General features: G+C 45.4%; 11 protein-coding genes, 2 long non-coding RNA genes and 3 other non-coding genes across 50 annotated transcripts; 8 read left to right on the top strand and 8 right to left on the bottom strand.

The window, feature by feature from the left end:
• Window positions 1-9264: 9264 nt before the first annotated feature.
• Window positions 9265-22856, top strand: esrrd (estrogen-related receptor delta). The gene is made up of 7 exons (XM_088627670.1): window positions 9265-9416; window positions 9983-10413; window positions 12847-12963; window positions 13684-13794; window positions 14146-14307; window positions 16036-16305; window positions 20977-22856. Exons 1-7 carry the CDS (start codon window positions 9358-9360, stop codon window positions 21219-21221), a joined length of 1395 nt encoding a protein of 464 aa, XP_088483796.1. The 5' UTR covers window positions 9265-9357; the 3' UTR covers window positions 21222-22856.
• Window positions 22857-23674: 818 nt separating this feature from the next.
• On the bottom strand, window positions 23675-36714 carry shkbp1 (SH3KBP1 binding protein 1). Its single transcript, XM_088627668.1, has 18 exons — window positions 36492-36714; window positions 35332-35385; window positions 35187-35232; window positions 34987-35060; window positions 33732-33790; window positions 33561-33641; window positions 32985-33149; window positions 32695-32785; window positions 31842-32032; window positions 31320-31435; window positions 30175-30262; window positions 29762-29878; window positions 28958-29128; window positions 28517-28672; window positions 28067-28163; window positions 26973-27157; window positions 25466-25598; window positions 23675-25082 (listed from the first exon to the last, which is right to left on the bottom strand). Exons 1-18 carry the CDS (start codon window positions 36545-36547, stop codon window positions 24536-24538), a joined length of 2427 nt encoding a protein of 808 aa, XP_088483794.1. The 5' UTR covers window positions 36548-36714; the 3' UTR covers window positions 23675-24535.
• Window positions 36715-39258: 2544 nt separating this feature from the next.
• On the bottom strand, window positions 39259-107393 carry sptbn4b (spectrin, beta, non-erythrocytic 4b). 5 transcript variants are annotated; one of them, XM_088627665.1, is made up of 37 exons: window positions 107250-107393; window positions 93746-93904; window positions 92479-92630; window positions 92019-92192; window positions 89113-89204; window positions 88773-88853; window positions 87998-88113; window positions 87455-87567; window positions 86688-86875; window positions 85043-85160; window positions 84790-84948; window positions 83991-84293; window positions 83505-83655; window positions 81199-82069; window positions 79813-79950; window positions 77326-78082; window positions 74107-74309; window positions 71706-71796; window positions 68004-68150; window positions 60195-60458; window positions 57701-57925; window positions 57406-57495; window positions 56191-56469; window positions 55610-55740; window positions 54293-54497; window positions 52148-52393; window positions 51697-51831; window positions 50917-51161; window positions 50191-50329; window positions 49169-49253; window positions 48649-48845; window positions 47481-48232; window positions 46907-46973; window positions 46190-46467; window positions 45770-45937; window positions 44757-44799; window positions 39259-44443 (listed from the first exon to the last, which is right to left on the bottom strand). In XM_088627665.1, the coding sequence occupies exons 2-37, from the start codon at window positions 93882-93884 to the stop codon at window positions 44213-44215; spliced, it is 7773 nt and encodes a 2590-aa protein (XP_088483791.1). In that variant the 5' UTR covers window positions 93885-93904; window positions 107250-107393; the 3' UTR covers window positions 39259-44212. The 5 variants fall into 5 exon arrangements, with proteins under 5 accessions (XP_088483791.1, XP_088483790.1, XP_088483789.1 ...); XM_088627664.1 differs by lacking the exon at window positions 107250-107393 and adding an exon at window positions 104867-105122; XM_088627663.1 differs by lacking the exon at window positions 107250-107393 and adding an exon at window positions 104074-104828.
• Window positions 107394-109113: 1720 nt separating this feature from the next.
• On the top strand, window positions 109114-116223 carry blvrb (biliverdin reductase B). Of its 2 annotated transcripts, XM_088627660.1 has the most exons (5): window positions 109138-109324; window positions 111223-111384; window positions 112700-112789; window positions 114389-114520; window positions 115461-116223. In XM_088627660.1, exons 1-5 carry the CDS (start codon window positions 109240-109242, stop codon window positions 115613-115615), a joined length of 624 nt encoding a protein of 207 aa, XP_088483786.1. In that variant the 5' UTR covers window positions 109138-109239; the 3' UTR covers window positions 115616-116223. The 2 variants fall into 2 exon arrangements, with proteins under 2 accessions (XP_088483788.1, XP_088483786.1); XM_088627662.1 differs by lacking the exon at window positions 114389-114520 and having other exon boundaries at window positions 109114-109324.
• LOC148672181 (uncharacterized) lies at window positions 112802-114189 on the top strand. Its single transcript, XR_015935695.1, has 2 exons — window positions 112802-113070; window positions 113541-114189. It is a non-coding gene; the product is annotated as an uncharacterized LOC148672181 (long non-coding RNA).
• Window positions 116224-116362: 139 nt separating the features above from the next.
• sertad3 (SERTA domain containing 3) lies at window positions 116363-124567 on the top strand. Of its 6 annotated transcripts, none has more exons than XM_088627658.1 (3): window positions 116363-117214; window positions 119742-120035; window positions 120495-124567. In XM_088627658.1, the coding sequence occupies exon 3, from the start codon at window positions 120502-120504 to the stop codon at window positions 121369-121371; it is 870 nt and encodes a 289-aa protein (XP_088483784.1). In that variant the 5' UTR covers window positions 116363-117214; window positions 119742-120035; window positions 120495-120501; the 3' UTR covers window positions 121372-124567. The 6 variants fall into 6 exon arrangements, with proteins under 6 accessions (XP_088483784.1, XP_088483782.1, XP_088483785.1 ...); XM_088627656.1 differs by having other exon boundaries at window positions 116363-118712; XM_088627659.1 differs by lacking the exon at window positions 119742-120035.
• Window positions 124568-126977: 2410 nt separating this feature from the next.
• trnak-cuu (transfer RNA lysine (anticodon CUU)) lies at window positions 126978-127050 on the bottom strand. Its single transcript has one exon. It is a non-coding gene; the product is annotated as a tRNA-Lys (tRNA).
• Window positions 127051-127378: 328 nt separating this feature from the next.
• Window positions 127379-139438, top strand: yif1b (Yip1 interacting factor homolog B (S. cerevisiae)). Of its 9 annotated transcripts, none has more exons than XM_088627650.1 (8): window positions 127379-127521; window positions 131745-131971; window positions 132595-132699; window positions 133407-133485; window positions 134444-134501; window positions 135179-135334; window positions 136478-136571; window positions 137484-139438. In XM_088627650.1, exons 2-8 carry the CDS (start codon window positions 131759-131761, stop codon window positions 137637-137639), a joined length of 861 nt encoding a protein of 286 aa, XP_088483776.1. In that variant the 5' UTR covers window positions 127379-127521; window positions 131745-131758; the 3' UTR covers window positions 137640-139438. The 9 variants fall into 9 exon arrangements, 7 of the variants coding, with proteins under 7 accessions (XP_088483776.1, XP_088483774.1, XP_088483775.1 ...); XM_088627648.1 differs by having other exon boundaries at window positions 127410-127652; XM_088627649.1 differs by having other exon boundaries at window positions 127410-127675.
• Window positions 139439-143892: 4454 nt separating this feature from the next.
• On the top strand, window positions 143893-189430 carry LOC148672176 (metastasis-associated protein MTA1-like). 4 transcript variants are annotated; one of them, XM_088627630.1, is made up of 21 exons: window positions 143893-144004; window positions 145222-145403; window positions 160510-160577; window positions 162909-163002; window positions 166084-166210; window positions 166793-166856; window positions 167819-167936; window positions 169340-169442; window positions 170077-170176; window positions 170605-170793; window positions 171801-171875; window positions 172798-172856; window positions 174258-174373; window positions 174773-174924; window positions 175396-175582; window positions 176371-176460; window positions 176896-177054; window positions 178068-178103; window positions 179066-179097; window positions 180691-180845; window positions 182818-189430. In XM_088627630.1, the coding sequence occupies exons 2-21, from the start codon at window positions 145376-145378 to the stop codon at window positions 182969-182971; spliced, it is 2106 nt and encodes a 701-aa protein (XP_088483756.1). In that variant the 5' UTR covers window positions 143893-144004; window positions 145222-145375; the 3' UTR covers window positions 182972-189430. The 4 variants fall into 4 exon arrangements, with proteins under 4 accessions (XP_088483756.1, XP_088483755.1, XP_088483754.1 ...); XM_088627629.1 differs by lacking the exon at window positions 143893-144004 and having other exon boundaries at window positions 145032-145403; XM_088627628.1 differs by lacking the exons at window positions 143893-144004; window positions 145222-145403 and adding an exon at window positions 150221-150623.
• A 117-nt stretch (window positions 189431-189547) lies between these two features.
• LOC148672175 (uncharacterized) lies at window positions 189548-198519 on the bottom strand. 2 transcript variants are annotated; one of them, XM_088627632.1, is made up of 3 exons: window positions 198402-198519; window positions 196034-196186; window positions 189548-191533 (listed from the first exon to the last, which is right to left on the bottom strand). In XM_088627632.1, exons 2-3 carry the CDS (start codon window positions 196062-196064, stop codon window positions 190047-190049), a joined length of 1518 nt encoding a protein of 505 aa, XP_088483758.1. In that variant the 5' UTR covers window positions 196065-196186; window positions 198402-198519; the 3' UTR covers window positions 189548-190046. The 2 variants fall into 2 exon arrangements, with proteins under 2 accessions (XP_088483758.1, XP_088483759.1); XM_088627633.1 differs by lacking the exon at window positions 198402-198519 and adding an exon at window positions 196854-196993.
• Window positions 192857-201826, top strand: LOC148672174 (uncharacterized). Of its 5 annotated transcripts, none has more exons than XR_015935691.1 (3): window positions 192857-193220; window positions 193432-193508; window positions 196920-201826. It is a non-coding gene; the product is annotated as an uncharacterized LOC148672174 (long non-coding RNA). The 5 variants fall into 5 exon arrangements; XR_015935689.1 differs by having other exon boundaries at window positions 192857-193508; window positions 196920-197032; window positions 197261-201826; XR_015935692.1 differs by having other exon boundaries at window positions 192857-193508; window positions 196920-197374; window positions 197719-201826.
• Window positions 201827-206468: 4642 nt separating this feature from the next.
• LOC148672171 (beta-1,4-galactosyltransferase galt-1) lies at window positions 206469-229398 on the bottom strand. 2 transcript variants are annotated; one of them, XM_088627636.1, is made up of 2 exons: window positions 229242-229398; window positions 206469-209383 (listed from the first exon to the last, which is right to left on the bottom strand). In XM_088627636.1, exon 2 carries the CDS (start codon window positions 209313-209315, stop codon window positions 207909-207911), a length of 1407 nt encoding a protein of 468 aa, XP_088483762.1. In that variant the 5' UTR covers window positions 209316-209383; window positions 229242-229398; the 3' UTR covers window positions 206469-207908. The 2 variants fall into 2 exon arrangements, with proteins under 2 accessions (XP_088483762.1, XP_088483761.1); XM_088627635.1 differs by lacking the exon at window positions 229242-229398 and adding an exon at window positions 215359-215499.
• On the top strand, window positions 214858-225593 carry LOC148672173 (transmembrane protein 229B-like). Of its 8 annotated transcripts, none has more exons than XM_088627639.1 (4): window positions 214858-215168; window positions 217165-217322; window positions 218388-218444; window positions 220602-225593. In XM_088627639.1, the coding sequence occupies exon 4, from the start codon at window positions 220628-220630 to the stop codon at window positions 221138-221140; it is 513 nt and encodes a 170-aa protein (XP_088483765.1). In that variant the 5' UTR covers window positions 214858-215168; window positions 217165-217322; window positions 218388-218444; window positions 220602-220627; the 3' UTR covers window positions 221141-225593. The 8 variants fall into 8 exon arrangements, with proteins under 8 accessions (XP_088483765.1, XP_088483763.1, XP_088483766.1 ...); XM_088627637.1 differs by having other exon boundaries at window positions 218388-218451; XM_088627640.1 differs by having other exon boundaries at window positions 218388-218501.
• trnav-cac (transfer RNA valine (anticodon CAC)) lies at window positions 228297-228369 on the bottom strand. Its single transcript has one exon. It is a non-coding gene; the product is annotated as a tRNA-Val (tRNA).
• Window positions 229399-230103: 705 nt separating the features above from the next.
• On the bottom strand, window positions 230104-230197 carry trnai-uau (transfer RNA isoleucine (anticodon UAU)). Its single transcript has 2 exons — window positions 230160-230197; window positions 230104-230139 (listed from the first exon to the last, which is right to left on the bottom strand). It is a non-coding gene; the product is annotated as a tRNA-Ile (tRNA).
• Window positions 230198-233878: 3681 nt separating this feature from the next.
• Window positions 233879-238046, bottom strand: LOC148672169 (mRNA decay activator protein ZFP36L1). Its single transcript, XM_088627627.1, has 2 exons — window positions 237658-238046; window positions 233879-236566 (listed from the first exon to the last, which is right to left on the bottom strand). The coding sequence occupies exons 1-2, from the start codon at window positions 237709-237711 to the stop codon at window positions 235436-235438; spliced, it is 1185 nt and encodes a 394-aa protein (XP_088483753.1). The 5' UTR covers window positions 237712-238046; the 3' UTR covers window positions 233879-235435.
• Window positions 238047-249148: the final 11102 nt, after the last annotated feature.

The raw sequence follows: 249148 nt of genomic DNA, 5'->3' as shown, positions 1-249148 counted from the left end.
GCCCCCTTTGGAACGTGGAATTTCGCTCAACATGGCGCAGAAGAGTATTATATTGCCTTTGCAAAAATCCAAAGAACAAGAAGATTTTTTTGTCCTATCTAATTGTTTCATACATGCTTTACAAAATGACCTATTGTTTTTAACATACAGACGGGCTAAAGGAACTGAATCCATTTAGTTGTGGGCACCGTGACTATGGTAAAAGTATGGCACAAACTGTGATAAGTGCAAACTAATTAATTTTACGCAGGATGTGTTTAAATCGGTTTAGGTCTAGCAATCACTATTTTTACGCCTACCTTCCCCTACGTGGTTTTGGCATCAACTAGTGTTTGTCTTATAACACCATTTTGTGTGGATGTGTAAAAAAAAACGTGTAATCGTTTCGATCTGCAGTAAAACCGAACACGCAGCCACGATTTGACCTGAATTTAACACATCGCTGACACGTTGAAGTCAAAACGGGCTTTCAAAATTTCGCAAACAATAAAGAATAAAATGGCAGCGTGATCACATTTTGGAAAAGGAAGAAAGCCGACACAAGATTTACATCTGCAGAAATGGATGACAATCCGGCAGAGGTACAGTCAGTAAAAGGCCTTGTGCACAAGGGCATCCGCCGGCAGGGGCTGATTACAAACCCACCGGCCTCCGCCGCTAAGAGCAGGATAACTGGAAGACGTCGGATGATCCCAGTTAATGAGCTAGGACCTGCTGATTCCGCGTTATCTTCGGAAGAAACACCCCAGTTTCCAATATAAGCCTGTTCATTTCTACAAAGACAGTGGAGCCAGCAAAAAAAAAAAAAACAGTTTCAGGTAGGGGATGCTGATGCAGGAGTCTTAGTGGCACCTTGTGAAGGCAGTCTAGGAATAGTCAGATTGGAAGTGCATTGCACTAGGGGAGACTGTCCTACCTGCAAACTGCTACTACCCCAACTGTTACAAGCAGCATAAAAACACTTAACTCTTCTATCTGCAACAAATCCACAGAGTTAGTAAAGGAAGTGACGCTCCTTCCTGTAGGGGGTGCACTGATGTGTCTGACGTCTGCCTGATGAGTAGGGCATCACTATCACATGTGCATCTCGCAAGAACAATCCACTGTCGTGTGTCCCAGGACTTTTCAGTGCAACAGGGTGCCATCAGTCTATACAGGTGAAGTTCTCCAGCAACTAGAAAACTCCACTACACACTTGGATACCCCCTTGACTGGTCACCTGGACACAAAGGTTTCTGTAGCTTCTCATTCTGCACACAGCAGTGTCTGTCTGAGCTGCCCACATCAAACCTCGATTCAGCCCCAGTCCCATTCCCATTAGCCATATCACCCTCCAACTCACAGCTGGCAGCCCCACTGAAGCTCCGCAGGTGTGAACCTGGCAAGTACCTGGACGGGAGACCTCCTGGGAAACACTAAGGCTGCTGCTGGAAGAGGTATTGGAGGGTGCCAGTAGGGGGCGCTTATCCTGTGGTCTGTGTGGGTCCAGTTGCTCCTGTATAGTGACGGGGACACTGGACTGTAAAAAGGCACTTCAGATGAGACATAAAACCGAGGTCCTGATTCTCTGTGATCATTAAAAATCCCAGGGCGTTTCTTGAAAAGAGTAGGGGTGTTACCCTGGAATCCTGGCCAAATTAATCACAGACTAGTAATAATCCCCCTCTCTGAACTGGCTTCATCACTCTGTTCTCCTCCCCACTGAGAGCTGGTGTGTGGGGGAGTGTACTACTGAACTATGGCTGCTGTCACATCATCCAGGTTGGGGCTACACACTGGTGGTGGTGGAGGGGAGTGTTCAGAAAAGTGCTATATAAGTATAAGGAGCACTGGGCTCGACTACTGGAGAGACCATTGTAACGCTGGCATATTGGTCATTTCTTATGTGTTTTTTATTGTCAGTTTGTTTAGCATTCAGCAGGATAAACTGCCTCATTGGTGTCGAATCAACTCTGTAATGAGGTGATTTAGTGCTTATGCATCATTCAGTAATGATCAGCAAATCAAAATGATGCCTGAAACACTCTATCAATGTCCAGAATCCATATACTTTATTGTTCTAAAAGCACACATGCATAAATGCAAGTTTTTTAATGCTCAGATGCTTTCATGAAGGAACTAATACTGCTGAGCAATCAAAACTGCCTAAAAGGCCAACTGAGAAAAGAAGAAGTTTCTTTGCAATTTTGTTTCGCATTACTCTATAATTATGATCATGCATGTTATAGAACTATGTGAGCCTTTCCTTCCCCTTGTGCGAGAAATATGCAGTAAACAGCAGCATTCTTGCTCTGGACACACTGAGCACCACCAATCACTGTGGAGGGTATTAACCATAAACTGGATTGTGTTTATATCATTAAAAGGTGGTGTGCAGGAATCTGGGAACATCACAACATAGAAACAGAATACTGAATTATCTCTAGTTGTTTCCCACGGATTTCTGCACTATCACAACATGCAGTATGGCTATTGAAAGACCAGGGATCAGTCCAAGTGAGAGAGACAAAGGATGATTCAGCCTTTTTGCTGCTAAATCTGTCTAATCGATTGCTATCATGACAGGGAAAATCTCCTCTCCACCACCCCCCCCTCAGTTTGTTGTTAGGTAAGCTAATGGTGCTGCTAAGCTCTTAACACTCACCTGCCATGAGCCACTGCTTGAAATGAACACAGTAGCATGAGAGCTCCCAGCTGTGATCCTGCATGGTCTCAAGGTATGAGCAGAGATAAAGAGGGGATGAGACTTAACCCAGTGGCCTGTTTTTGGCCGCTGCATGAACCGTGTGTCTGTAAACATGAGCAGACAGGCCACAGTCCAGTGGAGGGCATGAGTGCGTGTGTGTGCGCTCACCTCAGAGCCCTGCTGCAGAGACCTTTTAGGAGATTAGGGTGGATAGCAGACAGATGTCACTCAGCAGCCTAGACAGTAATCGCATCACCCCACTGTGTGGACAGCGGAGCTAGAACTGGGTCAGAATGTTCCTCACCTGAGACAGAGGGTGGGAGAAATAGACCACAGGAATATGATCCTAATGCTATGTGCTTTTCTAAGAAGAACCTGCCTCTCCTTTCATTCATAAATCCAGACTCAGCAGCTTTAAATATGTGGAACAACAGGGTGCCAAAATAGTCCAATTGTGTTGCTTTAAAGTTTTGGTGGTCCAACATTAAAGTAGACTCCCTTCCTTGCTAGACCTGGCACAGACCCTATCATTGCTGCCTCGCAGTAGTGGGTCCCTGGGTTCGATCCCTGGGGTACTGTCTGTGTGGAGTTTGCATGTTCTCCCTAGGTTTATGTGTGTTTCCTGCAGGTGCTCCAGTTTCTTCCCACAGTCCAAAGGCAAAGTGGTAGGTAAATTGTGAAACTTGTCCCTAGGTGTGTGTGTGTTTGTATTAGAGTTTGCGTCTGGTCCCATCCAACGTGTGTCCTGCCTTGCACCTGTGCCTGCTGGGATAGGCTTTGGCTCCCTATGACCCTGCATTCAAGAAAGTATTTAGAAAATGGATGCATGTTACATTGCTAACAGGGTCCTTTTCACTGATATTACTTTCTTATGTGCCCAATCTTCTTTTTTCTCTGGCTTTACGGCTGCTATGCACAGGGCATCTTCTTAATAGTATCAGTAACAGTCATGTATTTGCCAAGCCATGCTCATCCCTGGCATGACTTAAAGCACTCTAATACACTGTATTTTAAAATCACTTAAAATAACCAAGAAAATAGAGTGTCAAAGTACTGGTAAGTGCTCCTCCACACTGTCACCCTTGGTGATGATGATGATGGTGGTGAAGGTGATGATAAGACCTCACGTTTATATAGCAGTTTCAGACAGGAGGGTCCCACGTTACCACTGAGGTCCAACACCCGCAGCTCTTCCACACCGCAGGTCAGGCGGAAGAGCGAGGAATTCCTTCACCCGCTGAATCGAGGGCGAACGCTACCGAAACCAGGACGAGTCGTTGTGATCCTGCTCCATAGACTTACTGAATCGAAGTCATTTTTAGAGTATTTTTTAACATTTAACATACCTTTACATTTATAGAAGAATTCAAGAAAGGTTACGAACAAAAGGAGGCTATTCGGTCCGTCCATCCCGTTTGATAGTCGGTAATTAGTAGTTACCGCTAACTGACTCGGTTTCCCGGTTAAGAAGGTTAAAAAATGCGCTTATTACGAAATAAGACGTTAACAACGATTAACGCATTTCAGTCTCTGTTAGCACCTCAGGAAATACAGCCTACTATACATGTAGCCTGTGTTGTAACGCGTTTTTATCAGATGACCATCGTGAACGCCGGACAATATTATCAACTGAATGAAGATGGATGTAATGCAATAAAGCCTTTCGCCAAAGCTGTTCTAAACCATAACCATTCCCGATGACCTTTCTGTAACATATATGTATTAAATTCTTTCCACATTTTCTTTCACGCATCTCTCCTCCACCGCCTCAGTCGAAGCCCAGGCGCAGGCGCTCAACTAGGCGATGCAAGCAGATGTCACCGGGCCTAAATCTCACGCACCTCATTTCTGATGCCTCTGTTGCTCTGTGAATCGCAGTTAATGATATCATCCTCTTCGCAGAGGGAATCAATACGTTCTGCTATGGGCATTGTGATCAGGTGAAAATACAAAACTTGTTTATCGTCTTTTAAAGATAGTAGTATTTATTATACAGGGTTTTACGGTGTTATATACCTGTTTTATTAAGCCTGTTCTTGCAATCCATCTGTTACACGGTTAAATATAAATATAAGGTTTAGTAATATTGATCTTCCTCACGCCTCTGCAGTATGTAACGCTTTGTTTTAAAAGAGCACGAGCAAACAGATAGTCATTTCAGTCAAGAAAGGAATAATAACAAATAAGTCGTTTTTAAGGGTTCCTAGCTAAAACATTCGTTCTCTCGATTGAAAGCAATGGGTTCTATGACCAGAAATTCATTAATGTACTTGAAATGTTTACCCCCAGTGACTAATTTGTCATTAGACATTGTAGTTGGGGGGTGTACCAAGCACATTCCTAGCTCGCTCATGAGGACAAGAAGCGCCCCACCTGAGATTCGAACCCGTATCTTTCCAGCCGGACTCTAGAAGCCTGACCTCACACTAGCGCTCTTATATACAGTTATATATACAGTTACGCTCAGTTATTAATATTTAAACCAAATTGGTCTGTACCTCATATAAAGGCCTAACCTATCTGAACACCCTTGAGTTTCCTTAGGGTCAAAAGTAAGAAAGTAGCAGGGAGATTGGTCAATTAAACTGATGATGAGGACGGGGCAGAACTGTCATTATTTTTTGTAACGTGTATAAGATTATGTACTAATTATAAAAAGCGAGACACAGTTCTCTGGCGACAGAACTCTGTCTCATGAAGTACGGTAATTCATCAGTCGAATGAATTTGACCTGCAGGTGATGTCGTACCGCACCTGCCGGGGAGTCAGAGCGTGTGAAAACGCCGTCTCTCGCAGCGGAATGGCGCTTTTAATCTGCCGTGTAATCCTTTCTAAACGCGACCCACTGACTGCGCCCGCAGCCGACACTCCCCCCTTCTCTGTCTCGATGCCTGAGTGGAGATTTCACCGGCGGCTGTGTTTCCCCCACTCCCCGCGCGCGTGTGCCACAGGGGAGCTCATTTTGTGTAAATACAGCCCACGTGACGGGTGCGGGCGGTTTGCAAATCAATCCACCTGTTTTACCAACAGGGAAACGGAGCCTTACCTGCTGGTGCAATCCAGCTAGAAACAACAAGCATCTGTTTACCAAATTAGAGTTTCAAAGGACTTGAAGTCCCTAACGCAATATCCCTCCTGAGTAATTTATCTGTACCTGTTAGTAGAAATCTTTATGAAAAAGAAGTTGTGAAAAAAGCGCAGTGAAATTACGGTAAAGGCGTGGTAGACCCAAAAAGGCCAATTGACATAAACTACAGTATGTGAAACAGGAGTTAAAACTCTAAAAGTGGTGAAATTTCTGTTCAAGTTTCATAGGGTGGCAGTGACCTTCAAGAACATCAGTGCCTTTGCAGAATCTAGCCTATTGTATGATTCACTTTTGTACCATAGATGTTCTGAACCTGACTGACTCACTCAGTATCACTGCTTTTGTGTTAACTATAGCAAGTACGTTTAACCTCCCCCTTCCAGAATCTGCTGCAGGGTCTATGGGTGCTTAGTATTCCAGTCCCCCATTTCAGCTGTTTCGTTTGACTTTCAAGCACTGAACATAACCAGCGCAGTGGTGTTTATCATAAAGTGGTTTAGAAACACTCTAAACAGATGAATCATTACAGCTACAAGCACTATGTTTTTGGATGCATTCTAGGAAATGCGTCCTAGAATGCAAACGTCTAGGAAATGCTCAACATTTTAAACCGGTGAGGTCAGTTCATTTAAATGTATACTGAAAATAGTTCAACAACATCAAGCAATCACCATTATTGCATTGTCAGAAAATTAACCAGCATTCAGTGGCTTGTGGGATTGCTTGGTGTTTTCCATTTAAGGTGGTAGTTGCATTGAAATGTAAGGAACATGTAAAGAAAGTTTAGAACAGAAAAATGGTCTTTTGGTGTTCTTTTGGTGTTCCTGCTTTGCTATTTTTTTAAAACTTATTTAAACCTTTTGAAAACAGAATAACCTTTGCACATGGGGAGATGCACACTTACTTATACATGGGTTTGTTGACTTAATTAATCATGAGATATATTTGCTGAAACTGAAGTGCATCTCACCCTGTGAAATAAAATATATAAATGACACTCTTTAATGATATTTTTCATTGATCATGTACCATTTTGAAATGTTCTCTGTTAAGTGAGAACTTTCATTCAAGAATATGATGAGCACATCATAAACCCATACAGTATATGTTTTTTTCTTCTGTGTGAAATTGTGTACTGCTGTGACATTGTACACTTAAGGATGAAAACCGAAAGTCTGGTCAATCTTATTTTGCCTGGGTCAGGCTAGTTTTGCCCAGAGCTTTCAGAACACACCCAGGTCCACTGGAGTGACTCTAAGATAAGATCATTTTATTGGCCATATACAATTTCTTGTATTAGGAACTTGTCTTTTTCACATACCTCAACACTCTCCATGAGACACACAGACAGGGAGAGAAGCTGGGGGTCAGAGCCCAGGGTCAGCCATTTATATGGCACCACTGGAGCAGCTGGGGTTAAAGGCCTTGCTCAGGGGCCCAACGGAGTAGGATTCCTCTGCCGGCCACAGGATTTTAACTGGCAACCTTCCAGCCACAGGCACAGATCCTCAGCCACAGAGCCACCACTCCACCCCTAGGGTTTCACACACAAGACCTTGGCACACCTACAGTAAACACACCAGACCACTACAGTAGGTCTCAATAAGTCTCATATTGACCACCCTAATACAAGCATCCATGAACACAGTTAAAGACTGGTTAAAGCTGCAAAGGTGTGTGCTTATCAAGACTGGAGGACTAATTGCAGGGCACCGAAGAATAAACCAACCTCACTCTGTGTGCTAGGATCTGGGAGGCAGACCAGGAAGGATTACGGAATGCAAGAGCTGAGTGTGTCCCTAAGGACCTATCAGCCTTTTTTTGGATTGCTATAGTTTCCTGGTACCTGTTCAGCTGGGAATCAGTTCTAACTAAACCTCTCTGGCCTTCAAGCCAGCCCATGCACTGTTGTGACATGGAGGTGGAAAATAATTGGTTTTGAAGCTGATACACATGTGTTTGTGTTGTACCTTCTCTGCGGCTGCCAAGCCAGGCAGTGATTGATGGCTGTGTGCAGGCATGTTGGTCGAACCTCCAGGTCGAGAGGCTAGGCCCCAGGGTGGATACAGGCGGGATAGGGGGGAGTCACTTTTCAATAAGAGAGGCTGAATATTGCACGTCTAGCTCCTACAACACAAAGTCTGGCTTTCCAGCACTTTTGAGAAGTGCACTGCCACTATTGAGTTTTGCAGGGATATCAGTATGAGAAACTAACCATTTATTTGTGCTTTGAAGTCTGTTCATCGAAACAGCTTGAAAATTGCAAGGCTCTGTGTGTGTTAAATATGCTGTAATACTGGCCACAGTGACAGAAGGACTTTGTCAGCTCTTGATGTTCTACACTGTCATTCTGGAATGGGAGGGCATTGACACACTGTTTCCAGAACTCTCTTCTTCTATTTCTTAATGCAAGTAAATGGATGACGGTTCAGAATGAGCTGGAAAATAACACCCAAAAGTCCTTGAGTAGCATTTAAGAGGTCTTGTGATCATTACAACCAGAAAAAGGGGTATGAACACGGCAATACCTGAATGGCCGTAGTTTCAACACTCCTGCGACTGTGCAAAGGGGACTGGTTTTCTGCTGGTTCCTGCCCCCTCAGTTTGCTAAGATGCTGGCAGCGTCTCTGTCAAATCGCCGTTTTGCAACTGTTGACTGTAAACGGACGACCGCACGAACCTTAAACTGTTCATTTCATTGACTGTAAGCAACATCCTGTTCAGAGAAAAGGGGAAAAAATCATCCGAAAACGGGAGCTGCTCTGGGCCTGTCAGAATGCAGTGACAAAAGATCATTTTTCCCCGATCAGCAAGGCCGACCTTAAGACTATTAATCAGCTTTGAATTTTCTGAGTGTGGGTTAGTGGGTCAGGAGTGATGAGCAGCAGCAAAGTAACATTAACATTCAAAATAACCAAACAAGAAAAATGCACCAGAACACAATCCATCCTTTTTAAAAGAAGAGAGTCAGAAGCCGTACAATAAATCAGCTATTTCTTCAGTTCCCATACTGTGTGATGTGGGATATTAGTGCAACCATTGTGATTTTGTTCCCTTTGATTACCTTCAGTATTTGTGGGTCACCTTTAATTTAGTGGAAAGGATAGGATGGTTCTTTCACACAGCTCAGACTTTGCTTTACCTTTTTAACCCCCATTTAACTGTTACAAGTTAAAAAAGTTCCAAACTAACTTTTACAATGAAGATATGTCCAGTAAATGTTATACCTATTATTTAATAGAATTTCACCTTACATGTGCTGACCTTACAGCACCTATTTGTTTACCTGTACTTGCTTATACCTGAATTTATTATTATAGATAAGAGTTCAATCAGTTTATGAGTATATGGTTCTGAATAGTTTATTTACCTATACAGTATATTAGCTTGGGCTGCATTCATCGATACAGCCGCTTACTGACTGTGGCTGGATTAGCTCAGTTCACACCGCCCCCCTTTCCCTGCTGATATCAGATCCCTGTTAAATAAGAGCGCCTCTCTGTCCCGCGACTTCAGTCGCGTCTCCAGCCCGTGGGTTTCTGCTCGTGACAGCTCGGGTTGGTCATTCTGAGAGTTTCTCACGATGGACCTGAAAGACTTCTGTCTGAGTGACAGTTTTCACATCTTCAATCAGCACAGCCAGTAAGTATTCAAGTTTCGCCTAGCATGAATGTTGTTCAGCAATATTATATACACATCAATTTCCCTACGGGATTAATAAAGTATTATCTATCTATATTAGTGCTTAAAACGTGCAGTGTTGTATATGTGAAATGTTTATTTTTATTATTATAATAATAATAATAATAATTATTATTATTATTATTATTATTATTGTTGTTATAATTCGTTCTTCACGACCAAGAGTGACAAATTCATACTAGATCTTCCTAAAGTCTAACGTTTAGTGCTGTTTGACATTGGTCAGCTATCACACGAATTTACGATGCTACAATTAAACACCTGCTAACTCGTTTTTACGCATGAGTGTTTCCTAACGGAAAAATAATCGACAGTAATTTAAAGCAATTCACTTGTGCTCCGCTTTCATGTGCTTAATGAGTTTATAGGAGAAATATACTTGTTTTAACTTAGATTAAGTTGTTGAAAGTTATCAAAACTGAAGGCAATCATGTCATTTTAAGGAGTTTCTTATATTTACGCATGCGTCCACTATCATTAAAACGCGTTTCATGTACCTCTCGTAGTTTACTGAGCCGGTCGCCCATCGGTGATTCTCCGTCGTCGTGCGAGCCCAGTGTGAAGACGGAGCCCCCCAGCCCCACGTTAGCGCTGGACAGCGCCACACAGTTCAGCCCCGGCGGCTCCTCAGATAGCAGCGGCTACAGCCTGCTCTCTCAAGCGCACTCTCTCGATCCGGATTCCCCGAGTTCGTGCAGCGCCGGTAGCGGCGGCGGCGGTAGAGCCCTGCCCGACACCTGCAGCGCCCAGTTCTACCGAGCCGACAGAGCGCTGTCGCTCCCGGCCGCGGACACCCTTCTCAAGAGCGACTACGCCGCCGCGCTCAGTTCGGGACCGAAGCGGCTCTGTTTGGTGTGCGGGGACTTCGCTTCGGGCTACCACTATGGTGTAGCGTCCTGTGAGGCCTGCAAGGCGTTCTTCAAGAGAACCATTCAAGGTAAAAAGCTCCTGGCGAACTTATCAGCACCTGTGCCGTGTGCCCACACCCACACCTGGTTGCGGTAAGCTCTAACGACTAAGGTCGCCAAAGGCATGATTTGTAAAGCTCGGAATGATCTCGCACTTTGTTCTGCCCATATTCCAACCTTTTTTTCTTATCCCTTTTGTTAGTTGACAGTCGCCTGTTTTTGTATTCGTTTTTGCAGTGAATACAGCAAGCGAGCTAGCATCGGTGACGGAAAACTATAAAAAAAATAAAAGTATCGTATGTGCAGCGAAGCTGAAGAGTGAACTCATGAAAGGGGGCTGTAACATTGCGTGCCTGCGCTGTTCATAATGCGGGACATTTAGTTTTTAAGTAGCTTATGGAATATTTTCGACCAATACAGCAGACGCCTAATTATGTTCCCTCCCTGGGAGAAAAAACAACAAAAGTGTGTCTGGCCCAGAATTGATCCACAGAATGCTTGCCTAAATCTGTGAGAAGGTTTCAGGGCACAGAACAATTGTGGAGATCTTAATTAATAAAGCAATCAATAATCTATTAGAGGGAACTAAGTAAATGTCCCAGATTTTGAATCCAAATCAGATTTCCAATGGGGTTTTTTTCCCAGACAGCCTGGAACTCTTCTGTGCAATTGATTTTCCTGTGAAGCCTCTGCGTGCTACATGTTGGGAGACTGCCTAGGTCATTCTTAAAAAAAACAACAGGACCAGTGCCCATCAAATGTCAGAAAGCTTTCCGAACTTAATAAATCAACTTCTTAGTCAACCATCTGTCAAGACGTTGAAGTGAAACGCAGAGGCCAAGTGATTTTGCAGTTCTCTGCAAGTAACGTACTGTAGCTTTGTGGTTTACCCCTAATTCAGTCCTAATGGTTCCAGTTTTACCCAGCTGTAGCCAGTTCTACAGTCTAATCAAACTACTCTTAAGCTGGCTGAGGGAATCGAGGCTGTTTGTATCGAGTGCATTGTCGTGATGCCCTAGGAGATTCCTTCCCATGTGATAATGGAGGAAGACAAATTAAATCTTCATCGTTCTGTTTTCCGATCACAAATCCAGCTGGACATCTGTGTTCCTGGCCACAGTCCCATGTCAAAATCAGAGTGAACAACAGCAAGGAACTAAAGGGAACTGCTTTCCTTAATCACAAAGATGAAATTATTCTGCATATTCCCATCATAGAGTCCATGGCATTTATTTTCCAGGAAAGATCCCATTCCTTCAGCTTTGAGAACATGCTCTGAGCTGCTTGCGGTTCTACTATCTTAAGAATAACCCCAGCCTTCCTTTGTTTTTCCATTAACTAAGGGATTTAAAATGTAAGGAACAGGTACAGTGCACCATTTTAGGAGTGCTCCCTGAAAATTTGATCCCTGGGATTGTGATCCCAGTATGCTAGAGTCTTACCCACCATCAAAACATGAGATCCCATCAATCGTAGCTCTCCTGCTGCAAAACTGTGAGCCACTTGTCCATCTGGGGCTTAGCAGCCAGGCGAAAACGGTCAATAATCTATTAAAAACAACCTTTTTGTCTCGTGATCCTGGATTTCAGTGCTGAAAAGAATTCGCCGGTCGTGGTGTGACAGTGCTGATCAATATTTGTATTTGGCCCGGAGTTCCTATGGATTTCTGTGTGAAAACTCAATGTGCAGAGTAGCATGGCCAGAGCAGGATATGAACTGAAAAGGAACCATAGAATGTCTTTCAATTAGCAACCATGTTAGCTCAAGCAAACAGGTTAATGAACAGGAAGTAGGTCAAATACAACTTGATTGGCCTACAGACACTATCCAATTAAATAATATTCTGTGTTGTGTTCTTGATGAAGGAATATGTCCCATACTATGCAAAGGAACAAGTTAAAGGTTCTTTCTATGCTGAAAAAAGAAGAAAGGAAATACAGTGTTTCGGCTGTGGAGCCTTCTTCAGGTGTGAGGCTCCACGGCTGAAATGTTGTTTCCTTTCTTCTCTTTTCAGCCTAGAATAAACCTTTAACTTGTTCCTTTGCAGCCCACACATGTTGACACAGCTACAGCACCTACTTGAACTGTCCCATTCTATCATAACAGTACAATCCCAGATGCAAACTGTCTTACTTCTTAGTCTGTCCTTTTCACCTGAATCGTTGTTTTTTCTACAGGTTATATTTTGGAAGTTATAGGCGTAGCACTATTTTAGGAGATGTAAATCACTTTATAAGCACATTGCAAACACAATTATCAGTGAAGTTGCTGTTGATAGAGCACAGTGTAAATGACAAATATCTGACTTCAGTTAACAGCCATACTGTAAATAGAATGTATGCTGTATGGATCTTCTCTAGGTATTATGGATAGAGGTTTGAGCTGAATTTGCATGGTTTATGTTGAGGAATTACTGTTATAGAATGATTCCGTGTATTTTCTTTTGTGTGTCACCTGGCCAGGTAACATCGAGTACAGCTGCCCAGTGATGAACGAGTGTGAGATTACCAAACGCAGAAGGAAGTCCTGCCAGGCCTGTCGCTTTCGGAAGTGCCTGCAGGTGGGAATGATGAAGGAAGGTGAGGGTCTCTAATGTCTCTCCCTTTACCCGGAACCTCTGCAACTCAGCTCTGCCGTCCCCATAAGGGGCTATGTCACCCAGTCATTTGCCTCTGTCTCTCCTCCTAGTGTCTTCTTGAGGGGCTGTTTCACCCAGTCCTCTGCCTCTGTCTCTCCTCCCAGTGTCCCCTTGAGGGGCTGTTTCACCTAGCCCTCTGCCTCTGTCTCTCCTGCCAGTGTCCCCTTGAGGGGCTGTTTCACCCAGCCTTCTGCCTCTGTCTCTCCTCCCAGTGTCCCCTTGAGGGGCTGTTTCACCCAGCCCACTGCCTCTCCGTCCTCCCAGTTTCCCCTTGAGGGTCTGTTTCACTCAGTCCTCTGCCTCTGTGTCTCCTCCCAGTGTCCCCTTGAGGGGCTGTCTTACCCAGCCCTCTGCCTCTGTCTCTCCTGCCACTATTGCAGACAACTGCTGCAAGAAAATGAACAGTTCAAGCAGATGGCCCAGGGGTTTTCCTACATGTACCTCTGCGTCCTTGTTCTTTTTGACAGTCTGCATCAGGCCATACACGCTACATGACACTAGACCAGTGGGGGAGTTGCCAATTCTCCACTTTGTTCTTGAGGATGTTGCATGCGGTCTACAGTATCTCATGTCTAACTCAGATCTGACCATTTAAACCTAGCAGGGCTCCATACTGAAGTGACCCCAGCAGGAATAACATTGATGATAACTGTGTCCGCAGGCGTTCGCATGGACCGTGTGCGGGGGGGTCGCCAGAAGTACAAGAGACGAGTGGACTCTGGAGGGCCGTTCTGCATCAAAGCCCCATATTCAAGCCCCACCAAACCCACAGGTGCCACCACTGCACTCATTCATTCATTTCTTCATGTAATCACACTGAAAAGTGATTAAAGAGGGGAACATAAGTTTGCCACGTTTTGTATGACGTAGAGCACAGGCTATTTTATTTTATGTCCTCTTTTCCATATGAGTTTTCAAATATCTGTCACAGAAAGGAGCAGAAATAATGGTTTAATGGTTTTTAATAAGAACTCCCAAGTGGTGTAATGTTAGAGTTTCAAGGCTGAATGGAATGAAAATGTTGAATTGTCTGTATCATTCATTTTGATCATTCTGTGTAAAGGTATATGCAGCTTTATGCATACGAACAGTGACATAAGTGTGTGTATGTGCCTTTTTGTAGGTAACAAAGTCATATCGCACCTCCTTATGATGGAGCCCACTCCAGTCTGCGCCATGCCTGACCCCACCACCCCTGACAGCGACATCAAGACCCTGATGACCCTGTGTGACCTTTTGAACAGGGAGCTGCTGGTCGTCATTGGCTGGGCTAAGCACATCCCAGGTATCTCTGTTTTTCTTGATCGCTGGTGTTTCTGAACCATACCTGTACACTGAGCAAGGGATGAAGGAAACTCATTTTGCCCCCATCCTTATGTGACTTTTCAGACCAGTATAAGTGGAGGCACAAGAGATTCCAAATTAATGTGTTTTATAAGAATGATTATTCCAATGTAGAAAAAAAGACTAGGAAACATTTCCACTTCCACAAACACCCATTTGTGGGTGTTTAGAACAAGAAGACCCATTCAAGATGTTGGGTCTTTAAGGCACAGTTGACTGAAATCCTCAGGTCAGTCAGCTACTCTAGTAAGCTAGATGTGTCCAGTGGCCACCACTCGTTGGAAGTGTCTTCTTGAGGAATTCCCCAAGCTCGGAGGCCATGTATAGCTTGGGTGCTCTGGACCTCAAAGGCTGGAGCACCGCAGGTTGTATAGGTCTCTTTAAATCTCCAACTTCTCAAGAGAAAGGAACCTGCAGCCCCTGCAGGGCTGGCACAGGGCTGCCCAGCTGGACACTGCCAGGGGATAGTGACTGCAGTGTGCCTGCAAGCCGGCTTGACTGAGGAGCCTGGCAATGACTCACTAGCCAGCTGGGATGTCCTTAGAAAAGTGTGCCTTTGGAAACTTACTGTGGGATTTGGGACTTTGCTATGGTTTTGCTGAAGTTTATTTTTCTGCTTCCTGCTGGACAATACACTGTGCTGTCTGTGTGGCAAGGCGGTGGCTCAGCGCAGTACAATACGGTGAAGGCACTCCGATACCCAGGCAGGATAATGAATCAAACCCTAGTGAAAATACTGAAATCCTACTGTAAATGAAGGATTAAGGATTGAAGAGCAAGAGACAAATGTATATAAGAGCTCTAGGGGAGGGGCTGCTCCTTCAGCTGGATTTGGACGCTTTCAGTTAAAAGTTCCTTTACTCTGCACAGGTGCCCTGGCCAAAACCAAAAAGTTCCCAAGCTGCAATCCCTCACTGTCACCAGTCACTGTCAGCTATTGATCCTGCTCTATTGATCAGACTGATTATGCTGTTTCCAATCTGTTAATTAATTCGTTTTTAAGAGGCACTTGGGTCTCCTGCCCAGGGACCAGCTGTAGGCTTGTGATAAACACTGCAAGTAATGCAACCTGAAAACAGGGGGGCAACTCAATCGGCTCATTACACAGTTCTCAATTACTGTGCTGCTCCGAGCAGGACCAATGTCCTGGAGTGTGGAGAGGTTGGGGTCTGCCTTAGCCTTCCAGGTGCACATGGGCAGAGAGCAGCACAGACGTGTCGGGACCCTGCACCTCTGTGGCAGTTCTGTTCCATTCAGAGGATGGAGGCAGGCTGAATCACCCCTGTGTGCAAAACAGAAAAAGTTGTTGTTAATATTTTATCTTTTGTTGTGCCTTTAGGCCGATGGTATTGAAGAACGTACAAAAAAAGAACCACAGATAAATCAACATTAGGAATAATCGGATTCCTGTCCTAGAGAAACAAGAATTCCCCACTGCTCCTGAAACTGCACAATGCAGATCTATTCCCGTGTTTGTCTGCTGTGCTTGTGTCTGCTCGGCTTTGTGCATGGTGTTGTGTCACTACACCTCTTGTGCTGAGGCTGCTCAATTTGATATCACAGGGCTTCGTAAATCCAAATCAGTCTGCATTAGTATTCAGTCTTGTCTTGCACACGGTGAGTCCCCTCCGGAGCTCTGCTGTGATGTGCTCTCGTGCCTCTCTCCCAGGTTTCTCTGCTCTCTCCCTGGTGGACCAGATGGCTCTGCTCCAGAGTGGCTGGATGGAGGCGTTGATTTTGGTCGTAGTGTCCCGGTCGCTGAGCTTCACCGAGGAGCTGGTGTTCGCCGGGAATTTCCGGCTGGATCGGGCACAGTGCCGGGCGGCAGGACTGCAAGACCTGTACACAGCCCTCAAGCACCTGATCTCCAAGTACCAGCAGATGCACCTCAGCCCGGAGGAGGTGGTCACCCTTAAAGCCATGGTCCTTGCCAACTCAGGTGAGCTGACTGCGACGACGCGGGACATTGATTTCCACTTTGCAGCATCAAAGATCCCTGTTTCTCAGAACAGGGGCATGCCTGCATGAAAAAAGTGCTATGTCAAAATGAGTAGCTTGGACACAGATGCTCAAATGTGGACGTCCCAAAACCGAGCACAAAACGGAGACGCCACTTCTAACACACTGGTTCCCAATCCTGGTCCTGGTGACTCGCACACCTGCTGGTCTTCATTCCATCCCACCTTCCTTAGATCATTGAAGCCTGGCTCGATCTAAGAAGCCGCTTCAAATCTATGCTTGCATTTTGGTTCTGGTCACAAGTTAGGGATTTTATTTCACTTACAAAATAGAACGATTAAAGATCCAATATGTTTAAGAGCTGGGAACAAACAGTTCTCATTAATTTCATTATTATTAAGTCAGTGAGGGGTTTGATTGTGTAACTGAGGGCTCGGCTGGAAGAAATCCAAGCAAAACAGCTGTGTGTGTCACCAGACCATTGGTAGTAGTTTGACCTTGTACAGGGTTCTGGAGCAGGGGATGTGTGAGGTAATAGTTGTACTATGGGCGAGGAAGTAACACACAGACTTGCATGGAAAAAGTCCGTCCCCTATTGCAGTGTTTCTTCTGTAGACAAACACCAGTCCATCACCCTGTCAGATTTCAGCTTTCTCCTTTTTTTTCTGTTCATTTACAATCGGATTTCAATTTCTTTCTCCTGCTCTCTCCCTGCCCCTCCCTCTGCGCGCCTCCGTCTGGTGAGGGCAAGGTTTGGAACAAGGGTTCAAGTCCCTGATCCTCCGGGGAGCTGAGCAGGAGTCCCTGTCACTTCTCCTCTGGAGAGCGAGTCTTTTAAAAGGCTGTTAGTGTCCCGGGGAGGGGAGATGGCTATTGACAGCTGTCAGGGAAAGAGCAAGCGGGCAGGCTGCCAGTATTGGCAAGGAGCCCTCACAGCTCCCAGCCCAAACCAGAGAGTGACTGACAGCAGGGCCCTGGCTGAAGGACACTGGACTCTCCAGACGGAGGAACTGAGTAATAAAAAATGATCAGTTTAGCAATGACTTATTTAGCATTGACTTTTAACTGTAGCAAGCAGCTGAGATTAGTGAGGGGTCTACGCGTCCGTGCTGCTTCTGAGTCCCTGGGACTTTTCTGGCTTGGAAACTCGCTCACAGGGGTAGTTGGGACGCAGTGGTGGAGTCAGGGAGCAAATCTCAACCCTCTTTGTAGGAGCCCAGCACTGTGCAGGATTCTGAGCCCCGGAGCTCACCGCCTTCACAACAGCTTAAACACCCTGCAGCCTGCTTCACTAAAAGCTGGCCAGGAAAAAGATTTCACAGCTCCTTTCAAGCAACTGCTCACTGAGTATGAAGGATTTGTTTGTTTTGGCACTCCTTGATGCTTTTCATGTTCCTTTACATACACTTTTCTTTTAATTACAGCACTAATTAGTGATACCCCTATAAAAGAACACTTGTATTTCTTGAAACCTCAGTGCCCTAATTCACTTTAGCTGTTAACTCACTGTTATGCTGTTAAACAGCATCTGCCAAATGAATAAACCTGGTATATTAGAGCCTGAACTGACTCATTGCAAAAGAAAGGTGAGAAAGTGAGCCTAAACTATACAGAAATACAACCAACCTCTTGAAAGGCCGTGTCTTTACTACTGTCGGTAGTGAAGTACAACTAAAGCTGGCTTAGGGGGAATATGCAAACTCCATACAGAGAGGTACCCAGAATGAAAACTGAACCACGGACCCAGCAACCAAGAGCCACTATTACTAACCACAGCACTGCTCTGAGTAATGTCCAAACTGCAGAAAGAGAAATATACCCCTTCCAAAACAGCTACCAGCTGTAAGAACGGTGTTAGTTACGAACCCTGTGCGGGTCTCCAGGCAGGCGACGAGGTAGAGTGGTGGGTTGTCCCAGGTAGGGTCAAGTCCAGGTAGTAGGCAAGAGGAGAGGCAAACAGATCCGACAGGGGCGAGGCAAGAGCGAGAAATCCCCAACCGAAACCAAAGAGTCGACGCTGAGGGAGTCCAGACGAGGTGTTTAGGAGGAAAGGGCGAGGTGTGCTCCGGAGGCGGAGGAGATTGTACTACTGAGCAATGGTACAGGGTGAGCTGAGGGTTTAAATAGTGAAGGAAGGGGTGTGTAAGGGAAATTGGATAATGAGGGGTTTGTTGAGACCAGCTGCAGTCGTAACAGCAGCTTAACAGACCAGTAAGGGACTGGGCAGCCAACCAAAGGTCTCACTTTCTGGGCTGAAGTCCTCGCAGTCTGCCTACATGCAGACCGTGAGACAGAGCGGGTGGAGACTTCCTCAGAGGCTCCTCATGGGAAGGTCCTCTGAAGTGAAGGGTCTCATCTTCAGCAAGGATTCAAAATGAAAGTGTCCATCTCTGGCTTTGCCCTGACACAGTCCTGGCTGAAGGGCCAGAATTAGGGCATTGATTTTGTCATTAAGAGGCCGATCAATCTCATTGACTGATAGTGTACAATTTAAATGAGCTTTGGGTATGTAGACGAAGGGTGCCTCGTGTCTCTGATTGCCACTCATGAGAGCAGAGCTGTTCTGGGGTGAGTGAGGGACAGTTTCAGAAAACAAGAAGTTTACTCCACACTTTTATATTCAACACACAGGTAAGGGCTCCCTGATACTCATAGCTTAATGCACAGTTTTTCTGTGGAAATACTTTGGTGGATTGCTACTCCTTGCCTTATAGAAAAAACTACGCCACTCATTCACCAGTCATGTTCTTTGTTGAGTTTCGCACACAGGTCAGTTTTGTACAATGCGCTTAAATACATTTTCATGGAGATTTTGCAGTGATGATTATTTATACATGATTGTGAAAAGTTTAAGCATCGCCTGCAAAACGTGAGCAAGTATCCTTTCTGTAAATGTCTTCTTTTTCCACATATTAAACCTTCGTTTGGAAAATGATTTCCCCCCTCCCGCCTCCAGAAGCCTGTGACAAGAGAAAAATAATCAATACTGGAATTGTGTGAGAGATTGTTCTGCCTGCAGCTGAGATCAATAAATCCATCTCATCGTCCTAGCCATCTATCTCAGGAACTCATAAACCCATTTCCAGTGTCTCCTGCCATTACTTGGGATTTCTGTCCTGTCAGTGTCTAGGGAAGAGCTCTGAGACAGAACAGGTTTTCTTATGTAACGAGGCAGGAGGAGAATTCACTCTTCGAACTCAGGTTTCTAGAGTTTATTAGAGGCTCTTAGTCTTCTAAGCTAGATTCTCTCTCAATGCAGGTTCATTTTACTGCTGGGTTTTTAAAATGTGATGTAGTAATGGAATAAAAACTGTGCAGGTCTGTAATAGCTGTGAGTGTCCTCCCAGCCTTTGGCTGCCTGTATGCTCTAAAAGCCAGAGTGTGTCCAAGGCGACACTAACAGAGAGGGCTGTGCTTGCCTGACCAGAGGTGACAGCATGAAAACTTTGAACGCACATTCTCACAAAGGGGCTTCTGTCTGTTCCTTTAGCTCCTCTCTGCTCCTGGGGACCCTCACACCATCGGAGCTCTCAGTTAAACAACTGAGCCCTTAACAGACCCAGTGACAGGCTGAGTCTGGACACTTTCATTGTTCCCCATTCCTCAACATGTTGGAGGCTGCCTTTTAGCTGTTGCGTTTCAGTAACTTAAAATCTGTCACCTCTGGGTTGGAAAAACAAACTGGTGAAAGTTCGAGCCACATGCCTTGTCTGCTCAGTTCAGGATTCTTCTGACCAAAGAGCTCGGCGGCGATGAAACCCAGCAGGTGTGTGCATTGTGAGGACCAGGAAAAATAATTATAAACTTTATTTAAAATAGCTCCTTTAAAGGTGGCTTCTCAAAGCACTTTACAGAAGTACAATAACAATAAAAAAATACACAATGAGAATACACAATGAGAGGAGACATTTGATGGGGCTACTGAATACGGTTGGTGTAAAGGAATAAATAATAGAACTAATTATGTAAAGGCTCCACACACCTGAAGAAGGCTCCACGGCCGAAATGTTGTTTTCTTTCTTCTCTGTTCAGCATGGAATAAACTTATTACTTGCTCCTTTGCAGCCTACGCATGCTGACGCAGCTCCCCACCTGAACTAATTATGTAAAGGCTCTTCTAAAGAGGAAGGTTTGAGTCTGGATTTGAATAACCTTAGAGGGGTGACTCTCTGATATCCTTGGGGAGAGAGTTTCAGAGCTTTGGAGCGCAGCAGGAGAAGGCCCTGTCACCCATAAAGTGTAGACGGGCTTGGGGGACAGTAAAGAGAGCAGAATTAGAAGAGCGAAGGTTGCGAGGTGGGGAGTAGGACGATAATAGTTCAGACAGATACTGAGGCGTCAAGCCATGCAGAGCCTTATACTGTAGGTGAGCATGAAGATTTTGAAGCCGACACGAAACCTGACAGGATGCCAGTGCAGGGACTCCAGGGTAGGAGTGATGTTAACACTTGCACTGGACCTGGTCAGGCTTCTGGCTGCCGAATTTTGGACGTGCTGGAGTTTGTGCAAGGTGGATTTAGAAACCCCAGCGTGTGGAGCGTTACGGTAATCAATTCGGGAGAAGACAAAGGTGTTGATCAGCTAGAGTAGACTCTGGTAACACTTGCGCTTCCCGATGGCTTGATGCAGGACTGCATTCTCTTGGCTGCAGACTCCGGCAGTGTGGAGAACCCGGAGGCGATCCAGCAGTTCCAGGACGTGCTCCACGAGGCCCTCCAGGATTTCGAGACCGGCCGGCACCCCGGGGACCCCCACCGCACAGGCAAGCTGCTGATGACCCTGCCGCTGCTCCGCCAGACCGCCAATCGCGCCGTGGACACTTTCTGCCGGCTGCAGCTGGAGGGCAGGGTGCCCATGCACAAACTCTTCCTGGAGATGCTGGAGGCCAAGATGTGAGCCCCAGACACACACACACACAGTCCCCCAGTGACACACCGACACACCCCACCCCACGCCGTGGAGCCCGGCCCTTCTGGGATGGCTGCCCGAGTTCCCCATTCCTATGTGCTCACACCGGAACCAGAGAGGAAAAACATTTCATCGCCTCGAAATCAACCCGAGATGGATTGGATATTCCAAATATGTTATGGGGGGGGGGAGCATACTTTCGGTTTTTCTCTGCTACAACTGAGCCATCTGTGATATGGTATTGAATTTTCCAAGTACATACAGGAACTGTCATATCACATTATTGTCAAATGGATTTTCCTTTGTGGCAGAGCAACAGTATGTGTACAATCCCGTAAGTGTCCACAAGAGGGCGCCAAAGATAGCCTAGCGAGTGCTAAACAGGGACAATCGCGTCTGGATGCCTTAAGGTGGAATTCTGCGTACGAACGACGCTGACTCCGGGTATCTAAGGGCGGAGGGGGTAGTTAGTCACTTACGTGAGCGATGGGAGATAAGTGTATCCTGATTTGTGCTAGAATAGATTCGGTTTTAAACGTTTATTTGGTTTAAAAAAATGAAAACGCAAAGGTCAGGGGTTTCAGAGGTTAGAAGAAAAAATGCTTCCCGTGTTGGGACGCCCATAGAAAGCGGTAACTTTTGCAATAGATTCCGTTTTCTTTTTTCTAAACGCTTTCGCCGGTTGCCTTTCGCATTTTGTTTTGTTGCTTTCTAGCGAATTCCTGCGGGATTATTCCGGAAACATGCCCTACTGTTGCTCTCCCACAGTAAACCTGCCAGCTCATGACCCAGGACTGGAATCGCCAGCATCCTGTCAGGTTGGTTTAGGTAGGAATGAAGTCCTTTTTCATGCTGGTAACCGGAACATAAATGTTATTGAAAACATACAGGGTGCTTTTATAAAATCTGACTGTTCTACCTTATTCAAGTTATATTAACTTGTTTTGAAGGCACGCAGTAGAGGAGGGTGTGACTTAAGACATTTATTGCTATTTATATTAATTGCATTCTCAGGGAAAAGTCCTGCTGTTATTTATATCCTGAATAAGTCTGTAGAAAGTTAAAAACCGGCATAAGTTTCCCACATTACTCATAGTAGCACAGAAAATGCAGCTGGAACACAATTTCTAGTTCTGTCAGTCTGTTTGCCATATGGTGAGGTCTACTCCGTGGCTAATGGAGCTGAGACTGCAGGCCCAGACTCCAAGCTTACTTGAGAACTGTGAAATCAATCAGGCGTGATGTTTGCGGTCCTCCACAGGAGTGAATTTCAAAGAGCTTTAAGTCCTAGGAGGACACTAGAGTGGATGAAACAATATAGGTCAGTTTGTTCCAGAGTGCAGGCAGAGTATTCTCCAGCTTTGGACTGGCAATACTGTAAAGGAAGAGGTTTTGACAGACCTGTGACTCGCATTATAAAATGGAAGCAGTGATCTTTTGAATATTGCAATCAATTGTTTGCCATCTTGTGCGAAACATGTTCTCGTCAGTGACAAGCAGAGGGATCTAGTCTGCAAAGAGTTTCAGTAAGGTAAAATAAAAAAGGGCACCTCCTGCTGACTGGTGGTAAATGCACTTATACTGTAAAGAAAGCTGACGCGCATTAAACTGCAATACAACAGAGCCTTCACTGTGTTGCTTGTGTGACTGCTGCATGCGATAGGACAACACGTCTGCTCTCCTTAGCTCAGACAGAAAAGCCTGAAAGTTTCAAATGCTTAGATGGGACACGGGTTGTTCATGTGGTGGGGCCTGAGCTCTTCAAATGCATCAGTGCGAGAAAGCAAGACTTGGGCTCCTGAATTGCTCCTCCAGGCACAGTTTAAATGTCTAACACTGATATCCAGGATTTGAAAAAATGGGTTCAACAGCATCTGTTTGCATACATTTACTGAATTAGCACATATTAAAAGCAGTTCCTCACAATACAAGCATGGGGTTTGTAGAGGCACTACACTAAGCAATGCCAGTGTTTGAACGGCGATTGTTACCTGATGCAGACCTGTCCATTAATAGGCACTGCTTTCATAAGCAGACAGCATGACCGATCTTAATGCAGTGATGCCAGTCTGTATCTGCCCAGTGCCTGCTTTACTAGAGATGCTCAAGGTAACAATCAAATACAACATCCTATATGAAATATGTAAATAATGGTAGATGTGAGCTTTTGCATCTGTGATTTGCAAACACAAACTGGGCCTTCTATACTGAACAATTAATCTTCACATGACCATTATCCCAACTGTTGGGTAGCATAGCTACTCTGAATCAGGCAGCTCAATGTCTGCTCCTCACAGATCAGGAGAGACTGCACCCCAACGTGCAGACACCTCACAGACAGGTGACCCAGCCTGGAACTGAAACCAGAGCCCTGGAGCTGTGAAACTGTTGCCTCCCTGCCTTGAACATCCCCTAAAAAAAAAAAAACAAGCATCACACGCTTTATTTGACATAACAGGATTTTATTCACCTGTTAAGTGAACTGCATACATAATCAGTTTGGCAGCAATGCATTTATCAGAAGGCACTTGAGTCCTACTGTGAGAGACCCTGCTCGGTTCCTTAAGTGGGATACTAAAGCATGTCAAGCTTCATCTCCCAGAAAGCTCGCTCGCACTTATTGGCTTGTTTCTCAGCTTTTCTGTCAAAACATTTGATGATGGCCTGGGCCAACATATTACCCACAACAAGAAAAGTACAGTGAAACTCTCAAAAGCGTTTGGAATTTATTTTTCCACCAATGTGCTGGAAAACCCCAGAGGAAAGGTCTGTCACGGCCAACAGAACAGTAAAAGTGCACTGCAGCATGACGCGTGTCTATTGCTTTCGTCAGGCTGCGAAGGATTTAGGCGCTGATTTTGTCTTTTAAATTAAAAAGTGTTTCACCCAAACGAAAGGTGTTTTGCAGCACTCGAGATTCATGAAGGCCCCCTTTTTAAGGGAAGACCGTTCAGGTCCCCCTAACAGGTAACAGTAAAACAAATTGCAGCAAATGTAAAAGGGGGCAGCCGGAGCTGAGCCAGGGCTGCTTGGAAGAGTACAACCTGCTCCAGTTTTGCACAAACAACAAAAAAAAACCTCAGCCCTTCTGCTGGTTGCAAAACACTGGAGAAGTGCCAAGAGCTTTGGTGCAGCATACATTTGTATATAAGATCTTTAAAAGAACAGATGAGGAATAAAATTCTCGTTTTCACACTAGAGGGAAAACTGAACCTTGCCAACAAGGCCAGGCAGCTGTGGTGAAATCCTGCACTCTCTCCGGCCGGCTGCAGGAGCATGAACTGCAGGACAGGAGAAGCCCCTTAAAAACTGGTCTCGTTCATCCTGGGCTTGGGCCCAGCCGAGGTGGCGGGCGACCCGGCGCTGGGCGAGGCGCCGGCAGCCTCTCCGGCTTCCTTCGGCTGGCGGGGGGCGGTGGGTGGTGGAGCCCTGGCCCCCGGGGAGGGGGTCTTCCGTAGCGGGGCCGAGGAGAGGGGGGGGGTCCTCGTGGCCAGCCTGGCCTCCAGATCGCTGGAGGCCGCCAGGCTCCTCCGGGCGTCCATGTTGGCGTAATCGGTGCTCTTGGCCCGCTCCTGGCAGCGCTCCACGAAGCTGCCCCGCCTGGGCGCCGGCAGGGGGTCCCACCTCTCCGGCCTCCTGGCGCGGGCCTCGGCGCTGTGCGGGCTGCCCGCGCTGCTCAGGGAGGCCTGGCTGATGGCTACCTGGGGGTGCACGGCCAGCCCAGCCCCTCCGGTGCCCAGGGGCTTGCTCAGGGCCGCGGGAGGGGGCTGGCGCGGGAGCGTGCCCAGGAGGGGGCCGAAGCCTCTTGCGCCCCGATCCCGGGAAGTGTCGCTCGACTGAGACTGGAGGCTGCCGAGAAGAAACCCCACAAAAAAAACCTTGACGGATGTCCTCATCAGAGAAGAAGCACAAAACGGAGCTAGCCAGAACAGACATCTGTACGCGTCTTCAGCAGTTGTGATTGTAAGATGACTACATGATCAGTTTTTAACGTTCACTTTCTACTTGTGTACAACACCAAGCACTGTCTGTTCTGTGAATTGCTGGTGTTAATCTCAAAAGTGCTCCAACACATATTTGGAGTGAGGGTTTAAATTCATTTACTGCATGTGAAACCTGAAACAGACAGTGATGCAACACGCCTCCCCCTTGCGGGGCTGCTGTATTCTCTGTGCCGTTGGGGCACGTGGCCCCATGCCGGGGGGGCCCAGCCCGAGAGCTGCGGGACCTACCTGCAGGTGGAGGCGCGCGGGGTGGCAGTGTGGGCGAAGGAGGCAGCGGGGCTTATGTCCGGCGTGCGGGTCAGCGCCAGGTCACACTGGTCCAGCAGCCGGAGGAGCTCCTCCTCCGTGGGGCCACCGGAAGCTACAACACCAAGCCGGGAGAGAAGGCATCAGACTGCTGCATTCCTGGGGCTCTCAGGCCCAGCTGGGGTGCAGGGTCCAGCCCACGGAGCAATAGATCTGCCCCCTGACGCTGTACCGTCTGCCTCCAAGGGCTGTTATCTCTGACATCTTAACTCCTCTGTACAGGAAATGAACCCCAATTTTAATGTATACTGAGAGGTATTAAAAACGCATCAGATGAGGACTGGATCCAGTCTATTTAGTGTTTTTAAAAGTCTAGACGTATAATTGCTGTGTTTCAGCACTGCATTGCTCCTTTAATTTAAAAATGCATTGCAGTGTGACTCAGCGTCCTGATCAGAGTTTAAAACGTGTACCTTTATGCTTTCCTCTGTCAGTAAAATTCCAGTTTAATGAAAAACGAAGTGTTTGGAACCGGGGTTTAGAACGGTTTTCTGTTCGCACACTGCTACAGAAGCTCGTTCTAGAGTTGGTGGTGATGCAGAGTAAATGGCTCATATAGTGTGGTGTGTTTTTAATAGAGCTTTGAGGACAAAAGCACGTAACATAGCTCGGTTCCCCATCTTATTGGCAGGAGAGCATCACCATGTCCCATGTCACCATACTGGCTTGCAAGTTCTGTTCTGGAGGAAAAGCGCCACCTACTGGCCTACCAACACCACTACAGATGCAATGTTCTCAAAGTCTCCTTTTTTCTGTTGAGTAAATACATACCATATATATCACTCGTCCAGCAGCTACGTCACCCTGAAACTCACAATTAGCAGCCCACTGAAGTTCAGCGGCTGTGAGCCTGGCCAGTACCTGGATGGGAGACCCCCTGGGAAAGCTGAGGCTGCTGCTGGAAGAGGTTAGTGGGGCCAGTAGGGGGCGCTCACCCTGCGGTCTGTCTGGGTCGTAATGCCCCATTACAGTGACAGGAGCATTATACTGTAAAAAAGGCTCTGTCCTTCAGATGAGAAGCACTGTAAAACTGAGGTCCTGACACCCAGTGGTCATTTAAAATCCCAGGGTGTGTCTCAAAAATAGTAGGGGTGTTACCCCAGTGTTCTGGCCAAATTTCCTATTGGCCTCAAACCATCATGGCCTCTTAATAATCCCCCTCTCTGAACTGGCTTCATCACTCTGCTCTCCTCCCCACTGAGAGCTGGTGTGTGGGGAGAGTACTGGTGCACTATGGCTGCCATCGCATCACCCAGGTTGGGGTACACACTGGTGGTGGTGGAGGGGATCCCCATTACCTGTAAAGCAGTTTGAATGGAGTGTCCAGAAAAGCGCGATATTATTATTTGAAACATTGTGTATGGCACCCCTGCCTCTCTGCCAGCTGTGGCTGTATATCTGGTGTGTCTAGATCAGCGACTCCGCCCACCCTTGGTGTCGGTCCGGCCGGCGACCTCCATGGCGGTGGTCAGGTCCCACATCTGGATGCTGCCGTTGGCGTGGCCGGTGAACAGGTAGCGGCGTGGCCGCGAGCCGATGCGGCTGGAGCCCTCGCACTCGTGCACCACGAAGGCCGTGATGGCCGTGCCGTCCACCGAGCGCACCTCGCAGACCCTGGGGGAGACGGGTCCGAAACGGACCGGAGACCGCGCATTGAAATGCCCTGCCCTTCAACCAGTGTTCAGTGGAAGGCACAGGACAGCAGTTTCACTTCGAGCTATACGTACAGTGAACACAATGTCAGAATCGGCCACCAAATAACACGCTGGGCCTCCCCGAGCAGCAGGAGTAGCCTGAAAGGGGGTCTGGTGGTGTCCTGCGTGGTTTGGAAATATCATCGGACCCATCCCATCGGAGAGTGTGAGAACCCACCGGTCTGTCCTGGGCAGGAATGTGTTCACTCTGTGGGATCCTACCAGTGTCTTCCTTGTAGGCCAGGATACACCCTGCAGACTGGCGGGTGTACAGGTAATTGAGCCTAAGAGCAGCCACAGGTGAGAAGAGGCCATTCGGCTGTTGTAGCCCATGTGGTAGTTACTAGCTAATTAATCTGAAGCTCTCAGCCAGACATTTTTTAGAAAGAAGCCTGGGTGTTCAACAAAGTGGGTGAGTAACCTGTTCCATACTCCCACAACCCTTTGTGTAAAGTGCCTCCTTTTCTCGACATTAAATGCACTTCCATTTGTCCCTTTCAGAGGCTGCTACAAGCCATTGTAATTCCCTGGCTCTTCAGATATCCCATAGGTGTTTTGCTTTTTCATATCCATCTGGATATTTCCGGACATGTTCACTGGCTACAACAGTAGGAGCCACAACTGAATAACGTGTTGGGCGCCTCAGAGCGACAGGGGCTGTCCCGACGGGATGTGGGTGTGCAGTGTTGCCGAGACCCTCGCGGCAGGAGGGCGTGGGTGCGAGGAGCTCGGCAACACTGCACACCCACATCCTGTCGGGACAGCCCCTGTCGCTGGGGGCCCTGTCCGAGAGCAACAAGCAGGGGAAGAAAAGGAGACGCCAGTTCACCTTTTGCCATTGGAAGACAGCCGGGCGTAGACCTTGTCAGTGTCCGGCACCACCCTCTGGATGAAAACCTGCTGGTCGTCTCGCTCCCCGTAGGGCCCTGCAACCGAAAAGCACAGCCTGTTGGGGTCCTAGCAGAGCCAGCGGAAACCGCACTCCTGCTGAGCTCCAGTGGGAACCAGATCTCCTTCCACATGCAAGCAATTCCTGACGCTCAGTCAGGTTAAATATAAGCATCTGCTCAGTGACTAGTAGGCAATTACGTATTGCAGTGGCTTTCGATGGGCCGGACAGAGAGAATGGCGCAGAATTAAACTGAATGCTGCCTTTCAGCACAGCCAGCTAGGGAGACCCGGCCAGCGAGCCTTCCAGTGTCCTGTTCTTTCAGGTGGTCCTGCTTTAAGGGACAAATACAGCAGATCCGAAGGAGCAAAGCAGACGGACGCCACTCGCCTATATCTGTGCCCGCGCTGCAGCCCGCGTGCCCGTCGATGTCCTCCAGGGCCAGGATCTTAAAGGACGAGAGCGGCGTGGAGCCGGGCTGCGTGGAAATCATTCCTCGGAAACGGGTCACCGTCCAGGTGCGAACGTGGTTATTGTCGGCGCACACTGTCAAACCCAAAACACCGCACTGAATAGTCATTTAAATCCTTGCATTAGTAAGAAAACGATGCCTAGTATTTCTGTAGCACTTGACATCCTGGTGGCATCCCAGAATGCTTTGCATATAGCAAAGGACACTTCTTTAATCTCTGACGTGCAGATCCTACCTAGGTGATGCACCGCAGCTTTAGTTCGAATTGCACAAGAGCCTGCAGCCTGCAAGATCTGGAATGGACCACGCACTGCTATGCAATGGGACCTTCTCAGTTTCCTGAACAGGGAGAAGCCTACCTGAGGTCAGGTGTTTCTCAGACAGCATGATCTTGGTGACCGGGCTGCGGTGGACGGAGAAGGTCTGGAAGAGCTGAGGTCCAGAGCCCACAGTCTCGGGGTGCTGCACAATCACCCTCACCATGCCCGAACTGGTTCCGTAGGCTATCTCGATCCAATTCCCACTGTCGCCTGCCAGGGCAAAGGCAAAGCACTGCTGACGACCCGAATCCGACTGGACCGACAGGAAACTAAAATCTAATCCAGGCCTATCCCATAGGACTTCAGAGGGGCTCAGCCTGCAGTGACCTCACTCCTTCAACAGTTCTCACTCACCGATAAGGCACTATAAAGCCTGTAGCCGAATTGACGTGGAGTTCTGACAGGTGGTGGAGTCAAGTGAGCATTTCGATAGGTCTTTCAGTTTCCTGACTCCAGATTGGGCAGGTATAATAAAGGTATAACAAAATTAACAACCATATACTGTACTGTCCCCCGTGAGTAAACACCCCTTCTAGTCTGTTTACCACCCGGTGAGAGATCTGCCCGCAGTTGAATATTAAACCGATATCTGTTTTCACATACTGCTGCAACTTGACATGCAAACACCTATAGATTTCTTAGATCTGGTTCTGAAAACCAAAATCCCAAGAGAAACCAAAATGTAAATAACTTCTGTGTGAATAAAAAAATGGGATCTGAACACAAATTGTTTGGGGAGGGGGTGGATACCCAGTAGAACGTGGAAGTGTAAATTATTGCATTTGTCTCTGCTTGTCGCCTGCAGACATCACACACGTAAATTCTGAAGAAAGGAGGACATACTTGTTTTGGGCGTGAGGTAGACACTGAGGGCAGTAATGGCATCTTCTGAGGGGTCACGGTAGAGCTCAGTCACCAGGAGGTCATTGTCTTTCATTCTCAGGGGAAACTTCTGCACATCTGGTGGGAGCGAAAGCAGACCTCAGTTCCTCCATGAAACGTTTTCAGGCCAATACCAATTACACTTAAACAGAATAATCCCTCGCAGTTCCTTTTCGGCTTTGTTTTATTAAAGAAAAGTTTTGATACTGGAAAAATAGAATTATACTGTACCTATTGTTATTGTAAAGAGAGCCACAAGCCTCTTGCTTGAATTCAACATGGTGTTACAGCTCTGTCAAATGGAGTACGAATCTGTAAAAGGGTTTAATTTTGTTGCAGAATCTTCAACCAGGCCCACACAGAACCCGACTTACCTATATAGTAAATCGATCCATTATTGCATCCCAAAAGGAGAAAAGAACCAGCTGTGTCATAGCTATTAATGGGAACGACGTCTTGGTTCTAAAAATGCAAGGGGAAAAAATCAACACATTATATAGTACAAAGCAGTTCCATTATGCTGTCTCAATATCCATGCGAACTGTTGGCTGATTGTGGTTTGTAAGAGATCTAACTGCAATGGGTCACTTTGAGGAAGCTAACTGGAAAAGAAGCAACCAAGAGCTCATCAGGCTGGCAGCTTTCTATGATGCTTGGATACGATATAGTTGGATATGAAAGAGAATTGAGGATGTCAGGCTCAGGCCGGGATGGACTCGCATCCTGCTGTTGCCAGGGCAACACCATCATTCACACCAGTTCACGGCCTTCCCCCGGACCCCGCGCGCACGAGATCGGACACCTCTCGATTCGTCCAACAACCTGTCAATCAGGCAGTCCTGATCAGTGCTCTGACAGCGATCTAACTAGCGATCACTCTGGCCAAGACATAGAAGAACGTTTTCTTCCCCAAATCCTCAGGGCACTGTTTCAGCAGACGCTTGCCTTCATCTCTGCCTGCTAGCTCCAGCCTCCTGTAGACTCAATCCGCTAACCGCTTCCCTTATTTTTCTCCAGTATTCCACTGTCATGTTCAAAGGCACTTCCGTCTTCGCCTTCTTCACTGCTGCCAGCGAGGCAGCGTTTTCCTCCACCCTTCGCCCACCCTTCTACATACTCCTGTCACCAGTCTTTCCCAATCTGCCTGCTTCGCCTCTCCCTGATCACGACACGCAGCCGTTCTCTTTCCGAGCTGCTCCGACAAGCCTAGAGAGCCTCCCCTAGTCTTGCGCTTGGACTTCCGTCAGTCATTGCACTGCAGCGTAACAGCGGAACGTTTAGTTCTGTTCTCATGCTGCACCAAAAGCAGGTCTGTCTTGTCAATTTGGTTGCTTGCATTTTGACAAGCCAGCAATCGGTTGAATCTCATAATAATTGCTAATAATGGCTTACAGTTATACAGTGCTTTTCTGGACACTCCACCACCAGTGTGCAGCATCCACCTGGACTGATTAGGAAAATGATTGATTTTCCTAATGATTAGGAAAGCCTGTTTAGCCCTTTTTTCTCCTGTTCGTACCTGCCAGTGTTTGGTCACCGCGTTCCACACGCCCACTTTCCCCGTGTGGCTGGTGGCGATCAGCTGGTTCCCCACGAAGAAGAGGGCCTCCACAGGAACGTTCAGGCTGAACACACCTGGGAGGGACCAAGCGTACGTCTTCGATCAGAGGTCACACCACTCACCTCGTACCTTCACTTTAATTAAACGGTATCGAGGAACGAGTCTACTCTTCAGTCTCAGAAAGAAGAAACCTTTATGGGCAAATCTGAGAACAAAGGGCAATATTTTTAAGACTAAGTCCACATGAGATCAAAACCCTAACCCATCTGGTCATCTCCAAGTTTAAAGTAATGCTTGAAAGAGCCTTTCTGATTCATGGTTTTTTTTATTCCTACTGGACACCCACGAACAAAGCACAGGTTTGTGAGTGACAAAGATCTCGAAGATGTGCCTTCATCTTCTTTCGGGATCGTGGACAACGGGGAGGCAAAGGGAAATCTCACTTGGCGCAAGAATGGCCCTAGTCCGCCGGCGGCTCACCGATCTCGCTGCCGTTGCCATCCGGTTGGATGGCCCACAGGATGATCTCGTTGCAGGACGCCACGGCCACCATCTTGTCGTTGTCGCCCAGGGAGCCGCCCATCACCCTGGCGTTGAGGGCCACCCTCTCGATCACCCAGTCGAGCCGCGGGCTGGTGAACACCTGCTGCCACCCGGAGAACTCCTTCACCCTGGCCCCCACCCGCAACGAGAACACACTCCTGTGACGCCGAGCACCTCGAGCGCCGTCTTTGTCGCATCAGGGCTATTGATGTTTTTTTTACTGACGCATGAAAGTGCTGGCTAGTGTGAGCCTGTGACACTCTGGAAAGCCTCTGGTACCTGCATATTCAATGGGACACTTCCAAAGCTAGAAATGACTATTTTAAAGGGTGAATTTTGTACTAATGGAAATGTTTTTAAAAGTGAGTAAGCACTGTTTTGTCAAAAGCAGCCATTGTATGATGGAAATAATCCACTTCTGGTTGTGAACTGCACTGGTATGCCTCCGATGCAATCCCAGCACAATACCTGGCCTGTCATGCATTACGCTGAGCTTTTCACAACTCTCAAAAAGCTGTACAACAGGACACACAATTGTTATTTATATGACGGAAGTATGAAAAGAAAAGCAAAGCAAAGAAAACTGCCCTGAGACACTCGAGAGTAAAAAGGAATTATACAAAGTTTTAGTTATCAGCCGGATTCATCTGACCACAAAAGATTTGGGCAGCGAGCAGTTCTTTGATTTTAAAAGAAATTAAAAGATGTTTTTAAAAGCCACGCGTGATACCAGGTCGGGGTAAAGAAGCTGGTTCTCGGAGAACAGAATAATGCGTGGACTGGCTCTTACCTGTAGCAAACCACAAACTGGGCGTAAGCTACAGCAATCCAGTTATGATGGCCACACACTATGCGGACCATTCCAGGATCGACGGACTGCCCTGGAGAACGGAAAAGGAATTGTCTTGGGAATAGAGCAGTGCACAAACGGGACTGAAGTGTGCTCACATGACGTGATTGAATGTGACTCCCTGATGGGGAAATAACCACAGGTGAACTGGTGCCAGTGGTAAGGCTACTGCGTACTGCCATAGCTCAGCATACCAATGGCTGGAAGCCACTGCTCTAGATGAGCCTTACCAGGAGGCCTCTCCTCCAGCATTTTTCCCAGAATCCCTGCGTTGCCCAGATTGGGTGGCATGGTGTTGCTTCTCCTGACTGGCACCCTCTCCGTGGGACCTGGGCGCCCGCTGACAAACTGTGGGCCCGCCACACTATGCCTGTTCCTCCTCTTGGCCGGGTACACTGTAGGGTGGGAGGGAAGGAGACGGAGAAGAGCTCAAGAGAGCTCAAGGCAAGCATGACAAAATGCAAAGGTCAGACCTCCTGAAGCCTGGCAGAGGTTTCACCCACTGGCATGGTACCAGCCTTCTGCATGAGGCTCAATAACCAGGCTGCTTGTCTTAGCGAGGCTTTAGTTATTCACCATCTGCACCTGTTCCTCATGCTGAGAGGTCTTTCCAAACCTCAGGTGACCTGCCATACCGTGTGTGTCCAACTTCCTGCAGACCAATCCAAATCAACACTGGGATGCCCTCTCAACCTGAATTCTGTGTCTCAAGTAAACTAGAAGGCAAAAGCAAGGCCTGACTATAGGAAGATGCTCGGCTCACCAAACGTGAGAATCCAAAACCAGAGTCTGACAACGCTTCTTACCCGGGGAAGGCAGGTATCCATTGAATAAGACCGTCCCGCAGGAAGACGTATCCAGCTCATCGCACAGCTGCAGCTTCCAAACTGGGAAAAGAATAGAGCAACAGGAAAGGAGCTATGGCTTTCCGAAACTCCAGAATCCTTCTACCCACGGAAAACTCCTGAAAGTCTTACCCAGAGGAGCGATTCCATAAAACTCGGCCTCGTGCATCAACATGCGCACGTTGATAGACCTGTGAAGACAGGTAAGCCAGGTCAGCGGCAGTGTAATAACAGTTTTTACATCTTGCCGATTGTTTCTCCAAGTGCTTCCCTTACCCCTGTCCCCAGATATAGCTCAGACGTCAATTGACACAAAACACATAACTGCGCACACATGTGAAAATGACCAGTCTCCAACATGGAGCTCATACAGCTGCTGCCCAACTAAGCACAAAATTGAACAGGCACATGACCCTGTGTCTGGTGCGCTTCACAGCCCAATTCTCTCCTGCTTAAATATCTGCAGGACCTGCCCTTTTTAAATAGGATATCCCAGGCAGCTCCTGACCGAAGCACCATTCTTTCCGAGCTGGCCTCCCTGCATCAGCCATCATTCATCCATCTGCTTACCTCCTCCAAACCTCCACAACTCACTAAGCATTCTCTCTGCCTTGATAGCCCCTCTGTTTCTTGGGGTCTGACTCACCTCTTCTCTCTACTGATACATCTTGCAGTTTCTGGCAGTCTCTCATTGGAACTTCAATGCACTGAAACCGTACCGCTAGTTGTCTCTGTAAACTGTTTTTACAGCCTTTAGTATTTGAATATTTTAAGCTGCTAGCTTTGTTCACGGTGCTGTGTGATATGAATGGCTTTCATACCACAGTATTTTTTTAGGGGTGTTACCCCAGTGCCCTGGCCAAACTTCCCTCGGCCTTTACCAATCATGGCCTCCTAATAACCCATGAATTGGCGTCATCACTCTGTTCTCCTCCCCACTGAGAGCTGGTGTCTGGGGAGCAGACTGGCGCACTCTGGCTGCCATCGCATTAACCAGGTGGGGGGTACACACTGGTGGTGGTGGGGGGGATCCCCATTACCTGTAAAGCGGTTTGAGTGGAGTGTCCAGAAAAGCACAGTATAAGTGCAAGGTATATCATTATTAACATCAACATAAATGTTCATCAGGTCATTAACAATAAGTCACTATGGAGCTTGACAAATAAATACCGATATCTTGACCAAGGTTTACACAAGGCTGAGATTTGTAAGTTGGGAGTGGAAGTATTCCAGGAAAAGTGAATTTCAATATGGCCAGCCTCTGAACACATGGTTTATTTTTTAAATCTACGGGACACTGAAATGCAAAAAGAGACAATGCAGATCTAAGACGCTACGCTGAGCCCAGAGATGTTACAAAGACACACAAAGACTCAATGCACTGTACCCTGGATGTAGTTCTTTGGTGCGAAGGAAGTTGAGAATTGGGGCGAAGAGGCATGGGTCCCTATCAATAAAAATCTAAAAGACACAAACAAAATGAGTGATTACATTAATTTTGTGGTGCAAAAACACAAAAACAAAGATTCACAGCTAGTGGAAACACCTAATCATATTTTCAGGGCGATTATAAAATGCATTACTTACTGCTCCAGTTTCATCTTTGAGGGTTGAAATTCGGCCACTCAGAAGACTGATTTAAAAATACAGACACAAAACAAACATGTTAAGAAACATTCAGAAGTCTCCCAGTCTTCTCCAACACGTTTCACAGATCTCAATATGCACCAACCTTGAAAAAAAGGAATCAGGCACCCATGTCAGAGTCTGTCTTGATGTGCTGAACCTGAAAATTAGAAGTGAAAGTTAATACAGGGGCAGATATAATTTTGCAACACTGACACATACCAATGTGTTTGCTCAAAGATGCCAACAGCAGTGTCATGTGGGATTTGAACTCATGATGAAGCACTTGAGAAGTCCAGACCCCTATCCGCTGCTCCACACTACAGATGTTGACCACACACTACACCTAGACTTCATAATTCCCCGAGGGGAAGGGTATTAATTTTGACAGTTGCTTGCTCCAGGCTCATGGGTTCAGTCCCATGACGACAGGCACCTTTACTTTCATGGAAATGATTCAGGTGGGAATCTTTTGGAGTTTCTGGGACAACCAGTTCGATTACCTCTTTGGTGCTCTGTCTCATCCTTAAACAGGATGAATGATACAAGAAACTATGTATTTCTGTAGCAGGAAACCACAGTAGTCCCCATACATGGAATTAGGCAAGATGCTTTGATGTTAGCTGAATTTTCATTGTTATCCATCCCTCGGTCAAAAGGTTCGCCATAACACAATTCATGACATTCAAGTACTACTTGCAGTTTGTGCAGTGCGTCTTGAATAAAGCGAGTAAAAAACATTCTGTATGATCACAACCACGTTCAGGATTGCATTGTGTACTCCTGTTTTACCGAGACTTGTCAAATCGTCGGAAATGCATTGAAGGTGTTGCTAACATTTCGATTTCTGTCATTTCCGTCAAATCCTCATTTCCTTTTGTTTTACAGCCAATACAAATGACAAATGTTTTGACACGTTTTTTTCACGTCCAGGATCGAATCAAAATATCCCACTATAGAAACAAAGGGAGGAACCGAAAGCTTTTTTTTTTTCTTAGACTTGTGAAATCGTTTTTAATGATGCTCGAGAAGTCGTTATGAGGTAGTTCAATGAAGATAGGGTGTTCTCTGGACTTCCAAACTTCACTTAAACTAGATCTTGAGAAGCTACCGGTAATTAAATTAGCCGATCTGCTGTTACCGACGCCAGAGACTATAAAGTATTCGTGCAACAAACACTATATCAGATATGTGTTGCATCTCCTCCGAGACAAAACTCGAGATGTACTCTCTGATCAGAGAACGGAGATCACATTTTTATTTTACCTTTTTCCTCCCACGTTCAGATGGACGATTTCCCCTGTTCTCGTCAGGCTGGCCATATCAGACTAGTCGCTAGGCGACATCGCCCCTGATTCACTTTTTTTTTTATATATATATATTAATATCTAGGCGTGCTGCTACCGGTGGGTGCTCAAACTTCAACTTGATCTGCAAAATGTTTCTTTGACCCACTTCCTGAAACATTCATTTTAAAATCCCTTCCCCTGCACTCGTCAGCGATTGGCGAGCCGGAGAGACCAAGCTTCTGCGCTACTGGCTCCGGCGCGCTGTCATTCAAAGTGCTCTCGCCACGCTTGTGTCTGTCCTTCCCTGTTTCAGAAACAGGGAAATGGTTGTCGTCCACACGCCTTCCCCTGTGCGATTTGACCCACCTGCCCCGCCCAAGAAAGTATCCTTATTATTGCAATACTGCTCAGCTCATACGTGCTATTAATTCTGGGCAGTACACTGCACGAACGGAGAAATTCTTGCCAAAAATTGTTTGGCGCCAGAGTGCGTATTGATAATGACGCTACAGTCTGCTTTCTGTGCAGAAGGGTTATAATAATCCAAATACGGCGTGTACACGACGGTGTACGTACAGGATTATTGCAGCGTATGCCTTTAGATATGGGGAAGGGTGTTTCTGTAATTACTGAGTGTCTCTTTCACTGTATCGCAGGGAATCTTGGTCTCTGCTTCTTATTGATAGGGCACATCCCATCCTCCTCTTCGGCAGCGCCAAAGCCCAGAGCACAGCTGCCCCGCCTGGCCAATGCTAGCGATCCGAGTTGAATTTACCTTGGTCAGTCGTGTTTGCACGTTGCAGCGAGTTTTGTTTTGTTTCTGGAACTAACTTTAAACGGTAGCCTCGTCACCCCGGTCCGCCCTCACTAAAACGAATTCCCCAGACTCGTACCGGATAAGGGAGAGTCATTGAGCAAACGCAGTCGGTGTTTTAATACAAAGAGGAACCGACCGGACCATCCATCAGGGAATGACACGATCGCCACGCTGTCTACGCAAACCCTGCCTGTGGTAGATTCACGTGTGGAGTTGCAGGATGCGCTAAAAGTAATTCCGTGCGTGGTACCAAGCATCGCAAACATGGGAAACCACTGAGACTGTGAGTAATCGCCACTACGTGATCTTCACACGTCGCAGGCAAAAGCCGAAGGATGCCTTACGACCGCATTAGCGTTAAAACCAGGACGGTATATCCAACTGATGAAATCCGCGGATGAAACTGCTATTTTTCCAAACAAAAAATCATGTAAGCAGGGAAATGTGAATTCTTCTGGAGTAACGACCGCACGCTAGGAACAAGTAAAGGTTTATTCCATGCTGGAAGGAGAAGAAAGGAAACGGCGTTACAGCGTAGGGCCAAACCCGAAGAAGGTGCAGCTACCTTCTATACCGTATTTAAATTGAAGTAGTTCAGGTGGGTAGCTCCGTCAGCATGCGTAGGCTGCAAACGAACAAGTAATAGGTTTATTCCATGCTGAAAAAAAGAAGAGAAAAAACAACGTTTCGGCCGTGGGGCCTTCTTCAGGTGTGAGTAATAGGTTTATTCCCTGCTGAAAAGAGAAGAAATAAAACACGACGTTTCAGCCGTGGAGCCTTCTTCAGGTGTCACCGAAACACGACCGAAACGTTGTGTTTTCTTTCTTCTCTTTTCAGCAGGGAATAAACCTACAGTATTACTTGTTCCTTTGCAGTATTTAAAGTGGTCTGCTTCAGTTAGGCGGGAAGAGCTAGAGGTGCAGTGCCGCCTCTAGCCACTAGAGGGAGATGACCTCGCCCCCACAACGGCAGCCTGTCTATTTAAGGAAAGAGCCCCACTGTGTGTGTGCGCGTCTGAATATCACAGGGGTCGCTCGTCTCTGGATATGAACCAACAGCCCATAGGACGAAAATCCCCAGTCCTTTATCCTGGAGGAAGAATTCAAGACGCTGGTGGTGTATAAAAAAAACCGGCGAAGACGTTTCCACTGGACGAAACGAAACTTGAAAAGGTCGGTAGTGCTGTCTCCCTCCCTGAAACTGAAGGCTGTGATCGTGAAACTCCCGCAAACCGACGCGGAAGGGTGTGCGTATCGATGGGGCGGTCCCGGAGGAGGGGGGGGGCAAATGGTTTTGCAAATTGCATAACGGGGAAGCTGTAAGAAGTGTGTGATTGCGATAATGAAAAGTGTACGGTTTTCCCAAAATGCCCATTTTGTGCTCTGAAAAGAAGAACGAACTTGCCTGTTCTCCGCCAGTGGTGGTATCTTGGAACGGATGGTGGTCTTCTGCTCCTCTCTCACTGACTGGTGAAAAGAGATTTCAGGGGTGCTGGCTTGAGCCTGGGCTGTTTCACTAGCTATTGTACTACGCCTGTGGCAGAGGCCTATTTCTGAGCTATAATTGGCCGATCACTTTAACACCCTTTGTTGTCATGGACCGGGGTTTGAGACAGGCTAGCCGTGTGCTGGTAACCATTCGTCGGCATGCAGTGTGTTACTGGGGGCAGCCACCCTGCTCTCTAACGCTGCTGGGGGGGTGTAGGACTGGTTTCAACCCCCTCGGTCCTCCATCCTCCTCTCCTTCTCTTGCTTGCGAAGGGGCAGCTGCTCTGAGCCCTGGTTGTTAACCTCTGCTTTTCCAAACTGTGGGGGGCCCAGTGTGGAATCGTCAGCTTCACCAAAAAGAAACGGCTCCTGTTTGTTCTCTCCCACCGGAGGCTTGCACATCGCCCCCGTTAGTCTAGAAAATGAACGACTGAAGAGGCTTGTTGATATATCACAACTTGTATTTATCAATTCACAGAGATAACTGTACAGAGGCAATGACTGAGTGTAAGGTCTGATCTATTTTATACATTGCTCATTAATTACATCCATTGGCTTACATGTCACCCCAACTCACTACTGTACAATGATTGTATCATCAGGGCAATAAAACGCATTTTAAAAACATGCACAGCGACTCAGGAGTAGGGATTTAATACTAATTCATGCAACCTTTTTTTTCTTCTGTTTTACACATACTCATTCCCCACACACACTCCTCTCCCCCCCCACCCTGGTTTCTGACCCTCAGATTTGTTAGAAGTCAAATGTTTTATTTTTAAAATGTTTTACAGCAGAAAAGGAAGGATTTCTTCTTTACAGAATGCATCCGAAGCAAATACATTTTTATACAGGTTTTTAAGCTTGTGGAGCTTTGCACAAAATCAAGTAGGTTGCTTACACAGGAATGGTGGTGCAGGGTTCAGTTAGTCCTTGCAGAAATTCAAAGACAAGGATGTATTTTTTTTTAAGACAATTGCAATTAAGACTGGCTATTAAAAACAAATTGGTAACAGCCTGAAGAAGGACAGTTCAGTCTGTTCAGCTTCATCAAATGATGAAGGCTGTTGCAAGAAGACAATGTTCTAATATTGTTCTTGGTTTTCTGTCAAGAGTAACTCAAAGCAACTGGCTCGTTTTCAAAGCTGGGAACCGAAGCACAAGCTTATCTTTAACAGAAATTATTATTTTTAAAAAATGAATTGTAGAGGTTACTCTGAAAGTCCATGGCACTAACTGTGAGGGCAGGCGAGGTCGTGCTCTATATGAAAATTCCTTTTAAAAGCAAAAAAAACTCTAAAAGGCATGCCACACGTAAGGATAATTCCCGTATTTAAAAAACGTAAGAGTAATAACATCTAAGCATAAACGGAAGTATCTAGACTAATGTCTTGTAGAAACTCCACCAGATTTCAATCTACATGTTATAAAATTGTGCTTTCATTTCATTATCTACTGTAATTAGAGATGATTTTTTCAGCTATAAAATGTAGATGTTGAGGAGGGTGGGGATGTACTGGAAGAGCCACATACAACACAAGGCCACCATCTCCAACAAAAAGCGAGACGTCTGACGTTCTGCTTGGAGCCCTGTGTGGACAGCAGACGGGGTTCTGTGTGAGTGCCTTATTAGTGAGCACCCATGGACTGCCCGGGCTCTGCCTTCCATTCTCCCAGCTGTGGAAACCCCAGAGAGAGCTGCCCGAAGCCTCGGGACACGGCCACTTCTCAGGGTGCAGCAGCTTAAGGAACACAACCACAGCTCTATGCTTTGGCTTAGCCCTCTTAGTCCAAATAAAAGCCATTAAAATGGACAATTTGCCCCAGATCTCGAGGAAAGCCTTTTTTTTTAAAGCTTTTTTAGAATTTTTTACTTAAAAAACTGCTTGTTAAAACAGACCAGAATCATATGGAATTCCATGCCGAATAAAGGAATATGTACAGTAGAGCTACAAACCTCTCTAATGAGAATCTTTCAATTCTTTCAATTGGGAGAGTACTCTTTCATGGCAAGCTTAAAACAATCGAAGGCATTCTGTTGTAACACCAATGAATTGTTAATGTGAACATTACAGTAGCTAGACAAACAGTCATATGAGTGAAATGAGTAACTACTGCACAATCTCCATACATTTTAGTTGCTTGTTTCTGACTGGGATATTAAAGGGGAGAAAACAGTTCAGTTGCTTGTAGAGGAGAAAAAAAAACTTTAGGGTTTTATTTATTTTAAACACTGGTTAGAAAATAAGTTCAATTTCACACTAAATGTAAACATTGAGCTTATGGCACATGTAAATAAAAAGCAAGTATTTATACTCATTGTATTTGCATCTGACCAAATAGAATGAGTCCTTGGTCAATTGCTGTCAAATTGCCAAATTCCTTTTAATGAAACATGCAGAGCCCAATTCGTCTCTGACGGACAGGGCAGACAGATTTGACCAAGAAAAAAAGAGGAGCCTTTTTTTGGACTGACCCTGCATCACCATTGCCTTGCAGACATTAGCACTGTGCAATGGGGTAGCGCTTTTTAGTGCAAAGGAAAAATTGCATAAATTTTCTAGTCATACCATCACTATCATTGTGTCCATAGCTTCTTTATCATCAATCTTATAGGACTAAAGAAGTTCTACTGCATAACAGCTTTAAGAGAATACTGCGGAAAAACATTTTGTAGTTCTTTGTACCAATAACAATATGAACAAGGAAATTAACAAGATAATTATCATTTCCAAGCAGAAATACACGTCTTTAAATAAAAGACCAAACCTTGAGTACAGTAAGACGTTTCTTGCTTTTTGAAGAATGTGACTTTTAGAGCTTGTCTGACTTTTTCATTAAAAAAGAAACACAAAGGATAAAATCAACCGTGTGAGAAAGATGGACCTTGTGTCTGCTCAGCTCTCTTCCATGTAATTCCAAAGAGTCGCCCGTTTTAAAATTGCATTGCAGACATGGTCCAGTTGCCAGCACAACGCCTGCAGAGCCACAGTCACGCCCTGCCGCTGGCTCCATTTCAGAAGACTGAAGTCGAGGCATCAAAGATTGTGCATCTTTGAGACTCCATGGGGTACAGGGCCCAATGTTATGTAAAGCAATGAAATTCCCCTTCGGGTTCTTTCCGAATGATTTTGGTAGCAGAACTTGTTAACTACTACAGATAGAAAAATCTACTGAATTGTTGACATAAAGGAGGAGAGATTTAAAAATTGATGGGCATTTAAAAAAAAAAGATATTCTAAGTTTTACTTAATGTATTCATGGTGCCCACTTAAGTCATATGAAGCTGACTTGTGTGAAAGAAAATGCAAGGCCTAACACTTGCATCCGGAAAAAAAAAAAAGACTACAGGACGCTGTACGCTAGAAGCATACCAGTAACACACGAGATATGATATGAGCTGTATATTCCTATCAGACTACCCTTTCTGCTCTTCACCGTGCTGGAAATACTCCGCTAGCTCCCCAGCTGTAGGCATTCTGTACTTCTCTGAATACAACACCGATCCAGGTACCTGCTGTGCATGTCCTTCGTGCTGTATGCCTCGCGATTCTCAAACGTGTGGCAATTCGATTTTTACCCCCCAAAAAGCGTTTGTGTTGGACGTGCATTGTTTTGCTTGTGGTATATGGTAATGCACCCCGGTATGTACTGAGAAGAAACAAAGCAGAAAAAAAGCTGCTTAAGACGAGTTATATTCATTATGAAAACCCCTCCCTCAGAAGTATTTAAATTCTACACTCCTTGTAGAAATATTCAGTGTCTGGATTTTGTCACAATATATTTGCATTGTATACATATTGCCATACAGCTAGGTGTGGCACTAACCACTAAATGCTGAACTACAAGTAGACTTTATGGTAGTTTTCATCATTTGCTTTGAATGCACCAGCAACACTACAAACCAAGTAGTCAATAAAACTACGAGTCTAGGAAGGGCAATGCAGAACCAATCCTTCATCAGCTGAAGTCGATAAGAGGCTGACAATTTGTTGCTTTCATTACAGCTCTGCAAAGGTTCACCCTTTGAATGGCCATACGCTTGTCCACGCCGTATCTCCGTGTGGATATAAGCATGTCGAAAGAGCACTCACCTCTTCCTGTTGTAAAAACAAGAAACATCCAACACGCTCTCTTAAGAAAGATGTTGATATGTCTCCCACCCCACCCCAGTGTGCAAAAACAGGGCAATACCAACCAGTTTAGAAAGACTTAAGAAAGCAGTATTCCAGACTGTGCTTTGCTAGTGTGATTCTCACCCCCTGACGTGTTTGATGGTGGTTGGCCCAGCGTACAGTACTCTTCTCATAACTGAAGTTCTTTTAGACCCTGATTTGGTAATGACTGCGATGATGGAATAAAGCAGGCTTGACTGCTTTTGGCGTTGCCCCTTCCTGTTGCAAGATGGGTTTCCTGTGCCAAAACATAACCTTTCTTTGTGCAAGGAAGCAATAGGCCACTGTTCAAATGCAACAAACTGGCCAAGCTGAAAATGGAAGACTTATGGCTTTTTTTTAAAAAGGCTCGATTGGGGGTAGCGTGTGTCATGCTGGAATCTGCATAAAGGCTTTTTTTGTTTTTCACTAGGGAACCAGTGTTAAGGATAAGAAAGATTACAATCATGGGAAGGGTGTTCGACTCGATCAGGCCGTTTGGTGGGGCTGTTTGCCACCTGGGCCACACTGAGCTTTCCGTTTCCAGCTCTCCTCCGTCGTCAGGCAGAGGTCCTCGATTCTCCGGTGAGGCCTTCCTGGACCTAGAGCACTCCCGACGCGGCTCAGGGCGGCGTGTCTCGGGCTTTGGGGAGGAGGAACTCTCCGCGGGAGGGAGCAGCACCTGCACGTGTCGACAGGCCTGCGCTTGCGGGTCCAATTCGACACGAAGGAAGATGACGGCGAGAGGAAAAATGAAGGAAAGGAAGAGCAAGAAGGAAAAACGCTTGCCAAGCTTCCAATAGCTTACCTTATTTGATTCTAACTTACTTGGGACTACAAGATTAGGCGGATAGATAGATTTAAGGGAAAACTAACGTTCTTGATAGCTACTGGGGCGACAACCTTGATTTTGTACTTTCCTAGCCAGAGGAGTGTACGAGTGTACCACCAGGCTGTCCCGCTTCGACTCGGACTCGGGCCACCCGAAGCAGAGGGTGTTGAAGAGAGCTGGTGCCGGGGCTCGCTCTGCGACTCTGCGACTCTGGCCTCTTGTTCCCGGAGACATGGGGACAGGTGGGGATGCAGACGGCTATACGTGCTCCCGGTCGCCTTTTTTTTTTTTTTTTTTGCTTTTGATTTCGATTCAGGTAGGGGGGGAGGGGATCTGAGCATCACCGCAAGTTCGTCCCCACGCCCGTCACCCCTCCCCCCTCCCCCGCCCCCGCAGGTGACCTCCCTCTCATTTCTTCTTCCCCGAGACACTGGAGCGTCTGTCCGCCTTTTCCGCCTTCTCCGTCTTTTCTGATATTTCCGACTTGTCTGCCTTGTCCGCTTTTCCTCCTTTGTCTCCGTCCCTCCTCGTTCCTTCGTCCGTGGAAGAGGTAGTAGGCTGGGTCTGCCCCCATCTGGCGATCTCCTCGTGCTCGTCGATGCTCTTTGTGATGTTGGTGGTCCAGTTTTTCAGGTCCTCCTGCAGGACAGAAACACAAAGCAGTCCCTATAATCCTGTCTAAGACGTCTTGCCATAAACTGGAGCAGCCAATACGGGGATTCACCCCTGTTAGTATCTGAATCACTTAACCGATATTTAATTGGTTAATTGCATGTAGCAGTGAAGTTCACTTTACCGATGAACAGAAGCAAAGGGTTGTCACAGAATGTAGAAGCTGGGATGGCCCAGGACGGGATTAAATTTAGGAGCTTCGTAAAGACCGCACAACAGGAATAACGATGCACAGGGCGTCACACCACGGGACAGGAAATGTCTTAAATGAATATCTTACCTCATCCTTAGCACGGAAGAGATATTCACTCCCATCTTTCGTTCTAAGGGGAAATAAAAGTGGAAATTAAGCTCTCTCCTTGATTCTTGTGTGAAGCCCTTTACTTGAGGCAAATAATTTCTAATTAATAATACTAATTGCTTACGCTTATATAGCGCTTTTCTGGACACTCCACTCAAAGCGCTTTACAGGTAATGGGGACTCCCCTCCACCACCACCAATGTGGAGCCCCACCTGGATGATGCGATGGCAGCCATAGTGCGCCAGAACGCTCACCAGTGGGGAGGAGAGCAGAGTACTGAAGCCAATTCATAGATGGGGATTATTAGGAGGCCATGATTGGTAACGGCCAATGGGAAATTTGGCTAGGACACCAGGGTTACACCCCTAATCTTTTCGAGAAACACCCTGGGATTCTTATTGACCTCGGTTTTTTACGTCTCATCTGAAGGACGGCGCCTGTTTACATTATAGTGTCCCTGTCACTATACTGGGGCATTAGGACCCACATGGACCGCAGGGTAACGCCCCCTGCTGGCCCCACTAACATCTCTTCCAGCAGCAGCCTTAGTTTTATGGCTGCTGGCCATATCAAATAACTATTCTAATGCTTTTGTTTCCCTGAATTCCACAGCCTACACTGACAAGATGGTAATAAGCCATACTGTAGTTTACAGATGTATGTTAATATGGTTTTCATGAAGGCCTGAGGCTGTGTATAATTAAAAATGGGAAAATAGTGTTTTTCTAGCGTCTACTCATTTCTTTTGAATGTTTGCATCAAGAAGGTTTCTCATCACTTGTCACCAATCAAAAGCAGAAAACCACAAAAGAATGGCTTGCTTTTTGCTTGATATCTGCTTTCAGAGAAAATGACTTTGGGCCTTCTCTGCTCAAAATTCACAAGAAAACTCTGCTGCCTGAAGCAACATTTTCTTAAGTCTGCAGTTTAGCGCTATTTAAGCAGAGGGGTGAGGTTTGGGGTGAGGTTTAGGGCGAGTCTGGTGCCTTACTTGAGTTTGAACACGTTTTTCTTCTTCTTGTAGCCGTTGGTGACATCGCAGGTGCAGCTGCTCAGACTGAGCAAGGGCTCGCTGTTGTAAGGTGTCGTGGTGTTCTTGGCGTCCTTATAGAATCCGATCTCCCCCTTGGACAACACGCAGAACAGGTTCACCCAGGACCTGCGGTCACAGAAGAAGCCGTAATCCGTTACTGCAAATACTGCCCTTTTTACACACTGGAAAATAAGCACGACTTCATACTGGCAAACATGGTGTTGAGACTTCAGACCACTTCATCATTTCCAAGAGTGGATATGTTAGTGTGGCCGGCTAGCTGTAAAATGCTGAATGCAAATTGCAGCAGCTGTTCTTGCTGCTGACACTCCAGTGATCAAACCTTTCGCCACAGTGGCGATTTCCCGCGCCCCAGACCTGTTGGAGTTTTTCTTCTGGCTTTCCACATCGTGCTTGCGGAAGAGGAAGCCCTCGTGCTGGGCAGTGTGGGAGGGAGGCTGGGGGACGGCAGGCGCCGAGCCGCTCTGTGCTGGGGCGGAGCGGGACCTCCGGGCCTCTCCTGGGGGTGCGTTGGGGTCCTTGGGCCGGGGTCTCCTGCGGGGTTTGGGGCGGTCTCGAGCTCGGGGCCGGTCCGGCCTGGTTGCCCGTTCAGGTAGGCCATTGGGCAGACGTGGAGGTCCTTCCCTTTCACGGGCCTGTGCTCGGAAGAACAGACCCCAGTGGTCATGTTAGCGTTAACGCAGCCGGGTGTACAGTATAAACGTTTTTACACTTGTAGTCTTCTGCATGTTTTCTCGTTTCTGGTTTCGTAATGAAACTGAGTCTGAAGGAAGTATTCCCAGTTCAGGCCCAGTGTCTGAACTTTTTGCTTCAGAAAACAAAAGGCCAAACACACTCTCATCCTAAACGCTTTAATCTTTTTAGTGGAGGTTTTCTTCTTTATTTTCCTTATTTGTAGTATCAGTTGATTAAAGTCTGCTTTTTCGCTATGAGAGAGTTCGTAGAGACACCTTTTTAAAAGAGGAGAAATAGCCAAAATAATTTTTTCAGACTGCCCAAGATGACTGCTCACACTGAAAGGCCTGAAATACAGGTCCCGAGAGTGAATACTGTAATAAACCCTCATGGGCTCACCTGGGCCTGAGCAGCCTCCCTCTCCTGTAGCTGCTCCACAATATCCGCCAGTGTGGATCGTTTCTCCCTGCAAGCACAGATTCATTTCCATCAACACACGGGTCTAGGGCAGTCTTAAGGCAGATCTTTGCGGCAGAAGCACAGAGTTAGTTTCATGTTGGCTGCACCTAAGTAGAGCCCACACTAAAAGCAGTCGTGATGGACTGAGCTATTTTGAGACATTTCTTTCAGTACTCTGTCTGTGTGTATCCCGTTAAATGGCCATTCTGTTTGAGCATTTAAACAGTGATATTAGCCACTTTTCCCACTATTCTCTCATCTCATAGCCATGATATAAAGAGCCTTCTGCATGACTGCTACCAAGCCACAAACAAACGTTTCACTGTTCTCCATTATGAACCAAGTGTTTTGTTATAACCGTCATTTCTATATCGAAGCTGCCTTTTGGAACATGGCAGAGCCCTCTCCATCTGGGAGTCATTACGTAATGAACCGCTCCTCGTAATGGATGCAGACAGTCCTCTTACGCGATGAGCTAGTCGGGCTGTCGCTGCAGTGCCGGTTCTCAACTCACCCTCCCGAACGCTTGTCCGAATGTTCCCGAGTCGTTTCCTGCTCACTGGATTCCTGCCTCTCTAGCCTGTGCCTGTCCCGTCTGCGCTCCTGGTGCGCCTGGCCCTCCTGCTCGCTGGAAGTTTGCCTCTCCAGCCGCCTCTCGTACCGCTCCCTGCGGATCTCCAACGGAAGCTCGTCTCGCCTGGCCTGGATCTCCTGTTCACTGGAGGTCTGCCGGTCCAGCTTGCGCTCCCTCTCCCGTTTGTAGTAGTGGTCCACCTGGGGGTCCGAGCGGCTTACCCGAGGTTCCCCATGTGGCACCTGAGATGCGTCGGTGATCTCCAGCACAGGCTCGTGGGTCACCTCAGCTGGACCTGGCGTCTCCCTGTCTTTCTCCTGCGGCCGGACCTCCGACGCGGGCCTCAGCCCGTCATGGAGGTTGTCGATTTTGGGCCGCAGTCTCTCGGGCTTCAACTCTTGCCGGACGTAGGCTACCTTAGGTTCGCTGCGGTGGTCTAGGCTGGTCCCATACTTCACCCCATTCATGACCGGTGTGTAGGAAGCGACAGTGGAGCCCAGCCTCCGGGCCACGGAGGAAGTGGCTTCCGGTGGCCGCTCGAGTCTTGGCTCGATCTGCTCGTAGATGGTGTGACGCAACAGCGATGAGCTAGCGCTCCGAGCAGGGGAGGTTTCCTGGGGATCTAGGAACACCTTGCGTCCCAACAGAGGCGTTGGAGGCAGCTTGCCCTGTTCTGCTTTTAGCTTCTCTACCTGAGGAAAAGAATAAGGACATCAGCAGCATGCAGTAATCCTTGTTTTGAATGGCCCAGAAAATCATCCAAAGATTTTGACTCGCACAGCTGCATCGTGACCCCTGGTGATTGTGTGAATGTATGACTTTTCCAGATTACTGCTCCAGCACATAAAGAAGTCCAATCTCTAGCTCCAATAAATCTTCTCTAACACAAGTGTGTGTGTTTGAGCAGCACAGCCCCCACTAGAGAGTGCTTCATAATGGATGCCAACGCCAATGCAACCGAGGATCATCGTTTAGATCTTATTATGCAATTAAAGTGGACAGAGCAAAGTGGGACCTTTTGAAGTGACAGATTCAGAGCAAGAAGAAGCTGAATTAAAGCGAAACCACAGAGACGCGCCCCCCGGGAGAGGGGTCTCACAGCCCGTACCGTGGTGAGCCTGCGTAGAGAGCTGAAGCGCTCCTCCCAGGTGGCGGCGGCCTTCCGGAAGGCCTCGTGCCGGCGGATGAGCTGCTCCACCTCGTCCACGCTGCTGCCCAGCTCCTGGCTGCTGATGAAGGGCTCCTGGGCGGTAAGCCAGGCCTCCGCCACCACGGCCTCCTGGGCAAACTGGTGCACCTCCAGCACTGCGGAGCAACACGCACGTCCTCAGAAAGGGTTTTGTGCATTAAAAAAATCAAGGTTCCAGTCTTCTAGAAGTGAGCCTGCGGCACACCGTGATAATAAGACAAGCACAATAAAATTCTAATCAGGAAAAGTCAAGCCTGGAGAGGCACGCTAGAGGTTTTAGCTGTACCATTGACACACAAAATCGCTGTGACCCTTGGGACGTTGCTGCCAGTTGTATCAAAAGGTCGTACCCGCTGCCTTGTTTGGGTGACAGATCAGTTGTTTCTAAAATGTCCAAACCTTTGAAACATTCCACCCAAGAGCAAGAGGGCGTACTCACTGTGCTGCAACGTTTCCCAGTGCTTATCCCATTTCTCAGAGAGCTCCTTCTGCTTTGAGATGAGCTTATCCAACTTTTCCTTGATCTGAAAAAGACAGAGGTGACACTTAGCCTCAGGTTACAGATTTGCCTGGTCACGATATACAGTAGCTGTCCCATATCAATACAAAAACTACTCAATTGCAGATCTCTACCTTATTTCTTAGTCACTAGAACATCTTATATAAACAGAGAGAGCCAGTAGCCTGTTCTTAGTGATTGTATTGCAGGAATGTGTACTGGGAATCTGAGTCACTCCTGACAGGCTAGATTACTGCCCAGCTTCCTTCCTCTCACAATAGACAATTTAGAGTGGCAACCAGTTAACCTTCCAGCATGTTTCTGGAGCAGCAGTTGGAGAAAACCCACACACATGCCGGGGGAATGTAAACATTGTCCCTGTCCTGAATCTCACCTAGATGTCAGAGCTGTGAGATACCTCCATGCGGCCTTGATTTTCAGGCAAGGTGCAAAGGATTACTGGGTATGAATGACTTGTTTTTGTTTAAAAAAAAATCGAATTTTATGTCTGGCAGCAGTGTCGAGTAGAGGTTAGGGTTGTAGGATCATGGGTTCAACCCCCACATGGATTGTTATTCTTGTGCCTTTGATAAAAGGAATTTCTCTCAAGGTGCCTCAGTAAAACGCTCTGCTGTTGCCAGATAAGTGGGTCCTCCTGGTAAAGGAGTTATTTTCAAGTGACGTCTACGTTCAAATGATTAAAAAGTCCTTTATGTAGAGTAAAGTCCACGATTGCTGAGGGAAAATTAAAAAATAGCCAAATGGTTTATTACCATGTTCACTAGTTAATCTTTCTTAAGAGCACTGTTAACCCCTCGTCTTACAGCTCCCTTCCCTGTTTGTTTTTCAGTTTGCTATTCATGCTTCAGCATGCCCAGTGTATGGCACTGTGTGTCGCCAGGGGCAAGTGGTGGGATTTAGGGGAGACCGGTTGTCAACGGCAGGGGAAAGATGGCTATCACCTCCTCTGCGGCCGGATTCCTGCCTGCCAGGAGCGTCTTGCCCATTTCCACGCACTGCATCATGCTCCTGCTGCGCGCTTCGATCTCACTCTTCAGGCTCTGGTGGTAGTTCATCATCACCTCCACGGAGGAGACATCCCTGAAACGGCCAGAGATCCACCTCCTCATTTCATCGCCCTCTGCCCTCATGCAGGGATTACTGAGAAGCTGGTTTCCCAGCTCTAGTCCTCAAAGACTGTCTCTAACAGCATTAGCGACATGTTAAGAACCAGAAAAGGCATTTGAGGTTCTCCAACAATTAGTTCAATTAGTTCATCAAAACCTGCAGATGCACTGGCAGTCCAGGGTTACCTTTGCAGGGTATAAGGAGCATGACTTGGAAATCTGTACTGTATTGTACAGGTGAAAAAGGTTTTATAGCACTAAATCTCCCATGAAAATCACGCAGAATTCTAAACCTGTCTCCCAAGAACTACAATGTAAGGTTTTGGGCCAGATTCTTATGTAAAGAGTCAATATTTGATATTACATAATCAACATATTAAATTCTAGCTCACATATGAGCAAAAATACATTTTCTGAGCTGCTGATAAAAAGCATTGACCTAGCTTTAGTGGCTGATGAAAGCAATTGAATGTACAGAAGTTCAAACGCAAAATCCTGCTGGATTCTTGCTTTGCGGCTTTTAAATACTAGTCCGCCCATAGGTCCCCTTGATTAGCCTACCTTGGCTTCTCCTTGGTCCCTATCTGGCAGATGATGCTATCCATCCACGTGACCAAGTCCCGCACCATGCCGAAGAAGCGCAGTTTGTCCGTCGCTGTGGTGATCTGCACCCGGCATTCCTCGCAGGAGGTCAGCAGCTCCTTCCAGGCCAGCATCACTTCCTGCTCCTTCCCCGCGATGGCCTCGGCCTTCTCCCCAGCGTATACCGTGCGGAGCTGCGCCGCGCTCTCCTGCAGCTGTCTCACCTGCTCCACAGGCAAGAACATGTGAGGACTGCGCATCAACTGGGCTTGCTTTTACAGCTCCGGGGCTGACAACGCAGAGATACGTGGGGTAAAATACATACACAGCCTCCAGAACGACGACCGAGTTTTTCACAGAGCCCAGATCGCAAAGAGCTGAGCTAATGTTGTCACTGATAACTAGACTGCCACACCTCTGTCATTCTCTCTCAATCCACAGAACTGGCTTTCCAGTTACGGCTTCATTGAATCGTGACCGGGTTAAGTTTCATTCACTGCTCAATGAAATGATCCAGCATGATCAAGAATGATCCGACGCCTTCATGATCAGATAACAAGCACAAGTCTACTCCTTTGTGAAACAGTGGTACTTTCCTGTGTAGGTCATCATGTTGATATATACAAGGGGTGGGACTGGTCTGGATTGGGAATTTGGTTAAAAAAAACAGGAATTGGACATGATTTAAGTGTTCATCCTAGATAAAAGAATAAAAAACCTCTGGCAGAGATGACTTAAATGCTGCCTCTGTGTCCTCACCTGAGTGACGAGCAGCTGGATGTCATGTTCAAAGTTGTGCATGAGTCTCTGGAGGGTGCTGGTGTTGGCAGTGCCCCCCTGTCGTGCCCGCACCTCAGGAAGCCTCTTCTGCTTGTCCTCAATCTGTGCCAGCACCTACAGTTCAATAGGATCGGTCTTCGTTTAGTGTCTCACAGCACGAGTGTTGACAACTGCAGTTGAACTGCCTTTGAGATGGGGCTGATTCTAATGTATGGTCGAAGGCCTATATATGCCTACATAGAGGTTTATAGAGCCTGGCCACATTAAAATGGGCTCCACCATATACAGTGGAATTGTGCTGTTTTAGTGTCTGTCCCCTTTTGTGACGACGCTGTCACTTACATTATCTGCGTGAAAAGGCTGCCCGTTCTTCCGGCAGAGTTCTGAAAGCGGAAACAAAACTAAAGAAGAAGGTGGTGGCACGGTGTACCTCACGGCAATCGGCAAAGAACTTGTGCAGCTGGTGTGAGGCAGCCAGCATCTGTGCCCGCGTCTCCATGAGCTCCAGGAGGTCCGCCCAGGCCTCGTTCACGCCGTCCTTCCACTCGGCGATGGTGGCCGCGTCCGCGTGGCCGTAGTCGATCAGCTCGTCCACCATCTGGTTGACGGCCGTCACGCGCTCCTGCCCCAGGTTGCCCGTCTCCGAGGCAAACTCTGTGAACTTCTCCTGCAGGATCTAAGCGAAAAGTGGGAGCAGAGGGGGACTGGAGCTTTTACCATGCATTCACAAAGTTAACAATAATGAGATGTTAAGTTTTTGTCTGGTATTTTACTGTGAGCAAATGAGGGACTGCAGTAGATTTTATGTTTGTTTTCATCAAAGACCATCAACGGCCTCTCATCTTCTAGATTGGATGTGTTTGTGTATTATATGCTTATGTATTATGGGCCCTAGTAGTGGGCCAGGAACTGGGAGGTCTCTCTATCTGTCGTAATTTGTATCAATGAGTCCTAAAACCAAGTGGCTGCTTTTGCCTTCAGAGTTCACCCAAAGACTAAATCTAAATGGCTTCTTCAAAATTAAAATGCAAAATCTGGTTAATCCTCTCTAAATCTCCCGACACCCGTCTAGGAGGTGTCTATACAGGGGGGGGTGCTGCCTTCATTGTCCAGTGCCAGCCTGTTTCCCAGTAGATCGCTTCATGCATCAGTGAACCCTCGTTAATAAGCCAGAATGTTAATCCGCTCTTCCACTACTTGTTCTTCATTTTCATTCAAATAAAAAGAAAAAAAAAGATTTTATTCAGACTGCTCCCCATCTCTCTTACCCCTCTCTCAGGGATGTCTCATGGGGGGTCGTGGCTCAGTGCTTCTGTGTGATACTGCCACAGTAAAACCTTACGGTTCTCCTAGGTCAGCAGAGCCCTTTGTCAGTTGAGTGGTTTATAGCTGCACAGCGGGGCACTGATAATAGATCTTCTGCTCCAGAACCCCAGTGGTACCATTTATTTGAGGTTGCATTCAGTGTGTGCTTTTATTAAGGAGGTCTCTTTATTTCTGGATGAATGCATGGTGGCCTTCAAAAACCCCATTAAATAACTAAATCGGAGAGAAGTAATGTCCCTACAGACCAGTAGGTGATGATACATTCATTAATAAAAATGGCTCCCATCACCTTCCTTTTTATAACGCCTGCTATTTAGCTGAGCACCATCTGTAACGTTAATTACATTCCAGCTGTTGTTTCACATGCTTGATCATAATGCGCATTAGTACTGTATAGAATACAGTCCTCGGCCGAACCACATTTTCATCATTCTATGTTCCTGTTCAGGTATCACACAAACAATTTACAAATGTGATGAGGCCGTTTGGATCATCCTACTTGTAGATTGGAAACTAACTGATCCTTGTATCCTGACATTTCTTGTTTGTCAGCTCCAACAATCAATCATTCAAAAATAATTCCAGACACCTGCTAAACTTTATGTAAAGAAGAATTTTCAATTTTCAATGTGTTACAAGCTAAGCAACTCCTCGATTACTTCTGACATCTAAGGAAAATTAGGAAACCTTCATATACGTTACCAGTCATCACTATTTATGACTAAAGATATTCATGTCTTGTAGTGCTGTGCGCAACATCACTTTGAAATAAACAATGTGAAGAGATTACAAATTTCCTTGATTCCTATAAAGCTGTAGATGTTTTAGAGATCTTCAAATCTGCGTGATTTAGCTGTTTCTTAATACCTGGAACAAATATAAACCATTTTATTTATCCCATTGACTGAGTTTGTTAGGGGATTGAATAAATTTAACACAGGATCTAATCCTTTGACTCTCTGGATCTAGGGCAGGTCAACCCTTGCAAATGACACGTATCTGTGAATTTTTATAAAATATACATTTTGGGATATTAAAACAAAAGTTTTGTAAAAAAGTGAACTTTTATAGGCACGTGTGCCTTTTGATGTTTCCAGGGATTGTAAGCAATTCTTAGTCTTCAGGCCCTCTGTTGCAAAGAATCTAGAGTGGTCCAATCCAAGGACTGCCCAACGCTGCACCATCGTTCATGCAAACTCCCATGTCCCCCAGCTGCCTTCCCCACTGCTGCCCCAGGTCTCTTCCTCACCGAGACGTGCTCAAAATCCTGCCCAAGCTCCGGGGACCCGGCCACCACTTCCCGTTCGGCGATCCACTGCTCCAGCTCGTCCACCTCTCGGTTCAGCTGGTACAGCCAGTACTGCTGCTCCAGCCTGGACTTGCGCTCCTCCACCAGGTCTTTGAGCGAGACGTACAGCCGGTCGATCTGGGACTGACGCTTGCTGATCTGCTCGCTTCTCGGAGAGACCCGAGAGTGCGGAGGAGAGGAAGCCTTTTAAGTGGGTTGACTTCAACACATCTCAACTGGCAAAATCGCACGTCTTCCCCTGGTTTTACTCTGAGCTGTGAAAAGAACTAGCCATCTAGTCTTTTAAGAATCAGAAAATAGATGGAGGTTGTCTACATTTGCTCAGTTTTATGCAGAAATGTTTTATAATCAACTTAGCACCTTTAAAGGTGGCTTCTCAGAGCACTTTACAGAATAACAACAACAACAAAATACACAAGATATGCGCAATGAGAGCAGACAGTAGATGGGGGTACTGAATACAGTTGGAGCTGAATGGTAAAGACCAGAACCAGTTAGTAAAGGCTCTTCTAAAGAAGAAGGTTCTGAGTCTGGATTTGAAGGAGTTTAGAGAAGGTGATTTTCTGATATCATTGGAGATAGAGTTCCAGAGCTTTGTGGCATTAAAGGAGAAGGCCTTGTCACCCACAGAGTACTCATGTTTTGAGTTTGGGACTAGTTTTTAATAGTGAAGAAAACTTTTGTGAGCTCTTTTGTAAGGAGATGTCTGACCCAGGAGAAATTTGAAGAAAGCTCTGCAGCTGAAGGCCCCTCTATAAGAAAAGAAGAAATGTAGAACTGCTGGAGCTCTTCACCAGAAGAAATGAAGCTTTCCTAGGAATAACAACACCCATTAATTAAATACTGAAAGGATTATGGAGGGTTTTAGTCCAAATTTAACTTAACCTGCTTGCCTTAGGGCTAATCTCTTGGCCACAGGACAAGGAGACTCGTCCTCCCAGACAGAGTGAGAAGTGACCAAGGAGCAGCTGCAGAGGTGAAGATGAGGTGGAGGTGGGATGCAAAAAGATCTTTTCATGCAGAGGAGGAAATGATGTCAGGGGTGATTACAAATTACTGACAGCTAAGTCTGACTGAACTTGGTTCTTGTTATCCCTCCCGAACGTTTGTTATAAACTCCATTTCATGTATTTTTTTGGAGAATGATGTCTTCCTGGATTTTTAATGTGTCACTGCAAGACTACTGCTGGGACTTAAAGTCAAAACACCTTTCTTATGGCCTTCCCAGGGGTCTGCAATGATGGAGGATGGGCTTACCTGTCTGGATGCCCCAGTTCCAGCAGCTGCCTACACTGCTGAGAGAGGAGGCCTATGGTCTCGGCATAATCCTCGATGGTCTGTTCCACAACAAGGTGCTTTTTGAGCAGCTGGAGGGTGCTGGGTTCATCCTGGGATTAAAAAAAATAAACACGCTGAAACCAACTATGCCAACCTCTAAATGGGTGAAGGTTTGAACGCTTGAGTGTTGTTGCTGGTGAGGTGAATGAAAAGCTTTTCCTGAAAAAAGAATCACTGAAACCATTTTCTTGCCATTTTCCAGCATCCTCTACTGGTTTGAAAGCTCCGTGGGTTTCTCAGAAGCCCTCTTGACCTTCCAGGAACTTTCTACAGGAACGCTCTGCATTCACTGTTCTTTCGAGTTTCTCCCTTAACAGCTTCTTTAAACTTGCCACATACTGTTATGTAAGTTATGTACGTTTCTGAAGGGAAACACGGATAGCAGCATTGACCAGCCACATTGGCACAAGGCCGTGGGAAATGAAGGCATGGGCTTCCTGATCCGTCTCGATGCAAATGCACCAAGATTCCAACACGAAGTGCTCCAGTCCACTTCTTACCTTGCCTTTCTCCTCGTTCATCATGTGGAGCTCCTGTTCGCTCAGCCAGGCCTCCACCTCGGTTACGTCAAAGTAGTACTGTTGCGCCTGGTACATGGCGTCCAGGGTCAGCTGACGCCTCTCCGTCTCCATGCGCAGGGCGTCCCACACCATCCGCAGGTGCTCCAGGCTGGCCCGCACGCAGTCGGCTTCCGGGCTGCGGATGGAAGCGATGAGCCCCGCCCTCTCCAGCACGTCCTCTATTCGTGCCCGATGGCCCTGGAGCTCACGCTGCAGACTCTGATATAGAATCATATAGAAATCCATAAAGGAGGCCAGCCTTACCCACCAGGAATGCAGTTCCTACACTTTCTGGAGACTGATATGTCTGAGGCTGGAGGTGACCTTATCGACTGTCACCAATACTGGCTTGGAGGGAAGCCCAGCTGGGCTCTTGTACAAGAAACTGCTTTACAACAGAGTTTCTTCTCTTCTCCCACTTCCAAATAAAATACAATGAAAGATCCGCACTGAAATAATTCCCACACAACCAAGTTGTCTCGTGCTAGAATTGTATCTTCAAACTGCGGCAGTCAGGGGTGGCTGCTGGAAAATTGTAAGCAAACATTTTCAGCACAGGAAGAAGCTTTGAAAAGCTCCTCTGGTCAAGCAACGATAGGAAGGAACATCTTTGCTGTGGAAGCTGGCTTTGGGTCATAATGCTGGCATTTGTGTTTCAGAAAGTGTGCCCTCATAACAACTCTTTTTCAACCCAATGGAACCCAAAGAGCTTTACACACACATGGGAATCCACTTTATCTGCACCTGAAGAGCAGAACCCCTGCTAGTGACGTATGTGCTGTCATTTCGCACCAGTAGCCCCACTGCATAGAAGGTCATGTGGAAGAGGAAGAAATAACTTCACCAGTTGGATTATAGTGGCTGGGTGACACAGGGGGCTGTTGTAGAGGCCAGATTACCCATGTCCAAAGTGGAGTTTAGCCTGGACACTGTAGTTAAGATCCCTTCTCTTTCAAACAGCCCCCTGGGGGCTTTATTGACCAAGTAGTCAATACCTTGGTTTAACATCTCATTCAAAGAACAGCTTCCCTGTATTTTGAAGGAGATGTTAAACAAACCTAACCTTCTCTGGTTTCTGAGATCTGACGAAATTAGGTGACAATGTTGGAACAAAGCTGTCAAAATATAGAAGGAGGAGGGTAGGGTGGCTCTTGCCTGGTTTTTCTTCATGAGCTGTTGCACTGCTTGAAGGCTGTTTCCATGCTCTTTGGAAGTGGCCATTGGCAGCCTCTCCTGAACCCAAATCTGTAAAAGCACAAAAGAAAGACAATCGGTGAAGCTCTTTAAGCTTTCTGATATGCTTTTCCACACAAATGCCTCGTGGTCATGATGTCACTGCTGACGTCTGGCGTCTCCTGGGAGTGTAAAATTCAAAGCAAGCTCATCCCAAAGTCAGCAGCGAAGGGCGGGGTGGCGTTGAGGGGACAGGAACGGAATCAAAGCGACTCACTATTTCATCCTCCAGGTCCCGGCTGACCTGATGCACTTCCTTGGAGGCCAGCAGGATGCGCCTCCTCTCTTTCAGCGGCTCGATGAGGCGCACGATCCGGGTCTCCACCACGTTCTGCTTGTCAGCCACGTTTTCCTTCACTGCCCCCTGTTGGGGGATGGAAGCGGCCTGCACCTGCAGCTCGCCCACCTCCTTGTACCACTCCTCCATGTGGTTCTCCATGCTCTGGGAGAGCACAGAGGCAGAATGCAGGAGAGAAACCGAGAGAGAGAGAGACAGCCAGGCACGTGTGAGGCGTTGCATTCCACATTCGTCACGCATAACCTTTCTTTGTATAACTGTTCCTGTGAAATAGGCATGGAGATATGAAAAGCTCTAGAAACTTAAAGAACATAAAAAGATTTAGGATTGAGAGGAAGCTTGAATGGCCATCTGGCATATTTGATGACTTGTAGTTTAAGTATCTGAGTGTCTGACCAAAATAGCTTTCTGTTCCGCTCTTTATGAAGAGTAAAATAAACTTTTAAGGTGTGGGTGTTCTTCATGTGTGTGGAAAAAGAGGGAAATCGGAATTATGAGGCAAAACAGTGGGGCGATGAAGCCCACACGCTATCTGTGTATATGCGAGAGGAAGCCTCAATTTGTTGAGGCTGAACATTAATATGAGTCGACACAAACACCATCTGCTCTGATGCATCTGTGTGCAGTTGAATTTCTTTTGAAGAAATTCATTTGCTTTCAAGGCAACCTGATGTGCAAAAATAACAAAATGCAGAGGGGTCAGACAGAAAGAAAACCACATAAAAATACACACAAGAGAATACATGAAGCAGGTATTTGCAAACCTGATCATTATTCCTTTTTCATAGCCGGATTTCCCTTTCATCCCATATCGAATGTGTTTCACAGCTAAACAGTGAGGAACATTAATACTGGCCTGTCTGGACAAACACGTGACATTTCGATATGGATTTCAAAGGAAATAAGACTGACACTCTCAGTAATTGAGGCAATTACTTATCCCCGGGGCAAGAAAGGAACAAAAATAAAGGAGAGCAGGATGAGAGAAGGAGTGTTTGGGTGAGTGAGGAAGGAGAAGCTCCCCCTTTGTAAAATAAGACCAAAAAGACAAAGCACGGGAGAGCGAATGACATGAAATGAAAAGACTACTGTACCCCTTCTGGAGGTGGCTGGGTGGCACTGATACAAACCACAATGCGAGGCTGTAAAGGAACTCAAAGCAGCTCAAGCACCAGCATGCTGTCAAAAAGGAGAATGAAAATGCATGAAATGAAGATCTGGTTGTTTGCGGACCGCGGGGTTCGGGCCCTGGCGCTGTCCCGAGGAAGCAAACTGGGGGTTAGACCATTCCTGACCAAAAGAGGTGTTTGACCGATCTCGCTGGGTCGGTCAAAACAGACATGCGGTGGATGTGCACGCCGCTCAGGACACTCGTCCAACACTAATCCTCTTCCTGGCTCTGCTGCAGGCTCACTGGCATGCTTTACATCACCATGCATCAGGGCATCTATAACAGCCTCTGGGAACCGCACACAATAAGAGATGGCTTTGTATTTGTAAAGGATCCGTTCTGTTTTGTTTTCACAAAGAATGCAAAGAGTCTGTGATGCTTAAAAGGATTCACCCTGTGTGCCATAGTTACTCGGCACCCATTCATTGTTTTGTCATTTTTGGCCGTGTTTTTTTATTAGATGTGCTGGAGAAGGTTTTTGTGCAAGTCTTTAGCAGAGCACACCGGCTTAAAAGTTAAAGCTAGTTCCTTCTCGCTACATACATTTTTTGAAGGCAAGGTTTTAGGAAAAACAACATTTTATAAACCACAAGGAAAGATTGTGTTAGCCCTGGTCTTACTCGCATCCCTAGCTAAAGGTCTCTCTCCGGGAAGGCTCATCATGCAACTGTGAGGAACGCCTGCCACCCTAAAAAGAGCACCTCCAAGGACAGCGCACTTCTCCATGTTTGCTACAATGCTGACACCAATCTAAAAATTGGTCATCCACGAAGGGCGTCTGCTTCAGGCTCTTCGTGATGCACAGGGCTGAGCTGGTAGACACTGCTGTGCTGGCAAGTGCATTGTTTGGTGCTCCTGTTTCAAGCCCTGTATCTGAGAGCTGCTCATGCTATGACATGAGCTGGTATTTTTCAAGACAAAATTCAATATTGTATGTGTGAGGGGGCGATCACTGCGTGATGTTTTTCATTTTTAATGATCCTGATCACTGAGGATCGTGACCACGTATCCACCCAGCAGACTACATGCACAGGTATCAAATTTAATGCACATCTATGTCGGCCTTCATTACTGCCCCATTACTGTTTTTTCATAGTGGACTTAGATTGGACTTTTCCAAGAAAATAAAATTTTCTGCGCTGTGTTTTTCCAACTAGTGCGTTATCTGTGTGCTGCCCAAACGTAGAACGGTTTATTTAAGAAAATGATGTGATAATGAGGGGGTGGGAAAGGAGGAGAGACCTGGAGCCTCTTCAGCTGTTTGTTGACGCTGGTCAGGTCCCTGCCCTGATCCAGGTGGGTGAGTTGGCCCTCCAGCTGTGAGAGCTGCTGGTCCAAGTCGCTGTAGCTCTTCACCAGCAACTCGGCCTTGTTGGCTTCAAAGAGCTGTCGGGCTTTGGCCTGTGTGGTGCTCTCCAGTTCCAGCCAGCACTCCCTGATCTCCTCCAGCTTCCGGCGTACGATGGCGCCCAACTCCGGCTTCTCCTGGATCAGCTGCTGGCCCTCCTGGTGGAACATAGACAGGGTGGAAGGAGAAACTTGAATATCATCTGACCCATCTTTGAAACCCATTTTCATCTGATGCCACATCGGGCTGGCCATGACTGAAACTGTGCGCTTGAAATTGATTGTAGAAAAGCTGAATGTTTGATTTAGCTTGCTGATAGCCGGACAGAGTTTTCAGGCATTCCATAAAAAAAGCATCGGGCATTTTGCCTTCATCTGCTGAAGTTTGCAAGGAGCCTCATCACAGGCAAACCTTGCCGGCTGGAGAGCCTGCATTTCTAATGGCTTATTATCTGTGGTCAAGAGAAGGATGCCGGCCAAATAATCATGGTGGATTTGTTTAATTTCGACAATCAACAAACAGTCTGAATAAGAAAAATCTTTGAAACATTTAAGAAAGCTTTTACTTCTCCTTTTCTGTTCAAGAGTCCTGTGGCAGCATGCCAAGCTCTTGAAATAGAATTCATGCCACAACGCGTGGACACTGGGTGGAAGACGGGATATTATTTATGACAGGCTTTTCTCAGCCAATTCCAAGATTGAAGGCCTACGGATGGTCTACAGCAAACATAAATAAAGTGACCACTAGCACATCATGTCAGTATTTGTGTAATTCAGACCATGGGCAGCACGTGGAGTCACTTCTCAGCCTTTAAACAGCTGTTATGTCCTAGCTTGTCATCTTTGTGTGGAACATAGTGATCAGGAGGCAAGGGGCTACGTTTACGATATTTTGTTAAGATGCATAGAACCTGTGGAGGATTACAAAGAAGAGAAATATTTTTGAGCAAATGTCGCAATGCCAAATATGTTTTTGCGATTAATATCTTGGTAGATGAAGCCTGCTAAGATTGGTCTGAATGTTTATCAGTAGAGTTTCTGCTTTATACTGTCCTGCTTCTTAAACACATACAAAAAAATGCTTGCAGTACATGCAGAAAATATTATTTAGTCACATTAAAGGAACAAATGAGTTCCCTAATAGAACATAGTTACAAAAACCTCAGATATTTATCAGTTATTATTATCTCAGATATTTTTAATATTTCTAACCCCACACATGCACATAAATACAGGAGATGATAGTCTTCACTGGTATGAGTTGTTAAAAAAATATTCAAGTCAAGTCAGTTAGGGAAAAGATTTACTGGGGGAAAACTGATTATCCAGTCACTTGTGTTTCCTGGTGATATCTTTATCCATGTTTGATTAACATAATTTGAATATGTCCACACTTGTGATAACCACTTTAGAATATTTTTTCACCTACACATTCCAATTTTTCCATCTAACAAATGTCCTTCTTTTTCTAAATGTTCCCCACTGCTTAGTACCGTTGCACTCTTACGTGGGCGGCATCATTTAATGTGCAACCTATCGTTTTAATTAATTAAGCCGTTTGTGTCGGCAGGAGTGAAGGTTTAATCATAACTCTCATCATTGCGCCTTTTAATGCTTTTGCTCCGTGGGGTTTTCAAGTTTAAAATGGGGGTTAAAGGTGTGTGTCTCAAATCAAACCATCTTCTTACCAGGTAATCAACAGTGCTGACACGAGGATGGCATGTTACCATTCCTTGTGCATGAATGGTATCTTGCAGTGTGCAATAATGTTGTGACATCTGTCTTATGAAAACTGGAGTTCATGCAAGACTGACCTCTTTCATTCCCAATCTATTCGTTGCACCCATCACAGTAGAGTGTGTTTTGCTCATCAGAAAAAAATTTCACCGAATGCGCACAGAGGTGATCGTGGAACTCGATCCACTGCTTATATAATGAGCGAGCTGCATTCTTTCCACCCCAGCTCCAGGTTTCCTGTCTCAGCTGTGCTGCTGCTGCTGCTGCTGCTCCGTGAGACTGCAGAGCCAGCAGAATTAGGAGATCATGCTGCAAAAAGCTGGGGTCCTTTTTTTTGTTGTTATTCTTGTTCTCGCGGGTGACAAAAAGATTGCACCAAAAAGAGGCGCAGGACCCACAGTTGCTTTTCCAGGACGGTGACAATATGCAGCAGGATGAAACATAACAAACGTCGCAAGGCTACTGAACACCTCACCGATCGCCCAACCTAAAATCTGTGCTGGGTCTTAACGCTTTCACAAATATAAACCTCAGTGGAGCCGCCCCTGGGTGAGATACAGCACGCCGAGGTGTCAAGGACAGAGCCAGCTGCGTGTTCAAACGCCAGCCATGCTCGTCTTTTAAGAAACTGGTAACCTTTGCAATAGCTTGAAAAATGGGAAAAAACAGCACAGAGTGTGAATAAGAAATCTCACAGTTGCCCTCCGGCAGTGTTATTTTTTTACAATTCTGTAACAGAATAGAACTTCAAGGGAGTGCAGAGCAATCATTGGAGCAAAAGCCGTGTCCTTGCGTGTGAATAAACATAGACGGCAAATTATTTTGTCATTGTAGCCTGAAAGGGTTTACGCAGTTTTTTAACAAGGTTCACTGGTAAAACCTGCTTTAACCTAAAGGAGGAAATAAACCGGTTTATAATAATGACTTTCTTTCTGAGCCTTTCGAGCTTAAGATGTCAAGGACTCACTGAAAGCTTCTTGATGCAGTTGGTCAGACAGCACAGTACAGGATATACAGTAAGGTGATGTGATGAGCAAGTCTTAACTCAGATGGCCATGTCAACCACAGAATCTCTTTAAAGCACAAGTATTCAGATCACTGAAGTACCTTCAGGCCTTCATCAGGAGGAAAGTATGCCTCTTGGAAGTCATTGCTGATCATGCTACTGTGAAAAAGGTATTCTATATGTAATATCTATTTTTGGGAAAAAAAACCTTACATCTGTGCTAATACATATGACTGTGTGTGAATATGACAGTTCTTAAAAAGCAAAGGCACTTAAGAAAATTGCCCCATACTTCTGTGATCCTGGAATTCTGGCCTTTGGCATCTGTCTGTGTGGAGTTCTCTTGAGAACTGCTTGGGGTTGTTTTTTTGTCAGCCATTCCAGTTTTCTGCCATCTTCCAAGGACACACTGGCTAGGTTCGACTGGCTGTTGTGAGCTGGCCCCTTTTGTGAGAGGCCTTTTGGAGGACAGACATCCCACCCCAGGGTGGTGAGCAGTCATGTGGCCTCTGTCCCACTTTGCGTTCTGAGACGGGTGGATTAAGCTTCAGTTGGCATACTGTAGGTCATTCCGCTTAGGAAAAGAAATCCAGAATTCTAAGGACATGCATGCACAGGCACTGTTCCGCAGGGCTTCAGGCTATGCTACACTTCAGGAGAATTTGAACTGTCAGCTGTTTGCGGGACTTCGAACAAGGTCAGCCTGGACAATTCGTGGCAGTCCGAAATATTAATACAAGGTACAAACACCCTAGTACACTACCGGAACTGCTCCCTGAGCAAGCAGGGGTCTGCCTTTTAGAAGACAGAAGATGGAACAGGGGTGTCTTCCCTGGAGAAGGTCTGGTACCCTTGGTTTTCCTTGCAACTTAATCTCCCTGTTATTTTTCTGATCTCTTTAAGTGGCCCATTCTTAGTTAAAAAAAAATATTAGTCCGGACACAATGGCACCGGGTAGTTCAGTCTGTTGCATTATGCAAGACCTGACTCAGACGCTGAAAGCCAATAGCAAAATCACAGATGTCGCAAAATAAATGAAATGGCCAATTCTTTTCTGGTTTTATTTTATTGTGACAGGGCTCTGTGCCTATATAAGCATTTGAAGACTTGGAGAGAAGAGTGTTAAATTTGTTGCTTTTATCGGGCATTAAACCATTTAATCATCTCAGAGCAGAGGTGTCAAAAAGTCACCGCAGGCCTGTGGGAATAAAACTCAATTCCACTGACATCAAACCTTGCCTTTCTTTTCAGCAGTATGGAGGCATAGAAGTAAAACATTTCTAAACATTTCAAGTCTACATTAAGGTTTGTGTTTCTATTGCTTTTGTGTTGTGTTTTTGTTGTGCTCTATTGCTTTTGGGTCAGAAACATCTCTTCCCAAGCAGCTGTTTGCCCAGTGGGTGAGATGCTCCCCTATGGGCAAGATGGGCTTAGCTGCCTTGTTCCAGTAAGTAAGAAGTAAGTTCTTCCAGACTATTTTAGAAAGAAACAAGCCTACAGTGCTTTGGCTTTTAGTGAGTTGCATAAGAATAAAACTTGTTTACTTGAGGTTTAATGAGGACTTTTGAAGATAATCAATATTAGATTTATCATCACCTGTTGGCAATGATCTAAATATTTCCTGAAAAACAATTCCCAAAGTCCTTTGCAAAACTGTTCAGCTCTGTTTGAGTCACCACCACTGACTAAACGTTACAAGCAAACCCTGAGGTTGTACGGGTTGTATCAAAAAGGTCCCTCAAGTGAGATCCCCAGATCTAAAGGAGAATGTAACTTTTGTCTCAGCAAATCACAGCCAGACATTAAAAGCAATCAACCTCAATCAAGTACTGTGACTGAAGATGTTATCAAAACAGAACGGTGGGATCATCAATATTTTCATACAGAACTGAAACATATACAGTAAGACCCAATGTGGCACTTCTGGTGAACTACGTCATTTGCTGATAACATGAACAATCATTAGCAAGAGACTGACTTCTGAAGAGATGTCCACTGGCATTAAACAAGAAGACCCTACTCCCACACCAAATTATTAATAAAACTGCACTGGCGTTAAACAAGAAGACCCTACTCCCACACAGTGTTAACAATACTGCGCAAGTGTATGGTTAACAGCCATTTTGCAGTAGAGTGGCTCAGTAAGTGATGAGGCATTGTGAAAAACAATTCTCTGGTTGACCACTGCTTGTCCTTCATACTTCACAATTTGTCAGAGTATCCAGATTGAAACATGCATACTTTAATACTCTTTAAAAGTATTAAATCTTTGATACTGATTTTTACCATGCCGTGCCCCATTCACGCCATCTCCACACCTTCACACAATTGCAGTTTAAAGCAAAATGAAAAAAATGGAGAAGCTTCGAGGCTTTGAGTGTGGAATATAAAACACCTCCCCAGCCCAGCCGGTGAGATGCTCCTCTATGGGCCAAATGAGCCAAGCTACAGTACGTCATTCCAAAGGAAACCTTCCGCAAGTTCTTCCAGACTATTTTAGAAAGAAACAAGCCTACAGTGCTTTGGCTTTTAGTGAGCTGCATGCGAATAAAGCCTGTTTACTTGAGGTTTCATGAGGACTTTTGGAGATAATCAATGTAAGACTCATCACCTGTTGGCAATAATCGAAACGTTCCTGAAAAACAGATTCTGGAAACTATAAATCAGGCAGTTTGTAATATTAAAACTATGATTTGCTAAAAATACATTAAACTGAACATTCTGAGGCACAAAAGGTTAAGATGATACTTTTACAAAGTATCCTGACAGAGACTTTACCCTTCTTGGAAAACATATTTTGTATTACTAAAGATCATCCTTAGAGCCTAACCGTATGAGACAGTCCAGTAAGAACTGATTTGGTGCTTACTTTTGGCACCCTAATAAATTTAATTAGACTGGGGGCAGACTGTAAAAACCTTTTTTCCATGTAGGTGGTACAATAAAAAAAGATGAGTGTTTAAACCTGGGAGATCCCCATCTGAGTAGAAACGACCCAGCTCCACACACAGAATTCAATCCAAACCCTTAATAAAGTGATTGGCCAGCACACCCTGAAGGACTTGAGGCTGGCCATCCAGTGCAGGTCAAACACCATCTTATGGTAAGGGCTGCGTTTTAAATACTTGCACACTTCTGTGGTTTAAAATAAATAGACCAAGGGCACCACTACATTAAGATTAGCGAGCCTCCAAAATCATAAATAATAATAAACTTTTATTTGTCTACAGCGCCTTTAAAAGTCGCTTCTCAAAGTGCTTTGTGGCAAGAAAAAAGCACACAAGTAGAGGAGACAGCAGGATTACACTATTACTGTAAGGATATGGAGTACAGTAGGAAAGCAAAGGGCCAGACCCAGAACCAGTCAAATAAAAGCCCTTCTAAAGTAGAAGGTTTTGAGTCTTGGTTGATAGAGCTCAGGGAAGGTAGAGGGAAATAGAATTGCAGAGCTTAGGGGTGTAGAAAGAGATGACCCTGTCATCTATAGTATGTAGGTGGGCTTAGACGACAGAAAAGAAAAAGGTGTACAGAAGGAGAACTAGTGTCCAGGTCCCCTCCTTAGGGCATGAATATTAGCCTTTTGCTGGATGAAGTCCTGTGATTTCATTTGCCTTATTTTGATTATTTTCCAGTTTTTTACAGACAAAATGGAAATATTGTACTTATTGTAAAGGGATGTTTTGCTTTCGGTTGTGTTCATATCAGAGGCTGGTGGAAAAAAGAATCACCGCCTGGATTAGCCCGGCAGAGCTGTAGAAATCACCCCTGCAAGATGAGTAAAACGCTCCTGACTGAATTAGCTCAAGCCCGGGTGACTCTGAAACCCAGACACTTTATTATTTATTTTTCTTGTTTTGATTTAACTCTTGCTTTTTTACAAAAAGCAAGCAAGTTGTAACAATGAATTTGCTTAGTATTTTGCGGTAATATTCACATGATTTTGCCATGTTTATAGGATACTGTGATTATGTTTACGAACATTACACCAATTGCTATGCAAGTGTAACACAGCGGTTATTGATTGCTGCATCCTTTAATTTAAGAGAATCGGACCAAGGAATAAAGCAGGATACAGCTTTTAAGAAATTTTAAGAGGCTATGATTGCTTTTAACTGTAGCAAATTCAGACTCACCACTGAACATCAAAAAAGCATTCCTGATCAGGAATTGTTACAGCATGATGTTTACTGCTGATAAGTAATAAACACCATGTTAATTGTATTGGAGAGGAGTTTTGTTGACATAAAAAGTTGTTTCTGTTTTTATTTAACATGGCAAAATCCAGTTTATTGGGCACCTTAAAGGGCCAAGGAGGTCAGCTTCTTATCCAACTGTTTTTTTTTGTGGTACAGAATCCTGCTCTGGACTGATGTCATTAGTCATCAGACGTTTGTCAGTTTTAATAGGACTGGACCTCCAGAAAGCCAATTGTAAAATCGTTTCCTTTGGCTTTATCGTTTTCTTTATCTTTACATTTCCTATTTCTCTCATTTCAAGGGGGACAACACCTTACAGCAAAACAGAAAACAGATTCTTCCCGCTTCAGGTCTCATCAATACATTCTCACACAACTAGTCAATGAGCAGAATGAAAGAACAGCAGACTGAATCAGCCTGCCCAGGACCTCTATATACATCTATGTTTATTTATCCATTTCACACCCATCCATCACCACCGTCAAGGTTAGCACTAGAAAGAAATCGCATTTCTAGACCACAGAGCATGTAAAAAAAAGGATCGGCTCCCGTTTGTAATCAAACTCCAGTTAAAACAAACAAATGAATATAGATATCTCAACAAAAAGGCTACAGGTGCTGAGCAATCGTGAGCATTTGTAGGAATAAAAGCAGGGCATGCTCTCAATGTTAATTTATAACCACAGGCATCCATGGCCAATGTCCCACCCACCCCCTCCCCTTCCCAGAGCGGTCAGGCCTCAGCTCCCTGGGTCCCGGGCTCACCTTCTCAATCTTCTCCAGCCACTCTTTATTTTGGGCCAGTTCTGCCATGAACGCCTGGTGCTTCAGCCATTTCTTGTGCAACTTCTGCGCCTCATCCCGAGATGTGTCGCGGGCCATCAGCATCTTCTCAGCCACCCAATCGTCCAGCTAGGGGATACAAAGACAGGGGTCAGGAGCTTGCAGTCCTGGGACATTCTCAGGTGGGGCGCCCCAGAAATGGAGCGAGAGGAATTGAGGGGGTGGCCTTCTGCATCTCCTCTTGCGAGTGAAATAGCTATGGCTTTTGCAAACCAGGTGCTACAAAACTGCAAAATAATAAATCAAAACTGTCCCCCAAATCTCTTTTCCTGCAGTTATGTTTGTCTTGGGGGGCACACTCTCTTCTGTGCCTCCTTATTCTCTCTTCAATCTCCCCCAGTCCTCCAAAAGCCCACTTAACTTTTCTCCTCCCCTCCTTCCATTTTCAGAGAAAGGTAGATCATCACTGTCTTCTGTAGCTCCGGGCACAAACTCAACAAAAAAACAACACACAACAAAGCCTGTTATAACCCGAACCCCCTCATCCTCGCCTGCCTTCATCACTGCACCTGCAGTGCCGGTGTGCTGGTGCCAACAAGGCCATCTGAGGGAATCCCAGCTCGGAGAAATGAAAATCCAAGAAAACAGAAGCAGAAGATCAAATCGAGCTGCTGAACGGGTTTCCTGAGCGTCGCGTAGACACCCAGATCCTTTGTGTTTGCGAAGCCCAAATTAATCCACAACGAGATGTGTCAGAAAGGAAGGGGAAGAAAAGGGCAAGCAAAATGGCTCAGCACACAGTATGGGATGAGAGATGATCTTGTCCTGTGCTGTCACCCCAAGACTGGGGACCGGCTTTGATTTGGGAAAAACCTGAGGTGTCCAGGGTGCTTCAAAGCAGTGCTGATGCTGGGAGTTGTTGTGGCAGTGCTGGGTTAGAAAGGGCAGAGAAGGAGGGTGTTGCAGGCTGGGGTAGATGAACCAGGAGGTCGAGGATCAGGAGGGCTAAGCACAGCCTCCCCTTTCTTCCTCAGAATCCAGTTTTCTTCCAGATCAGGTTAAGAGACGCTTGGATGCTCGGAATTGCGATAAATCTGTATCAGTTTCTCCCCTTCCCTCTCCCTCTCTCTCTCCCCCTCTCTCATGCTGTGTCGTCGCTTGCTGCAGTCCTGCTTTCTAGTGCTGCTGCTGCCAGGCTCTTCAGCATCCAATGAGCCCTAGTTTCCCACTGCAGTGCCTGAGCAGAGTGAGCGGGCGAGCAAGCGAGCGAGCGAGAGAGAGAGAGAGCGCGATAGAGACTGAGAGCGAGCGAATCTACGTCGTTCATGGGCGTCACCAGGGACAATTCACTGCACTTGAAATTACTGCACTGTGAGCGAAGCAAAAAAAAAAGCACTGGGAAACAGCTGAATGAGATAAGATGAGAGGAGAAGGAGCACATGGTTCACAGTTTGCTGACTGAATTAGAGCATTTTTCATTTAAAGGGACCTTGACCTATTTTTTTTAGCTCTATCTTTAACAGCACTACTAAGCATCTCCCCATTGTGTCTCCTCTCTCTCTCTCCCATTCGGCACAGATTTCAGGAGAGTTTGAACTCGGGCAAATAATTTAACTGGGAATGCCATGAAACCGAGTGTGGCTTCGATAACATGTTTAAAAGTTTCCTTACTGAATTGTTTTGTAAAAAGGTCTCTGTCTCACTACATTTTATGAAATCAACTGTGGCTGCAGGTCCATTAAAACATGAAATTGAAAAGCAGTCAAGCAGGCCTTGAGATATTTACATTTTGAAAGACATTTGTGTCTGGTTTGGACAAGGAGTTTCAAAATCTTTAATGAGTAACTGCTGCTGTCTGCTCTCTTCATTTATGTTTTTTATACACGTGCAATAGCACTCTCCCAAGGTCAAGTTTAATAAAGGCATGGCTGTGCGTCAGAAAAACGATTCAAACCAGGTGTGATTGATTGACAGCTGGTGTTGACAATCAAAATGTATTAAAATGTCAAGTCACGTGTATTAAAACATAAGGTGGCAAAATGGAAATTTTTACTACGCTAAGACACCACCACAGACAATCATTTACTCTGTCAATGAATGGAAAAGGATTTTTAAAAGGAATATCCTAAGAAGGCTGCAAAGGATAAGAGATGGTTAGATCCATCTTGTTTGTTTAATTGTCAGTACCTAAGTACTGACAGATGTTTCTTGAAGGATCCAAGGTTTCAGTTTTAACAGCTTGTCTAGGTTGTTTGTTCCAGACACCTACCACCCTCAGGTGTAAGCGCCTCTCCTTCCCATTCCTGTAATTTTCCCATTCCATATTTTATCATCAACCTCCCACTGTGTCTTCATGTTATTATTTGGCTGCTGCGCATAAAGTCATTCAATGGGTTGACCTTATCAATTCAATCATGGTTCAGGAAACTTTGTATCAAGTCTCTGTATAACCTCCTGTGCTCAAGACTGAGAAGATTAAAATGCCTTTATCCTGTGTTGTGGTGGAGAGCTCAGCAGAATCCTCACTGGACCGAGAAGCCCAGCTACTAAGCAGGCAGTACGAGAGTAGTTAACCACCATCTATAGAGGTTAAGTAAAGCTGCACATGTCTGCAGAATAGCTAAAAAAAATGCTTTCTTTCCTGCCACTGCAGGTCTATGTGGGCCACAACAGGGCTATCTGTTACGAAATATCACATCTCCATTTCAAGAAAAAGTAAACATGGACCTCAGAGATTGTGATCAGGTCAGAAGTGAAATAAGACAGTTGCATGCCAGCTTTAGAAAGGTTTTCAGCTGTAGCTGACTTGCCACTAGAGGCCAGTATATAGTATGGCCACCAATCATTAGAAATAGCCACAGTGGGTGTTAATAAACGATTGGGTAATTCCTGAAGGGCTGGGAATTTCTCATTCTCACAGCTGTGTAATTTGGCTTTGTTTGCTGTAAAGGGGGAGAACAGCTGTTGGGGGAGGGGGGTGTTCGGAGTGTTTTTGCACCTGAAAAAGCAACCGATAAAGCCCCCCAGACTTCATTTCATTATTTTCATTGCATTTGAGAATCTTTGATTGTAAATAATCCATCAAGGTGCACTTAAAAACACAACAAATGTTACTGGTTCCAATAGTCATTTGTTGACATTTTAATGCCTCTCTCAATGTCTTATCCTGCACCTCTGGAAAGACCCATACTGAAACAGTGCTGTAATGTGAGAATGTGTCCCATTGCAACCCAGATTTAGCATCCCATACGGAGCAGTTCTGGGGTGCATGGTGCAGGGTTAATTGTGCATGGCGTAGATCCAACCAGTAACAGAACTGGCTTTCAAAGAACAGAATCATTCCCCCACCCCCACCCATTCTGTTTCAGCATTCGCCACAAAAAGAAAAGCTGCGTGCAAATAAGCATGCACACTCCCTAGCTGTGCTCCTGATGGGGTTTGAAGTGCCTTCCATGTGCTCTATATTACCTTCCTGCAAAGAGCAGAGAGCTCACAGAAAGCTTTCTAAACCAACAAGAGGGAGAATTGGGCCACAGTCTCCCTCCACATTGATGCAGTCTCCTCCAGCATTGTCTACTTGTTCTCATTTCAAGCAGAGGCGGCCAGTGCCCTCCGACTGCTGCTGGTGAGCACTGGTGTGAACCAAAGCGCTCGGCCTGAGGCCGTCGGCCACTCTAAGTTTACCTCATGGCAGTCCTGCAGGAACCTCTGCAGCTCCCACTGGTCGTTGAGCCTGTGCAGCCACTCCTGGGCTTGTTCCCTGTTCTGTGTGCTCCTGTGTGGAGAAGAAAAAAAAACAACGTGGTCAGATCAGCCAGCTAGTTTCCCCCAGGGATCTACAAAGCACAATCAGGGACAGAAATGAAACTCCTCTTTATGTTTTCATTCATTAGGCAGGCACTTTTTATCCAAAGCGGCTTAAGATCGCATCAGGTCAAGATGGTGTGGATAACAGTAGCATAAAAGAAGAGCAGTAAGGTCCAGTTTGTACTGCACCAACCAGGATTCAGCAAGGTATTCCAGGTTTGTTGTAATTGGTCAATTGCAAAGCCTCGATATTACTAGGTTTGATTTAATTCTAATGCACAGGTTGCTGCTTCTCTGGTGCACTCATGCAGGGATGCAAGATCAACAGGAAGGGCAACAGCTGCCATTTGGTCACAAACTAACCAGCAGCGACAATTCAACTTTTCAATTCAACTTTATTGTCATTAAACTTACACAGGTGCATAGTATAATGAAAAGTGTTTCTCATTAGTCACTCAGGTGCAGTATATAAATAGGACAGAAGATGAGACAATAGACAGTTACACAATAAGACAGTTACACAATAGCAATAATAGTAACATGTAATAACATAACATAAATAACATGTAATCAAGTAATCGAAAGGGATCTTCCCATGTGACCACTATGCTGAGGTTCTAGAGGCAGAGATCTAGAACCTAAAATGCAGATGACTGGGGGCCTAGCGACCAGTTGGCCCTGGCAGGCAGCACTAACCCACTGAGCTACCACGGCCAGCTCAAGTCATCCATGTCTGCTCACCATGGCCTCTCGCTAGCCTCATTACTGGGAGGCTCTCGAGCATCTGTGTCTTTTGTTTCCACCCCAGGGAGAGGTATGACTCTCACTGATGAGCCATTTTCCGACTCCCTTTAATTGCAGATGCAAAGATTGCCCCCGATTTAGAAAGGGAAGGGAAGAATATGTAGTCAATCACATACAGGGGGAATTCACCCGGAGGAGGGCTTTAAGCTTCAGCGACCTTCCAATCAGTTTCAATTTCACGCGCAAGGCTTAAGCTTGCAGTCCTGTGTCGATCTCAGGGGCACCACGTGGTCTTTTGGATCTGCATTTGGTTTACTAATTTTTTTGTAACCTAATTTGAATGGATGCTTATCACAAATGCAGTGTTGACAGTGTTGATAATCCATTTTATTGGATGTGCATTCAAGGGTACACCTACTGAACATCCTGCTAACAGATGTTAAAATTAAAACCCAGAGTGCAGCTACCTGACCATAGCACAGGGCACAGGTGTACCAGATCTTTCCTTAAGATGGGTGTAGGCTTTTGTAAGATTTTTTTCTTCTTGTTTTTGCCTTGTCTCGTGAATTATAATCAGTTCCCTAAAGGGGACAGATTTTGTAACCAAAACAAAAAGGTTATATTGGTCATCATGATAACAGGAAAGTTAGGACAGGGAAAGGACAATAAGATGGGAGGCATCAGTGAGAACATAAGAGTATAAGAGGTTACAAAACAGAGGAGGCTGTTTGGCCCAGCTGGCCCCTTTGGAAGTTAGTAGCTAACTGATGCAAGTATCTTATCCAGGCGCTTAATGAAGGAAACCAGGGTATTGGCTTCAACAACATGGCTGGGTAGAAGTTCTTCCTGTTCTTGATTTGAGATGCACATCCCTATAGTTTCCACTTGTGACATCAGATCAGTGCTACACTGTCCACTCTGAAGAAGTCTGCTGGGTTGGGTCGATTCATAGTCTACTGTGTTTAAGACTAGAAGTGCTCAGTTCTTTCAACCTGTCAGTGTAGGACATTCCCTAAAGCCCAGGGAAGTGCCTGGTTGCTCTTCTCTGGACTGATTCCAGAGCAGTAATTTTTTATCTATAACACAGTGACCAAAACTGTACACAACTGGCAAGAAAACCAAAAAAAACAATAGTCAAAACAAAACTCACCACAGTTGAATTAACATAAAGGGAAAAGGCAAGTTTAGATCTGTTGGGATTTAAAATTAAGGTTCCTCAGGGTGTGCAGCTCCAGTCTACAAGTAGGGCAGTCCTTCAGGACTTGCTGGTTTCTTTGTTACAAGCACCTAAGATGTTAAATAGGTTCATCTGGGGCTCAGTTAAGCCCGTAATCAGAGTAATAATAGCCAGTAATAAGAGTTTTGGTAAAGTGAAAACCTACAGACTCTTCAGGACTGGAGCTGTACAATAATGAAGTAGCTCAAGTCAGAATTAAAACCTGACTTCACAGTCTCATTTTAAGGTGATGCAAATTGGCAGGAAATTATTTTAGGCATTCCCTCATCACTCTAAGCATCCAGCATGCGCGCTCACCTGTTGGCGATGGTCTCGATCCTCTCGCTGATGCGCTCGGAATAGATGTTGCCCTGGCTGATCAGGCTCTCCCCAGCCTCGATCACGGCTTTAATCCGTTGCAGGTTCAGCTCCATGGTGGTGATGAAATCCTTGTGCTTCTTGATGGCTCCCTCCACCGTCTCCACTGTGGCGGGGAGCTCCACGTGGGCCAGTGCCGACTCCTGCCAAGGGGGGGAGAAGCACTCTGGTGATCAGCCTTGTAAAAACAAAAACACTCGCAGTGATGCTCCTGCCCCCTGCAGGACCCTCCTGCCTGTCTGTGAGGCTCTGATGGCTTGTTTAATTCCTGTAAATCCTTACGCTTATGTTGTGCCTTTCTGGACTCTCCACTCAGAGCGCTGAACAGGTAATGGGGATCCCCTCCACCACTACCAATGCGCACAACCCATCTGGATGAAGTGACAGCAGCCAGAGCGCACCAGTACACTCCCCACACACCAGCTCTCAGTGGGGAGGAGAACAGAGTGATGAATCAGTTCATAGACAGGGATTATTAGGAGGAAATTTGTCCAGGACACCTGGGTAACACCCTCTTTTCAAGAAATGCTGTTTGAGTTGCAGGGTGATATAGCTGCTGGAAAAAAATAAAAGTTTAAGTGGTGGTGAATCTGACGTAATCGGAGATATGCTGTTCTGCGGAGTTGCTGTGGTATCTTTTTCCTGAAACTGTGAAAAGAGCAGCAGGATGTAAAACTGGCGATCGCAGCAGCTCTGCAAATAGTGAATCTCTGCTAATTGGGAAAACTACTCATCACCAGTTAACCTAGCCATCAGAGCCTCACTGACGCTTCAACCCCATTCATCTGTCATCTCGATCTTATTACTGACTTATCTGTCTGATGTTTTTATCCAAAGCAACTTCAATTTGTGCTAATTTAGACCTGGGTATTTTGCTGGAACAATCCAGGTGAAGTACCACAAGGGTATAACAGCTGTGTCTCACCTGGAATATGAGCCCACAACCTTCCAGTTACAGTTACAGTACAGTATGTCTAAAGAGGCAGCAGAGGCGTGTAACTTAAAAGCAATGAAAGCTACACACATGTAGAACCACATGGGTAAAAACAGCCAGTAGAAATAATACCCAGGCAGCTACTGGATGTGTTTCACAAAGGAGCAACACTGACTTGAATATTACAGGCATTCAAATGCCAGTGTGCCAGTGTGCTCAAGCCTTCGTAGGAATCATTAAAAAGAAACAAGTGACATCTCGTGATGTTTACTGTGCTGCCAACACAGCTGAAGACACTAAAGGTAAAAACAAAACAGAGAACGGGCTAATTACCTGGGATTTTGGCTTGCTGAACAATCAAGAAAAAAAGAAAAACCCCTACAGAACAGCACCTTGGCTTGTGAAGGACAGGGCTTTAAAGACGGTGATGATGAAAGTGAAAACTCCTGACGAATGATACACTGACACTTGGGATTTGCTTGCAGCTAATGCTTTGTTTTTTAGCATTATACCATGGGGAGAAACGTCGCATGTTAGTCCTAAGCATAAAAAAAATATTTTCTTAGCAATACTGGAAACAATACAAAGCCAGTCAGCATGCAAGCTGTGCACACATGTAGGTACATCTGAAGGTCTGTCCTCAAACTGTGACCACTACGTCGGGGATTAGAAAACACGCTCGCTCTCGGGCACAAGCGTGCAGGCAAAGAAATACACTCCGCCATGGCTGACTGTTAACCCAGCTATTTCAGGCATCAGTGATTGTGTCTGGCTCGTCTCCGTTCCGACACACTGTCCCCACCCTCTCCTCTTCCCCAGTCCACGCACACACACATGTGGGGCTAGGAATGTGTGGCAGCCACAGAAAATGGAAATTATGCAAATCTCCCACATGTGTCAGTTGAGCTCACAGTGCTGAGACCTTTCCGGGGGGGGAGGGGGGTGAAACCTCGGAGCTCTACGGGTATGAAGAGATGGCTTCAGGCTCCCTGCTGTAGCCTTCACATGGTAATAGGGGCTGACATGCTGGGGATTTTGAAGCAGATGCTGCAATTCTGGTTTCCAATGCAAACAGCCCGCCCTTCAGCATAGCAACAGTGCTGTATTTTTCAACCCAAATATGTTATACAGAAAACAATATACTGTGATAATGGTGTTCTCTTTTCATAATTTAATACACACAGGCGTATATCTATATCTACAGTATATACATATATGGATACGTACCCTTAGACTGTTTACTGTTTTTATGCAATAATATTTATTTTGATTTTTTTATGTGCAAATATATGCAGGCAGAATTGCATGCATATAAACAGCATGTGTATATTGTTCATGTATTATTTTCCATGGTATATACAGTACATAAGAGAGAAAAATAACATCAGTTTAAAGATTTCATTAACTAAAGTATAAGAGTGGATTGGCTGGAATTCTAAATGCGGGAATTTGTTTGTTGAGTACCATCAAGCATAATCTGGACAAGGTTTAAAGTTGCACTGGTGGTTTTAAGACACAAGGAAGGCCTGTAAGAAGGTTTTCAGAACACCCGCTGGCTTGAATTGGCAAGCAAAATGGCATTTTGGTATTGCATTTGGTTTTTTTTCCCCACAAATAAGTCTCAAGTAGTCAAGATTTCACTGTCCACAGTGGCTCCACAGCTTCTAAGGAATTGGCTGTTTCAACTGTGGCGTTCAAGCTGCTGAGTAACAGTGCATCTGCCTGTTTGGCTCACTACACATCAGTGACATCCAGACGTATCACCCTGCAGCCATCCTCCTGAAAGAATGTCTTTTTACTGTATAATTGCAATCCTTTCAAAAGAATGTTAGGAAAAACTATTAAGTAGGACCCTGAACAGTGGGAAGTGCTCATATCCAGTGTTCAGTAATGAAATGCAAACTCAAATTATATTCAAGCAAAAACAAGTCAAATTAATGTTTTTTGACTGAGCTCCTTGTCATATGACATTGCAAATAAAATCTAAACATTATTCAGTTTTAAGAAACTTTGTAAGCATGCACAACTGAAAAAACCTAAAAGAAACATACTGTATCAGCCATCATTATATGGCTTGCACAATAAAGTACATTTTGGGATTAACTGAATGTATACCTTCTCATGGGAACATAATAGATGGTATCTGTGATCTGGTTTGGTCCTTGGCGAAGCTAAACATAGCCAACTGGCAGACCCAGCTCCTAGAAGAGGGCCCTGTTTCTCACCTGGTTGTTCAGGACTGACTCGGCTTGCTTGACGTCACGCAGGAAGAGGTGGAAGATGTGAGACTGGACAAGGACCTCCCTCCGGCTTTCCCACATCTCCAGGAGCTTGTTCCAGCCAACGTCCAGCTTCTGCAGCCACTGCTGCAGGGAGATGTAAGGCACCTGGGCCTCCTCCAGGGCCAGGAACTTGTTGACGGACTGGATGCGGTCGTAATCCTCCTCGTAGCGGCCAATCTCCTCCTTGAGGGTGGCGTGCTGGTTGATGAGAAGCTCGGCCTCCTCCAGGGTGTTGGGCAGGTCTTCGGAAGCCACGGCTGTTTGGGTTTGGACCAGCCAGGTCAGGAAGTTGTCCAAGTCCTGGATGAACTGCTGGAGCCTGCTGGCCACCGTCAGCGAGTCCTCACAGCCCTGCAAGGTCCTCTTCAGCTCCTCCCACTCCACGCTGATCTCCTCAAACTGGACCAGGATCTCCATGGCCTGAGCTGGATGGGTGCCTGCCAGCTCCTCCGCCTCCTGCTGCAGCCGGATCAGCTTGGGCTCCAGGACAGCCAGGGCGCCCTCCATTGTGGAGAGCTTCCTCTGCAAGGCCAGCACCCCCCCCAGGTCACTTCCCGTGTACTGGGTGGTCTCAATGGCTTTCCTCTTTTCCTGGATTTGGGATTTGATCTCGTTGCACTCCAGCAGGTAGTTCTGGATGCGGAGAATAGAGTTAAGGTTGTCCTTCTTGTGCTCCACCAGCTCCACGATGCAGTTCCACCTGCAGCAAGGCAAAGACCCACCTCAAGAAGAGTGATCACATTGTTTTTGCAAATCAAGTTAACAGCAGTGATACAGTAAGCAATATGGGAGTAATGTGCACTGCTTCTGGGGATCGTATTAGATGAGTACTGTTCAAAATAAACTTTCTGGTAAACCTCAACAGCAGTATAAGTCAATAGATTAGGGCCCACAGAAACCATGTTTACCTACGTTCATTTTGTCAGTGCCTTGGTGCAAAGGAATATTATGTATGTACTGTGCAATACCAATGTGGGAATACTCTCCTTTGAAATGGTAAGTAGCAAAGGGAAAAGGATGAGACAAAATCGTGCCACTTTTTGCAACTGTGGCATGTTTTAAGGATATTCGTGACTTTGTCTTGACTAAGCCCCTTATTGGCTACAGCGTGTCCATGGTAGCAGTGACTTTACAGCACAAAAGGAGTGTGAAATTCCTTGATCCGCTGGACTGATCTTGTCATGTTTCAAACCAGTGACTCTACTCAAGGCAAGGGGAGGTAGAAATCGAAGAAAGGAAGACTTGATTTGTCTTTAATTAGCCCACATGCAGAATGTGAAACCGTGCCAACTTGACTGTCAGATTGGAAGGGGCCCAGAAAGGAGAGAGAGAGATAATCTAAACTTGTTTTTTTTTTTGGCACATTAAGGCTGTCAAAAAAAAAGAAAAGCAGAAATGGGAAGGCAGGGGATATGGCTGTGTAGTGGATGTAGCATGTAAATATGCGCATGCATTTTTGTTTCTGAAAATACTTCTTACAATTGGGACTGTTGCTGGAAGACTCAGTCAATGAATAAAGAGAAGACCACCTCAGAAAATGTCTGAGGAGCATCACATGGTGAAGCAATACAGTTTCCTTTGTGATGCATGAGTTACATAAAGAATTGAGCAGCACATCTAGGTTGGTGTGTCAGACCCATACTGCCACCGAGTCAAAGAGGCCGGGGTCAGGAAGGAATTTGACACAAGGGTCTCCAACCCTGGTCCTGGAGTGTCCTAAACCACTAGGATCTATAGGTCATGCTAAATTACCTATACCTGATTATAAATGAACTATTATCTTTCAATTAAGGGAATTGTGGTGCTTGAGGAGTGAAGTATTCAGTTTTTGTGTACTAAATGGTATCGAAATTGCTGAATTTACTATGCTTATCTGATGGCCACTGTTTTGTTTCAGGACTTTAGGAAATGGTCCCAAGTTTCCAATCCTGCTTTTGAAGGGCCACACGCCAGCTGGTTTTTATCCTTGTCACTGTAAACGTTTGAACTACATGAGTAATGTGTACATTTTAGTATATACTGTATATTTACGTGTGCAGTAAGGGAGTGGTACTGCCAAAATCTTTGAACACATTAGGTGAACTTGGGTGAGGATTTACAGTACCTTTATGCAGCATTTATGCAATGTAGAAAATCATATATTATGTTTCAGAACTTCTGTATTTCCTAAACACTAAATTCCATCAGAGCTCTGTTTGGCATAATTAGTTTCTTAATTAAAGAGTAACATGCTCTCTTGGCAATATACAGTAAAGGTACCTTTTAAATGTTAGTGTGGCTCTTAGAGAGCATGAAAATAAGTCGTTTGAAGGGCAAATAATACTAATGACAGGCAACTGCTGTAAAATTACATGGAAGGAAATTAAACATATAAAAGGGTGATGCAAAAACAAATGAGCCTTCGTAATCTGTTCCAGCAGAGCACTGTACCTGCTGTTGAGGTGGTCCTGGCAGCCCCGCACCTCTGCCGAGCTGGGGTGTCCACTGTCCAGCAGCTGCTGGACAATCTGGTTGACGTCCAGAATGCGGCCCATCAGGCTGTTCATCTCCTGATCCAGACTCTCAAACCTGGGGAGACAACAAGCACAGGAAGCGTGGTGCCGCTGTGGACGGCTGTAGGAGAAGGGGAGTATTCAACAGAACTAACCAGTGAACCACAACAGAACCAGCCACTGACAAGTGTTAATGCATACATGCTTTATTATTCATTCATTGGCTGCCCAAACTGATTAACTTTGATTAATACAAGATCATAAGTCTCCACTAAGTCCTTCAGTCTTACACTAGTGATCACATACAGCCACACAACAAGGATCATGTAAATATCTGGACCTTGTGAGCATTTGAAATGTATTAATTAGGGAGAAGATATGCACTGATATTCCTGTTTATTTCAACTGATTGTTCAAGCAATGATATCACTTCAATTTTAAAATCACCATGGCGTTCAATTAATATCATTAAATTGAACTGGAAAATATGAAAGAATTTTCTTCCTGTCTGGAGACAATTATTTCTGCTTTAAAATAATGGCAGATGCTCTTTTTCACTCTAGCTTTGTCTCAGTATAAATATTGAATGCTCATTGCATTGTGAAAATATTGCTCTATTGCATTTCTTGCAACACTGTGTGCAGCGTACGTCACTTAATAGGCATGACCCTCACGTTCGTCTTGCATAGTACTTTATGCAAGTTTGGGGTTTTACAAACTGCAGGCTCTCTTCCAGTTTCTACTGTCGGCATCTGTGAAGATGTATGCTTGTCATTTTTTTGGGAATTGCATCAGGTAAGCTAGATATCTGGCAAGGCTGTTTTTTGCCACTAGGGGGAGATATACAACCAATAACAACAACCGCTTTTAATTCAATAATAGGGATTCCATGTGGCCTATACTATAGGTCATATCACAACAGACAACCCTCTAGGCCAGATGCACGGAACAGCTCTCTGTCACTCCCGAGAATGACATAAAAATGCAGCAAAAGCAATAATCCCGGACAGGATTACAATTTCTGGGTGGTTCAAGCATGCATCCTGTTGGGACAGAGGCTGGGAAGTGACCTAAACCGAAAAACAGGGGGGAAAGCCCTCCTGAAAGGAGTGTGGAGCTGAGTTAAAGCAATGTTGCCAAGTCCTACATAGCAGCAGTTCGGAACTAGAAACGGAAAAGAAAAGGGGACTTCATCCACTTCTGCCCAAGCAAAAGACTGGGAGTAAGTGCTTTTTTGGTTTCCTTTGTCAGTCTTGTGGGTTTTTGGACTGGGACCAAATGATCGCCTCGCCCGCCCCCCCCCCCCCCCCATCTCGTACGGTACCTGTGGGCCACAACCTCCACATCCTCCAGCCTCTCGGGGATCTCCATCTTGTTCAGCCACTGCTCCTTCTCGTCAATCCACACCTCGCAGGCGTTCACCTCGCTGAACATGCGGTAGACGGCCAGGGCGTCCAGGAGCCACTGCTGGCGCAGCACCGAGACCTCGGCCACCTCCGTGTAGAGCTGCTCCACCTCAGCCATGCGGGCCTGCACCTCGTCCAGCTCGCGGTACTGCAGGGTCAGGCTCACCATGTGCTTGCGGAGCGCCACCACCTGCAGCTGGTGCGTCTCGATCTCCTCCCGCACGCCCTTGTGCTTCTTCAGCAGGGACTGGGTCGAGTACTCATCGTGGCCGAAGTCCTCACTGGAGACCAGGCGGTAGGTGTCCTGCAGCCACACCAGCAGGTCGTCCGTCTCGGCGTTGAACTGGAAGTAGTTCAGGGCCTCCTGGAGGTTGCTGAGCCGCTGCCTGGCCTGGTCTTCCAGCTTTTTCCACTCTGCTTTGACCTCCATGATCTTCTCCTGGATCCGCCCTGTCCCGAAGCACTTCTGGGTCAGGATCTGCTTGCCCTTCTTCATGGTCTGCTGCAGTAAGGTGCGCCGACCCATCAGCTCCCCCGCCAGGACCTTGTGCTTGTTAAGGAGCCCCAGCACGCTGCTCAGGTCCTTGCCATAGGTCTGCGACGCCAGGATGGACAGCTTCTCCCGGATCCAGGCCTCTTCCTCCTCCACCTCCTGGAAGAAAGCCCAGAGCTGCCGCGACTCCTCCAGCTCTGCGCGGCGCTTGGCTGCCAGCTGCTTGAGCTCCTCCAGGCAGGTGCTGACGTGATTGACGCGGTTACAGATCACCTGAGGATCGCAGGGCTGGTAGCCTGCAGAGGTGGGAGATGTTACTTAGCTGCAGCTTCCCTTTGTACTTTTAGTTAAAGGCTCAGAGTGACTTTAGAAGTCCTGCTGCATTGGCCAAGCTCTGGTGGGCTGGCTTTTTATTCCAGGCACTATGTAGTTTTCTAGTGTCAATGCCAAATTTGCTGGCATTTCAGGCACAATAAGGGTCAAAAGGCAGCTGTATTTGTACTGGTTAAAAATGTGAAAACCTCAAGCTTGTCACTTTGTTGATCTTGTTGATCTACAAAGATTCAGCTCCTCCAATCTGTCCTTGAGAAGGTAGGAAGGCAGTAAACTGTTCCAGTACCAGTACAAGTACAGAATTGTTTTAACATAAAGGTGTCATTTGGACTTAAACACAAAAATAAAATGTAGGTAGTATGCAAACACTCGTCAGCTTTTTGTGTTCTGTGAGCAATAAGCCTTTTGTGTGGTACTGTATACTGTAAATGCAACAAAACATTTCTTAAAACCATTTTGGCATTAGGTTATTTTTACCAATCTCTGTCTTAGGAAGTGCAACAAGACTTTTTTGTCAGTAATAGCAATATCGGTTATACTTGCCATAACAATGGAACCCTAACCTGTTTTGAAACTTTACAAAATGCATCTTTGCTTCCAAATGATGGTATTGTGCACTATGGGATCTTGCAGGAATGTTCATTAGCAGGTAATTCCGAAAGGCACAAGCCCTGGATATGATGTGTAAGAGGTGACAAATGAGAGGAGGCTGTCTGGTTGTTCTGTTCTTAGATTTAAATGCTCTTCTGTGAGTTTTTAATTTGTGTCCTGTGGTTCATGTTTTATTGTTCATTTTGAAGAAATCCATGGAGTTTCTTAGTGCCTTTGAGGATTCTGAATACCTGTGTCAGGTTAACTAGAGTCTCTCCTTGCTCAAGACTAAAAAGGTTCAGTTCTTTAGCCTGTCAGTGCAGGGTATTCCCTTAATTAACAAGCCCTGGATTGTGTCAAGTTACCCTTCTCTGGACTAATTCCAGAGCAGCAATCTTTTTTGTAACATGTTGACAAAAACTGTATACAGTGTTCTATATGAGGTCTTACTAAAGCTTTATACAATTGTAACATAACTTCCCAAGGTGCAAATTGTACATCGTTGCATCTTGTTTGTCTCTTTAAATTGCTTCCTCATGTTGTCTGGAAGAGGTAAAAAGCAAGAAGACATGTCTTTCACTCCCAATTCAAACACCATCAAACAGCTCTGCTGGTAACTTGGTGCTTATTTTACCTGTATTCAGTCTACCTGTATCAATGTAAACTAATCAGGCGAATATTTGCTTTTAAAGAAGACTGTTCCATTTACACAGCCTGGCTTGAACAGAATTTCTTTAGAAACTATTTAACTGTCTTTTTGTGGCAAAAACCTGATTGAGACGGGACACTCGCAGGGATGGTTCCTACCTTCAATATTGGCGAACTTGAGGGCAGCCACATTGAGCGTCTGCACTCTCTCAGCTTGGACAGCGATGTCTGCTTCCTGCAGCCCGTGTTTCTGGAGGAGATCGTCCACCTCCAGCAAGTGCTTGCCGAAATCCTTGGACAGGAGCTGCACCTGGGGGAGAACAGAAGGAGAAGGATTACCCACTGCCACTCAACAGTTGTCCAGCTGTGAGCCAGTGTAAATCCCAGGTCCAAATGCTTAATTATTTCTTTTGGATCATTCCTGGAAGAAATCTACACCAATTTCTTCTGCTCTATCATTCATCATTGCAATCTCTAATGCGAGCAAAGTCTACAAAACCCTTTTCAAGTTCACAGAGGGGAACCCAGCTACACATGCTAGATGGAAAGGAGAAATTTTAGCAGCCCTGTGGAAGAGTTGAGGAGTAAAAGGTGTTGAGGTGTTTTAAAGGAATGTGCAAACCCCAGGGGTTACCCCTTGCTCACCTGCATGTCTTCCATCCAGTCTATCATGTAGACCATCTCCTGGAAGGTCTTCTGCAGGACGAGGTTCTTCTCCAGCCGCGTCCTGCGCCCGCTCACCAGCTCCTTCAGGAGGCCCCACTGCCGCAGGATGTTGTCCTTGCGGGCCGCGATGCGCCGGATGTCGTAGTAGTTCTCCTCCTCCATCTCGGTCGCCAGCTCCACCACCACGCCGATCCGCTCCTCGTACGACGAGATGTCCGCCTCTATGGCCTCGTGCTTCTTCATGGCCGCCTCCACCGCGGGCAGGTCGTAGCCGAAGTTATCCTAAAATGGGCAGGTGGGAGTCAGAGCCCCTCGTCATGGTGGGAACAGTAAGGGAATGGAAACAAGGCTCCTACTGCATAGCAGTACGAGCTAGGACCCTTAGAGTGTCAGTATGTCTACTGGAACATCTGTACCGTGGAAACTGCCCACTGCTGAACAATGAAATGCGGAATATGTATGAATGGAGACCATGAAAAACAGAGCTCCTCAGAGATCTCTGATGTGTGCCCCTTGTGAATCCATGATGGCTCCAATACGTAGAGGTCTATGTGACTCACACTGCCCAGCAAGAAGCTGTTCATGAAAATATGTTCCCAATGCTCTTCCTTTTCTGCTACCATATCAAAAGATCCTACCCAATTAAAAATACAAGCACCCCTAAACAATTCCATAGTTCTCCAATTTCTTGTAGCTCCAGCCTGATGCACACAGCCACTTTACCAGGTTTGGATATGTCTGTCTTCTCCCTTTCGAGCTTGGGGGTTTGTCGCAGTACCTGCGAGACGAGCCTCTGGTTTTCGTTGAGCCAGGCCTCCCTCATGGTGGTCTTGTGGTCGAACCGCTGGGCGAGGAGCTCCAGCTTCTCCTGGCGAATCAGCTCGGTCCGCAGTGCCACGCCCCTCTCATGCTCCGCCTTCTCCAGCCTCTCCCAAGCCTGATGATCAACAGACATACAGTCAAACATAGGGCTCAGCTCCAGACAGGGCAATATTTTTTATCCCATGCCCTTAGAGGAGGGCAACACTCACCTTGTTGATGTCAGAGATCAATTTTCCCTCTTTAGGCACATATGGTTTCTGGTTGTTGGCTCTTAGTTTGCTTTGGATTGTGAAGAGGAGGACCTCCAGGTTACCCTTTTCCTGGAATCTATGAAACACCCAGAGCAAAAAAAATTACCAGGTGTATTTAAAGCCTGTCTGGAATGACTTAAACTTTAAAAATGCATTGAGGTATAATTTTGTTAGATTTATGCATCTCTAATTCAAACCAATAACTGCAGCCTGACTGTCAAGAACTTGTACACTTGTATGCTGTAAAAATGGAAACAGATCAAACAAATCTGTGCTTCAGATTTCTGTTCCTGAGTTTTTAAAGTAGTTGTAGTATTTCATTTGACTGACGTGTTTTGCGCCATTGTTAATACGGGGAGAGGAAGCTGAGAAAACGACAATAATAAAACGTACTTGCGGTGTGCAATAAAGCGGCTTGAGTTAACAGCTGACAGTGAGTGGACATGCACTTGCCCTGCAGCAGCACAAAGCCTGGTTTAAACATGATCCAGATGTTTCAGTTTGCATTTCCATCAATAAGCAGACATTCCCTTTGGTAATTCAGATAGAGAGTTACTCTGGCCCCATCAGTGAGACTGACAATACTGCTTTATTTAGGAATGTGATTCAATACACCTTTTAAGAAATGATTGATCATATTAAGCCAAAATGCTGCATTACAGCAGCATAACAGGGTTCAGAATTTGGAAAACGCATCCCACTAAACTGCCCATTTTTATTTTGACATCTGGTCAAAGTATTCCAGTCCCAGCTGGTCTGAAAAGGCTTTGATCAATGGCTGTTTCATTTATTTACTGTTTTAATTAACCTTAGCGCAGCACCTTCAGTTGTTTTGCTAAGTCCTTAAAATTAAAAAAAATGAGCATTGTCAGCCTAATATCATTACATGTATAACATGTTGAGCCCATCTGAGATGCATAAATGTTTTGATCACAGCACAGCATGGTTTCAATATACATAGTTTTGAAATCTTTGCAGCCCAATTTTACCTCATTCATGTTCTGTGTCCCTATTATTAATGAAAGCAGAACAGTGAGCATACAACTTAAAATCAAAGGCTTCTATTTACCCTAAGAGGACATGCCTCCTTCTTCACATCTGTCCATCCATGAGGAGTGTGATAAAATTATAAATATGATGGAAATACAAATACTTAACTACTCGTATTTTTTATTTACTTGAAATCATAAAGCCCATTTCTGACAGTGAAATTGTACTTTGAAGTAGAAGATGGGTTTTCTTGCACCCAATTATCAACAACTAAGACAGGGGTCTGTGTGTTACTCTATGTTATCAAGTCACATTGTGCACATCGGCATTGCTTTCACCACACAACCAAAAATGAAATACAACTTTTTATAATGTTTATATTCTATAGCACGGATTGACAGATGAGGTCATAAAGGATGATAACATGAGGTTGTCCCATAAACCCACCAGACTCCTCAGGGAAGCAACTATTGCATCCGATGCTGAATATAACCCAGGGGAAAAGGAGAAATGTGCTCATGATTTAATCAACTGGGTTTCTTTTCATTGCCAACAACACACAAGCACTCCCTCCTCCAGGGGCCATCCTTGCAGCCCCCTTGCATCATCTTACTTGTTGGGCTTCTCAATGGTGCAGTAGGTGGTGAAGGCCTGCAGCTGTTGCTGGACTCCAGCGAGGGAGTTGGCAAACTTCTGGTTGCTAATGATCCCAATGGTCTTCTCGATCCACTCCAGCAGCTCCGAGGCTAGGTCTTCGTAGCGCTCGATAATCTTCTCCGCCTCGATCGCATTGTCCAGAACCTGGCCACATCGCATCAACAGCGTCAGGTTAAGAGTCACTTGCCTTGACTTGCTGGCTCTTTAAATCTAAAAAGAGGCATTTCACAACTAGCATGTAGAATATTCTGGCAGCACGCTGAAACGAAGCTGTGAAAAAGCTTGCTGACATGAAAAGTATTAACCAAAGAGGATTAGACTTCAGCCCATTTTGTTCAACTACATACTTGAATGTAGTAACTCTTCAGTCTGGTGCTTGTTGCCAGTTTCCACAGTGTTAAGAGGAATAGGTGGGTGTGACTATGTCCTAGATGGGTCAATAGTCCTCTCCAAGGGTATCCCAACTGGGGGAGCTGGAGAAACTCAAGGGTACCACAGCAGTATCTGCAGCTGGGGCTCAAACCCATGGCCCTCCAATTAGGAGCCCATGGCCCTATCTGCCCTACTATGTTGTTTACCTTTACACCATGCCAACCAAAAAGACAAATGCAAACGAAAAACATTTAAGAAGGCTGGGAATAATGTTGAGGGAAAATGTCTCCAGGCTTCCGGTGAAAATCTCTTATTTCTAAAATCCTCTTTTAGAATCCTGCATCACCCTACCTTTCCAATTCTCTTTCCTTCCACAGCCAGCGCTTTCATTTTGGAGAAGTAGTGGTAAAAGGACACCACATAGGTGATGATAGACTTCTCATCAGGGTTCTCTGTGTTCACGTCTACGGAATGCAGAAGGAAAAGTACTGGTCATATTCACAAGGCCTGAATATTACATAAGACATAACTGACCAGCCGTGATGTTCAGGTCGATTGTCCATTTTTAAGAAAAGACTACATGAGATTCTCAGCTCTATATGCAACCAGCAACCCACTGAAAAAAAGGACCAAATGACCTACTCATCTGTGACCCTTCTTGCTATGACATGTTCTTAGGAACATGTAGATGAATTTTAAGTAGCTGTAAAAATCTCACTTAACAATAATATGGAAACAAAATGCAAGCACTATTGACACCATATACTTTGGGTGACCATAACTCTTCAATTCAAGAGAGAGCTCAGCTTGTTAAATTGTATTATACAGTATCTCCACATTAGATACAGGAGGGAGGGTTGCCCATCTTGCAGTGATATAGAGACAAGACCTCACCTTCAGGGTCCAGCAATTTTGTAAGTCCTAGGTTCTGTTCTGCAATGTTGAAGGCTTGCTGTAGATTGTACGTGGCATTCGATTTGGTCAGCTTATTAAATTCAATCAGGTCTGCCCTGCAAATCATCAGCACACACAGTCTGAGAGTGAGAAAACAGTGGTGGGACATAATGTACCTGGTGAAGACAGCTACATCAGTATTCAAAATCCTGACAGGCATGGTCAAATTCAACCCAGCAGACTTCTTCAGAATGAACAGTGCAACATGAACCACAGGACACAAGTGGAAACTAATGGGAAGAGCATTTAATACTTAGAACGGGGGGCACTTTTTTATAGAAGGTGGTGAGCGTCTAGAACAAGCTGCCCAGACATGTTAATGAAGCCTATACCTTGTCTTCTTTCAAGAGGTGATTAAACAAGATCCCTAGATCAATTAGCTACTGAAAACCAAGCATTCCAGATTTGTAACTTCACATTCTGAGTTCTTTCTTTTATACCTCATCTGTCTTGGCTGAAGAGTACAGACCTCTGCAATGCTTCTATTTCATTACAGGTGTACTCTTATCAAAAGCTCTTTTACATTTTGAATTCCCTGTACTTTGTCTACATCGTTTTCTTGCACAACATATAATACAACTCTTTACGAGAGGCTGCATAGCGCAATTAAATTAATGCTTTCCTTGTACAAGTTTATTGATAATCTTACCCATTTGTATGTTTTCTTGGAGAAAGCCTAGATAATAATAGGAAAAGCTCCTGAGTCCTGAGTTACCTGTGTTTGTGGATCAGTGCGTTGAAAGCCAAACCATCTCTCCAGCAGGTAGTGAAGTTTTGAATGTTCACTTCTGGGTACCTGTAAGGTGTCAGACAGTAATGCCATCAGCAGCTTTATTTTCATCTATCAGAGCCGTGGGAGAGGGAAACACATGTGCTACTGGACAGTATGCAACAAAGAAGAGCTGGTAAAAAACAGAGGAATGCATGGAGAGCTGATGGCAAGGAAGGTGCTTTTAAAACATTTGAGGTTGTCTCCCTCATCCTGACATAGTATCTCGCAGGTCTCTTACATGAATATTGTCATTATGACTCAGATAACTCCAGCAACCACTTACCCTGCAGTTTTCATCTGGCACCACAGCAGGAGAGCATCTTTGGCTGAGCGTGTCTCTCGATTGTCCTCAGTCTCAATCTTTATGACTTGGATCTGATTAATGAAGGGAAATACACGATGAAGGTGTCACGATCGTAAACCCCTCCTCTTAAGGACGCTCCAGCCCTTCCTTGTTCAGTACTCATTCCCTGCACCTGCCTCTGGTTCCTGCCCCATGTCCTATAAAAGCCGGGCGCTCACTCTGTTCCAGGCTCTGCATTTGTTCCCGTACCAGGCGAATCCGGGACCTGGCGCTTCCAGGTCCCGTCAAGGTTTTAAAGTTCCTGTTCCTGACGGTTCCAGTTTTAATTCTGTTTGTCTTGGATGGACCGCTCCGTTCTGGATTTTGCCTTCTCTCGGAATCCCCATTGGACTCAGTTTTGGACAGTTTGCCTCAGCCACACCTCCCCGAACACCAGAGCACCATGGACACACCCCCTGTTTTAATTCCTGATCCCTGCATGCCTTTTTCCCCGTGTTTTCCTCACTCTACCCCAGATTGTGTCGTCTGCATAGGGTCCGAAAAGAACGCTTTCGTGACAGAAGGTAGAGGGAGGTAAGGAGTCTTTGCTGTAGATCCAAGGTGGGAAGATTTCCTTTGCCAGACCAGAAGAAACAGGATTGAAATCAGGGGCTGCGTGATTCCACAGAGAATCAGATAGGAGCAGAGTGAGGAACGAGGCAAAACCTTATTTCTGTTTCTTACTGTTCTGTTTCACGTTTGTTTTTTATTTCTGCAACTTTTATTGGAAGCGCAAGGCTGGATTCACTCCAGCATTATCTGTCATGTATTTACTCTTAATCTGCACACATGCTCTGATGGGCACATTTGATCCCAGCTAATGAAGCCAAGTGACATAAACAGGCATTCCTCAACCTCAGCAATGACAGCGCTTCTCTCGATCTCTGAATTTGGAAATAAATGCAAGTAATTGACGTCATTCTGAAGACTCGTGGTGCCCAGCTCCTCTCCTCACAAGCAGCTCTTCAGATCTGTGCAATAGATGGGTTCTACAATGGCCCTCCAGCTCTGCAATCTGATGGACAGTGGCACCAGGTTCCCTTTCTGACAGGTGTCTGGTTTCAGTGCAGTGCAACGACAGATCAGCGAATAAAACCAATGGGAATATTTATTAGCAGCTGCAGCAGTAACTGTGCTCACAACTGTAACAGCAGTAGCAGGAAGAGTGGAAAGACAAAACCCTTCAGCTCTGATATTCAATGTTAATCATCATCAATAATGTTACCGCTAGCAGCCCAGGAGAGCAGGCTGAGAGCTCACAGGCTCTGACGTTTGCCTGTAATATTGCAGATTGCTTTGCTTGTTTTGCCTTCACAGGAAAGGGTCTGGACTATCCTGAATGCTGCATCTACTCCGGAAGTTTTTCCAGGAACAACTACCCCCCACACACACACACCATATCATGTTTCCAGCTCACCTGACTGTCTTTTTCATATGCTTTCCCTTTCACCCAAAACCCCTCCCAACACACACACTTCCGACGCAGATACCGCAGCGCTGAGTCCCTGTAATGCTGACAGGGCAGAGGTCTGGCACCAGCTCGAGACAGGAGAAGGAAAAAAAAGGACAATAGTAAAGGCCTACGCTCCCAGAGTTCCACCCGTTTGCAGCGACCTTCTCCTTCTCTTTCACCACATGAAAAATTCAAGAGCCTGTCGGCTGCCTGGCTGCTGTGTGCAGAATGGGCGAGAGCTATATTGCCCAGGCTATCCCCACAACAGTTCAGCAGTGAGGAATGCTGAAAGGCAAGAGGGCTTGGGGATTGTCATTTTTGTAACAGAATCCCAAAAAATCGACTAAGGCCACCTCTATTAACATGGAAATTCAAGTTGCTGACCGAACTGTCTCCTCCAGTTATGCGGCTGTGTATGATCTTGGGGTCTCTCCTTTACCGAGTCTACCTGGTCCTGTTCATTGCCGCACAGATAAAATACATTTGGCATAAACAGCATTTTAACACCATCATTAGAGCAGAACAGAAGGAAGCAAAGTGTGGAAGGCCATCTGTGTTGGGTGTTTGCTTCACCAGGTTTCAGAGACTTCCCAGTGAAGATCTGCTTCAAGAATGCACTTTGGAAGTCCTTTGTGACTGAATGAATGCTCAGCATCTTCTGCTGGAGTCCTGGGTTTAATTAGCTCGTAGGATCCATCTTCCAGGAGAAAGCAGCCACCCTACAGCCATGTGCTCACCTCATCCCCATAGTGTCCTGCCTCCCACTAGTCATTTAATTGACTTTCAAATACTTGACTGGCCTTACCACTGAAGATTATTTCAACAATTAAAAGGGGAACTGCAACGCTACTTTTCTATTTCGAAGTTAGAAAGTATCTGCATTGATGAGGGCATTTTAAACCACAATAAAAGTAAAATGTACACAGTGCCCTCTAGTGCTTGGGGACCTATAGGACTTGTGGCTCTGGAGGGTCACCATAAAACTGTGAGCACAAAGGTATAAACTGTAAAGTTTCCAGTTATTCGCAGTGCTATATTGATGTCATTGTCTGCAATTCAGAATGAGGCAACAGAACTTCCGGTGACATTAAGCGGCAATTTTACACTGAAGACAAGCAGGCTTGTGAATATTCTCTTCTACGACTTTAAGACGGTTTTTGCCGATAAATGGAACTTACTTGTTCATTCATTCAACATGGTGACTAACAGTACTTTCACAAGTTCACCATTTTGTGAAATGCCTGAAATTTTTCTATTCCGTCAATGAATTTATTTCCTTACCGAGATTTAATAACCCTTTTGAGAGTCCACCTTTAAGTACACACTCTGATTTGCAATGGTCTGGAAACACCTCCGTCTCCTCCCCCCTTGTCAGAAGTGGCCAGAGCCGCACCTGGAAGCGGAGGATGATGGTCCAGATGAGGCCCAGGGTGAGGCGGTGGTTGCCGTCGACGATGTCGTGGGAGCCCACGTTCTCCAGGTGCACCCTCTGCTCCTTGAGGAACTGCAGGGCCTTGTCCACGTTCTCCAGGCAGTGGATCCGCATGCGTCCTCGCGTGGGCCGGGGCTGAGGGACAGAGAGCGTGACAGAGGGGCAGAGCGCTGGGCTGAAACAGCATTGCCAACAGAGGAGTTCGAGAAACCGCTTATTCGTCGGAGTATAAAAACAGCCACACAGGGCCTACGGTTTTTAAATATCAGCGCAATTTACATTATTCCTCTTTGAATTTATTGAAAGAAGTCACCTTAAGCATTGTCTTCAAGTGTAAAGCTCTTTTGTAAGCGGGCAAAAAGATCTACCAGTCTAAAGTCTACCAGCCCTGGGCTATGGATGTTAAGAAGTTGGAACAAACCAGGGGCTCTCCTGATAGCACCTCCAGGAGTCTGGTGAGCATGTAGCCGTCCCGCAGGTCATTGTAGAGGTCGGCAATTCGGCAGGACACCCGCGCCAAGTGAGAGTTCACCCATTTGGTGAAAGTCTTTTTCTGGACTGCGTCACGCTCATCTTAACACACAAAAAAAAGACAGAAGGGAAGGAGATGAAGACTTTGACCAACCATTTTTGGTCAGGCAAACCACAGTGCAACCTCCTGACCTATCAGCTCCTACTGGCTCCAGTCTTCACACTAACCTCTTTTTTTATTTTTTCTGAACTATATTTCACTGCTCCAGTGTTATGGAATGACCTTCCTCACGCTCTAAGAGAGGCACATTCTTTGACAAATCCTAACTTAAAACTGCAAAAGAACAGGTAAAGGTTTATTCCACGCTGAAAGGAAAAGAAGAGGCAAATGTTGTTACGGCCCAGGCGTCCTGATCAAGACGTAGGCGGAGACTACGATTATCACCTAACCCACCTCTTCGCTCTTCTGCCGACACATCCTCTCCTCCCAATGTACCTCATCACCACTTACTTGTTCTTCCACGCTCAGTATTGTGTTTGCCTTTCCAGCTCCACATATCCCTGGCCTTTCATCCGGAGTGTCTCCTCAGTTTCGTGTTTTGGACTTGGCTTCTCGGATTACGGTTTTGCTTGGCTTTAGGACTCTGTCTCGGTTAAAGGACTTCTGGTTTCCAGCTTTGCCTACATCTCTGGATAACGAATCTACTAAGTAAGTAACTCTCTGGTTACCTCCCCACCTCCTGAGCCCACATAGAATCCTACCCTTCCTCGGTTTAGAAGATTCCCCGTAACAACCGTTTTGGCTGTGGAGTCTTCTTCAGGTGTGGCAGCTGTGCTTCTTCACACCTGAAGAAGACTCCACAGCTGAATCGTTGTGCCTCTTTTCTTTTCCTTTCAGCAAAACCTTTACCCGTTCCTATGCAGCCTAAATATGCTGACACAGCTCCCTACTCAAACTCAGAACTTTCCTTTTTTGCCAAGATTTATGTCTGTTTTCTCTACATCGGTATAAACATGTGTGCTCTTGTTTATTTTTGCTTTTTATTGTACTTTTTTTGTATTTTTCTCTATCACTATTTCTGCAGAACATGTATACCATCCTTAGGTTTAGAAAGGCACTTTCTACATAAATCTTGTTTCTAATCCTGATCCTGATCCTGATGTCACATCAGGCGCGGTTCCAGCCTCTTCCTGTGGAAGTCAGTGGACACGCCCACCTGCCAGTGCTTTGATCCGCGAGCACTCGAACAGCTTGGCGGTGGTGCTCTCCGCGTCCCATGCCTGCTCCGTGCTGGGGGCGGGCCGGTTGTTGTTGTTGAGCTCCGCGTTATCCAGGTCTGTGGAGGCACTGGCCATGACGCCTGTTCCCACTCGCCCTGTGCAGGGAGGCAGAGAGACGCTCTTAGTCCCTGAAACCACATCGCCCAAACCGATCAGTCGCTGCTTTCCCCCAAAACACACGACTGGCCGAAAATCATTAACCCTACACAGCAAGATCAAGTTTTAACACAGGGGTCAACAGGCTTGCTCCTGGAGAGCCCCAATCCTTCTAGGTCACCCCTAAGTCACCTCTTACTTGTATAATAAATAATAATAATAATAATAATAATTGCTTACACTTATATAGCACTTTTCTGGATACTCCACTCAAAGTCTAAAGCAAAGTGCTTTACCTCTATCACCACCAATGTGCAAAATCCACCCGGAAGATGCGACAGCAGCCTTAAAGTTTAGGACCACTTGTTTAAGCGACTGAGCAGTTCAACACGTTGTGTATCAATGGGAGGAAAGTTGGTGTTGGAGGGCTGAAGTCTTTTCTCGCATTTTGTCCCAGATGATCTCTAAATGACTTCATTGAACGCATCGCCTGTTTCAATGATTATAGTTAAAATGTTCCAGGCTTTTAGAAATGGATTGGTTGAATGCTGCTCTATTAAACCTGCTGGAATGGGGTTCTCTAGGATCGGGGCTGAAAACCCCTGTTCTACTGAAAGCAAATCCCACAGTCAAATCCACCTCGTATTACAAAACTATTGGTCTAAAATCCACAACATGAGAAAAATACAGTTTCATGTTATATAAATGTTTCCAATTTTTGTTCTTAGGAAGGTTACAAGATTCTCTCATCAAAGCTGTGTTTTTAAACCAGTGCTATGATCAAAAGGAAGATCACAAAGATCATATGTTCAGGATCAAATACTCACATTTCCATCTGTGAATCATGTCGATCGTTTCAGCGATCGAATATACTGTAAAAGTTCTTACCTCAGAGCTACACTTAATGCACTGTCCTGCACACACACGGCGTATTGGTTCAAAAAAGATTAACGATTTTTTTCTCCACAGCCTTTCGCTGTCTTTAAAAATAGATGAGCAGAGAAATCAAACGCCAGGGCTCAGCAAAAAGGCTGAGTTGGTGAAACAGCGATACGCGTTTCACCACACGGCAGACCATCCTTACAGCGGAAAGAAGGTGTGAAAATGCCAAAACAACCCCACAGGTACCAAGACACCAACAACTTGGTGAAACGCTCCTGGTTTCGAGAAACGCCCTGGGATTTTTAATGACCACAGAGAGTCAACACCTCGGTCTTACACCTCATCTAAAGGACGGCGCCTTTTTACACTATAGTGTCCCCATCCCTGTGGGGCCATTAGGACCCACACAGACCCCAGGGTGAGCGCCCCCTGCTGGTCCCACTGACACCTCTTCCAGCAGCAACCTTAGTTTTTCCCAGGAGTCTCCCATCCAGGTACTGACCAGGCTCACACCTGCTGCGTTTAGTTGGCTGCCAGCTGTGAGTGGCAGGGCAATATCGGTTTTAGATTTAAGTTGGCATTTATATATTTTCACACACTGTATGCATTTATTTGTGCACTTTTACAAATAAGCAAAATCTTGAAAGACACTGCAAAGATTCCATTGGGCCTAAAAAGCACAGTATTGTAGCAGCAAATCCACCCTCTTTGCACAAAGGAGGGTGGATGTCTGCCTGCCCTCTCATGTTGTTAAATGTGATGCCCTGGGAATCTTCTGGAAATGCCTGGATGAGATCCTCACGGATCAATACACTTCTAACGACCAAACAAGCCAGATGCGTTGAATCATCACACTGTAGAAACCTTTCGTCCTTCCTCAAAATAAATTATCATAGTGAGGTGAACTATTCTCATTGCTATTGTGATGAATAATATAGGTGGGGTTTTTTTATTTAAGTTCCCAAATCACCTCTTTTTACTTTTTCCCAGTTATGTTCCCTGTCTTAATACCCAGCACTTCATCTGCAGTAAATACTGCAGAATTCAGCTTTCGGCTATGACCTTCATCACAAACCACAAACACCCCCACCCCCCACCACATATACACACAGACCCCACACACACACACAGCCTCCTCTCCATATCTTCTCGCACAGATTTTTTGAAGGTTGGGGGTGAGGGGCAATTCTGCTGTTACTTTTTTTTCTCTCCTCTAAAAAAAAAAAATAGACCATTTGTGAAGTACTGAAGGAGCGCGGTGAGCCGTGAAGCTGAAGTTTCACAGTTCAGTGGCTGGGCTGCGTTTTTTTTTTCTTTTTGCCTTCGTCCGCCCAGAAGCTGCTGCCGGCGGAGGCTGATGGACCCAGGGGCGTCAGTAAGGGCGCGGCGAGGACGCGAACGAGCGCCGCTCTGAAGCGTTTTTACCGGTAGCCCCGCTCCCGAAGAAACGCTACGGACCGCGGTACCTGCGAGGGGAAACGGGATACGGATCCGACCCGCACCCAGGCTTGTCTCGTACCCTTGAAAATGGGGACCAGCAGACACCCTGCGTTTTTTTTACTGCACATCACTAAGAGCGGCGGCCGTGAAAATGCCTCAGGACGCCACTGTCGGCAAAGACCGAAATCTCTTTTAGGAAGAGCTTTGAAGTCACGGCTGCTCTGAGAGAATTTAAAAATGCACCGCTTCACTGTGAAAATAAGAGCAAAACAAACTGTTTTGTAGTTAGGCCTGAATCAAGATCCCTTTTTACTGGATTCATGTCTGAAATGTCTTCACATATTCGTACAGACACAGTGTACTATTTACACGTTTGGTAAATGTCCCGTTAATGCTGTCAGTCTTTTTGATAGCAAATTAGAATGTTGCATGCAGAGAAGCTTGTTTCCCCCATTACGTGTACCACATTTGTTTCTAAATACAATAGAGGTCCTGGGAGAGACTGCACATGTACAGTGAGAGAAAGTGCTCTGTCCCTGTGCAGTGAGGAGACTGGGTGCTGTGCCTGCAGTGCTGTTCTGACCCTGTGCATTTGAGACAGCTGTGAACAGCCTGGGTGGCTGTACAGTAACAGATGAGAGATCGAGTCCTGCACACAAGATGGAAATTTCTTTTTTTTCCTCCTATTATATAGGCATTTACAGCACTTATAATGAAATATGAAATAATATAGTACACATCTTTAGCTGCAGACATTATTAGGCACTCTGTATCTTCAAAAATTGTTAAAGTTAGCAAAAGTAGAGTGGCTTAGCTACTCACCATCCTGAAACTAACCTGAAAATGGTATCACTGTCAGATCAAGTGAATCTCGAGAAGGAAAAATGTTACATTGTCTGCTTTTGAAGAAAAATACTTTGTAAGGTGTCCTATCAGCTCCTTTGATCTGTATTTTTACACAGTCTGTATTTGCAAAGGCTAGTAAAGTATATGCTGCTCTATTTTTAGTTTCAAAACACAGCTCCTTACGAGATTAGTTTTGCTAGCAGCCTGTAAGCAGTAAATCAGGGTCAATGTGAAAATGATTGTTTAAAGAGCAGAAGGAATCAAAGTTCTGACTTCACACTCAGCATCTTTCCTGCATGTAGTTTGTATCATTGGCTCTACTCTCTCCCACCCCAGAACTGAAACCTGTCCACACAGACACTATATGGTAGACAGACATATACTGTATAGTAGACTTTGATTATTGGTCTTTGGCTGCGTTTACTCTTTTCGCTAGGGAACCTTCATAAATCACTGTCTCTTAAGCACAGCCTTGGAGCGCCTCTTAAATTGGTTTTACTTTGTCCTTTTGCATCTCTGTGTTACACAGGAATACACATACACAATAAGACAGCCAGTCTGCATTGGACAAATACGGTAAGAGTTAGCCCTCACACACTGGAGCCCTGTTAGAACAGAGTGCGTTTGTGTCTTCTGTGCGTGCTATATAAATCATAGCGGAGATGGGGCTGTACTCTTGAATGGTTGTGTCGTAATAGTCATGCTGTAATTCTGCTGCAGTCTTAATTTAGTAAATAGAGTAATTTAGTGATAGGAAACAATACCCCAATAAACTCAGTCATTATATCCTGCTGCACACCAGAATGTTTCTGCAGCCTGCGAAAGAGCACATGCTGCTCTGCTTTTTTGACCTTAGCCATTTTATCAAAATATACTGTACTGAATTGCGTTGATTGTACCAAGAGACTTGGAAGAATCGGCTTTGTCTACAGTTAGGAGCTGTTAGGACCAGTGCTACTTTGGGGATGTGTGTCTTTCTCCTTGTGTTGCCACTGACAATCTCTTTAACCTGTTTCAGCATTACGCTTCAATGTCTGCACAGTGCTCTAGTTCACTGGCACGATAAATCAATCCCACTTCAGTAGTGTCATATTTTAATATCTTTACGCACTCGGAGGCAGAAACACATCCATTTGCAAGCAGGTATTTCCGAAATTTTACACCATGGGAAAATCTTGCAAGTCTGCACCGTTGCCGAGGTGGCAATATCATAGCGACCAGAGGCCATCACACATGTACTTGGGGGACAGCAAATGGTATTTGTCACCGGGATGTAAAGGCACAGCCTGGCTCTTTCTGTTCATGGGCGGCTGCACAGAGTTAATCATATTCCCACCTCCAGCAGACAGACCATGACCTGCTGAAACCTTTCCCCTTGTTCTCAGTGCATGTCCCACAGTCTTCCAGGAAGCCAACGGGATTATTGAGAGATATTACAATCCATCCATGTCACGAGGAAGATCGCGGAAGGTGACTCTTGGATCAAGATACTTCAGATCAGCCTTTGCAGCAGGGGGGGTGTTGCTTTTACTCAGCATTCATTATTTAGAGCAGTCCTCCTTAATCAACTTGTTGGGAGCGATCGCTGCATGCTGCAGGCTTCGCTGGCATGGAGATGATCTAGCTCTTGGAAATTCAGATTGGTTGCTCTGGCTGGCTAATGTCCATTTCTGCCGCTGACAAGAAGAACCAGAACTTGTTCTGTAAACTGCTGTCATGGTCTGCGCCAATTACACGGGTCTTAACGGGACCTTTGAACAGACAGTCCTTCGCAAAGCATCGCTGGAGAGCTAGACAATGTTTTCACTGACAATAATGGTGCTGGGCAGGTGCCACTTCTTATCAGAGATTCTTAAAGCTGTGCTTGGTGCTTCAGGTGGGCTGGTAAATACTTCCAGATGTGAAAACAGAAACCAAACCTCGAGGAAAAAAAAAGGACTGGAAAACCTTTTGCAATAGAAAACGCAGCCAGATTGTCAAATTAGAATTTGTTATTTTAGCAGCCTCAGTAGAATTTCTCGGGAAGGTAAATATGAATAAACCATCTATTGCAAGACCCACTTTATCCTGAGAGGGTTACTATGACCCAGAGGACCATGGGACACACAGTGGGACAACACCCTGGCCGTGATGCCAGTCCATGACATGACACACCCACTGTCACGATTGTAATCCCTCCTCTTAAGGGCCCTCCAGCTCTTTCACATTTTACTTGATCATGTGCACCTGTCCCCAGTCCTGCCCCTCCTTAATTAAGCCGGGCGCTCTCTCTACTCCCAGCTCAGCATTGGAAGACGGACGCCCGGAGGCCCAGCTACCATCAGGTCTGCCTACGCCCACGGCTTGAGGGCAGAGGCCTCCTATTGGTGTCCTGACCCAGCTGAGTCCGGGGCTCAAAGCGCTTGGTCCCGTTATCCCCATTTTTATTCCCTCTCCCAGCTCCGGATCCTGTTCCGGTTTTTAACTGTCTTCTTTTCATCTCGTCTGGATTTCCCCTCTGGACTCCATTGGACTTGTTTGCCTTGGTTACACCCTCCGAGCACCAGTTCACCATCGACACGCCCCCCTGTGTTTCTTTCCCTGTGTTTGTCGCACTCCCTTCCGGATTCTGCCTTCTGCAGAGGGTCCTGATAAAGTGTCCGTGACACCCACACCAGGGCTGGGAGGTAGTTCATGTGAAAAGCATGTCTGTGGACTGTCAGAGGAAACTAGAGCACCCGGAGAAATCCCACCTAAGCACACAAGAGAACATGCATACTCTAGTCTAAACAGAAGGGTACTGGAATTGAACACAAGAATCAAAGGTCTGTGAAACATCCACATCACTATGCTGCTCAACATGCATGTATTCATCAATGTCGTAGATGTCAACATATATTGTATATTGACCTGCCTGAGTTCAACATGTTGGTGGTAAAATATATAATCACATTGTTGCTTCTTGCTTTTAACACATATTAGTGCTGTTTGAGCACTGTGTCTCATTTAACCCATTTTTAGGGTGTCTGTGTCCAATGGCCACATCATCTTCTGAACTTTTTACAGACCTGCATGTGTGAAACCTTTTCCTTTCCAGTATCTTCTTTTTCTAAAGCAACCTTCATGCATCCCTGCATTCAAGCCAGGATTTGAATGGCTGGATTACTAAAAGCAGTTGAGTAAAACTGCTGCTCATACTGTTAACGTTTTAAAGCCTTAAGCCGTTTGCAAGTGGTGTGAACATTTAGTCTTATGGGAGATGAGTCTTGTTCGAAGCACCTTTTATTTTACCAAAGAGCTCGTCCCACATCCCAAACAAAGATGCCTATTGAGTTAGATACATCTCAAATGGAAAGAGAAATAATATGACACAGGGACAAGAAAGTCTTCATGCCAAAACACATCTTTCATTTTATTTTCAAGGCACTTGATTCTGACGTATATGTGCCTAATGGCTGCACTCTACTACCCTGTGTGTGGCATTGTGGGAACCTCTGTGGCATCATTAGTCCATGGTGCTGGGTAAAATGAAACTCTAGTTTAAGGCAGGAGCCCATTCCCATTAATAGACCAAATCTGGCCTTTCAGCAGAAGCATTATGTCCTGTTCTCTGCTGTAGGATATTAGTCAGTGTAGCACTATGAGTACAAACACCAGAATAGACCTGAGGAAGAACAGATGTCACAGCACATTAATATAAAGCTCTTCAACTCTCCTCGCTCCGACTTTAAAAAGAGCTCAGGATATGGTTTTTTTTATTTGACAGATCGCTCTATACGCCCATCTGACTATAATGGTATATGCGAATGTTAATTAGCTCTGACCGCTTCACAGCCTTCGACAGAAGCACCTAAAGAGACGTCTAATATTGCTTCATGTGTTTTTAATGAAAGCAAGCAGCCACAGACAGCTCACTTGCGTGGTATATACCTTAGCATTGTCTCATGCTTTGAATACACATGCAAACACCACCCTCCGGAGTCCAGAGAGCTAGGAAAATGTTACAAGAGCTGCAAATAATGATTCTGCAACTGGTATGACTGACACTACTGCTGCCAGCGTGACTATTATTGCATCCCTAGTCATTACTGCCCCTTAGAAAATAAGACCAGTTACAAATGAGAGGAGGCCATAGCTCTTGTTTGCTGGATCCTAATTAATTTCACCCAGCCACTGCTTGAACAAGTCCTCCACAGAGTGCCTCAGTAGCTAGTCCTAATCTTCCACAGTCCCATTTGCAAAGAAGTGCTGTACCTCCTAGATTTTACTTGGGACATCTGCCTTATATCCGTCCTTTGGGTTTACTTTGGAAATGCCCTTTGAGCTACTGATCCGGGACCCCTCTTCTTCTCCTCAATTCAAGACCACAGGGAGCCTACAAGACAGTTTCTTGTAGGACATGCACTGCTGCTACTGAGCACATTTTCCAGATATTGTTGCGTGTTGTTATGGTCGTTGCTAAACTGTCTGCAGTTAAGCAAACGCTAAACAACACTCACTCTTATGTTTGACGCTCATAGAGCATCACTGTCAATCAGTGCAAGGCTGGACACTGCTAGGCTGAATATAACTCAATGTTCTGAGCGCAAAATTCCAGCATTTTGGGGAGTTTATGTAATAATGGATTTTTTTTTCCTGTTTGTAAAGGCTTAAGAAATGTGAAAATAAAACATTTGGAGTAGACCTGCAGGCTTTATCTCCCATCTCTTTTAATGTGGAGTTAGTACATCAGGATACGACATGGCCTGCTAAAAACAGCAGTTAAGGTTCTTATAAATGGCTGACATGGGATCCTGTTATTCACTGGGATAAAAACAGGGAATGATAGGATTTTTATGCTTTAAAAGAAAGTGATATGCATGTTTGCCCTTGAAGGCGTTGAGACACCCCAACTTTCCTTTTTTTCTCAGTTGTAACCCTTAGACTAGCAGAGGAGTCATTAGCTGTGTGCCCAGATCCTCCAGAGACCAGATCGTCTCTAATGAGATAATGACAGTAGCTGGTGGGCGAGATGTACACTCAAGCACCGTCCCTCAGTTTGCATAGCAAACGAGTCCTCTCCAGAGCAGAAAACTTGAACTCAGCTATTCTTTGGAATCCAATATCGAGCCGTCAGTGGGATATTTTAGTTTCATGTCTGTTACACTTCCGTTTACCGGTATTTTATTATCAGAATAATACCAAGTATGCTAAAAAGATGAAATATCAATGGTACAATGATGTTTTTTTGTTAGTTTACGGGAGGCTTTGCTAAATGAGCATTCTTAGTTCATAAAAACAAGGCTGTTCTTCTAGCTTCTGGGTTCAAAATGAAATTGTCCCCGTTTAACCCGCAGTGTGCTGTTGTTTTAAAAAGTAGGCAACTACAGATAACGGAACCTCCTCATAATCCAGTACTAGAACCAGTGAGTAAAACGGGAAACCGAAGAAAAATGATGAATTCTGATCAAAACACGTGCTGCTCATAACCTGTGTAAATAAGAGTTCTATTAAAGTACTCTACACTGCGCTAGTTTCCCAGCCCCCTGTCTCTTCAGGACTACGGACCGCGCAGGATGTCGGACGATGCCATAGTTCATGCTGACGGTCTCAGCCGAATCGGCGGTATTCAGCCGGATTAGGCATCGAGGCACAGGGAACTTCCCGGGTTCCCCGGGTTTCACGTTTATGCGTGATCAGCCTGTCGGGTTTGTGGGAAACATCAGATGTGGTCTTTGGAAAGGGAATTTAATAGGCGATTTCTGAACCGATTTCTGGCGGTTAGAGACACGCGTCCTTAAAATGGGGAAAACGCCTAGTGTGTCAGTATCCGAGTCAGAGTGTGGGGTGTGTGTGTCAGTACGCTTAGGTATATAAACACAAATTCTCGCCTGTGGTGGGCCCAAATAAACCGGAGCATAGATTGCACACATAGCTCCCGTCCCTAGATGCAAACATAAATCAGCGACGACCTCTTCCTCATCGGCAATGAGGAACTGAAAAAAAACAACTAGTGCACACGCCTTTCTGAATGTTTAACAAGTGCGCACCCACAGCACGGGGCCGGCTCGTTTCATTGCCATTGTCTTGACTTTCACCTTAGCGCGGCGGGAGCACCGGAAACGCGGATTCCAGGGCGAACCCCAGTTCCCTTGATGGAAGTTTAATGAGTCACCCTACCGGCTCCCTCCACCCTCCCCAGCCGGCCTCCGGCTCAGCCCCTACGTCCAATGATTATTGTAACCCGCATTACTACAGGAGCAATGATACCGTGCGCTGCTATACAAAATAGCATGAGCCGCAGTTCTGCTGCTAAATGAAACCACTTGCTTGCTAGATATCACCTTAACGTGCGCATAAGACAATTCATGTATTTCCCGGTCATAGGACTGTCGTTCCAGCTGTGCAACGATTACACTAGACCTTGGGGACAAAGACGTGCTGGGGTTGTCGCTAAGGTTAAGATCAGCTGTGTCAAAGCACTGCAAACGCGTACCGGTGTATCTGATTCACGGATCTCGGTTTATATCGGCGTGTAGGCAGGACATCTCCTTTTCATTCTAGTTTGACAAGCGGGGTAAAAGACAAGATGCTACGGAATTATTTACAGACAACGACAATATGCCCATCACCCCTTGAAACATCCAGGAATTGGATATTTGCGATACCTATTGTTATGAGACGAGACCGAACGCGCCGCAACCAAATGAGCTTTTTTTTTCTGAGAGAGGATTTAATGACAGGCCTGCTTTCAAATTCGATATCCTCATTTGACTAAAAAAACATAGCCTTTTACATTGATTCAGCAATATCATTAGCCGCGGCGTACAAAAACCGGTTGCGGGAGACGGCACGGCTTACGGCAGGGTGACGAGAGGCAGACGGGGGACAGACCGAAATGACTGCAGTAGTACCGAGCAGGCCGGTGGCTGCATTCCCCACACACTGAAACACACACCCCGGGTACTGCCACACTTTGCAGCTTCAGTGCCATTTGGCCGAGGAGTCCTCCGATAGTCATGCAGGCTGGAGCCGAGCTTACCTCCGTTCTCCAAATCCCCGGCCGAGGTCCCGCAAGCCGCCACTCGTGTAATCTATATCAGCGAGCGAAGAAGTCGGATTCACGGGTTGAGCCTGCTGCCGCTTCCTCCCGGCAGCATCCTGAGCCCGGCTTTCGGCTGTCAGGCTCGCCACCAATGGCAATATACAGAAAAACACGGAACCATAAACACACAGGCGAAGCCGCGATGTGGACTGCAAAGAAGCTTGTGTACCTCTCCCCCCCACGACTCAATACCCTTGTTTAATGCGTGACAGAATTCCCAGCCGGCGTGCTCAATCGACCTGTGCGAAGCGCACACACGCTCCCTGTGCTTTAAACGACGCTACGAGCGACACGGCATCTGTGCCAAGCATCCCGTCTCCGAGAGTGAGAGAGAGGGAGAGAAGGAAGGAGCAGCCAGCCACGTCTATTTCAGACCGCTTTGGTTCGCTCAAAGCGGCGCCTCACGGAGGGGGAGACTTGGATTCGGGAGTGCGAGGTGGAGCGGCCGCGAGATGCTGTACGTGAATCAAAGGAGACGAGCCGCCTTCACAGGTGTGAGCTATGCACGCGTATGCGTGAAGGGTAGGGTGCGTGCACACATTGCCAAAAGACTCTTCTCGTTTTTCCATAAAGAGCTCTTCCCAACTGGGCTGAAGACGCCGAGTTTAGCCCTTTTCTCTTTTCTCGGCGTGCGCAGCGCTGGGACGGCACAGAATTCAGAAACCTGCCGAGTTCTGTGGGCCGGCCTGTCAGTCGCCGTCAGAGGAATATTTTGCTACCGGGGTTTTACCTGTCTCGGCGGCAGAATGCAATTGTGGTACTGCTATCGAGCAGCGACTGTTCCGCTTGTCGGTGATGTGCGCTCCCGCAAGACACGCTTTGTACAAGCACAGGATCAAATAAAATCAGTCATTTCACCTCCCCCACCGCTGTCGCCTCTACAAAAAAAAATCCCTCAGCTGGAGGCACTGAATGTATTCCCAAGTAGCTACCATTTTCTGTCTTTCATCGCTTCGCATGTAAGCGGGACAAGGACCTGGCAGCGACAGTTAAACGTCAGCGACTCGTCCTTACGGAATAGGTGAAAACACTTTTTTTTTATTCCTGCGGGACTTAATTGATTTTCTTATCAACACACATAATGTCTTTTCATCAGTAGCCCTGCCTCTGATGTTCTCTCGCATGCTGTGATAGAAAACACGCTATGCGTTTCAATATTGGATACGTCGAATTAAACGTTTTTAAAAATCCAACCGCGAACATGAACACTTTAGTTCATTCACAAAAAAATCCTTAAGAAGCGACTTACTATAAAATACTCTTAAACCTCCCCGTTAAACAGCTAGCATTTTATTGCATTATCCGTGTTAATTGCAGTTACCTACGTTGTAGAACAGACACCGAATTAGCAAACTAATACCGTCTCAATGTGTAAATGAGTACTGCTTTCTAAGCTAGCAAATCACGCAAGCAGACGCTTCAAATAACCTGTTCCATACAGTTTTAGGTGCCCTTTTCATAAATGAGGATAGAAAAGTATTGATCAGAATATCTTTACGAATTTAAACCAGAATATATATGAAAAGCCATGTGAGCTGGAATAAATACCAGACACTGAAGTAACGAGGTATTGGGATTCCTTGACTTGGTGTGTAATCTAGAAATCATCCATCCTACTGTAGAACCCTGCTATTCAAATACCAGACACCTGACTCCATGACACTGCACAGCACTGCTTGAGCACAGCCAGATCACTGATTCTTAATTACCTCTTTAAAGTTCTATAAACTCCTGTAGATCAGTGTTGGGCAGATCCAACATGCGCCAGGTTCCTCTTGGCTTCACAGGGCTCTCAATTAGGAAGTGATCCGGAAAAAAATAGTATTTCTGGCCCATGAAGACTGGATCTGCCCAACACTGATCTACAGTAGTGGGACCTAAACTGTATAAAAATAATTAGCGATCGGTGAGCTGGCAGTGCCCTGATTTTGCAGATTTAGACACAGAATGGAAATTGTAGTGTGCTCAGACCCTTGAGAACTATATCTGCCATTCTTGATGTAGACCATATAGATATGCTTGTGCTTGTGGATGTGATTTAAGAGCTCCCAGTAAACATTGACCACATAGCTTCAGTTTTAAGCACTGTATGCCTTATAATCTGTGTCAATGAGTGGAAATTACTGATCAGAATGAAGAAAGCACCTACTGTACACTGTCTAAACTGGTTTAATAGAACCTAGAGGTTAAAGTCTAACCTTGATTCATAAAACAATCAGAAGAATGTCAAAAAGACACTTCTAGTTGTTTCTGGAACTTGTGCAGGGAAATCAGATTTCTTTTCTCAGCACTTAATTCTAACCAAGTCACCTGAGTGCTGTAAATCAAATCATATTGCATTTTAAACTATTGCTCAACAGGAGTGACAAAGCATACAAGGCGGACCAAAACTCACTTCTTTCGTGTCTTTGCAAACCAATGATTTAAGGGTGACCTGTATGGATTCGGTTGGTTTATAAACTGAAAACCAAGGGTTTCGCTCAATTTGAGGTCCAAGTGTTTGGTTGGAACAGAAATTGAAACATTCAGGAGACGTGCTCAGTAATGTACTGTTCCATATAGTAACGACCCCCACATGCCTGTCCTTACTTGACTTAGACTTGTAGAAGAACTTCATTTGTCCACAAGGAACTTTAATTAAAGTACTCGTAGAATCATTTGTCAAATGAGCAACACATTATATTACACAGTAGCCAGTACTGTTACCAAATGACTGGAACTACATGAATGACTTATTATTATTAAAGACAGAATCTCAACCCCTCACTGACTCATCAATGTACTTTTCCCCCCTTCTAAATGTAATATAATTACAAGAATAGATCTCTCTCACAAATTTATATTCCTGAGCTCTTACCCCCCCCACCAGCTCAGTCAACTAAATTGCGAGGATCGATCATGCTTAACCAGAACAAGGATTGTTTCAATTCAATTCAATTCAACTTTATTGTCATTAAACTTACACAGGTGCATAGTATAATGAAAAGTGTTTCTCATTAGTCACTCAGGTGCAGTATATAAATAGGACAGAAGATAAGACAATAGATAGTAACACAATAGCAATAACAGTAACATGTAATAACATAACATAAATAACATGTTTAAGGACTTACCAGTGGTGACAGCACATGTCTCATCAAAGCCATCAGGTGTGTCTCCTATTGGCTGAGTAAATAACAGATACGGCCAACAGTACCAATCCTGATGACTCACAGAAGAGGCACCTTCTCCTTGAAATAGGACTGTGGCTGGTAATTGCTCACTCTTTAGGGGGTAGACATTGTAAAAAAAGCTCTCAATTTATCAGGAGGGTTCGTAAGTTGGCTGTTTGTAATGTAAGTACAGGGTTTGTTACTAGTAAATTACCAAACACAAATCTTGGGGAGGATTCTCTAGATTGAGTTACCTTTCATTGAGAGAACCTCAAGAAAACTGCGGATTCTTACAAAGCCAGCAGCCATGGAGTACTCTGCCACTCACAACTGGCAACCCACTGGAGCTCAGCAGGTGTGAGCCTGGTCAGTACCTGGATGGGAGACTCCTGGGAAAAACTAAGGTTGCTGCTGGAAGAGGTGTTAGTAGGGCCAGCAGGGGGCAGTCTCCCTGTGGTCCATGTGGGTCCTAATGCCCCAGTATAGTGACGGGGACACGATACTGTAAAGAGGTGCTGTCCTTTGGATGAGATGTAAAACTGAGGTCCTGACTCTCTGTGGTCATTAAACATCCCAGGATGTTTCTCGAAAAGAGTAGGGGTGTAACCCTGGTGTCCTGGCCAAATTTCCCATTGGCCCTTCTAATAATCCCCATCTATGAATTGGCTTCACTACTCTGCTCTCCTCCCACTTGTTGGTGTTGGTGTGTGGGGAGTGTACTGGCACACTATGGCTGCCGTCGCATCACCCAGGTGGGGCTGCACATTGGTGGTGGTGGAGGGGATCCCCATTACCTGTAAAGCGCTTTGAGTGGAGTGTCCAGAAAAGTGCTATATAAGTGTAAGCAATTATTATTATTATAACTGTATATACTAGCTAGCAGAAATATAGTTATTTAATAAAAACAGCCAATGGTGTTGGTGAGGGGATCCCCATTACCTGTAAAGCGCTTTGAGTGGAGTGTCCAGAAAAGTGCTATATAAGTGTAAGCAATTATTATTATTATAACTGTATATACTAGCTAGCAGAAATATAGTTATTTAATAAAAACAGCCAATGGTGTTGGTGAGGAGCACTCCACCAGGTTAACACATTTCTGGATTCCTCCAGGGTTAAGGAAGCACATCCAGAGGTAAAAGGCACTGGACGTGACGGCTGTATACTGTAGAAGTGGGGCATTCTCCCTCCTGTATTGCACAAGGTTCATTGCTGAACGTGGAGGGCAGGTAAAGACTTTCCACTAGGGAGCAGAATTCATGAGTGGACTTCTAAACGTGATCTCCCTTTTTGTGCAGACAAACTGAGGTTACAAATGTTTCAAGAGAGGTTATCAGGCCTTAGTTCAGGTTATCAGCAACCTTAGTTCAGGCCAAAAGACTAGTTTCCGAGGGCTTAAATTCAGTGTTTCATACGGAAAACGTTGGTCGGTGACTGGTCACCGCTCTGTTTCTGGCCTTTTGGCTTAATAAACTTGACGCTTGGTATGTCAGAGGACTGGTAGGCTGGCTGCTGATTCCCACTGAGCGGAGGTAATATTTAACTGAACGGTTTGCTCCAAGAGCCATCAACTCTATCATGAGTGGACCTATCTGAAACTCGAAAAAAGGAACGCGTCCCCCTTTAATTTTAAAGCCCGGCGTCTTTAAAGCGCGTTCCCTCAAAAGTTAAATGACGCAAGAGCTTTTGGAAAAAAGTGCCGAATCCACAGTTTCGTGACGATTGCGAGACCTTTGCACTTGGTGTAGTCTTTTATGGCTCAGCCGGGCTGTCAATACGCAATGGCCCGGAATGTGGATTTTAATCCTGGGAGGAGTTCGTCGCGGAAGTGAGCGCTCGGCGTGGGGGGCGGACCCTCCTTATCGCCTCTAACAGACCGGGTTTCGCTTTCCAAGCCGAGCTTTGTGACACTGAGCGTGTGGCTGTAGCTCACTGCTACTGCTCTCCAGGCGTCATGGCTGGGACGATAAAAAACGTCGCGTTATTCGGCGCCACGGGAATGACCGGCCTGGTGACCCTGCCCCAGGCTGTCGGCGCAGGTAGGAGTCTAAACCGTGTGAAACTCGAGGCCACGGCCGTGGATCGCGAGCTGATTTAATCTTACCTCTGCAGCCCCGAGCGCGGACAGCGGCTGCCCATCGACAAGTTGCAGCTGTAGCGTAACTGCTTGACGAATTAGGCAGCTGCGAAGTTTGGTATACTTATTAAATCAAGGGCACTATTTACCTTTTTTTTTTTGGTATCGTTAAGACTCTATAAGGTAAAACATTTAGAGACTTTAGTGCGTTGCTTGTTTTTGAAAGCTGTCTTGTCCATCTTGACTGATCTAACCATCACGTCAGCTGTCTCCGCGGAATTTCTAAACAATCCATTAACGATGCGAAAGGGGGCTTTTTTAGTAAAATAATGGAATGCTATTAAGGTCAATGCTACTGACATTAAAATTATATTAATTCAGTCGTTGAAATCTGTTTGTTCTATTTAACAAGCAAGCGATTATTCCGCCGTCTCGTATTAGACGAATTTTTTGATGCGTTAAATATATTAGTGAACTTCATTAATCAGTTATCTGTTTCGCATACAGCCCGTGATACAGAAATCGCCTTGACTAATAAAGGAAAAACTTTTAAAAAATACTTGGTATTAGTGTAGTAGGCTTGTTTCATGCACTTATGTTGCTTCCTTTAAGACGGAGCGAAGATCCTTTAAAAACAGTCGTGTAATGCTGGCAGACCAGGTGCTGATTTTCGGCTGAGTCACGGTTGCAGATCGCCTGCTGCAAGGGAGATAAGTCACGAGGTGTCCAGATAGTTCCCTTATCCTTCTGGAACAGATGGGTTGGGCTCGATTCACTTTGAGCTCCGTTCTCTGTGCACACTCGGGCGCTACAGTATGGTAACGGTGCCGGCCTTGCGCCTCTTGGGAGAGCGCTTCTCCATTGCTATGGAGAAGGGCGACATGTGACCGTTTTACCCACGTAACTGAAAAGTGCGAACAGCAGCTTTGCTTGTATGAGCCGCGCATATATTTACCTCTCGTCCGGCCGTCCGAGCCTCACGAACGCTGCACGGTCGCTAATCTGTACAAACACCTTCTCGTGGAAAAGTCAGCGTCAATGACGAATTGTCCAGTAACGAATTACCTAGTTATTTAAAACGGGAGTGAAAGCTGTCGGGGTGCCATCAGAACAAAAGGCCCATGCTCGCTGTGGACTTTCTAAAAGTAAAACAGGTGAGCAACCTCGACTATTCAAGATGAGTTTGAGGGATTTAGATGAACCTTTTCGGCTTACACTGTCGGTAAAAGTATACTTTATTGGGGAAAGAAGATGCACACTGCCCCCTAAAACCTGATACAATCTAGATCTTGTTTAAACAAAGTGATGGGCGGGTCTGTTCGTTTTGTGGAAGTTGGTTTAAAAAAAAAAAAAGAATTTGCTCCCCGACAGGAGCTGGACCTTAGTTTATTAGCCTGTTAAATGTTAGGGCTCCCTCCCTTGTGCCTGAGGGGTAACACTCAGCTCGTGACGGGAGAGCATGAGCTGGGTGACTGGCTGGCTGATTCTGTGCACATGCACTCGAACAGCTCGATTGTCTCTGGAGCAGAGCTCTGGAACTACCCCCGCTTCCTGGCAATACGAGTCCTTAACGGCTCTGTGCTCCGGCCCTGATCCGCAGCGCTCTGGAACTACAGGAGTCATAAACCCCACCTGCCTTGTGCTTGTGTCTCTTCAAACGGGCTCTCTTAGTGCAGAAAATGCGCGGGATTTTCAAACCAATGGCGGTTTTGAGCAGCCACAAACTGCACGAAAGGCGCCGCACGCGGTAGCCTTTCTTCTGAGTTGTGGCTGTGCTGATGAAGAGCAAGGCGGTTTCCAGCAGCAGGTGTTTATTTCAGAAGGTGCTGACAGCGGTCAAACCGCGCGCTGTGTCCGCAGGCTACAATGTGACGGTGCTGGTGCGAGACCCCTCCCGCCTGCCCCCGGACCACAAGGCCTCTAGGGTGGTGGTGGGCGACGTCCTGAACAAGGAGGACGTGAAGAAGACGCTGGAGGGGCAGGACGCCGCCATCATCATCCTGGGCACCGGAAACGACCTGAGTGAGTCTGAGCGCTGGGAGCCCACTGGTGAAACCCCAGGGGTTACCTGATGTCTTCTGCGCCTTTGGAGCCATTTAAAATGAATGAATATATTTAAAGATCGAAGGTTTAAAATGGCATTTTGCTTGTAAGATTATTTGAAGTTGGATCTTAAATGATCTAACCTTAAACCCTTTCCCCAGAAATACACTTCACTTAACATTTATTTTAAACAGTATAAACTTCAGTAAAGCGCCTATACTTCCTAAGACGCTTGAAGAAGGCTAAGATATGTCCCCAGATCCTCACTACCTTTTACAGATGCACTACAGAAAGCACACTGACAGGCTGCATCACAGTGTGGTATGGCAACTGCAGTGCTGCTGACCGCAAAGCCCTACAGCTGGTGGTGAAAACTGCCCAGTCCATCACTGGGGCTGCCCTCCCATCTATACAGGACATTTATGACAGACGGTGCTTGAGGAAAGCTCTAAGCATCATCAAAGACCCCACACACCCCAGCTACAGACTGTATGACCCTCTACCATCTGGAAAACGGTACCGGAGCATTCGGGTCCGGACTGCCAGACCCAGATAGTTTTTACCCCCGCACTATCAAACTATTAAACTCCCAGCCTCTCTCACCTCTCGCCTCTCGCCCACAATCTGAACCTCACAGTGCCTTCTTTCTTACCAAAAACTCACACATTGAAATCTACCTCTACCTTACATGTCAAGAAGCTCACTCCCCATCATTTCTATCCCTTTATTTCATTCTGTTGATGCATGTTTTTGCACATCTGATGTTGTTTTTGCACATTAACTGTTATGTTATTATGTTATTTATTGTTGTAGTCTTCTTATTTATTGTTATTGTCATCCTGTAAAGCGCTTTGAGAAGCCACCTTTAAAGGCACTATATAAAATAAAGTTTATTATTATTATTATTATTATTATTACCTGTTACCTTTTTGTTGTTTTGCACATTGCCTGTTGTTGTTTTTTGCACACTGCCTGTTGTCTCTTTCTTTTATTATACAATTGTATTGTTGTTGTTTTTTCTTTGTACTACTTATCGTCTGAGAGCTAGCTAAATAGCATTTCGTTATACTATATACCTGTATATGAGTATAATGACAATAAACTTGAACTTCAATGTACCTGAATGAGTAACCGATCACAGCTCCTTGAAATAGTGACTGCAATTCCCAATGGTGACCACAAGAGGGAGTACAAGTACTAGAAATCCCAGGTTGGCGGACAAAAGTGAATCCGTGCATCCTTTGTGTAGGCTTGTGGGTGTATGCGCCTTGAACTGCCTCCTGAATTTTAACAGGCCCCACCACCATGATGTCAGAAGGAACCAAGAACATTCTGGAAGTTATGAAAGCCCGTGGAATTCAAAAGGTTGTTGCATGCATGTCAGGTAGGACTGGACATCTTTAATAATAATAATAATTGCTTACACTTATATAGCACTTTTACTGGACACTCCACTCAAAGCGCTTTACAGGTAATGGGGATCCCCTCCACCACCAATGTGCAGCCCCACCTGCTTTGCCTTGGTGTACTGCAAAAAGTGTTTAAAGTACCATGGCCATCCTTCTTAGAGAACATCAGTCTTTAGCAGACATAATCAGATTTGAAAGTATTTGCTTTTGATGTTGAGAACCCTATGCAGTACATTTAGGCAAAATCCATACCAGAGTCACAGTGGTACATAGCTCAGCTGTGGTTAATGGACTGCAACAATGTGACTCCCGCACAAAACCTATTAATGTGCTTCTTCAAAACCAAGGAAACATTATACTCGGGAAAATCAAGACATTTCCATCTTTCAAAAATGGAAACATTGATGGTCAAAAATGGAACATTGATGTCAAAGTTAAACTTATTAACTTTCAACCATGACTAAGGTGATGCACAACCCCAACCATAAACAGAGCATGCACAAACACAACAGCATCTGCTGGCTTGGTCTGGAGCATCGTGCGGTGTGCCTTTTGCAGATGCTCAAATGAAGGCTGATGTTTCTGCCCAGGGTGCAGAAGTCCAACTGGAGGAACAATTAGCACTGTTTCTGGGAAGCTCCTGGCAATGTGGCTGGGATCTACAAAGCTGAGGGCTCACAAAGGCTGAGCCTCAGGTTTTGTATGCAAGCTATAGAGCCCTCTAAGGCAGTGACCCAGAATGATTCTCAATCATCATTAAATCGTGGACACAACTACAGTATATTTCTTGTGACTTCTGAAGACCAGGGCCTCCCGTTTCAGTTGATGGACAAGGTGAAATCCATTTTAATCCTGGTCTCCCTGCTTACACTGACAAAAACAACTTCTGATCCTAACTTGTATAGTGATTTTGTTCCGTTAAAGGGAAATGCGTTCCCAATTTCTCAGGCCAGTTCCTCAAACCTCGCTAAATAAAATATCAATGAATTTAGGCTGTTTGAGAAAAATGTTACCAATTTTGAAGTGCACACAAAATTGTGAACTTGGTGAAAGTACTGTAAGTCTCATCACGGGCAAGAGCGAGAGTTCGTGCAAATTGCAACATGAAGCAGCCCTTCCTGCTCACTAGTCTCCATAATGACTAATGTGATGTACTGTATGAGTGAATATGCACAGGTTGTGCAGCAGACATTTCACCGCAGAAATGTTCCAACCTGATCTACGTGCAGATTTAACAAGTAAGCAGTATTGGTCTGTAAAACGGTCTCAAACTCAAGAGCAGTACTTCTATTGGATTAAAAGATGTATTCAGAAGCCTGTTTGGTTACAATGTAATGGGGCTGCTTCACCTCACTGGAAGTTGGTGACTTGTTCTCCATCACAGAACAAGGGAACTGCACGGACCTGGAAATTTCGGCTCGTCTGCTGGTTCTTTCTAACCCCTAAATGTAAAAAAGAGCTTTGCAGTTCCTCTTCCCGTGTTGCCTTCAGCAATTCGCTTGGTCTCTCCAAAAATCAAAAGGGGAAAGTGGGGGGGTTGTTGGTGAACCTAATGTGCCCTCTTCCTACAACAGCCTTCCTTCTTGGGGATCGCGGCAGGGTGCCCCCTCCTTTGGTGCCCATCACCGAGGACCATGACCGCATGCACAGGCTTCTGAAGGAGTCGGGGCTGGACTACGTGGCAGTAATGCCTCCACACATTGCGGGTGATTTTCTCTCGGCCTACTTCTTGGCTGGTTTCCTCCTTTGCCAAGAGTCTTTTTCAGATCTGGGGGGTGTTCTTGGAAGGCAACAAGACCCTTGATGCATGTTGTGCTATTCAGTTTCCTCAAAGCCTGTGCTTTGCTGATGTTTTCCACTGCAAAATGGAAAATATCACTGTTCCTCATGGATCTTAGTTGTCTCGTTACTTGGATCAGCATGTGTTCAACATGGCAACATCCTCAGAAATGTGTCTCTCATAGTGATCTAAACCTGCACAGTCACTCTGGTCCCTCACATGTATCAATCCAGTCTAGCTGAGTCACTGTGAGACATTTCTCTATATGCAGCCACGCAGCTAAAAGTCAATTTTTGTCCTGCAGAAAATGGATCCATCATGATTGTGGAAGAAAACAGCCAGACATTCCTTATGCAGAAAACTTAAGAACTTGGCATAAAAATGACTTTCCCCACAGTGTCTATACCAGCAGTTTATTATTTTAGCTCCCTTAGTTGGTAACTAGCCCAGCTTCTGGATCACTTGGGTGTCAGGGGAGTTTGTGCAGCGAGCAGGAGGAGGAAGATATTGGACAGCAAGGGGTGCTTATTCATGTCCAAATTAACTTTGCGCCATGTCAACAAAGTTGAGTGGAATGTGCCTAGCCTAGATAAAAAAAACCCCAAACAGTGCACATGCAAGAGTTACCATACATATTCAATCCATACACCAATCCAAGACCTACAGATTGAGGTGCTACTTCAGAATTGAGCAGGACTACATTACATGCTTTGAAACCAGACAGGGAGGTTTGTTTTTAAAAAGAGGAGCTGGTGGGGGAAGAAAGGCATCTGTGCACAGCCTGGGCTTTCTGTTTAATACCGGTCGAAGCAGAAGGCCCACTGTAAAGGTCAGAGCCAGGAAGTGTCCTGCCTTTGTTTCTGCAGATAACCACCCCTTGACCGAAAGGTACACCGTGACGGAGAACATGCTGAAGGGGAAGGTCATCTCCAAATACGACCTGGGCCACTTCTTCGTCCACTGCCTGTCCACGACGGAGTGGGACAGGAAGACCGTGGGGCTCTGCGGAGAGTACAGCTAACCGGCGCAGGGTGGGGGTGAGGGTGGGCCGGGGGAGGGGTTAAACTCGACAACATCAACATGTGCTGAGCTATGGTCACTAAGCCCCTGCAACCTGCTGCAAGCTTTAGACACTGCTGCCTTAGAAGACTGGCAAAATGCTCACAGTGTGACGACGCCCTCTGCAGCCTGGTGACAGCGGTGGGCAGGAGTGGCACACTGGTGGGGGTGGTGCTGCTTGGGCGCAGGCTGATGGCATGTTAGGTGGGTGAAACGCGGATTTGCTCCAGCTGCCCTCGCTGGAAAGAGCAGCGCCCACCCCCTGGCATGAAAGAACCCTTAATGTCCACTGGGGGCAGTGTTTTAGGCTTGGCTGGTGCAATGGCTTTTGCTCTCCCGCCCCCAAAAAACCTGTCCTTTTTACTGTGGTTTGAAGGCCCGTTTCACCTTTTCAGCGAACGTTAAAAAGCTGCACCTCCGGTGCCTGTATGCGCCAGGTTGCAGAGGAGTCACCGACCATGCAATGCTCAGATACCTGTTGTTGCCAGTGAGTGCCTTGCCTTTACTGCTTCAGACTGGATTGCTTCGAACTCCTCTGAAGATTTCTTCTAATAAAACATCTCAAGTTCAGGCGGGTGTGTATTTTTTTCCCCACCCCCTCCCACCAAATATACGGTTCGTCCTTTCATAAAGGGGTTTCATAAAGCCGGACCGTGTCGCCACCGACCCGTTCACACATGTGTAACTCGCCATTGTTAGGGGTGGACAAAGTCCAGTCGGACAGTCCACAGCCGCACCAGGGGGTCTCGGGTTATAGATCGATAAGCCCTCACGTGTGAACCAGGAGTCAAGGGACGACAACAGCGCAGGGGAGAGGGAACTTGCCCGGAAAGTGTAAAAGCGTCTGAAAGCGTCGGTCCGCGGTCGTGCCGGCGCGTTTTGTTTTGGGGTTTGATGGCCGTACATCCATCCCACGGCTCTTTTAAGTGCATTACATACACCGTTGAGTATTTACAAAAAAATCGGACTCAAGTAAGACAAAACCGACAACTTTTTTTTTAATAAGAAAAGGGATGCGTGCGGGGCTGTCCGCCGTCGCCTTCAAACGGCCGGGCGCTTGTGAAAGCCCGATCTCCCTACCAGTCTCGCACACCACTTTGTCCGGCTGGCTCGATTTTGAATACCACCCAGCGAGCTCCAAGTCTCCGGTATCGGGCTGGACCATTTACCCGGGGCTCTACAACCTTTGCCATTTGTCTCCGGAGCCGGGACTGCGAAACCGAAGGGGACACGCTGAGGTGGGGGCGATTTCATTTAAACCGACACCCGTCTCGTCCAATCCGGACCAGGCCGAGGCGGTTTAACAGTCGGTCCAAGCCAGTAGAGGGCGGCCTGCTTCTTGTGGGGGGGGTGGTGCTAACCCTGTCGGAGAAACTGGGAAAAACTGTCCCGGATCTGCAGACATTAACTGGAGCGATGGGCAGAGGGGGAAGATTCGAGATTTCGAGGCGAGGAAAGTGGCAGTAGTATTCCCTAACTCTCCAGGTGAGGGGGAAGAAAATCTGTGGATGTCGGGGATTTGAGGAGAAAACGAAAGCCTGGGAAAACGAGAGCGAAGCAGGTAAATTTCAGTCCCATCTTTGCGTTGTCGGATTTTTTTTTACTGGACATTGATGGGCTAAAAGACGAAGACGCTATCGCAGTCGCTGCATTAGGCGCCGTCTGCGGCGTCTTAACTATCAAAAAGTAACGATAAAAAAAATCGGTGAGCTAAAGGACTTGGAGGTGGGAGCGGGTGCGGGGTTCGTGTTTTTGAACATTAACATCACACAAAATGTTTCCTGTAAAATGCTCAACGAAATTTACGCGACGGCAACAATTCTTAAAAGCGGATGGTTATGTTTTAGTTTAATTCTCTTTTTTTAAACCTTAGTGTATTATGTTATCGGTCTGTACGTGCAACGGTTGACTTTTAACAGTCTATTCCGAGAAATATTACTTTGTGCAGTGGTTAGTGGGACTTAAATTGATTTTGTGTCTCTCTGTATAAATGTCACGATGCAGTCGTATTCTAAAATACTCCAACACTATAATTAATCTTTAATGTATTGCCTTCGTGTATTAATTCGAGTGATGCGAGTCGTGTTTTTATTTATAAGTTCAGGACTCAATTGTAAAAAACATTTTTAAGGATATTGGTATGATGCCATGCAAGGAAAAGACCCAGTGAAAACGTAAAAGGACAATAAGCGTGTTTATGCGAAAATAATTCCCATTTTTTCAGACTATATTTTAATTTGACCTTAGATTTAAAAAAACGCATGGTTAACATGGATCGCCGACACATTCCCTTTGCGTCGCAATGCGCTCTGGGACTTGGAGTTTTTTTTAGAAGTGTTCGGTCGTGCATTTCGACATGAGTAACATGGAAACAACATTTTGATAAAACTTTAGACAAAGGTTTAGTTTAACGCAGTCACAGAAAAGTTCTTCTGTATCAGAAAAACGCCCTTCCCAGTTTTAACTCTTATAAGGTACAAGATTCCACTTTTCAAATGAGTGAAAACAACCCCTGGTGCAAAATGTTTTCGGTCTGTAAGCTGGGGAACCCCTGCTTTGAGGCTGAATCGGATAATTTCTGCATTTACATCCCGCAGAATACAGCAAAAGCTCACTTCTAACAGTGGTGAAAGTTTCATTTGAAGTGCCCTTTGAGCAGCATGGATCCGCCATCTGAAAACGACGGAAAAGCCCGTTCTGAACTAAATAGGAACGCGTTTTGAAAGAGGCCGCCATCTTTAAACTCCATATCCCACAATGCCAAGGACGGGGTGTAGTCGTGCGCCTGCGCACTGCGGTTCGCGTCGGACTTGAATTAGCAGGCGGGAAGTAGGAGCGGCTAGTTGTGCAGTAATTTTCTAGGAGGGAGTAAGTAGAGGGCTCGTTATTTACCTCGTCCTGTAACCAGCTTACCTGCCTGTATTGCTTCAAAGCAGACACTGTATTCGGAGCTGGCGCGTTTTCCGAGGCGCAGCAGTGATTTTTATTTAGATGCTGGACCCCTATTTTAAGTGCGGACTGAGTTGTGAGTTTGGAGGGGAGGGCAGACGGCGATACCGGTGAGTACTGTCGGTCGGTTTCACTTTTTCTTCTCCGTTAACAGCCTCGTTTAAACTGTCCGGGGGTTGAGTTTCGCTGCTTTACTTGAGTTCACCCGAGGAAACGGTGGCGGTGAGAGTCCAGGCGCCTGAGTTGTTTGCGCTGCTGGAGTTAACCAGTGCTTGCCTGGTCTCTGCGGTACGTCCGTGGATTGAAGCAGTACGTCCTCGGGCCGAGGCCTCATTACCGGAGAAACAGTTTAAAGATCTTTTAATGGAAAAAAAACGCCTTTAATCTTTCTTTAAGATCTTTACTGGCGGAAAATTACATTTGGGCGATCGGCTACCACCACCCCTCCCCCACCTTCCCCACTTTTACGAAGTGAAACAAATAGCAGTAGTTCGCTCGTTTTTGTTTTTGCGGGTTTCATTTCCATTTTTTGGGGTGGGTTTCGGCTAAGTCTAGGTAGGATATTTCGACGCCAGGCCGCCCCCGTCCGCAGTAATCGGTTTGTACTGTGAAGCCATGTAACATCCGTGGCATCCTTTCGGCATCCTCGCTTCTGCACGTCCCTGCGCTGGTGCCCCCCCGGCAGTGTGCTCGACAGCGCCACCGGATGGGTTCAGGCGGTTTCGGGTAACTGCCGCGCTGTAGTGTGGCTCTGCAGCGAGAGAGAGCTGGGCTTGCCGGCTGAGCCCTGTTGGGATCCAGCTTCTGCAGCTGGACATCAGACCCGCATTTATGAATTGTTGAGAGTTCTGATCCCATATTAGATTCAGGTAAACCCAGTTTTTAATATACGAGCTAGGACGTGACTTCGATTTTTTGTTTTCATGTTGCGCTTCATGCTGGCGGTTATGGGCTGGCTACCAGATTCTGTTGTCTGGATGCTTTTATTTAACATTAATTTTTGCAGTTTGTCAAAGTGCATGCTTTACAAACGGATGGGTTTGAGGGGGACTGGAAAGGCGGGGATTGCAGGTCTCTGGGACCAGGGTTGGCTACTTGGGCTACTACCAGGGTTTCTTTCTACTTTGTGTTTCCTCTAGGGTATAACTTTCTCACGCACAGATTCCCCCCCCCGTGTCGTGAGGAACAGTGAGAAAAGAGAGGAGGCTGTTCGGCCCACAGCCCCACCAGCCCGTGGTCGATTAAGCCAGTGATGTAGTTGAGAGAAGCCCACGGAGAACATGGCGTGGGTGGTGTGTAAAAAGTGCCTCCTATTCTTGGTGCTGAATGCCCTTCCCCCCTGTCTCTGGTCTGTGTGCCGCCGTGGTTAAGGAAGGGTCTGGCGGAGGCGCGGCGTGCTCCGGGGACGGCTGCGGATGGTGTTGAATCCACCTGTGAGTTAGGAACGAAAGCGCCTGGTCTTCCCCTCGGGGTCCACCTCTGTCTGGCACTGGGGAGCGGTGGGAGCTGTGCACCTGGACTTACTGCCACCCTGTGTGAGGAGGGGGGTGCACCATTTCCTGGGAGGTCACCACTGAGAGATGTTGGTCCCTGGGGGTGGGGGGTCATGACTGAGGCACGCTGGTGACCTGGGGGGTAGCTGTGCCAGTGCCTGAGGGGTCACCGCTGGCGGGGGGTGGGGGGCGGGCACCAGTCACCAGGAGAAGGGGGTCATAGGGGTCATGCTGGTGACCTGTGGGGGGGGGGTGACTGCGTGGGGGTGCCGGTCACGGGACGAAGAGGGTCATTGCTGGTGACTTGGGAAGGTCACTTGGGTAGTCCCTGGGAGGAGAGGCGGGGGGTCCTGCTGGGACGCGGGCGCTCTCTGACGGTCTGTTTCGTGTCTCCCGCAGGCGGAGGATGGAGGTGAAGGGGCAGAAGCGCAAGCTCCCGGCCGACGGCGAGCTGCCCGCGGGGGCCCGCGCGGAGAAGGGCAGCAGCCTGTACGCGGCCCAGCGCCAGTCGGTGCTCGACATCTCGCTGGACAAGTTCCACCGCGGGCAGGCGCTGGCGGAGCCCAGCCTGCGCCGCTCCGTGCTCATCGCCAACACCCTGCGGCAGATCCAGGAGGAGATCCGGCAGGACGGCGCCGGGGGCTCAGTCCCGGACCAGCGGGTCCCGGCCCCAATCCCGCCAGAGCCCGGCCTTCACAAGGAAGCCCCCCCTCCGAGGATGTCTCTGGAGAATCACCGCCCGGGGTTCGGGGACGGCGACGACTGGGCGCTCCTGTCCGCGGAGGAGGACTTCTCCCTGTCCTCCGCCATCTCCTCTCTTCTCAGGGATCTGGACTTGGTGCTGGATGGGAGCTCCTCTCCGGGCCCCCAGCAGCAGCAGCAGCACCAACAACAACGGGCCCCCCTGAGCTCGATCGAGAACGTGCCGAGCGACTGGGGGTCCAAGCAGGACGGCTCGCCCTGTAGGGCGGAGAGGCCCGGCGAGGGCCCGGAAGCCTGCAGGGCCCCCGAGCCGGTGTTCGGCAGCTTCGAGATCATGAGGTCCAGCTACCTCACCGACGTCGCCTTGGACGACCTCTTCCCGGACATCGACACCTCCGTCTACGAGCGGGAGGCCGGCGCGCTGGGCGGGCGGACTTTCCCGGTGCCGCCCGGGGACGAACTCCTCAAGTACCTGTCCTCCTGCTCCCCCGCTTCCTCTGCGTTCTCCCCATCCCCCGCCGTGCGGGACCTGAATGAGCTGGAGCACATCATGGAAATCCTGGTGGGCTCCTGAGCCCAGGTGTCTTCTCTGTCTCGGCCTGTGGGGAAACTGGGCGAAGGGTTTACAAACTGGTGCTTGCAGGGCTTGTGTGTGTGACTTGTCCCCAACTCGCCTTGAGAAGCGATGAGTTGGTAAAGTGTACTTTCAAACCTTTCCCTGACAAGGGACTAAAGAGGACATTTTTGAAGGCTTGGAGGTGTTGAAAGTTTGTGGCGCCTTTAAAGATAAGTGTGGGTTTTACAGCAGCTCAGCACCGACGTGGTAAAGGGCTGACCGAATCGATCCTTGCTCCTGTGCCGAGGATCACGGTTATTTTGTGTCGTGAAGAGTTTTATTGGCAGACTGTAAGTCTGCCTATTTAAGAAAACTGTATTCTGAATCTAGCTTAGATTCCAGTCCTCAACCCTTAAAGACAATGAAGTGTCTGTGCCAAGCTGCATAAATGACCTCAAGTTTAATTCTCTGGCCAGGTTATGCCTCTTGTGAGGGAAGTGTTTGACAAATGATTGTTGACTGACATTGAAATCTTGTCTTCTGTGAAGATCCTTTTTAAACATATTTATTGCTATTATTATTATTATTAGTTTTTTTAACATTCTGAATAACTGAAGACCTCTCAACAAGCAACGCCTTACTGTAACATGGAACTGATTTACAATGACGTCGGCTTCTCCGAAAGGAACTGTCGGCTTTCTCATCGGCTGGTGCAGAAATCGCAACTACCTCCGTTAACTGGGTTTCCCATCAGGCTAGGCTGGCAGGGTGCCAGTCCTTTAAGACCCATTTAGCCTGCCTTTCTGTTTCAGTGAGTTTCTGACATATTTCATTCATCCTAGAAGTTAGAAATATTCTAATGTTTTATGTCTCCGTTATATCTACAACTTACCTTAATGCTACCTCATCTTCTGCATGAAACCATTTCCCCCTGCACAGTGTAGTACAAGAACAATTGAAAAGGATGAACTAGTCTAAAAAGTATTCCTTTGCGAGTCCCAGTGTTTGTGGTAAAGAGTCTAAATTATCTCATTTATTCTAAAACATTTTTGCTTCAATTTTACTGGTAAACCCTTGCCTGTTTTGTAGTAAAATAAGGCTAAGTTAATTAAATATTGCAAGCCAATGCTTTGTAAGAGAAGTGAAATATTCCTTTGCAATAATTTAAACTGTAGTGGAAAATTCCACTTTTAACTCTTATTCATAAAAGGGACCCATGTGGTAGTCTTTAACTCTTATCACAGTCTTGTAATGTATGAGAATCTGGAACTGAAACATCTGTTTCAATGCTCAGTGTGGTATAGATCAATGCTTTTATTACTTTTTTTTTACTATTTAATGAAGAAAAACCTGATGGTTAAAAAGCCATATTTATTTGTAGATAGATTAAGATATTTTGTAAGCCTTTGAGGAAAAAAGTAGAAGGGGTTTTTGTTACCTACAGTTTTTGCATTGCTTATTTTTTTGCCCACTATCACTACATAGCTTAAAGTGTGCATGTTATCTTCAAATTTCCGAATTACTGTCTTTTTGTAATAGCAAAAGAGTACCAAAAGTTCTGAAATCTGCTATACCTCTCTTCAGGGTCTTCTGTTCTTGTGTAAAAGCTGTTGTAAACACTCTGTACATGAGGGAACTACAAGCCTGGCTTTCCAAATGAATGATCATTAAGGCTGAGACAATGCATGGATCTGTACGTACACTATAATTGGGTCACTTGGTAGCACATATTTATTCTTTAAGATCACGAATGTCTTCCTCTGAATTCAAGTTTTAAAATCAAACACTGACTGCTGTTGACATTAATATTTTCAGGTGTGCTTCACTTCAGGTGAAGGTGGGGTTCGGTTGTGAACTAGAAAGTTTTCCACAGAAATTTAAAGGTCACCAAAAATTTACCTAGTTTTTTAACCTTTTGTACCGTCAGCTGATTAGTGCATTGTCTTAGGCTTTGGCCTGGCCAACAAAACAGCTTTCACTAACCCGTAACCAAAAGACTCCCCCTAAAATCTGTAGTATTTCATTAGGTTTCTTATGGAAGAAGTTGACTGTAAAAATGACAAAAAGGCACAATTTGCACATTCTGCCTTCAAGTGAAAAGTGTACTTTATTTCTTTGTTCCGGGCAGTTACTGTTCAATGTTGACACATTCATATACGGACACAAGTTTTACACTCATTTTATGGGGTTTATATATGTTTAAGCATTGCCTGGTTATGTTGAATCACAGTACAAATTATGGTTTGAGCAAAGTATATTTGAACATTTAGTTTTTTTTATCCATATATGTTCAAGAACTAAGAACTTGGTCTTGTTCATTGTTTTCTTGCACGGTCATTCAGTGTCTTCTCATCCAGCTGTCTAAAGGTCTTCTGATTTTCAATCTGTATGATGTTTGTACAAGAAGGCTGGGGTATTTAAGCCTGGGCTGTTTAAAGTACAATGTCCAAGCGCAGCATTTCAGTCTGGTTCTCTGAAATCAGTGTTATTAGTGTATGAAACCAGTGTTGCTGGAGAAGTACGTTTGTCTGTTGAACGGCTAGAAACTGTCCTTTTTGACCTTTTATAGAGCCTGGGGTGCACAATTTCCTGAAGTATATTTTATGCTCCTTGCTCTACAGAGGACATTGAAAGTCTTGGTGCACTTAAAGTGCATTTCTGGGCTCATTGGATGGCAATAATAAGTGCAGTATTTTTCATTTTTTAAACTTTGATTTACAGTAATACACCTGAAATTTTGCCTTGTTTCCTTTTAAACATGTGAATGTTTTATTTCAAAGAATGTGAGTTTTTATATGATATGCCTCCTTTGTATACTCTAGTGCAGTAGCTACAGGTTTACATAGTTGAAGGACTCATAACTTATTTGCCGAGCTCCTCCTAGTGTCTGGAACAGTGTCATCTCTCAGCTGTTCCCTAAAGGTGTTTTACAGAAAGCCAGGTCTGACTTGAAAAGTGATCTGGCTCCTCTATTCAAGAAAATTATTAAGCATCTTAAGAAGATGTTTTAATTTAATGTTTATTTATTAAATGTGCAGGCAGACGTATCTGCAGGCATTCTTGAGCAGATGGAAGAATGCTCACATGAAATAGCAAGAAATTCCACACCAACAAAAGCATTCAGGTACATATTGAGTTGCTCCATCTATGCAAACACTAAAAAGTGTCCAATTCTCTTGTAATTACTTTTTATAAATAAAACAAATCAACCTAGTGCCTTGGTGTCAGTGGTGGTCTTTTGAGAATGGTGTGCAAAGCATGCATCGAGTAATTCCAAAAAGAAATTCAAAGATTTGATTGCAGGTAAGTGACGTTCAAAGCTTTTGAGATATTAAATATTTCAAAGACTGTGTATTTGGTGACAGCCAGGAGCAGTATCATCACAACTGGCAACCCAAAAATGACAAGTAGGTAGGAGTCTGTCCAGTACCTGGACGAGAGATCTCCTGGGAAAGCAAAGGTTGCTGCTGGAAGAGGTTAATGGGACCAGCAGGAGTTCTCACCCTGTGGTCTGTGTGGGTCCTAATGCCCTGGTATGGTGATGGGGACACCATACTGTAAAAAAGGCACTGGTGTTCTGGTCAAATTTCTCCCTGGGCTTTACCAGTCATGGTCTCCTCGGTGTACCAGCATTCTTGGGTTGCCATAGCATCATCCAGGTAGGGCTACATATTGGTATTGGTGGGAGTTCCCATTACCTGTAAAGTGCCTTGAGCATTATCTAAGCATAAGCATTATTATTATTATTATTATTATTATTATTATTATTATTATTATTATTAAAGGGGAACTGCAATGCTTTTTTTGTTTTTTTTTGGGGGGGTTAGAAAGAGCATTGATAAATGCATTACAAACCACAATTAAAGCAAAATTTACACAGTACCATGTAAAACCACAACCACAGATATGCAGTGTCATGTTCTGTGACTCAGAGGCCAGTGATTGCAGTGATGTGTTGTGGCCCTATTGCGTTGTAAACGAGCAGGCTTGTGAATACATGTCTGCATGTCTTTTAATCCAATAGAAGTATTGCTGTCGGATTCCAGACATTTTGCCGACAAATACAAACACAGGCTGGAATATTTCTGCGGTGAAATATCTGCTGCACAACCTAAACTCTTACATCGCATTAAATGAGTGATTACAGAGAGCAGGAAGGGCCATCTAACGTCACTTGCCCGGGGCGAGAGCAGGGATCTGCAACAAAATGATAATTTCACAAAGTTCACGATTTTGTGTTCAATTCGGAATTTGTAAAATTTTACAAGACCGTGAATTAATTAATAGCCGGTCTGAGAAATTGGGACTGTAGGCTCCCTTTGAATTTGCATGCTGCTTTTCAAAAATTGCACATCTAATTCAGGAACGCACAGACCGCTTTCTCTGTCGCGCGTAGTCTTTTAAGGGCCTAAAACGCAAAAAAACAAAACAAACAACGCGCTAGAAGAGGCACGTTCTCCCGTCGTGTCGTCGAGAGAAGGAACCCGGGCGCGCGGCGGGGCCGACATCGGAAACTCCGCGAGCTCCGAGGCTGCAATCATCCATCAAGCGGAGGGGGAGCGGCGCCACGTGACGCACAGCGGGGGGAGGTGGGACAGGAAACATGGCTATAACGCCTCTCGAGGGAATGTCGATTTCAGGGTACAGTGCTGTAAACCTGATCGTCTATAAAATTGAAAACAGTGGTCCACAGGCTGCCCGCAAGTAACCTCTTCCATGCTAAATTTTAGTTTGGGCATAAACTATTACCCCTTTAGGTTGTAGTGATTAAATATGACACTAAATCTCATTACCCGTATCTCTATCGATTGCACTGCAGCAGCCCGGGTATTTGCTGTTCTCGTAGATTTACGAAGCTTATTTTAATGAATATAAATGCATTATCCATGTGGCTATCCAAAAACCGTTAAAAATATAATTTCACGATTTTTGTTCAAATTACAATTATAATGCGTTTTTTCGAAGATTTATCAATCGTGTGTTCGGTTGTTTCGTTGCGCGTTTTCAGATGTACATTTTGATTCTCCGTTGTTTATGCCAAGTGAATGCCATGGTCTAAACGCCAAAGCCCTCATTCGACCATGAAAAGATAACACAATCGATTGAGTAACAGTTTTTACGAATGTTAAGCGTCACTATGGTAACTTGATACCGGTGTGTTTGGGTTTGTCAGCATAGTGACGGCCTCCGATGAGCAGCCATCTAAATCTGTTACAGCGCCGAGTTTTAAAATGTTAGATAGTTACGGTCTAAAAAACAGCACTCTCTGAATGCACTGTTAGTCCTGTATTTCCATCTAAAACACGCATTGCATAATGATATTCCAATGCGGGTGAAGTAAAATTAGAAAAAAACTCGTGGAAGATGTGCATCTGTACTACAATCTGGGTTAAATACTGTATAGCTACTGCCACCTACTGGACAATTTCTGAAATCATCATTTTCATAAATTGCGCGTTTTCGCACTGTGTGTTAGAAGAATCGGTGCTTTTCACGTTTAACTATATGTTCGTGCAAATAACAGGTCACATGGTATTAAATGGTTAAAGTAATGTTGAATTACTTAAATGAAAAGATACAGTAAGTATATTTTACTTACGTAAAAGACTAGTAAAAACCAACATCGCCCAACGTGGGGCTCGAACCCACGACCCTGAGATTAAGAGTCTCATGCTCTACCGACTGAGCTAGCCGGGCTTGTGTTGTATGAGCTTTTCGTGGGTCTGTAATAAAGAAATATTGTAACATAACTACTTTGCTGTTTTAGAATTGAAGTATAGTTATTGATTCATTTTTAATTGCACGACGCTTTTATCCAAGGAGGGGGAGGGATAATTTGAACCTCAAAGCGTTACTATTTAACAAATAACTGTGAATTAAATAGTACAAACAGATGGGCTATTCTTTATTATAAAAGACGCTAAGCACGGCTAACCCGCGGAAAAAATCAGCAAGATTAAAACATATTTAAATCCCTACTTCTGGTCTCTGCTCGGTGTAGTTGTAGTGGATTTCATTGCTCGCGTGGGTAACGCCGGGTCGTGCTGGCAGGGTTGACGTCATAAAGTCGAACTCCGAACTCCTCTAAAACTGATTCACCTTTAGCAGGATGACAACACAAAGTCGACACAGACATCCATCCGATGGAATTTAATGTTTAACAATTACGTACGTTTTTTTTACAACGATTTTTTTAAACGATATAGCCGCACACCCTTTCACTCAAATTGACAAAGTACCTACCAGGTGCAATTTGTAAATATAAGTCTATCTGGAGAAGCAGCTTTATAAACGTGACGGTATGTATATGACAGGATTAAAAGTGAGTAAGCAAAAATAATCTTATTTTTCTTCTAAATCTTATTGAAGAAAAAAAACGTTGAAGAGTTGTTGTGTTGAAATGGTAAACGTGTGCTCCATGCAGACTACAGCTTTTATTAGCTATAAAAAATATTTCGCAGTGCAGCTGTTTGAAATGTTACGATGATGCATTATATCGCTTTTGTATAATCTATTGGTAGCTAATTGGTAAAATATGTAATAACCATAAATGCGTTTCTGTGAAGAAAATGTGAGGAATTACAAATGTAAGCGAGCATATTGGGTGTTAAGCATTTTGTATTTTTTTTAAATGTTATGCATTTTATTCACACTTTAGAATCTGGAATTGTTATACTGAGGAGAAAACAGACAGATGTTTGCATAATAACCAGTCAGATTGTTTTACTGCAGTGGCTTGCTTCGACAGTCTTGGTAGACAGTGGGTTAATAATAAATCAGACCAACTGTGATCTCTCAGTACTGTTTCTCTCATATGCTCCCAGATACGCCATCCTGCCTTCCTTAGAGAATCGTTTTTTTTTTGCCCTGTACTGGCGTGTGATTGGTGAATTGTACTATCAGTCTTCACGACGCGTCGGTGAGTCTGCTTTTCATTGGTCGGGCGTCTCCGTTCAGGCGGTACATCGGAGCCTGCCTACTGGCTGGATCCTTACGTGCATCGCGCGCTGGACTGATTTACCACGCTTTGATTGGTCAGACATTCAAGTTCGGTTGTGCGCTGCTAATTGTATTTTAAAGAGGCAGGGCCTTACCGATTTGAATGTTTTTTTTTATTATCGTACTGTACAAAGTTGAATGTAAGCCATTTAATTTCGCGTATTTGCATTATTTTGTGGTCTAATTATTTTCATCTCAGTCAATTCATCTCCGCAGTATGGATTACTCAACAACCTCTAGCGGGTTCAGACAGCGTAAGTTACGTACGTCAGATTTATTTGTATTTAATTTTCACTTTTCCGTGACACTTTCCTATTGTATGAAAGGGGGGGTCAAACAGGATATATCATGTCTGAAAAAAGGAGAAGATGGTGGATATTTTAGTGTTTTTACTAATGTGCGCAAGATATATCTGTTTCAGAAAATGTCACTGCCAGATTATCTGGGCTCCTGTTTTAGTTGTCTTTTTGAACTAGACAAGGCTGCAGCGCACTGTCCGTAGCCAGTGTAAGCGAAGGAACCGTACAACAGGATCTCGACACAGTGTAGCGGAGTCAGAGATGCCGGTCCTCTGCGCTGTGTTGCTGAAAGAAGCTCTTTGAATTGAGAAGTAAAACTAAGCGAAGCGGAAGACGCAAGTGTACAGCTGTCGTCTTTTTTGCAGGAAACGAAGTTTTTCCCCATTTTACCTGGGTAAAGCACAATTGACATTATTCCTAGCACAGCGGTTTAAGTACTACGGTAGAAGGCTGTTTGAACCGCAGTGCCAATGACGAGGGTACCGAGTAAAGACCACAGCCGGCCCAGTGCTTTCTGTAGCTGTTGGGGCAGAGGGTTCGTTCATGGCCATAGTTCTTCGGCACATGTTTTTAAAGCCTGGGAGTCTTGATATTTGTAATTTAATAATGGTCCGTGAACAAAGCCGTGACATTTCGTTAGGCAATACAGGCTGTGAAGTTTTCAGTCAGTCTTGTCCACTGGAGAAAATGCAATTAGAATTTTTGTCTTGACTCATCCAGAGTTCTCCTTTTCATCTTTGTGTAAGTCTACCATAGTGCTTGGAAAAGCCAGTTTTAGCTTTGTTTGAAATATCTTCTTGTCTTGTACACATATTTCATAGTCTGGTCCTTGTGGAACACTGACATGCAGTGTTTTAATTCATAAGCAGGACAGGGTGTAGGGACCTGCCCAAATGTTTTTTGTCAGAATGAGGTCTGACACATGAACAGTGTCCTAAAACGCAGCACTGCTCAGATGAAAATCCAAGGAGATAAATTGGCTGAAAAAGGATTTTGTTTTGTAGCATTCCGTAGATGTGTCAAAGGTTTTTTTTAACATATCAGTCGTCTGTGTGAGTGTCTGCATCAGGCCCTGCAGAATGTAGCTGTTCTGTCTGGTACTGTGCCTCTTGCGGATGGTCCCAGCTCAAGATCTCAGTCCCAGGAATAGGATTCAGCACAAGCTGTCAACCTGGGACACTCGCCTCACCTCTAAACTATGACGGGATTTCAGACCTGCTTCTGTTGTCCCTCTATATAGCAGGGGGGTTTGTTTCTAGAAGGTGGTATGCTTCAGAACTATATTGGCTTTAGGGGTTTGATGTGAATGTGCTCTAGTTTCTATCGTGTTAGTAAATCTGGGCACAGGCCAAACTAGGTACTAAGCAGAGCATCTTTTAGAAAGGGTGAAGGACTTCTAGCACTCCAGAAACAGGAAGGATGGGATATTTTTAGTTCAGATCAGAGGAGGCTCTTTCTCCCACGTGAAGTCCTGATTCAGATGCCAGAGGGGGAGGCTCTGTACTGTTTCCCTACAGGAGACAGGCCGACGTTATATATAGTATAACAGTATAGTGCACAGTTTACAGACAAGCTGCTGACAGCTACCATAAATGAATACCTACAGGTTTATTGACAATATGTGCATTTGAACAGCACATATGGCAACATTTATGGGTTGCACATCCACAGTGTTCAGAAGCTGGGTTCAGAAAACGAGCATTCAGCTTTATAAGAGACACTGGAGTGCAGTTTCAGGAATTGCGTTTTAAGAGAAGGAGAAAGTGCCTTTTAAATATGTGTCAAATCCAGTTTAGCAGAGAAATGCCTGACTGTGCCTTGAGGTGGAAAGGCCCAGCACCTGGAGAGAAGAGCCCAGCAGAGACGTGGGCTCATGTGACTTGCTCAGCTCTGAGTGCCAGCTGGCTGTGTCCTGTCAGGCCTCCTGGTTGTTGTGGCACCACTCCACCAGCTCTGCTGCCTCGCTCCTGTGACCTCTTCAAGGGACATCTTGGCTGCGGATGAAATAATGCAGTCTTTATTCTTGAGAGAAATTCATTCTGGGTGAAAACATCTTGTGATGTTCCACTGAGGTCGAGACAAGCTGGGGTTTTGGTGCCGGGCGCAGTGTGGAGGATGTGGAGCATTTTCCTTGGCTTAGGAATTTCCTGGGATGCAACAGCACCGAATGAATCAGCATAACCCAGCAAATGTCACCTGTAGGTTTGGGATTCCTTTTCAGTTTTAAATGCTTCTACTGTAGATCAAGACACAGCCTACAGCGACATGTTTATGCTGCTGTGTTTGCACAAGGGCTTCGTGAATTTATTACGCCTGTATTTAGGCAGCGCATTCCAGGAGGTTAGGATGAAGTTGCCTTAGGTGAGTAGGTGATGACAAATCAAGGGTTGCTCGGCTTTTGGGGTCGATAAATAGGAAACAAAAACACACAGAGTGATGTGTGAGGCATGCTTCTCGCTCACCCCAGCTTTCGCTGCTCGATTCTAATCAAATGCTGAATGCTTTTTCCACTGCAGGCTCACTCGGTGAGAGTGCAAATCCACAGCAGAATAACCTGACGGCGACTGAGTAGGAAATTGTTTAAATGCACAAAACATCCCTACTTGCACATTTATTTGGGAGCATTAGACGAATAAAGTATTAATTTCATGCACTTCCCTATTTATCTCTTTTAAGGTGAGCTGTTTGTACCTTGTCTCTTGGAATTCTGACTCATAGGAGTTTTCCTCCAAAGTATACTAACAACAGTTCAGCTGCTCGGGACCAGTCCTACCAGTTATTTACCAGAGCCCTAAAGCTTGGGGCCCAGTAGAAGAGTGTGGGGAAACGGCACAGTGTTGACTTGGAACAGAAGATCCGTCTCTGCAACACCTCTGCCTAGCGAGGGGGTGCGATTCCTCTTTTTCCACAGAGTAACTGTCTTGGCCTGCAGCCTGTTCATGTGAAAAGCAGAGATGCGCGCTGCCCTCGTGTGTAATGCACTGCAGTGCCAGCGTATGGAGTGCGTGCCTGCAGGCACTCCTCGCATGGCTGCAGGCCTGCGTCCGTCTCTGCGTTCTGATCTCTGACCTGCGAGGGTTTTGCCGCTTCCAGAACAGAAAGCGAGAATGAGGAACGCGACGCCGGACGGGCCCGAACCCAGCCAGCTCTTCGATGACACCAGCACCGGCAGGAGGGCGGCGGGCCCGGGTTTCAGGGGCTCAGAAGCTGCGGGGGCGGGCTACCCAGGACAGGCTCTGCTCTCCGACCCCATGTCCAATCTGGCAATGGCGTATGGTAGCAGTCTGGCCAGTCAGGGAAAACAGATCGTGGACAAAAATGTAAGTAGAGACTTAGTCCCTTAGTCATGGGGTAAGGACATCTGAAGCCGGAGTCTGAATAATAACCCTTTGCATTCCTTTAGTGCCTTTTCTCCTAAATGGTATCTTCATGGATTGATCAGGGCTCCATTCATCTGCCGCCGAAATGTAAAATCCTCTTGGATTTATATTACAATATCATCATAATTGTATTCATAATAGAAGAGTAGCTTTCAAGACCGTTGTTGGCAAAATGTTCTTGCACAGTCACTAAGTTTTTAAGCCGCTATTTAACGAATTTTTGCCTTCGTTTGCATGCTTGCTGCTTGCCTTCGCAGCTCATACGTGCGTGCTCGCGTTGTGCGTGAAGACAAGGCCCTTTGTGTGCTCGTTACAGCTCCTCTGTAGCAGTCAGTGTTAACGAGGCTGGCATCGCTACAGGAAGAAACGATGAGGTCTCTTCTTTTGTTGAAGACGCCCCGTCGCTGTCACAGCTGGGCCTGCAGCAGTGCCTGGCCGGCTTTGTTAACTAAGGATTCCAGTTCTGTGTTCAAAGCATGTGTGCTTTTGACTTTCCTGACTATAAGCCTGCATGATTCCAAAAAAAAACAAGGTGTCAAACTGACCAGTTCTGAACCCCACAGCTGGACAGATTCATCCCCATCTCAAAGCTGAAATACTACTTTGCTGTGGACACGGTCTATGTGGGCAGGAAGCTCGGCCTGCTGGTCTTCCCTTACATGCACCAGGTATTGATTTTTGCTTTTAACTGGAATTGGATTATTTGCGTGGAATGTAACCCAGCGATTTTAAGCCTCCTGTTGTGCAGAGGTGTTCTGAGCTCTGCAGGGCCACGTGGCGGCCGGTTTCGCGCACTGTTGCCGAGTGCTGCATGCAGATCATGGCGTTCAGCAGCAGAAGGGGTCACTCCGAAAAGCTTCTGGATCAAAGCAAGGCTTTTTGTCAACAGACAGAAGCAATGCACAAAACATCTGGCCAGCTGAGCCCTCGCCTCTGTAACTGCCGAATAGTGACAGCGGGAGATGTCTGGCTCATGTTTGGATGCAAGACCTTGAAGTTCACAGTGACTAGAAACACTCCATATTCACCTCTGAGAGAAATAATGTGAGAACACTGGCTTCCAGACAGCTGGATTTACCAGAGTGGTTCATGCTGAAAGGGAAACTTTTAGAATCGATTCTGTGTCAGTAGATTAGAGATTCTGTATTGCTGTGAATGATCTCATTCTGAGGCTTGCTTACAGGTTTTTTAATTGCTGAATGTACAGCATGTACTGCTCAGGGTCAGAAGCCTGAAGTGGGGTGCAGCTGTTTCTCTCCCCTGGGCTGATTGCCGCTGCGTTGGCAATTCAGTGGTCCCCCCCCTGGCGTGTTTGCCTACGTGATGGGAGACATTGAAGTGCTCTTTTGTAATCCTCTCCTGGCTTTCTGTGCAGAACTGGGAGGTGAGTTACCAGCAGGACACCCCAGTGGCACCCAGGTTCGATATCAACGCCCCTGACCTGTACATTCCAGGTAAGAACAGCACTGCTTGGGCCAGCGGGGGGCTGAGGTTCCTCCAGCCAGCACATAGCCGCCCGTCATCAGAGTTTTGACTGCGCTTGGTATGCCGTGTCGGAATGGCAAACCGTGCCGCTCCTTGCCTTAACGCTACACTGGCGAGATCAGCCACAGCTCGATGAGCTCCGCTCCGGATACAAGACTGAATGGACACAAGAAGCCCCCATCTGTTCTGGAAGCGAGGACCACATGACTGGTGCATCAGCATGTACTAACAGTATAGTTCCTTTGCATCTGACTGATGGGAACCTCAGAAAGGTTACAAATGAGAGGAGGCCTTTAGGCTCATCTTGCCCGTTAGTTAATTAGTAGGTAATTGATCCAAGGATCTCATCCAGCAGTTTCCTGAAAGACGCTGGGGGTTTCAATTTCAACAGCTCGGGGGGGTAGCCTGTTGCATGCTCCCACTCCCCTTTGTGTAAAGCAGTGCCACCAGTACTCCGTTTTAAATACACTTCCACGTACTTTTCACCTGTGTCCTCAGGTTTGTCTTTCACTCACACAATTCTGAAGAAACCTACTAGATTTTTGAGAGCTTGTATAGGATCCCCTAGTAATAATCTCTGTTCAACACTAAAAAGGTTTGGTTCCTTCAGCCTGTCGGTGTAGGACATTCCCTTAAGCCTCAGAATGAATCCAGTTGCTCTTCTCTGGAGTGATTCAGAGCAGCAGGATCTTATCTATAACGTGGTGACCAAATTTGTACACAGTGTTTTAAACGAGGCCTAAATAGTACCTGGTACAATCCTAACATCACATCCCTTAATTCAGTTTCTACACTTTTGACTATACTCAACATCTTGTTTGCCTTTTGAATTGATTCTCCGCATTAGAAGATGTACATGATGAGTCGACACAAACAGTTCCTTCAGCCAGTGTCTTTCCTAACCTGCAGTCTTGTTTGTTACCACAGCCATGGCATTCATCACCTACATCCTGGTGGCAGGGCTGGCTCTGGGGACTCAGAACAGGTGAGCTGGCAGGCTTTGCGCTTGTATAAGGTTACTGCGCCACACAGCACTGATATAGAGCTGCACTCTTGTAACAGATGGCTGCTGTCTCTCTCTTCAGCTTGCGTCTTCCATTGCAGCTGCTGAAAAAAGGGCTGAGGTGTCTGTCTTTACCTGGACGTGTTTTGTAAAAGCTTGTAAAGGGTTTACTTATTGTATAGTTCAGATTCATTGGTTGCTTATTGTGTCGTTCATCGGAATCCTAGGAGCAGTGTTCTGTGGGTGCTGTGGGGTGGGGGCTCAAGCACCCCCGATATTTTTTTATCATATTATTGTTAAATCAGGGGTTAATGCTTGTTCAAAAATGTTCCTTAAATAGTGTGGAAAGCTTTCCACTTGCAGTATGCAGTATTGCAGTACTGGAGTATGCAATGTGTTGTTTAGAGTAAGATGCAACAATCATGGCAGGTGAGTGATGGATCACAGGAAGTGCATGTGTGGTTTAAAAATGGGCAGTGTTAGTCCTGTGTGATGGCGAGGTTTGGCAGAAATGCTGCCGTGCAGCTGCTGCCAGGGTCCTGTATGTTGACGTGGGGGTTTGCCAGAGTGAAGCAGTCCAGGCTGTAGCTTACAATCCCATCAGAGCAAAGTCCAGCTAGGTCACCGCTCCTCTCCTCCTTTCCTCCTGTGGTGTGTAGGTTTTCCCCTGAAATTCTGGGCATGCAGGCCAGCTCAGCCCTGGTGTGGCTCATCATCGAAGTGCTGGCTACTCTCCTCAGCCTGTACCTCGTCACAGTCAACACTGACCTCACCACCATTGACCTCATAGCCTTCTCTGGGTACAAGTATGTGGGGTAAGGCAATTCTAATGCTAGCAGAAAGTGCTGAATGTCTGCAAAACACTGGTCTGGCATATTCAAATGAGCAGCCTGGATATAGATTAGAAACAGGAGGTAAAACACCAAGCCTAAAATGGAGCAGGCTCAAACCCAAGCTTTTATCTGAGAAGTGGCCCGTACTCTAAACAGACGTGACCGCAAGGAGAGAGTAAACAGTAAGTGATCTCCATCAAACCATCTGGTCCAGATACTACCTTGCTAAGCAAGCAAAATGTATAAAAACTAAAAAGTACGCACCCCTATTTTCAGGGAATGCCGAGTGTCACATGGCACAGGTCTTTTTCATTTTGCAGTGCAGCATAGTAACACAGTTACTAGAAATGGCCATATATTTACAACAACACAATGTTTCAGCTGCTTAAAGGTAGTCAGCTGAGTAAAGGTGCTCACTGCATTGTAAATATCTGGCACATGGTTCGAAGGGATAGAAAAAGAGAATGCAATCCAGTCTGCACTATTCTGTCTGATCTTTTTACCCTCTACTGTGCTGATCCTCTAAGAAGGCTGACTTACTGATTAACCACAGTTGGTTTACTCTCAGTGAAAGGTTAGGACAATTGCCTTGCCATGTTTACTGCTTCGGGGACCTGATCAGATAAAGACAGCTGTGCAAACATTCCCAAGTCTTTCCTTAAAAGAATACCATCCAGACACTGGGCGAAAAGGCAGAACTTTAAGGATGCAGCTGTATTGTTACATGCAGAGAATATAGGTGTTACATGCTCAGTGCATTTTTATAGAGTTACAGTTGTGCATTTGCTAGATTACAGGGTAGTTACTATACTCTGTTTATGCTTTTAGCTCGTTGCCTGCACTGGAGAAAGCAGGTGGTAAAGTATCCTGATTAAAATGTCTCCAATGTGTTGACATGTTCCACATCTCCCTATTTTACTTTTACACATTCATACCGTTAAAGGAATCATACAGTAAAAAAGCAATTTAGAGCACCCTTGAGGAAGAACAAAGACAAAAAATGTTCCTGAAAAAACTGCTTTCACGCCCTGGCTGAGAAGGGTACCGCGTTAGTTTGGAAAGTGCTGACTTGGGTAGGTTCTTCGGTGTAACTTGTCCTTCACGTTTTCACCCCTGTCCCTGCAGAATGATTGTAGGAGTTGTGGCCGGGCTGCTTTTCGGAAGAACAGGTTATTATCTGATGCTCCTTTGGTGCTGCATAGCCATCTTTGTCTTCATGGTAAGCTTTTAGTTTGTGTTTTTTTTAATTTTAGTTTTGTTGAGTGATCCTCCGCATCATGTTGGAAAACTGAAATGGACCTGTTGCTTTGCCAAGACAAGGTGACCCATGTGCACACACCTCACTTTCATTGTTATGCTGAAAAGCGCCAGTTTTTTTTCCCCCTACATTTCCAAAAAGAAAGATTCCTCGGAGAGGCTATGAAATAGCAATGTAATTAATTAAGGATTTTTTTGGATATTTCGGCTTTTATTATAATTTCTTAAAATTACACTGAAATTACATTCTCATCCTCCCACAACAAGCTTCCAGCAGGACAACACGCTTGTGCCCATGCTGCTTGTGGAAGATCAACTGTGCAGCACAGTGAGAATGTGGACGTTTTCCTGTGCACTGCTTGCCAGGCAGGAGCCAGAGATCAGTGATCAGTCACATGCTTGTCCAGAGTGTGTGAGAGAATGGGAGACAATCCCACAGGACACCACCTTCAGCCTGGTGCAGAGCACTATTTTGCAGAACATCAGTGGCCACAAGTTCCTAACCTGAGGCTTACACACACAGTAGACACTCCTATCGTTCATTCCTGCGAATGACAGGTGTCAATCTGTGTCTCATGAGTTTACATTTGATTGAACAGACATGACACAGGTCATCGCTGGTTAACTTTGTGGGCCTGTTGCAGTTGTAAGTGATGGGTTCCTTTCGATGCTCTGCATGTAAAACCTCTGAATTTTCCCTTCTGTGTGCCTGTCTCACCCGACTCGTACCCTTAGTTAAGGGAAAAAGACACGCTATTTCACATGGAGGGCTTTGATGTTGAAGGTGTTTGATGTAATGAGCCCCTGGACTGCGGCAACAGGAGGTTTTGCCCCACATGCTCAGAGTTTCCCATGATCCCCCTCCCCCCGGCAGATCAAGACTTTAAGGCTGAAGATCCTTTCGGAGGCGGCAGCGGAGGGCGTGTTGGTGAGGGGGGCGAAGAACCAGCTCCGGATGTACCTGACCATGGCCATCGCGGGCCTGCAGCCCGTCTTCATGTACTGGCTCACGTACCACCTGGTCAGATGAGGTGCCCGCGCACTCGGGGGGCAAGCCGTGGGCCCCCCGCCGCTGCCGCCGCGCCCCTCACTTCCTGATCATCTCACCTGGGGACGGCTTCAACCTGGAATTCTGCAGAACCATCTCTAGCGGCGCCGGCACACTGCTCAGCACAAACGGACTGTTTTGTATTTTTATTTCGGAATGTGAATGTTTACCGCACATCATGGGAGAGCATCCTTCCCGTAGGGAAGATTTTTTGATGTGTTGTTATTTTTCGGTCAGCTCTTTTGAAGAGGAAGGCTAGCATACGCTTTCAGCTGATAAGTGGGTATTCTCCAGGAAAGGCAGGGGAGAGGAGGGATTGCGGGGCGCACATCCATACACCACAACACATTGCCCACGCTTTTCATTAGGTTTCCCCCCTCCCGTTGCTAAAATCAAACGCTTAGTGAACTCGAATCACCAGCTCGGACTCAGAATTGGCGGTGTTGTGTGCATTATCCCGTTCGCCTTACTTGAACAAGTGAAAATTCAGGGCAAGCCGCCGGTGGAGGCATAAACCAAAAACCCTTCGTTGTAGTGGAGTCACGGTGGGCGAGGACGTGCGCTGTTCGGCGATTACAGCGGCTGTAGGCCGCGCTCTCTCCGGCGATTACAGCAACTGTAGGCCGCGCTCTCTCCGGCGATTACAGCGACTGTAGGCCGCGCTCTCTCTCTAACCGCTTCGGAGAGGAATGATGGCGCTGCTCCGTTCCCGGCTGCAGGCCCGGAGCCGGGTTCGAGCCCCAGCCTTTCTGCTGGGGGAGAGGGGCCCAGGCGCAGCGGGCAGTGTTGGGCTGCTAACGATCATTCCAGCCACACAGGAAGGGCTGATCGATTAAAAACACGCCCTGATCACACAGGCCTTTCTCGGCTTTCAGCTGCAGCATTGCGCCACCCCCAGAACTGGCCCTCTTGTCATGTTGCAGCCTTATTCCTGAGGCGGTCCTGCTACAGTGTCCGTACTCCGATGTGTCTGAACGCAAAAGAACTTAATATGGCCTCTGATTGCCAGGCAATAAGAATAAATCAGGGTGTCAGAATTTTTATTTCACTTGTTGGTCATCGCCCCCCAAATAAAGAAGAACATCAGTCAGATGGGTCACCAGTTTGTTTCAGAATGCTAGAATTTCAGAATGTCACTGGCACTTCCGACTGGTCGTGTGCCTTACGCCATTCCCAAGACACGATTAAAGAAATGCAATCCCATTACAAGGGCATCCACCCTGCGGAAAAGCAGCCGTCGGAGAAGCTCTTCATGCACGTCATGCATAAGTGGTTGAAAAAGAAAGGGGCTACTCTGAACTGTCTTGTGGAATTGAGCCTTTCTCTTTAACTGTTTTTACTGATGTGTTCCTTTTAGCCAATCCTGTTGCATATTAGGCTGGTCCCTGTTTTACAGCATGGTTGTATTGGTAATTGGCAATTGTTTTGGTAATTGGGAAGAGTTGTCAGATGCCTCTGTACACCACTTGTGTCAGCAGATTTACAGTAAGGGTTGCTGAAGAGTGGAGCCAACAGTTAATCAGTTTTGTCCTTCTGCTGCCCTCTAAGGCCACAAAACACCTTTAAGGTGTTTTCCCTGCACGTCCTCTGTAATTCGGATTGCAATCGGAGCTCTGGTATCGCGCTTTACAATCCATTTGAACTCTTGCTAATATCGGTTTTGTAAGTCTTCTCACAATTCCACACTGTGGATGCTTTTGATGTGTGTCCTGCGAGTATGTCATTTATTTATATTTGTACCTGTGAGTGGGTGATGAAACAATAAAAAGAGACGAAATGGATTTTGCTGTTGTGACTGTGGGTCCTGTCCTGCACCAGGATGGTTCTTAGTCCTCTTTCCAGTGTGGTCGCTGTGCCTTCTGTCTGCTGTTGTGACACAGAGACACTGCGCTCCAGGATATCTCCACACCTCTGGGATGCAGCGGTTTCAACCTTGGACTGGAACCTATAACCTCCAAGTCTTTCCAATTTACTCCCACTGAACCCCAGAGCACTGGATTCCTGTGATGTCCTGCTCTCTGAGCTGGGTGTCAGATTCCAGGAGCCCTAAACTTTCCACCTTCACCTCAGTTTCTGCTCCAGCTTTATAACGTGCCCTTGGTGTGAATTAACGAAACGAAGGAAGTGAGCCCACCTCCATCGCTGGGTTCCAAACTGACCAATAAAATGGTCACAGGTCGCCCCAAAATTTCTAAAATGGGAAATTTGGCCAGTACACTGGGGTAGCACCCCTTCTCTTTTTGAGAAATGCCTTGGGATTTTTAATGACACAAAGAGGGCAGGATCCTGGTTTTGCATCTCATCTGAAGGACGGTGCTTTTTTACACAATAGTGTCACAGTCACTATATTGGGGAATTAGGACCATCACAGACACGGTGAGCGCCCCCTACAAGCCCCACTAATACCTCTTCCAGCAGCAGCGTTAGCAAAAATCGGCCAGTGCAAGTTGTTTTTTTTTACATCTGACTTCAAAGCTTATCCTTGGAGGTAGTTTGATACCAAGCCTGTTAAGGAGACAGTTTGTTAAACATGAACACGTCGCTCCCTTTCTGAATTGTATCCCAATATAATGTGCGTGTTGTCAGCAATGTGATTGCTCTCCTGTGAAAGCAGGGACAGACAATGCTGTTGAATACCTCTTGAGCGCTAGCTCCATTTTAAGTCTGTGTCGGCTGCGAATGAGGAATGTCTATGAACTCTTTCACAAGAAAGGGCACTGCATTCCAATTGGTATCTGAACCGCGGTTTTCATAAAAGAAATAGAACAGGCCTTCGGCGTCTTCCAAAGGCCCCTTTGAGAAGAGCTTCGTTTGTGTGGCAGTTTCAGTCGCGAGGTGGTGCTGTAACACCGGGTTACAGGTCGAGCCCTGACAACTCCTGAATTCATTCGATAGCATGAGATCGCACTGTCTGGGTAAACCTCTACTAATGCTTGAGGGAGAGAAATCTGTATGTAGGGAGCCCCTAATATGGCGCCTAAGTAATTTTATTCAAATAGCCTACAAATACCACTGCAGGATGCAGATTCTTCGCACATACAAAGGACTTTTCGCATGTCGGCAAAATTCGGCATCAGAGCCGTCCACAGAGCCTGCGTACTTTAATTTATTACGCGTCACTGGCAGCGTACACAAAACAGAAAGGAAAAGTCAAGCCCGGAGGTATCGCGGGAGTCCTGAATTTACACTTATTGACAAAGCAGATCAATCAATTGATATGAAGTGTCTCACAGCTCCAGTCTTTCCAAGCTCAATCCTGGTCATCCGCGCTCGCCAGTTCCGCGCGTCAGGCCAGATGCGGGATGTGTCCTGATGGTTCTGGAAGAGAGATTGCGCCTCACAGAGCTCTCTGCCTCCGATATTCACAGCCTAGTCGTCAGTCGAAGCTCCAGGCACCCACAGATCACCATTCTCTCACTCCTGGAAGCGATTGGCATTTTAGCCAGTAGCAGTTACTTTAGTAACGGAACGACACCAGTATGATCCTTCGTTTTCCGTGTTTTTGTTCTGTAATAACAAAACGTCTGACTGCAAAACAACATGTTGGCCTGATCAAGCCCTACTTCAATAAATAGCCATGCTTCAATAAATTACCGTAAGGTGCAGAGTCTATCACCACTACACGGTCCAAACCTTCACAGCAGAGAATGTGCTGCTGCATGACAAAAGTACAGGAAGCTTGAACTTTCCCAGACCCCGAGCTGGTGTGAGCCCACCAGGACAGCCTTGTCTTACTGCACAACAGAGGCTTGTGTGGACTGACAGCCAGGCACCTCTGAGCTTTCAGAGTTATCAGGGAATCCTACTCCTGCCTCGGCTCAAGTGCCTGACCTCTTCCATCTGGCACTGCCTTGTAGTTCAAACATCATAAGACCTCATTGCATTTGTATAGAACTTTTCGTCTCCGAGGGTCCCTAAAGCACTTTGCCTACAGGAGGGAACCCATTTCACCCACCAGGGCAGTGCAACCCCCACCTGGCTGGCGTGTGGCAGAGAATCTGCGCCCCTCACAGCAGATGGACTGGGGAGGTGGGGGGGGCAGGAAACTGGTCTACCAGCGCCAGGAAAGTGCTTGCAGATCACAAAGGCCACAGGAGTGAGATTAGCTGGTTAGGCACTAGCTATTCCAGCGTGTAGAGCACACCTAGGGTCACACTAAGACAGGTGTGGTCACTCGGCCCTCAAGACAGACTTGGGCTTCATAACATCACAAAGTCTTGCCAAGACTGTCCTTTGAGATAACACCTACTGTGTATATAATTCTTTTCTCACACCTTCTCCCACCTGAAGAAGGCTCCACAGCCAAAACATTGTGTTTCCTTTCTTCTCTTTTCAGCAGGGAATAAACCTGTACTTGTTCCTAGAATTCTCTCTATAAATGCCTCTGAGCTTTCACGTACAGAGGAGAAAACAAGTAAAAAAGAAAGAGTGCCACATGAAACCATTGAGCAGGATCATCCCAGCCAGTTACTTCAATTCAACAGCTTTCCAGTGAACTACAGAGTACCTCAGTGTGATTGACACAGCAACACTTCATGGGGACGTATCCTGTCTGTCACAGCACTCCGGAATGAGTCAAATTAGAACAGTGTACAGCGAAAGTCAGCTGAGATCTAGGAGCTACTGTAGGTACAGCTAGTTACTATTTTAAAAGACAAAGACCACCCACCCAAGACAGCGATAACAAAAACTAACAATAAAGGTAGCTCTACTGGGTTAGAGCAGTCCATCTGATCAGATTGAAGCCAAGTCAGCAGAATGGATATAGTGATGTATTTAAACTTTCCAAGGTAAGAAATAAGAAGAGGTCAGGGCTGGTTGGTTACTTGTATCTAACTAATCCCCAGGATCGCGGTTTGATGGAAGGATCTGAACAGAGCTTTAAGAAAAACTGGCAGGTTATGGTTCAGGCCAGGGAGTGCCGATGATCGTACCTATCCAAGGTGAAAGTGCAGCTGACTGGATAGTTTAGCCCGTGTAAAGACAAGTTAAAAAATGATCAGTCCGGGCATCGCTATCAGCAAGTTTGCTGCTCTTTCTCTTTCATGAACGGATGGAAAGATGAGAGGGGAATTCACAGGGGCGGTAACAGATGGCACTGCTGCCTCAAAGCTTCTGGGTTTGATTCCAGTCAGGGGTGTCCTTCTGTGTGGAGTTTGCGTGTTCTTGCCAGTGTTCCAATGGTTTTCCCCAGGCACTCTTACAGTCTATTCTACAACATGCCCCAGCCTTGAGGAGCCAGGCGATGCCCCCTCTGTAAAGCAATCTAGCCTGTCCGGCGTTGCTCTGCTGAACCCATTTGGACAGGGCAGGCGATGGAAACAGGCAGGGGAATAAATCCGAAAGGAAAGCAGTTTGACTGTAGCTGTGCTGTGTAGTAGCTGTTTCCATCACTTCGGGCTAATGTCAAGGTGCTGAATTGTAAAATCAAAATTGTCAAGTTAAAATTGTTATCTTTTCCAGATCTCTTCGCCTGTGGACGAGACCAGAACTTGTCCAAGTCTTACTCTAGGGTCCCTTTCCAGAGCTGTGTCTTATTTTTTCAGGCTCTCTACAAAGACATGTGTTTTAACCAGGGGTACTGATAGAAGCCTACAAGTCTGCATGCCAGCAGTCTGTTGTCTTTTGATAAATGAGGTAGGAGAGTACAGAGTATGGTCTTTATGATTTGAAGGCATGAAAAAATACTACCCAAGAACTGTGATCTAATTTGTAAGATATACGATATATACCTTCCATCAATTTCATATGTTCCTCTTGAACTGTTAAAGCACAGATTGCTGGTGTACCAGAGGGTAATACTGCACATTTTTTTCAAACCTGTTTTAAATGAGCAGAGCTGTCCTGTTATGTCTTAAAACAAAGGGATGAACAAGTTGCTAGTGCTTCAAGCTGTCTGTTCTCTTAATAAGCCCCTGTGACTTTAATGAACCGTGCCTGGCAGAGTGTGATTGTGTGTGTATGTGTGTGAGTATGTGTGTGTTTCTTGCTGAGGGTCTTTAGCTCCTCCCTCTAATAGGGACCATGCAGATTTTAATGGATCGGCTTCTCGCTCGCTATCTTCTATTGATACCCGGATGGATATTGACTCCGTGCCAGCATGGTACTACTTTATTCCCTTATAGGCGCGGACGGATCAGGAGCACACCACTTCCAATGAAGAAAAGGACCAGTTAACCGCCGCTTAAATTTAATCATATTCATCCACGCTCCCCCCCCCCCTCCCTTTTGGTAACACATCTCAAATGTCTTTTGTTCTCTTATTTTAATGTTTGTCAGCGTGCACTCCGGCTAACTTTGTGCCGCCGGAGTATTTTGACGGAGGAGGAAATATGACGGCGGAAAATGTCAGTGGTAAAGTGACAACTGGATATTTACATCTTGATTTTTTTTTTCCTCTTAAAAATGTTTTATGTGTTGTCTCCAGCTCTGACCTCACCTATTGAAGGACGTCAGAGCGATTTGCGGGACTCGAATTAACCCCGTGTGCGCCTCTAACGGTCACGACCCACTTGCCTTACAGTAGATAAACATTTCTCAAGTCGTCTGTGTGCCTCTGTGGCCTCTCCTTACCAAATCAGGAGACAATAGGGGCGACTTTTTTAAAAAAAGAAACAACACTGTGCCACTAAAACACACTTCAAAATGTATTTTAATGCTTTGGACTGTTGCATTAAAATAGACACAGATACCTAAAGCAAAGCTTACAGGTTTTTTTTTTCAGTCTTCTCATACTGTCTCCGTAAGTTGGGAAAATGACTCGTTCGTGATGCGAGAACGTGCCGTGATGGATCATTCTAAAAGCAGCAGCACTGATTTGAGAATTTACAGGCGTGCGGAACAGCTTTCATCGATCATTTGCAAGTTATGCATAGATATAGATACGAAAAAAAAAACTCATCTGGGACAGTACAGTTTTCCTTTTAGTGCTTACTGTGAAATACCGCAGTAAACGCGGTTTACAAAATACGCCGTTTAAAGAAAAGTTATGCACACTGGTATCAGAGTAAAGGATTGTGCTGTAAAAGTACAGTACAATATGTAAAGAAACGAGGCAGAGCAGATTAAATGCAAGATTCAACCATGTTGCACATTCAGCGTGGTCAACTTTGATAATCGCCTATGCTGAGTCGCACAGAGAGCTGTTTTTATGAAACTCCGAGAACCAGTGCTAAATACGCCTTTCGATACCTGCGTGTATTTGTTCCTTAGTTTTTTTTTCCTTTTCAAAGAAATAAAACGTGACAGGTTGTTAAACAGGACTACACACATACATACACGACCGTGCGACTAAGAAATTGTCTGGGCCAGCTCATTCTGATGTCGTAAACTCTCGTCCAAAGACTCGCATTATTCCAGCCAAATGATTCTCCTTCGGAAGAATTTGCAAGTCGCCGAGGGGTGTTGGTAAATGCGGACGGGCCCGCAAAGGGTTAAAGTATTCAAGATTGTCGAAGATTATGGTTCCGACGTCAGAGAGAGAGGGAAAAAAAAGAAGACAGTAGGACAGAGAGAGACACGTAAAAAAAATAACGTAAAAAATCATGTTCTGTGTTTTGTGCAGCGAGCTGAGGGGCGTATTGTAGCAGGTGAAGATAGGAACTGTTGGACATCGGAATCGCCAGGAGCGAAGTTCGGAGTCTTCAAGCTCGGAGGTTTTTGTAAGAGAATAATAATAACAGCAACAACCGTATTTTTATTCCATTAAGGAGTGGAAGATGGCAGCGAACATGTACAGGGTTGGAGGTAAGTTTGATGGTTCCAAAACTGCACGGGGGTTGTAAAGGGGTGTGGTGTACGAAACGGGCGATCCGTTTAACATGTTTTTTTTTAAAGGATATTTTGCGTCCCAACTTTGGCCATTGGAAATAAAATCTACTTCGCACATTCCCAGATACACCGCCGCCGAGTCGCCGGCGTTATACCGGAGCGCCAGGAAAATAAATAAGAGCGAATAAATTGAGTCGTTTCCCCCCTCTCTTTCATCTCCTCAGACGGAGCCATTTGTGTAACAGTGAGCAGGATTATAATACATCACCGCTGCGCTCAGGCTGGAATGCTGCTTGATGCTGTACTGAAAAGATTAATCGGGTGCAATTACATAACTGATGTTTATTTAAAGAACAGGAAAATATCCAGAAATGAATGTTGGGAAAGGTGAATTTCCTCTCGTTCCTGCACATTTTGTCACGGAACTATTGTCCAAAAGTTTTGCTCAAACGCACGTTGTTGTATTTTATTATTATTATTAGCGGCTGTGGGCTGGCTGGCTTTGAAATGGCATTATCCGATATTTGTGGGGGGGTTTTACGCGTGCCTCCAAAACCGTGTTAATAGTCTTCTCGGACACCAGCGAGGAGGGTTGTTGGTGCAGAAGACAAACGGGGAAAAAAACAACAACGAATCCCGTCTTCTTCGCTCCTGCTGTCGTTATATAATGACTGTGCCATCGTGTATCACAAAAAAATAAGGGTGAAACGAGGCCACCGAACTGGCATTCTAATGGCGACAATGGCGAGACTTGAGAGACAGGAGCTTAACATACAGGCTAACATTAAGACCCGGTACACAGCATAAAGCATTTGGATACATGATGAGTGCTGTATCTTTTGTGTGTGTGTGTGGTGCTCTCGATATAGAGCTTCGCTTGGTATACCCGTGCAAGACTACAGTCTGCGGCATGGTATACTTTAATAGAAACGTAGTCGCCCACAGACAAGTGGAGTCTATAGTAAAAGGGGAGGGGAATAAGACAAATATAGGCTGCTGCTCAGGAAACGAGTGGACAATATGGAGGGATTGTTGTTATTATGACAGCATACTGTAAAAACAAACCCGAAGCTGCTTGAGAATTTGACGGTTAAGAATGAATTGCAGCTGTGCTGGGCATCTCAGCGAATTGCTTCAGTACACAAACTGCATTGAATTACTCCACGTAATCTTTACCAAATGCATGCATGCCCGCCCGCGATCTGTAGATTGTTTGTGATGGTGGCATTCAGAAATCGCACTCCATAAAACCGCACCACTCCATATAAATGCACTTTGTGTGTGTGTGTGCACATACAGTATAACACACGTGTGTGAGCGAGGGTGTACGCATTCTGTGCGTAGAATCCGATAGGTGATTCTGGGCCACGGAAGGTTAATGGCGTTCAGTCTGTGAGTTGGAGTCCGGAATCTCGGGTCAAATTATTATACTCTTCACTCTTGACCCTCATTCCCAACCGACGAAATCAATGAATGGAGATGTTGCGGAGTGGACAGAGGGCCACCAGGGGGCGAAGCTGAGACCCTTCAAACTCATTTCACTTTCTGGCTGGGCTTCGCGTCGGAACAGGGTTTCACAGAGGTGAGAGAGAGGCCGGAGAGAGCCCCCTAAACGATGATGTGTCCTTCCGAGATCAGTCTGTTCCGATAGTAAATCTTCAGAAATAGTTTACAATTCATAATGGGAGAAGGGGGAAAAAAGCAGTCTGCTCTCTGTGTTCTAAACTTTGCCAGTAGTTAATTACTTTTATGTGAACAAGTCTGCAGGAGAGCTTCAGGTGCAGACCATTGACTGGTAACCATTCACAGGATAGCACAAGTCCCTAAGAGTGTGGAGACAAGTTCTTCAGAGAGAACCTGTGACGTTTAAATACCCTTTTTTAAACATGACTTTTAAAGCGGCACTGGAGTGTGTTTTGCATTAAAATAATCTATTTTTATACTTCTTGTTAATTTTTTATGGTTATTTGAAACTGATCTTTTCCTGTGAAGAGGGAGATAAAGAGTACCGTTTTGTTAAAAAGATTACATTCTTATTACACATAATCCATCTTAATTATGCTTAACAGTTCATTTTTGCCTGGGTTTTGCATCACTGTTACAGTCTGAACAGCATACTAATAGAAAGCTCAAGGGAAGCAACGCTACCCCTGTTTCTTTTTTCTGCACTGGAGGGGAGCACACAGACTTATCATGTAGCAACTTTTTTTTAGTTTTGTTAATGTCATTTCTTAAAATGCTGAGAGCTCTGGTGGGTCTGCCCAGTGCTTATGTGCTACGTTACTTCACGAGCAGTTTTGATTTCTGTCCTACAACAACATAGACATGCAGGGACCCTTGGGTGATGTAGACCCACTGGGGGATGACCATCGGCCATGAGGCATGAATGGGTGTACTGGTCAGTGGGGTGCAGTATCAGACAGGACCACTGAGATGTGCGCTCCCACTGTGTGCTCTCCTGCTCATTTATATAATGCAAATACCAGGGATCATCATCAGTCTATATTCATAAAGCAGCTGCCAGATTATCTGTGCACAGAACCACAGAACAGTGCTAATCCAGCCTTTTTTAGAAGGGAGTTCGGAATACAAACTGTAGCTAAATTTCATGCCTTTACCTCTGTGTCTGGTCACATATAGAAGACTCTGGGCATGTGTACTATTCCTTGTGTTCAATGCAGGCCAGCGTTCAATTTCTATATTACTCTAAGTGGCTAATGTACAGTTTGTCTGCTTTGTAAGGCGCCTGTGCAAACAAGGGCAAGTTTCATTTTTAATAACATGTTTTTTTTTTTTGCATCGTGTGAAATGCTGTGGTTGAATGGGGAGGGAGATGTGATTTCTGTGCTTCTGTGTTACTACGATCCTGGATTTGAATGATCTTTGATTCGTTGCTTTTTGAACATGGTGTCTTGCAAGGTGCTGTGCACCTTCTGCTGGTCTGGTCAGAGCAGCTCCTACACACGGGGCACACGTCATGCATGTAGGCTAGGGTTCTGGACCTGGGACAGCCTGGTTGTTCTAGGCTCAGGTGAGCGTGCTGCCGTTGAACCTTTGAGTGTCACTGAAATTGTTTTAGTAAGATTTCCAGCTGTATCGATTTGTACAAATCGATCTTGCTTTGGACTTCAAGCCAAATCGAATAAATAATAGAATAAATGCAAGAAAACCCGAAGTGGTGTTCAGGTGCGGTGGTTAGGTTTGCGGCCTTGCAGCGCTGGGGCCCTGGGTTCAGCTCCTGTGGTGCTGTCTGTGTGGAGTTTGCGCGTTCTCCCTGTGTTGGCGGGGGTTTCCTCCTTGTGCTCCTGGTTCCTCCCACAGTCCAAAGATAGAAAGATAGATTAATTATTTCTGGATAGATGGCCGTGGTGTGAGTCTGTGTGTGCCCTGTAGTAGACAGGCATCCTAGCCAGGGTGTATCCAGAGTCTGTAGCTTCCTGGGATAGGCTCTGGCTTTCTGTAACTCTGTATCGAATAAGCAGCTTTATCACCCTGCAGCTCCCAGCTGGCAGCCCACTGGAGCCCAGCAGGTGAGAGCCTGGCCAGTACCTGGATGAGAGACCTCCTGGGGAAGCCAAGGCTGCTGCTGGAAGAGCTGTTAGTGGGACCAGTAGGCTCACTCACCCTGAGGTGCTGTCCATCTGATGAGATGTCAAACAGAGGTCCTGACTCTTAGTGATCATTAAAATTCCCAGGGCATTTCTTGAAAAGAGTAGGGGTGTTACCCCGGTGTCCTGGCCAAATTTCCCCCTGGCCTTTACCAATCGTGGCCTCCTAATAATCCCCCTCTCTGAACTGGCTTCATTACACTGCTCTCCTCCCCACTGATAGCTGGTGTGTGGGGAGAGTACTGGTGCACTCTGGCTGCTGCATGTCATTCAGGTGGAGCTGCACACTGGTGGCGGTGGAGGGGATCCTCATGACCTGTAGAATGCTTTGAGTGGAGTGTGCAGAAAAGCACTGTATGTGTAAGGATTATTATTAAGGTGATGGAATGATGTGATGAAAAGCTGTGTTCAAAGGAGAATCCACAATATTTTTTTAAAATACAACAAATCTATTTTGTTTCTGCCCGTCTACCTCATTTTTTCATGGCTAATTCCTCACAGGATCTCCTTTTAGCAGTTTTCTTGGTGGGGGTGAATGTATCGTCTTTGACCGCGTGGTTGGGTTACATGTTCCATACTCCCACAGCTCTTTGTGTAAACAAGTGACTCGGTTTCTTACTGCATTTCAAATTCTCCATGTCAGACTCCTTGACCGTGACTCTGACATTATTTCCTTTTTCTCTCCGATTCAGATTGAATTGCAGTTGGGTTCTGAAATTGACTTGCATCGAAATTAAATCATGCCTGTACTGCCTGTGTTCAAACTACACCAGTTATTGTAGGGACTTCCTATTACATTTCTGGTAAATGGTTTATTCACGGGTAAGACAAGTTTTATTTTGCTTTGCACTGTAAGTTAACTGCGTGCTATGGACTAACCGTGCAGTTTCACACTATATCCCGTACGCCAAACTTAGGATTTCAGATCCATTTCCTCGTTCGGTATTCACCTTAAAAAAACGTACTTTGAAACAACACCGCCTCTATTTAAACGCAGTCATTTTACGCCAGCGTCAAGTTTTATTAAATATAATTTCGACAACTAATAGTAGATAGCGCGATAGATTTATGTAATACATCTAATTATATAAATTTGTCCATCCAAAAGGCGGGGGGGGGACTGGTGTTTTGCATCACCGTGAACAACTACAAAAAAAGTTATTTTTTTCCTCCTCCTTATACATCGTATTTAAAAACGCGGTCAAACAAAGGGGAGTAGAAGACGCTCAGCCGGGACCAGAATGGTTAATACGGGCTAAGGACTGCTGGAGGCTTGGGTCTACGTCACGCTGAGAGTCAGCGAGATCCGACGGCGGGACACACGTACGCTTCTCCTCCTCCAGACAGACCGGCGAGCCGGAGGACGGAGTCCCGACCTGATCAACCGATCGAACCGTTCGCGGCTCTCCCGGCTCTCCAGGACCGGCGGCGGCCGAGAGCGATGCGAGGGGGGTCCGGCCTGTGTCGGGACCGATCGCATTAGACCCGCCGGGCAGCTCATCTCGGCGCGCCGTAGCGCCTGGTAATCCGGTTCGCGTGTTGTTACCGCCGGGGTGGAAGATGGCAGCGAACATGTACAGGGTAGGAGGTGGGTAAGTTTGGAAGCTTCATCATTTCAATTCATTTTTTGGGGGGGGGGTGGTGGAGATTTTTTGGGGGGTCCAGTCGACGCTGTCGGCCAGCCCGTATTTTCTCCCATAAAACCCTGAAAAGTAGCCCGGCGCTTTTGGCAGAAAGAGACGCCGGCTGTCCCCTCACACGCCGCCGGGTAAAGTTTGGCGCAGTTTTCTTCTGTGGTTCGCATTTGCTTCCACTTCGTATTTCGTGCGGCGGAAGTTGACTTTATTTTTATTTATTTTTTTAACGCGGCGTGACATAGTCGGCGAACTGAGAGCTTGACTTTCTGTCGGGGTTCGTTCGTGATGTTGGCTCAGCTGTCGGCGAGTGCGTTTCTGCTCAGACCCTCTCGACTACGGCCTGTTGATGTGGTGAGGTAGCCAACAAATGGCAGGATTAAAGCGTGGCCCATTATCATCATTATTGTTGTTGTTTAGTTCTTACAGTCATCGGCGCCTTTTGTTGTTCTTCCCGGGACGTGCAGTCCAAGACGACGTTGTAGGTCGAGGCTTCACGGCGTCGTGTCCGCTTGCCAGAGCGCCGACTGAGAGCCGTGAATTGCGCGTCAGGCTCGGCCGGGAGGAGCTGAGAAACCGCGCCGGACTCTGGGGCAGGAGGCCAGCGTGTTCGAACCGGGTCCGAACTGGGCTGCGGGGAACGCCGGTATCGGATATGGCAATGGGCAGTGAAGTCTTGTACGGGGGTCCGCTCTCGGTAAAGGCATTCCGGTGGCTATGTTGGCATCTAGCTGTTTCTGCGAAACTCGGCACATTCCTGTTAGAAGTAAAACCAATAAATACATATAAGTGACAAATGTCTAACTGTCTTTATCTGCAGCAGTATGCAAGCAGACATGAATTAACGTTACCAGAACAGCTGGTCCACTTAAAGTCTTTTACCAAGTCTAGCATTTTTTTTAAATACCCTGTATAGGAATTTTATTTCAGGATTGGCCAAAATCTCTTCTCCCAGTCTGGGTAAATGAGGAGATTCGTGTTTCTGGGCTGCTCTGTTGGTTCATGTTAAACGTCCTGTGCTTGCGGTGAGCTCTCTTCCTGTCGCTGAATACATCACGCCCCAATATTTTAATTCTTTTCTGTGTGTTTTTGCCACGGACACCCACACACACATGCATATCAATCGCTGCACTCTTTGCGTGTGGGAGAGGCAGTTCGAACCTGCTGGGTGCCAGGCAGCGGGAGCAGGTTGGAGATTCGGCTGCAGTGTGCCAGTGTGCTGGCAGGGCTGTACTGCGGACAGATGGAATGCCTTGGAACTGGGGGTACAGCGTGACCCTGAATCGTGACACACCTTTTGCCTGGTCTCTCAGAGTTGCCAAGAGCTGTTAGTCATGCTTCTCAGCTTGTGATCCCGTTAAGTCCATTGCAAAGTTTCGCTCCACAAAAAGAGAATGCAGACCCGGTGCCGCTTGAGATGCAGTGAAGGCGTCCCAGTAAACATCTGCACAAGCAGCAGAATTGCCCGGGGAAACTCCTGCTGTGCCACAAAATCAGTTAATGGTTGTCGGTGCTTTGCCAGACGCAAGCCTGTATTGGGATAGAATGTTGCTCCGAACCAGGGCTGTAATTCAGGAATGGGTGTTCGACAGGCCTGTGAAACGAGGTGAGGTCCTGTCTGCGATCTGGTGTCTTGGAAGAGCAGGTAGAGGTAGTCCCCTGATCTCCGGAGGCCTACTGTGAGGTTGAAGAGTACGGTTTATGGCTGCTTCTCTCTGTTCCCTCTCCACGGCTTGTTTAACACTTATCCGTGGGACGGAGAAAATAATTTTTTTGTATATATATATACTCACTGGTTACTTACAGAGAATAAAGCTGTGGATTTTGTCCAAGCCAATGTAATAGCACATTCGTAGTAGGCTAGTAGGAAGGTAAATTTATTTTTATTGGGGGGGGTTCTAAAATCCAATTATCTGTTTTTCATTTAATAAAATTAGAGAGCAGTGGATTGCTGCCCCATCGTGCTTGGAGATCTCCTGTGGGGAAAACCCCAGACACTGGTAAGCTATCGCAGTGCAGAAGGTGATGCTCAGGAATGTTAGGTGACGGTATGTGCTCATGTTACAACAGCAGGAACCTAAAGGCCTTTTACCTACTTTGAGGTGTCCTCTTGAAAATAGGTTCAGTCTGCTACATTTCAGACTCGCACGCGGGACAGGGGAGAAGTTTGGAAATTGTGGTATGCCAGCTTGGGGTTGTTATTGGCAGCACAGTCGGTCCATTTCAAGGTTTTGTCAGTCGTCCGGTTTTGCCTTGGTGCTGCCGAGGTTGTGCTGTGAAGGCCGAGGCCTCGGCTGCAGGGGGCTGGTGTTTCCTTATTTACGTCTCGGGAGGCGAAGGGCTGTAGACCCCACTGGCTCGGCTGTGGGCAGAGGGGGCAGGAGGAGGAGAAGGGAACGCGTGCTCGTTAAGAGGGATAGAAGAGTTGAAGGACGGGAATTTACAGGGATTAGATCAACATTAGGATACAATAAATTAAACAATTGCAATTTAAAATACGAGTTACGGATTGTGCGACAGTAACACGAGGACAGGAGGTATTTAGCACTCTTCGTATGTGTCCTGAGAGCGCAAGAGGCAGGAGGGCGCCGGTGCCCCCTGTCAGTTCAAGGAGATTGGTCTGTATACTGCGGTACCGTTTCCCGGATGGTAGTCAAGAGAACAGGTTGTGGTTAGGGTGCCTGGGGTCCCTGAGGATAGACCCAGCCTTCTTGAGGCATCTTACAGAGTAGATATCCTCTGTTCGGTAGCATGCAGCCAGTAGTGTTTTGAGCCAGTTTCTCCACCCTCTGGAGTACCTTGCACTCTCGGGCGGAGCAGTTACCACACCGGGCAGTGATGCAGCCAGTTAGGATGCTTTCAGTGGTGCGCCTGTAAAAATGTGCTAGGACGTGTGACAGCATGCACGTTGCAGTGGGTCCCAGCTGTCAGGCAGTAAGGAGGTGATGTGTGCTTTGGGCAGCTGCAGGAAGCATTCCATGATGATGGCTGTGAGTACATCGGGGCAGTAGTCGTTTAGGCAGTTGACTGCGGTTGTCTTGGGGATCGGGACGATGGTGGCTGTCTTGAAGCAGGAGGGGACTGTGCATTGAGTGAGGGAGAGGTTAAATATGTCCGTGAAGATGTCCGCTAGTTGGTCTGCGCAGGCCTTCAGGACACGGCCGGGGATAGCGTCGGGGGCCGAAGCCTTGTGTGGATTAGTCTTTTTAAAGACTCCGTACACGTCGGCTCTGGAGAAGGACAGTGGGTGTTCCCCCTGGTTTACTGGGATTTCCTTAACTGGTTCCGTGTTATGGACTTCGAACCATAAAATGAATTTAGTTCATCAAGGGGAAAAGTGGTCTGTCGTGCTGCTGTGTTTCGCTTTGTGATCTGTGATGGTGCGGGTTCCTTTCCACGTGTTCTGAGCGTCCCGGGCGTCCTCATAGTGTGATTCCAGTTTTACCCTGTAGTATATGTAGTGTATACTTGGCTTTTCTGAGATCGGATCTGGATTTTCTGCACGTGTCCTCGTCACCGGTGTTGGCGGATGTTGTAGCTCTGAGTTTAGCTCGTAGTTTAGCGATGTGCGAACAGTAATCCTGGGGACAACATCTTTCATGCGTTTGCTGATATAGCTAGTAGCATAGTCCCCGTACAGATTCATGTCGTTCCAGGCAGCTTCGCGCCAAATCCGCCAGTCAACGGTGGCAAAGCAGTGACTTAATAGAGCCCCATTCCTCTGACCAGCGCTGGGTTGTCCCTGTTGCAGGCTTCTCCTGCTTGAGACCTCCTGCCGAAAGGAGGTCGGGGGAGGGCTTTGTAGCCATCCTGGAAGGGAGTGTAAACGTTGTCCACCGTGTTTGTTCTGTGTGTCGGGCAGTTTATATGCTGATGCAGGGTTGTGCATGATTTTCTCGAGGTGCGCGCCATTGGAAGTCCCCCGCTGTGATGAATGTGCCCTCAGGGTGACTTTTCATGTCTGCTTAGGTGTTCATGTAGTTCCTCCAGAGCTGTGGGAGGCCTTTCCTGGCCCCGCGGGGGGCTGTGTCTCCGAGGTTCTGTAGGGTGGGGAGTGGAAGGTCTGCTCGTGTAGGGGGGGGGGGGCGCGCTGAGGCCCTGACACCTGAGCTGCCCCCCTGCCACACCTCTGATGAACTCGATTTGCCCGGGGAGACGTGGGGGTCAGCCAGGCTGGAGACGGCATCAGGAACTTCAGTGTCTTGAAGCTGGCTGGCAGTAACACGTCCTTCTCTCGTCCTTTTCTAGAGCAACCTATGACCATGTGGCAGTAGATTTGGGTTGGTACAAGCAGTTCTTTTTGTGATGTACTGGTGTGCCCCAAGCCTGCTGGCATAGGCTCTGACTCCCTTGTGACCCTGAGCTCCATGAAGCATTTGGAAAATGGATGGATGTAGTTCTTTATCTCATTCTTCCTTTCATGCCCTATTGCATCACTGTAACTTGCCATTAGTCTAAGGCCTGAGCGTGTTCAGTTTTGTCTTCCCACGAACAAGCCACAAAAAGGGCCTTTTCAAGCAGTGCTCTCTTGGGCATTACAGGAATATCGCATGTTCCAGACGAACAAAGTGCCCTGTGTCATTGTTTAAACATAAAGGCTCAGACGTCTAGTATGCTGAGCAAAGTTGCAAAGACCCAGATTTCCGAGTTGATTTCCCTTCCTTTGTGCTCGGTGGAACATCTTTTGTGTCAGCGATCTACTGCAGTACAGCACCCGAAGGCGATCGCTGACAGAACTCGCCCTGTGTGTGTCGGGGGGGGGGGGGGGGTTGTACAATTTCAATGCACAACTCGGAAGTTAGTATGCCAGCACCTGACTGGGGTGTGGGCCAGAGCTAATTAAAGCAGAAATGCATCACCTTGCTTGTTTCGAAGTGAATAATTGGTATTTGACATCCTGCGTAACTGTAGAATAGGCACTGATAAAGTGTTCGAAAACATTGAAGAAGAAATATAGGATCGCCAAATGTGGCACTGATTTAATGGAAGAACGTTCCTCCATTAAATTTTAACAGCTGTGAAATTGAAAAGCATTGTTCCTAATGGTGGTGGTGGTGAAAGCAGTTGATACCACTGTCCCACTGAGTTAATAATAATAATTCCTCACACTTTTATAGCGCTTTTCTGGACACTCCACTCAGAGCACTCTACAGGTAATGGGGATCCCCTCCATCACCCCCAGTGTGCAGCCCCACCTGGATGATGCACCAGTACACTCCCCACGCACCAGCTCTCCGCGGGGAGGAGAGCAGAGTGCTGAAGCCAGTGTAGAGGGGGATTGTTAGGAGGCCATGTTACTGGCGGCTCTGGTCAATCCCTCTGCCCGCAGTGGAAGCAGATGAGGGCGCCCGGCCCGTTTCGCTGGGGTGCTGCAGCGTCCGGAACAAAGGGCCCTCCTGGCTAATTATGCACCTCTCCAGCGCTCTCGCAGAAATCGGCACCCACTCCCAGTTTGTGGAGCAGACGGCCCCATTTATTCTCGGCAACTGCTTGATGGTGTGTTGTCCCCATACTGAAGCCAGACTGACAGCCAGACCTGGCGTGTGCGTGTGCGTGTGCGTGTGCGTGTGCGTGTGCGTGTGCGTGTGCGTGTGCGTGTGCGTGTGCGTGTGCGTGTGCGTGTGCGTGTGCGTGTGCGTGTGCGTGTGCGTGTGCGTGTGCGGGGTGGGGGGGGGATGCTGGGATCTTCCTCCTGGCCATTCCTAAGAGTGCTTCGCTGTTTCTCTGCTGCGGTGTGCACTTGTTTGTTCAGCTTGGCTGATGAGGGGAAAGGAAGAGCAGTGCTCAGTAGGAACTAAATTTAAACCCAGACCAAATTGTGGGCTGTAACACGCGGGTGGCGATAATGAGGCAGCCCGAGCCTTGTCCTTTGGAAAGCACGAACCCTAGGACAAGTCTTCCCCACTAATTCCGGGATTCTTTTTATTCTTACCATCAAAAGATCCACCACTGATTTTAAAGACACCTTATCCTGTAGCTATTGAGGCAGTAGCTGTTCTGGATGTGTCGGACATACGGTTAATGCTTAATTGTGTGCATCTGCATAGTGTTCCTGTCCTCTGAGGATCCCAAAGTGCTTTACAGAAAGCAGCGGACCTGCTGAATGCCTGTAGGCTCCTGTCTGCTCCTCTGTACCAGTTCCACCCCAGCCGCCCCACAGATCAGGTGGAGGGGTGAGGAACTGCTTTTCCTGTTGAATTAAGAGGGAGCTTCGGCGAGGCCCGACTGTACAAGTAAGAGCAGGAGACGGCACTGCAGTGACCTGTTCTACTCTGGCGAGCAGCATCACGGACTCTTTACTAAGTAGTCAGCACCCTGGTCTTATGACCCCACCTCCTACAGCACAGCGTCCCTAGTCACCATACTGGTCCACAGGGAAAGGTGCTGCCTACTGGGCCACCTGTGCCACTAAGAGCCTCCAGGGAGGGCTGAGCTGGCCCAGATGTGCTTACCTTCTCATCTCCGAGATCACACTGCTGTGCGGTAGCTCTACTGTTGCAGTAGAATAGGGATGGACCTGTTCTGTCTTGAGGAAAGCTGCCGTATTCCATGTTTTTAGGTAGTTGCTCCATTTTCTGCGGTCAGGCATTTGTGTCAGCCACCCTGCTAGGATGTGATGAAAACCTGGAGCGCTTTTTCCACCCCAGCATTTCTGAAGTATGGGCATCGGTCAGCAGAGGTATATTGGACAGTATATAGTGTTTCATTTGGATGCCCCCCCCCACTGGAAAAAAAACAAGCTCTTCCCCCCTTTCAAGTGTATACTTGCTGCGGTTTGTGCTTTTCCGTAGATTTAGTGCGTTTTCTTCACCTCTCTCGCCCCGACTTTTCCGTTGCGAGTTGTTGTATCTTGGTGTGTGCATCACGCTGGCTGAAGTTGACCCGTTCCAGTGTCAGCTCTGCGGTAGACTAACACTTGCTTACAGGATCCCTGTTGGGTCATCCTCTGCGCCTTTAAATGGATTAACAGGCGCTGGGCTGTACATAGCAGTGTGATATAATGCCTCCTGTCTAATCTATGCAGCTGAATAGCTGCCAAGTAGCTCCTTGCCTTGATTGTTCCTGGCAATCGAGGACCACCTTTAGAGACCACCAGAGAGCCGAGCGGGGCTCAGAGAGGCTCGAGACGGGATTCTAAGGGAGGCCTGAAAGGCTTCGGCTCCGAGGGCCCCGTTTTGTTCCCCCCCCCCCCCCCTCTGTTCTGTGGCGGAGGCGCGGCTTCACCGCCTCGGGCCGCGGGCGTATGCGGAGGCTGGCGGGTTCTTGTCCCGCTGGCCGCCGGCTCGGACCCGAGCTCCTCGACTCCGTCTCTGGCTCTGCCCTCCGTGGGCTTGAGGCTTTCGGTGACGGTTGCTCAGCGCGTCGAAGTGTCTGGAGGTGCGTGAAACAGTTCTCTTTCATGAGGCCGCCTCCTGCAAGGAGAGGGGAGGGGGAGGGTAGACCTATGCCGGGTAGTAGTAATAATAGGAATTCATTTTGCCCACAATATCTCCCGCACTTCCGTCGAGGGTCTGTGATCAAAGGCAGCAGTTTAGAAAATAATTAATAATGGCTTTACACTCTTCTAACGCTTTTTCTGGACACTCCGGTCATAGGTCTTTATAGGTGATGGGGACTCCACTCCTCCACCAGTGTGCAGCCCCACCTGGATGATGTGACAGCAGCTGTAGTGCGCCAGTCCTCTCCCCACACACCAGCTCTCAGTGGGAGGAGAGCAGAGTGATGAAGCCAGTTCAGAGAGGGGGGATTATTAGGAGGCAATAACTTGTAAAGGCCAGGGGGAAATTAGGCCTTAACACCGGGATAACACCCCTACTCTTTTTGAGAAATGCCTGGGAATTTTAATGACCACAGAGTGTCAGGACCTTGGTTTTACTTCTCGTCCGAAGGATGGCGCCTTTTTTCATTATAGTGTTCCCGTCACTATACTGGGGCATCAGGACCCATACAGGACACATGCAGACCGCAGGGTGAGCTTCCCCTGCAGGCCCCACTAACACCTCTTCCAGCAGCAGCCTTAGCTTTCCCAGGTCTCCCATCCAGGTCCTGGACAGGCTTATACTGCTGAGCTCCAGTGAGCTGCCATTAACCCTTATTATTATTAATCTGTTGATCTGCTCATGGCAGGGAGAATGCAAAGACCCCAAAGCACCTGCAAGGAAAGAAAAGGCTTCTGGGATGCACGTGTTTCCCTGTGGATCAGCTGTTTCAGGTCGGAGTTGTCCCTTTAGGTTTCTGCCTTCCTGATCCTCTTTTAAAGACGACACGAGGTGTTGGCGCCCCGCTCGCAGCCGCCAGCCCTGGGGTTTTCTGCAGTAGTGGGCGGAGGTGAAAGGCTGCCCATTGCATGTGTTTTTGCTCGGGACCTGCAGCTGGCTCTGTTCATGCTCTTCAATAGCACCACAGCCACTGCACAAACACGCATAGAAGAGCACAACACGACCGTGCTCAAGACTGGGTCTCTGTCGTCCTTGAAGCCGTTAAAGCAGCGACTCCTGTCCGGGGCTTCTGTAGGGCTTTGTAACAGCCAGGAGAGCGCATAAGAGCGAGACAGGGATCCGAGGAAAGGCAGGTACAAGCATGCCTGCGGAATGGGAAAGCGGGAAAAAGACCCTTTTAGTTGAGCCGCTGAGGTTGTAAGGAAAAGCTCGATGCTTGAGGCCTAGAAGTTAGGTGCTAGGCTGGGGCTCGTGCTCCAGATCAGATGCATGGAGCAGGCGGGTGACGTAAGCCTCTTCGCCACAGCAGTGCTGTTCAGCCCGGGGTCCAGCCAGCTGTGTGACCTGCTGCCGGCGTTCGGCGTCTTGTGCCTCAGACGTGCCGGGCAGGCGGCGGGGGGGGGAGCCCCCCTCCCCCTGCTCCCACACGCACACACGCTCCGAGTCTGAGGCAGGGTCTCGGGAGGCCCTCTGAGAACAGCACACGCGGCCAGATCTCTCCGGGCTGCGGCGGGTTTGTTCGCTCCTGGGGGGGCTGCAGGCCCTCGCTGTCGCGCGGCGACAGTCAAGAGTCCCAGAGCTTCCCCGTGCGGATCAAGACAAGTGTGCAGTGCCTGCCGATAGAGTCTTCCCTCGCTGGCGTGAAAATCACAGTGGGCAGCCGCTTGCCTGAAAGCGCGAGAGAAAAACTGGACTTGGCTGATCCTGTCAGTTGGCTTTGTTTTGCCCTGCTTTATTGCTTGTCTTACTATGTGTGACCTGCTGTGATTCTGCTGTCCCGTGCAGTCCTCTGCTGTGCCCTGCCTGTGATGAACTCTTTCAGGGCGCTGCGCTCCCACTCTTCAAGTTTTCCACATGCGACTCAAGCATCTAAGAGTTCTCTTTGCTCCATTTGAACCTGGAAGCGCTACTGCTCTCTGCTCTTGTACGTGAAAATAACAGGTTATCAAGCACCTTGACTGTGTCGGGTGTCTGAAGAGCCGGAGAGTCTTGCCTCACCTGGAAGAGAGAGAGAGCTTGTTGAGCCACATGCTTGCACACTTGTGTCCAGCTTGCCCTGCAGGGAAATCCCTCCCTCGCACCGGCCTGGCAGGGCCGCTGTCCAGGGAACAGGGAATGCCCTGTGAGAGCAGAGGCACTCCGGAGAGCTGTGTAGCACCGCCTGGGGGAACACCAGCGGCAGCAGGTCACGGGACAAGCAAGCCCAGACCTGGAGGCAGCGACGACTGTAGGGCTCAGCCCGCTGACTTCCTGCAGGAATTCCGAACGAATCCATAAATACTCGTACTTTTACCTGCCCGTCTTTCAGTTGAGCTGTCGGTCTGTCTACTTCGGCTTAGTGAAGTGAAAGGAAAGAAAGAATACATTGCAGTAACCAGCTTCTTTTTTATTTTTTTTGCAGATTATGTTTACTTTGAAAACTCTTCAAGCAATCCGTATTCTGTGAGACGAATAGAAGAGCTGAACAAGGTACCTTTTTCGAACTGGACAAATCTAAAAATGTCTTCACTGCAGGGAACTATGTTTTTGTGGGGAGGGATAACTCTTCAAAGAAGAGTCAACGGATCTTGCAATAGATGGACTGTACTTGGGTTTATTGTTCATATTTTGGGATCTGTCATGGCTGGACTAAAATGTGGATTTGCCATCGTAAATTATGCATGGCAAGTGGCTCTTGTGATGTGGTTGATACCTGTTAATTATGTAGTAAAGGGAGCTGTTGAAACACCATGGATGGTCAGTCACGCAGCCCTGCTTTGCGGAAAGCCAGATGGCAGTCCTGTAAATGGAAATGCAGGGCTCACTTTTTTTGTACAAGGAAAGCCAAACTGCTAATGTTCAGATGGAAACACTGGTGTTATCTGAAGCAGGGGTGACCTGCCCTATTCCTGCAAAGCTACAATCCGGATGATTTCATAGATGTCCGGTTTAGAATAAAACCCCACTGTGACCATAAGTGTGTAATTTGTAAATTAACCTGCAGGTCTTTCATAATAGTCAAATACAGTGCGTTCAGACTACCTTAAACAAACACTCGCTTAAAAATGAGTTTTCCCCACGTCTTTATAAACTGATGGTGTTAGAGCAGAGATTGTTGTACTCTTAATAATTTGTGTGGTCGTAAAGTTAAATTCTTAACTCTCTGCCTGGATGCTCTGTAGTGCATTTCAGAATGGCAGGTTTCAGGGTTGATAAGATCACTTTATTGGTCATCTACAATTTCTTGCATTAGGAATTTCTTTTCGCAGACCCCAGCTTGCTCTCCATGAGACACACAGACAGGGAGAGAAGGTTGGGGTCAGAGCACAGGGTCAGCCATTTATACAGTACCCCTGGAGCAGTCATTATTTACTATTAATTATACAGCTATGGTTGGAAGGTTGCTGGTTCGTATTCCACGCCCGGCAGAGCGATACGAGCTGGCAACCTTCCAGCCACAGACGCAGATCTACTGTTAGTATGATAGTTATTGCATTAATCCCTACAGGAAAGTGCTGCGATACTGAATGCCATAGCTGTATAAATTAATAGTAAATAATGACTGAGCCTGGAAACATTCAGTTGATGGGAGACATACTTTTTGCCTTAAACATTCATTCTCTCTCCGAGCAAGAGCCTTGCACCATCTCTGATGAAGTCCTTGTGGGTCACTGTCAAATGAGGGTGACGGATACTGACAGGAGTGTGTCCTTGGAGTTGCACATCCCTCTTGTGGCTAATGTGGCATTTATTTTATTATTTTTCATGCTTAATTGATTGAAAGGAGCCAGTAAATACTGGAGCTCATCAGGACCTGGAATAACCACCACCACTGTGAATGTTGGGATCTTTAGGTCAGCTTTACATGTAAATGTAGACACTCTCATTTGTGTTGTTTTTATTTGCATATTACAAGTTAGCATGCTTATTATAACAAAAACCTTTATTTCTAAAGTGCCTTTCATCAAATAATTTCAGAACACTAGACCGTAGAATCATTATAATGAGAACAAATCTGTAGGAAAAGCACTTGACGCTCTGAAACGATCAAGTGTCAAGGATCGATTGGAAAACGGACTTGGAATTCCTAATTCTATGGGGAAAAGTGTTCCACTGCGTTCTGCGAGACCAATGGCAGAGGGCCAGGAGGTGCAGCTCTTGAGCTGCACTCTGAACTTGGTACAGTCTATACAGAGTGGACCTCCTGGATCCCTGCTCTGCATCTAGTCAATTCACAGCAAATCCACCCAGTGCTGAATAATATCATCACATTTTCAGATGGGATTTTGGGAGATTAAGTTGATTTATCAACCCCGATTGCTGGATGATCTTCTGCAACTTGCCCTGACTTTGAGAGCAAATGAATTTATTTGCTTGCAAATCCATGTGTACCGGCAAAAGAAGCTGTAGGACAAGTCTAAACTGATGTCATCCTGCACCGTCTACCCTTATCATTTGCTGTGCATGCAGAATTCCGAGCTAGGAAACATAAAGGACAACAGAATTGCTCCTTTTACTTGTGCTCACATTACAATTTAGGGTTTTAAATATTCAATACGGCAAGCAGGGTCAGAATAAGGTAATGACCTCATGTTCGGAAACCTTGAAATATTAGGAAAATTACTGAACTGCACTTGAGTGACGTTGCAGCAAGTGGATTTTTTTTTTTCCTGATGCCAATATTAGCTTGTTTTTGTGTTCCAGTAAATTGGCTACGTTTGACTCCTCCTCTGTGCGGAAATGAATTTGAATTCATATGTGCCGTTTCTCATGTGTCTTTGTCATGCCTGGTAACCGGCTTGCTCCTCTTCCTGTTCTCAGACTGCCAATGGAAATGTGGAGGCCAAAGTGGTGTGTTTCTACAGACGGAGGGACATCCCCAGCAACCTCATCGCTCTGGCCGACAAACATGCGAGTGAGTGCTCCCTTGTGGAGGGTGGTGTGCTTCCTGAAAGGGGCTTTCATTTCAGCTTTGCTAGGGGGGTCCGTGTGGTTCAAAGGGGTCAGCAGAACCTGCAGGACTGCACCTTTTCAGGCTAGTTTTTTGGCATTGGTCTTTCATGCTAACTGATATCTTGGTTGGCAGAATGTCCGCCAGTCTTTCCCCTCACAAACCCGCAGCAGTGACCAAGTTTGAGAAGTGCTGTGCTTCTGAAGACGTGATAGGGTATGTTTATTACATTTAGATTGGCGTGTGTTCAGTGTTGGTCACTGCTGGTTCTTGGCATTGCTTTGACTTAATGGCAGTGTTGTTATGCACTGCAAAGTCACCTTACCTGGTAAGTAAAAATAAGCTCGCTGGAAAATATTGTGGTCGGGCAAATTAAAAATGAAAATGAAAAAGGTCCAAAGAATCTTAAGCATTCGGTTCACCTCATGTAGGAAGAAAAATCAGGAAATGATGACTTCTTTGGTGGTCATTTTTGTGCTCTTGTAAGTGTTGAGTAGGGGAGCATGGTTAATTGTACAATGGAACAGAAACAAAACTGAGGAGAATACGTTCCTGTTTTGAGCAAGTTGTTTCAGTTTTTTCCAGTTATTTTCTTTCCTCCTTAATCTTCAGGATGGCTCATCACTCTTGACAATTTTTGTGTGACATGAAAACATTGCATGCATTCCCCCGGTGCCTTAGACTTTCTTTGTTGTATGCTATAATTTGTTTAAAGGCCACATGGGGAACTATGCTGAAATTGAAGCAGTCTCCTGCTTTGCTGTTTGGACTGCCTGTTCCTTGGATAGAAATTGTCCTGTTGGAAAGACCTGTACCAGCAAACACTTTCCTGGCCTGATAACTCTCTCTGAACTGTGTCTCCTGTTGACCATGCAAACCGTAAGATACCTGCACCTCATTTTTACTTTAGAGCAACCCTTCAAGGTGCATTAGGATGTGTACTGTTATCACATGCCATGATTGAAAATGAGAGATGGGTATATCTCCTGGGCTACAGAGGTCCAAGGGGCTGTCTTCTGGTGGCAGCGAAGACCCACTGTGCTGGGTCTGCTGGAGCCTCTGGTGTTTACTTGAAAGCGTCTTCTCTCCCGGCACCAGGAGAGCACCAGTGAGGGAAATCGCTTCCCAGAACATCTGTCTGCTGTCTGCGCTCGGCCACGCTGTCTTAATGGGTGGCCTTTCTGTTTGTGGTGGGGGTTGCTGGCTGGTGGTGGAGTAAGCAAACTGTGGGAGTTGAACTCTGTTCGGCTCGGGTCCGAGTCTGGACTGTTGTTCGAGCTGTGAAATCCCCTGTTTAGCATGACCTGTGCAGCTCGCTGGACTTTCTACCCTCCAGAGCTGGTACGGAGTGAATAGAGGACATTTGTGTAACTATCATTGCTTCCACATTCAGGTGATATAATAATATTTATTTCTTTTTTAATCCTAACATAAAACTATGGATTAAAGAGTCTTTGTTTGGATAATAGAGACTGATGCAGGTGGAGTAGTTTTATTACAGCAGTTTTCTGTTAACTCAAAGTCACAGCAGTCCATGCTCGTCTCCTGCCTCACTTTATTTCTCAGCAAAATGCAGAACATATTAAGGCTTAGAGCTCTGAGAGCTGTACTTCATCCCGGCCTGGCATTTTAAAACGGTACTGCGAAATCTAGTTGCGTTCACGTCGGAACAGCGCGAGCTCTCTCCCTCGGCGATGTTAACAGGAGCGGATCGACAGGCCGAGCGCTGTAGGGCCCGCGGTGAAGCCGGGCTCCCGTGTGCTGTGTCAATGAGAGGAAAGTCCGTGACTTCACGGCTGGCACACAGGGGAGCCTCTTCCTCCACAGGCTCTCCCCCTTCCCCTCCCTCTCCTGCCGGCTCCTGCTTCCTCTCCTGCGCTGCCTTTGTCTTGGCGCGCGGCCAAGCCGCGATGACACAATTCACAGTCATGTGACTTTTTGCCAGCTATGTAATCAACTCTATTTCCTGCTTCACTTAGCAACAACAACACAAGGTTACTATGGACCTCCAGGCAGCCATGTTAGGCTCCTGGATAGGGTGAATCTGCGGGCGGGCATCCTGCTGATGCTTTTTTTTTTAACACTTTATCGGAAGGCGCTTGCCTTGATATTCCTGCACAAGCTTCAGGTTGCCTATGAGAGAAATAAAATTCACTTTTATAAGCTGGTGTAGCATAGTTGAAAATGATAGTAATACTAATGGGAATAAACATTAGATGGAGACCTTTTGTGTAGACCTCTGTCTTAGACTAGGGTTACTTATCTCTGGTCTTTGAGAGCTGCTTGTCCCACTTGTGATCTTTTTTTAAAAAAAAATGGTTTCGAAATTTCTGGCTCATGACTGTGCATAGGGGAGAATGAGGGAGACTCCTTTAACCCCACCCACCACTCCTCTTTTAACACGTCCCAGGCAGCACAGCCTTGTGTGATCGGAGGAGGAGTGTGCCTTTCTCGGTGATTTTAGGGATCTCCAGCTGCACACGCCTGCTGAGACCCCTGGCCAGCTAGTAACGTTCTGTCCTCGGGAGCAGTAGTTGTCTGCCGCTGGTTGGGAGATCCTGGTCACATTTGGCTTGTAACATGACCCAGGCTCGAACCCGTGATCATGATCTCAGCCTGTGCTAAGCCAAGGAGCCTTAAGGATTGTGAACACTCATCATTTTTAATTACCGTGTTCGGATAAGTAAATTAAGTACCCCTGCTGCTCGTGATACTCAACACTTATCCCTACCTTGTGTGTTTAAGAAGACGGGCAGAAGGAAGGTTGGGTATATGCAGGCCAAAAATACACTCCTGGAGTGCTTGGGTTCCAGACTTTTACCTTTCAATTAACACCTGGCTTTGGACTTTAAAAAATTGTGTTTTTTTTAAAACTTCAAGTAATTACCTCCATTGTGTAATCAGGGTCTCATTTGCCACAGATACCCCAAGCCCTGTGGTGCTGTAAGAAAGGAATTGCCCGTCCCACCTTGAGGTTACCCAGTACAGTTGACTTTCTGTGGTCTCTCCCCTCACCCTCGGCGCCGCCCGTTGGGTTAATTGCAGAGGAGCTGGAAGAGGAGATGGAAGGCGAGAGCCTGCAGCAGCTGACCGAGAAGCAGAGGCACCAGCTGAAGCACAGAGAGCTCTTTCTGTCCCGGCAACTGGAGTCCCTTCCGGCCACACACATCCGGTGAGAGCGGACCTCCACGCCAGCCCAGATCTCTCTGCTTTTGTTTTCCAAAGCTGCGGCAAAGATCTCAGACCCTCGGAAAATCCCAGCCCATGCCTGGCCACTAAGAGACAGGTTTTTCTGAAAGCTTCTTAGTTTCTGAGCAAAATATTTTGCTTCTTTTTTTTTTAACTTGATCTAAACAGTTAAATCTTTGAAAGAGCTGGTGCAGCTCTTTCAAAGAGTAATAAAATTGGACTAGACTTATAAAATTGTTAAGCCTTGTTTTTGTTATTACCTGGTCTTTATTTGGAGTGGATTAAATTATATTCTGAATTACACTGCTTTGAGTGCTTTTCATTGGATGTAACCCAAGTACAGTTACCCTGATTTGTGATCAAGGTCTGATTGTTTTTTAATAGCCACTGCTAAATTTCTGTTTTACTTGGATGCTTTGTTGCATGAGAGTAGAACTTCATTTTGTGAAAAAATGGAATATCATCAATCTCCTGATTTTAAAAGAATAGGAAAGAAAAATACTATGCAGAACTTGCATCCATTTTTTATATTCCTTGTGGTTCTTTGTTTTGCTTTTCTGCTTAGGGGAAAGTGCTGTGTAACCCTTCTCAATGAGACAGAGGCTCTGTTTTCCTATCTGGAAAAAGAGGTAAGATTGAAATCTAAACCACCCCGCTCTCAGAACTGGAGAACGGTCTCACTTCTTTTCCCCTCCAGCTCTCGGCCTGTTGAGCAAGACCAATTGTTTGTATTCTCATGACATTTTATTTTAACATTGGGCAGAAGAGCGATGAAGGTGCTTCTTCGGCTCAGTTTGCAGAGAAAAGCAGGCTTCCCGGTTTTGAACAGGGGGCATCTTAAAAAAAATGCGAGAGAGAATTTGGGCTCAAAAGAAAAAAAGACCAAAGTGGCATCAGAATGGAAATGCCCGTGTGAGGAGTGAGAGCCGTCTCTGGGGTCTCTGTTCAGCCTCGGCGAGCTGTAAATGGAAGAGGCCATCCACTCACAATGGGTATTCCACTTATCCAGAAGGCTGCTCCGTCTCCCATGACGATGTGCCGGCTCAGCAGCTAAACAGCTAGCTGCGCGGATCCCCGCGTGTACCTGTTGCGTGCGTTGGCGCTGCTATTTTTAGCGCGCTGGAAACTATCAGGACCCCCGAGACGGCATTCCCTGTCAGACGGCTTTTTTTTTTTTTTTTTTTTTGCTCGAGGAGAAACCTCAGCCCAGCCCCTCCTTTTACGCTCGGAGCTGCTTTTGTAACTCTTGCGAGCAGAAGTTGTCTTGGGTTCCTGAGGCTCTTGGCGCCGTGTTTCACTCGCAGCTCAGATATCAGGAGGGGCTGGGCACATTCCTGGGGAGAAAAAAAACACCCTTTTGTGTGCGCTCAGCCGGTTTCAGTGAAGATCCGCGCCATCTCGGGGTTTTCGGAGTTCGTTTCTGGAATGTAGGCCGCCTTCGTCTTCGCAGACTGTTTAATAGGCTGTCAGGAGGAAGAAGGAAGCGGCGTGCCCTGTTGTAGGATGGGGGATGTTGAGAACGTGACGTACAGCCAGTGTCATGGTAGCTTCCCCTCACAGGTCCTGTTGCTCATTCAGCTTTCGTCCCCAGGATTGTTTCTTCTACTGCCTCGTGTACGACCCTCAGCAAAAGACACTCCTTGCAGACAAGGGGGAAATCCGAGTCGGACCCAGGTTTCAGGCTGATATTACGGATCTGCTGAATGAAGGTAGGTACAGGCAGATCCCCCCCCCGTCATATAGAGATTACATTCTTTTCACTGGATTGTAAATGACTGCCGTCTCAAAGTACAGCAAACTAGATTTAGTTGCCTAATAACACCATCTCTCTGCTTTTGCTGACTCGTCACTTCTGAAAGGCGCACCATCTATTCTGTCTGCACTCTGATGCAAAGGAGTAACAAGACATTGCAGCATGTCGGCCGATTCTGTGTGCAGTCCAGTCCAGTCCCCCCTGCAGCAGCACTGAAGCTGCTAAGAAAATGGAGGCTTTTCCACTGTTTGTGGAAATGTTCTCGTCTCTTCTGGCTTTATTTTTAGAGCTTTCTAGATAACTTTTATACCAGACCAAAAAGGAGAACTGAGCAACTTTCAGTCGCTTTAAATCTGACCCTGGGTTGCAGGTAATTAGTAATTCCTTACATTTATATTGCGCTTTTCTGGACACTCCACTCAAAGCGCTTTACAGTTATTGAGGATTCATCTCCACCACCAGTGTGCAGCCCAACCTAGGTGATGCGACGGCAGCCATAGAGCACTAGTACTCTCCCCACACACCAGCTCTCAGTGGGGAGGAGAGCAGAGTGATGAAGCCAATTCAGAGAGGGGGATTATTAGGAGGCCATGATGGGTAAAGCCCAGGACACCAAGATTACACGTACCCTACTGTTTTCAAAGAAATGCAGTGGGATTTTTAACAAACTTGGAGAGTCAGGACCTTGGTTTCATGCTTCCACTGAATGACGGGGTCTCTTTTTACAGCATAGTGTGCCCATCACTATACTGGGGCATTAGGACCCACACAGACTGTAGGGGGAGCGCCCCCTACTGGCCAAACTAACACCACTTCCAGCAGCAGCCTTAGTGTTTCCCAGGAGGTCTCCCGTCCAGATACTGACCAGGCTCACACCTGCTGAGCTTCAGTGGGCTGCATGCTGTGAGCTGCAGGGCGATATAGCCGCTGGCTATATCAGTTTATATGCTGGCTGGTGTTCACAAACGCCCTGCTTCCCCTGTGTTTTCACAGTCGAGGTTTTCTTTTGCTCCGAGTGTAGTAGGGAGGCCTGTGGAACGTGAACGCTGTGCCCCTGTGTGTCATGGGGTTCACTGCTCGGCACCCAGCACTCAGTCCACGTCACACAGATTGTTGCTCTGCTGGAAGGGATCGTCGAGCTCGCGGTGTGCAAACAAGCAAGTGCTTGGAGGAGAACAGGACGTGCTTGTACCGTTGGAGGGTCTTGCCTGTGAAGTCCTTATAGGTTAACCACTTTGCCATGGCAGTCTATAAACAGAAGTAATGTCAGTTGAGCATTGTGGTGGAAGCAGGAAAAAAAACTGGAAAGCATCTATTATTAATAATTATTTAAAAAAAAACGCCTTTTTGTTGTTTCAGGGGAGGAAGATGGCAGAGACCAGGCCGAGTTAGAAACAAAAATCTGGGAACCCGAGAGCCCTCTTACAGATAAACAGATTGACCAGTTTCTGGTAATTGCACGGTAAGCGCTCAGATGAGCTGTAACATTTGAAAAGGGAAGAATTTATTGATAACTGGTTTCTTGGTGCGGTTTGTGCTCAATTTACACGGCAGTTTGGCTTGAGCTCTCTGATGTTGCTTGGGGATCACTTAAGGACAGGAGTCTTCATGGATTCTCAAAACAGATTCACGTCAGGACTTTGACTGGGGCCAGTTAAGGCCGTTCAATTAATTATTCTTAAGCTCCTCCAGTGTAGCTTTGGATCACCGTCCTACTGAAAGGTGAATTTTTGCCCCGGTTTCAGGCGATGCTGAAGTGGGATTTGCTCTAAGAATTGCTGGTACTTTTCTCCATCTATGTTCACATTAGTCTTCACAAGCTTTCTTGCCCCTGCTCATCAGCAGCAGACCTGTAATATAATGTTGACGCCATCATGGTTGACAGTGGGGATGATGTTAACTGAGTGATGCTCTGCGCTGGGTTTCTTTGATGCTTGGTATTCAGCAGTGACAGAGCCTGGGCGTGCGCCACGTGACCTTGGGTGACAACCCCTTTGTCTTCAGCCGCAGGCCACCCAATCAGGGCTCGATTTCCAGGCTCCTCTGAGCCAGCCCTAAACTTCCACCCTCTCCTTCTCTCTCTCTCGGTGCCACAGCTCTGTGGGTACGTTCGCCCGTGCTTTGGACTGCAGCAGCTCGATCCGACAGCCCAGCCTTCACATGAGCGCGGCCGCCGCCTCTCGGGACATCACCCTGGTAAGCCCAGCCCAGCCCAGCCCAGTAACATCCTGTCGGCCCTGGGACAGCTCGGCTGCTCTTGAGGCCTTTTAAGTTTCAGATAACTTTCAGCCTCCTGATTGACTTCATGACAGCTCCCAGGAGTTCACCTTGACCTTTTCTCCTGTTTCCTCTCCCTTAATGGCCTCTCGTCTGGCAGACCTATTAGTCTGGCAGTGGTGCTGAAGGGTAGAGATAATGGCTCTTGGCTGTCAGACACGAGACTCATTTAAACCAAATTAGGTGGAACAGACTTTGGTCTTTCCTCGGTTTGTTTATAAAATAAGTTTACAGTGTGTATAAGAGGGCTTTCTCTACGTTCCCTGGTATTTAGTGTATTATTGAAACAGCCCTGAGCCTCCTATCGGTCATGAAACCACGAGCCTCTTCTCTTCTCGCCCTCGCAGTTCCACGCCATGGACACGCTGCACCGGACCGGCTACGACATGTCGCGGGCCATCACGGCTCTGGTGCCGCAGGGCGGGCCGGTCCTGTGCCGGGACGAGATGGAGGAGTGGTCCGCCTCCGAGGCCAACCTCTTCGAAGAGGCGCTGGAGAAATATGGCAAGGACTTTGCCGACATCAGGCAGGACTTTGTACGTTGCGTAGTCGCGGTGCGCTTCCCCCTTGCAGAAGCCGCTCGGGGACGGAAATCCGACTGCCGTTCTGTAGTGGTCTGACCTGTTCGGGGGGCCGGGGTTGAATGAGCCGCAAGCTCTCCTACAGGCGGTGCCAGAACAGCTGAAAAGCCAAAGCTCGTATTCAGTGTCTTGGTTGGTGCACGCTGTACTCATAAATTCAAATGTCCTGCATCTGCACTGGCTTACTTACAGGAGCTTGCAGTTGCAGAACCTGAAGTGCTTCAAGCCCTTGCATAGGGGCAGCCTGTGTGGAGAGTCCCGTCTTCAGCGAAGCCGAGCTCCGTTTCCTCGGTGCTGTGACGGGACTGTGCCCGCAGGACTATGCTTCCAGGAGCTTCCTGGAAAGACCTTGTGAGCTGCCTTACAGTGCGTCCTTGCATGGCTGTTGTCTGATCAACTGACTGCTTCCAGAGCAAAGGTTCCTGCTGAGTACAAATGATTAGGCTCCTCTCAGCTCGTGGGGTTCATGAGCAGTGAGTACGCGTGTGTTCAGAGTACACGTGCATCGTTGTGTGCATGAATCAAGACAGCAGTTCAGTGTCATTTTACTGCTTGTCCCTGTGCTAGCCCGTTCTTAGTGTGATTTTGATCTACTGGAAGCTTTTACTAATTCGTGGCTGAGCTGTTCTGACTGTGCGGATTCAGAAGAATGGGCCGTTTATCACCAAACGTGAAGCACAGCTCTCGCATTCAGATTCACTTTTGATTTCTTAGTTTTGCGGTAAAGCAGAGCTCATGAAAATACATTGTTTATGTGAAGGTAGTGAAATGCGTGTGCTTTTAATTGCCAATTACAGTTCAGATCATTTGTTAAAAATGAAATTTTCACTGTCCGCCAACAAGTCGCATGTATTTCATTACAGTGACTTCAGTTAAACGTTCTATAAAAGTTTCTGTATTGCTCTTCCCTGTTCACATGACTAATATATCCATGAACCGATCCTAATTCATTTTGTTTACAGCTTCCTTGGAAATCCTTGACCAGTATTATAGAGTATTACTACATGTGGAAGACCACAGACAGATACGTTCAACAGGTAGGTGTTTGTTCCTTTACCCTATGCTCAAAGTTAAATTCTCTGATCTGGTAGGTAATGGCATAAGAATATATCCTACGATCATCTAGAAAGAGACCCATTCACGAGGCTTCCAGGTGGCTCAAAGCCCAGGCGAAGGCTAAGCTCTTTGATCGTGGATTCGAGCCTGGATCAGGTCAATAGCCGACTGTAGCTGGGATTCCCCCAGTGGCGGCTCACAGTTGGCCTATGAAGGTAGAGTGTTCAAAGTCATTCAGGGCTCTGTCAGCGCCACTGTAGTCTCCTGGGTGCTTGCAGACAAGGGGTACTATAGGTAAAGGCTGTGCCTCTCCTCCAGTCGGCACTGAGACTCCTGCAGGGGCTCACGCTGCCCGTGATGTGTTGAGTGGATGCTGCACATTGGTGGTGGTGGAGGGGATCCCCATTGCTTGTAAAGCGCTTTGAGTGGAGTGTCCAGAAAAGCGCTATATAAATGTAAGCTATTATTATTATTATTATTATTATTGAGTGGCTTGAAGATGTGGGGCATCAGAGGGGTCTGCCTGCGCATCCTCATTCTCCCCTCCGTGAGGTCATGGGGTTCCTAAACAATGCACAATTTTTACAACCAAGAAACCGGCGAGCCTTAATTTTGCATAAAAAAAGAAGCCAGTCGGAGCCCGTTAAAACCCAGGAGTGTTGGCTGGTTAACATTAAAGGCAGGACAGATTTCCTAAATGCACGATTAGAATTTCTAGCACCTCTCCATTCCTTGTAACCTATTTCATTTGAAGCTTAATCAATAATTGATCAATAATCAATCATGATAAACATACTCAGAGGCTTAAGGCACGTCTCTGTGGCCTGTCGGTAATATAATTTGCATACCAAGAAACGCAAGAAACCCTGACTGGTGGGTCATGTGTTCTTTATCCTTCTTCAGAAACGTCTAAAGGCAGCAGAAGCAGAGAGCCGACTTAAGCAAGTTTACATCCCAAACTAGTAAGTTGGTTTTTTCTTTTTTTTCCGTAAAGATTTATTTGAAACTTTAAAGATGTTTAGCCTTTTGTTTGACTGTTTAAGTACTAACGACGTAATGGTATAAGCAGCACCACCTTCTAGCCGATCTCCCCAGATCTCGGGAGTTAAGCAAGGCTGGGCCTGCTCAGTACTGGGATGGGAGACCTCCACGGAAATCTAGGTTGCTGCTGCAGCTGGTGTTGGTGGACCTGTAGGTGGCGCTCTTCCTTCTGGGCTAGAGTTTCCAGGCCCATACCCCAATATGTTGACTGTAGACGTTGTGCCATCCTTCGGATGAGACCCTAAAATGGAGTCCTGGCTGCTGGGTCAGTAAAGATCTCATGGCACACTTTGTAAGATTAGTGGTATTAACCCCAATGGCATGGCTGATGCTCACTCTGTGCTTGTTTAGTCTGGCCTACTGAAAGATCACGCTTGACTCAGATTGCACAGTCCATTTCTGTATGTAAAGCCCTTTGGGATCCTTTGTGATGAAAAGCACTGTATGTAAGGAATTATAATCACCGGGAAAAACTGGTTGTTCATGCAAATTCATGGGGCCCAATGCAAACATGCTGCCTGGTTCTGGGTTTGTAATTAGGGTGCAGATGTCAATTTTCCCTTTAAATCGCTTTTTGGGGGGTAAATGCCATTTTTAAAGATCAGGAGAATGATCCTATCAAGTGTTCAATGGAGTCTACATTGCTTTGCATTGCAGTAGATGAATTGTCCTATGATATGAAGCTCATGAGGTTTAGGTTTCCAAGTAAATGATGCTGCATTGGTTGGATCAGATACCCACATTGATGGAAAAGAATGGCTGGGCACTGGAATTGGACCTACAGCCAGAATTGTCTGTCCATTATTGTTACAGCTAGAAATGGGAAACTAACGTCCTCGATCATCTGCGAATTTGCAGTTACTGATCTGTAATGCATCATGGTGTTGGATAATAAGTGGCTTGCAAAACTTTTTTTGGACATTTTCCAAGTTTCCTGCCTTTTATATTTGTGCAATGTGACAGGAAAAAAGTTCTTATCTTAAGTCCCTGAATGTCAAATAATACAAAATAGGCTGCTACATGTTAAAAAGCCATTGATTTGGTCATATTTTCAAATAGCATGGATTACCACCTTTAAGTGCACATGAAGTAGGTATGACATACCTTTCTGATGAGCTTCCCCTGTTCAGGTGAACTCCATCAGTGCAGACTGTGCTAACTCTCATGCATCTTGGGGGGCAGTTTTTGCTTTTTCAAACTGAGGAAGTTAAGGACTGAAAATATTTCTTGCTATTTTGCAATAAACATATTTTATTGTTGCTTTCGTGTTTGATGGTGGAAGGATGGAGACTGAAGTTTTTGTTCCCCTTGTGTTTATGAAGCAATAAGCCCAACCCCAACCAGATCAACGTGAACAACGCCAAGACGGGCCTGGTCAATGGATCCAGCTCCCAGGGTCCGAGTGGAAATGCTGGCTGGGCGTGCGAGAGCTGTTACTGTGAGTACACAGCCACCCTGCGTGTACTGTTCATGGCGTTTCTGGTGTTGTGATGTCTTTTTTTCAAGTCATTCCAAGGAACAGCATCCTTGTTTGTTTTACTGCACGAGGTTAAACTCAGTCAAGATGTGCAAACAATGAGGAAGTCTTCACTGAGCCCCTGTAGGGTTGCCAACTATTAATGCAGGTTTGTATGAAAACAGCTGGTCTTGACCACTGTGCTGACAAAAACACAGCTCAGGTCTCTTCTTCCACTGTACAGATGAAAAATGACATCGCAGGACGAAGAGGTTTTGCTGGAAAATGTAATATTTCTATAGTTCTGGGTCCTGTATGTTTTTTTCGCATATAGATAATTGCAGAATTGTGGTATAAAATTGTGCCTCTCTGTACCTTCAGCCATCCAGTGTTATCAGTGGTATTCCTGGGGTCCACCCAACATGCAGTGCCGTCTGTGTGCCATCTGCTGGAGCTACTGGAAGAAGTATGGTGGCCTAAAGATGCCCACAAGGCTAGAAGGAGAGAGACCAGGCCCCGCCAGAAACAGTATGGTTAGTGAGAGGTGGATCTGCGTTTCTTAACCTGCCTTTCTCCAGTCTCAAGTCCAGGAAAGATTTACATCCAGTAGAATTGTACATTTTCACCAAGCAAGTGATTGTTGTTGATTCCTGTACTTAAAAAAGAGAGTTTTGCCTTTGAAATAGAATGGTGGAAGGAAATGCTTTGAATTTCTGAGGTAGTTTTTGCACACCGCTGTAGGTCTATTTCCTATCTACTGGTTGAAATTGTGGTACGAAGTTTCTTTCCTCCAGCCCAGGTTGTATTCTGCATGCGTATGTATGAAAGCAAATCTGCCAAATTTGGTGACTTGAAATTTAAAATGTTACACTTTGCATCTTGGTGAATCATTCGAGATCACACTTTAGAAAGTAAAACAGTGCAGAAAGGGGACCAGGGTGAAGAGATGTGGGGAAACCTACAGGAAGTGATGTCATCTCACGGAGGATTGTGGGTATTCACAGGCTCCCTTCAGTTATTGGGTGAAGAACGCCAACCCCAAGTACACCCTGAAGACCAAACAGGCCTTCTACCTGCAGACCGCGAAGCTGACCAGACTCGCCCGCTACCTCTGTCGGGCGCTGCTACAGCCAAGGAGAGCCGCTCGCCGGCCGTTCGTGCCCATCAACAGCGCCGCCATCAAAGCGGAGTGTGAGTAGGTCACGCGCGCTCCCAGGAAAGAGTTCCCCGTCTCCCACAGCGCACGGCTCCAGCCTGGCCGACGGGGGGCTGGTTCCAAACCAGTTGACAGCCTGCAGGGGAGGAGACCTTTAATTGCGGCTGCCTGCCAGGGGTCACTGTTTTGCTTGTCAAATTATAACATGTGACCATCGCTGCCTTGTTGTTCATCCAGCCCACGCTGGGGGTGCACCGCTGGTGGTGTTGATCCCTGGTTGTTTGGAAATCAGCCCGGTTTACGTTCATCTCCTGAAAGTTTTAACACTTTGGATCCTCTGTAGGTTGTTTCCCTTTGTTCGTTGCAAAGTGCCAGCAGTCCCAGAAGGCACAGTGTCAATAGTGAACTTCTCGGAGAGGGTTGCAACCCATGATGGTCTGTTTTTTTTTTTCCCCCCCAAATAATATCGGGTTCCATCCAGAAACTATCCTTATCCTGCCCAGGTTGATGTTAAATTCAGCTATCTCCATCGGCATTTTTCCTTGAAGTGATCCAGATTCCAGTCCTATCTGGTTTCTGCATGTAGTGGTGTTTTTATGGGGGAAAGATTTGCATACCTTTCAGAGATCCATGTAAATGCAAAATTAAAAAAAAAGTGGAAATTGAGAAATTTAAAAAAAGTAAAGCTATTGGTGACACCTAGTGGAACTGCATACGTGTTTTGAAATGTCCTGGAAGACATTATAGCATTGATCTTTTTTTTTTGTGAGAAGGCAGTTCTTGTTTTTAGGTTGTTCTTTATCCTCTTTAATTACAAAAACAGGCACGGCGAGACTACCCGAAGCAGAAAAACAAATCGTCAAGTTGAAGCCAGCGACGCGCAAGCCCCTGGAAGTGATCGTCAAGTACCTGGGTCAGTGAGTCACTCTCTCCATGTTCTCAAAGCAGGAACAGCAGAACTGCAGTCCAGAAAGTGTGACGTTGCTGATGCCCAAAAAGATGTTTTTCGTCGCTTAAGTCAGGGAAACAGAAACGTGATCGTAGAGCAGGATTTATTTGACAGGTACAGCCTGATGTCCACAAGCTTCAGTAGTGGTTTGCTTAGAAATGTTGAATCTGTGCAGAGTGAATACCCAGGTGATACATGCTGATGTATCTGCATCTGCTTTTATTGCATGCTCGATGCTTTGAAATTTGCCTCATAATTGGGGCCAATTATGTCACTCCACGTCTTAACCAAGGTTGTTTTGGTTTCATTACTCCCTCCGACTGACCTGGGTGTCATTAAGCAGAGACGTTGCCTGTGCACGTGCCTGACCGAGTCCTCGCTCCTCGCGTTCTCCTGCAGAGCTGCACCCCTACGTGAAGCCCGAGCCGGTGAAGCCTGCCGTCAGCCTGGGGTCGCACCCTGGGAGCACCAGCGTGGCCAAGGTGGCGCCGGTCATCAACCACGGCTCCACTACCATCCTGGGGAAACGCAGCTACGAGCAACACAATGGCGTGGAAGGTCAGTGCGCCCCCTGTGGGTTGTTCTGGGGAAGAAAGCAGTCAGTGATTGCTGGCACTGGCGAGGACAATCGCAAGTAGTGATGGGACTCCTAGGTGTCCTGAGAACGCCTGGAAAGGGTATGTTGTAACTTTGTTGCCACTATGGTCCCATCGGAGTGGCTAACACTAGGAGGCTGTGATCTGGTGCCAGCTGTTAAAGCAGGGGACTTGTGAAGTTAGTTGACCTGTAGGGATGTTATTTATGTGAAAACTGGGGGATGTTCAGCAATTATGTTTTGTATTGTTCCCTGCTAAGCATGTAATTATAACAAAGTCTGGAGCACCTGCAAAGCGGGCCAGAAGGACCACAGCCCTGTCGACAATGACCACGACATTCCAGGTGTCCACCCTGCAGATAGATGTGTGTGTGAAAGCCATGCAGGAGACGCATGAAGGCTGTGCTGAGCTGACGTTGCCCTCTGGTGGTGCTGGAGGCAAACTCCAGTTTGCATGTTTCAAACGCCAAGTTTGACTGGGAAATGGTGACTGGTGCACTCAAGGAGGACACGCAGCCTAGTGATGCTGCAGTAGATCACAGAGGCCATGAGATGTTAAGCGCTGAAGAAGCTAAGAGTGGATCAGGAACTACTACTGAGGAGCCAAGACTAGACTGATGGTCTCTCAAGTTTTAGTAACTGCGAGACTGTGAATATTGCACGTCTAAGGATTACACAGTTACTGAAAATGGATGGATGGCCAATAGCTGTCTTAAAAAAAAAAAAAAAACACCCAGTGGATATGCTTATTAAAATTGAGTTTCCATTTCATAAGCTTGTTCCTATTTACCAAAGACGTTCAGCATTCAGCCATAATGCAGAATGGCTTTGAAGCACATGTGATCCAGTTCGCCCAGCTGTAGCGTAGTGACATGTGGGGTGTCCCAGTGTCCTGTTCCCTGCCATCCGGTACTCCCAATCGCAGATGAACTACCGGTCTCCAATATGGCCTGATCCTCTTTTTTTATGTTGTCAGGTAATGTGAAGAAACGGTTGCTGATGCCTTCGCGAGGTAAGGATTTGATGCCTTTTTTGTTATAAGTGAAAAATTCTAACACTATAAAGTTAACAAAATGCAAAGACAACCCAGAGGAATGAAAATCTGTGTGTAATCGTCTTGCTATCAACTTATTCATATGCACATAATCAACTCCTTTTTGAGTTGTAACTAGGTGTAACTTAAATCAAATTTAAACTTGTACTCTTAGAAGGCTTTATCACTAGATTATTCTCGTACATGTACTGCAGGATTGTTACCTCTTCAGTGCCAGTACTGTGTATTTAATACAGACCGCTTTCCTCAGCCTGAGACATCTGTTTCTTTATTGGTAAACACTTGACATAAATATTCACTAAAGAAATCAGCCATTTCCCTTTCGGTAATGACTTCAGCTTTATACATTACCATGATGTGTAGTTCATCTCTTTAAAATGTTCCTTGTAAATTGCCTTTTACTCAGATTTACATAACACACAGATTAACACTGAAAAGTCTGCCAGCTGTCCATTGCTTAGCTCCTTCATACAGCTATTGATGATGCCCCAGGGGGGTGAGAGGCAACTGCCTTGTGGGTCAGTGATGATGCCTGTCAATTAATTAAGACGCAAGCTTCAGATTCTCGAGCGGGGTTGCAAAAGACCAGGCTCAATGTACACACTGTGGATTGTCTCTCACGTCTCGGTCACTTTAAAAGAGGAAGTGTGGTCCGTGATCTTGGAAAGGGATTATTGCTTCGATTGAATTCTCAGATCGGCACCAACCTTTACGTTTTCCTGTTTTGCGGAACCTAGTAACATGAAGAGTCTGACGATTGTTACATATGTATCCATTATATAGAAGAGAAATCCAATTCCATTTTATTGAATAAAAAGGGGTTTATTCCATGTTTCGTAGCTAGGAAAGTAACATTTATGAGCATTTTATTTTTTATTTTTAATGTTGGTGTGTGTAAGTATATATTTTTTTCTTTTTAGGTCTGCCAAATCACAGTCAAGTAAGACAAATTGTAAGTATGGACAAACAAAACAAAACATCACAAAACTGAGTCACTGGGTCCTGAAAATCACAGCGAACCATACCACTGAGTTACTGCCTGTAACTCTGAGCAAGCGGCTAACCCTACTCCTTCTGGTTGAGGTCATTTAAGAAGTCAAGAATATGTCAACCAGGAATATGTAGATCTTTTAGAATTCTGTAAAAACTCTCTTCACGTACAAAGAGCCTTTCCAGACAGTGCCTGTGCGGCACATGTAGCTCTGTTCTGCCCTGTCCTGGGAACTGGTCCCAGTCGCTCATGGGCTGGGACAGGTAGACAAGGAAAAGCTCAAGGCTCTCTTATGTAATAAGTGTTACCCTCACTCACTCTGGGACAGTTGGTTGTTTTATTTTTACTCACATTTGCACTAAGTATGCTTGTAAGTGCACATTTTTGGGTTGTGGTTTTTGTTATATTCTTTGATTATTTTACACCTGTGATGTATAACGTAGCAGTTTCCACTTTTGCAGTACTGAAACTAAAATGTACTTGGAATAAAGCACTTGGGGTTTTGTGTGGGGATGAAGACTTGCACGCTAGCAGTCTACCTGTTCTCTAAGAGTCACTGCTGCTGTAAAAGGTGTCTAATGCAGTGGTATGCAGTCCTGGTCCTGAAGCAGCACTGTCTGTTGGTTTTCGTTCCAGCTGAGCTCTAAATCTCCAGCGCTAGCTGAGGATTTCAAGGAGCTGCATCCTTGTTTCGACTCTTAGCTCGTCTCTTCAGTCCTGAATGTCAGAAATGCCTAACTTCAAGGGTTCTGTTTTCAGCAACCTTAGCACAGGGAATGTTGTCTAGCCCAGTTTGCTTGCTGTTATTTCTGATGAAACAGCTCCCCATGGGTGATGAATTAATAATAAACACTCAAGAGGGAGTGACACTGTATCAGACACACCCAACAGTGAATGTTGTCTCCTGCAGAGGTCCCAGTTGGTGGCTCTTCAGGCAGCACACATGAATGAGTGCAGTTCTGAAATGGGCACAGTATCAATACCAATTCCAAATCCCAATGTGGCCTTGGTAAATGCTGAAAGCAAATAAGCCCCAAAAAGAAAACGGGAATCGTTTAGCCTCTGATGAAGATTATGGCTAGAATAAAGAAACCAGAATGAATAAATCAATTCCTTACACGTACAGAGTTCTTTTTCTGCATACTCCAGTATGCTCCCCACACACCAGCTATCAGTGGGGAGGAGAACAGAGTGATGAAGCCAGTTCATGACTGGTAAAGGTCTCCTAATAATTCTTACAGTATAGTGTCCCCATCACTATACTGGGGCATTAGGACCCACACAGACCACAGGGTGAGCGCCCCCTACTGGCCCCACTAACACCTCTTCCAGCAGCAGCCTCAGCTTTCCCACGAGTCTCCCCTCCAAGTACTGGCCAGGCTCACACCTGCTGAGCTCCACGGGGCTGCCAGCTGTGCATTACAGGGTGATAGAGCTGCAGACTTTTCTCCAGGACCAGGATGATGAGAATTTTGTCAGTTGACCATCAGTTTGTACCTTTTGCGTTCCCGGAGTTGAAGCTAAAAGCGGTCTGTCCCCCGCCCTTCTCGCCAGGCTACGTTAAACAAGAGCTACCTGCTGAACGGCAAGTCCCTGGAGAGGAGCCAGCGCATGCTGAAGCAGGGCTCCCTGCCACCGGTCAAGGGGCGCAGGATGAACTGGATCGACGCTCCTGATGATGTCTTCTTCATGGCCACCAATGACACCAGGTAACGTCTCGTCACGTGGGCTGAATCTTAAATGAGTCCCACACACCTGCCACACTTCGTGCAAAGAGGAGCCTGCTACGATCAATTTGTTTTCATGCTACGGTTCAATTGAATAGGCTGATTTGACTAAGATGGATCGTGATGGATCTATTCTATTGTGTGATGCATACTGAGAAGCAGGTCATATTTATTGCTCGTTCTGGGCCAGTGTGTGACTTCCTTAGAGGAAGGGTTTGAAATGGGTTTTCCTGAACGATTAGGCTGAAACATTAGCTTAAAGTTCTGCAGGGTACAGCATGAAATTAAAAACTGCAGTTTGAGATTGATTACATTTGGTGAACAGTCTCTTGTTGTTTAATTTTCTTGTATAGCTGTAACACGAGCTATTACAGCAACATTTTACAATAGGGCATGACATTTCATTGGAAATGTCTGGAACAGTGCAGAGTATCGCAAAGAGGGGAAAAATATTTTGATTTTCATCTAATTGAAAATTGATTTTTTTCCTCCTTTACAAAAAATATTCAGGCTTCTTTTAACAGGATAGGATGTCAGTTGTGAAATCCATTTTTGCATATGTACAGAGTATCTAACATTATCGATTAAATGAGTTGTATATTAGATTGATGTATATTAGTTTATATTGGGTTGATGGAGAGAGTTTGATTAATGGGGAGGATATGATTGTATGTCAGTATTCTCTTATTCTCAGTTCTCTCTTTTTTTCTAATATTGTCTTATTATTTTGTTCATATTAATTGAATGGTTCTCGCCAATTCCAAACCTTAAAATTGTTGCAATTAAAATTTCTCAGGAAGAACACATTACTGTGTTTAGCAAATTGGCAACCATTATCCACAGTTGTGCTTGAAATCCTGTTTTCTTTTTCACTGTTTCAAAAACTATCTGTGCTAATGCACAGCCGGCCTTTAAGACGCATGCTTTGGTCAGGTACCGAAAGTAGCTTTCCTCACTTTAAAGAATAACCCATCTCAAAGGGCCCTCTGCAGCGCATCGCTGATAGGTTTCCGTCATAGTATGATGTCATCTGGTAGAAACATGCATGATGTTATTGCTAAATGTAAGAAAGTGGTTGCACAGTTTTGGTTTCCTTACGTGTTTGTAATTATGGTGTTTATATTTTCAAAACAGTTTAGATGCTGAACAGACATGGGTACGAGATCATGCTGATGTTTACAAGATGAATGTCATTCTCAGCTGTGCCGAATTTGACTGACACGGTGCCACTCTTTCCGAAGTTTTCATTGCACCGCTGTCCTTATGTGTTGTCTTTTTTGTTGCCTTTGTCAATAACAGGGACACTGAATAGGAGGTTGACATTTTTGTGGTTGCATTAAAAGTAGTAGTGTTTAAATAGACGGGTACCTTTTTCTGTCTGCGTGCTATTTATCAGTTCAGGACAGCTGTGCAATGGAAACTTGTTTTTTCCCCCCTCCGTGCCTATTTTTATATCCTTAATATATTTACACTTTTGCAGTAACTTTTGTACCCAGAGAGAGAATACGCCTGTGCAGCTAAAGCCTACGAATATCACAATATATGTGATATTATACATCACAATATTTTTCTCTTTGATGTCTGAATACAACACGCTATTGGATTGCATACTGGTCGTGTTTTGCTTGACAAAAACTGCAGCAAATATTTTACATGCAGGGCTGTGTCATTTCCGAGTCTTTGCTTTCATATTTTCAAGTCCTTGCCGATCAGCTCTTTCCACTGGCAGAAACTGCTAGTTTTCTATAACCCAGCATTATTTTTTAAATTGCTTTTACTGAAGAACTGTCGGTGTTCTTTGGGCACCCAGTAACATTTTTGGTAACGATTTCAAACTGCAGTGCATTTTTCTTTTTTAACAATACGGCAGGTGCAGCTGTTGAGATTACAGGACAGGCCCTTTGGTGCTCCCCGCCAGGTTATCTCCGTCTTCCTTTTTTTTTTTGGGGTGCAGGAAAGTCCGCAAACTCCTCGCCTCATTTGACATCAAGAGAGCCGCCCGGCAGCCTTACAAGCAGATCTGCATCAAGCACGTCCAGTCGGACCTGGAAACTCCACTGCAGCTGCGGCACCCCGTTAACGAGGAGCCCATCGTCATCGAAGATTAGCGGGGGGAAACTGCGGAACGGTCCTGCTCGCGGAGCCGCCCCCCTCTCCTCGTCCCCAGCTCCTCCATCACGCCCCTCCCCCCCCCCTTCCCTCCTCGGTTCAGAGCCAGCTCTCTGGGCGCAGAAGCACGTTTTTGTTGGTCTCTTCGATTTGTTCGTTTGTTGGCCTTTTTTTGTCGTTGTTGTTTTTGACCAAACACGAGCCTGGAGCGGCGGCGGACAGGAACTCTGCGACGCGCGAGACCAGCACCTCCGCCTCCGCCCGAACTCCGGGCTTCCCCTTGCTCGTGTCGGAAAAGAAGACGGAAAGGGTTTTCAAAACGGCGGTGTGTACAGATGTGTGTGTGTGTATATATGTAAGTAAACAAAAAACAAACTTTATAAGACTCTTTTTGACACTAGCTTCTGTAGGAGTCTGTAAAAGGCAGACCCCACACCGGCGTAACCTGGAGGTTGGGGGTAGGGGGAGAGGGGTTCCGTTTGGTGATTTTAAGAAGCCATCTTTCTAATTCTTAAAAAAAACAATCACCCTCCTCCTTTTGTACAAATGTCTCTCTTTTATTTTCTCTCTCACCTTGGCAAGTCTTGTCTGGAGAGGAGCTGCCGTTGGCTTTGTCCAGGTGCTACGGGCTGTGTTCAGAGGACGGCTTTCGTTTCCAAGTTGGAATTCGAAGGCCTCTCTGGGAAAGGAGGTCTTGTTGCAGTGGCTGGCTCAGATAACGGGTTTCCGGAGGCATTCGTTTAAGCTTCTTGGTGCCAGCCCTAGGCTTAACGTCAGGTGTCATAGCAGTCAAACCGAGATGCATTTCTGCAGTTCTGACCCTAAGCCCCCTGCACACTGAACCCAGTACTAAGCAAGAGAACCCGCTTGACTGAATGGGTACAGTGCTGCTCTGTCATTGACTGGAGGTACGCTGATCTGAAATAGTGGAATAATACACCAAAAATCTCGTTACAACAAAAGCTCAGTGCTGTATGTGGTACTACCGTAGTCTCTTTTCAGTAAAGAACTGAAGAGTTTGATTAATCCAGGTGCCCATGTACAGTATATCATTGTGAAACTGATTACTGCTATAAAACTGAATTAAATTTGTCCACAGTGTGTATGTTTATATATATATACATATGTGTATATATATATGTGTGTGATTGGCATATATTTGCGTTTGTATGTATTTGCGTTACTGTACTGTTTCTCAGATAAAAAAGACCATCCATTGCTAGAGTGTTTTTAGTATTCTTTTATAAAGGCGGCGATTTGCTCCAAACGTTTTAACTTCACTGCATGGGAGGAGCTGACTGTAAAGGATAGGAAGAAGCACGACGGACCTCGTGAGATCTCTAGGCATTGCTTAAAAATCGGCGCGTCTCCAATCGCGACGTGCGTCGCGTGCGGAAAACTGCGACGGAAGCGTTTGACTGACGCTGAGGAGGCAATGGGAGAACCGGACTTTTTCTGAACCGGGATGTGGGATCCAGTCGTGTGCCGTTGGCTGTTGCATTGCCTTTTGGCACCGTTGAAGCGTCTTTCTCTTACTGCAGTGCTAGGTGGTCGCGACAGCGGTACCACCTGTTGAAAAACTGTTCTTATGTGCCAAAAGAGAAGGGAGTCGCACGCCGCTTGTGCCATTGTGCTGCAGCGTGGAGCTGAGAAAACTGCCGGTGTGTCGCGGGGGTTGTCTTTATCCCCAGAGCGTGCGGCTGACTGGAGAAGCTCTCCTGCTGCCCGCCATTTAACCTGTGGTGGGATGGATGCCTTTGTTAGGGACTGATCTTGATTTTCCTTAATGCATGTTCTTCTACCCAATTCAGCCAGGTGCTAGGATTGAAGAGCCTAAACCTCTAGTAATACTTTAACATTTTTCAGTTGTTAGATTCTTCTGATCTCCCTGCTAGTTGACAGGTTGGAAAACCAGGTGCAATTCCTTGCAGTCTCACTCTGTAGCCCCTCTTGATTTTTTATTTTTTTTACTCTAGGCCATGCTCGGAATAAAATGATCCAGTAGTTGAGGAGATGAACTTCCTGTTAAGATTGTGACACTGCATTTGGGGTTTCTTATTTGGCAGCCTGCCTGATCATTCCTGCTCTTCTGGAGTTCATAGTCAATAAAGTAAGCTTTTCATTTTTCAGCAAAGATTGATTCAGAGATGTATCTGGACATGTTGACATCCAGATTTCCGTGTAAAAATATTAAATGCTTTTTTGGTTATTCAAGTATAAGAGAATGGGAACCAAATAAGTATTAGGGCTGCGTATTGTTTTATGTGGATAGGATATATCCTAATAAGAGACAGAAATAATTATCCCCGTATTGACCCTCAAGGTTGGTCAGTACTTGGCTTGGAGGTCTCTCTGGTACTTCTAACACAGCCTCACGTCCAGCTTGAGTGTTTGGTAGAATGGTTACTGACCTGCCTCTGAAGATGAGCTCTGTCCACTCCTGAAAGGACAGCGAGGTGCAGTCTACCAGACTATGACGATAAACTAGGCCCCGTCTACTCTGTGGACGTTAAAGACCCCATGACACAAAACAGGGTTCTGTGTCCTGGTTAAATTATCAGAGACTGAATTTCAGTATAAAATTATATTAAATATACAAGAATAAAGTCTTCAGCTACCCCAGTCCAAAGTTATTGGGCTATAGGCCCGGGATGAACTGAGCTGTCAATGGGTTGTAGGTGTGGGTTTTCTGGGAGTGGTATTAACACGTCTGTCTATATAGGGTGGGAAGTGGGTCACTTTTCCAGGACTGTGCATTGAAGCGGGAGTCTCCAACATTGGTCTTGAAGAGCCTCAGTCCAGCCTCTCTGAAAGGTCACCTGTTTCTAAAGATGGGTGACACCTGTAAGCTACTCATGAATCAAGCAAGTCGTCTGTTCAATTAAGGAAACTCTGCTCTTCGAGGGTTGGAGAATGCTTTTGGGATTTCGGTTCCAAATAAGCTGTAAATGCACAAATTTAACAATACCCTTGTTAAATTGGTCGCAATTGCAATGTTTTGTATCTTTAGAGACTGATTTAATGGTGACCTACAAGCCCTGTATGATTGAAGCACAACAGAACCGGGGTTGCAGACCTCTGCTTTAAAATGCTTTTGATATAAAACACCTGAATTACACCCGATATCTTTTTGTCCTCCCAGAGAACTTCTGAATGGCTGGGTTTTAGAATTTTCCTGTGAAAGATTCTCTTAAACCCGTGTTTTTTTTTCCCCCACTGTGCATTTCCTGTTTATAGTTCTTGTCATAGTGTTCTGTTCCTTAAGGAAAGAATATACGTGCATTGTTTTAGATTTGTATGCTGCCAAAACAACTTTTAACATAAGAGTTAATAAAGAAATATTCTAAAAACCTACACCAAGGTCATCTTGGCAGTGGGGTGTAGCTCCCATCTTTATATTGTTGATAACTTTTCCGAATGCCTGCCAGTTTAACTGATTGCACAGAAATGTACTTGTGTTAATAGGAAAAAATGTTGCAACTGTATCCGAGTTAATGATGGAAACAATGTTTTTTTTTTAATGAGTGAAGATGTCTGGAAGCTGATTTTATTAATGTTATTGCTGATATTCCGCCGTCCCCACACACTGTCTCGGGAGACCCAGAGAAAGGCAGGACAGTGTCCTTTTGTTTTTGGGTGAAAGTGGACCTTGGACCTGGTCCTATAGTATGTTTTCTTTCAAGGTGTCTGGAAGACCAGCACTTTAAACAGCATTTTATTCACGGTCTGCTTAACCATCAGACACGATCTGAGGAAGGTTTGGACTTATCTGTGGTCAGGCAGCTGAGGGCCAGAAGTACTAGCAAGGACCAGACCCCAGGGCACTGAAAGAGGTGCTGTACAATTTACAGAAAAACTGTACAACATCATTGTATGATGTGGTTTTAGCTTAAAAAGTGATGCTTGCATGACACTTAAAGAATTGCAAGAATACATTAGCAATGCAGTTGTACCTACCTAAGTAACCAGCCATCCATGTCCCTATTTCCTCTTCCTTTACCCGATTAACAATATGGCTGTACTTCAGGTGAGGCTCACAAATCTTACTCTTCATACTTATTCTGTTTGATCACTTAGAGTAATGTACCACCTGCTTTTGCTGTTTCCACTCACACCCTCAGAATGGGCTTGGGGGCTGTCATGGCACAGTGTATTGCTTCCAATTTACCTTTGGAAACTAGAAACGGCCCAGCTCTGTTTTAAGGCTGTGTTGGTCAGCGGTGCTTTTTGGGCAGGACAGGAGTTTGCTCCTGCTTCAGCAACACAAGCACCAGAGAGTCCCTGGGAAAATGAACAAGCAAGGTGGGTTGTAGTTTTGTCGCTGTGAGGGGGGCATGGCTACACTGGGTCAAAGGCTCATCTTTAAGGTTCCCAGTAGCTCGCTGTTGGTGTGGATAGCAAGTCTCGTGTCACCTGTTCTGGACTTTGCTTATTTGGAAGAGGGTAGTATGGATATGAAATTCACTTGCTTTTTTCCTTCTGCGATTCATTTGCTGCTGCTACAGCTGCTGAGGACCAGTGCAGTGCAGTAAGGAGACCAACAGTAGCCGTGCCTTTCAAACATCTGGCGACAGCAGCCGTTTAAAACGGGTTGTCAGAAGTGCTTCACAACTGGGTGCGATTTGTGTCACTGGTGCCGATGGCTGTAGCACATCGTTGTTGGAGAAACCTCATATGCACAGTTGATTCCCCGCATTTTTGTAATATTCTGCAAGAAACCCTGTAACCCAAACAAAATCTTTCTTTGCAATAAAGCCTGGAACACAATACCTGGCAAATATCATTGTACTGATCCAGCATGTCACCCAAAAGGTCTCGCTCACACGCAACAGTTTTATTGCTCTGAAAAGCAGTGCAGTCCTTCGGTACTCCTGGCCCTCAGTCTCCTTGACCAGAACATGAGATTATAGAGGAGTCATTGTGACAGTGTCTTGGTGTAGGCTTATTGATCTCTGGCCACACAATGTTGGAAATGTCAAACGCCAGTCCTTCATGCAGCATCAACGAAACATGCAATGTATTCAACACGCTCACTGACTGCATATCGCTGCATTTCAACAACATTGTGGACAGTTTTGCTTTTGGTTTTCCAACATTTTAGAAAATGTGAAAGCTACTTGTTCGTGTTTGTGGTTCTTGCTGTACCTTCATGCAAACACATGCCTTAGGCCAGTCTTTCTCAGTTCTGACCCTGGAGTACTCCGTGTCTGCTGGTTTCATTGGCTTCAGCCCAGTTCTTAATCATAGGCTAAAATAAGGTGTTCGGTTTGAGGTCTTATTTTTTTTATTCGTTTTCGACTCTTCCAAAGCTCAGGGCTCGAATGCTGAAAGCTTGTGCTTGAGCTTCAGGGCTGCCCCTCTTCAGGTGTCTGAGCTGAAGTACAAACAGCTGGACTTCAGTAAAGGGAAGAACACTGTCTGATGCAGAGTTGTAGAGAGACGGCACAGCAGTGACACGAGTCATTCCCACCTGTATCTGTTCAACGATTGACCCCCTGATCATCTGTTAAGAGCCCTTTAGTGAGGAATAAGGGAGCAACCTTTTAATTGGCAAGTTGAAGAAAGGCTGCTTAAATTTCTCTGCTGGAGATGAAATGGTGCACTTTAACTAGGAAGTGTTTGAAACCCAAGGATTGAGGGCTGAAAAAAAACTTAACCCTGAAAGCAGATCAGTTGAGGGGCAGAAATTTGGACTGGTGATTAAGGGCCCAGAGAATAAAAAGCAGCAGACACATGGGACCCTGGGAACCAGGACTGAGAGCCACTATCGTCTACCTGACCCCAAGCTGACTGTTACAATCCAATCAAAACACAGTTCCGCTGGTTTATGAACCCTTACAGGTTGCAAAATGGTTTGCGAAAACTATTGAAGGTACTGACATGATGTAAAAGGTTATTAGTCCGGGACAAACTTGTATCTTGTGTTATGCATATAAAATGCCAAAAGTTAGTTTTTTTTAAGTCATAATTTTACTTCTGGGTAAAGTCCTTGTGAGCTTTGAAGATGGCAGTTGCGAATGAAAGGAATCAATCATCTAATAAGCTTTTTTTTAAAAAAATTGTACTGTAAAAGCACAATGTTACCACTATATATTATAAAAAGATAATTTGGTTTGTTGTTTGTTACATTTTGTCTAATGCCATGTTTCCCATCATTCTGAAAATGTCTTCAGACTTAAAACAATTTTATCAATTTTCAATTGTAATAAAAGGTCAGAATTATTTTTTGTAAAACAGAGGGGAGGAAAAAGGTCTTTGAGTTCCGAGGAGCCTTCTTTAAAAAGAGGCAACTTCAGCCATGGAAGTTGGGTGGATTTGTTTTCTCCAGAATGCTGAGAACAGCTGGTTACAGGAGACTGGAAATGTTGCACTACCTTGTCGTCTGTTTGTTTTTTAAAGAAAGTGTTTCAAGATTTGTTTTCCCTGGGGAACTCACAATAAATTGTTGCTGTTGAAAACCAAGGAGTAATGTTCAGTCATTTCTGTGGGCAGCCTTAAATTACAAAAAAAAGTTTAAAAATGTACATAATTTGCATCGAACGTACCCCCCCCCCCCGAGATTGAAGGACTCTTAATTGTGTGAACTTCTCTTTATTTGGGGTTTCTTGATTGTATTCTGAAGGCCGTGTTTGGTAGGTTCTGCTCTAAGGATGCAGTTTTCTGCAGGAGTGGAAATAGGCTTATGGACAGAGTCACCGGCCCCTAGCAGTGGGGGGTGACATCAGACCTCTAGTGGAGCTTTCTTGGGATTCAAAGCAGAGTTTTAACACAGGAAACACTAACTAAGGGATCTGACCAAAAGACCTGAGTAGACCAAAGGCACCTGAGCTGAGCATGCCAACTCCGCTGACTGAGAGGTAAGTGTGAACTGCTGATCAGACACAGGACAGCCCCTTTCACCAGTGAGCTGTTCCCTTAAAGGAGTTTCATATCGTCATGTTTTGTCTGTTAAAACAAATACCAATGTTTATAGACTATGTAAAGGAGAAGCAAATGTTCACTGATCACATGATTTAAATAACACGAAAATTTCAACTTGGACAAATCTTCATCCGCGACTTCAGCTTTGATCTTCTAGCTTTTTTTTTTTAAGAGGTTTGTTTTCTTGAACACGTCGGTAACGGCCTCCGTGAGTTCAGAGGCATAAGTCCAAAGGCCTTCGTCCCGAATCAGGTCCTCCTCTTTCAAGTTGTCCTGCTTCGGCCGCCTGACGTGGTACAGTCTCCCCAGCTGGTCAGACACCTCCACTGTGGTGCCGGTCTGTTCTGTAACGTGGTGGACCGAAAGCTGAAACACTTTTCGGGGGTTGACCATCAGCTTTCCCGTGGTAAAGTGTGGTTTGGGAATCGGTTCCCGGTAGATGTGCTGGAGGAAGTTAACTCCCGGGATTCCCTGCCACTCCGGGATCTTAAACTTACCGCTCTTCTCGAAGACGTTGTTGCGGAAAACGTTGTTCTCGAAGTAGAAGCTTGACGTGTTGCCATACTGGGCCTCCAGGTCGCTCACTAAGTCCCTCCAGTTCTTGGCCTTCAAGGGCAGAATGATCTCGTCGATGTCATTCAAGAGGAGGTACCGCGTTTGGTACATGTACCTGTAGACGCAGTCATTCAAGGCTGGGATTTGACCGTAATAGTGCAGATCTCCTGGAGAAAGGGAAGGAGTCCAGCTGGAAGACACTTTGATATAGGCGTCTATGGGCCATGGTATGACCTCTACAAAACCCACTCCGGTGTAGTAATCCAGCACCGTTTCCATGGCCGGGCTGCACTGACTCTTGTAGATGGCCACCTTCTGAGCTCCCAGGATCCGGTACATCTCCATGGCCTGCACGAACTGCAGGACGTTGTCGAAATTCCCAAACATGGTCGAAATGCAGACGGCGAACTCGGCAGGGAAGCCTGCGTCTCGGGCCTGGCGGTTCCGGACGGGCAGGAAGGACATGTTCTGGGGCTGGCCTTGGTCGGTGTAGACTGCCACGTGCGTCGGGTCGCAGCCGTCGGGGACAGCGCAAAGCAGGTCGGCTGTACCGTACGGGAAGTCGAAGTGGCTGCCGTGGAGGTTGGTGGTGGCTCGGGTGGACGCGAGGTGGTCCGTGCAGCTGAACAAGCAGTAGTGCACCGCGTTCGCTGTCCGATGCACAATGGAAATAATGCGGACCTGTCTTTGTCCCTTCCTGTGCTCAAAGTAAGGACTAACCACGTAGGTCTTTGTGCCGCCCACATGATGAAAGGTGGCTGCTTCTTCCACTGGAGTACAGATTTTTCCAGGTCCGCTGTGAGGAGAGCAGCCCCTTTGCCTGGTTTGGTTATTTCTCTTTTCACACGCGGTGTGATGGTTGATCTCTTCACCGCCTGTGTTTTTAGGCAGTGGCTTATCCCAGGTGAGAATGCTCCTGGTTCTTGCGTTGAGGAATAGGAGGAAAAGAAAGACAAAGAGGAATAGAATCAAGGTAAAAATGAGCTGCTTGCCACTCTTGATCTTTGCCGTGGCTCTTGTGTGGAGTGGTGCATTTTCTAGATCCTCATCCACTGTGGGCATTTTATCTGTTTGCGCAGTGTAATCTGGTAGGAAAAACAAAAGGGAGTCAACCAACTTTTTACAGCTATAATAAGGCAATCCTATTTTAATACTTCCCAACCTGAATTCATTCTAACACCATCTTCTTGGAAGGTTCTAAACTTTACTAGTGCCCGATACAGTCCAATACACTCCTTCTCACCCTTGCCATTGAAGACCAGTTTCTCTTGCCTGGATGCAGAGCTGTGAGTTTGTTTTGGCAGATGACATAGCAAACGCTTTAAACCATCGCCCAACTGAATTGCACAACTGAAGCCTCTTACACAGTATTGTGGTGCTAAACTTTTACACTGGTGATCTTGGGAAAACTAGATGGCTCATTAGTATTAGGATTGTATATATAGTGACAATATAGATACACAAGTCTTCTGAATGTTGGCAGATTTGTTTTAATAAATAATGACAAAGTAAAATTTCTAAGTGCTATTGGTAACGAGGTATTTACTGTTAGAACTTGGTGAGGAATAAGTGTGAAGGTCAGATATCTTAATCTGTAAAACCAGAGTCTTAAGACGATGTACTATTTTGACATCACTGTATGTGTAGTATGTTAGTATTGGTCGGTAAAACTGTATTATAAAACCACAAAAGAGACGAGAGCTGGATTGTGGGGATTGAGTTGGATTCCAAGCATGCTGCTGTATGCTGTTGCACACATCGGGCTGGTCTTTACCCTAACACGCCTCTCTCCATGCCACCGCGCAATACAGACACTGCGTGCACATTTTAGCTGCTGACCTCGTGGAAATCTAAACTGAAGGACCAAGCCAAGATTTTCTCGGGCTCCTGCCTGTTCGCTGCGGTTTCCGGCACCTGGGAGCAGGCTGCGCTGGTCTCGTGATCCGGCCCTGTAGCGCTTCTCCCACAGTTCCGGCAGGGGGCGCTCATGCACATGCCAGGACCGGCTCCAAAGCCGATTCGGCTGATCTCGCGAATCACAAAGTGAAAGGCCACGTGCGCCAGAAGGTTTAATTTGTTATGCTGCACACTATTTTCGCAACAAATAGGCAATAGCATGCTGTTGCACTCTGTGGGATCAGCAATAAAAAACAGGGGAAGCTGGACTTAATTTCACTGTCCGGGTTAGTGATTTTCAAGCTTAAATCTGGCAACCCTGTCTAGACTACACTGTCTTATTGCTAATTACCTACTTGGAAACTAGTCGAATGAAGTGTACCACGCACGGAACAGTAGGTTCTACTCGTCTTGATTAAATTCAAGAGACGTCAATTGGGTACTTGCAGGTCTTCCACAAGATTGTCAAACCAGCAATTCTGAAAACGGCTATTAGCGAGCGCTGTATTTTCGCAAACACTGAAATTAGCCAAACAAAATAGGACTTTGTAGGTACGGGGGCGGCAGGCAGGCAGGCACCCGCGATTTGACGGGCGGTTTCTGTGCGACGCCCCGGCCCCCCAAGCGGGCGCGCGCGAGGGAGCTGTGAGAACGGCCGCGAGATCCTTCACGTGCAGCCACAGCAGGAGCAGCTTCCGCGAGGAGCGGCCTCAGGTCAGAGGTCACGACATCGAGGTGCGGGAGGGGGGGGAAACAGAAAACTTTTTAAACGTCTATGAAAAGCAAAGAAATACGTAAACGGTTTTTGTCCGATTACGCAGCTAGACTTCAGCCTACATTTCCGGAGGGCTGGCATACAACGACTGATTTCCTACAGTGAGTTGGCTTATTTTCCAGATAAAGAGCAACTCAGCCCTTAAGTTGCTTATGTAAACATATTTCACCATTGTTGGAGAGAAAACATTTCTCGAACAGTTCTGGAATGTATAAATGTATACAGGCAATTCGCTCGATAAAATGATGATTTAGGAAAAGGGGCAGGAGACCGATTTGTTTCTCATTCTGCACGTCTTTGCCTGGTTCCCAGACGAGGAAGGTTACTGCCAAGAAAGTTTGCGCAGTAATCGGTGTCATCTTTTTACGATTGACCTTTCAGTGCTAAACGTTCCACAAACGAAAAATAAAGTAAGTATTCTTTATCTCATTTGGATCTACTCATTTTCACCCTTAATTTACTTGGTATCGCAACTGTGCCAGACTGATGATAACCCGATTGCGGTCTTCTAAAAGGAAGTAGAGCCGAGTGTGTTGACACCAGCTGTAATTAACGTTTTGTTTGTCCGCTTATCGCTTATACCCGTTTTACGAAACAACTGGATTAATGAGCTAAGGGCAGGTCCGTGCTGGTGAAGGAACTGTCCTTGCACCGTCAGATTTGTGCTGCTTCGTGAAATCGCTTAGTGTGATCGCAATACGGAAGCCGTGCATCCATCTTTTAAATTAAAGAAGTTCTTCCTCAAATTAAGAACGTGATCCCTCGTGCGTGTAAACTGCATTTCTGGTAAGCAGCTTACACGTGGTGAAGAAGGCCAGCTGGGAATTCATTTCATAGACAGCCATTGGATCATTTAAACGTTATCGCATGTTCTTTAATTAGATTGCAGATAACGAACCTCTCTAAGCAATTAGTTAGTTGCCATTTCCTCTTGTCTGAAGAGGTTGCGGATTTGTGGTTTTCAAGGAACCGGGCAGCCTGACTGCTGACAGCAGGCGTGTCGGCATTCCCGGAGTGGTGAACGCTTTCAGTAGGCCCTAGAGGTGGAGGGTTTTGCCTGGTTGCACATTAATCAGCATTTACCTGTTGAAAGGTTTTTGCAAATGATAGGAGGTCACATCCTGTCTGTCTAGCTCGTGGTTTTGCAGCTAATCGATCGTCTTCAGCTGCTTAGTACCAGCCGGGAAGATCTGGGCTGAACAGCTCGTCGGAGCCCCACAACCCTGTGTCCAACGCACCCGTGAGCTTTTCAGTCTTCTTACAGCCCAGAGGAACCGCCTCTGAAAGCATGGTCCCCTCTCGCTCTGTGATTCAAATGTAACTTACGGACCCTCTAGACACCCGGTTTAAAAACATGCTCCTCCACTCTTTTCTTTCCATTTCCACCACCTCCATCGACTCACGAATTGACAAAGGAATGAAATGTTCAGTCCGTGCTGAACTGACCGCCGGTGTACTGCAGCCATTAGCGGAGTTTCCGTAAAGATAGACAGCAAACGATAGGTTGAGCTTGTTGTCCGGTTTTTTTTTTAATATGAAGCATACCGAGTACATTGTTAAAGCACCACCCATTCTACAGAAGATCGTATCATGATAATTCCAGTTACACGGTTTTCACTCGCAAGTGGATACTAATTCAGTATCCCCTGGAAATCCTCTCAATACCCACCTGTTAAATGATGTACAGATCTTTATGCAACACGCAGGGACAGAGGTGCACACAGCCCTTGTGTGCCTGCTTTTAGGGTTCCCGTGTCGTGTAGTAGACAGTAGAGGAGCTCATTAGCCATATGTACAGTACATAAACGCGCCGTTCTTCCGGGACGTGCAGAGAACAGCGGGCAGCACCACACGATGTAGACAGTACAGAACAGTAAATAACAGTGTTGGAATGTACAGTCAGTAAACACCCAGAACAATAAACACGCGGTCCGAGTCGGGTGCAGCGGTCTGAGACCTTGCGCAGTAAGCTGTCAAGCGTGCGCACTGCCGCAGAGGAGAGGCTGTTGATCCTGGTGGTCAGTGCTTGAGCGGAACCGCTTGCCAGAGCGCGGGGGGCAGCACCGTTCGCGGCCGGGATGGGGGGAACCCCGAATGATGGGCTGGGCTCTGTGGCGGCAGCGGATGGAGGTGAATCTCACTCGATGGCTGTTGAGTCACATGTTCTAATCCTGCGGGCCGTGCCACAGCCCTTTGTAGTGCGTCTCTGTGACGATAACCTGAGACTTTCACTCACTGGGTGGCTGTGACACTCTTACACTGCTCTAAGCCCCAGCAAACGCGTTAAATACACCGACGAACCGCTATACAGTAGACAGGCACATACAACGGGGCCGTTTTTTTTGTTAATATCTTAATTACCAAAAGCACAAACGCGCAAAGTCCCCGTCGGCACCTTCTAGGGGATATTAAACTGGACCGGGTCTGTAGGGACGCACGAATTCAGCTTCTGGGGCTTTGAGTTCTGACTTTTTGTTCCGGTTAGTTTGCTAGTGCTGTCTGCAAATGGTTGTCCGCTTTACCTGGGACACGTAGCCTACTTCCAAAAATGACTGCGATAAAAGTATAAATATGACCTTAAAAAACATTTGTGGGGGAGAGAAGGTTTTACATTTGAAGAATAATACACTCGCGCTTCTAACAAAACGTTTTTTGCTAGAGACAATACGCGGCGACATTAATATGCAGATAGGTTGTAGGAGATGACCAACATATCGGTTCCTTCGTTGGAACAGAACAACGCAAAACCCTTTTTCTAAGAGCTCTGTAACCCTTTGAGTGCTTACCGTGACTGAACTTACCGGAGTTGGAAAGGCGTATTAGCCTACCCGGAGGCCACAGTTTTAAATATTTCTCTACCCGAACAGCAGTTGGATGGGTAAAAAAACAGGGATTTCAAGGGAAGTTCGCTTACCTGTGTTCCTGGAGTTGATCTGGTAGCCCATGTTAACCGGATAAGAGTCGCAAACGGGTGTTTTGCATTCCCTCCAGGCTCCGACACCGCCCTCTTTACTCGCCTCGAAAGTTTAGATGTCACCTGTTGACGTTATCCCTTCATGTCAAAGAGCTGGGGAGAATACAGTTGTTTGAGAAAAGGAAGGGAGTTTTCATCTGATTTCTGCAGTCCACAGCGCTGGTCGCTATTGAAGGTCCCCTTGTCTGAATGGAGACGGAAGGGGGCACTGCTCAAATTAAACGTGCCCATAAGCAAAACTTTTCCAGTCGTTTACCGTCTTTTTTATTGAAATGGAGAAATGAATCTGCTTTGTCGGTCAGGCCTACAAATTTTGCAAGATCTCATCTGCCGTTTGACGAGCTGTAGACCTGGAAACTCAAAACGGTTGAAAGTAAACCCGTTTGTCAGAACGGGGACAACACGTTTATGTGCAGCTCCACTCATTCCTCTATCAATACGTTTTAATCTTTCAAAAATGAACCGTACCTATGAGAAAAGAAACATTTTTAAAGCTCAATATATTGAAGCAAATTCGGTCCGATTGTCAAAAGATAAAAATAAAAGCGACACAGTCCGTGGCGATTCGAAATGAGTCGTTCATCTGAAAAAATTCTAAATCGGATAAAGGAGTAACAAAGTTTGACTTTGTTAAATTTCAAAATCATTCGAAAATCTGAGGTTTTGCTAAATATTATCTGGAAATTTCAGTTGATTCAATCTGTAAGACGAACTTTAAAACGGACCTTTAAAAAAAGATGTTTAGTTTTTCATTATGTACCTTCAAGCTTGAATCCGCCTTTTTGGAAGTTAAATATTTAACTTAATCCTTTCGCTCCATTTTCAGTGCAAGTGCTGCTGTCCCCGTGGGCGTTGTTACTTCAGTGTTTTATGTCTCCTGAAGATCGATTTCACTGCTCCTGTTACTACTCCTCGCTGTTCCCAGAGTCTCTAAACAAGGTGTGCTACACTAACGCCTAAACTTGCCACACTCACTTGACACGTATGTTATTATTGAATGTGAATAACACTATTTTAAATCCTGGGAGAAGTGCAGACGTGTTTAACTTATTTTTACAAACCGCTCAAAGTTTAGATGATGGATTACGCCAGCATAACTCATGCATGTAAGAGTCTTTTAAGCAGGATGTTTTAGGCTCCTGCGTTACTCTGTTTTATCACTTCCAGCGGACAGAAGGCGGATGAGATTTTGGAACGTAGCTGCGACAAGTAGACCTTCAGAAGGACTGCAGTAACAAAGTCTGGCCACTAGAGGTCTCCAGTCTAACACTTGTTAATGGGGTCAGTGGGCGTTAAGTAATTGGTTAATAAGGAATGCAAGTCCACAGTTCTCACATGGGGATAACTAGAGGTCTGTTACTGTACGAATAGGGCTGGCTGGTGTTAGCAGTAGTTGTGTTTTAGGAAGCAGTGTCAGGAGAGTCCTCTGCAGTGCAGTAGTATGAAAGGAGGATCATTCTTTTCAGTCTTTGGTTTTTAAAACAAAACTCTGCAATAAAGCCTCTTGCAACTGAAGATAAAGTCCATTTGGATTTTTACGTCCTCAGAATCCTAGAGTTTTATAAAAGGTGTTTTTTTTCCTTGACAAAGTGTGTTCTCCCTGTGTTTGCATGGGTTTCCTCTAGATGCTCCAGATTCCTCCCACAGTCCAGAGACATGCTGTACTGGCAGGTTAATTGGCTTCTGGGAATACAATATAGGCTCTGGTGTGAGTTAGTGCGCATCTGTGTTTGTGTCTGTGTGTCTGCCCTGCTATGGCCAGGCACCCTGTCCATGGTGCACCCTGCCCTGCGCCTGTTGCTTGCTGAGATACGCTCTGGGTCTGTTCTGGGGGTGTGGTGAAAAACATTGCTTTCACAATTTTGGAGTAGAATGTAGCTTATCCTTCTGGGTAAATCAACAGATGTCTGGAGGATTACTTCAAGATTTAGAAAATTACATGATGTGCTTAGTCAACCAGTGATCTCTGGATTTATTTTGAGGGTGTGTGCTGACTGTAATCTTGGTAGATGGGTTCTTAACTGGGGAGGTTAGGCTTAACTTTTGTAGCTGTATGTTAAGCTGTATTTGTTTTCTCAACCTTGGTTCCAAGAAAAACGTTTTATTTCAGTCAGCAGGCGATGGGGTGACATTTGGATAAATGTATGTACTTCCCCTCAGTCAGGTGACTTCCAAACATCGTCTTCAGTTTCATCGCTATGTAAACAATGCTCAGATTTATGTTAAAACCTCTTTTCCCTCTGATGTCCCACCTCCATCACCTATGTCTCTTCTGTGTGATATTAAGCTCTGGTTGACCTCGCATTACCTGAATGTCAAATGTCAGCTGGAAAGTTGGTGAGATTCACAGTTGTGGACTTCCCCATTCACACATCAGCCATAGTCAGGAATCTGGGAGTCACACTGATCCCCTCCTGTCTTTGGAGCCCTACATGAAAAAAATTAGATGAACACAACTTCTCAATTTCAATACCAACTTCTGTCATTATTCAATGCTCAGTGTGCGATTCGTGCATTAATAACACCAAGGCTTCATTTCTGCAGCTCTTTGCTCTATGGGCTCCCTAAGTAAGTTGCCATATGTTCAAATCTCTGCAGCTAGACGACTGACGCACACCAGGTCCTGGCAGCATATCACTCCTACGCTTCAGTCTCTACATTGGTTGCCTATAAATTCACATATTCAGTGCAGGATCTTGCTACTGACTTTCAAGGCTCTTAATCATCTGGCTCCATCACACATCTCTGAACTCCTCCATGTTTACTCTCCCACCGGTTGGCTCTTCTCTGGGACTAAATCTGAGAGCTTGGGTGACCGTGTCTGCTCTGTCACCGCCCCTTACAGAATGCCCTTCCTCTGACCCTTCGGGAGAAATTCTGTGACTTTTCACCTCTAAGCTCAAAACTCAAGTTTGTCTGATTGCCCTACAGTTTATCCTCTGCTTTCTTGTTTATTTTCTCCGTTACCTTTTATTTATTTATTGTCTTATTCTTTCTTTATCTCTATGTACCTCAGATTTGGAAACGTGCTTTATAAATGAAAGGTGATTATGATGATTTAATATTATTTAAAAAGCTTGTTTTTCTTCCTGCAAGGCTTTTCGGTGGGATTCAGCCTGTAGATTGTGCTCACCGCCGTCTCCTCAGTCTAGAGTAAACTGGTCCAATACTTTTACCAACCACCAGGGGGCGCCGAGGGAAGCTTGGAAAAAGTTGTCGGTAAGTTTTACAGGAAATGGGCTCTTAGGAAGTAGAATGTGACATTTTCAAACACATTTTTCTTAAAAACCTGCTGCTTTAATATATTATTAATATATTATCATTTTATTCGTTCCTGCTTCATGATCCAGGTGCTTACAGGAAATCAAGCAGGCCAGACACGTCTGGTACAAAGCAGCTCTGCGTTTGCGCCTTGGAATTGAAATGACCAAATCATTTTTACGGTGGGTAGCTGCATCAGCATGCTTAGGCTGCAAAGGAACAAGTAATAGGTTTATTCCATGCTGAAAAAAAGAAGTAAGAGAACACAACGTTTCGGCCGTGGAGCCTTCTTCAGGTGTGAGAGAGACAGGGCAGTAGGCAAAGGTAAAGTAGCGGGAGAACAAAGGTTGGGAGGGAGGAGGAGTGAGAGGCGGGAGCAGGGGACAGAAAGAGAGGCCAATCAAGAGGTGTGAAGTCAGAATGGGTGCAGAGAGGTGTGAAATGAAACGTCCAATGAATGGAGAAAATTTAAAAGAACAGTAGTCTGTCGTTAAGAGAAGGGAGAATGTGTGATCCTAGCTGCAGAATAATTTTGGTTTCGGTGGTCTTTCTGATGTATGAGTTCGGAAAACCGTCTTTGAGAACACAGATGGAGAGATTAGAGTGGTTGTGGCCGTCAGAGGTGAAATGAGAAACAATGGGCTTGGAGAGATCTTGGTTGATCTGGTTGAAGATCTTCCCTCATACATCAAAGACACCAACCACACGCTCAAACTTTTTAATGATTTCCAATTTCAGGGTACTGTATGCTACATTTTTACCATGGACATCACATCTCTGTACACCGTCATTCCCATAATGATGGCCTTACAGCCCTCAGGCACACGCTGGACAAATGCACAGTGCTTGATCCACCCACCCACACCCTGGTACGCCTTGCAGAATTGGTCCTCACACTGAACGCATTCTCTTTCCACAATCTTTTTTACCAACAGGTCAGTGGAGTTGCCATGGGCACCAGAATGGGACCCAGCTCTGCCAATATTTTTGTCGGCTGGGTAGAAGAACGCTTCTTCGCTTCCTACACTGGCTATGTCCCTGACCTCTACAAACGATATATTGATGACTGCGTCGGTGCCGCCACATGCTCCAACGATCAGCTTGAGTTCTTCCTGCACTATTTCACCAACTTCCACCGTCCCTCAAATATACGGTTAACATATCTTCCACTACTCTTCCGTTTCTAGACATCAACTTCTCCATCAACTACCCCCGACTGTCCACTTCAGTTTATTACAAACCCACGGATTCACACAGCTACTTCCTGTACAGCTCATTTCACCCCAACCACACTAAAAACTCTCTTCTTTTTTCACAGTTCCTTAGGCTACGACAATTATGCAGCGACGACATCGACTTCAAGAACCAAGCCCTCGAAATGTACTCCTTTTTCATCAACAGAGGATACCCCAGCAGTGTGCTTGACAGGGCCCTTGCCCGAGCCAAAAACACCTCCCGGACCATCAACCCAATCAGGAACTCCCGCCATAACAACCGCATTCCTTTGGTGCTTCCTTACCACCCTAACACACTTCCTATCCCCAGGACCATTAACCACAACTTTTCCATCCTACAGGATGATCCCTCCATTAGGGCCCTCTTTTCTGACTGCCCCATCATCTCATTTCGCCGACCACCTAATCTACGTAACCTCCTTGTTCACAGCTCCCTTGACCGCCCTCAACAACCATCCACACCAGGCACCTTGCAACAGAGCTCGCTGTATCACCTGCAAGTACACATCCACCACTCATTGAAGGCCCCTCAGGATCACCCAGACAGCATCTTGTACCTCCAGCAACCTATTTACTGTTTCTCTTGCAGCAAATGTCCAGCCATCTACATTGGGGAAACAGGAAGGAGACTCGGAGACCGCTTCAGAGAACACGTCAGGGCTGTGAAGATTAAAGATCTCTCCAAGCCCATAGTTTCTCATTTCACCTCTGACGGCGACGACCACTCTAATCTCTCCGTCTGTGTTCTCAAAGACGGTTTTCCGAACTCATACATCAGAAAGACCACCGAAACCAAAATTATTCTGCAGCTAGGATCACACATTCTCATGTTTACTGTTCTTTTATTGCCCCCCCCAAATCAGCCTGCTTTCCACGGCAAACTGCATTTAAACAAGTTCAACACACAACCCTTCCGTATTTTTCCGCATTGCTGTTCGGTGCTGTTAAGGGGAGGAAGCCTCGGACGCATGAGAGAAGCCTTAATTACAATGTTAATTTCGGGCTGGATACTGCGGGCAGCCGTGCCCGTGGTCACGGTCTGTGCTCAAGGGGGAGCCAGCTGTCACGCGTGTCCTCAGACTCCATTTCCCGGGAGCTGCTCCCCGGCGTGGAAAGACTGAGCTCTTCCTCTGCCCCTCGCCCCCTCGCAGCCCCCTCTCTGTCCGGGGCCATGACCTCACCGGCTTTACAACCTCACAAACGCTGAGGTTAATAAAATTCTGAATCGGTTAATTAATATGGCTGGATTGCTGGAGGTTTTTTGTGGTATATTACCTCTAGGACTGCTGTGGGTCAGGTTTTGCAGTTTTATTAATGACAATTACGTTCAGGAGATATGGAGGGGTGTTTTTTTTTGCTAACGGAAGGAGCCAGGAGTCTGGCCGCAGATAACGTTTACTGTGCCCCTCGCTTTTACCTCTTTCTTTCAAAAACAGCCTCCTCTTGTTGCAGGAAGAGTATACTTTTGGTACCTCCCTTCCAAACCACTCAACACAGGCCTTCAGGGCAAAGCGTGGAACAGCTTTAGATCATTGAACCAGACTGTCAGGCACTCAGCAGAGCTACAGTATGCAAACTGACAGAACAGTTTGTCTGATAATTTCCATTTTTAGGAAGGGGGCATCATTTTAGTTGATGATTCATGTCGAAAAAGGAGAGACTTTGATGGTTACAATCTGTGCATCTGCAGCATCTTCTTTGTCACACACACTAGCTCTTTCCATTGCTTGCGTTTCAAAACAATACAAACTGGAACAAAATAAAAGACAGTTTCTGCCTCCGAGCTACATGAATTTATTTAATTAGGCCATTCAACTGTCATAACGTAAACCATGTATGAGACTTCCTGTATCAGCTGTCCTTAATTGTTTCTCGCTGAGTCACATGAGACACTTTTTATATTGGCAGTCATCGCCTGGAGGAAAGGGCGGGACAGCGGCGTTGCAGTTACTGCCTCGCAGTGTTCAGAGCCGATTCTGAACTTGGGTTCCTTCCGTACGGACTCGGCATGTCGAAGGAGTGCTGTCCGGGTTAATGGCCGTTCCTAAATTGCGACTGTGCTTGTGTGAGCGTCCTGTCCGGGCTGTAATCTCTGATCAGCGAAGAGCGGCTTTCTGTAACTCAGCAGATGGACGGACGTGATACTAGTGTCCCCACGCCCCAGAGCCTGACAGTCACTGCAAAACATTTTGGGCTTCGAGGACTAAAATTCAATTTCATCTCATTAGCTCCATCAAAAAAAATTACGTGCTACAAATGTCGTGCATCTTTATAAAAAGTGGCAGTTGTGGCACTTATAAAATGCTCTATTATAAAATGCTCTCAACAGTGGACTTTGCTGAAAAAAAGTTGCGGAACTTTGATAAGATTACAAGAGCCCACATCACATAGGAGCCAGGGTGTAACACAAGCCAGCAGAACTAATATCTTACTGTCCTTCTGTGCATTTTGCCGTGCCTTGAGAGGGGCATTCCTTGGCACTTTGCTATCCAAGGCTTTTTTTCTCGTCAAACAGCCTGTTTGTTTTTTTTTTTTATCTTGCAGCACGTTTTGCATTAAAACCCAGCACGCCTTGCAGCCGGAGAGCTTGAACACTTCAAAGATGTTGCGGAAACGGGGTAGTGTGTAATTGTGGCTTAAATGCTTAGGTCTTATTTCTGCACTTTGAGTCTTTGTGTCACTTGATTTGCATCTCGTTTTTATTTTGTTGGAGGTAGGGTGGCCCTTTGTAAACCTCTGCTAATGACCTTTGACCCCGAGCCTGCACACGGTTTGTTTGAAGGGAAGACGTTGAAGGGTTGGTTGTTCAGGGGTTTTATCATCCCGTTAAATTTTTGCAATAGCCCTATCGCAGAGCAGTTTGTGACACCATATCGAAAATATAATCAGACTTACAGATCAGTAGGTACAGCAAAAGGGCTGTGGAAATGCTCTTGTCAGAGCCTTTGTAGCAGGGCTGCCCAGCCAGTCGACCGCGATCGATCTCGGGAGTGCTTGCCAGTCGATCGCAGAATGTTTGACAAAAACTAAATGGGCTATTTGACTACTTTTTTCGATAGCCTAAAAAATCATTCAGATCTGTGCATGTAATGTCATACATTTTACTGGCCTTGTGTGTGTTTAACCCTTGTCAAATGGGTTGTAAAAGTCTCTTCCCTGAGTGCTGGCTGACAATGTGGGTGAGGCTACAGGAGCTCCGTCAACAGTGTTGTGTTCGCTACCAAGAACGGTCTCTTGGTTATTGCCGCACGAACCCCACAGTGCATCTTGGAGCGAAGCAGACTGGCCGTGACAAATTCGCCGACAATTCGATAAGTCTGATTGCCTACTTGATAGTTGTAGTGTTTGAGCGAAAATAATGAAGCAAAGAGACCGAAAACTTACCGTTACCACAAGGAATGGGAGCATGATTATTTTATGTGTCTGTACTTTTGCATTCAAATCTGCAATGCTAGCGTGTACGCGAAAAAGGGAAACAGAACATTTCAAAACTGCACCAAAATATCTGATGTGGACTTTCCCGTAAAAGAAAAGAGGGAACGCGGCAATCGTCGCATCGTTCCGTGTGAGTCACGCCCTGGCTCGACACAAGAAGTCATTCAGGGATCGAGAAGTAATGAAGAAAGCGTGTGCTGAGACGGCTGACTTGCTGGTTGGAGATTTCAAAAACAAATATTTTTGGCGAGGTTCAGACAGCTGTTGCCCGAGTTTCTCAAGTCGTCTAAAACACCGTGAATATGCCCACTTAAAGAATGACCAGGATCTGGATTGAGTATTTCTCACAGACTTGACTGAACTGCTCAATGAGCTGAATGTCGAGCTGCAGGGACAAAATAAAATGTCATCGACATGATCAGCAGTGTCAACACGTAAAAAAAAATTACAAGTGTTCTCAAGTAAGCTTCTCAGTGCCAGTGCTCACATTAAGGCAGGATATTATTATTTTTTTGTAGAATGGGGAACATGACGGGTTCACTGTAGCATGAGTCACTTGCTTTTATTTGCTGTCATTTTAGTGATGGGTATCGTTATTGTACTGATGTGCCCACAGTCTGTTTTTCTTATATCAGAGCTTCAAATTCACACTGGTAGATTGAGCTGGACTGGCAAATAGATCTTACATTAAAAAGGTTGGGCGCTGCTGATCAACAGCATAGGGTGTGGATGCACAGTTTACCCCTTCAATTTTTTGTGAAGCTGGTATTGAATCAAGACTTTGCAAAAGGACGCTTTTAGTATTCTAACATGAGAAGAAGTTAAGGGAATGTATGAAAAGCAAAAATAAGATGTCTTAACTAATCAAGTAGTACATTGTAAGTAACACTTCTGAAACTGCAGGAGACTTGAGCTGCTAAAAATGTAGCTGTCACTTCCCTGAATCACATTGATGCATCAGGCATGTCTGAGGAACACGTATGCTTGCAGGAAGAATCATTTCATGATGAACTGAGCAATTCTGAATGCTGATTCACCAGCTGGAAGAGACTGCTGGATCAGCGTGGAATGGCAAAAACCAGTATGATATTTGTCTTTTTCAGAGTACAGTAATCCTGCCACGTTAGGAGTCGAGGTCTTTTAGCGGCACCCCGACAACTCCCTGACAACAAATCCCCGACAACTGTTTAAAGCTCTGTTAAGTGGGTTTTGTCAACAATGTGTGTTCTGGTCTGTTACCCACTGGTGCCCCAGCTGTTACAAGTCTGGACCCAAACACACAGGTCACACAGACATAGGTCTGTCACACTGTTGCCTGGGCTTGAACCTGTTCAGACATGACTAATGGATTCCAGAGAGAGAGAGGGATCAGTTAAAAATACCTCTATATTTGCTTGACAGACCAAGCGAGGTTATTTTAAACAAAAGAACACAGGATGCCTTATTTAAAAAAAAACACTTAATCAAAATCAGAATGAGACATGGAAACGAAAACCAGAGGACACTAGTGGAAACTATGTGGAAGTAAATTTAAAACCAAGAACAACTGGCACTTCTTTACGCAAAGGGTTGTGGGTGTCTGGAACAAGCCAAGAGGCCAGGTTGTTGTAGCCCATACCCTTGGCCTATTTGAAGAAACAGGTGGATGAGACCCTTGGCTCAGTTAGCTACCAGATGGACTAATTGGACCAGTCCTCTCATTTGTAACTATCCAATGGTGGATTCATTGAGACTGCAGATCATGCTGAAGCTGCTGTAAATGATTAAACTGGCTAAAACAGACCTAAGATATGAGATTATAAAAATGAAATAGATCTTGTACGGTATGGGGACATTGTTTAAACAAGATTCACATACGTGAATACAGAAGCGATTAACAGAACGCTGACAAAATGCTACTTTAAGTCAATTTTTGGGTTGTATAAATCAGTTATTGTAAAAAAAAAGTAAAGGTTTGTCCAGGAGGCAGCAATTTCCTAGATACAATTAAAAAATAAAACAAATGGCTTTGGTAAACGGACAAAGAATATAGATACCTGCCACACATCTCATGAAGCAAGTGTTTTTTGGAGAAATGCACTGGCATTCATTGGCAACTGTGGCTACTGAAGGTAAATGTTAAATACATTTTCCACGGGTCCCCTTTCCAACTGTCCTGTTTGAATAATGTTCTGTGTGTCTCAAGCCAGCATGATGTACTGCATTCCGGGCAGACTTTCTGCTGGAAGAGATACAGAAGGATTCTTTGCTGTTGCAACACGATCTCCTTCGAGCGTGCTGCAACTTGCTGTGAACCAATACACTTATCACGTTGCCTTCCATTCCAGTTCTAATGCCAGCATTTTTGTTTCTCAGTGGGGTGAAGGGCTGCTTAAAATCCCATTGCAGAATGTGAAGAATAAAGTGAGAGGCACTAACAATGCACATACGAGAACTGGAGCCAATGGCATTTGATGTTTTTTAATGCCTCTCAGGACACTGTGTGTACATACAACATATATTTAAAGTAATAGATTTATAAAGCTTTGCCCTTTAATTATTACCTCTATTGAATCCCTTTGTAGAATCCGTTCAGTAAACAAAAAGGATTAAAATGTAATGTAACAGTTTCACCTGCTCACAGCAACACTGGCTCACAGTACTGTTATTTTTTTGTTTTGTCAGATGTGTAGTTTTAATACACTGTATTGCAGAAGCCAAAAGCATTTGTAAGACCCCAAATCTTTCTACACATCTCTCGGATTCACTTGCACTGCAAAATGGCTCACTTTGCACAACAGGATGCACAGCAGACATCAAACTCCTGCAAAGATTGCTTTCTAAAAACTGTGCAAGAGTGATGCATTTCATCTGCCATTCACTGAGCTTTGATTGGTGTGCAAACTGATCACCAGGAATGTTCTATAATAGGATACACCTGTAAGGCACGGATTTTGCATATGTGTTGTTGTATATTTCCTAAAATACACTAGTACTGAACAAAAGCTGGGTAACCTCTGACGTCTGAATAAAGACTTGCTCACTATTTATTACCTTTCATCCGGAATAATGAATACATACAAGTCTTCGGTTTTCTCTGGGCTGAACAAGCTGTGTTTTGGTAATATTCCAAAAATTATTTACAGGTGTCTCCTCTCCTACTGCAGTGTGACTTAGTAACTGAGGGCTCAGCATTTATGACTGTGTGCTCCTCAAAAGCCCAGTCCCTAGAGCAGTCTGTAGCCTTTTACCACACGCTTAAGAAATAAAGCTCTCACATGATCTTCCCCTTTTTAGCTCTCTTATCCGCAGGAACAGTGCACTGTCAGCCCTTTAAACATTGCAAAGTCAAGTCTGGACATGGACAGTTGAGCTTTGGGCTCAGCAGAAAGGCAAATGCAATGCACCAGCGATCAAAGAAGTGAAATATTTAAAGTCCCTGTTGAAGGTGGCACTTTGGCAAGTGTAGCTGACCATCTACCCAGCCTTTAATTGCACTACAGCCGGCAGAGATTTTGCTCTGTTACTCCATGGAATCAACAGCTAACTTAAACAGTCAGCATCGGCCCTATTTTCAGCTCTGTGACCACCGATGACTTAAAGCTACCTCTTAAGGCTGTGCCTGTCCTGGACAGTTACTTTAGACTCATCTAAAGGGGGTGGTTTTTTTGTGATGCCTGTTTTTAACCTGCTCCATCTGATATACATAGCCTTGGAACACCCGCTGGCTTGTGGCGCTGAAGAACTGGACCCGGAGATGAGGACCCCTGCACTGGACAGACTCTCAACCAGTGGAATGTGACCAGCCAGCAGCTTATCCGGATGTGGAAATCGTATTAACTAATTGGTCCATTAAAAAACATAACATAAAAATAGCTGTGATTGATATATTTCCATTCAAAAGGTCATCTGAAGTGTTTTGAAGAAGAATTCTTCAAATTCAGCAGGTCAGCTTCCTTCAGTACCTCGTTAACAGCGGTCACCAGCTTGGAAGAGTAATGCCACAGGCGGTTGTCTCGAATTAAGTCCGTTCTCTTAATGTCATGCCTCACCGGTCTTCTGATGTGGTACATGCGGGCAATTTCATGCGGCACCCTTACACTATGGGACCCTAAATTTAGAAATCCGTGAACTGTGGCTTCATACACCATCCTGGGGTTCACGATAACTTTAAAAGCATTGAACTCCGTTGGTATATTGGGTTCCCGGAAAACGTGCTCCAGCATGTTCACCCCAGGAACACCGGCCCATTCCCCGAGTTTGAACTTGCCGCTTTTCTCCTTGTAAACAGTAGGGAAAACGTGGTTCTCAAACTCGAAGCTGGTGTCCCTGCCATGCTGGAGTTCCAGTTGGTCCATCAGCTCTCTCCAGTTCTCCAGGTGCAAGGGCAGGATGATTTCATCCAGGTCGTGCAGAGCTATGTATTTCGTTTTGTACATGAAGCGGTAGACGCAGTCGTTCAGCGCTGCGATTTGCCCGTAATAGTGCAGGTCGCCTGGGTACTCGCGTGAGTTCCAGCCGTTGGACACGTTAATGTATGAGGTGATCGGCCAGGGAATAATATCTACGAAGTCCCTGCTGGTGTAGTACTGCAGCACCCTCTCCATCTCGGGGCCGCAGCTGGTTTTGTAGATGGCCACTTTATTGACTCCCAGCAGCCTGTACATCTCCAGGGCCTGCACGGCCTGCAGCACGTTGTTGAAGTCCTGGAACATGGCCGAGATGCAGACTGTGAACTCCAGGGGGAAGTCCGCACTCCTGGGCTCGGGGTTCCCTATCGGCATGAAGGGCGAGACCCCCTCCCCCGCGGGGCCAGCGTACACGGCCAGGTGGGTGGGAGCACGGCAGTCCTCCGGGACCGAGCAGAGGAGGTCCGCCGTACCGTAGACGAACCCGAAGTGGTCCGTGTGGATGTGGCAGTCCGCAGTGCTGGTGGAGCGCCTCTGCCCCTCGCAGCAGAAGAGGCAGTGGTGATCAGCGTCCTCCGATCGCAGCACTATAGAGACAATATGTATGCGCCCCCTGTCTCCATAGCGGTGCTCAAAATAGGGGGACACCACGTAGGTTTTTGTGCCTCGGACATTAATTAAGGGTTTTTTGTTCTCTGGAGCTCCACATATCTCTGTAGTTTTTGCCGAGGTTATATCTAGAGTAGGGGCCGGTGTGGTCTGATGCTCTGTGCCCTTTGTTTCTTTGCCTGCTTCGAGGACAGAATAGTATAGTGTCTTGAGAGAATCGTTTAAATTGACCAGAATTATGGAGAGGAAAGTGAAGACGCCTAAGGTGGTGATGATCAGGTACCTTTTCTTCATCCTGTGCCCCGCAGGTACTTGCTTACCAGAACCTACGTCGGCTATTTTAAGATGCGCCTTTGTCTGATCTGTAAAAGAAAAAGACAAGGAAAGGGCCAGAGCTGAGTCTTTCGCAACTAAAATGCTAGTTATGGGTATTTCTAGATTTCGTGGAGGTTGGCCTGTAGTTTTCCACCCCGCTGAAAAAAGGTTATGCGTCGTACATAAGATTTCAAAGGCATAAAACGTCCGGGATGATTTAGCAGTGTGGAAATGCAAGCACTATAACGTAAACGTGCTCATAAAATACAGTGCCATGCTGTAGACGCATAAATGAATATTTAAGATACCAAGAAGTGTTGGAAATTTTATCAAGGCATTTTCTGTCATCTCTAGGTAGTTATATACAGTAACTGAGGATGAAAGAGTCTTCATTTTTAAGGAAGTAATTATCATAAACACAAATAAAATTGGAGCCAAGACAACTTTTATTTTAGAAGAAGAAAATTTTGAAAGGCAAGTTACTCTTGACTTTGAGCCTTTAAGAGCTTGTACCCTGGGGTCTGTCACATAATGATCTCACAGGCATTCACTCAAGAGTTTTCCTCCCCTTTAAAACACTGCTGTCTGAGGACAGACTGAAACAGGGTGCAGATTTTCTGTTACTCCAAGACATTTTGTTTTAGTACACAAAATGTGTTTTCCCACTGACTGTTGTCTTGTTTTGGTGTGTATGACAGATCTGCTCTTTCTACGAACTTTCACAATGCTTAGAAATGTATTTGAAAACATTCAGAACGAGGCTTGATGCTTTTCACCAGTTTGATTTTTTGTGCTGTGCTCAAAATATCAGAACACAATGCTCAAGTGTTTTAGTTAAATTCTTGCTCAACTCACTTTAAAACCTAGCAGGTACTTCTATCATTCTTACTGTGGGTCTATTAAATGAGATGACTCTTGATTAATTAGCTGTTTTCTTTTTCTGCATGTATGCACTTAATGTGGGTAAATTCAAAAATCAAAACTGATTCAGCGGCTTGATCTAGTCACAGTGAAAGAGGCATCTCTTTAGCTGTTGGGGAAAAAAAGAAGGGGAGTAGGTACTGAAAGCTTGTTTTTTCTAAAAACTAATTAACATGTCTGAATGCATCTGGGCTGTGATATTAGTTTTAAAAGTGGGAGGACATAGTTTGAATTGCTAACTTATCAAGAAGTGAGTCCTTACTACGGTTAGATTATGTACAGTTCTGCTAATAGCGCTCTTTGTAAGTGAAGGTTTAATTGGCCTGAACCTAAACTAGGAAATATTCATCAGAAAATGTCCAGGTAATACTGTAGTCAGTACTTTGGTTTATCAGAGCTTCCTTATGGAGCCAACTCTACTTCTCGTGTTGCATCAAAATCATTTCAAAGCACTGGTAGTAAAAAACAAATAAATAATATGAATCATATAATTTAGAACTTTTGAAAACCTGTCCATAATGCCCTTCTTAAATAAACTGACAACTAAACTGCCAGATTACATTTTCTGTCATTTTACAGCTGGCTTTTCATTAAAGCTCAAAGATCATCATAGTTTTTTTATGGGTATTTAAAAGAAATACACAATTTACAACATTAGTATACAAATGCCAGAAATGTTAAGTTATAAAAGGCTTGAGCCACTCAATTGTAACATCCCCGATATTTAATTATACCTCTTTTCTGCTGTAAAGCCAAATAAAAACACAAATCACAGGAAATACATAAAAATACATATTTTACACATACATATTGATGCTTGCAACACCATTGTTCATGGTGGCCATTTGATAAGTATGCAGTATGTTCTGAACACTTACACAAAATGCTTGAACTTCTGATATCACGCATGTTTAATTTATAAGGTTTCAAAGTATAGGAAAGTTAGAATTACGCTTGGGTTACAGAGGTGGCTAGGCAAAGCCTACTTACTTAGTTTAAGAAAGATGAGGTTGACTGAATACAGGGTTTTTTTTTTATTTTGCACATGTACGAAAAGCAGTTAAGGAAATAACTCCACCCACACATTTCCAGGAAGCACAGAGGCAGCTTGAGTGAAAAAGTACTGCACAATAACAGGACTACTCATTGTGAACTCGTAGGGGCGGTTGCACATTTTCTGATTATATTATTACTGTTTGGTACTTGACAACTGCTACTGTGTTTTGTTTTGTGCACCTCCAGACGTGAGATCAGTGGTAGTAATGCGATCAGTTTTTATATATTAATGGTAGCCTGTACACATTTAGAATACTGCACAAGATTGATTGCTACAGTACAAAAGAGACCTCCTAAAAACAGTTCAGACATGATCGACTGAGATTATAGTTGACCTGTAAGATCTGCCAGAAACCTGCAGGTTAAAGGCACAGTATCTTTAGACATAATCATTACGTGAATCTAGTTAATGAAAATAAGGGTTTCAGAATTCCACAGATAAAGACATCGATGTCTGCCTAAAAAACCTATCAAGATGAAGTAGTTCAGGTGGGTAGCTGCCTCAGCATGCGTAGGCTGCAAAGGAGCAAGAAATAGGCTTATTCCCTGCTGAAAAGAGAAGAAAGAAAACACAACGTTTCGGCCGTGGAGCCTTGAAGGCTGATCCCTGAAGGCTCCACAGCCGAAAAGTTGTGTTTTCTTTCTTCTCTTTACAGCATGGAATAAACCTATTACTTGTTCCTATCAAGATAAAGACTGCACAAAGGGTCTGAGTCCTAAAACACTGGACTTCTTTACACAATGAGTAGTGGGTGTCTGGAACAGAATGAATCATATTATTGTTTTTAAGATTCCATGGGATCTTTCAAGAAAAGACAAGGTGAGAGGCTGATAATAATGATCACATTATTGGGCCCCTTTTGTGTTGCGCCTCTACCTAGACTAAAAAAAAAAACATGTTTTATGTTTATATACTTACAGTATGTTTTGCTTGTGTGTTTTGTACTTTTATGGGAGAAGCCAAAGACAAATGTCCATAGTAGTGGACACTAAAGTATCTATCCAAAGGACCAATCTTACATGCAAATTGCAAGCAGATGAAGATTTAATAACAAAAGTTGGTTTTTAAAGTGAAAAAGCCATCGGGTCCATCTTACTAGGGCACATTTGTAAGCACATCGGCGATTCTAAAATTTTGTTTTACTTGTTGACATATCCCAGATTTTGAATCGCAACCACCTGGTTCGGAAGCCTTTTCCATGTACCCAAAAGTGTTTCCTATCTTGTGTCCTAATTTAACTCTCTTACAATTTCCAGTTTACATTTTTATTTGATTCCGAGTCTTTTTGTATTCCTCAGGGGTTTATATACTATCCTAACTATAAATAACAATCTTCCACAAGCCAGGAAACATTCATGTTGTTGTTGTCTGATCTCTTCCTAAATGTCCTAAATACAGTATACCTTTGCTTTATGTGTTTTGGCTTTGTTGCTTCCCCAAATACTTTAATTGTAATATGGATCCATCCTGTGCACAACTTAAAGCAATTATGTGAAATGCAAAACAAATATTTCTAATATCCATAAGCATCACTTTGCACTTATCAATGTTAAATTTTGTTAGCCAGGGTTGGCCCAATTCATGATTTTGTCAAAGTCTTGTGTGCTATTTCTTTCTGCCACTCCCCCCACTATCTGCACATTTTGGCCACTTGCCTAGTTTCCTCTGCCAAGAAGCTCCAGGCTGGCCATGAACTTACATTTCAGTGTGATAATGATCCAAAAAACTTACATCCAAATCGACAAAGAAATGGCTGGCTACACACAAAATAACAGCTGTAGGCAGGCCATCTCAGTCTTCAGACCTCAGTCCAACTGAACATTCTGGGTTTATTTTTTGTGTGGTTTTGTGTTACTTCTCAAAGGATATTTCTATTTAATGAAAATAAGTAACTTTGTTTTATATGGCGTCTTTAAAGGTGGCTTCTCAAAGCGCTTTACAGAATGACAACTACAACAACAACAACAACAACAAAAAAGTACTGAAGATATGCGAATGCACAGTGAGAGGAGACAGTAGATGGAGGTACTGAATACAGCGGGAGCAGAGGGGCAAAGAACAGAACCAGTTCAGTAAAGACTCTTCTAAAGAAGAAGGTTTTGAGTCTGGATTTGAAGGAGTTTAGAGAAGGTGACTCTCTGATGTCCTTGGAGAGAGAGTTCCAGAGCTTGGGGGCACAACAGGAGAAGGCCCTGTCACCCAAAGAATGTAGACGGCCTTGGGGGACAGATAGGAGACCAGAATTAGATGAGCAAAGGTTGCAATGTGTTTGCAACACCAGTGTTAAACTTGCAGTTCTATGATCTGTGGGTACAGGTATTGTCCTTAATGACTGCTGGAATATACAGGTTAAAGCTCTGTGAATAGCATTTCCTTAAGTACAATTGGGCTTTTACATGCCCTGGGATACCAGCCTGATTTATTTGTTTTAGGATGTCATAATTGATGTGATATTTCAGTTTCTATCATGCTAAAATTAATCAATATAGATTAAGCTCTTTTTATAAACTGGGACAATTTACTTATACTTTCCTTTTTTTACCTCTTGGGCGTTTTGGGAATGTGGAAGAAAACTGCAGCACTGAGAGGAAACTCGCACCAACATGCAAACTCCACACACGTAGCACCCCAGGTCGGGATCTGAACATAGGGCCCCGGCGCTGTGAGGCCAAGCACTGCATTACCAGGCCGCCCTCAATCAGCTTCAGCTGGTGAGGTTCATTTACGTGTACCAGTCCAGTATGTGCAGTACTTTCACAGCTGCAGCCTTCAGTTCCTGTTTTGAAACACTTGGTCCCCTTTACACAATTTGCAAAGCACCCTTTTCCCTCACTTTAACCACCATATTATTATAGCAGCCATTTTATAACAGACAGAATTATTTGGGCTTTTTTTTAAGGCAAATTAAATTTGAGGCCTTTACTATTGTTGAAGTATATATGAATGTGCAAGCGCGCAATTGTCCGGACTCTGTATCCATCAGTTCACTTTGAAACTGCTGCCTGTTAGATATCATCTGCTCTTCTGACATTGTAAACCCCAGTTCACCTCCCAGCCTCTACACAGTGTGCACCACAGACGGACGTATGACCAAACTTTCCCTGTCACGTGTATTCGCTGTACTGTAGCTTGAAAAGATTCGGGCCAACGAGAGGTTTCCGGTAGATGCCTCTACAGACCGTTAAGGAGGAAGCAAACCATTGATTGCTCTGGCTGTTTTCTCTTGTTTAAAAACGACGAATTCATGAACCGGACGCATGTTTAAAACAATAGTGTGCTGCCCCCCACACTGCACTATGTGATCAATGTGAATGTCTGTGGGAAACGAGCGGGGGTAAAAACAGTGCTAAAAGCCAGGAGTTGAGTAATAAAAAAAGGTCAACAATAAAAGGCAACTTTTGAGGCTGCCTATTGCCTTTTTTTATTTTAAATTTAATGCAACATTTAGATCATTTCTGAAACACATCCTATAACTTGCCTTAAAAGAAGACATTCAACCGGACTGTACGATCTTTACAATGTTCTTTGTTGGTTTTGCCTACGCACCATGGTATTAAAATTGAGCTTTTTCACGAGACTACGGTGCTCTACCTGTTTTTTCTTGAAAACAAAAAATCAATTTCATGTCCCAGAATACATAGGCTACCCGACAGTAAGACAGCTCATATCCTGATACGTAAACGTTTGTGTCATTTTAGTACGGAGCAAGACGTTTTTAACCTTTCCTTAGAAAAAGACCAATGTAAAGACAGACATCTAAAACTTGGCACGCAGAAATGGAAGTCCGTGAAGTTTATCCGCGGATTGTGATGTCTTTTTGAAGCCGAGATCTTAGTTTTGAATTTCCCTGACAGGTCAGTAATACAAATCAGGTCGCTTTTTTGTGTCTTTAACTTCATAGTTGTCCGACTATATCAGGTATGCAACAGTCCATCCACTGATCCGCAAGCAGGCTAAATGAAGAGAACGGTCTAAACTAGAGTATAAATTAATTGCAGGAGCTTGTTCTTGGTTTTTCTGCGGAGATCTGTCACACGCGCTTACCTAGTCGCGAGCAGCCGAAGTCCGTTTGGTATCGCGTGGTGACGCAGTTCAGTTGTCGCCTCGGCTTTTTCTCAGTTCGAAAGGACGAGTCCTGCCTGCGTAGAGCTTTCTTTTCTTGTCAAATGTTAAGCAAACATTTGAACATCTGAAAACGGCACACCGTGAAGGAGACATGGCACTTATGCTCGGGCTATCCGAAGGTGTCAGTGAGCCCTTTAGGAGATGCGTTAGTTAGCTCTGCTACAGCCCAGTATTTTTACTCCCATCTATAGCGGAAATTTGCTTTGAGGTCGAGATTAAAATAAATAAGAGCTAACCCCTACTCCTGCACTACAACTGTTTTTTTTTTGCAGTAGCTTCCGGTGGATTTTGTTTTTAATAATTGTTTCTGTTTTAGCTAAGACGTCGTACTACACGCCACCTAACGGGATCTCAGCAACTAGTGAATATTTTTCACTCCCCTTGGAAAAACTTCCCGTTTTTTTCGCCAGCCAGTCAAGACTTGCCTGCAGTTACTTGGAACTTGCGTAACATTTAAGGCTAAGGGTCTTTAACGGATTATTTTCGCAGAGCTTTTATACTGATTTTTTCATTATCAAGAAACAATACTCAGTTATTACTTAAATACGTATTTCTAAACACTCATTAGTTGGCATGTACACACAATTAAATATTTATGCTTCTAGCGTAAAGGGATATGATTTTGACAAATAGGAATATGAATACCTCTACGATAAATGCTTAATTATTTGAATACGAAAAATAAATAATTTTGTCCTTCTCGCTATGAAATTAAGTTTATATATCGTGTGCAGGAAATGTACACACATAATACACACAATATACTTAAACGCTGTAATGTTCTGTAACGGAGTTTTCTGTTATGGCAGAGCAGAGTTCTATATTTTCTCGAAAATGTTTTTCAACATTATTTAAATTGAAGAGCAGTACTCTGACGACACGTTGAATTTGAAACATGTTTACAATTTGTCAGTCACGTACTGTTTAAAACATAACTCAAAATTACTTATGGAGGGGAACTGCACTAGAAAATCAAGTGCTTTATGGTGGAATAATTATTACACCTCCCTGGCATTTTAAAAGTACAACACACTTTATATTGACGCGACTCTTCGTCTGTTCATAGATGTGTGTACTTTTCAGTTTGAAAAACTAATAATTTCACTAATTATATGTCTAGTGGGAAACTGACATCACGAATTTCGACTGTCTTTAAATGTTGTGGAAACTTGTTTTTTAGACAAAGCATGATTTGACTGACACGATTTACGGTTTCATGCAGTCATTGGTCGAAGCTTTGAAAATGAGGATGCCTCTTAGTGAAACAATGGATTTAAAGGGAATTTTAAAGCTGTTTAGCAAGTGATATATAGTCTTTAATTAAGCAATTAATCGAGTAATTAAGCTACACGTGCACTAATTGTATAATGTCAAAGGTTGTCTTTGGTACAGACGTCACTTTTACGTTAGAGTTTATGCTGTTAACTAGTCTCATCAACAAGAAATAAATCAATCAATTAACATTTAAATACAAATCTATCAATCTGTGTTCAGGGCAACGTTTTCCGATCCTGGTTCTGGGGCATTCCTGTGCCCTCTGGTTAAACGCTCTAAATCGCTTTTGGTTAAATAGTAACCCCTTGATTCCGCCAGCTGTTTAATTGTTCACTTTTCAGCAGTCGGATCTCAGCTTCAGAAAAGGAATGCATTATGTGCACCGCTTTAACTTAGAAATACTTGAGAAAGGGCCAATAATGAAGAATATCTGTCGTTTCCTTCACCAAGATGGCGGACAACGACTTCATGTAGGAATCCTGACGTAGGACGCCTGCGTTCCTTTGTGATTATGGTCATCATCTGATCAGCCGGCATTCCCAGGAAAGCTAGGAGACGAGGAAACGCGGCGAAACAATGCTACCATTCCAATTCCGATAATTGTTTCCGTGAGTGACCGTTCTGTCTGCTTTTCTGAGCGATTATTACTTATTTGGGGTCGGCAGGCGATTATGTCTTTATTGCTTTTAGAGAACTCTGCTGCACGGTGACGTGTCGGTGGAGTCAAGTGAACAAGTTGTACTGTATTTACAGCGCGTTTGTTACTGGGATGGTTGTCTTTGTTCTTTAATACTTAACATCGTGATCTTGTTTTCAGCTCAGGTTCTATGCCTTGCCTATATTAACGTGACCTGTACTTTGTGCAAGAACCACCAAAAGAGTCCGTTGACAGTCTCGCTTCAACTAAGATGCAGTAAAAGGGTCCGTTTAATGTCGAAATTTTATCAGTTTGGTGCTTAATCACAGGGCTAAGTGTCAGTCATACATCTGAAAATCCTCGGGTATAAAGATAATTGGTATCATCCTTCTCTGGGTGAAAGAAGTGTATACACTTTATAACGGTACACTTTTTTGTTATACTTTATCAAAAATAATGAAAGGAAGGATCCTGCACTACTTTCACGTACATCACACTTCTGTTAAGCATTTGTCTCTTGTTCACCTGGATTTTTCTTAACAAAAGTAGCAGAATATTTCACCGCCCCCTTCCTGATTAAAAAAAAAAACCCAATCAGTCCAGGTGCTTCAAAGACAGCAGTGCAGGTGCGATATGAACACGAGTGAATGGTGTGCTCTGGCTTGAGGAAAACAGCACTTAAGTTCTGGAACAAATCGGCACCAGGCGACAATGAATGGGAAGAAGTGGTTAGAAGATGGATGGAAATTAAATATCAGCCTAACCCCTCCCAACAACTCCATTTCTTCAAGACGTCTTAATTGCAAACTCTGAATCCTTTAGGCAGTAACCCCTAACACCACATCTGCAGGCAAATACACACTTCAGAATGCCAGTGACCCAGGATAGTGGTTTGCACGGAGCACCCCAAAACCAAAAGGCATGACAGAACCACGTGGAGTCGGTGCACCTGGTCACGGAGCCGTGCCTTGAGGGATTTTCGTGTATTTTTGGAAGTTCTTTGTTTTTTTATCTAGTTATTCTTCTGTCTCTGCAGGTTTTTCTTTGGGCTCCACGGTCACCTCGCAGAACCCAAAGGGAGAGGCTGTGCAAGGTCTGAGGTCTGCCCCGTGACACCGGTCTAGACGGAGAGAACCTTCTTTACAAACGGGTTTGCGTGTTCTGCCAGGTTTCCTTTGGTTTGCCCTGCACTTCAAGGAACTTCTAGCCAGCTCAGCTGGGCTCTCTATGAAGTAGCAGGAAATCTTTCCTTGTTAAAGGAGGGACCTGTTTTCCCCAGGTTCTCTTAACACAGAAATTAGTCCAATGAAGGGTAGAGGGGAGAGCCAGGTGTTTTAACCCGTCCATACTTAAACAATTCAGCCGTGGGTTTTCTGGCCTGGGTGGATCCGCGAATCTGATCGTGTGTAAAATCAAGAGATCAGAAACTGGTGTTGCATTTCGAGAATGGGCTGAGCGGCGGCTCTGTGGCTGAGGATCTGCGCCTGTGACTGGAAGGTTGCCAGTTCAAATCCTGCAGCTGGCAGAGGAATCCTACTCTGTTGGGCCCCTGAGCAAGGCTCTTAACCCCAACTGCTCCAGGGGCGCCGTATAAATGGCCGACCCTGCGCTCTGACCCCCAGCTTCTCTCCCTGTCTGTGTGTCTCATGGAGAGCAAACTGGGGTCTGCGAAAAGACAAATTCCTAATGCAAGAAATTATTATCATTATCAGAAAGAAACTATGAAGGACTGGTGAGAGATGCAGTTCTCACAAAGTGAGATGCTGAGATTTGTGTTCCACATTGCTGCTGGTTGTGCTATTTGCTCTTCTTGATTTATTCTCATCTTTCAGATTTGAATGGATAAAACGCTTTCTTTGGCAAGTGTAATTTTTGCAGGAGGTTTTGATTTCTGCATATGAATACCGAGGCATACAGATCCGTTCTACAATCTGATCTCTAGCTTGGTGCCGAAATAGAAAATTGTATTTCACGGTTTACTGAATTAGTAGTTTTTTAAATATATAGTTCGTTCTGAAACACTTTAACTGTGCTGTAGTGATACATCGACAGCCCAGGTTTCCAGGCAGAATGTAAAGACACTGAGCCCAGCACTCAGCGGAGCAGGTGACTCAGCTATTTGGTTCACATGCCTGGAAAAAGTTGTCTTCTGTTTTCAATAACCAATTGTATTACTGCCCCTTTATTATACTGTATATGTTTTTCAGGAAGTGGTACTTCCACTCGAGCACGAAAACATCTCTTCCAGAGGCCAGATTAATGATGTTGACTTAATTAGAATCGATTGCTTCTGCAGAAATGGTTTCCTGGAAGAGTGAATTTGTGGCTGGTTGAAGCGAAAGAGCTGCTGCATTGAAACAGAAATAAGCAGAACTCCTGTGTTCCCCTTTGTGCTTTTTCTGCTCCATAAAAACACGGAGAAAACCATGAAGGCAAACTTTTAGATTCTACACGGATCTATTTTAACACATGATTCTCCATTTGTCCCCAATGTAATGAGAGCTGTAGCCACAGTCCACTAAACATACAGTAGGTTACAGGTTCTCACCATGTCAAGACATGATGCCAAATTCAAGATTTTCTTTCTACACTTGGTATGAAACTCTGTGTCAGGTTTCATGTTTGAGAAATAGTTAGGAAATTCATTTTTTCAGCTATTTCTATGTAGTGATGTCAAAAGGGCAGTGAATTCTACATTCTGTGTCGGAAAGAGAATATTTTATCCGAAATTACTAAGTGCCAGAATTGTGGGAAACATGGCCTTGGTCTGTCTGTGTGTGTCCTGCGATGGACTGGCATCCTGTCCAGGGTGTACCCTGCCTTGTGCCAAGAGTACACTGCATATTTTCCGTTTTTATATGGCCATGTCTGCAAAAGTGAAATAAACTGCAGCATTGCTATAACTCTTTTAGAACTTCATTCACTCTGGAATTGAAAATCCAAAGAGGCTGCATTTTGGAGAGCAGGTTGCATACAGTATGTATTCAGCACCAAAAGAAAACGATCGCTTTTAACTGCAGCAGATTCATTAAGTTATCGCCAGGACAATGAGCGTCTCTTTTTATAGCACGTGCAGTATCGTTGCATCAACCAGACGTGACACAATGCCAAAAGCACATCAGCAGGGGCTCTACCGTGGAAGCTTGAGTCTGGGAGTGTATTCATGCTTCTTGTTTTTCTTTGCAATAGAAGATAACAAAAAAAAACTGTTCAGAGAAAGATCAGCCCCTTTTCTCCTTTGCCCCCCTAGTTACCCGGTACGGTATCTGTGCCAGGATGGGTTCCAGAGATGGCGCCGAGCCCCTGAGCATCTACTCCCGCTGGTACCTCTACGCCATCCATGGCTACTTCTGCGAGGTGATGTTCACTGCGGCCTGGGAGTTCGTGGTGAACAGGAACTGGAAGTTCCCCGGGGTCACCAGCGTCTGGGCCCTCTTTATCTACGGCACCTCCATCCTGGTGATGGAGAAGATGTACCTGCTGCTGAGGGGCCGCTGCCCCCTGCTGCTGCGCTGCCTTCTCTACACCCTCTGGACGTACGCCTGGGAGTTCTCCACGGGCTGGCTGCTGCGCCAGTTCAACGCCTGCCCCTGGGACTACAGCCCCTTCGACTACGACTTCATGGGCCTGGTGACGCTGGAGTACGCCCTGCCCTGGTTCTGTGCCTCCTTCCTGGTGGAGAGGGTGATCGTGCTTAACACCCTGCGCCTGCGCTACGAGGGCGCCGGCGAGGGCGGCCGGGCCTGGGACCTGGTGTCTCGCTGTTTCCCGAGGCGGAAAGCGCAGTGACCTGCAGACCGAGGGCACGTGCAGCCATCACGTGGGTTTTTTTTTAAACGTTTTGTCATTACATGTTGACATGTTGTCATTTTGATACCGGTGCCTACAACCTAAACTGTGCATAACTCAGATATTAAATACTGGTGGCTGCAGCCTGGCTGTTCCCTGATAATCCAGTCCATGTTTGTGGGGATGTGCCTGTCTGTGTACTGTTATACTCTATAGAGAGCCCTGCCATATTAAAATGGGCACATCCCCAAAATTGAGATACTGCGGTTTCCAGTATCTACGATGCATCTGTGCCTGTGGTACACTTTTAAGCCTCCCACATAACCGTCTCCAAGCTCTCATGATGCAGACAACCCAGCTGCTAGATACTGGTGTGTTTGTGCTCCCCCCCCCCTCTTCCTGTTCTGTTTTGTCACCATGCAGTTTCCATTTCAGGGCTGTTCATTGGAATAAGGCAGGTGCTCTAAAAATACTTGTGTTCAACGGGTTTTTGGTCAGACTTCTGTCGAGTTAGCTCTATTCTTTGTTTCATGTGTGAGCAAAGGACCGATCCTTTCAAGTGCACTTGGAATTCTAGGAATACGATTTACATGATTGCCCGAAGGCAAACATGGGTTTTGGATACTAGTAGTAAAGGTTTCCTGTCTTGGCAGGCTTCTTGGCTTCTCTCAGTGATCAGGGGACCTTTAGATTAAAGACCGCAGTGTGTTTTTTTTTTTTCAGCCTGTCTTGTGAAGTGTCATCTGTTTTCAAAGCCAAGAAAAATGAAACACCTGGATTGGCGGCAAGAATTTTATCCTATTTTTTACAAATCGCTTTCTTTTTCTGTTTTGAACTTGCAGTTTTTGTAGAAACATACTTGACCCACTGTCTGGTCTCCAAAACTAAGGGTAATAGAAGAAAATGTTATTTCCAAATTGATACAAGAATCTGTTTCTTTTAAACTGAAGACTGGCAGATTTCATTTTGCCCCTTGGAGGAAATTAATTCAAAGTCACCATTGTTCATATTTTGGTTTGCATCCTAAATAAATTCAGTTTGGCCGCAAACCATAAAATAACCTTGATAGAAATGTGCCAGTGCAAACTGCAAAGAAATAAGTAAAGGTTTATTTCATCCTGAAAAGAGAAGAAACGCAATGTTTCAGATGTGGAGCCTTTTTCACATGTATAAAAGTTAAGCTATTGTAGCTTATTGCATTATAAATACTTATAATTATGACTATTCAAAAGAAATATATTTTCAAAGAACAAGTGCGAGAAATTATTGATTTTTTTTCATCAGTAGCAAAACTATTTTAATGAAATATGTACCACAAGTAAGAACAAGTCTTTCAGAATGCTTGAAAGTCTTAGAATACTTGAGCCTGTTTCTTTAATATCAATTATATAATCTCTCGAGGCTGCAATAAGGGTTTATATTATTTTCATGCTGTTCCTGCAGAACCTTGAATCAGAAAAGCTCGGTTTAAAAGTCATAGAGGAGTACAAAGGAAACTCACAAGAAGAACACAGCAATGGTAATTATTATGCTGGATGCATCATTACTGAGACATCTCAGCATGAATTTCAATCTCCCTGATATGATCCAAGTCTTGAAATATTTGGTGATTCCAAATCAGATCAGCACATATTGGAAAAATATGTATATAATGAAAGCAATGGGTGACTCCAATTAAAAACAAATACTTTTAGAGAGCCTACAGTCACAATGCCAGACACCCTGACGTTGGAGGGAACTAATCTGGAGTTGAACTGGAGCTCAGATCACCTAGGATAATACTTAGACAAGGCTGCTGGAGAACTACAAATTCAGGTCGCAGCAAGGATTTTAGATGTAATCAAGGAGTTGCACAACCGGGTTGTGAGTCCAACCCGCTGTTCAGTTTTCTGTCACTCGTGATTCACTCTGTAAACATTGCTGAGAGACTCTGATTGACTGCCGCCTCTCACTACTTTGTGTACTTGGAAGCAGAGTTTTTTTTTTTTTATTGCTTTCAGGACACTACTGTTAATGACTCTTAAATTCATTGTGTTTTGTTTTTTTTAAAAACCCATTCGTTATACTGTAGGTGTTTGATTTCAGTTTCGGTCTGAAATCAAGAGACCTGAAAATGCATTATATGTAAAAATCCCCCAGTCTCCCACATTCCACGTGGAAGCACAGTTCCCTTTAGAAGAACCACCCATTCTTTTGCCTTGTCTTCGTAAGGTGTTTGATTATAACATCACTTGCCATTCAGCCACCTTAACAAGGTTCAACCTTGCATAAGATGTAGAGCTAGGGAACTTGTTTACCCACAAACCTTTCTGTAATTGCCTTTGGTTTGATTCATTGATCCCAGTGCCCGGACCTTGACCTTGTTTATGAGTTTTACTGTTGTTAATAAGCCAGACCCCTGCATCTCCCTGCATAACCATAAATGATTGAAGGGAAGGTCATTTCTAGACAACACTTTTTCTCCAGACAGAGACCCTTCAGTGTACTGCACTGGTTCCCAGTCCTGGTCTTCCCTGTGACCCACACACCTGCTGGTCTTCCAGCCCACCTTCATTAGATCATTGAAGCCTGACTTGATCTAAGAAGTTGTTTCGATTTAATGTTTGCAGTTTGCTTCTTGTCACGTGTTTGGGATTTTATTTATAAAATACAACGGTTAAAGCTCTAATATATTTAGGAACCTAAGAGTCTGGAAAACCAGCCGGATTTAGTAAGACAACTTGTTGGGAGTTTCCATGCAGCATTTCAGGAATTGTAAAATTTCAGGTTTCAGCCTACAACAGCAGGAAGAGCCGTGTGTGCTGAATGTTTCACTCTCGTTATTCTAGACTTGTGTAGTTTCAAGTCTTGTATGTTCTCCTCTGTTTGCAAATTTTGGTTTCGTAGACATAATCTGGCTTGTAGCGTTTATGGTTTTATGTAAATATAAAACAGTCAATTAAGTGTCTTCTCTGGGGACGCAAGACTTGTTCATCGGGGTGTGGTGTGGAACAAATCTCTACAAAGAGCTGGATTGTTAGAGAGAGGCAGCCACAATCAGTGCAATTTCCAGTTCTCTGGCCAGTGACAGGATAGTGTTTGCAATGAATACAACAAGTTTTAAGTGCTGTGGCTTCAATGCTAATTCTTGACCTTTTGTGTTGACCTTTCCAGGACAGGCAAATTTGATTTAACCCACTCTGCAGCTAATTTGTTAATCTGACATTCCACAGTCTTCCAACTTCTTTGGAGATCCCACAAAAGGATACTGAAGGAGTTATCAATGGAGGACAACAGACTATAGAATATCTGGGTTTTCTATTGATCTATGTATTTTTTGTGTGTGTTAGCATTTTCCTTTAAAAAAGCATTCCAAAATCAATGTCTTCACGAGCTCAACTTTCTGCCTTCTTACTGTGAACCAGACGAAACTTATGATGCTGTCGTTGTCAAACAAGGTCCAAATACTGGTCTGCAAATTATTTCTTTCTCTGGGGTCTGCTGCTGAGTTTGAGTCAATGTATCATTGATTTCCTCATTACAACACTGAGCAAATAGCCATCCAATCAGGATTGTTAAAAGAGCCTTAAATAATGTTTGTCTTTTTAAGAGTACAATTTTTCTTGAATTATGCAACTGTAGTTTCTGCAGTTTATGTTGCATTGTATATTTGTATCATCACCTGTTGTTCAGGTCCTGCATTTCTGGTGAAATGCTGAAAATTAATGGAAAAGGAGAATCTCTTTATCAATGGAAGCGCAACTTAGGAATGCAGATTTCTTTCTGTGATAGAAATCCAGCTGTACATTAACATCAGCCTGCCTTTAGGTGTGACTTCAGCTGTGACTACAAATGTTTCACTTCAGTGTTTCAGAACCTGTATCAGTCTGCCAAATCAATGCAATATTTTTATTATTTTCCTATCTGATTTCTGGATCATGAATGATTTATGGTTTTGAAAACTGAGGTTTTCAACTAAAATTGTTTTAATATGCAAAAAAGTTTTTAATTCCAGTGGGTACACCCGTGTGTTGTGCACCTTGAATCTATTTTTTTTCTCTGGAAAATTATCTCCCTATACCTTTTTTATGTAAACTGTAAATCAAATTTGTGTCTTGCTCACTGCAGAGTGTGGTCATTTATAGATGCGAGTTCTTTTGGACAAATGTGATCTGTATTTTAGAATGTCTTCTTCTTAAATTCCATGTCTTTAATATCAGCTAATAAATGATTTTATTCCCCAAATCATCAATTTATGCATAAATGTGCACATAACGTTTTGTATATACAAACACAAAGGATGTTTAGGAAGTTATAAGGTTACAAGAAAAACAAAAATGGAGGAGAAAATGGCTGCAGCTATTTACACTGTATGCCAATAAGCCTGTTAACATTTTCAATACTTTTTTTCTCTTAATTTGTTCTTAAGCAATCAGTGTGTACGGAATGCTTCCAATAAAAAAAAAAGTCACAACATTGTTCTGTTATCTAATTTCTGGCATCAAGGAATGTTTTCAGTGTCTGTACGTTTACTTTAATTCCCTGTTGCCTGGCATTGAAAACAGGTGAAATCAACAATGGTATTTTTTATAACACGGTACAGAGCAGAGCCTGTGGTTAGTCATTCAGTCATCAGATATTAACAGCAGCAGCACTGCTGTTGCCCAGTCTTGAATGAAGCTTCCAGGAATGCAAAGTACTGCATTTTCACAAGGCATCAGATGTGCAAGAGAGGATTTACTTGACGATCCTTTCTTTATTGAGAAATGAAACCATTTTATTTAATACACGTTAAGATGGAAGTGTTATGTTGCCTCAACGGATTCACAGTATTTGAGTCCTTTGTGGATTTAAAAAGCAGAGCACAGACATGTGAACCGAACAATTTTGAAATCATTGCAACAGTGCTGTTATGCTCTGTTGTTCCAGGACGGTAGCTGGTACACTTCCATTTCCCTAAAGCTACATTCTTAAACTAGAGCGAAGGAAAGGTCATCATCCAGTTCAGTGCTCTGTTGTGATACGGTCTTAATGGTGATTTCTGCTCATGCAGTGACTCTTGTTCACTCAAATGTTCCTGCTAAAATGAAGAATCTAGTTACAAATCAATATTTCAGCCCTTATGTTTTGAAATTTGGGAAGATTAGGCATTGCTACAGAAAGAGTATGTATTGGTGGTTTTATCTTTAAAAACTCACGGTTTTCTGTCAAAGTGAACATACCTGTTGTAACATTGCTATATGTAACAAAATATGACCTACCCCATTTTAGTGAAAACCAACTTTTGGACATTATTCTTAGAATTCTTGCAGAGGCTATGATAATCGTTTATGACTGCTCCACAGAAGATGCACAGCAGCTACAGAAGAGAGATGCAGAAGAGTGACTCTCAAGTGAATCAGGTCTTTAGCTGAGTGTTTTGGATTTATTACAAGTACACTAGACTTGATGTAGTCTTTAGCATCCCGAAAGCTTTTGACTAAGTAAACCACCCTTAGTACTTTGTAATGGAGATTGAAACAAAACCCCAGAATACGAGCAAAAATCAAGAGGAAGTGCATTTCAGAATGCCAATAAAAGAAGTAAAGAAATAAAAGTAAAGAAGAATAAATGTTACCGTGATAAGAATATCAGGACTCGGTTTGGGCTAAAATAGAAGTGCTCAATCAGTGCCTTGCTGGTAGGGATCTTTTAAAAGAAAATGAATATTTTAAAAATTAAATTTAGAAAAGTTAAAGAAAGGAATATATAGGTAAAAGAACTGTATTCTGGCTTGTATTCTTTCTCCAGACGTGTTTTTGTGTTTTTCTCTCTTAAAACAGTGATCTTAAAGAATTAAAACCTGTGCTATTTGCACTTTTTTTGTCACTAAACAAGGGCAGGCACATTTTTTTCAAAGGTTCAATAGTGCATGCAGATGACTAACGTTTACAATTTGAACCACAGTTGTAAGGTGTCCTGACAAACAAACATTGGACTTTGAGCAGTTGGTGCCAGTTCTGTGGGTTTTGTTGAAAGATTTCCACAATGTGATCCCTCTAACATGGGAGTTTTGCTGTTCTACAGTGAGGTTCATGAATATTAGCACTAACTGTGTCACAGTGGTAGAAACACAATGTGTTTAAAGAGATTGTGCTCTGCATATATGAAGTCAGGCTGTCTCTCCAGTCCTCTATCTATTTAATAGGAATTCAGAAAATGCTATGAACAGCAGGAGACTGTTAGGACTGTCTTGATATTATCTTAAATTATCTCTCTTACAAGGAACTCAAGCGATCAGTTCCAGCTGGATGGCTGGGCAGTTGGTTCTTTACAATCCTGTGTTTATTTGGGTCTTTTATTGGCATTTTGAAATGCACTCTCTCTTGATTTCTGCTTGCATTTGGGGGGTTTTGTCTCCATTACAAAGTACTCAAGGTGGGTCCCTTTCGGGATGCTGAAGACTACATCAAGTCCCTTTCATTAAGTCCTCTTAGCCAGAAAACCATAATTCGCTTTTTATGACCCATGTCACATTTTGGAGTTGATACCGATTTAAAGGTCTCAGCGTCAACCTGTTACATTATTTATGTTTTGAGTTTTTATAACAAGGAGATAAACTAGGAAATATCCTACTGCAAATAGCTGTGAGCTGCAGTCTTTCCCCCATTAGCAATGTAGGAAATTCTTAATAACTCTCAAGTGACATGTTGTCAAGATGCCAGTCAGTAAAAAGCATATTCTAGACTCCCTCCTGAAAGGGATGTTGAACAGCTTTCAGTCGATTTGAATATAAAACCAGACGTTTCGTAATATTTTGGATTTGTAGAAATGAATGTACGCCATCTTAATTTCACTAAGAACTGTGGTGGTGGGCACAATATCTAAAAATGACAATTAATTTTAAAGAATTTCTCCATCTTAAAAAATACAGTAAGTTAACATTTAATTTTCATTTGTAGGCATGGATTATTTTTGCATCTCAAATAATGAGGCATATGACATAGTTCTCAACTACATTTAATAGATCATGTTTACAAGTTAAAACGAAATTAAACTCGACCACTGATCCAAGGTGGACACGCAAACTGACTTTTACGTAGGTTATCACATTGCTTGAAACACCTTCAGTATGTAAAATACCGAAATTTTGAGCAGGACAGCGTGGTTACACCCCCCCCAAAAAAATAATCCAACATGTTTCCGCCCGGTTTCGAACCGGGGACCTTTCGCGTGTGAGGCGAACGTGATAACCACTACACTACGGAAACGCTGTGCGAAAGGATTGTATAGTTGTAATGACCAAGCTACAACCATGCTTTGTATGGTTTAAAACCATGGCTCTGTTAGTTTAATGTTTATTGTATTTGTGTTTATTATCCTTAAAGTTTTTTTTCTTTCTTTCTACTTTTGAGCGCGGAAATAGACTTTGCTTGCTCTTTTGCTTCCCATACTCTAAAACGAGCCCCGGTTTTAAACAATCCGGCGCAACACTGCAACCTACCGCTGACACGGAGTGGCGCGTTATTGGTTACGACAACGGGACTGGCTTTAGTTTCCCAGCTGTTGAAGTTTGCTCCCAGGTTCAGCCATCTCCTAATATCAGTTATCCCCAAACCCATACTCACGTTTTCCAATTCCACCGACTCCCTGCTACTATTAACCCTTTGCGACCATCTATCTCAGGACTCATTAGGTACAGTATTAAAATCTCCTCCCAAAATTATTTTTGCTTCAGAGAATCTAAAACCAGTTTTATATTAATTTTCATGACTAACTCGTGAAAAAGGTGTTTAATTTGTAATTTTCTATTGGTAGCATATACATGAACAATTATACACTTTTTTTTATCAATGTCAACCACTAATAATATCCACCGCTCAGAAAGGTGTCCGTTATAATCAAGTATTTTCCCCTTTAAAATAGCAACACCAGCTGAATGATTAGTACCATTAGAAAGCCGAATATCAGCTCCCCATTGATTCTTCCAAAGCTGAAAATCAGACGGACTTGAGTGCGTTCCTTGCAAAACATGTCTGCTCTCTTCGTCAAATCGCCTTTCTTTTAACTATATTACGAATACCTCTGGCGTTAATAGAGCAAATAGAAAAAGACATACAGTACAACAGAAAAAAAACCTTACCAAAGTTCTGCAAGTTTTCCAGCCCGAATAACAACAAACCTTAACTACAACACAAACGTATCGAGCATTAAACGCATTAGTACCGGTTACAATGAGATATAATGTACTAGGACAAAAAAAAAAAAGCTGTTGTAGTTTGCATTTCAACACAGCGCCCCTCAGTTTTTCAGAAATGTGCAAGACAGAAATGACAGAATTTAACCCCCCGGCTGCCAGGTGTGATGTCGCCAACAGCAAGTTAAAAAACAACCACTCATGCCAGTTAACGGGAGGGGATCTGCCGGAGCAGCCGACCGGGGTGTAACGGTGAAAAAGCATCGACAAGGTGCCGCCACCGCAGCACGCACAGCGGGGGCGCGTGCCGCCTCCTTGAAGGGGTGCAACGCAGCTCCGCAGGCTCGTGCGGCTCCGCAGACCCGACAGCTCGAGCTCGCTGATGACACGAAGGAGCACGTCACCCAGCAGGGGCGCTGTGCGTCAGTGGTGGGTGGAGGGGGGGCTGTACCGGGGTGCCTTCGGTCTTTCTGCACAGTAATTCTAATGCTGACGTGCAATGGCATCTGATTATAGGCGTTTGTCTTTTAAAAACTCCACGCAGAATTACCGCTTGTACTCACGGGGCACTGTTATTTTGTCCTCTTTCTCGTTGGGACAAAACTGTAGTTGTACTCTTTTAAGATGTTCAAGCATTTTGAGATAGCAATTAAACAGCGTGGGCCTTAAAAAAGTTAAGAAAATAACGCAGAGTACTACCCAGGTTCTTGCTGCTAAAGTACGGATAGTGCACGGGAGCATTGCTATGGACTACTATCTCTCATCACAGGTGTTGCTTTAACAGCGGTAGTTTCCCCGCAAAAACTCGTGCTCCAGGTGAGGCTCGAACTCACAACCTCGGCATTGCTCTGCTTCGTACTGCTGTATAAGTACCGCGCGCTAACCGATTGCGCCACTGGAGCTCCGGCTGTACAGTTGAGAAAGTGGTCTCTTGGCCACTCGCGGGGACCGCGCTGTTGCGCCACTTCAGAGCACCGTGCAGCGGCGGGCTGCGCAGCCCGGGAACTACGAGACGGCGGCTCGTTCAAAAGCGCCAAAATCAACACAAGCGGAGAAAGAACAAAACTGCTTTCGTACAACACCGGTGTGCATGCGCTTCTATATCGCAAAGAAAACGTCCGGTCTTGATTTTTGTTCTTTCTAACTAGGATTTGGGCTTTCTTGTTGTCAAATATTTGTTTTGGTTTTATGGTGAGTTTGAAGACAAACAACATTTCCATGTCTGTTGGCAAATGGATTTAAACGTCATTAAATTAAAAAAAAACGTTATATGTATTTTTGTGCGCACTGAAACCCCCTGGCCCTTACCCATCATGGCCTCCTAATAATCCCCATCTCTGAACTGGCTTCATCACTCTGCTCTCCTCCCCACTGAGAGCTGGTGTGTGGGGAGAGTACTGGTGCTCTATGGCTGCCGTCGGATTATCCAGGTGGGGCTACAGGTGATCCCCATTACCTGTAAAGCGCTTTGAGTGGAGTGTCCAGAAAAGCGCCATATGAGTGCGAGGGATTCTTCTTCTTATTGTTATTAATCAACACACCAACAGAAACTGCATTTGTGACGCGGTCAGGCTGGGTTTTCCGAAGGTGAAGAGCTCGCCCAGTCCTAGGAGCGCGGAACCAGCTGAGGGACCTTCACCACTTCACCCTGGACCTGGAATTACACCGGCGGACTGACGAGCAAGAGTTTGAAATGCTACCTTTAACTGTAGCCAGCGTATCTTTGATGGCCGTTAGGAAACCAGAGGTCTGGAGAGAAACATCACGCGAACTCCACACGGAAGGTACCCCTTCTCTGTGCCATCAAGCCCAGGAGCTGTGGGGCAGCAGCGCTGACCATCACGTGTGGCTCACGGCCATTGATCATTAATGTCAAAATGGCTTAAAGAACAATCGTTAACTCTGGGGATTGTATTTACATAGTTTCCGCTGTCAACGTACAAGTGCATCTTAAACTTAAAACATCAACTATATTTCATTTAGGAGCGACTGTTTAAAAATATTGGCCCAGAGTTCAATGCTCATCAGTTCACTTTATTCTCAACCACGGTAGTGTTATCTCAATTGTACTATTCCCTATGAAGTTTCCCGATTTATTGCTGTTGTGCTCATTTTGTGCTCCAGGATTTGAACGGAATGCAGTGCGTGATTTCAACCAGTAGGTGGAAGCAGATACCGTTACAAATATTCTCCGACTGACGGGTTTTAATACAATTTGTTGCTACAGTTGTGAAAACTGTATCCGTGCTCTTACACATTAAAGAATGCCATTTACCGTTATTTTAAAGTCTTATTTTAATATCTTTCACGTGTCTCTTCTGCCCAAACCTTGTCAACAATGTTAAACATTATAGAACAGGAAACGGTATAGTCAATTCTATGCACAATGGTGTAAAAATATAACTCGAGTATGCAAATCATTTTTAAACAGTGATAAGCTTTCTAAGCATAATACTCTGAAGCATCTTTTTCATTAAAAGGCATTGTTTGCAGCCTTTACTTTATGCCCTCATTGAAATGGCTCTGAAATTAAATGTTATGCATTTTTAAATGTATTTGAATTACTTTAATCACTATTAAACCGGCAAGCAGCCTGTAGAACCACTCGGTCCTTTCTGTACTCCGACTTTAATGAGGAAAAACCCACGTGTAGAAAGGGAACAGGGGAAAACTTTTCGGAACCACGGGAAAAAAATCACAGAAGTGAGCCGTTTGAAAGGCTTGCACGTGGCACTTATTGAACACAGTACTGTAGGTTTCAGATTACATGAGTGTGAGAACTAATCAGTACATTCTGAAAGTCAGCTTCAACTACACAGTGAATCATTAAGAAATGATCTTAGATGCTGGTCAAAGCAACAGTATATTTTTCTGGGTGTAGTTGTAGATTAGTGGCATAAACACAAGCTCTTACCGCCTTAATTTATTGGTTGATTATTAGTTGTGCAATGGATAGGACCAAAAGTTGGGTTCAGTAGGTTTAAGCTGGCCCTTCAAATGTTAGGCCTATATTTAATTATGCCTGTTTTGTCTTTTTTGGAGGGTTTGGGTTCCTTCTGTACTTAATTAACATTGAAATGTACCTCCATTAAAAAAAACAACAACTTAGTACAGTAAGTAAAAAAGTACAGTAGACCTGAATTCCTCTGTTGCTACAGAATGTTTATTTGGACTGTGTTAGACATTTTTTTGGGGGAAAAAAGCCTCAAGCAGGATACAAGAACATTTCTCACATGGCTATTTTTTTCTGTACCTAAATGACTCATTATATACAACCCTGTGTAAAATGCATGTAGCACCTAAACATCAAAGGCACCAGTTTCATGGTTGGTGACATTAAAGGTTTCACAGGCCAACAACGTTTCCATCCCTGCTGTATGGCTTGGAATAGAACTGCGAGAGAGCCTGGCAGGCTCTGTGCTCTGATGAATGCAACTGTTGTGTCACTTGCACACTGCAGCTTCTTTCTTTTGATTTCAAAGCAGGCAGAAGTTACAAGTGTGGCTCTAAAAACTCCTAATCGGTAGCCGTTGCCAGAACTGCTCTTAGCACTAATCATGCAGCCTCTCCCTCCTAAGACAATCGATGAAAGATGCCGCTTTCATGTTAAAGATGGGTGTCGCACTTTTCACTTTCTGCATTGGCTGCCAGGCACACTACAGAAACGTTGCTTTATTTTTCAGTCACGTAGTTAGGCGCGGGCGAGAAATTCGTTTTTGGTCCGGGGAAGGTAAGACGACTGGCTAACCGGCCCAGAGCAGGGCTGGAGATGGGGGTTTGGGGTCTGAAAAGCTCTCTATGTGGCAGCCTGCGACTGAGCGAGAGAGCTCAGATGCTTTGTGAAAAGGAATCAAAACTCCCCAGCAAACAGTTGGACACCCAACTCAAAGAGCCAGATTTTCCCCCCCCTGAGCTCAGGCGACTAATAAATCTGCTTTCAAGACCTTTAGCCTCTGAATGGACTTGCAAATCGTGCACATAGTCCCATCCTCATCCCCACTTCATTTACATGACCTGCATTAGCATACAGATGTTACTAAGAAAGAAGAGAATGGTCTCACAAAAGGCTGCTTGCAAAGCATACCCTGCTGCCCTTTTTTGTGTGGTTGTTTCTCTCAGAAGAAGAGTAATTGTCAACTAGCCCATTCCTCAACAGATTGCGAGTGCGTGTTGCTCCCAAGGAGAAGAATGGGGAGCTTCTGTTCGTTTCTGACGCAGTTTGCTTGTATCAAAATCAGAGATGCCAAAGTTGGGTTGCAGCGACTAAGTTTACAGGCTCCCTTTGCAAAATAATACTGCTGAACAGCTTCAGTGTGTGAAATTGTGAGAAGAAAACCATGAAGGGTTTTTTTTTAATAAAGTATTGCAAAGATTCCTAAAGTAAGAAATTTTAGAAAAGCAAAGCCCACTTCATTACTGCTACTTTTTTTTTTTTAAGTAAGACATAAATGGGGAATCAAGTAAGTTTAATTTAAATATATCACTCAGTTTGGCTTTGGTCCTTAATTGGTTACATAACATTTAAGTAATGCATTGAATAGTATTAGATTTATGATTCCAGAGCAAACAAACACAGGACATGCTTTTTAATAAAACAGGTTTATTTTAAAAAGAAAATGTACAAATATATTAAGATAAAAACAAAGATTTCCATGCCATGGAATGTAAACAATAACTTTAAATTATAAAGAAAAAAAAAGACAAAATATATACTTTTTTTTTTGCTTTAACGATGAAAAATAAATAGGTTTTAAGTTAACAAATGCAAAAGCTTGTTGTTTTTTTTTTTTCCTGTCACGAAGTTAAGGCAAGAGTTACACAGTATAATACCCTTCTTGGCTAAGTTTGCACTAGATCAAAAACTAAAAAAAAAGTAATGTCTGATGCAGGTATACATACAAAATTTTGTTTTCTTACAAAACTATAAGCAACTTAAAGGAAGGATAGAAGTACAATTCAGGGACTAAATGGAAGCATCCATTTTCTCCAATGGCATAATTTTCACATGTCTGAAAGGATTTGTCTTCTTAGTTTGTATTGTTTTGGAACCGGTTTACCACAACAGCCTCACAACTCTTGTCTTCTGAGTGCCATGTAACCCCCAGTACTGCAGAATGCATTGGCATATTCACCTTCTTTTTACATTCCGTGCTTCTGAACATATGCAAGCTGCTGAAATTCATCGAAAATTACTTTTGACACTCTTTTATTACTTCAGAAGTTTCTAAGGACTGTTTGCCGTGAACATGGGTTAAATTGGAAACAGCAGTTCTAAAACTAAAAAATGGCAGTTTGGGTAACAAGAACAATCAGTTTGGCTCTCGATCTATGGTTTCTTGAGATCTATTACAGCTGAAAATTAGTTTTCTCCAATTTAGAGGAAGCTCCTAACCTCTCCTTAGTCAACATCCTGAGCTCGTTTCCTACATTCAAGGAAGTCTGTTTTTCCCCATAAAGCTACAAAATAGCCCAAAACAAAGATGAACTCTTTAAAGCCTCTATTTAACATTGCATTAAAAAAAGAAACAGTAACATTTTCACACAGTAAGAAAACAATACAAGCAATACTGTTTAGGACAAAAAATAGCAATAAATAGAAAGCACTAATATGGTAGGCTAGTCAATAATACTGTCTTTAAAGATGCCTTTACTAAAGGCTACACTTTACATACATTTTGGAATAAACAGAGACATTAACTCTATTAACCTCGGATCGTCTAATTAGCTTTGGCAACACAAACTATAAGGGCTCAGGTGTGGAATAAACCACGGTTTTGAAGTTGTTTGTTTGACATTAAACGTGGATACAAAGCCACTACACGTAAGTGACATGAACAGACATTTACAATGTGTATTAGTCTCTACACAAGCCCTAGTTAGTTATTTTTTTATCGCATTCATTATTAAAAAGTACAAAAATGGGTACGGAAAATTCTTAAACAGAACTTTCTTGTTACTTTCGCTGAAAGACAATATTAAAAAAAAGTTTAAAGCTAATTTAACGGTACCCATAGTAGCTAAAGGGGTATACAACAGTATACAGTGTCTGGATAAAAAAAAAAAGTCACGCGTATAAAACAAAGCAGTGGCGAAACTGCTTCAAAGAAAATGCAATATGCACTTTAAATGGTCAAGCTCCTCTAGTCGTCCAATACGGAAAGGCGGCTGAAAATCGGGAGGCGTTTGGACTCGAAGCTGGGAGATTCGGAGCCACTGAGGCTGCTGGAGCTGGTGTAGCCCTCCTGGTCCGAGAGGGAGTCGGCGGAGGCGCTTCTCTGGAGCAAAGGCAAGCCCGGGAAAGTGAAGGCAGTTCTGTGCCTGTTCTGGCCGGCAGGAGGCTGAGCGCAGTGAGCGCAGGGGGAGTCGCTGACCGCGCAGAAGCGAGGAGTGAGCGGCTGGTCGCCGCCCGCGTCCCCGCCGAACTGGTAGCCGTGCTTCAGAGCTCCAGGCTCGGGAAAGATGGGAGAGAGGAGGTCGGGGCTTCCAGTGGAAGGCGGGGGGGAGACCGAGGAGGCCCTGGAGAACGTCAGAGGCTCCTGGGCGCTGTGGAAGCCGGAGAGCGCCGGGGACGAGAAGCCGGCGAAGCTGACGCTTTGGCGCAGCAGTTGCGGGCGCCCCCGCGGCGGCTGAGGACCGCTGGGCGCCTGGGCGGAGCGCTGCTCGTCCGCGTTGTGGATGAAGTGACAGCGGGCACCGTACGGGCAGAAGCCGATCGTGTGGAAAGTGCGGCACGGTTCCGTTTTGTACTTCGGGTGCCTGCTCAGGCCTCGCAGCTCCTCCAGCCCGTGGGCGAACTGACACTTGGCCCCGTACTTGCAGTTCCCGCTCTCTTCGTAGGTGCGGCACAGCTCGGTCTTGTAGCGGGACGAGACGGGGGGAGTGGAAGCGGGCGACTTGGTAGGCGACAGCGAAGACGCGCTGGCGCTCAGCCCGGGAGGCGGCGGCAGGACTGCGGGAGACGGCGCAGCCCCCTGCCCGGCGCTCCCGAAGTTGCTCACCTGGCTCTCGATCATGCTGACCGAGCGGTCGACCCGAAACGGGATCTGGCTGAGACACGACCTGGGGAACTGCTGCTGCAGGTCCCGGCTCCAGCTCTGGCTGCCGGGCTGCACGGGCCAGCTCACCGGTTCGCTCAGCTGGTCAACGCTGCCGCTGTTGAACTTGGAGTTGGGGAGGGAGACGGGGGACATGGAGTGCCGGCGCTGAAAGCTCACAGTCCTCTTCTGAGCTCCGGGCGCTACGCCATCTGTCATGTCCAGACTGAGGAAGTTCTGTGACGGCGGGGGGAGAAAGAGAGAAAAAACCAAATTCCTTTATTAGAAACTGGAATGGGAGCCAAGATGAGCCCTCGCTCAAGGAAAACCTGGAGGCGAACCTGCACGTGTTTCGGCAGAAAAAAAAAAGCTATTACCATAACAAGAACCTGCGCGTGATCTGAATAGGGAAACGCCGCCACGAGACTTACATGCACCCAAAAGGTCGATAAGATGTCGAGAGTAAACACTGCTCAAACCTGCTGCACGGTTTATACTGAACCGGACACATCTATTTCTAGTTGTGACCGCTGTTTTAATTCACCAATGATCCAACCACATCTGTCAGGCTAATGTTTAAGACCGGCAGTGTTACAGAAAAGCGGAAAAAACAAAACGGTTATTTTCGGGGTTTTGTATCTCAGCCTTCTCGAAACGCTTTTAAATATTACTAAACATCTTACAAAAACTAAAAAAATAACAGTATGGATCACACGCTATTACTGACATACTCCCGTTGAAATGCACAAGACAATGTCGCACCAGGCTTGTGTCAAAGGCAGTTATGCCATGGGTACCAGACTTAAACGCGGCATTAATAACGGTAAAAAAAGCCACTATGCATCAGGAACAGCGGTTTGAAACCTCAGCGAGTGCAGGATAAGACACCTGCTCAAAGTTGGACCGCACTACAGACTGTTAATGTTTCAACTTTCAAGTCACCACATCAGAGTGTCCACTTGGGCAAGTCGATAGCCTTGCGATGATTAAAGTGTCGTGCCGAAGGGTACAAATCGCAATTTTACACAACTACACTACCACTGCCGTAGCCACTTTTTCTAATAACTATTTGTTTGAAAAGTTTTTCAAACAACTATTATTTCGCGGTATCATGAAGGAAAAAAAAATTATCCTATGTTCCGATACCCCTTGAAACATATTTTATGGAGCGAGTCATTTAAAAAAAAAAACATTGTGCAGGTCTGAGACTAAAATTGCCTCATCTAATAAGACTTCTGTGTTAACTACGTCTCTGGATGCGACGCATGGAAGAGTTCGCTCTCTTAATATCCCGCCGCTTCAGAGCGCCCCGTCCGCGGTCGCCTTACCTTGCAAAACTCGTCATCCAATTCCAAGAACGGCGTGAGGAAGTTGGAGGGCATGCTGGCTCGTTAGTTTTATCCCAGTAACAGTCAGTCAGAAAGTTCAGCTGCTTTTACTGCCCTGACCAAGAAAAACTTAGCAGCAGCTGTTCTGGAATCTTTCATAAATAGTGCCGAGCGCTCAATAGTGACTCCACCTCCGGGCGACGCAAGCAGGCGCGTTTTCACCAATGGGGGGCCCCTTTCTAATAGCGCACTGTGGTGCAGTCCAACTCCACCCTATTCGTTTGTGGACTCGGGGCCGATTAGTACGCATCCGTGAAGACTAGTGGAAATCCCTGTCACCTGAGCTGCTGCTCCGCCTTTTCAGATCCGGGACAGGGGAATGGGCAAAAGTAAGTGATAGGGCTCGTAGGGACTCTCTCATTGCGCAAATCCGGCCCCATCATCCACGTGCAAGGACTGATAATGGACGATCACCGCCTGTTAGGAAGTTGTGTCTATTTGATGTTAGCTTTAATCGTTTGTTAGAACGTGTATCTACTGTGAAATGCGTTTTGAGAAATAAAGTGTATTTGATTAAAAAAAAAATCCATCCGACACTTGAAAGAAGTATTACATAAGTATTTTAGATTTTGAAGCCTCGTAGCGTTCCCTGCCCCTCGGTCCATCCTGTCGGGATTTTACACGGTTTCTGAATTCTTCGCGTTTCGGGCACGACGCTCGCTTTGCTCCGGTGCGGCTTTCGCGGAAGTAAACAGATCCCTGCAAAACGACGCTCTTAAGAAAACAACGCAAATGGTATCTTTCGGGGCTTACGGAATATGTTACTTGGGGAGAAATATTGCAGCTGTTATCGTTTGTATTCTCCGAATAAAATACTAATAGACTTTGTATTTTCAGTATGCTTTACAAGGTATTCTGCACCGTCGATAATGCTGGTATAGTACTGCAGCTACTTGTGGGTTTCTAATGAAATGTATGTGAAGTGATCGGGTTCGTAGACTTCAAGCCACTTAAAAGTAGCTTTAACGTCAAAGCGTTGTTAATGTTAAACTTTGCAATCGACGGGCAATCCCCAAACCTCGGGAATTCAAATAAATCGCGGGCATTTATAGGTCTTAAGCTTCTGTTTTTGTAGGTTGGTGATCACTCACACGACGTCACTTCTTCGTTACGTGCTTGAATAAAATGCGGGCAGTCCGGGATCTGATTAAGGCTGGATAATTTGGCTTCGTGTGGAGGCTTTTCTTCCGAGGTTATAGGTCAGCGCTCCCCTTTCTGGATTTCATTACTGTTTTTTACTGCCCCTCCATTACTGCAGAAGTTAACGTATTGCCAGAAAAAGCAGAAGTATCCGATTTTTATCTTGCCTTAGGCTGGAGAAGAGAAGATCACTTTATTGGCCATATACAATTTCTTGTATCAGGAATTTTTTTTCACCTACCCCAACTTGCTCTCCATGAGACACACAGACAGGGAGAGAAGCTGGGGATCAGAGCACAGGGTCCGCCATTTATACAGCACCCCTGGAGCAGCTGGGGTTAAGGGGATACGAACCAGCAACCTTCCAGTCACAGGTGCAGATCCTCAGCCACAGAACCACATGAACTGGAGGTGAAAGCCAAACATTAGTCTGGTATAGTGCCTTTTTAAAATTCATGTCTAAGATGCATGTTTACGTTATACATTAGCTACGTCATGACAAGTTTCTTTTGATTGTGGAGTCAAGGATAAAAAAAAACCTAATTGAGTTCTGGGGGCTGGAGGTGTGCCTTTCACACTTAAGGACAGATGTCATGATAACCTCGTTATGGACTGTGAGGATACTTCCCAAAGCCGTCTTTCCTTACCTTAGGCTCCAATACAGTTTGATCCTCCGCTCCTGCTTCCTCATTCTTTAATCATCCACATCCCTTCTCTTCACTTTCAGTAAGTGCTGATCCCATCCAGGGGCACGGTGTCCCTGAGTCTGTCCCAGGGAGCAAGGCGGGATACATCCTGACTGGGATGCTAATCTATCACAGGGTGTACACAGACACAAATGCACACACTCACAACGGGGCCAGTTTTACTGAAGCCAATGAACCCACCAGCATGTCTTTGGATTGTGGGAGGAATCTGGAGCACGTGGTGAACACGGAGAGACCATGCAAACTCCACACAGACAGCACACCAGGAACTGTTTGGGCATTGTACAGGCCATCCATCCCGGATTCTGATCACTCAGCACCAAGATAGATGAGCTGCAAAGATGGATTTCCAACCCAGAGAACGATTTCTTCCTCACTGAATGGACAGTTATGACTTACAGTACGTGTCTGGGAGGCGGGGTGAAACCAGAGTAACTGAAAAAAGCCCACACTGACCCTGAGAGAACATGCAGACTCCACACATAGCGTTTCCCTACATCCTCCCTGTGCCACCCCCCCAGCTGTGCCACCCAATACACAGTGTATTTATGTAATCATGATTAAGTGTCATTTTGATCACAACACAGGCTGCCAGGAAGTGTTAAAATCAGGTCTTTCGAAAGGTCAGAAAGTGATATCCTAGTTATCCAAGCGTTTGATCTTGGCCTTGTGTGTCTGATTCCTAATCAGTAGCGCTTGTTTTGTGCCTTCGTCCTCAGCGTCTGAGCCTGCTGAACGTGAAAAACAGACAGCTGGTTAAGTATGGGGCTGGAGGCTTTTCGTTCAGGGCGGCAGTTTGTAACAGAGCAGTTGGCCCTGTCAGGCGTGAGCCGGCCCGTGGCTGGGGATTTGTGGCCTGTCAGAGAGCACGTAACCCTCGTAAGTACAGCTTTGGAAACGCGATGCGCTCTTTCCTGGTGGTGGCCTTCCAGGTTTTACTAGTTACTTGTGCCAGCTAGGTTTGGACAAAACAGTCCCTTAATTTGCATTCTGGAGCATCAGATCCTCTTAAGTGAAACCAAATGTGTGGAGTGCAGCTGAGGCCAGCCTACATCATACCGATTGGGATGAAGGAATTGAAAAAAACACACGATGACTAAACTTTCTTTCGGCACCCTTGGCTGCCTCCGCGGGGGAGAGGAAGCAACAGAAACAAACCAGAGGGAATGGACTTTCTAATTACCCTTGAAGTGCTCGGAGCACCGCAGTGCGAGAACTCCCAGAGCTGTAGTGAAAAAGTGGGAGACTGGGGCCGCTCAGCCAGAAGGAGTCGGGGGAGTGTTGACTCGTGGGTGTTTGGCTGGCGTGTAAGATAGCAAGTCCCGCAGCGGTTTGGTTTTCACCTGTTTCTTATGGGCGGAGCGGTGGGACTGTGGCTGAGGATCTGCGCCTGTGGCTGGAAGGTTGCCGGTTCGAATCCCGTGGCCGGCAGAGGAATCCTACTCAGTTGGGCCCCTGAGTGAGGCCCTTAACCCCAGCTGCTCCAGGGGTGCTGTATAAATGGCCGACCCTGTGCTCTGACCCCCAGCTTCTCTCCCTGTCTGTGTGTCTCATGGAGAGCAAGCTGGGGTCTGCGAAAAGACAAATTCCTCATGCAAGAAATTGCACACGGATAGTAAAGTGTACTTATGGCTGCAGACACGATGGTGTGTTCTCACAGCCACCCCAGGGCACCCACACGCGCCATTCAGCTTTCCCGCTGTTATTCGCCTGAAAAGAATGTTTTCAAGGACTGAAAAAGTTACAGAACAAACCTTTCACTAGGAATAACAACTCCCAACAATTAAGCGTACTGAAAGGATTACGGGGTGTTTAGTGAAAATTGGGCTGATCCCGCTTGGCTGAGGGCTGACCTCGGGGCCAGAGGACGAGGAGGCTGGGACCCCCCCTGCAGAGTGAGGAGTGACGGAGGAGATGGGGTGGAGGAGGGATGTAGAAAACATACGCGAGGGAGAGAAGGGGATCGCTGCCGTATTTATAGTGTTTTAAGAGAGGAAATGATATCAGGAGTTGGTTGCTAATTACCGACAGCGGAGTCTGATGGAACTCGGTTGTTGTCATCTCTTCTGAACGTTCGTTACAAACTTCATTTATTTGTAAAAACAAATTCGGGAGAGAGGCAGAGGGGGCTGAAATCGCGGAGGAGCTTCCCTTCACAGAGAAGCCCGTGGGCCTGGGACAACCTTCTGGGCCACACTCTGGCACAGCCCGGGAGGCAGCAGAGGCAGGTTCTGGGGTTGAGGAGCAACGCAGCCAATCTGCAATCAAACAGGCTAAGGAGCTGAACAGCCTCTTCAGCCACAGCCTTCTTAGTGCTCCAGACTGAAGCAGGACCTCTGGGCTCGTTCTGTGGTGCGAAAGACCTGGCTGATCAGGGAGGAAGTTAATTGTGCATTGAGTTTTATTTGTCTTTCCACAATGCGAAATTAACTCTCATTTTAATTCCATATGTCAGTTCCATATGGGTGTGTGTGTGGGGGGGGCATTGATGGTACCTCAGAAAAGTGGTCCTTTTGAAACTCCTGATCTGTTCCCTTGTTCAATGTGTTAATCTGATGGATGAGTGCGCAAGTTTAATTTTATTTCATCCTGACTCCCTCTGAATAATTGCATTAAACACTCCGGGCTTTGCCAAACCATTTGCCTCCCGCGAGCTTCCTACTGTTTCTCCCAAAGCGCTTAAAAAAAAGAGCCCAAGATGGGACGCCAAAACTTCGTGCAGCACTGCTCGTGTTTCAGCTTTGCTATAAACAGGAAATACTTCCGCGGAAAAAGTTAATTGTGCTTTTAAACTGTATATGTGTTCTTTCTATCTGATTTTCTGCGTGTCAGTAGTAAAGAAATAGGCAACGTCCCTTTGGATGATAAATAGGAGCTTCATCACTGTTATAACTGCAAGGTAGTTTAGAATTCCTAGCACGTGAGCCACTCGCGTTGTAGTACAGCAGTAGCTCATATCCATAATGTCCCATGTCCTGAGCGAACAATGTATGTTTGTATGTAGTTTCTAACCCTTTATCTTCAAGTGACAACTTGGCACCAAACGGCCTGGCACACAGACGTCTTTTGACACCTTTTGTATGCTTGATTTCCCTAATTGGCTCCATGTAGCTTTCAGCACACTGCCTGATGAGCTTGGGGTGGAGGTACAGTTGTTATCACACTGTTAACCCTGGTCTCCATTCTTACTTTTAACATACACAGCACGCAGATGGTGGCGCACTCCCCTGTCTTATCCTTTTGTCTAGATTAGCATATGCGATGCGATACGACAGTTTTTCCCCCCACTTAACAGGTCGTGGTCTCATACAGTGATGTCACACAGATCTCTTCCATGAGGTGGTGTCACTTTGTCGCGAGGAATCGGGTTAGGATTCTGGACTCCTGCCTGGTGGGTCTTTGAGTCGTGTTCTAGTTGGGGACCCTACTGCGACAGCCTTAGGCATGGAAATGTCAGCAAACCCAGTTGCATATACTGGTGCCAAAAATGGGATAAAAACAGCCAATTTAATAATAGCAAATTGGTATTGTGCACGTCTCACCATTTCTATTGAGCTTGATCCCTGAGGTTGTCTTTAAAAAATGAAGACATGTCTCTCCTATTTCCCACCTGTGTCCACTCATTCCCTCCTCATTTCTAATCTTTCTTCTGTCTTCTTGTTACAGTTATTCCCAGTGATAGAGAAACTATAGAACATTTTTGTGACCCTTTTCAGGCAGAAAAACTCTAAAAGCACACTGGCAGGATCATGCCTGACCTTTCAGTCCTGGATTTGCTGTTCCTTATATTAAAATGTCATAGATTGCAGGAAGGCAACATCTGCTACAGTAACAAGTCACTGTGATAAGGGTTTATACTTTCAGTACATTATCTTACACATGGTATGGGGGTATGGTATACTGCCAGTGTGTAAATTAAACATTGTGTTTTGTGAGCTTTTGCACAAGTGTGGGGACTGGATACTGTGGTCAAACAGCTTTTGCACAAGTTGTTAAGTAAACTTTTCCTATCGTACGTTTTATGGGTGAGGTACTGGCGGTTTTCTAAATGCCGGATTTAAATTGAGTTTATTTATTTTTAGATTTAATCCTGGTGAGCAGATAGCGTGGGGGCTGTTACCGCATCAGTGAAACACAGCAGCATGTCTGTATTTGCTGAAAAGAAAATATCTTATTAAAGAGGAATTAAAAGGACAATTATTGCATTTATAACTTTTCAATTCTTTGTCTGGGTTGCACAAGATATCTCAAAAAGCATGTCCAACAGCCTTGAGCCTTGTTAACAGAGATCCAAAACATTGTTGTTGTAAACAGAATATTTACAAAATGTGTGCTTTTTATTATCTACTTAGTAGATGCCTTTACCCAGGCTTTTGTGGTTTGGTTGTCCTTTATACACTTCTTCACCAGGCTCTTTGCAAGGAAAGCATCTCCAGCAAATATATGTTGCTATATCATCCTCTCCACTGAAGGGCACCAGTCCAGTGGGGTTTGTAGGTCACAATTACATCACTAATTTAATAAATTATTCAACAATTCCATTCTACTCAGTTAAAGGTGATTTGTTAGATTGACTAATCTTCAGAACATATGGGGCTCAAATCTAAATTCTTTTCAGCCCCCAGGGACCACGCATTCTTTTAGTTGAACAGATTACTTGCTTGATTCAGCAATAGCTTGACAATTTTTTAAAATTTTAAAATCCAGTTAAGACTAACTGGAATGTGGTTCTCCAGGGCCAGGAAGGGAGATCCCTGATTTGGGGTGATTTACAAGACTAACTGGACGGGGGCTCCCCCAGGACCACGTCTGGAGACCCCTGTCTCACATCAACACTTTAGAAGCTGTGGAAATCCGGGGGTCTTTTGTAAGTGCTGTGCTAAGCCCATGACACCTGTGATGTCATGCTTATGCTCTAGATGCAGTCATCACCAGGCTGTCTTTCTGCAGTATAAGAGACAATGTGCTTGGGGTGGGGGGTGGCAATGACACATTTGTTCTTTGTTCTAGTCAGGTGATAGGATGGGGAGTCACAAATCTCAACTGTAAAGACATTTCTGCCACCTCACCACCCCCAACCTCCTCTCAGCGAGCACCACCCTTGTCTCTGCACACTGTAGCTTGAGGAAATGAGTTTGGCCATCGTAAACTGTCAACAAAAAAGCCCTTTTGGCCAGAATTAGATAGACCAATAGCAGCCTGCCCTATTTTTTTTTAAGTGTGTGCTACTGGAGATAAGAGTAAGAAGAGTTGTTGTTAAGGAGGAGAACAGGGGCCATTGAGTGGAAAGAAAACTATTGTCACTCACTGTAGGGACTCTGCAGGACAGACAAAGTAGACTCCCCAGGCAGGATCATCAAATGTAATTGTTCTCCCTGCCTGATAGAATCATCTGAGGAGAAGCTTCCATTGTTCCAGCAATCTGATTGCCAATAAGAACTCTGGAGGATTCTCACGTGTGAAATTTCCATGGATTTGTACTCTTGCATGGGAGAATGCTGTCTTTGCTGGGAGACTCTATTTTGCATACTCCGGTCAAGGAACTTTGACATTGCTGCTACTTCTTAAAAAGTTTAAAAGGCACTTGTGCACTAGGAAATGCCATTCCATCCATAGTAAAATGCTGGTGTGTTGTATAAAACTTTAAATGGGATTCATATAGCAGCCATTGGACAGGAACATTTCAAAATAAAGATGCATGCTTATGGCAGTCATTACCAGATCTTCATGAATTGTTGAACATTAATTAATTGAAACTTAAAACTCTTTTTAACAGAAATGTTATTCTGTCATAACTTTACAGAGTCCTTAAAGTATATTTATATTGAGAAGTTTTATATGAATGAGTTGTGATAACTAACTTATTAGTTATTAAATAACTAAAAGATGATTGTAATTGAGTATTAAGTACTTTTCACTGTGTAAGCACTGCATAAGATTGTGATTCGTTTCTGACTCCAAATGGAAAACATTGCTGTTCAAAACTCCTCGCATTAAATCTGTTCTACTGATTACGGGTCCTGCTGCTTTGAGATGACTGATAATCATCTTTGAGTTAAATGAAGTTAAATAAGGATCTGATTTCCATTTCAGTTTTTCATTGTCCGTTTCAATTTGCAATTCAAATGAAAAGTAATATGCATGGTTAATATTGTTATTAATGTATTAATGCATGTATTAATAATAATGCTAATACATAAGGCCATTGTTAAAATTCCTATTATTAACATTAGCATTGCGTCTACTATGCTTCTTCTCCTATGGTAGTGTCAGTAGTGTTGGGGGAAAAGCTCTCCACACAGGTTTACAAAGTTTGATTTTTGTCAAGAAACAACATGATATCCTCATATCACCTGATTTATTATGGGCAATAAAGAAACACAACTGCCCAAACAGGGATTTGAGCCCTTGAGATTAAATCAAAGCCCAGCTGCATGTTACTAACCCCGCCCTCGAAGGTAACACAGCTTTTCATTTGCCAAAGTCCTCTTGCTCCTACTCTTTGGAAACTACCAGTGCTGGGTTTATAATTTTATAAATGGAGGAAGACTTTGGGGTTGAATCCAGACCATAGTTTCAGATGCCAGTAAAGCTTCAATCAGAAAGTAGTGTATTAAAGCATGTTAATAATAATAATAATAATAATAATAATAATAATAATAATAATTGCTTACACTTATATAGCGCTTTTCTGGACACTCCACTCAAAGCAATTTTACAGGTAATGGGGATCCCCTTCACCACCACCAGTGTGCAGCATCCACCTGAATGAATAAGAATTAATTAAGTTAAGAACTTTTAAAAGCATATGGGTTCCTGTACTTTGTTTTTTTAATGGGTCTAATGCTCTCTGCACTGTAGGCAAGTAGAGCCTGTTGATAACACAGACATTTAAGCTTAAGAGCATCAAAAAAGATGTCCCAGATAGGTTGTCCAAGTATTCTCAAATATTTAAACTGCCCACTGTGGACCTCAGAATCACTATCTCCTTAAATCACAATGGCTTGTTATCAGCAACAGGAAAGCAAACTGCAGCTCCAGTTCTGCTATAACCTAGGTAGAGGAACACAAACACCCTCAAACACAAACAACCACTACTTATCCCCAAGACAAGACTTGTTTCCTTGTTACCACTAGACAGGGGGATGTTTAATTAAGGTCATTTTTTGGTACAAAGAAAAAGCAAGTGAGACCTAACTTAATATTTGCCCAAAGGAGTGTGAGTAAACTGGATTAAGGACTATTTACACAACAGTGAGAGAATCCATTGTTTTTAGGAACAAAACCCCGGGAATAGCCAGTGCATGCTGGGTTTTATTTGCAAATGAGAGCTGAGAAGTCTGGAAGGAAGTTATTCGCTGATGCGGAAGAGTTAGTAACAATAACAGCCGCTTCAGGAGTTGTGCTAGCATCAGTCCTGACGATGCTGTGAGCTCAGTGCTGAACTCTGGTGGGTTTCCTTTATACAGAACATTGCGGTAACGCTGAGCCAAACAGTTCCAAAATTTGAATTATGGGGGTTCAAAGAAAAAATAAGTATTTTGCTCCAGTATTTCTTTCTGGTCTCTTGATTGCCACAAAAAAATATTTATTTCTCCAACAGGATCGCCTTTCCTACAGTTGGAAGTTGGACCTTCAGCAGCAGAAAGCACTGTTTTTTTAAAATAGACTTTGCAAAACTGTGTCGTTTAAATCTTAGTGAGAAACTGACCTCAGGTTATGATTTTACCTTAACTATGTTTGGTCTCTTCTTTTTGGCTCTGGCCAGTTTTGAAAGCGCCGGAGAAGTCCGTAGATTCGTGTGCAGAAATTGGACACGTTCACAGGCCCTCTTTGGCCAGCATGCTTTAAGTTATGCATGACACTGTCAGTGGAGAAGTATGCAAAGGTCCCTTTGGTCTGAGCTGTTCTCTGGGGAGCCACAATAAGCACAATGCAGATGGGTGCAACAAGCCCCTGTTTGCCTGTTGAATGCTGGAATCCCAGCAGAGTGCCATTCCGTTGCGGTAATGAATTCCTTCGCATGGAACCATAGTGGGTCCATTAATGTTTAAACCAGGCAGCGGGATAGCCCCTCAGAGACCCACATTAGCCTTTCACCTCGTCAGGCCCTGCAGTTCAGAGGCAGTTACCAGACAGAGCCCCTGTCATCTGACAGCCCCACCAGCCCCGAGGCGAAACTGCTGTGCTCCTTGCCGGTGGGAGATCCGGCACCTAACTCTGGTGTGAAAGCGCGGGCTGAGGCAGCCGAGGCCACAGGCTTGCAGGAACCTGGTCCTCCACCCTGCTTCAGGTAATTTATTGTCATAATTAACGGTTTCTGTGGAATCGCAGGCGCCCTCTCGGTGACATTAAAATACAGTGTGGCAGAGCTGGCTGTTAAATAACGCCAGTGTTTTATGGTTTTCTAACGGCTCTTGTGTGGTGGCCAAACGATTGACAGCATATTTTTATGTTTCAAAACTTTCAGAGTGGTTTCATATATACACCGACTACCTGTCCCCGCCAGCATTTCAGTGCTTCAATAAGCCCCTGCACGCCAGCTTATCTGACCACAAGCATCAGGAGGTTTTTTTTATGTTTGAAAGCCAGGAAGGAATGACTTCGCAACTGTTCGTTTTTTTTTCTCTGCCACTTATATAATTCTTACGATAACGGCTGGCTATCTCTGACCGTTGTCGTGTTTTTTTTTTCCCCCTCGCGTGCTGCCCCTGGGCTGCCGGGCCGGTCCCAGGACGAGCCCTGGCGAAAGCAAGATGCAGGCCTTGGTGCTGCGACCTCAGCCGCTGCTTCTCCAGGCTTTTCCAGCCTTTTTCCTAGTCCGCTCGGAGACGCGGTTTTTATTCATGCTTGCTTGGGGGAAAAAGAGAAGAAAAAATGTTGATTCAGAAGACGGATTTTTCTCCTTTTTCTGCTTTGACCTGAGTGCCAAAATCACTCTTCAAGAACCCTTAATCATAATTTGTGTGACTTAGACCTGAGACTTTTTGGCCAGACCTTTTTTTTTTTGCTACACACCTGCCTGATAATTGCACTGGTTAAATTCACAGGCACAACCTTGTTTACGTCAAAAGAATACCGAACAACACTCTTTTTTGTTTTTGTATTCATTTGCATTTCTATTTATGTGGCTGTTTGATACGGGATCTTCTATTTATATTTGCCATTCAAATAAACCTCTTCATGGGTTAAATATAGACCCAAAGCAAATATTTTTGCACTTTCAGATTTCAGATAGGAAATGCTATTTGGTTTATAAAAAAGTCATTTACAGTGTGGGACATCCCCACATTACCTTTCAGGAGCTGCTGTATTTGTAGGGACGTTTTCTCAAATTATGACCCATCATTGACAGTAAAACATGCCCACACACGTACACAAAGAGCCTGATTCACATATGCTTAACTGCAATGTTATCTCTAGAATCTACATTGCCAACATATGCTGTTATGTATCTAAACTATATAGACGTTTTTTTATTTTGCAATCAGATCTTAAAAAAGGGAACAGCTTTTATGTCTCTTTATGTGTGTCACTGCGCTCCAGCACTTATAACATTCTGGCTTTCCGTCACTCTTAACAAG

Source organism: Lepisosteus platostomus, chromosome 4, assembly GCF_059453375.1.
Source record: "Lepisosteus platostomus isolate fLepPlt1 chromosome 4, fLepPlt1.hap1, whole genome shotgun sequence".
In the NCBI taxonomy this organism is placed as follows: domain Eukaryota; kingdom Metazoa; phylum Chordata; class Actinopteri; order Semionotiformes; family Lepisosteidae; genus Lepisosteus; species Lepisosteus platostomus.
This window is presented reverse-complemented; position numbering and strand designations above follow the sequence as displayed.

Excerpts from the sequence above, each read along its gene's own strand:
- esrrd (XM_088627670.1), top strand. The coding sequence starts at position 9,358 with ATGGACCTGAAAGACTTCTGTCTGAGTGACAGTTTTCACATCTTCAAT. Across the intron at positions 9,417-9,982 it reads ATCTTCAATCAGCACAGCCA|TTTACTGAGCCGGTCGCCCA; the intron begins GTAAGTATTCAA and ends TACCTCTCGTAG. Across the intron at positions 14,308-16,035 it reads CTGGGCTAAGCACATCCCAG|GTTTCTCTGCTCTCTCCCTG; the intron begins GTATCTCTGTTT and ends CCTCTCTCCCAG.
- shkbp1 (XM_088627668.1), bottom strand. The coding sequence starts at position 36,547 with ATGGCCAGCCTGACGAGAACAGGGGAAATCGTCCATCTGAACGTGGGA. Across the intron at positions 35,233-35,331 it reads CCTGATTCCTTTTTTTCAAG|TCTTCTGAGTGGCCGAATTT; the intron begins GTTGGTGCATAT and ends TTTTTAAATCAG. Across the intron at positions 25,599-26,972 it reads CGGCCGGACCGACACCAAGG|CTTCCGGTGGCCCCACGGAG; the intron begins GTGGGCGGAGTC and ends TTGGTGTTGTAG.
- sptbn4b (XM_088627665.1), bottom strand. The coding sequence starts at position 93,884 with ATGGCCAGTGCCTCCACAGACCTGGATAACGCGGAGCTCAACAACAAC. Across the intron at positions 89,205-92,018 it reads CCATCATCCTCCGCTTCCAG|ATCCAAGTCATAAAGATTGA; the intron begins GTGCGGCTCTGG and ends TTCATTAATCAG. Across the intron at positions 51,832-52,147 it reads TCTTTGCCGATTGCCGTGAG|GTGCTGGCACAGATTGAGGA; the intron begins GTACACCGTGCC and ends ATTGAACTGTAG.
- blvrb (XM_088627660.1), top strand. The coding sequence starts at position 109,240 with ATGGCTGGGACGATAAAAAACGTCGCGTTATTCGGCGCCACGGGAATG. Across the intron at positions 111,385-112,699 it reads GGGCACCGGAAACGACCTGA|GCCCCACCACCATGATGTCA; the intron begins GTGAGTCTGAGC and ends GAATTTTAACAG. Across the intron at positions 112,790-114,388 it reads GGTTGTTGCATGCATGTCAG|CCTTCCTTCTTGGGGATCGC; the intron begins GTAGGACTGGAC and ends TTCCTACAACAG.
- sertad3 (XM_088627654.1), top strand. The coding sequence starts at position 118,645 with ATGCTGGACCCCTATTTTAAGTGCGGACTGAGTTGTGAGTTTGGAGGG. Across the intron at positions 118,713-120,494 it reads GAGGGCAGACGGCGATACCG|GCGGAGGATGGAGGTGAAGG; the intron begins GTGAGTACTGTC and ends TGTCTCCCGCAG.
- yif1b (XM_088627646.1), top strand. The coding sequence starts at position 128,570 with ATGGATTACTCAACAACCTCTAGCGGGTTCAGACAGCGTAAGTTAC. Across the intron at positions 132,700-133,406 it reads TCTTCCCTTACATGCACCAG|AACTGGGAGGTGAGTTACCA; the intron begins GTATTGATTTTT and ends CTTTCTGTGCAG. Across the intron at positions 136,572-137,483 it reads TAGCCATCTTTGTCTTCATG|ATCAAGACTTTAAGGCTGAA; the intron begins GTAAGCTTTTAG and ends TCCCCCCGGCAG.
- LOC148672176 (XM_088627630.1), top strand. The coding sequence starts at position 145,376 with ATGGCAGCGAACATGTACAGGGTTGGAG. Across the intron at positions 174,925-175,395 it reads GCCCCGCCAGAAACAGTATG|GCTCCCTTCAGTTATTGGGT; the intron begins GTTAGTGAGAGG and ends GGGTATTCACAG. Across the intron at positions 179,098-180,690 it reads ACAGTCAAGTAAGACAAATT|GCTACGTTAAACAAGAGCTA; the intron begins GTAAGTATGGAC and ends CCTTCTCGCCAG.
- LOC148672175 (XM_088627632.1), bottom strand. The coding sequence starts at position 196,064 with ATGGGCTACCAGATCAACTCCAGGAACACAG. Across the intron at positions 191,534-196,033 it reads GATCAACTCCAGGAACACAG|ATTACACTGCGCAAACAGAT; the intron begins GTAAGCGAACTT and ends TTTTCCTACCAG.
- LOC148672171 (XM_088627636.1), bottom strand. The coding sequence starts at position 209,315 with ATGAAGAAAAGGTACCTGATCATCACCACCTTAGGCGTCTTCACTTTC.
- LOC148672173 (XM_088627645.1), top strand. The coding sequence starts at position 220,628 with ATGGGTTCCAGAGATGGCGCCGAGCCCCTGAGCATCTACTCCCGCTGG.
- LOC148672169 (XM_088627627.1), bottom strand. The coding sequence starts at position 237,711 with ATGCCCTCCAACTTCCTCACGCCGTTCTTGGAATTGGATGACGAGTTT. Across the intron at positions 236,567-237,657 it reads TGGATGACGAGTTTTGCAAG|AACTTCCTCAGTCTGGACAT; the intron begins GTAAGGCGACCG and ends CCGCCGTCACAG.